The sequence below is a fragment of the Hylobates moloch genome, unplaced genomic scaffold (assembly GCF_009828535.3).
Source record: "Hylobates moloch isolate HMO894 unplaced genomic scaffold, HMol_V3 SCAFFOLD_14, whole genome shotgun sequence".
Taxonomy (NCBI): domain Eukaryota; kingdom Metazoa; phylum Chordata; class Mammalia; order Primates; family Hylobatidae; genus Hylobates; species Hylobates moloch.
The window spans coordinates 97,255,167-97,543,524 of record NW_026652289.1 but is presented as its reverse complement, the minus strand read 5'-3'; the positions used below and the strand labels follow the sequence as shown (position 1 = coordinate 97,543,524).

At 39.2% G+C, this 288,358-nt stretch overlaps 1 long non-coding RNA gene across 1 annotated transcript; it reads right to left on the bottom strand.

The window, feature by feature from the left end:
- Positions 1-202,760: 202,760 nt before the first annotated feature.
- LOC116481968 (uncharacterized) lies at positions 202,761-217,704 on the bottom strand. The gene is made up of 3 exons (XR_004251681.2): positions 217,611-217,704; positions 216,108-216,152; positions 202,761-203,219 (listed from the first exon to the last, which is right to left on the bottom strand). It is a non-coding gene; the product is annotated as an uncharacterized LOC116481968 (long non-coding RNA).
- Positions 217,705-288,358: the final 70,654 nt, after the last annotated feature.

Below are 288,358 nucleotides of genomic sequence, written 5' to 3'. Positions count from 1 at the left end.
AAATGTTGAAGCCTACACTGAAGGGAGAAGGAGAAATAAACTGCAATTTCTAACCTAGATGATTCCTGCTATTTCAGATGCCTTGGCTGATCCGGAACACTTGGCACAGCTCTGCCACAAGTGCAATTATTGGCAGCATCCGCTACAGAAAAAGTAAGTGAACCCTTTCTAAGCTTAAAGTAAAAATCAATGCTGATTTTTACATCTATTCTGATTGTGTGGCTTGTAAACAGTTAAAGGACTTGTGCTGTGGTGATTCATGGATTAAAAACTGCAGAGCACACGGGTGGGATGTACTGGAAAAACGAATTCTGTCCACCTGACTGCATTGACCGTGGAAACACATGGTTAGCTGGAAGCAGCTCTTGAAATTTGCCAGAGCCAAAAGGACTGAATCTAGGTTATAAAATTTGTGTCAGTGAAAAACAGATTCATTTTGGGTGGGTTGTTTAGTCATGGTACCAAAGCGAAGACAAACTCAACACACAAAGGAAAGAGAATTGACCACCTGGGATGAGGGCTAGCGTGCACCCTCTTCTGAAATTTCCTTAATGATCTCAGCTGTTTGTGCCCCACATGCTGTTTGTGAAGGGACCAATTCTCATTATCTTCTAAAATGATCTCTTCTCGCTATATGCAAACCCTCGTCGGCACACTGTGCATGCTATTTGGGGGGTTATTACAGATGAGTTAACAATGATCTCTGAGATGCACATGCTAAAGCTGCACTGACTGGGCCCTATGGAAGAAAGGGGTCAAATCCCTTATATGTTCTGAGGACCCAATAGACGTTTCAGAAACAGAGGGTTAATAAAAAATGAAGGGATAATCTGATTTGGAGAATATTTTCTTTGATTCAGAAAAGAATATGCCCTGTAGTACTTTCTTTGACTTTCCAATATGCTAATTTTAAAAAGAAAGTTGAACAAGCATCTTAGCTGTCTACCTTAACTATAACTAAGAAATCCATCTGGTCTATAAAAAGGATAAGGCCATAAGGAGGTGTTTCCTCAACTGCAGGCAAAGGAAGGAAAAGTCAGTGGCTGGCTTGGATTTGCTTTTGCCTCTTCTCTGTTGGTTTGGACTCCCAGTTTTTGCGCATTGGAAGATGTGTCTACTCACTGGCCCCCTAACCCAGTACTTCAGGTTTCTTCAGTCAATAGCAGGAAGGAAGGAAGGGGATCAGGGCAGACACTCACAGCCATTTATCTTCTTCTTCAAGTGCTGCATCCTTTGTAAATGAAAGAGGCCAATCAATAGGGCAATAAGGAAGGAGGACAAGTAGCTGGGAGGGACCCACTGCATGGTGAGGTCTATTCACAGCCAGGGCCCCTTGCCTTTTGCACTCCCTCCCGGAGGCATGACTCATTAGCATTCCAGAGAGGTTTGTTATTTAAAATTAGCCCTCTATTACACAGAACAAGATGATCACAGTGAATATTTTCATTGCTGGCCTCTGTAGAATAAATGTACACATCTGTTTAACATTTGGAGTTATTGAAATCAGATCTGTTGTACGTTTGCCATCTATTAAGAGGCAGTGCTATAAAGGGGAAAGTCCCAGACCAACAGTGAGACGGACTGGGGTTCAAATCCAAGCTTTACCTCCTATCAGCTCTGTCCACTTGCACAGCTACAGTGCTTCTCTGGACTTTAGTTTCCTCATCTGTGCAACTGGAATGATAACAGTACCTACCTTACAGAATATAATGACCTAAGATAATCTGTATTAAAGTAATTCATATAATGCATAAGCAAGTGCTCAAAAATATCAATTCTGTTAGTATTGCATGAAAACTGAAATACTAAAGGTTTGAGGAGAGGATATAGGCAACTCTTTGAGAACCCGTAAGGCCCTCTGAAGCTGTTCTGCCATACTGGTATGTTTGTAATTTCTTTGAGGCGGAGACTTTTCCTTAACTGTGAGTCTTCTCTAGTCATAAGGAGATGATATATACGACATGCCAATATGGGGAGATACTAAACATCACCACTTCAAATCTCATGTGTTGATCATATAACTCTTGATTGGGACAGAACCCTAGAGCACACACAGCTTCATCCACTCATTTTGTAGAAGCCCTGAAAAAGGTTAAGTGACTTGCTCAGGGTCACATGTTGAGTTAATGGGTTGAGCCATATTTCTCTTTCATTCCATCTAGGTAATTTCCCAGAACACTTTATAAAAGACTATATCAATATTAAGAAGGAATGAAATGATCTTTCCAGCAATAACAGTAATATTCAAATACCCTAGGGGAAAAATATATAAAGTTTAAAGCTCTTCATTTGAGGGATCTACCAAGATCTTATTAGAATTCTCCCTTAAAACTCAAGCTTGAGTTCTTCACTCAAGTCTATGCATTTTACCCTTTGGCCAGATTGTAGCTCTGGAATTCCCTGGGTTTTCTCATGGTGATCCTTATTGTCTTTACATCCAGTGAAAATACTGGGGACATTTAATTCACACATTATTCACTGAATAATAAAAAATTATTCAGCAGGCCGGGTGCAGTGGCTCATGCCTGTAATCCCAGCGTTTTGGAAGCCAAGGCAGGTGGATCACCTGAGGTCAGGAGATTGAGACCAGCCTGGCCAACATGATGAAATCCTGTCTCTACTAAAAATACAAAAAATTAGCCGGGTGCAGTGGCACACGCCTGTAATCCCAGCTACTCAGGAGGTTGAGGCAGGAGAATCTCTTAAACCCAGGTGGCGGAGGTTGCAGTGAGCCAAGATTGCACCACTGCACTCCAGCCTGGGCAACAAGGGCAAAACTCCATCTCAAAAAACAAAGTTTTTCAGTAATACTTTTAAGGCACAGTAAGGAAGACTTTATTCAAGACCATCGATATAGGTACAGGAACAACTGAAATAGAATTTTGCAGTGTGGAAGAGATATAAGCCACAACTCTGAATATAGCATGGGCAAGTGGGAATTTATGGCTAAGAAGCAGGGCAGAAGTCAGTGGACAGAAAATCACCAAGAGAAAATATCAGGGGCAAGGGGAATTCTGGCTAAACTAAACTATCACAATTCTTGCTGAAGACAGTCCAAGGTAATCACACATTACCCGGGGGATATTGGGGGTTAAGAAACCTGATCAGACATGGAGAGTGGGAGGTATTTGCTAAGTTGACTTAGCAGGGTTCTTACTGAAACTGGATTTTACAAGGAAATGCACAGATGGGCCCAGGAGAAGGTTCAGGAGCCTGACTAAAGTTTGGCCAAGCAAAGAATCTTTGTCACTGGCTAAAGATATAAAATATGGGGTTGATGAAAGCTAGATTTTCAAACACAATACACCTGATTTTTCTATATTCCTTGGATTAAAAAATGTAAGTAAGAGATTTTTCCCCTTACCTCACGGGCTCTAATTATTGCAGACTTTAACCTTGCACGTTAAGATCCTCTCCATAATTGCATTTGCATATAGCTTGCAGTCATAGCCCCGTGTGCACAAAGAGAAATATTGTTTTCCTTCCAATCTCGCTGCCAGCTGTGACACACATCCTTCCTAAGCTCCTTTCCTCCTCCATCAGCACCACGTCCCAGAGACCAGTAAGGAGGTCTGGACTACTGAAGAGATGCTGACTTGACTCCGCATACTGAATCTTGGCTGCAGGATCCTTTTGCAGATGAAGATGTCAAAAGGCAATCTGCAGTGAGAATGACAGTGTGATTAGCCAGAATGAGGCCGAAGTCAGAAGTAGCACGGACCACTGGGAAATTAAGGCACCAATTTTCACCGTCAAGATCAGCTGTGATAGGGCAGTATATCCTAGCAACAGCAGAAGTCTTAACCTTGCCATCACAGCAAAAACTAATTTTGTGGTGTTATCTGTTCCAATATCTTTTAATCCAAAAAGTCTTTAAACAGAAAGTAAATACTCACACATTTCTTTTCCTGGATCTGCCTTTTGCCTCTAATTGGGAAATCCTTAATTCGGTGAATTAAAAGGTTATTGAGTCTTAACACAAATTTCATTTGCTTTCCTTCTTGATGCAACCATAGGAAGCCTCACTGGAGAGACAGAGAAGGATTGTAATAGTTAACACTAACTGCATTCATGAAGAAAATTATGCTTAAAATTACCCTGGTGTATCTTAAACCAAACACAGAAATTTTATTATCCAGCCCAACAGTGTTAGAGCATGCCCTTGCTATTATGTTGATTCAGATTTACCATAAGGCAGTGCCATCTCTTAAAACATAACTTCATGTAAAATGCTCACTCAGTTAGAATGGAGCCTTTTCTGTCCCTTGATACCAGTTCTTTAAAGAGGCTTAGCTAAGATATATTTATATTTACAAAAATATGCATCATAGAACTTTAGCTGCCAGATCTGTTCTTGAGACAAGATAAATCAGCAATTTCAGCCACGATACTGAAATATCAAAGTCAGAACGTGTAGTTTCTTTTTTTTTGAAAAATAAGCAAAAATAAAATTGCTCTTTAATAAGCCTAATCCTCCAAGTAAAGGTAAAACTGTGCCAGAGGCCAGATTATTCTGCATGTTCCATCCTATAGTTCTGATTCGGAGGTCCTTACCTTAGTTCTGTAAGCTGTCCGAGACCCCCAGAAACTCTCCCTGAAGTATTCTGCTTTGCTTCCCTCTTCATGGTAGAATCCAACGCTACGTTGAGAACTAAGCCTTGTGCATAGGACCCAATGATGGAAAGGAAAAGTCCACAAAGAGCTAGAGCAGCCACAGCTGGAGAGTTAAGAGAAGAACCCAGGCCAAATGGAATCAAGAAAGCCAGGGGAGAAGACAGCTTTAAGAAGGAGCTGGTGAGAAACCGTGTTGAATATAGCACAGACACTACAAAGCATGAGAACTAAAGGGAGATTGAAGGATTCCGAGGTCGTCAATGACCTTGAGGAGATCTCTTCCTTTGGCTCTACAGAGGCAAAGTACAGGTATTAAGGAATGAGTAGGTTAATGGTGAATGAAAGGGAAAAAACTATGGTAGTTCATCCAAGTATTCAAAACTCCACCCACCAGGTGGAACGGGGCCCCCTTTGTGGTGTGATTGCAGGATGTTGGAAAGCTGAGCAAATACCTGCCCCATGGGCCTCGCAGGATCCCTGATTCAGGAGCAGGGTAAGTCTTTATGTTGATAGATGGGAAACCTTCCCTACCCCAGAAATTCCTTCTTGGGATAGATTGTTAGAGTTGGGTCTACAACCCAACTCTCATGTCAGTTTCCTAGCGGGGAGAAAAAGGCAGACAAGGAAACTCCAGAGTAGGCAGCAAAATAAAGGATCTATTTGCATGATTCTCTCAAATTCAGGCAAAGGATAGACTCAATTAAGGCATGATTGAATATAGGAGGAGGCTTCTCTTCTTGTGTGGCTACCTGGGGGAGACAATTTACTGGCAATGGGGTGACTTGGATTCTACACACTAGTGGCTCTTATTCTCTCTGGTCTTTGCAGCACACATTTGGCTTGGTGAGACTAACGGCAGGCCTCAGAGATCTCAGAGGTCTCTAGAAAGCCTTAGGATTTTACACGAGAATGCCAGGACAAGTTTGCTTATGTCTTCTGTTTGGCAATGCATTGCTGTTCTTTCACGGATGCGAAGCTGCCTCTTAAAAATCTGAAGTTTGCCCAGTGGCCTCTTGCTTTGAGACACCCATTATTTCAGTGTGTCACCTCACCAGCCACATGTAGGTCTTATTTCTGAAGAGCAGCTTATGCATATCTCAGGCTATCTATGCTGCTGCTGGGCTTCTCTTGCTAAAAATAAGCCACACCTCTCCACTCTGCTGCCTGCCAATATGGACTGGCAGCTTCCTTGGTCCCCCCTTCCCCATAGCTCCCTGTCAGTGCTCAGAGCTGAGTATCACCGTGCATTTTCTGCATTTTTCTCCTGCCCCACAGGCTCTGGCTTGTCAATAACTCACCTTACTTTCACCTCCTCTCCTCCTCTCCTCCTCTCCTGTAGACGCAGTATGGTGACTATTACAGGAATGGATTTTGAGACATACTTCCTGGACTGAATCCCAGCTCCAACACTTACTAGCTGTGTGACTGCAAACAAGTTACATAACCTCTCTGGACCTTTTCCAAAATATCAAATGAATGGTATAATACAATATGTAGCTGTGACGGTTGAGTTCATGTGTTGACTTGATTAGGCTAAGAGATGCTCAGAGAACTGATAAAATATTATTTCTGGGTATGTCTGTGAGCTGTTTCTGGAAGACATTAGCATTTGAATCAGTAGACCAAGTAAAGATCATCCAATCCATTGAGGGCTCAGACAAATAAAAAAGTTAGAGAAAGGGTGAATTCACACTCTTTCCTTGAGCCAGAACATTCATCTTCTCCTGCCTTTGGACATCTCTTTGAACTTGGGGACTTATACCAATGCCCCACTCCTGCACCCCAGCCTTTAGCCTGGGAATGGGAGTTACACCATTGGCCTTCCTGGTTTTCAGGCTTTTGGACTTGAACTGAATTACACCACTGGCTTTCCCGGCTCTCCAGCTTGCAGATGGCATATTGTAGGAATTCTCCACCTCTATAATCATATGTGCCAATTCCCAGAATAAATCTCCTCATATACATACACAGGATACACATATCCTATTGGTTCTGTTCCTCTGGAGAACCCAACTAATACAGTAACCTTTTGAATCTGCTTCTTCCACCTTAGCAAAATGAATTTATCAAGTTGGTGCAAAAGTAGAAGTAATAGCCAAAACCACAATTACCTTTGCAGCAACCTAACCTAATAGAATTCATCGATGTTGTGTGACAGCTCACTCCTTTTTATTATCAAAAAATATTCTGTTGTATGGATATACTATGATTTCTTTAGCCATTCACTTATTGAAGGATATCTTCGTTACTTTCAGTTTTTGGCAATTATGGATAAATCTTCTAAAAACATTCATGTGCAAGTTTTTGTATGGACATGAGTTTCTTTAGCTGGGTAAATACCTAGGAGTACATTGTTAGGTCATATGATGAATCTGTGTTTAACATTATAAGAAACTTCCCCGTCTTCCAAAGTGGCTATACTATTTTGGATTCCCACCATCAATTAACGAGAGTCCTTATTGTTCCAAATTCTCATCAGTACTTGGGATAGTCAGATTTCTTTTTTTTCTCTTTTTCTTCTTTCTTTCTTTCTTTCTTTCTTTCTTTCTTTATTTATTTATTTTGCTTTAGCCTTTCTGTTAGGTATATAGTAGTATCTCATTGTTGTTTTAATTTCTATTTCCCTGATGACAAAGTTAAGCGTCTTTTCTTTTTTTTTTTTTTTTTTGAGATGGAGTCTCGCTCTGTCACCCAGGCTGGAGTGCAGTGGCGCGATCTTGGCTCACTGCAAGCTCTGCCTCCTGAGTTCACGCCATTCTCCTGCCTCAGCTTCCCTAGTAGCTGGGACTACAGGTGCCTGCCACCGTGCCCGCCACCATGCCCGGCTAATTTTTTTTGTATTTTTAGTAGAGACGGGGTTTCACCGTGTTAGCCAGGATGGTCTCAATCTCCTGACCTTGTGATCCGCCCACCTCGGCCTCCCAAAGTGCTGGGATTACAGGCACGAGCCACTGCGTCCAGCCGAGCATCTTTTCGTATACTTATTTGCCATCTATACATCTTCTGTGGTGAGGTGTTTGTTCAGATCTTTTGCCCTGTTTTTTGGGGAGTGTTGTTTGTTATTTTATTGCTGAGTTTTAAGAGTTCTTTTTATTTCCTGAATAGAAGTCCTTTATGAGATATGTGGCTTGCAAATTTATCTCAGATCTGTGGCTTGTCTTTTTATTCTCTAGTGTCTTTCAAAGAGCAGAAGTTTTTGATTTTTATGAAGTCCTATTTATCAATTTGTTATTTTACAGATGATGGTCTTGTTGTCATATTTAAGAAATCTTTGCTTAACCCAAGTTCACAAAGACTTTCTCCTGTTTTCCTTTAGGAGATTTTTAGTTTTAGGTTTTACACGTTGGGCAATGGTTCATTTTAAGTTAATATTTTTACATGTGGCAAGGTATAGATTGAAGTGCTTTTTTTGCATATAGATATCCAATATTCCAACATCACTGTTGAAAAGTTTCCTTTCTCTACTTTTACCTTTGCACCAACCTAATAAATGAAAAAGGCTTTGTACCTTTGTCACACATCATTTGCTCATATGTACATGGGTCCATTACTAGATTCTCTCTTCTGGGAAGAAATATACTGATTACTGAAACTTATTGTGGAATGCATAAAAAATTAAGACGGATTGGTGGAAAAAAAAGAGATAAACAGGCCAGGCACGATGGCTCACACCTGTAATCCCAGCACTTTGGGAGGCCAAGGCGGGCAGATCTCAACGTCAGGAGTTCAAGACCGGCCTGATGAACATGGTGAAACCCCATCTCTACTGTGGTGAGCACCTGTAATCCCAGCTACTCAGGAGGCTGAGGTAGGAGAATTGCTTGAACCCAGGAGGCAAAGGTTGCAGTGAGCCAAGATCACGCCATTGCATTCCAGCCTGGGCAACAGAGCATGACTCCATCTCAAAAAAAAAAAAAGGGATAAATATGATGGATGTGGTCAACAAACTGTAGTAAAATATTAATGGCAAAATCTAGGTGGTGAGTATATGGGTGCTTACTGTAAACTTTTATCTTTGTGTGTTTGAAATTTTTCATAATCAAAGTGTTAAAAGAAAACTCCCCTAAGGATTTTGAAGCATTAGCATGCCATCAGTCTAATAAGAACAGGTTCCTACATAACTATTTCAGTTAAGCTTTTGGTATCTGAAATCTAGGTAAGAAACATCCTCTACCAAAAAAATCTTCTTAAGACTTAATTCTATCTGGCTGTGCTACCCGTAATGGCCAATTACTACTGTTTTTTAAAAATTAATCAGTTTTTGTAATGAGTTTCTTCATCAATCTATTATTGTTGGATTATCTGTTTTGTATTATTATTATTTATTATTATTGCAATATGCTAAAATACATTGTATGACATGGCTCTTTGCTGTTTGACAAGAGTGCTTTCACACACAATATATCATTTGATCCTAAACAACCCTACAGGTAAAAATTGTGATAGAATATTATCCACATTTTTCTAATGATGAAACTCAGTTCGGAGGGAATCCTTTTTTCCCAAACCCAAATGCCTAGCAAGTGGCAGTTAGCACTCCACACAGTGCAACATCATGTCACATTAAAATAAGCAAGCAGATTTCATTCCCACTTGCAACTTTAAATGTTTGTGGCCTTTACCAATCCTCTCAATGATTTCACAGTTAAGTTTGGTTGTATTTTAATTCATGCCTTGGAACGTTTCCAGCAAGGATGGTAAACGTCAGCCCCTGTCAAAAGAATTGCTGATTTGATGCAAAGTGATGTGTGAGCACCAGCAGGATGCTGTTAATTGATTTGTCAGTGCTCCTATGTGTGAACAGATGTGATGAAGTGTAAAGAAGTATGCGACGTGGATGTGGCAGAGCTGTCACATAGAGAGGACTATGACTATCAGAGAAGATGACTCTTCAACTACCTTCTATCTTCCTGTACAAACACCTGTCCCAAACCAATCTCCCTCGGCAACTTCAAGAAGTGGTAAACTGGTGTGCTTCATCTTGATGCACACCTGAGTAGGATGGGCATATATGGACCACACTGAAACGTGGAGGTGGATTTTCCTAGAGGGGGTGGATCACCTCTGACCTATAGTTAAGGACAAAGCTTATTTCTAGGAGTAGGATTTTTTTTTTAACTGAAAAAGCACATCTTCACCAAAATCCATATTTAATCTAAGAAAACTGCACCTAGAGAGCCCTTCCATCCGTTATATATTATTCTCACCAAATTGCAGCCACAAAGAAAAGCCTAGGTAGGAAGAGCCTAGCCAGGCAGCTGAGGCCAGAGGGTGACAAAAACATCCCTGCCAAGAAAAGAGAAAATATTTGCATAAATGTTTGCACAACTTGGTGTTGCCCATCACTCCTTGCACTCTTCCGGGTGTCTGTGGTTACCTGTAATCTATTTCCTCTTCTCTCCATTAGCAAGTCAAAATATCATCAGCGTGGCTCTGTGTACCAGTTGACTTTTACAGTTGAATAGTCTCTGTGTCTGAGGGTGAAAATGTCAGATTCTCTGCCCTTATTCTCTCCCACATACCATAGCCCTTTCTGCCTCGGGTTCTTGATTGTTGGGGTTCTTCTTCATTCTTCCAGGACATTGAAGTTCTATGGTTGTGGAGGTTTTCAGGAGTTGTATTGGAAGGAAAAGTTAGAATCCAATGTACATGGTATTTATCAGGGGTCGATACCTATGGAAGGGAGGGGAAAAAAACAAGATAAGACAGAGAAAGAAACAGGACTGTGATGAAGGTCAGAGGTCAAACAAAGACTTACCAACCCAGTGGGAAGCTGTGGAGTAAATATAGCCCATCAGTGTTGTCATATATTGAACAACTTGTCCTGGGTTGCCAGATTTTCCTTGTTTTAGCACTGAAGATCTCATATTCTGTACGTCCTGTCATCCTGGGCAAAGCAGGACAACTAGTTGCCCTAGCACCTGTCTCATATTGGGCTTTGTGTCTCATCGAGGTTCATATTTTGACACCAGGGCTGACTTGAAGGAGCTGCGGGTAGAAGCTGTCTGCTTACCCCATTACAGAAACTGAACAGCCAGTCCTTGCCAGAAGGGAGGTCTGAGTGCTGCATCCCTGGTTCCACCACAGGGAGGTAGGATGCTGTAGGACCCGAAGGACCTAGCTCTCTTCCTTTTTTTTCCTCTTGTCTCTGGTCCTCCTGCCACTGTGTTTGACAATAAGCATGGCCTTTGGAGATAGGCATGAATTTAAATCCTAGTTGGGCCAATCACTAGTTATGCAACCTTGGGCAAGGCCGACTTCTGAAGCCCCAGTTTCCCATATTGTGGGGTAATAGTAGAAATTCAGTGAGGTCATATACGTGTAGAATTGGTACAAAGTAGGTCTTGGATAAGGATAAGCCAATGTTATTTTTGAGGGGAAAATCTCCCACCCCAGAAAATGGCAGAGAAAAGTACCTCAAGCAGCCCCCACTCTGGGCAGCTTCCTCCCTCCCCTTCTGCCCTTTCATCCCCTTATTAAAGGTCCCTCTCACTTTCTCCACCCACTGAAGAGTTTCCACGACTGTGTAATCCCATGAAAACAGCAGCCATCCCCACATGACAACCAGGAATTCTAAAACATACGAAATACACAGTGGCAGCCAGGACAGAATGGCTTTTACTTAGGGCTGCTGCCTCTGGTAAAAATCTGAGGCAAAGAAGGAATGGAAGGCATCAACAGCCTGTGTTCTTTGAGGTCCCTGTAATTCCGAACTGTGGGCAAAGAAAGGGTAATGCTGACTGAGCTTGAAAAGGTGCAGTGGAAGGCAAACAAATAAATGATTTAAGGTTTTGGAAGAAAGACTTTTGAAGAAAGCTTGACCTTAACCTTTGGAGCTTAGAGCAAAGCTCCACTGAGTGAAGGTGGGTTGCAGTAGTAAATTGGTCTGGACAAAACACATTGAGAGTCATTATGAGAAGAGAAAACCCTCCTCACCTTGCTGGGGCAGTGACTGCTGATAAGACACGTCCTGAAAGGGCAGCCTGCTGAGAAGAATCGAGCTAAATTCAAGGACAATAGCAATCCTCATTAGGGCCAAAAGCCAGGGGCTGTGATATGGGGGTCAGCTTACCAGGCTATTTCAGGAGCTGCTTGCCTATGGCTAGTTGGCTCAGTTGGATGGAGCAGTGAGTTAATGAGGCCAAGGGCAGGAGGCTGACTTTCTGCAAAAGCCAGCTAGCTTTATATGTTTGCCAGCTAGCTTTATACGTTTCCACGGCCATGGATTCCACCACTAAGCCAGACCATGCAACTCACACCTAGGTGCTTAATTGCTGTCAGGGTCTCAAGTTTACACTCTGAAGATTTCACAGAATTCTTAGCCAATATGCAGATACGCTATTTTGTTAGAGGCTCAACCAATGCTCTAGCCTAGCAGTAAGATGTTCATTCAATTATACGTTTATTCATTCTGTCAGTCAACAAATACTTGAGTGCATACACTGCTGTTCTGTAAACATATTGTGCCAGGTGCTTTGTATGGCAGTAAATATGAAGAAAGAAAGACATAAAACTAAAGAAACAGAAAATTCAACACAGGAGAGAGGCAAAGAGAATACCCAGGTTGATATGAATGAAAGTTCTGAGATGACAACTGACAATTGTGTGGCAACACTAAGGGAAAAAAATGATTCCTGATTAGAAAGATAGGACAAGACCGGGCACAGTGGCTTACGCTTGTAATCCCAGCACTTGGGGAGGCCGAGGTGGGTGGATCACCTACGGTCAGGAGTTCAAGACCACCCTGGCCAACATGACAAAACCCGGTCTCTACTAAAAATACAAAAATTAGCTGGGCATGGTGGTGTGCATCTGTAATCCCAGCTACTCAGGAGGCTGAGATAGGAGAATCACTTGAACCCGGGAGGTGGAGGTTGCAGTGAGCCAAGATCGTGCCAGTGCACTACAGCCTAGATGACAGAGCAAGACTCCATCTCAAAAAAAAAAAAAAAAGAAAGAAAGATAGGACAAAAATCTATAGAAGATATCTCCAAGAGAAAAAGAAAAAGAAATGTTGAGGTGACCAAAGAGTTCGAAACTATAAAAAGATTTTTACTTCTATTGATAAGTTTAGAGTGAAAAAGTGAAATATACATGGAAAATCAAGAAAATGAACAAATAATACAACAATTCCAGAGAAAATAATAAATTGTACAGGAAAAAAATGAGATCACACTACGGGTAACAGAGTTGAAAGAAGTTCCATGTGAAGAGACGAAACTGAGGATGTGGCATGGGAGAGCAAGAGGCTGCTTTTTCATCATAAACCTAACAGTGCTATTTGATTTTTTTTAAAGCTGTATATTTATTGCTTAGAAATTTATTATTTTCTTAAGACAGGTCTCACTCTGTCACCCAGGCTGGAGTGCAGTGGCGTAATCACGGCTCACTGCACCCTCAACCTCCTAGGCTCAGGCAATCCTCCCACCTCAGCCACTACCTTTTTAACTGCTATAGATCTAAAAGCAATGGTCAGCAAGCATTTAAAAATGTTTGAACATATACATAGATATACCTAAAAGACCATTCACTGAAGCACATAGTCTGTAACAACAAAAATGTGAAACATTTAAATGTTCATCAATAGGATTGGCTAAACAAATATGAGTAAATTCATAAAATAAATGAACTATTGCACAGCCTTTGAAAATAGAGGGTAGGCTGATTAATATCGACATGGAGCAATCTCTCCACATATTGTTAAGAAGATCAAGTTGCAGAATAGTATGTACCAAAGCAAGCACGTGTGTGTGTGTATGTGTGCATGCATTTATATCTTTGTATGTGTTTGTAAGTACATAGGAACATGCATGAAAAGATACAACATAACTATTAACTGTGGCTATCTCTAGGGAGTGATTAGAGTGGGTCTGGAGGACTTTTATTATTAAAGTCCACAAAGATAGTATTTTTTTTTTTTTTTAACTAAAACACAAGGGAGAGGTAGACCCAATTGCACCTGAAGAGACAGAGGGCAGGCAGGCCCATTAGGAGGCATACTGGTCCTGGCCAGAGTGCTGAAATATGGCATCAGCAGGGAGGATAGAAAAGTGGAGAGATTCAGAGGTAGCGAAGTGTGGCATATGCTTTGTATTAATTTGCTAGTAATCATGAGGAATTTGTTTTGATAGTTTGTATTTTGTTGTAGAATGGAATGAAGAGATGGCCAAGATGTAGAACTTCCAAAGCTGCGAATACCCACGTGAAGCACTAGGTATTTCTTCTCAGAGAATTAGCCCAGCAGCTGACAGCAGCTGGGTATCAAGTGGGCTCTAGTTCCTAAACCGCTCTGTGGTCAGCAACTGCCCTAGTTTAGCCCTAATGGTCTATGGTCTTCACTACAGCCAAGCCTCCTGGGCCCCCTTTTTCTGCTTAGTCAGTGCCTTTGAGGCTTTTCCATACCCACGGTGAGAAGAAGCAAAGAAAGGCAATGCAAACTGGGATGCGGAGGGTGTGTGAGGAGGGTGTGTGGAGGGTGGGAGGTATTTAAATCCGACATTGGCTGTGCCTGCTTTTGTATTCTGAAAGTGACCAGGGATGCATGGGGCTGTAGAGAAAGGTGTGGGGGTAAGCTGACATAATCCATGCAATGTGGATGTAACTGTGCAGCTCCCGCCCATTGTGGAAACAAGTAGAGGAGGAAGAAGGAGTGAGACCCAGAGAATAAGCCCCACCGTCTAGCAGAGTGCTAACAAATCATTAGTTACGCAAAGGGAGGTCCAGAGCTGGTTTTGGAAGGAGAAGCAAAGGAAAGAAAAGTGTGAACAAGTACAAGTTCATGAAGGACTGAAGTCTGAATTGGTGGAAAGAACAGAGGGACAATAATCAGAATAAGAATATCTGATATTCAATTCTAAACTGCTTGTCCATCAGTGATATAAACCGTCTGGTTCTCCTCCAAACAGTAAAGACTGTTATACATAAACCAAAGGTCTTCCTTATGATTGTGGATTGTGGAGTGGGCATAGATAAATGCAATGGATGACTTCCATATCTGAGAGACAAAGATATGAAATAATGATGGCCCATTCAGAACAGCAAAACAATTCATAAATCTGGGGGTAAGATAATTTCATCTGAATCTTGAAAGAGGAAACAGCTCATTCTAACATCTGGGTTAGATGGTGACTGAAAGAGTTTGGATGTGTGTCTCTACCCAAATTTCATACTGAAATATAACCCCTGATTTTGGAGGTGAGGCCTGGTGGGAGGTGATTAGATCATGGGGGCGGATCTCTCATGAATCGTTTAGCACCATCCCCCTGGAACTCTTCTCATGATAGTGAATGAGTTCTCTCGAGATCTAGTTGTTTAAACATGTGTGACATCTGCCCTCTTGCTCTCTTGCTCCTGCTCTGGCCATGTGATGTGCTTCTTCCCCCTTTACCTTCCACCATGACTGTAAGTTTCCTGGGGCCTCCCCCGAAGCTGAGCAGATGCCAGCACGACTCTTCCTGTACAGTCTGCAAAATTATGAGCCTATTAAACATTCTTTATAAATTACCCAGTCTCAGATATTTCTTTATAGAAGTGTAAAAATGGCCTAATATAGTGACAAAATCCTTAAAGTGCCTTTAATATGCAGCCTATAAGGATCAGCCTCCCATGTATGGGGCGGCAGCGAAGAGTGGAAATGTACCTCAGTGGCCCAGAGAATTCCCAGCACACAAGGACACCTCAACTTGGAGGAGGGACAGAGAAATGCAATTATCTCATGTGCCCCAAAAGCAGGAGACGGAAACATTTGTTGAATAGTGAAAGTGACAACCACAGTAGGTTCACTGACTGAGGAAATTTCTTGAATTGTTTAGAAACCAGTGCAGAAATTATGGGGCTTGTGTGGGTTATGGGGCCGCTACTATAAAGTCCTCTTTAACCAGTGCTCTACACTTTCCAGTGTATTATTCGCTCCTCAAAAATGTCCTATGAGGGAGGATTTCCCAGCCCTCAGGATGCTGTACCCTGTTGCCAGGGAGCCAGGCCAGGTTTGCCTGTATGGGTATATTTGAGAAGTGATTATAAAAAATGTGTTTTTTTACTTCCTTTACATTTATATAATACTTTGGAGTTTACAAAGCTTGTTTATAAGAATGGTCACATTTTGTACTTGAAATGATCACCTTTTCGGCAGGGAAAATGTCTCTGAGAGGTCAAGCGTCCAAAGCGACAGAGTGAGTTAGCAGCATTCGCAAGCTGTCGTTGTGAGGCAGACCCTGAACCAGGCCCTAGTGGTGCAGCTACAAAGAACATCGGATCCTTTGCCACCTGCGCCTCCTTGCCTTGTGGCCATAGAAGGGTCTTTCATTTGCGGATGGAAAAAGCTGGCACAACCCGCATAGCTTAAAACAGTGCTAAAGCTGGTGAGTTCCTGGAGCAGCTGCTGCCTGAGCGTTCTCAGATGCTCACGCTAGGAGCTACTCAGGGGGATCTTGATGGTTGGAAGTCTGAGTCGAGGCACGGAAAGCAAAGATGGTCTTGTCCTTGCTTGTTTTGACTCAGCCATCCCAGTGGGGAGCTTTGGGAACAACAGATTCCAAAATACAAGACTAGTGGTTGCTCTGGGAAAATGCACGGCCCCACCCCCTACCCCAATGCATATGTTAATTAGCTTGATTTTGCCATTTCATGGTTTCTAAGTATTTCAGAACATCATGTTGTACGAGATAAACATACAATTTTTATTTGTAAGTTTAAAATAGTCAATTAATTTTGAAAAATCACCCCACTCCCATCCTCAATGAAACCTCTGATCTGAAAATATGAGTGCCAGGTTTGTTGAGTCACGTGTGACTCATCAAAACCTAGAAGCAAACAAGAGGACCTTTTCGCTCTTTTCTTTCTTCAAATCTAGAGTGATTCCAAAATAGAGAACTCCCGGTTTCCCCTTCTTTGGGTTTTACTCAGGGGCATTTCCAGACCAAAGTGTGCCAGGAGAACAAATCTTACCCTCGAAAGCAAGTTTGCAAGGGGAGAAGAATCTCTCTTCTGGCTTTGGCAAATCGCTGCACTCCCCCATCCCCTGAGAAAGTCAGAGAGAGGACCACCTGTTTTACAGATGAGACTCCAACTGAGGCCCAGGAGCTTAATGTGGAGCTGCGCCAATGTGGATGGTCACCTGCAGAGCTAGGGTTCACTTCAGCTCCTCAGTACCCCCCACCCCTTGCTCAATGTGTGCTGTGGCTGCAGATGGTCTTGCTGGCCATGCTGGATCTGCCACTAGTATCCATGTGACCTTGGGCAAAATTCTCATTTTTTCTGTGATTCAGTTCAGAGGTGGACTGAAACGGGGACGATAATAGTGACTCCCTCACAGGGCAATACATGATAATCTCTCAAAAATGGTAACTACTACTATTGTCATTATAATTTTATTGCACAGAGAGAGTTCCAGCCCCACCCCAGGTTTCCAAAATAAAATTATTTCAATTTCTAAAAAATATTTTATCCCAAAAGAAAGCCTAGAGAAACGCCAGAAGTTTACTTTCAGATATCCTCCTTAGCTGGTAGGAGACAGAGAATGTCGGGACACATCAGCTGTCGCAAGCAGAGACATGGGAAGAGCTTGGGCTTTTGTGCCCAAGCCTTAAATCTGAGCTCTGCTGCTCACCACCTATTTGAGCTTAGGCAAGTTGTTGAACCTCTCCAAGCTCCAGTTCTTCCTATAGGCCAGGAACACTAGGGAACCCCAAGAGCAGTTGTGAGGATGAAAGATCACACGTGCAAAAAGCCTTGCATGGTGCCTGCCTTATGGCGGGCTCTCAATGATTGTAGCTAGTAATTTCATTCTTAGTATTTCATTGCATCAATGGCTAATTCCTGTGACCCATGACAGAAGTGCACATGCACACATACACACAGACACTTACATATTCCCCTTTCAAGCCTGGGACAGCCATGCCTGTGAGTGGGGCCTTCTTCTCTTGGAAGAAATTGGTCCAGCTATTGATATCAAGAGCAATGAGGGATAGATGAGCAAACTGACATGGAAGGGTAAAATAGAAGAATAGCCACAATGCGAATGATTGCACTGCACATTACACTTTACAAAAAGCTCTAAGACTGCCAAGATGCTGTCCCCCAAATTGTCTCAGGTCAAGTTTGAAGAGGTGATCTAAACTGACATCCCAAACAAGACCTGTGTTTCTGAGCAAACAACCCTCATTGTAGACCACAAGCAATTTTTTGAATCTTCTCTCCTTGCTCCTTCGTTAATTTGCGTACCTAGATAGTTGGGCAGAGATTATAGTTTGTACCAGTGGACTTCCATTTCAAGCATTAGCCTAAACAAAACCCCAATCTCAAAGCTTCCTAAGTGAATAGACAGTAGCCACTTCACCATGATCTACTGGTGTTTTACTTTTTTTTAACCTTGTTATAGAGCTGGTCTCAGACACCAAATATGTGGACATTTTTTAAAAAAATATGCAGTAAAAATTGATTCTTAATCATTATACTATCTCTTGGACTATTGCCTTTCTCTTGAAGTGAATTCAGATTAAGACTAATTTGTATTGATTTTTAAAATCTAAATTGCATGTTCCTCTAACTACATTCAAAAAACAGAACCAAGTTTTATATTATTATTTAAGCCCTTTGGAAAACTTAAGCAAATAATATTTATAAGTGACCCCAGTCTGCACTGAGGAATATCATATTACTTTTAGTGCTTTACATTTGATGTGGCGCCCTAGGAATTAGATGGTCCACTTTACACATGTATTACTTGAAACCCTACCTTTCCTCATCCCCCGCACTACACCAGAAGAAAGGAGTGGAGAGAGGGAAAACAATTTGTGCTTGGGTAAGTTAAAGATGAGAAATTGTTCATAGGCAAGTTCTGGTTATTACGTTAGTGCCTAGAACAGCATTCAGCACAGAATAGACACAATAAATACTGATTAATAATATTGGTAATCTACACTAATGGAGGGAATTGTGACATGGTTAATCAGTGTTTATGAATATTTTGACATGAACACATTAGCTGTTTCTATCTGCACATTTTCAAGGAAGCTTCCCTAGCATTTTGAGAATTCTCTGACATAGCCCAGGTGCCTCAAGGTAAAGTGGCCCATCATCCCCAGCTCCAGAGACAGATACTGATTAATCTTGACTAGGAGTCAGCAAACTTTTTCTCACAAGACCAGGTGGTAAATATTTTAGGCTTTGCTTTGCAGACCAAGAAGCAACAAAGAAAGTATTATTTAAATATGTAAATGATCATGTAAAACATGACCATTTAACAAGGTCAAAACCATCATTAGCTCTTGGGTCATAATGAAGAGGTGGCTGGCTGGATTTGGCTTGTGGGCCACAGTTTGCAGACCCTTGGTGTAGGCCACCATGACAATCCCATGCTCTTTGCCAATGATAATCAGAAATTCAGCTTAAGTCAATAAAAACATGGCTTTTCCCTGAGAAGAGTTGTTGGTCTAAGGGTAGGTACATGACTTGAGTTGATCTAGTAAGACCAAAGACCAATATCCTATGACTGTAAGAGCAGTTCTCGCTCTTTTGCTTTCTCTCATCCTTTCTTCTTATCATGCCCTTCCTCTTCCCTCTCTCTCACTAGGAATGAACAGGTAAGCATATTATAACAATTGCTGCTGACAGCTGTCTTGTGATGGTCAGAAAAGTCAACCTGAAAACAAAGCATCTACATGGAGGAGCATAGAGCTGAGAGAATCACAGAGGAACAGAAGCAAAACCGTGATTGTACATTGCCTGAAGCCCGTTCCTTTTTGGTGCTTTTTCTTATATAAAATAATAAATGCACCTACTGTTTAAGCTAACTTGACTATTTCTGGAAGACAAAGCATTCTGATAGAAATTATAAATCAAGTGTTATTTTAAAATATTAGTATTTCAAAGTTTCTAGCTTACAGTCTTTGTTTGCTTATGTGTAAACTAATGGCTCTCCTGAACACTGAAGTTCCTGTTTATTTCTGAAAGTTTCTAGGAGTGCCTCACCTGTGCTAAAAGCATGTAGGTCCATGGTTTTTTGCTCTAGCCTGCAATCCTGTTGTCTGGAGATGTTGCCACTGCTAGGTAGAGTTACCTGTCGATAATTGCTGTGAAGATCTACTTACTCAGCCATCCCCAATACCCTCAATACCCCCATTGTCACACGGACAGAGCCAAGTTCTGCTCTCAGCAGGAGTGTGGGAAATTTTCTGTTTCCTGTTTTACAGTAGGCCAAACTACTGCATCAGAGAGACTCCAGCATTCAGGAGCTTGAAAGATAAAGAAACTTTTATTTCTCACACATAGTAGTCAAAAATAAGTGTCCAGCTCAGTGGGGGAAGATCTTGGAGTGGGGGACTCAGTTCTTCATAGTCTTTCGAGGATTGGCGGTAGCTCTCCCATCCTCAATACATAGCTTCTAGCTCACCCTACTGGTCTCCCTTCCAGGGAGAAAAAGAGAAGAGAATGGGGGAGCAAACATGAATAAGGACAAGGGTGAAAGCAGCACACATCCCTTCTGCTCACTTTCCATTAGAGAGAATTGCTCACAGTGCCCCACCCAGAAAGGAAGCCTGGGAAATGGAGTGTCTCTGGGAAGCCAGATGCCAAATTATGATTCAAATGCTATGGAAGAAGGGAAGAATGGAATTGGTGGATAACCAGCAATCTCTGCCACATTATTCTATGTATTGTCATCCAGCTCTCCACTGTTAACACTTGTGCACCACAAATCTCAAATTCCTTACTAAAAACAGCCCATTTTGTTTCCACCCTAGTATCAGGGCATATCTTCCCACATTGCTTTGGAAGCTTGTTTTTAACCATCATTCCATTTGATCTTTGAACTTCAATGAGACATACTGGGCAAACGTTATTGTGACTTGCCTAAGGTTACTCATGTTTTTGGCAGAACTGGGACCTGACAAAGAATCTCCTGGACCAAATGCTACATAGTCTTCTCTGAAAGGCCCTACTCTTGGACATGTCCACAAAGGGCCAGTTTAGCAAGAATCCTGATAAGTCAGTTTAATCAGAATCCCATACCCTTGATATCTGACCAAATCCCTTATTCCCTACCGTACCCCAGATGATGTCTGATTACCCTGGCCTGCCTTCAGTAAGAATCCTGTTAGGCCGCACTAGACAGAATCCCTCTGCATTAGTCCATTCTCACATTGCTATAAGGAACTACCTGAGACTGGGTAATTTATAAAGAAAAGAAGTTTAATTGACTATAGTCCCACAGACTATACAGGAGGAATGGCTGGGGAGGCCTCAGGAAACTTACAATCATAGCAGAAGGGTGAAGGGGAAGCAAGCACGTCTTCACATGATGGCAGGAGAGAGACAGCATGAAAAGGGAAGAGCTACACACTTTCAAACAGCCAGATCTCGTGAGAACTCGTTCACTAACATGAGAACTGCAAGGGGGAAGTCCACCCCCATGATTCAATCACCTCCCACCAGGCCCCTCCCCCAACACGTGGGGATTACAATTAGACATGAGATTTGGGTGGAGACACAGAGCCAAACCATATCACCACCCCCATACTTGATGTTTCTTCTTAGTAATCTTTCATCCATAGCCCCTCCCCCTTAGCTAGGAATTCTCAATTTTTCTTGTTGCATTTGGAGTTGAGCCCTATCTCACTCCCCTACTGCAAAACCCCATTGCATTAGTCCATATCCCTATTTGAATAGTCCTCAATAAAAGCTACTTTACCACTTTCCAACTGGATTCAGCTAACGGGAGAGTCCATAAGAAATCAGAGGGTAGGAGGCACAAGAGATGGAGTATCTCACTCTTGCTGCTTTCCTAATTCTCTGAAACTAGCTGCATCAGTCCATGACTCCCCCTTGCCAGGCAGCACTTTCTCCTTGGCCCCAGCTCTCTCAATGCCCCAGTCATACTCTTTTCTCCCCTTACCCCTTCAGTATTTGGAAGTCAGAAAGAGAGTATTTGTGGCAATAACAGTTTCCACTACTTCTAGTCTCAGGCTGCCTCAACATCCCTTGATGGTTTTCTTAACTTTGCCTTAACCTTGCCTCTTCCTTATATTCATATTTTCTCATTTTAACTATCTGGGACTAATTATTTCCTTCTAGGACCCTGACTGACACAGAACACAAGTCAGGCATCAGAATTCTAGCTAGAGCAAGTGTGGCTACGTATCATCCTTACCTCTGCAATAAGCATGCCACAGTCATAACATATCCATCACAATAACCCTATCTTCTCCCAATTCAGGGTGTGGGCATCATCAGGGAAACGTAGCCAGCCTGTGGTTATAGTTATTTCTTTATTCCTCTCTTTCCTTTGAAGATGCAGATTTTGTTCAATGCTTTGTGGCTTGTGGTTCACCTGCTGGTGATGCACTCAGAAGCAGTGGGGAGGTTAATCAATCCCTCTGAAAGCACATAGAACATTGGGATGCTGTCTTACGCAGATCAGAATGTCTTTCCAGAGCTGCCAATGTCTAAACAAATTCTTATCAGTGAACATGAGGGATTACTATCCATAAAGAAAAGATTAAATCCGGTCTAAGAGGCATTTGGAAGTATTAACAACAATGTAATAGCTAACATTCATTGAGCATGTATTTTGTGCCAAGCCCTGTTCTCAGGCCTTCACATGTGTTTCCTCATGTAATCTTCATGAGCAAGTAAGGAAATATATCTTGGGAAGACGATAACACCTTTTGTTCTGACTTTATAATCAGAAAGCATTGAAATAAAACAGAACTTGCAGGTCACTGAGTTTACCTTTCTTTCTGTAGATGAGGGAAGTGACTTGATGTGGCTTTTCAACATTTGTATGGCTAAATGGCAGTGGTGACAAGATGACACCCAAGATGCCTCTTTGTTTGCCTCCAAACATATTAAATCTGCAAGCCAACATGAAGCCATAAGTTATCAGTTCAGCAACCAATAAGCCAATTAATCTGACAGAAAGAAAGGGAGAGTAGTCTCAGTAAAAGATATTCTATGTGCTTGCCATTTGCGCATTAGCTGCATCAGTAGTTGTAGAGAAAACAGACATAGTAGGTAAGCCCTGAGTTTCGTGAAGCTCACAGGCACTTTTAAGGCTAAGTGATTCCCCATAACCAAAAGGAAAGACACCCTCCCTCCCCAGGACAAACTGAGATTCTGAAGATGAACTTGTTACCATCCCTATTCTGGCTTCATGGAGGGGTCAAAAACAACTCTCTAGATAAGGGCTCAGCAAACTTTTTCAGTAACAGGCCAGGTAATACTTCAGGCTTTGTGGGCTATGCAGTCTCTGTCATCTACTCAACTTTAATATTCCTTCAAGCTCTAATCTGCTATGTCTTTATTTAACTTTTTTTAGTCACAGTTTGGATGTCATTGTTTTCTGCACTGGGAAAAGGAAAAATTAGACACTCTTTTAGTATCTGACTTCTGTTTCTGGCATTATTGCAGCCTACATTCAAAGAATCTCCTGCTAATACAGCACAATTAAAAACACTGAATAAAATATTTTTAAAGCATTGGCTATGCTGATAGAGAATTTCTTGGCAGTCAGAAGGAAAATATAGAAAGTGCTAATCCACGGGAGGAAGTTATGGAACCAGCATTTGCCCTAGAGAAATATGTCAATTCTGGCTATCTATAAGCAGAGTTTTAACAGACCTCTACAGAAACAGGAGACACAGCCTAGCGCCCAAGTAAAGAAAGAAGTTGTATTGAAGACTCACCTAAAGCCAGGATATTCAAGGGAAAATACTTCCATTGGGAAAAATAGAAAAAAAATCACCAACAAAGGAAAATAGTTGAAATACATGCTTGTCTTAGCCTTGGCTCTAGATAATTGAAAATAAAAACAAAAAATTCCTTGTAAACTTCATTCGTGCACGCCAACTACCTAGACCAAAAGCAATGTAACATTTTAGTTTAAATTAGTCCTGGATTGGTAATGCCAGCAAAACTGGGAGATGTACAAGTTTTTTAAGGAGGAAAAACTTTAAAACCAGACCTCAAATAATTTCCACGAATAAAGACTATGATGTAGCCTGAATAATGGCCCCTCAAGATGTCCATGTTCTAACCCCCAGAACCTGTAATTGTTACCTTAAATAGCAAAAGAGACTGCAGCTGTGATTAAATAAGGAACTGTAATATGGAAAAATTATCCTAGATTATCTGTATGGGCCCTAAATAGAATCACAATTGTCCTAATAATAGGGAGACAGAGGGATATTTGACACAGACAGAAGGTAATGTGAAGACATTGTAGGAGGAAATTTGAAGATGTTACACTTCTAGCCTAAAACGGAAAAAGGAACCATGAAGTTAAGAAGAGAAAAAAAAAATCCAGCTCTGGACGCTGGAAAAGGCAAGGGAACTATTTTGAGACCTCCAGAGGGAGTGCAGCCTTGCTAACAGTTCAGTTTAAGTCCATTGAAACCCTTTTCGGACTTCTAACTTTCAAAACTATAAGAGAATACATTTATGTTGTTTTAAGCCACGAAGTATGTGATTGTTTGTTACAGAAGCAACAGGAAACTCCAAGGAAAACAAAGTCCAACGAATATGAGCTCATAATTTTTTCTAAAAAAATCACTAACTACACAAGGAAATAAACTGTCATGAGAAGGAATATGCAGAAACAACATATCATTAAATCAAACCTGTAAATAAGCAGATATTATGTTTAATGAAAGCAGAATATAAAATAAGATTGATTAACATATTTGAACAAATAAAAGAGAAAACTAATAGTACAACAAAGGAATGAAAACATAAAATATATCAGGCAGATTTTTTTTTTAAAAAAGATACAATTTCTAAATGTGAAAAGTATAGTAATTAAAATTAGAAATTTAATATGTGTTAGACACAGCTAAATAAAAAAATAATGAACTGGAAGATACATATAAATAAATTACCAGATAGAATATAATTCAGCAAAAGAGGGAGATGAAAAATATGAGAGAGAAAATAAAAAGCATGGAAGATAGAGATTGTCTAATATATATCTAATAAAAGACATAGAAAAAGAGAATGACAAGAATGAGAATGAGAGGGGCAAGAAAGTTTTCAATGAGATCATGACTGAGAATTTTTCAAATAGAGTGAAAAACATCAAATCCTCAAATTTAGGAATCTCAAGATATCCAAAGCAGAGTACATTTTTTTAAAATTCACACCTAGTCACAATGTATAACACTATAGGACACCAAAGATGAAAATCATCTTGGGGAAAAAGAAATAGGGTCAGATTACCTAAAAACGAAATGTTAACAATTGGTTTAGTAAAAATAAAAGTCCAAATTCAGTTTGTTCGGTCTATACTAGTCCACTCAGCAAAACTATTTAAAAGAGGAAAGGAGTAAAAATTTTAAAACATTTTTAGAGAAACAAAAACTGAGAGAATTTATACCAACAAAAGTGAGTAAAAGAAATTCTAAAGGCAAAATTAACATGATACGAAATTTTTAGATATTTAACAATTTATTTGCTCATTGTCTCATTAAAGACAATAATAGCAAATAAATAGTCAAGAAAGGAGGTTAAACTTTTTATTCTTCATGTTATTTGAGACAAAGGTAAAGACATAAATAAATTTAGACTTTTCAGAATAAATATTAAACTTTCTAGGGAATGACAAAACTAATATAAGTAGAATTAAGACTTTCAAATTAGTAGAGAAAAATGTAATGAGGAAGAAAATATTTCACTTAATCAGACAAACTTTAAGAGGAATTAAAGTCTACAAAGGGCAGGCCAAAGATAAAGTATAAAAGAATGTTATGTATCAAAATATATCAATAAACACAAATGCAAATAGTATAAATTGGCTACAGTCTCCAGTAAAAGACAAAGATTTTTAGAATTTTTTTAAAATACGAAATTCTGCATTGTTACTTTCACGAGACATGTCCAAAACCTATGGCACAGAAAAATTGAAAGGAATGGAAAAAGATAACAGTAAAATTCTCATCTAGCTGACATCTGAGTTATATGCATATCAGAAAAATTTATTGTAAAAAAAGCATTACTAGAGATAAAATGATCATTGACTATTGATTAAAGGCATAGTTTACAAGGAAGCTAAAACCGATGTAAATTTCTACCTAATAATACGAATCTAAAATATATATAAGTAAATGACAGAAGTAAAAGATGAAATTAATACACCTACCTCATAGCAAAATCCTTTAATACACCTCTGTAATTAAATGACAAATCAAGCAGTGAAAAAAAATCTCATAGGAATACAGATTTGAGCCACATGATTAACAAGCCTGTACCCAACTGTACCCAACTGCTTCACATTATACCACATTTCTAAGCATAAATAGAACATTTACGAAATTTGGTTATTTAGCAAGCCATAAAGCAAGCTTCAATAACTTCCAAAGTATCAGTATGGAAACATATTCTTCAATCACAATGAGATTTAAATTTTATAATCAAATGATAACTAATTAGGACCATACTCCTGCCTCCAAGAAGTTTATACTCTATAGGCAGAAACATAGCAAGAAGCAACTAATTAGAATAAAAGGCAGGATGAAATAACTGCATATAAAAATGTGAAACGCATTGTGAGGGTACATAAAGAAAGATGAGCGGATTCTGACTAGTGGAATCTGGGGCAACCTAGGGGATGTGGTAACATCCAGACTCTGTATTGAAATACAAGGATGATGAAGCTTGGGAGTAACAGCTTGTATGGCAAAGGCCTGGGATTAGAATGGAATGCCAGCAGTTTGGGGATGGTCCTCAAGTTAGCGTTTGCTTTTTTTTTTTTTTTTTTTGAGACAGAGTCTCTCTATATTGCCCAGGCTGGAGTGCAAGTGGCCTGAACTCAGCTCACTGCAACCTCTGCCTCCCGGGTTCAAGCAATTCTCCTACCTCAGCCCCACAAGTAACCAGGATTACAAGCACCTACTACCACGCTCAGCAAATTTTTTGTATTTTTAGTAGGGGTTTCCTCATGTTGAACGGGCTGGTCTCAAACTCCTGACCTCAGGTGGTCCATCAGCATCGGCATCCCAGAGGGCTGGGATTACAGGCGTGAGCCACCGGGCCCAGCCTCAAGTTAGCTTTTCTAAAGTAGAGATTATTAACTTTTCTTGTACTGTGGACCTCTTTGGCAATATGGTGATGTCTGGGGAGCACCTCTCAAATTTGTTTATAATGCATAAAATAAAATATGTAGATTTGCAAAGAAAGCCAAATATACTGAAATCATTATCAAAATATTCAAAAATATAATTTGTGTTGGATTATAATAATAATGTGTATGGGTCTAATAATAAACAATTTCAAAGCAATAATGAGCTATGAACAATCTACTTTGAGAGATCTGTAACAACGGTAATGTGATATGAAAATATCTGCAATTTCTACTGGTGACAAAGACACATTATTGCTAATACTATTGTGCCACATTTGTAATCAAAGAAAATGTTAAACTTCAGTTAAAAGTGAGTGAAACTTAAGATGTAATTTTTTCCCAGAATTTGATCTAGAAAAATGTTATAGGAAATAAATTATACTGATCATGAAGTACTTTCAGTGTTAGATTAAAGGAATTTCAACATTTTTTTTCCTGTGCGCAACAGGAATTATGAAAGTTTTGACTCAATATTTAAAGTTTTGTGTTATTTTGTTGTGCTTTATTCTCTCTTGCAATAACAAACTATTAAGTGAGACTGATACTTCCCCCCAACCTAATTATTTTGGAAAATGTCCCATAAAAATTCATACTACTTAAAGTGCAATAAAAATGACAAAGAGGATTTTAGCATGGAGTTGCAGATGTGGAAAATGGACCACGGACACATGCTGCCAATCGAGCAGTAAGCATCTGTGTATAATGGTCTTTGCACAGGTCCTAAAATTTAACGTGTCTCTGTGACCTTCTGCTGCATATTATGGAGGCTAAACTATGATCACTTTTCTAACCATCACATTCAAGTCTTCATCTACCACCTCATGTTTGCATAGCAAGTCTGTTTTAGTTGCCTGAAGTACACATGCCTCATTTTGGTAATCTACTTTAGTCTGTTTCTGTGCACTGGAAGACAGTCCAATTCAGTATTCCACACTTCAATATTAATTTGTCTTTTCAGCTATTTCAACAGAGGATGTGTGTCCTCTGTTACAACTTTCCTGAAATCCATCCGTCATTTTATTGACCTACTGGAAACAATGTCCAATGCATTCTGGCTCACAGATTGAGTTTGCTTTAGCCACCTACGAAACCAGGACACTGTTGAGTATCTTTTTTAAAAAAAGAACATTCGCAATGACAGATATTTTCTGCCTAAGAATGAATATACAGTCAGTCCTCCATATCTGTGGTTTTACGTCTGTGGATTCAACCAACTGCCGATTGAAAATATTTGGAAAAAAAAAAAAGGATGGTTGCATCTCTGTGAACATACACAGATTTTTTTCTTATCATTATTCTCTAAACAATACAGTATAACAACTCTTTACATAGCATTTACATTGTATTAGGTATTCTAAGCAATCTAGAGGTAATATAAAATGTACAAGAGGATGTGCCTTAGGTTATATGCAAATACTATGCCATTTTATTTAAGAGACTTGAGTATCCATGGATTTTAGCATTTGTGGGGGTTAGAGAGGGTCCTGGCACCAATTCCCCATGGAAAGCAAGGGACAACTGTACATCATAAAAATTAGCATATAGAACAATGGATTAGGAGATTTCAAAATTTCAGAGGGTAAGCAGATCACTCAAAATTACAATCGTAAGTGGATAGATATGCATTCACTGTTGACCTAAAAGCATTCTATGCTTTTTCTTTAAATGCTGACTTATAAAAGGCATTTCCCCCAACAGTTTTAGAAGAAATACTGAGCAACATATGTCGATCATTTTGAAATAGAGTATCTGTTTGCTACAAAGAAAGAATGAGCCATTTTGGAAGGAGAGGAAAAAATTATCTTCCAATATAAAATTTTCCTTCAGTAAACACATTTCTGAGACCAAGAGGGGAGGGTGAAAGGGTTTTTTGTTTTGTTTTGTTTGCTTGTTTTAAAATTTCCTTAAGGGTGTATGATCCTTACTGAAATTGTGCACAGAAAACTCCAGTGTAATTTTAATCCTTCTTATCTGCGATGCAGTTAATTGCATTATAAGAAAGGGTAGCTGTGAATTATTTGCTATTTACATCATCGCAAACAAATAGGAAACTGGCAAATAGTCATTTCACAAATGCGAAGTGGGCAGGAGGATTGGGGTTTTTCTTCAATTGCTAACAAGGACGAATGCAGTATCTTATCAGGTGAAGAGGGACTCCACTGACAGGACAAACAGAAAAGCCCCATCGGAATTCGGCTCTGCTCTTCACACTGTTTACAAATGCCTCTTTCTCTAGGCAAGAAGCAAATTGTTCAGTCTGGTTCCCAGGATTGCTTTGCCCACAATAGCTACCTAACATGTTCTATGTTACCATGAACTGTGATTTTATTTAAAATGATGTCTTCGCTAGACTCAAAGAGAGGAAATAATTCCTAAAGCAGATCTCTTTCAAGGACTTCTAAGAATAAAAGATTCTCTCCTCTTCTGTCAAATATTAATATGCATTTTGGAAAGTAGTTATTTTGAAAATCCATACTTCACAGACGGCTATATAGATTTTCAATTGCATTTCAATTTCAAATCAATTCTTGCATTTGCCAGAAATACTGGTCCTAAAAATGGACTCTACTGTTTTGCTAATTCAAAAATGTATGTATGTGTATATGTGTATGTATATGTATAGACATATATATAGATATGTGGTTGTGTGTATATAAAACTTACAATCAGAATATTTAACACATTTGATTTTAAAAGCTAAAAAAAATTAGATAATTGTGGAGAATGTTGAGTATAACTTAAAAGAAATATGAGCCAACCTTTTGACAATAATTATCTTTAGAAATTGTTAGATTTGTAAACTTCAATTATTGGCTATAATACACTTCTATGAAATTAAGATTTTTTTCATTCACAAATTAGCCAGCATTTTTTTTCTGCTATATAGATTGCTAATTCAGGTTCAAGTCCCAGCTCTTCTATTTTCTAGCTGCCTGACCTTGTAAATCACCATCACTCAGAAACAGTAAAATGAGGATAAAATTATTTCCTTCTAAGGTTTTGAGGATTAAATCAGATAATGAATGAGAACATGCTTTGTAAGCTATAAAGTGTTATTGAAAGATTAAGTATCACCAGTGCTTTTTAAAGTACAAACTGAGATATCATTACTCATATTTGATATATTGTAAAATGTCTCTCTCCACCCTTTTGTCTTCCTGAACCTCTCCCTTTCTGAATTGGCATGGAAACTTACTGTTTCTGCCAAATGAGTCTGGATGCGAACAGTCATTGATTTGAGGACATGTGTCAATGTTACCCACAAAAAAAAAAAAAATGCCACCACATACCATTACAAAATCCACTGGGCATTTTATTACCTCAATAGGGAATACAGAAACAATTAAGTAGAATGCATGGAGATGCCACTGTGTTCATCAAAAAAAGCAAAATAGACTGGGCGCGGTGGCTCAAGCCTGTAATCCCAGCACTTTGGGAGGCCGAGGAGGTTGGATCACAAGGTCAGGAGATCGAGACCATCCTGGCTAACACGGTGAAACCCCGTCTCTACTAAAAGTACAAAAAAATTAGCTGGGTGTGGTGGCAGGTGCCTGTATTCCCAGCTACTCGGGAGGCTGAGGCAGGAGAATGGTGTGAACCCGGGAGGCGGAGCTGGCAGTGAGCTGAGATCGCGCCACTGCACTCCAGCCTGGGCGACAAAGCAAGACGCTGTCTCAAAAAAAAAAAAAAAGGCAAAATAGTGGCAAATTTAGATGGTTCAACCTATTGTCTATTGAAATATGGACACAAAAAGACTTCAACTCCACAGGGCATATTTAAATGAAATAAAGGATTATTAGTTGTCTTGAACACACACAAGAAAAAACAAAAAGCAAATGATCAAAATGAACAATAAATGCTTGATGACTATTGCCTGACCATAGAAAAAGGGGAGTTGAATTATATTATCTCTGTGGCTTTTCAACTAAATATATATATATAATTTTTTCCTTACTGTGGTAGCTTGTCTCTAGTTAGTCACTATGTATCCCATCCCTCCCTGTCTGCCCATGCCATTCTTCCCTTGAGAGGTAGGGTCTACGCCAGAAGAACCAAGAAGTTCTCCACCTACTTGCTAATAAAATGGTATGGAGTTAACACTCTGGGAGGCTAGGTCACAAGAAGCCCTGCAGTTTCTCCCTGATCTTCCTGGAGTGATCACTCCGGAGGAAGTAAGCTGCCAGGTAAGCAGTCCAGTTCTTGAGACTGCCATGCTATAGAAGCCCAAGCCACATGGAAAGGCCCTGAAGGAAGGCACATCACACGGAGAGACAGAGAGAGAAAAAGAGAGAGACCAAGGAGCGCTGAGGTGCCAGTGCCACGTCATGCAAGTGATGAAGCCATTTTGGAAGTGGATCGTCCTGCTACTGTCCAGGTTAATGCCACTAGACCAGAAATGAATCACCCCATTGAGCCCTTCCTAAATTCCTCACCCAGAAAATCATAAGCAAAACAGAATGATTACTGCTTCCACCTACTGTAGGGGTAGTTTGTTACTCAGCAATAGGGAACCAGGCCATCTAAATTGGGAAGTGACTTCTATTAGCACAGAAACTTTAAGGCAGGAAAGACAGACATTTCTAAAAGCAGCTTGAACCTGAAAATAATGTTTAGCCATGTCACATCTACTTCCCGGGAGTTTTGTTAGATAATTGCATAGATGTTTGGGGGCCTTTTATTTCATTCAACAAACATGGGCTGTCTAGTAATTGGCAGAGCACTCCGGTAAGGAGTAGTGGAAGAGACGTGAATAAGTACAATAAGAGAGGTGGACACCTCAGAGGTTCTAGAAAAGCTTCACAAAACTTGTGGTATGCGCTGATGATCTTAAAGGATTTTTAAAAATATTTTGATTTTGCCAAAAACCACATTATTTTCTAAACCACTTAATCACTCATTCTTCTTATTCACTATTGTAGGCAGCTTAAATCAAAAGGAATTAGAAAAAGGTAGTATATTTTGTTTAAATAATTGTCTTTAAAACACTATCTTCCTGGGACAGGGAATAATTATTTGAAAGAACTATCATCTTTCAATTTCTTCTCCTGAGACGTTTCCAAAGTGCAAATAAAAGAACTGAGAAGAATCCTGAACAATATAAAGACGATATAGTATTAAATGTCCAGCTAATAGTGAATCATATGATTCAATTCAACAGAGAAGGCTCCACTAAGTCTGTAATAAAAAAGTAATGAGGTTTTATAACAAAACTGAAAAGCCCTCTCTGAAATGCAGATAGAAATCTTTTCAGTACAAAGATGAGAAGGATTTGCAATTGAACGCTGAAAATGCACACAAGTGTGAAAACCATGACTGATGAACTTTAAATAGGTAACAAATCTTTAGTTAAATACATTAATCAAAATACACAGTAGCATAATAACAGCATCTCATCACCCTTACCTCTTCGCAATTGCAGTGTTAAACAAGGAGAGCACAGAGAGGAAAAGAAAGCACTGTCAAGCTGGAAAGAACCTTGAAGGACAGAGTTCACCTTTCTTTTTTTACAATTAAGGAAGCAAGATCCTCAACCAGAGGCAGTTTGCTCAAGGACATGTAACAAGTTTGTGCCAGAAACAAAGCAAGAATCCTAATATTCTGACACCGGACTAACAATCAGGTTTCTTCCTCTATTGTTACTTAAATCCCCCAAATTAATTATTTTTAGAAGTGTTTCTAAAAATATGCATTCAAAGTATAATATGTGAATTTAGTTGAAATAAACAAATTTGTCAAAACATATCGGCTTGCTACTAACAGGAGAAGGAAAGTCCAGATCAAGCTTTGTCAGGACTAACAAAGGAACACCTTATGCTATAAGATACCAGGCACTTTGCAGTTTTGTTTTTTTTTTTTAAATAGAGTCTCACTCTGTCACCAGGCTGGAGTGCAGTGGCCCCATCTCAGCTCACTGCAACCTCCCCCTCCAGGGTTCAAACAATTCTCCTGCCTCATCCTCCCGAGTAGCTGGGACTAGAGGTGCATGCGACCATGCCCAGCTAATTTTTGGGTGTTTTTTTAGTAGAAAGGGGGTTTCACCATTCTGGCCAGGATAGTCTCAATCTCTTGACTTCATGATCTGCCTGCCTTGGCCTCCCAAAGTGCTTGAATTACAGGTGTGAGCCACCACACTCAGCCTGAACTCTTTTATCCTTCTTGTCTTCTTCAAGAAAACAGATAAAATCCTATCATACTCTTTCTTCACATCAGACCTTGTGCCAGGTGTTAAAAGAGATTACAAAAAATAAATAAAATATAATCCCTGCCCTCAAGGAGCACAAAGTCTAGTCTACAACTTTTCAATAAATATAAAATTATTCCAAAATAAAAAGATTAAAACAAAATGAGCAAAAAAGAGATTCTTTGATTTGATCAGTTATCTCATTTGACCTTCAAAAGCAAAACAGCAAATATTTCTTGCCAAAAATAAAAAAATTAAATCATTCAAACACCCTCGGTTTAAAGCTACAGACCCATTTTGCCATGAACTTACATAGCAGCAGCTTAACGCAGGTTGAATCAAATCTAAAATCTGTCTTAGTGGAACCAGCTCTTGAAAAATGTGTAATTATTTTTTCATAGTAAGACATCACACTCCCCGAAAGCTCTCTTTATTCTCCTATAAATGCAATCTGCCATCCCAGTATGTATGAGTTTTGGGTTACAAAGTCCTTTGGATTTAAAGGTCAATTAGTTTGGTTCCACTTTAATTAGAAGCCATCATAATAGTGCTGTGTGAGTAATTTATAGAAGCATAAATATTGACATCAATTTTTGTCAGATATTCTGATATCATAAACATCATGTAAATCTAAGCACCAGCAATCAATGTGCACATAATAGACTAATTTTATTAGAACTGTATGACTGCACTATTTGGTTTTTAGAGTCCCTCTCCTCTTGCTACATTAAATCATCGTTTTAAATCATGTCATAGTGTTCCTCACAGCAAGCAATCAAAAACAGAAAATTTTAAGTCTATTGGATCTTTGCCTAATTTAATGATTTTTCTCCAGAGTTGTGCTCTCTCAGAGGCCTGCAATGAAGTTTTGGCCCTGTGCCTAGAAACACCTCCATGTTGCATCAGAACCGGGTAAGTCACAAACCAAAGCAAGAGCAAGAAAAATCCTGTGTTGCTACTCGCGTATGGTGAAACTTCCATTAAAACAGTTTCTGCGCATTTAGGCTCCTGGGTGGAGATGCTCTCTGCTTGCTGCTCACTCTGAAAAAGGTGACTGGTGGTGGGCGGAGGTCACCGAATCTGTGACAAACCTCTAGGGCTCTTCTGGCAGGTGTTTCTCAAGCTGCAATCCACAGATATATTTGTAGGGGTCCTTGATTCCCTATGAATCTGTTTTGAATTTTTTATCCAAAATTAATTTTCTTATTTATTATCTATACTGTTTATACTTTGTTTCTCTATGCTAGAATATAAGCTCCACTGTGGCAATGATCTTGTCCATGACATATTTGGATATATCCAAAATGCCTAGAATAGTGACGCACAGAGTAGAAACTTGTTGAATGGACTAGTTAAGATAAGCAAATTTTGGGTCATCTCGTTGACCGCCATATAACAGACAGCAATCTCAGGGTTTCACACCAGCATTTGGGCTGATATAATCACACTACACTACTTGAGCAATACTTTAAGACAGTATTCCTCAAACTGGGATCCAGGGACCCCCGGGCTCTATGAAAATGTTCACAGAGGTTGGTACATTTGGAAGATGGAGAAACACTGGTCAAGCCCAATTTCCTCACTGCACATATAAGGAGACTAAAACCCGAAGAAGGGAAGTGGCTTTCTCAAGGCCATTCAGTTAGTGGTAGAGCCAGCATTAGCATCCATGTGTGTTATTTCTTAGTTCTGAGCCTTTCCCATTAAACTTCACTAATTTCTCTTTTGCTCTTCTTGATCATACACTCAGTTCTAAATATGGAATCCAAAGCCTGAATCAATCATTTGAATAAGAAAAGGAAGACACTTTATGTCAGAACTATTTTTTTTGCTTTGCATTATGCTATTAATTTATGATGTTTAAATATAGTCAAACCTTAAAATATTTTTTAGTTTTTATGTGCTTACCATCATGGTTGCTTCTTACTCTATTTTATCTTGTTGAGACTATGAATAATCTGAGGGCCTGAACTATGTTTTTACCATGTTATTTGCCAACATCCAGTTTCCAGTGGGTTTCACTTAGAATAAAACAAAAATGTAAAAGAAATACTTCCTTTATATCAAGAACATCAAACCAACCTCAACTTACACCTGTCCCAAAACTGGGAAGAACTCTCCGAAGCTGAGGATTACCCCTTCCCATCACGACCCTCAAATAGCTGTTTTTTCTGCCTTTTCTCAAATCTTTATTATTTTCCATATACATGCCCAGTCCTAGAATATACATCATACCACTTGCTTTAAGAGAAACATAGCCCAGTGTGGTAAAACAGGATCAAACAAAAAGCTTGTCTCAGAACGTTAGTGTCTTCTTCGGTCATCTTTTATTGTGTTTATTTATGTTACTTAATTAAATTCATAGACTTTTCATTTATTTAAAATTATAAAATAAAGTTTAAGAAAATCACTGGGATGTTTTATTTGGAGATTTTGTAAATTATCCATCCAGGAACAGTGTGCTCCACTAGGGGATCTGTAGACTGTTTTTTCACAGCATCATAGAGTTATAGAGTTAGAACTGAAAAAAAAATTAGGATCATCTGGCCCACTACACACAATAAAGAAACTGAGGCCCAGCAAAGGGAAATGATTTGCACAAGCTCACCCAGCTAGTCAGTGTGAAAATGGGATATGGAAAACGTTTCCAAACTCTCATTTCAACGTTTCTCATGTTGATGGCATACAAGTAACTTATATCCAGCAAATATTTCTGATGTAGAAAATTCCTCATATAGAACCTACTATACTTCAGGAGGAGTTGATAATTGAACCACATTAGGTCACAGGTGCATTTGAGGGCATTTATAGCTTTACCCTAAATTCTTTCTGATATGCCAATTAGTGCTCTTCCTGATAAGAAAAAGAGAACTATGACAAAGATCATACCTCCATGGAGTTTATAATATAGGCATATACACAGACAGCGGTAGAAGTGAAAAGAGAGTTAGCAGCAGAGAATGTCAGGAAATTAGAAGAGAAGCCTCATGATGTGGGGAGGGGTGTGGTAGCAGAGAGTCAAGGATGGTTTGGAGTCTAGTGCCACATCTCAATGTTATCAAAGACTAAGTTGATTTGGAGCATATGAGCTGTTTTTGTCTCCACCCTGGCAGTAGCTGAACAGTTAGGTTGTATGAGCAATAGGACTTCAGAATTAGATTAATCATTTGGGGTTTGATTGATTGCTTCATGATCAATCAATGTGGAAATAATGACTCCAGCAATATTATAGAGTTGGTCTCAAAGTTTAAGTTATAAACGGACTCTACAAAACTCATGTGGAGAGTGGACCTCCAAAGCAAAAGACAGTCTTTGCAAATTCTTGCTTCAAAAGGGGCAACGGACCACAAGTTAGTCTTTGCAGTCACACTCACAACTAGTGCAAATAGTATCAACTTCTAACAGATAAAGACAAAATAAAACACAGAACAACAAATACCAAAGAAAAGGCAGATTTGTACATTCAGAGGCTGAATATTCTTTACCTTATACATCCAACTACTAAGTCCTGTCAAGTTTACTTCCAAGTCCTTATTTTTCTATTCCTTAATATCTACTCTAACTCCATAATAATCCAAGTCATTCTTCACATTGCAGACATACAGAACTTCTCGATGCATAGATCTGAATTTCTAATTCTCTTGCTTAAGGATTATCTGGCCTTCGTTAACACTTTGCAGTAGGTCCTCATTGCCCATCCCATAGGCTTCAGGTTCTTGAACATACTATCCAAAACATGTCTTTCCCCTAAGTTCCTTTTCCTTCCCCTTAAATACACCTAAGCTGTAACCATCACTTCCTTAATATGTCATGCTCATTCATGTGTCCATAACTTTGTAAATGCTGTTCCCCATGCTTAGAATTCCCTTCCCTTATGTCTACCCAGAAAATGTCTAATCATTCTTTGAGACTCTTCTCAATTACCACCACACATGAAGCAATTTTCTAGGCAGAACTATTGCTCTGCTCTTGATGACCATTAATTATTTGTACATACCTGTATTAGTATGTATCTTTCCTCATTATAATAATGTGTTTGCATGCCTGACTGATTTCATTGAGTGTAGGAGTCTCTTTTCATCTTTGCACTCCACAGCATTCATCAATTTTCAGAATGAATAAAAGTCAAGCATTTGTTACAAAGGGTAAGACTTTATGCTTTTTCTACAAATTTGATTTAAAATAAAAAACACGTTAGCTGAGCTGGGAACCCTGGACATTAAGTGAAATTCAAAGGTGCTGGTGAGAATTCAAATCATTTTTATATGAGGATGATCACTAATACCCTTAAGCAGAGTAGAACATTTTATTTTAAAACAAGTGATTAATCTTGGTAACAGCAAGGCAAGCCAAAGGACAAAGTCCTTTGGCTAGCTCCTTGAAAGCAGGGACTCTATTTTCTAGTTCTTTCTTATCACAGGCAGCACCTTGTAAAGTACAGGACACATAGCAAAGCCTTAATACAGGTGCAGAGAATGAATAGTATTATAAAGATGTGGATGAAACTCTATATTCTAAACTTGCCTCTAATTTTTCCCTTGCCTCTGACCTTGAATTAAGCTAGTTAATATAAAATTAGTCAGCAATGTTAATTAATCTCAACATTAGCTATTATGATTGCCTTTGGAGAAGTTTCTCACTATCTTAGTATCTTAAACCTTATATGTTTAACTTTAACCTATTTTTCTCTATACAGATTTGGATCCCAGCCAGTTATTTGAGCGATCACTTTGAGGCCAAGGATGATCTTGACCAGCATGAGCACTTCTGTATGTGCGTTTGCAATGCTGTGCACACAGTAGGTTCTCAAAAAATATTTGCTGAAATGAAAGAGCAAAATAGATATCTACATTATTGAGGTGCAGAATTTAGCTGTAACACCTACGTACAAATATACACAAATACATGGCATTCTGAAAAACAGAGAAAAAATATTTATCTGAAATAAGAATCATTTAAGCCAAGCACCAAGAAGAAAGGTGAGCATTTTAGAGATTTGGACAAGTGGAATAGTAGAAGTATGAGTTGGGGAATCAGCCAGACCAGGGTTCAATTTTCAGTTCTGTAACTTACCTGCTCAGTGACCTTGGGTAAAGATTTATGCCTCAGTTTCCTCCTCCTGCAATGCTGGGCTAATGCCATCTTTTTAAAAGACTGCAGTTGAAACTAAATAAACTAATACATCTAAAAGCATCTGCCACTGTGCCTGGCACAAATCATTCACTCCACGATGGTTTGTTGAGGTTGGTCTTAACCATGATGGCTGCTTAAGCCTTCTTCACTGTTTCTGGAGTAGTGGTTGCTACTAATGATCTTCAGCTAGAGAACGCTGACCCTTTCGAGCTGTGTTACTCAAACTTCAACACGCAACAGAATACCCTGAAGGGCTTGTTAAGAAACAAAGTGCTAGGTAGGCTCCACAGCTATAGTGTTTGATTCCTTAGGTCTAGGGTGAGGCCAAGAATTAGCATTTCTAACAAGCTCCCAGATGATACTGATGATGCCAGTCCTTGGACACAGTTGAAGAACTGCTGCTTTTGAGTAACCATATCTGCTATAATGGGAATTATGGTAGGGAAAAAAAAGGCATTTGTCATTTCTTAGTTTAGATATTCGGAGGCATCCTCCCAAGGCTTTGAACATATAGAAAAGAAGTACTATCTCACCTGCCATGTCTACACAAGGAAAGACTGAAATCATTTCAGATTTACCCACAATTCTCAATGAAGAACCCCAGAGCAACTACCAGATGCTCCAAGGGGCAGTCACAGGACAGAGGGCAAAAGACAGAAATTCTCAGGGCCCCAAACCACCTGAGTTCTGTCACTTTCAAAAGCTTTCTTTTATCGACTCTATTTGAAAAAAAAAAAAAAAGAACCCCTTTGAAAATTGCATGCACTAAATGTCTACTTAATCCCAAAATTGTACTCATTTTGGGAATTGTACTCATTCCCAAAATGACCAATATATGTGCTGGGACAGAATCAAAGAGCTTAAAATTAGTGAGATTGACAGGAATGTTAAATTTTTTAAAAAGTGCTTCTGGAAAGCCAAATATGGAAATTCCTGGAGGGCGGCATGCGCATGGAAAGCATAGAAGCTCTGCACCCTTTCTCCCATACTTCGCTCTACACGTGTCTTCATTCATATCCTTTGCAATATCTTTTATAATAAACAGTCAAGAGAGCTGCACAGTAAGATTCTACTGCAGAAACTTCCCAGGAGACTTGAATTGAAGCATCAGCAAAACTGAAGGAGTAATGCCTGTCCGCACATCCAAGAATAGATCTGTCCTGAATCTATTCTGACAAGTCAGCCAGTGGGCAAGAAACCCAAGGTGTGATCCATGTACCTGGCAGAGCCTCCCATCAAAACATGAACTGGGACCCTTCTCACCTTATGAACAGCTAAAGGAGGTGGGAGGTGGATTTGTTGAATGGCCTTATACTGCACCCAAGCACTTGGGCCAGGACTCAACCCTCATTGGCAAGCAATGAGGCTTGAAGTTTGCTCCCATGATGTACCCTAGCCTGTCACCAAGACACTCATCCTGGCCACTTCGACCTCTGGCTCATTGTTGTACTGGTGTGAATGCAAACCCGGCTCTCTACCTGTCAAACATATATGTGGTCAGGACAGCAAATAAAGCATTCAGGAACCTGGCAAGAGGCCTTCCCAGATAATCCAGCAGACTTTCCAAAATTTCCCAAAGATACCAAGACTTAGCTTCTTTCAGATCCCATCTTCAAAGAGAATCAGAGATGTGACCTGGAGCCACCCAGACTCTCCAGCTTCCTCTGTAGTGAAGATGGACTTGGACCCAACCCACAAGGACACCATCCCAGATGCTGATCATGGACCTCCTGCCTCCCTACCACAGACGTTACCTGAGTCCCATCAAAGCCCACACTGCCCCAACCATCCAGACATGTTCCAGAACAGCCCCTCAGAATTGTCTTGATGGGATGGGACAAGGGATGGTGGAACTCCAGGTTCAGAATGGCTGCCTCGTCTCTCCCTCCTGAGAGGTCTGTACCTGCTGATCAGAGCCCTCATCCCTGAGCGGGCTTGGCCCAGGTCCCAGGAAGTATCCCCTAAGAGGACCTTCTGGTCTCTTCTTCCTCTGGTGAGAGTGCCCAAGAATGAAACCCTCTATCCTAGGGAATACATAGCCTCCACTCTCATATGATTTGATTGACTGATGAACTGATGCCACGAGAAAGGAAAAGATGCAGGGAACATCTTGTGTCTCGAGCATTATGTTTCCCAGCCATAGTGACTGTGCAAATGGTGGAACCCCAAAGAATAATGGATGGTAGACACACAGAAACTGCCTAATAAAATTATGTCAGTTCAAGTTTAATATACATGGAGCTTATAATGTCATATAAAAATGTTGTTACTTAATTTTATAAGAAAAATGAGTTAAATTTTGTAAGGGCATTAAAATGTAATTTTAATAAAGAGATATGAAAATTATCTGTACTTGGTGTGTAAATGACTGAATTTTGGGTAAGCCTGTAAAAACCACCTGTGGGTGTGAAAAGGGGTCTGCTATTTGCTTATAAGACATCTACTTCCAAATCTTTGCTGTTTTTAACCAAAGCCTTCTCATGCTACTAAAATTTTTCATTCTGAAGAAGCATTTCCATGGAAACCTTAAAGAGATTTTGCTAATTTTGGATTCAAATCATTATAAAACTGTTTGGTTGTTTTATGTCATTGTTAACCAAATGCTCCTACAGATAGCATATTGCACATGTGTTTTGATTTCCTCTTTCACCGGAGGTCAATTTTCTTTCATTTTATTCATAAACTTTTGTTTACTTTAAATAAACTCTTTTAGTTTAACTACCTTGTAGTTGCCAGGTGCTCCATGGTTCTGTACTTTGTTCAAAATACAAATTCTCAGGCAAAAGCCAGATCTATTTTATCAAAATCTGGCTGTTAAATATTTCCAAGTGATTCACATGCACATTAATGAGTTTTAACTGGGGTAATTCTATTCTCAAAAGGAGAAAAGATTACATGGGTGTATAGACTCATCAAAAAGTTGCAGTTAAAATTATACATTTCAATGTATATACATCTTATCTCACAAAAATATCTTAAAAGAATAATAAAATGGGGTGGTGGGGAATGGGTTGACGAACAATTGAAACAAAAACGGCAAATGATTAATAGTTGTTGAGATTGGGGGTCATGTCTATTACACTACTTTGTTTATTTTGTATAGGTTTAAAATGTTCTGTAGTAAAACACTTGTATAAAAATATAAAGTTTTTCTACGACATTAGCTCTTAAGAGTGTGGTTGCTTTTGAGGAGAAAGAAGAGAATAAGCGGTTGTCAAGGGCATGAAAAAGGCTGGTCCTATGCCATGGTTACACAAATGTATTTGCCTTGTAATAATTCATTGAGCTCTGCAATAATGCTTTGTGCATATATTTCTGTATGCATGTTATTCACCAATAAAAATTGAAATATTAAAAAAAGAAAAAAATGATGACCTAATGCTAGTGCCATCATAGAAATTCAAGTGAAAGGGTATATAGAAATACATAACAAAAAGACTAATAATAAAAAGCCAAGGCTTTTGTGGTACTTACTGTAAGTGTGGCACTGCTCTATTAACTCATTTAATTCTCACAACAACCCTATGAGGTAAGGAGTATGACTATTCCCATTTTACATATGAGAAAATTGAGGCACAGAAAGGTTAAGTGAGCTGCTCAAGGTCACACAGCTACAGTGTAGCAGAGCAAGGACTTAAACTCAAAAATCCTGCTCAACACCTTTGCTCTTCACTATGCTATCTGGAGTACTGCACAGAAAGACAAAATTTAAAAAGATGGGTGGGGGTAAAATTTGATTTAAGAGAGTAGTTCGAATTATCAACAAGAAATCCACCTCCCTTCTTCCTTAAATCCCTGAACTCATCTTGGTACTGAACTTTTCCTGTTCTAGAAGTTGAACAGGTAGAACTATTACTGCATTGCCATTTCCTAAATTAAGATAATCTAAACAGCCACACTGATTACGTGCACTCACTTCTGTTATGTTGCATGACTTCCCTAAATATTCCACAGCACAGAGAAAGAGTCTCATAATAAATTATGTCTCAGTCTTGTGCATTAGTGTTGGCCACTCTCCCACAATGTCAAAATTGTAAGCAATTGGCACAGAGTCAGTGACAATATGTAAATTACTTATAAAGTGAACTTGATCTTGTGTAATAAACGCTATTTGAATCTTAATTTGCTTACAATATTTTAATGTGGTAATTGAGGTCATGGAAGACGTGCTGTAAAAATGAAACCATCTATAACCGTCAATTTTAAGCAGGACTGCATTACCCAGGTTTATAAACTACTCCAAGGAATTAAAAGGCAAATGCAATGCTCTATATATTCTACGGACACGCACTGAAATATAAGTGTAAAAAGTATTGTAGGGCCATAAGAGGAATTTGGAAGAGAGTATCAAATGTTCTAAAATTCCTTGGTTCTAGAATCAGTGACCCCTGACCTAGCGAGCCTTTCTCTAATGAAACAAAAGAGCATTTCATTAGATTACATGGCCCTGGTTTAGTTCTTAACAATTTGGGGCACCTCCTCATCTCCATGCTTTCATAATTAATCATCAGGCCTCTTTTGTCTTCTCAAAAAAGCCTTCCATCAATTGCCTACCCAATCTTCTTTTTCCCCTTTTCATTCCGAATCTCAGAACAAAATCAGGTTCAGCTTCTGTGAAATTGGCCCTCCAGTGTGAAATCATTTTTTTAATGATAAAGTGCCAAAAGTGTTCTGCAAGTATAAGGTGTTAGTTGAGTGTTATAATTATTATGATCCAGCTACTGCCACAGTGACGGCCTTTGTTCTCCTCCACCTGTCCTTCATCTGCCCTGTTTTATGGTCTGTTATTTTTTACGGTTTAAAGACTCTCTTCTTTTCAAGGACCTGAACCTCTGGTGTTCTTGTTCTACCCAGTTCTGCCTTCTGTGAACTAGGCAAATCCTTCTCCAAACCCAGCATACCCTGTGGGGAAAGAGCCAGACTGGGCTCTGAATCAAGACACGTGTCATAATTCCCCCTCTCACAGGTGGCCAAATAAAACACTATTGATTGACTCCCACTTACATAGCTTGGCCAACCTCATGAGCAGGAAGACCTTCTGAAGGAAACCCAGCAACCAGAAAAGGGCTGAAAACAAAACTTTATGTTATGCCCTTTGCTCAGAAACCTAAAATGTTGTCCTTTATCATATCAAGTCATAAGTCATTTTTCAAGGCCTGTGGTCTCCTTAATGTAACATGTCCCACCACTACTCATTATTTCTAGCTTCTTCTCTCTTAAGGTTTGTGCTCCATGATTCTATCCTTCTCTGCATCCCTTCCTGGCCCCCACTTCTCAAATGAGTAATGCCCATCCTTCTTCCCGCCATCTTGGCCCTAGCCAGCTTTCCAAGCCAAGTTCAAATCCGACCTTTGCAACGGAGCTTTGGACCACCACACGGGTCTCAGGTATTTCTTCGCTTCTTGATTCAAATCCCTGCTCAAAAGTTATCTCTTCTACAATTGCTTTTTTCTTCATCTAGGGTTTCGAAACACTTTGCTTATAATTCTGTAAAAATACTTGCCACATTGCACTGCAAGTACTGTTTATGTATCTTATTGACCATATTGTGTATTCCTCATGGAAGAAGCTGTAATTTGTTCATTGTATAATTTAAAAACAATGAATAAACCCGATTCACAGCAGAGGCTCAATAGACAATTGTTGAATGAAATAGTAAATGACTCCCCAAAGCTGTGCATGCATATTTGTGTGTGTGTACATGTATGTGTATGATTTGTGCACATGAATCCTACTATGCAAGTATAAGAGTTTATCTGGAGAATATACCTAAAAGTGGAATTTCTGAGTTACATGTACAAATCGGCTTCAGTTTAAAACGCCAAACTGCTTTCCAAAATGGTTATACTATATTTGATTCCCACCAGCACTGTGTAATAATTCCTGTAGAACCATTTTCTCTTTAACTTTGGTGATTGTCAGGCAGGCTAATATTTTGCAAACTAAGTATAAAAGGGTATCTCATTATGAGTTTAGTTTTCATTTCCCTAATAACAGGATGTTACACTTCTCTTCATATATTTATTTATTTCTTTGTCCATTTTTCCATTACTTATTTTGTTTATGTATTTGCAAGTTTCTTTACATATTCTTCACACCAATCTCTTGTTGGTTATATGTATTGAAAATTTTTTCTCCATGTTTCTAACTTGGCTTTTCACTTTAAGTTTCACTTATTAACATGTTAATGTTAATTTTAATGTGGCCAAATCTATAAGTATTTTATTTTATATTAAACATCTTTTGTGTTTTATTTAAAAATCTTTTCCTACTCAAGATCTAAGAGGACATAAGACTTAGACTCAGAAAACCTAGGTGTGTGCTCATAATCTGCTGTTTGTTTTTTGTGTGATCCTGGTCAACTTACTTAATTTCCATAGCCATCTAGTTTTCATTTTATAAACAAGAATATTATGATACCTGTATATAGGCTTGTCTTAAAGATTAAGTGAGCATGAGCTTTGTATGTAAAGTGCTAGATGGATGTGAGTTGTGATGAAGACTAGATTAGTTTCGTGCCAGGTGGGATGGCATGGAATTTCCAAAGTGAAAAGAATACCAAAACTGCGCAGTGTGGTGGCTCACACCTGTTATCCCAGTACTTTAGGAGGCTGAGGCAGGCAGATTGCTTGAGCTCCGGAGGTCAAGACCAGCCCGGGAAAAATGGTGAAACCCTGTCTCTACCCAAAATACAAAAAATTAGCTGAGCATGGTGGTGTGCACCTGTGGTCTCAGCTATTCAAGAGGCTGAGGCAGGAGAATTGCTTGAACCTAGGAGGTGGAGGTTGCAGTGAGCCAAGATCACGAGACTCTGTCTAAAAAAAAAAAAAAAAAAAGTTCTTGACCCACTTCTGCCATGGTCTTTCTGAATATCCTCAGACAAGATTTTGAACCTTCATCAGCCTCAGTTGTCATCTGCAAATGTCTATCTTACTGTGATACGGTGAGTATGTGGTAATGTTTAACACACAGGCCTGGGACTAGAGTGAAGCAAAGGAATTTCTTACTTCAGGTGCACAATTTCAGGTGGTGCCAAAACACCTCAGTAATCAAGACAAACAATATTTTTTTTCTTCAACATCTATTTTAAGTTCAGGGGTACATGTGCAGGATGTGCAGGTTTGTCGCATAGGTAAATGTGTGCCATAGTGGTTTGCTGCACAGATCATTCCATCACCTAGGTACTACGCCCAGCATCCATTAGCCATTCTTCCCTAAGCTCTCCCTCCCCTCAGCCCCACAGCAACAGGTCCCAGTGTGTGTTGTTACTCCCCAGTGTGTCCATGGGTTCTCATCATTCAGCTCCCACTTATAAGTGAGAACATTTGGTGTTTGGTTTCCTGTTCCTGCATTAGTTTGCTGAGGATAATGGCTTCCAACTTCATCAGTGTCCCTGCAAAGGATGTGATCTTGTTCCTTTTTATGGCTGCATAGTAGTTAATGGTGTATATGCACCACATTTTCTTTATCCAGTCTATCATCATGAACATTTGGTTTGACTCCATGTCTTTGCTGCTGTGAATAGTGCTTCAGTGAACATATGCCTGCATGCATCTTTATAATGGAATGATTTATATTCCTTTGGGTAAATGCCCATTAATGGGATTGCTGGGTCAAATGCTATTTCTGTCTCTAGGTCTTTGAGGAATCACCACTGTCTTCCACAATGGTGGAACGAATTTACACTCCCACCAACGGTGTAAAAGTGTTCCTTTTTCTCCACAACTTCTCAAGCACCTGTTATTTTTGGACTTTTTCATAATAACAATTTTGGTCAGGAGACAACAGATGCTGGTGAGGCTGTGGAGAAATAGTAATGCTTTTACACTGTTGGTGGGAGTGTAAATTAGTTCAACCATTGTGGAAGACAGCATGGCGATTCCTCAAGGATCTAGAACCAGAAATACCATTTGACCCAGCCATCCCATTACTGGATACATACCCAAAGGATTATAAATTATTCTACTATAAAGACACATGCACAGGTATGCTTATTGCAGCACTATTTACAATAGCAAAGACTTGGAACCAACCCAAATGCCCATCAATGATAGACCAGATAAAGAAAATGTGGCACATATATACCATGGAATACTATGCAGCCATAAAAAAGAATGAGTTCGTGTCCTTTGCAGAGACATGGATAAAGCTGGAAGCCATCATTCTCAGCAAACTAACACAGGAACAGGAAACCAAATACCCCATGTTCTCACTCATAAGTGGGAGTTGAACAATGAGAACACATGGACACAGAGAGGGGAACATCACACACCAGGGCCTGTCAGAGGGTAGGGGCAGGGGAGGGAGAGCATTAGAACAAATCCCTAATACATGCAGGGCTTAAAACCTAGATGACGGGTTGATAGGTACAGCAAACCACCATGGCACACGTATACCTATGTAACAACCCTGCATATTCTGCACATGTATCCCAGAACTTAAAGTAATAATAATAATAATAATAATAGCCATTCTGACTGGTATCTCATTGTGGTTTTGATTTGCATTTCTCAAATGATCAGTAATGTTGAGTTTTGTTTCATATACTTGTTAGCTGCATGTATGTTTTCTTTTGAGAAGTGTCTGTTCATGTCCTTTGCCCACTTTTTAAGGGGGTTGTTTGTTTTCTTCTTGTAAATTTGTGTTTGTAGATTCTGGATATTAGACCTTTGTCAGATGAATAGATCGCAAAATTTTTCACCCATTCTCTAGGTTATCTGTTCACTCTGATGATAGTTTCTTTTGCTGTGCTGCAGCTCTTTAGTTTAATTGGATCGCACTTGTCAATTTTTGCTTTTGTTGCAGTTGCTTTTGGCATTTTCATCACAAAATCTTTGCCTATTTCTATGACCTGAATGGTATTGCCTAGGTTTTCTTCTAGGGTTTTTATAGTTTTGGGTTTGATATTTAAGTTTTTAACCCCTATTGAGTCAATTTTTGTATATGGTGTAAGGAAGGGGTCTAGTTTCAATTTTCTGCATATGGCTAGCCAGTTCTCCTAGCACCGTTTATTAAATAAGGAATCCTTTCCCTATTGCATGTTTTTGTCAAATTTGTTGAAGATCAGAGGGTTATGGGTGTGCAGTCTTATTTCTGAGTTCTCTATTCTTTTGCATTGGTCTACTTATCTGTTCTTGTACCAGTACCATGTTGTTTTGGTTACTGTAGCCTTGTGGTATAGTTTGAAGTAAGGTAGCATGATGCCTCCGCTTTGTTCTTTTTGCTTAGGATTGTCTTGGCAAGCTATTCAGGTTCTTTTTTTGGTTCCACATAAATTTTAAAATAGTTTTTTCTAATTCTGTAGAGAATGTCAATAGTCGTTTAATGGGAATAGCATTGAATCTATAAATTACTTTGGACAGTATGGCCATTTTCACAATATTGATTCTTCCTATCCATGAGCATGGAATGTTTTTCCATTTGTTTGTGTCACCTCTGATTGCTTTGAGCAGTGGTTTTTTGTTCTCCTTGAAGAAGTCCGTCACTTCCCTTGTTAGCTGTATTCCTAGGTATCTTATTCTTTTTGTAGCAATTGTGAATGGGAGCTCATTCATGATTTGTCTCTCCGCTTGTCTATTGTTGGTGTATAGGAATGCTAGTGATTTTTGCAAATTGATTGTGTATCCTGAGACTTTGCTGAAGTTGCTTATCAGCTTAAGAAGCTTTGAGGCCGAGACAATGAGGTTTTCTATATGTAGGATTATGCCATCTGCAAACAAAGATGGTTTGACTTCCATTCTTTCTGTTCGAATATCTTTTATTTCTTTCCCTTGCCTCTTTGCCCTGGCCAGATCTTCCAATACCATGTTGAATGGGAGTGGAGAGAGAGAGCATCCTTGCCTTGTGCCGGGTTTCAAGGGGAATGTTTCCAGTTTTTGCCTGTTCAGTAAGACATTGACTGTGGGTTTGTCTTATATGGCTCTTATTATTTTAAAATATGTTCCTTCGATACCTGATTTATTGAGAGCTTTTAACATGAAGGGATGTTGAATTTTATCAAATGCCTTTTCTGCATCTATTCAAATAACAATGTGGTTTTTGTCTTTAGTTCTACTTATGTGATGAATCACATTTATTGATTTGCATATGTTGAACCAACCTGGCATCTTGGAGATGAAGCCAACTTCAATGGTGGAAGATAAGCTTTTGGATGTGTTGCTGGATTTGGTTTGCCAGTATTTTATTGAGGATTTTTGCATCAATGTTCATCAGGAATATTGGCCTGAACATTTCTTTATTTGTTGTATCTCTGCTCGGTTTTGGTATAAGGATGATGCTGGCCTCACAGAATGAGTTAGGGAGGAGTCCCACCTTTTCAATTTTTCAGAATAGTTTCAGTAGAAATGGTAACAGCTCTTCTTTGTACCTCTGGTAGAATGCAGCTGTGAATCCAACTGGTTCTGGGCTTTTTTTGTTTTGTTTTGTTTTGTTTTTTGGCTGGTGGGCTATTTATTACTGCCTCAATTTCAGAACTCATTATTGATCTATTCAGGCATTAAATTTCTTCCTGGTTCATTCTTGGAAGGGTATATGTGTCCAGGAATTTACCCATTTCTTCTACATTTTCTAGTTTATATGCATAGAAGTATTTATAGTATTCTCTGATGGTTGTTTGTATTTCTGTGGGATCAGTGGTGATGTTTCTGATTGTGTTTGATTCTTCTCTCTTTTTTTCTTTATTAGTCTAGGTAGTGGTGTATCTATTTTATTAATTTTTCTCAAAAAAACAGCTCCTGGATTTGCTGATTTTTTGAATTTTTTTTGTGTCTCTATCTCTGTCAGTTCAGCTCTGATCTTGGTTATTTTCTGTCTTCTGCTACCTTTGCAGCTTGTTTGCTCTTGGTTTTATAGTTCTTTTTGTTTGATGTTAGACTGCTAAATTAAGATCTTTCTAGCTTGTCGATGTGGGTGTTTATTTCTATAAATTTCCCCTTAATATTGCTTTAGCTGCATCCAACAGATTCTAATATGTTGTCTCTTTGTTCTCATTGGTTTCAAAGAACTTCTTGATTTCTGCCTTCATTTCATTCTTTACCCAGGAGTCATTCAGGAGCAGGTTGTTCAATTTTCATGTAGTTGTATGATTTTGAGTGAATTTCTTAATATTGAGTTCTAATTTGATTGTACTGTGGTCTATGAGACTGTTTGTTATTATTTCATTTCTTTTTCATTTGCTATGGAGTGTTTTATTTCCCATATGTGATCAGTTTTAGAGTATAGGCTATGTGGCAATGAAAAGAATGCATACTCTGTTGTTTTGGGTGGAGAGTTCTGTATTCATCTATCAGGTCTGTTTGATCCAGAGCTGAGTTCAAGTCCTGAATATCTTTGTTAATTTTCTGTCTTGATCTGTCTAATATTGTCAGTGGGGTGTTGATCTTTCTCACTATTATTGTGTGGGAATCTAAGTCTCTTTGTAGGTCTCTAAGAACTTGCTTTATGAATCTGGGTGCTTCTGTATTGGGTGCATATATATTTAGGATAGTTAGCTCTTCTTGTTAAATTGAACACTTTATTTTTTTTATTAAAGTTTTAGGGTACATGTGCACAATGTGCAAGTTTGTTACATATGTATGCATGTGCCATGTTGGTGTGCTGCACCCATTAACTCGTCATTTAGCATTAGGTGTATCTCCTAATGCTATCCCCCCCCCACCCCACAACAGTCCCCGGAGTGTGATCTTCCCCTTCCTATGTCCATGTGTTCTCATTGAAATTGAACACTTTATCATTATGTAATGCCCTTCGTCTTTAATATTATTATTATTATTATTATTATTATTAAGACAGAGTTTCACTCTTGTTGCCCAGGCTGGAGTGCAGCGGGGTGATCTCGACTCACTGCAACCTCCACCTCCCGGGTTTAAGTGATTCTCCTGCCTCACCCTCCTGAGTAACTGGGATTACAGGCACCCACCACCATGCCTGGTTAATTTTTTGTATTTTTTTTTTAATAGAGACGGCGTTTCATCATGTTGTCCGGGCTGGTCTTGAGCTGCTGACCTCAGATGATCCACCTGCCTCGGCCTCCCAAAGTGCTGGGATTACAGGCAAGAGCCACCACACCTGGTCTCTTTATATTTTTTCATCTTTGTTAGTTTAAGTCTGTTTTGTCAGAAACTAGAATTGTGACCTCTGCCTTTTTGTTTTGTTTTGTTTTCCATTTGCTTGGTAAATTTTCTTCCATCCCTTTATTTTGAATCTATCTTAGGAAACACAATATTTTATATATTATTTTTTAAAAATCAAAATTAGTGCAAAAAGACAATGATGATCCAAATATCAAAAATAGCATTTTATTCTTAAGAGGGTATTTGTTTCTCCAGATTTGAGAAATTATTACTAACATAATTAATCATTTTAGAATCACCAGCGGTGAAACTAGGCATGGGGTGGGGGAGGAGTCATCACTGGCAGCTTTTTAAGAGCACTTGCCCATACTTGATCTTTATTCTCTTCAGCAACAATAGATAGTGAATGGTAGCTGCTCAGATGGCGGGTGACTGTGTCTTGAAAACTTTGGAAGCGTGTTTCCAGCTGACTGGCTATTTTCACTATTGGTAAATTACTCTGTCTTAATCACAGCTGACTGATCTCAGCTGGCCGGAGAAATGCTGCATTCTTTGGCCCTGTACATAGTCCCCCACAAAGCTGATGCTAACAGCAAAGGTGTCACTTTCCCAGAAACTGCTGAAGCCTCCCTCTGCCTGGGGATCAGAAAGGCCAGCAAAGGAGCTGTCTCACAAACAGACGGCTTCTAGCACGTGGTAAATAATAAACTGAAACTCTCACCTAGCCAGTGAGAGGACTAGTGGGGGGAGGAAAGGAACAGTTTGGGGAGTGGGGATGGTTTTAACACTTTATCAACACTCACCATCTTCCAGCTCTACATCCTTGGAATTCCCTGATAAGTAATAAGCTGGATACGATTTATGCTTTGGAAACACCTCATGATGAGATTTACCAAAGACCAGAAAAGACTCCCAGATCTTTAATGCACATTCAGTGGCATGATAGGGGAGGATAAATGTACTGTATATAATAGTCTAACATACCCCCTGTTTTTACTGGTGTGAATATTGACTTCCAAATGAATTTAATCAAAATCAATAATAAAATGTACAGTAATGAAGTAATGTAAAATGTAGTAATGTATAGGCCAAGAGGTTGAATATGGAATATATTAACAGAAAAGTATCTTTACAACAACTCATCCCTCTTTTATAATCTTTCCTCATCTAATATAAGACAATAAGAAGGAGAGGCAAGCTTCCAGAGCTAGACCACAAAATGGGTCCTTTACAGAATTTTAAAAATTATCTATTTAGCAAATTTAGTGACACAGGATTGGATTCTAGTTGAAAAGACAAATTAATCAGTTTACAAAAGGTCAACCAGAAGGTGGACCTACAGGTAGATGGTTCAAGCCTTGTCCTTTCAAGTTGGCTTATAAAGGGTAATAAAATATGTTTAATAGTAATAATACTTTAATAATTTTCTAAAAGCTTAATAATCCAAAAGGCTTTACATATTTTTGGAGCATGTACATGCACACTAAAGCTAAATGGCAAAAGGCACAATTGTTAAGATTTGTCTACCTATTAAATTTATAACCTGAGAGGCCAAAGGGAGAAATGTATTATCATGAACTAGCCAGAAAGGCCCAGGGTGATTTTTGAATAATCAATATTTTCCAATATATACAGAAAATAACTGACACTGGAATTCATTAGAAATCTGTTTTTTTTTAAAAAAAAAAAAGCTTAATGATTTGCTATTGAAGACTGACTATAATACATAGATATCAAAGAGTGTTTTGCCAAGAAATAATAGCATTCCCATCATATAAAAAATAAAACTGAAGTGTTTGCATATTAAGAGGTCTCATAAATCATTGGATGTAGTCTTTCACTTGTTTATCATTTCTATTTTTTTTCTTTACAACTCCAATTTACTTTTCCCTTCTCATATTTGGCTGTTACACCTCTCAATAACCTTTGCATTACTGTCTGCTACCCCACATTTCCTTCCTTCTCTACACTATTTCCCCCACTCTGTCCTCATCTGGCCATCTTTATACTCTAGAGAAGCTTTAAAAGAGGAAAGAATGAAGGCAGCCAAAAAAGAAAACAACCAACTTTTAATCATGGTTTGGGCAGCTGATTTAAGGCAAAATATACTGTTTTTAAAATACCTATTTTTGAAAGCGGGGAGAGGAAGAGAGACAGAGAAGATGAAGCAATGAAGGAAGGAAGGAAGGAAGGAAGGAGGGAGGGAGGGAGCGAGGGAGAAAAGGGAGGAAGGAAGGAAGGAAGGAAGGAAAAGAGAAGGAGGAAAAAGGAGAAGGAGGAGAAGAAGAAGAAGGGAAGGATAAGAAAGAGGAGAAGAAGCAAGAAGAAGGAGAAGAGGGAGGAAGAGAAAAGGAGAAGGAGAAGAAGGAGGAAAAGAAGAAGAAGAAAGAAGGGAGAAGAAGGAGAAGAAGGGAAAAAGAAGAGGAGGGAGGGGAAAAGGAGAAAAAGGAAGGAAGGAAGGAAGGAAGGAAAAGGTGGGAGGGTGGGAAGGAGGGAGGAAGGGAGGGAGGGGATATTAAAAGGGAGGAGGGAATAAATGAATTACCAATGTTTGCTAGCACAGTCCTGCAATGACGAATGTGAACTTCCACATGCCATTTCTGTGTAATGCCTGAGCATTACTGGGGACAAGCACTGACATACACAAACGTTATTAGAATCTGAGCAGCAATACTGCTGTAAGGGTAAGAATTCAGAAATCCGGCACAGAGCAACTCAGGTCTAGTGGCATTTCCCACTCATCCTCAGGGGACTCCACCACGGCTGAAGTAATAGAAGTCAAAACTTCAATCAGGCCCTTATTAGTTACTTTCCACACAGAATATGAGGTACCATTGTTGGTGGCAAACAAGAGCTATTGCAGCTTAGAATTGACAATGCTTTTTTAAAAGCTATCTTTGACTGCTCAATATAAGGTTAGGAGTAGGTCATGTACCAGGGTTTCTACCAAATTAATGCTATCAGGGGAATTACACTTAAATGGAATTCTTTCTATCTAAACAATTCCATCTAGTTTCATCACTGCTTTTTCTCTCCCCATCCCTTCCTATATAAAATAATTCAGAGGAGTAGACATCTGGAATAACATATAAAGAATCAAGTTATCAAACAAGCCAAGATTTACCACCAGACCCTGTGCCCTCGCTCTAAGTCATCCAGAAAACGAAAGTCTCAAACAGCCAGTAATTTTTTTTTGACAGGTTTCAAATAATCTTTGGCATTCTGCTTCTTGGTACACAATCTTCATTCAAATGACCAAAACAAAATTTTAAAGAGGCACTTCCATCTGGGAATCATTTTCCTCATCTATTTTTCATTTAAACATCATATTGGTATGTTTAAGAGAAGGCTTCCTAAATCAGCTATAAAATAAATGTAGGAATATAAATCTAAATATAATCAGTACACTTATTGTTCCTCACTGAAAATCAAGATACTCTTCCTTATGGCATTTTTTTCCCCCAATACTAACTATTCTCTTGTAGAATATTTCTGTAACAAAGAGTCATATTGTCATGACTGTGCCAGTCCAATAAAAGGAAACTTCATTATACCTATATCTACACACACGTAGTAAATTGGATATTTAAAGCTGTTTGTTTTAAATAGTTAAGGATGTCAGCAATAATTCTGTAAGCATTTATGCGCCTTCGTACGATGTGTGTGTGTGTGTGTGAGATAGAGCGTTGAGGCTGGGGAGAATTCAGAAAAGTAGACTCTAAAGTGACTCCAATAGGCAGAGTAAAAAGTGACACTAGGTTAATAGACATGATATTGAGTAGATAGAGGGCCTGAATTCTGAAATGTGAGATTTTTGGATTTTTCCCACAAAATGATATTGAGCCATTATGGATTCTTAAACCAAAAAGTGATGAGACAAAGCTATCTTTCAGGAAGCTGTATATATTGTGGATGCTTGGCAACTGGAGGAAGGGAAGGAAAGGTGAGGAAACAGAAATTGGATGGAAGAAAGAATAGAGGCCGTGGATACATTTAAGATGCTGTGGCAATAATCTGTAATAAGGCAAAAAGGGCCTAAACTACATGAAAGAGAGAAGGCATAAGAAGGCAAGGTCAGAGGGAAATGTCATTATTTTATTATAAGGATTTGCAGGTATAGATAAGCAGTCAATTATAAAAGATGAATCCTAAATTGTGATTCCAAAGCACCAGGAGAAGGAGGGTATCCCTAGTACCACTGACAGGAATATAGGGTCTGCAAAGAGCACTGATCTGGAAATTGGGAGGTAGAAAATGCAGGGGAATTAAGAGGTTAAATATTTGGTTCAGTAGCTGTTAAATCTGAGAGGATGAAATTACAGCCATCTAGATATATTTAATTAACATATGGAAATATCACGTATGGATTAGAAATATCACATATGGATGTTTTAGGCAATCAGTATGGAGACGATAACTGAGGTCTTGATAATGACTAAAGTGTCTCACACAGAAAACACAGAGAGGAAAAAGGCCAAAGGCTTGACGTTGGAGGAAATTTGATCATGAAATATGAGATGTGAATCAAAGAGAGAGAGAAAGAGAGAGAGAAAAAAACTCAGATGGGAGGAAGGGAAAGATCCTAGGTGTGTTAGAATAATCGCAAGAGCCTTACTAGGAAGCAGAAGACATAGGTTCTAGTTTTAGTTGTGTCACTTTCTAATCGCAATGTGATTGAGTTGCATGATTGTGCTATACTTCTGTAAAATAAAGGATATAGAGGAGTTCTGTTACTGCTTAGGATATAGAAAGCTGAAAGGAGTGTCACTCCCACCCTAACAGCAAAGAAACGCCAGATAGACTACAAAACCGTCACTTTTCTTGAAGCCCTGGAAGAGCTGATGCTGCAGAGTAACCAAGTAGCCTGAATTGCAAAGGCGAGTAGGCACCTCCAAGAAGAGATAGGCTATGCAGACAGGCTCAGCAGGGCAGAAAGATGCACTGGCCACTGTCCAAGGAAGTAAAAAGAAATCTGCTAAAATTCTCACAAATGCTAAAGACCAAGTGTGGGTTAGTATGACCACATAAAATTGTTGTGCCCCCAAACACAAAGGAATTAACTGTCACAGGCCATTTTCCATAGCCCTCCACTGAGTGCTAATAAGATTGAGTACAGGATGAGAAACCAAAGAAATCACCCTCAGTTATGCAGGTATGCAGGAAGGGATAAGCTGCCACTGCAGGAATACATAAGCTCTGTGCTTTTACCCAGAACCTTTTCTCATATGAGGCAAAGCCATAATCCACTGGGAGGGGACACAACCCCTGTCTTTTCAGGACACAGGGAAACATCCATCAGAAGGAAAAAACAAAAAACACCTCTACTCCAGGAGGAAGAGCAGGAAAGGGTCCTGATTCCAGAATGCCATACCGATATCATCAGAGGTCTCTTACTGCTGTCCCACATAAGAACCACTCTATCGTATAAAACCTGCTACATATACAAGACAGAGTTTGGCTGCTACAGGAAGGAAAGACATAGATGATGAGAAAGCTAAACCCATGAGGCACAGGCTCTGATTAAAATACTTGACCAGGAGAGTAGCAAACCTTCTGCCCTCTACCATCAACCTAGCAAACACTGAGCAGCAAGCAACAGTAGCTTACCGCTGGAGGAGAGGCAGGAGCGTGGAGATCTACGCTCTGTGCTATATAGGTATGCAGGGATGGCTAAAAGTGGAAGACGAAGCACTAGCACTGAAAAAAACCCTCTGGCTCTCCAGCTTCCAATCTATGTACCAGGCAACAGCAGCCCAATGCTAGTGGGACTGAAGACTATGGCACACTGAAGGTAGCCATAACAACAAAACCCGCTCAACTTCTCACTACATTGACTCAATATCCCCCCCAACATACACACACACACACACACACACACACACACACACACATTTTGGAAGAAGAAGAGGTGAGACCATTTCCAAGCATAAATATATTTTCCTGTGCCTCTACTGTTCTACAATGATGTATATCAATTAATAAAAATTGATGAGATACATAAAAAGGCAAGAAAACCAATTGATTGTCAAATGACAAAGAAATCAACAGAACCAAATTCAGAGATCACCCAAATATTAGATCATAAAAGAAGTTTAAAATTACTGGGATAAATATTTTAAAGAATCTAGTGGAAATATACATGAATATATGGGAGAATTTTAACAGAGTCACCATAAGAAAGAGAAATAAAGATGCTAGAAATAAAAAAAAGAAGAATTGTATTAACAGGCTTACAGTAGACTGAACATAACTGAGGAAAAACTCAATGAGCTTAAAGACAGGTGAGTAGGAATTAGCCCAACTGAAGCACAAAGAGAGAACTGAGTGAAAAAGACAGAACAGAGAGTCCAAGAGTTGTGAATAATATTAAACAGTCTAACATATCTATAATTGGAGTCTCAGAAGAGGAAGAGAAAGAGAACAGGGTAGAAGAAATACGTGAACAGAACTTTTGGCTGATAATTTTCCAAAAATTAAGACATTAAACTAAAGATCCAAGAAGACCAGAGAATCCAAAACAAGATAAAAACAACAAAAAATGCATATTCAGACAGTTGCAAATTAAAGATAAAGAGAAAATCTTGAAGATGGTCAAAGAGAAAAGAACATTATATACACAGATGCAATCATAATTACAGCAGACTCATTAGAAGTTATATAACCATAAAGCCAATGACATGACATCTTTAAAGTATTGAAAGAAAAAAAAAAAAACAACTGTCAACCCAGAATATCATCTTTCATGGAAATACCTTTGAAAAATGAGGGTTTCATAAACAAAAATACAGATTTTTTATGACAAATAAAATATGAGATAATTCATTGCCTGCAGACCTGCACTATAAGAAAAATGTAAGAGAACTTCTTCAGGAAGAAGGAATGATGCCAGGCAGAAACTTGAATCTATACAAAGAAATAAAAAGCTCTAGATGGTAAAAATGAAAATAAATATAAAAGATTTTTCTTATTTTAATCATTCTTAAAGTTAATTGATGTTCTAAAGCAAAAATAAAAACAATATATTGTGAGGTTTATAACATATGTAAGTTAAACGTATGACAACAATAACACAAAAGATGGGAGGGGGAGTTGAAAGTATACTAGTTTAAGACTCTTACACTATACAAGAATTAGTATAACATTATTTAAAAGTGTAACTTGATAAATTAAAGATATAAATTGTATACCTTAGGAGGCAATCACTACTTATAAGAAGAAAAACTAATAAATAAATAAATAATAAAGACAAAACAAAATAAAAAATAAGTAATCCAAAATCAGGCAGGAACAAAGAAATAACGAAGAGAAAGAAATTATATATTTAAATCCAAGTATATTAAAAATTACACCAAACTTAAATGCTCTGAACACCCAATTAAAACAAAGAGATTGCCAGATTGATTCAGAAAGTAGGAAGTCCACTTTAAATATAATGGCATATGTTAAAATAAAGGGGTTGGAAAAGATCCACAGTTCTCATCTTAAAATCTCTGGACCATTAGAAGTTTGTGTTGAGTGAAAAAAAAGTTTTCCAGCTATTTTCCATAGTTCACAAAGTTAGACTTTTACTAGCTTTTTACTGCCCTGAAGGTGATGCACCATCACTGGGACACGATATTGAACTCTTTCCAAACTATCCATGGTGTATTTATGTAGTTTCATGTACCTAATTTCACTTTACGCTGCCTCTTTATTTTAAAAAGTGCTTATTCATTTAATTTATTTAACAAGTCTTTAAGTGCCTACAATGAACCAGACACTGTTCTAAGAAACCACTGGAATTGTTGGAGCAGTTGTGGAGCAGAACACAAGCAAATGGTCAGACAATGACCAAGAATAACCTTATTGGCACTATCTTTAACTAGCTAACTAGCTAACCCACTGAAACCTATCTATTCAATTTAAGATTTTTCTATTAAATACCATATGCTAGAGTTAAAAACATGAATAAGATTCAGCTTTGTCCTCAAGGCACTCATACCTAGCTCGTATCTGTGTGACAAATGAAGTTATTAATGATCACCCAAGCAACTCCTTAGAATAAACACATTAATTTCTGTGAACGCCCTTTGTAAACTGCAAATAACAGCTCACATGTGCTTAATATACACTATGCAATTGTGCTACACGCTTTTTGTGAATTAGCCCCAGATGGGCAAATATACTCTCTATTATAAGCTATTATTGTGCTATTAAAATTTGGTGCCAAGGAAGCTCAGCTTGTAGATCTGCAGAAGACTCTTAGCGCTTCCTTCCACGGTTACTGATTGACTAGCAATCTTACAAATGCACATGCCTGTTCAAAGGGCTCCTTGTATCTGAGTGAGGCTGGATCGGAGTAATTCCATCCCCATGGATGATAAACAACTGTTGTGAGAAGAAAAACCAATCACTGTCTCCAACAACTGAGGTGCTAAAGACACTAAAGTACAAGCACAATCCCCAATTCACCCACAGACTGTCTGCAAAGTTCATTTGCAAAGCAAGGGTTAATTATCAGATAGTTAGATCACAGTACTAGGGGTATTATTAGGGGTTGAATTGTAACCCCTTGTGATGGTTAATTTTGTGTGTCAATTTGCCTGAGCTAAGGGATGCTCAGAGAGCTGGTAAAACAATTATTTCTGGATGTATCTGTAAGGGTGTTTCTGGAAGAGATTAGCATTTGCGTCAGTAGATTGAATAAAGAAGATCTACCCTAACCAATATGGGCAGCATATTCAATTCATTGAGAACCCAATGCATGTAAAAGTAAAATGTATGACAACAAAACAAAAAGAACAAAAAGGCAGAGGAATGGCACTGGGGCATCTATATTCTCCTGACCTTGGACATCAGAGCCCCTGGTTCTCTGGCCTTTGGCCTGCAGGACTAACACCGCCACCACCACCACCTCTACTCCAGTTCTCAGGCCTTTGGCTTCAGGCTGGGAGTTATACCAGCAGCTCTCCTGGTTCTCAGGCCTTCAGGCTCAGGCTGAATTATATTCTTGGATTTCCTGCCTCTCCAGCTTCCAGATGGCATATGATTGTACTTCTCAGGCCCTATAATTACATCAACTAATTCACATAATAAGTCTCCTCATATACACATATATGTGAGGATGTGTGTGTGTGTGTGTGTCTGTGTGTATATACCTTATTCACTCTGTTTCTCTAGAGAATCTTGACCTTAAATATTTATATATTAAAGTCCTAACACCCAGTAGTTCAGAATTGACCTTATTTGGAAACTGAGTTGTTGTAGATGTAACTAAGAAGAGGTCATACAGGAGTAGAATGGGCCCTAATCTAATATGAGAGGTAACCTCATAAACATAGGAAATTTGGACAGAGACATGCACACAGGGAGAAAGCCATGTGACCACGAAGGAATAGATAGAGGTGATGCTCTTGCAAGCCAAGAGACACCAAAGATTGCCAGTCAATACCCAGAAGCTGGGAGGGCAGCATGGAATAGATTGTTTCCTGACAGCCCTTAGGAGAAAACAACCCTATTGACACCTTGGTCTTGGACTTCTAGCCTTCAGAATTACGAGACAATAAATTTCTGTCGTTTAAGCCACTCAGTTCGTGGTATTTTGTCATGGCTGCCCTAGAAAACTAATACAGATGCTCCTTGGCTTACAGTAAGATTACATCCTGATAAACCCTTGAAATATTGTAAGTCAAAATGCATTTAATACACCTTACCTACTGAACATCATAGCTTAGCCTAGCCTACCTTAAATGTGCTCAGAACATTTACATTAGATTACACTTGGGCAAAATCACCTAAGACAAAACCTATTTAAAAATAAAGTATTGAATATCTCACATAATGTATGAAATACTGAACTGCAAGTGAAAAACAGAATGGTTGTATGGGTACACAATGCACAATTTCTACTAAATGTGTATCAAGTTGGTACCATTGTAAAATAAAAAAATCCTAAGTTCAACCATCATAAATTGGGGACCATCTGTACAAGCATTGAGGAAATCTTAGAGGTAGAATCATTAATTCATTCATTGAAAACAATTTTTCAAAACCTACTATATGAAGTGAATATAGTAATAAACAGAGCAGATAAAGTCCCTGCCTTCAAAGGGTTTGTATCTTGGTTTAGGAGACAGACAATAAAACAAATGAATAAATTATACCTCAAGTAGTGGTATGTGCTTGAAAAAAAATAAAGCAGGATAAGGGACTAGAGAGTGGCAAAGAGGTTGAGAAACGCTTCTCTGAAGAGGTGTCATTGAGCAGAAACCTAAGAAAGTGAGGATATGAGCCAGGTGAATTCTTGGTGAAACAGGGCTCCAGGCTGAGTGAGCAGAAAAGGTGTTGAGGCAGAAACTTGCTTAGCATGTTTCAAGAAACAGAAAGAAGACCAGAGTAGAGCAGAGTAAGCAAAGAGAGTGGAAATGAGGTCTGAGAGGCAGAGGCAAAATCATGCCCTTTGGCATGGATTTGTGAGGACTTTGAGTTTTGTTGCAAGTGTGATGCAAAGTGTTGGAGAGTAATGAGAAATTAAGTTTGAAAACCTGGCTTTCATGGGAAGGTTAAACTTTAGAGGAGGGAAAGTGTGAAAGTAGGAAGATCCTTTCTGAGCCTCTGCAGTTGTTTAGCAGAGGTGTTATCGTGGGCTAAGGTGGAGCACAAGTGGTCATATAAAGGATGCATTTGGACAGAATCTCTGACAGCATATGATAGCTATATAGATGTTAGTAAAGGAGCAAACCTCTGTCTGCATGAGAATAATTTCCAGCCTGAATTGGAAGATATGACTCTAAGTAGATTTCAAAGACCAGAAAGTAGCTGACTGTGTAGTATCCTCAGGCACAAAATGACTGTAAATATTTTTAAATTCTGCAAGACATTGCAAATGTTTTAAAATGGTAGAATCCCAAAAGAAAGTGCATTTTAACAGAGAACACATTTGCACCATTCTTCAAAATGTTTTTTTGTGTTTCCACCCGGGGTGCTCTCCCTAGTGAGAGCCATTGGTTGAATTGTTTTGAAAGTGCTTGCCTTTCATCATAGGCCAAAATAAATCAAAAACTGTGGTCACAGCTTCTGCAAGGATTGGTTCAATTGTGAAAAAGAATATGTTTGATCTGTAGAGGCTCTCCAGGGGAAAATGTTTTAAGTGAAAGGGCAGCATTTTATTTTCTAAAAACAAATGCTTCATATTCCTTCATCCATAAAGGCTAAATCTGCAAATGGCGGGGGGTGTTGTGGGGGAATCACAGCATTATTGAGATCACAGTGGGATGATTCTTGCCTGAATTATTCAAATTAAATATCTAACCTGAGCAAGTGGCCAAGATTATTGTTCTATTTTCATTTCACCTATTTTTATTTTCCTAGGAAACTACTAGCATTCTTCAGACACTATTAAGATACATTTATCAAGTGTTATATGTTTAAGTCAAAGTTTAGTTAATTTTCTTTATTATTATTATTATTATACTTTAAGTTTTAGGGGACATGTGCAAAATGTGCAGGTTTGTTACATATGTATCCATGTGCCATGTTGGTGTGCTGCACCCATTAACTCGTCATTTAGCATTAGGTATATCTCCTAATGCTCTCCCTCCCCCCTCCCCCCACACCACAACAGTCCCCGGAGTGTGATGGTCCCCTTCCTGGGTCCATGTGTTCTCATTGTTCAATTCCCACCTATGAGTGAGAACCTGTGGTGTTTGGTTTTTTGTCCTTGCAATAGTTTACTGAGAATGATGGTTTCCAGCTTCATCCATGTCCCTACAAAGGACATGACCTCATCATTTTTTGTGGCTGCATACTATACCATGGTGTATATGTGTGACATTTTCTTAATCCAGTCTATCGTTGTTGGACATTTGGGTTGGTTCCAAGTCTTTGCTATTGTGAATAGTGCCGCAATAAACATACATATGCATGTGTCTTTATAGCAGCATGATTTATAGTCCTTTGGGTGTATACACAGTAATGGGATGGCTGGGTCAAATGGTATTTCTAGTTCTAGATCCTTGAGGAATCACCACACTGACTTCCACAATGGTTGAACTAGTTTACAGTCCCACCAACAGTGTAAAAGTGTTCCTATTTCTCCACATCCTCTCCAGCACCTCTTGTTTCCTGACTTTTTATGATGGCCATTCTAACTGGTGTGAGATGGTATCTCATTGTGGTTTTGATTTGCATTTCTCTGATGGCCACTGATGATGAGCATTGTTGCATGTGTTTTTTGCCTGCATAAATGTCTTCTTTTGAGAAGTGTCTGTTCATGTCCTTTGCCCACTTTTTGATGGGGTTGTTTGTTTTTTTCTTGTAAATTTGTTTGAGTTCATTGTAGATTCTGGATATTAGCCCTTTGTCAGATGAGTAGGTTGCAAAAATTTTCTCCCATTTTGTAGGTTGCCTGTTCACTCTGATGGTAGTTTCTTTTGCTGTGCAGAAGCTCTTTAGTTTAATTAGATCCCATTTGTCAATTTTGGCTTTTGTTGCCATTGCTTTTGGTGTTTTAGACATGAAGTCCTTGCCCATGCCTATGTCCTGAATGGTAATGCCTAGGTTTTCTTCTAGGGTTTTTATGGTTTTAGGTCTAACATGTAAGTCTTTAATCCATCTTGAATTAATTTTTGTATAACGTGTAAGGAAGGGATCCAGTTTCAGCTTTCCGCATATGGCTAGCCAGTTTTCCCAGCACCATTTATTAAATAGGGAATCCTTATCCCATTGTTTGTTTTTGTCAGGTTTGTCAAAGATCAGATAGTTGTAGGTATGTGGCATTATTTCTGAGGGCTCGTTCTGTTCCATTGATCTATGTCTCCGTTTAGGTAACAACACCATGCTGTTTAGGTTACTGTAGCCTTGTAGTATAGTTTGAAGTCAGGTAGCGTGATGCCTCCAGCTTTGTTCTTTTGGCTTAGGATTGACTTGGTGATGCGGGCTCTTTTTTGGTTCCATATGAACTTTAAAGTAGTTTTTTCCAATTCTGTGAAGAAAGTCATTGGTAGCTTGATGGGGATGGCATTGAATCTATAAATTACCTTGGGCAGTATGGCCATTTTCATGATATTGATTCTTCCAACCCATGAGCATGGAATGTTCTTCCATTTGTTTGTATCCTCTTTGATTTCATTGAACAGTGGTTTGTAGTGCTCCTTGAAGAGGTCCTTCACATCCCTTGTAAGTTGGATTCCTAGGTATTTTATTCTCTTTGAAGCAATTGTGAATGGGAGTTCACTCATGATTTGGCTCTCTGTTTGTCTGTTATTGGTGTACAGGAACGCTTGTGATTTTTGTACACTGATTTTGTATCCTGAGACTTTGCTGAAGTTGCTTATCAGCTTAAGGAGATTTTAGGCTGAGACAATGGGGTTTTCCAGATATACAATCATGTCATCTGCAAACAGGGACAATTTGACTTCCTCTTTTCCTAATTGAATACCCTTTATTTCCTTCTCCTGCCTGATTGCTCTGGCCAGAACTTCCAACACTATGTTGAATAGGAGTGGTGAGAGAGGGCATCCCTGTCTTGTGCCAGTTTTCAAAGGGAATGCTTCCAGTTTTTGCCCATTCAGTATGATATTGGCTGTGGGTTTGTCATAGATAGCTCTTATGATTTCGAGATACGTCCCATCAATACCTAATTTATTGAGAGTTTTTAGCATGAAGGGTTGTTGAATTTTGTCAGAGGCCTTTTCTGCGTCTATTGAGATAATCATGTGGTTTTTGTCTTTGGTTCTGTTTATATGCTGGATTACATTTATTGATTTGCGTAGGTTGAACCAGCCTTGCATCCCAGGGATGAAGCCCACTTGATCATGGTGTATAAGCTTTTTGATGTGCTGCTGGATTCGGTTTGCCAGTATTTTATTGAGGATTTTTGCATCAATGTTCATCAAGGATATTGGTCTGAAATTCTCTTTTTTGGTTGTGTCTCTGCTAGGCTTTGGTATCAGGATGACACTGGCCTCATAAAATGAGTTAGGGAGGATTCCCTCTTTTTCTATTGATTGGAATAGTTTCAGAAGGAATGGTACCAGTTCCTCCTTGTACTTCTGGTAGAATTCGGCTGTGAATCCATCAGGTCCTGGACTCTTTTTGGTTGGTAAGCTATTGATTATTGCCACAATTTCAGAGCCTGTTATTGGTCTATTCAGAGATTCAACTTCTTCCTGGTTTAGTCTTGGGAGGGTGTATTTGTCAAGAAATTTATCCATTTCTTCTAGATTTTCTAGTTTGTTTGCGTAGAGGTGTTTGTAGTGTTCTCTGATGGTAGATTGTATTTCTGTGGGATCGGTGGTGATATCCCCTCTTTCGTTTTTTATTGTGTCTATTTGATTCTTCTCTCTTTTCTTCTTTATTAGTCTTGCTAGCCGTCTATCAATTTTGTTGACTTTTCAAAAAACCAGCTCCTGGATTCATTAATTTTTTGAAGGGTTTTTTGTGTCTCTATTTCCTTCAGTTCTGCTCTGATTTTAGTTATTTCTTGCCTTCTGCTAGCTTTCGAATGTGTTTGCTCTTGCTTTTCTAGTTCTTTTAATTGTGATGTTAGGGTGTCAATTTTGGATCTTTCCTGCTTTCTCTTGTGGGCATTTAGTGCTATAAATTTCCCTCTACACACTGCTTTGAATGTGTCCCAGAGATTCTGGTATGTTGTGTCTTTGTTCTCATTGGTTTCAAAGAACATCTTTATTTCTGCCTTCATTTCATTATGTACCCAGTAGTCATTCAGGAGCAGGTTGTTCAGTTTCCATGTAGTTGAGTGGTTTTGAGTGAGTTTCTTAATCCTGAGTTCTAGCTTGATTGCACTGTGGTCTGAGAGACAGTTTGTTATAATTTCTGTTCTTTCACATTTGCTGAGGAGAGCTTTACTTCCAACTATGTGGTCAATTTTGGAATAGGTGTGGTGTGGTGCTGAAAAAAATGTATATTCTGTTGATTTGGGGTGGAGAGTTCTGTAGATGTCTATTAGGTCCGCTTGGTGCAGAGCTGAGTTCAATTCCTGGGTATCCTTGTTAACTTTCTGTCTCGTCAATCTGTCTAATGTTGACAGTGGGGTGTTAAAATCTCCCATTATTATTGTGTGGGAGTCTAAGTCTCTTTGTAGGTCACTCAGGACTTGCTTTATGAATCTGGGTGCTCCTGTGTTGGATGCATATATATTTAGGATAGTTAGCTCTTCTTGTTGAATTGATCCCTTTACCATTATGTGATGGCCTTCTTTGTCTCTTTTGATCTTTGTTGGTTTAAAGTCTATTTTATCAGAGACTAGGATTGCAACCTCTGCCTTTTTTTGTTTTCCATTTGCTTGGTAGATCTTCCTCCATCCCTTTATTTTGAGTCTATGTGTGTCTCTGCATGTGAGATGGGTTTCCTGAATACAGCACACTGATGGGTCTTGACTCCTTATCCAATTTGCCAGTCTGTGTCTTTTAATTGGAGCATTTAGCCCATTTACATTTAAAGTTAATATTGTTCTGTGTGAATTTGATCCTGTCATTATAATGTTAGCTGGTTATTTTGCTCGTTAGTTGATGCAGTTTCTTCCTAGCCTTGACGGTCTTTACAATTTGGCATGTTTTTGCAGTGGCTGGTACTGGTTGTTCCATTCCATGTTTATTGCTTCCTTCAGGAGCTCTTTTAGGGGAGGCCTGGTGGTGACAAAATCTCTCAGCATTTGATTCTCTGTAAAGTATTTTATTTCTCCTTCACTTATGAAGCTTAGTTTGGCTGGATATGAAATTCTGGATTGAAAATTCTTTTCTTTAAGAATGTTGAATATTGGCCGCCACTCTCTTCTGGCTTGTAGAGTTTCTGCCGAGAGATCAGCTGTTAGTCTGATGGGCTTCCCTTTGTGGGTAACCCGACCTTTCTCTCTGGCTGCCCTTCACATTTTTTCCTTCATTTCAACTTTGGTGAATCTGACAATTATGTGTCTTGGGGTTGCTCTTCTGGAGGAGTATCTTTGTGGCATTCTCTGTATTTCCTGAATCTGAATGTTGGCCTGCCTTGCTAGATTGGGGAAGTTCTCCTGGATAATATCTTGCAGAGTGTTTTCCAACTTGGTTCCATTCTCCCCGTCACTATCAGGTACACCAATCAGACATAGGTTTGGTCTTTTCACATAGTCCCATATTTCTTGGAGGCTTTGTTCATTTCTTTTTATTCTTTTTTCTCTAAACTTCCCTTCTCGCTTCATTTCATTCATTTCATCTTCCATCACTGATACCCTTTCTTCCAGTTGATCGCATCAGCTACTGAGGCTTCTGTATTCTTCACGCAGTTCTCGAAACTTGGCTTTCAGCTCCATCAGCTCCTTTAAGCACTTCTCTGCATTGATTATTTTAGTTACATTCATCTAATTGTTTTTCAAAGTTTTTAACTTCATTGCCATTGGTTTGAATTTCCTCCTGTAGCTTGGAGTAGTTTGATCATCTGAAGCCTTCTTCTCTCAACTCGTCAAAGTCATTCTCTGTCCAGCTTTTTTCTGTTGCTGGTGAGCAACTGCATTCCTTTGAAGGAGGGGAAGCGCTCTGCTTTTTAGAGTTTCCAGTTTTTCTGCTCTGTTTTCTCCCCATCTTTGTAGTTTTTTCTACTTTTGGTCTTTGATGATGGTGATGTACAGATGGGTTTTTGGTGTGAGTGTCCTTTCTGTTCGTTAGTTTTCCTTCTAACAGACAGGACCCTCAGCTGCAGGTCTGTTGGGGTTTGCTAGAGGTCCACTCCAGACCTTGTTTGCCTGGGTGTCAGCAGCAGAGGCTGCAGAAGAGTGGATTTTCTTGAACCGCAAATTCAGCTGTCTGATTGTTCCTCTGGAAGTTTTGTCTCAGAGGAGTACCCGGCCGAGTGAGGTGTCAGTCTGTCCCTACTGGGGGGTGCCTCCCAGTTAGGCTGCTCAGGGGTCAGGGACCCACTTTAGGAGGCAGTCTGCCCATTCTCAGATCTCCAGCTAAGTGCTGGGAGAAACACTACTCTCTTCAAAGCTGTCCGACAGGGACATTTAAGTCTGCAGAGGTTACTGCTGACTTTTTGTTTGTCTGTGCCCTGTCCCCAGAGGTGGAGCCTACAGAGGCAGGCAGGCTTCCTTGAGCTGTGGTGGGCTCCACCCAGTTCAAGCTTCCTGGCTGCTTTGTTTACCTAAGCAAGCCTGGGCAATGGCAGGCACCCTTCCCCCAGCCTCGCTGCCACCTTGCAGTTTGATCTCAGACTGCTGTGCTAGCAATCAGTGAGACTCCATGGGCGCCAGGACCCTCCGAGCCAGGTGCGGGACACAATCTCCTGGTGTGCCGTTTTCCAAGCCCGTTGGAAAAGCGCAGTATTAGGGTGGGAGTGATCCGATTTTCCAGGTGCCGTCTGTCACCCCTTTCTTTGACTAGGAAAGGGAACTCCCTGACCCCTTGTGCTTCCCGTGTGAGATAATGCCTCGCCCTGCTTCCGCTCGGCTCTCGCACGGTGCGCTAAACCGACTGTCCTGTACCCACTGTTTGGTACTCCCTAGTGAGATGAACCCGGTACCTCAGATGGAAAATGCAGAAATCACCCGGCTTCTGCATCGCTCACGCTGGGAGCTGTAGACCGGAGCTGTTCCTATTTGGCCATCTTGGCTCCACCTCAAAGTTTAGTTAATTTTCATAATTCTGGATATTAAATGAGAACTGCTATAAAAATCAACTATTTTCTAAATGCCAATCCAGCATTTTCCCATGTGGAATGATGTTTGTTCATGATTATATTTATAGCTTTTGTTTACTTCATTAATCAATGCAGTTTCAATCAAATAATTCTAATCAATTTTGCTTCCTAATTTGATGAATTATACTAATAAACTCCAATTTTCAGTAAGATAATGTAGATTTACAGTTAATTCCCCTTCATTTGAAAGAGCTACTTCCACTATTTCCAAAATTATCAAATCTCATTTTTTTTTCAGAGGTTTTGACTAAACTAAATGTTCTATTAGACTATGCCCAAGAAGCTAAGGTTTTATTTCTCTGTAGGTGGTGCCAGATGTTTTTCATTGGTTACTATGAGAGCTATTAAATAAGTCATAGCCTCTTAAATCTCACTAATGTCAGATGGTGGAGGAAGTACATCATTTTGGGTTGTTTGCCTTGAAGAGTAGAAATATTCTGGTACTAGATCCTGTCATACCCTGGGGCATGTGTCTTGAGCTCTCTATTCCATGGGAACATTTTGATATTCCACCCTAACATCCTAATTTCATATTTGGAGTGATAGTTTTTCATTTAACTTTCAACAACCTTACCAAGATTTTGATTTCTTTTGTGGTGGACTTTTTTTAAATGAGTAGATGGGAGCAAGCCACATGTCCAGTAAATATTGCATCAGACATAAATATCCGTTTCATTAAATTGACTACCAAACTCTAAGGATGTCAACAGTCAGGACTCCCTTCTTTATGTCACCCCTCAGGCTGCTTGTGCTGCCCACAGTGTTGGCTTCCCAATAGACATCACCAACTAAATGCTTAATCAAGCAAATCTCCCAATTTAGTTCAATTTAACTTACCCATTATTGTTACATCGTACTATGTGCAACATACTGTGCTAAATACTATTGGCAATATTCTGATGAATAAGATACAGTTCTTTATTCATAGGCTCACAACTTGGGGGATCCTAGATTTGTATTTAACTTGCATGATCCTAGATTGTGTATTTGTCTTGAATAGTTACAACACTGTGGAGAAGTTTGTTTGCAAGAAGGGAGGGAGCCAGGACCTTCAGAGTCACCTCCCAATCACAGTATCCCTATTGAGGGCATTTTCTTAACCATGGAATTCTTCAATCTACTTGTGACATTATCCATACACACACACACACACACACACACACACACACACACACATACAAATGAATATATGGCACAGAACTCCTAAAGCTCTTATAATTTCTTGAGAAACAGGGGGTGCTGGACGCATCTTTTGCTCTAATGAGGTGACTCTTGGTGGGCTCCTGGTTGGGAGTTGATCACCAGAAGGATCAGACCATAACTGGAAGCCTGGAACTTTCAGCCTCACCCCCCATCCTCCAGAAAGTGGAGAAGAGATTGCATTTATAAGTGATCATACCCATATGATGAAGCCTCCATAAAAATTCTTGAACTATGGGGTTGTAAGAGCTTCTGGGTTGCTGAATATGGAGAGGTATTGGCAGCGTGGCATGCTTACAGAGGACATGGAAGCTCCATGCGCCTTCCCCCATACCTTGTCCTATACATAGCTTCCATCTGGCTGTTTCTTAGCTGTATCCTTTTATAATAAACCAATAATATAGTAAACAAACTGCTTTACTGAGTTCTGTAAGCTGGTCTAGTGAATGATAAAACCTGAGGGGAGGTTGTGAAAACAGGTATTTTGTAGTCACATACAGCAGAAGTTGTGGGTAACTTAGGAACTCACTACTTTCAACTGGCATCTGAAGTGGGGGCAGCCTTGTAGGACTAACTCCTTAAACAGTGGGGTCTGTACTAACACTGGGCAGTTAGTGTCAGAACTGAGTTAATTTTTAGGATACCCAACTGGTGTTGGAGAACTGGTTGGTTTTGGGGGAAAAAAAACCTACACAATTGGTGGCCAGAAGTTTTGTATGTGAACAAAAATTAAATGAGAATTATTCCCTATACACACTCCAGGGAGCACAAACTTACAGGAAAAGCCACATTGCTCAGTGACTTTCTAGTTCTCATCATCTTTAATGAAAAACAAAAAAACAGTTTGACAGTAAATGCTATGTATATAATTATAAGTTTGAGCAAGTCTTGAAAGCTACTTAGCTCAACTTTCTTTATTACAGATGAGAGAACTGATGCTCAGACAGGATAAGTGGCTTGTCTTACTTCTTCCACCTTAGTAGTGGCAGACCAAGAATCAGAACTTGGCTCATTTAGTCTTATTCCCAACTACTCAGCCTCTCTTCCTCTCTGGCTAATTGGATAAAGAGGCAGAACATGATCCATATTTAAACTCCAGGAAAAAAGTGACGGAAATCAGAAAGGAAATATTGGTAAAAGTTACCATCATAATATTAGAATTCAACTTCATCAAGATGAAAGATGTGAGGCTCATGCTGAGTTCACCTCACTGACTTCCTTCCTCTTCCACTGGAAGACTGCTGACTTGCTGCTCCCAATCACAGAGATCCAGATTAATATGAACGTATGAGAGAAGAAGAGCTGTGTGGGAACATTATCAATCTGGGGAAAATGCTCAAGAGCACCAGTACAGCTTAGTGGGGAGGAACATGTACTCTGTTTTTCAGCTGCATGGGGTCAAAACCCAGCTTTATCACTTACCACGTTGACTTGGATGAATTATTTAACCTCTCTATATTTTAGCTCGTCATCTATAAAATTAGGAGAGTATTTATCTCATTGTATTATTATTAAGTAATTGATATTTATATAGTGCTAGATTTGCCTAGCGCATACCTATCTACACATTTATTAAACACAGTGCAGTGATATAAATGTTCAATCTATCCAAGATATAAACCAGAATACGTAGAGACATGTCTTGTCGAAACATTATTTCATTTGTGTTTTTTGTAGGAGCCAAATTTTAAAGTTAGAAGTTTCCGGTGAAGATTTGTAGTGCAATTATTTGTATACTGTTCATTAAGATTTCAACTTTAGCTAAAAGTGGTATCACAACATTCAGATGGAAGGCATTGGACACAATTTTTTAATTAATAATCACTTTAGACTGGTATTTACCACATTGTGTTTTATGGAACATCAATCTTTTTAAAATATAAATATGAGTCAAATGTACTAAAAGTCTACCCTAGTCGATAACATTGGGAAGCACTGGGATAAACAGAATTTAATAGATTTCTTTGCTGCAGGACTGTTAAGAGCCTCTATTATGCTAATATGAATTTTGAATTCTATTTATTAAGGTAAGAAGTAAATTCTCATTAAATATAAATGAAGAAGAAAGCAGCTAAATACAACTATGCTTTACAATATTTTAGATTAATAGCCTTTTAAGAGGTCATTTCTGCAGGCACTGTTTCTGGTAGAGATTTCACAGTGCAAATCTGCATGATCATTTGATAGCTGGGCATCTCTGTTTCTACAGCTTGGTCTCCAGTCAATCAATGCCCAGTGAAAAGTCCACAAAAGAAACAAACAGTAGCTTTAATTTATTAAAAGCAGAGCCCATATGACATTTTGATAGACTGTTCAGCAAACTAATATGTCTGTTGTTTAAAGTCAATGAGAGAATTTTGGGTAGAACACACTTTCTGATGACCCAAGGTGTTGATTCTTGAAGAGTTCATTGCTATGAGCATTTCAGAAAGATCAGAGTCCAGTAATCATAATAGGATTTAAACCATCGTCTTAGTAAATCATCCATCCACTAAAGTACACCCTTCCTGCTTGAAAAGGCTCCAGTGAGTTATAACCAGAAGGATTACCAGGCTTGCACTGATGAAAAGACTACACTCTATGATATGTGAGATAATTATATCAAAGAGATGTAGTAAACAGTCTTCCTATAGGCCAGTAGAGTGGCTGCTTCATCTCTAATTATTATGCCACGAGCAACTGAATGTACTAACCTGCCTGCCTTCAGTCATTGACTGCGTTTAAACAATTGGAAAGTTACAATAAGGCTGAAATGTCATAAATTCTTGAGTGTTGTCTTCTACAGTTCATCTGCTATACTTTCTAGTTGACCTAGTCGGATGTTTTAATAGTTTATTTCCTGGTAAATTTTTATCAAACTAAAAACTAGAAGAACAAAGCCACAGTCAAGATGCCGGTGCCTAAATAATACACAGCATCTACAGAAGACCTGTTGTCCTTTAAAAGTATGATGCCTAAACCCCATCATGGAATCTACATGTTTATGCCCATTTGCTTTTGACAACTGATCGTCAGTGTTGGCATTTATTTGAAAAAGAGTTTGGAGTTTGAAGAGAGTGCAAGAAAGTTTTCAGTTCAACCTTACAGAAGTTAAAAGAAACACATTTGGGGTTACTAGGGAAAAAATTTCTAACAAGTCAGTGAAAAACGCTGAGAAATCCATGTTATGAACCCTGATGTGTTTTGGTCTGCTCTGGAATGAAGTTTTCATTGGCAGTTGGAAAAACGTCCACTTGCGCATGAAGTATTTTCGTCCTTAACCACACTGAGCCAAGTAGATGGAAGAATGTTTGCAAACATTCCTTTCCATGTTACTCTTTATCTAGGAGTACCCAACATTGGAAGCACAAGGTGTGTACGAATGTATGATTGGAGGAAGATCTTTACTGAGTAGGATCGTGGAAAACCCCACTGGCTCCAGGCTTTTTAGACTGAGGTACACGTTAGAAGAGTCTTCTCTCTCCCCAGCTACCACCTATACCAGTCTGCTTCTCCTACTGCAGCCATCATGACCTCTCACCCAGGCACAAACCCTTCAATCCTAGGAGAGTCTCTCCAACCCTGTCCTCTGGAATTACATTACTAGTACATTCTAGGATAGCAAATATAATCTAGTCAGTATAATAATGGTGTTTGTAAAGAGGTAAAGACGTAAATGTACTCTTTCAGGGATATATCGCTTCTATTTATGAAGGGGTGCTTCTCCTTGCGAGTTTCCAATATTATTTTAAGGCATATTAAATTTTATCACTAAATCAACTAGAAATAAAATGTGTAATTGGTAGCAGAATTTCAGACTGTGATAGAATTCCCAAAGGATTCCAATGTCCTTTCAAAAATTAAATACAATAATGAAAGATAAACTGTGTAAAATGCCAGCACTTTTCTTCCCCATAACCTCTGCTTGTGTACTAAGCCAAGAGGTCCCACTGCCAATCATATCTGGGACAGAAATAGTACAGAAAGTGCTTTTGATATCACTCATGCATTTATTAGATCCCGTTTTTCCGATTTCGAGTTTGATGTGAATTCACTGCACATATATATCTACATAAAATATACCTATCTTCACTCATTATGATGTAAGTAAAGTGTTGGTAATCCAGGAAACACTGGCTAGATTAAAACATAAAATTATTAATTTCATGAAATATGAAACAGTGCATTTAATAAATAGTACCTATGATGCATTTTGCAACTAGGTCTGAGGTAATATGTGTATCTTACATTTCTTTACTTTGAAAAATGACCAAAAACCTTATTGGATATGAATATTATATTTTTTTCCTAAAATACATTTCTAACATGCTCTCACTTCAGTGTTCCAATATGATGGGGGGAATTTCTTACTTCTTTTTTTTTTTCAAAGGACAATAATTTAAACCTCCCCTGCCCAGTTTCAGAGAAATATTTATGGCTGGATTTTAAATGTCTGAACAAAGACCTTTAAAAGGAAATTTCTACTGCAAAAAAAAAAAAAATCCATTGATACCAGAGCATAAATACCATTATTATGATAATGAGAAGAGTGTTCGATTTCCAAGAAAGACCAATATAGTAACTACTCTTCCCTCCCATGAAAATGTTGACAGAGGTAAATATGGGATAATTCCAAATCTAAACCTCAAGATAAAGAAATTAATTTCTCTATTCATGTAAACAAAATGATTGGGCAAAAAGCAACTGTTTCAGTGCAGGAAATGTTTTCCTCCAGAAATCGGGAAAGCACAAAGAAAATCTAGAATTTTGTTATACACATGAACATTTTCAAAAATATCATAAAGGACAATTCCCTTGGGACACTGGGTCCAGGATTTGACAATCTCCCTGACAGCTACCTGGTAGGAAAATGAGGTTGACCTCCATGATATCAACTTCCTACGATATTATTTCTACTCTACGTATCACAAATTTCCTTAAGAACAAGCTTGAAAAAGAAAAAGCAGCTCCAATTCTAACCTCTGTGGTTATGCCCATATATCTTGAAAGCTATTTATTAGTTTCACACATATACCATTCTTAAGGTCCACAGATTTGCTACCCACTGCAGAAAGCAGCATGTCTTTTATGTGCCCAACATGACTTTTGTAAGGCTTCACAGGGCTTTCATAGTTTCAGTCACACTTAAACCTAAGCACTCAGTTCAAATGTTTCTTGAAACAGATTATTTTCCTACACAGACTGGAAGCATGTTGTGTTCTTTGTAAATTTAGAGTTCCTCCTCACCCAGTCCCATATTTTCCAAAATTACCTCTCAGACAGTTTTCTCTCCAGTACACACACCCAACACATACAACACTCATATGTGTACCCTGAAAAGTTCCATTCCTCATTGAAACAGGGGCAAGGACAAGGGAAAGAGGTAACATGTGTTGTCCGTCTTCTAGGTGCTAAGCATAATGCCAGGTGAGTTATTTATTCTGTGTCATTTTATGCTCACAACAGTACTGTAGAGTGGGAGTAGGGATTCTTATCCCTACTTCCAAGTTATGAAGCAAAGGCTTGAGCACTTCATCCAAATTCCACAGCTATAGGTAATGAAGCCAGGATAGAAACCTAGGCCTGTTGAATATTCAATTTCTCCACAGGACCACTAACTTTAAAGAGTGGAAAACAGAAAGTCTCCCTCCTTGACCTCTTTTCTACTATGCCTTCTTCTTGCTGCTTCTTCAGAAGCACTGTCATATGCAACCACTTTCTTGAAGAGCCTTAATAACTTTTTATATAAACTTGCTTTTTGTAATGTCAACTTTTCAGCCATGTGATATCAATACCCTCAAATTTTGTATTTGATAGTGACTCCTGTGAATTCTTTGATCATGTCTTAGTCCAATTCTACAATTATTCAGACCTTTTCTGTTACTAATATACAGTCCAAGAAAGTTCACTCTCAGATCCAATTTAAAGCTCAAGTCTACATAGACTAGAACTGTGGCTCAAAGAAGACGGAGGAGAGAAATGGGTTGGCTATTAAGGCCCAATCTTCCTCCCTGAGGCTCCAACCCTGTGCTGGAGCAGGCAGAAGAGTGGGAGAGGCAGAAATCTTTGGTTCCCTCTGGTTCCCAGGGCCAGGACCAAGGGGGCACATGCCCTGCACTTGTCCAGTCCTGGGAGTGAGCCTTTCCTGGAATGTTGTACCCTGGGCCCTCCCTTGCTGCAGCCTCATCCCGGCCCTGATCAGGCTGTTTCCATTTGAGGCTGGGGGCCTCTGCTGTATGGTGGTCTCCACTAGGAGATGCACATGATTATCTACAGGCAATGTCTGGTTTTCCCTGGGCACTCTCTTTACTGAGGCTTTCTGGAGGAGCAGTAGCTTCCCCTGGGTCCCCATATTTCAAATACACCCCCTGGTTAGGTGTCCCCTTATTTTGCCTGGAATCCACATGGACTTCTGCCTCCAACTTCATCCTCCTACACGTGGAGCCTCAGAAACAACAAAGTTTTCTTATATCCTCATGAAGGGCCACACCTAAGAAAGATGGGGCAAGCATTGGCCCCCATCCTCTTCACAGCCACTGAAACACAGCCCCTTTAGAACCTGCTGGTGCAGACTCCTGGAACTGGCTTCCCACTTTCCCAACATTTGCACTGGCTCTAGATTAAAACCAGCAAACTTCAGGGGACATATATCAGACTCTCCCTAAAACCCTGTCCCCATAGTGTTCTGGCTTCTGGTTGCTGATTTCAGAGAACACTCTTTTCTATACTGAATTAGGTTCCTACATCCTATAGCAGGTGTATTTTCAGAAGCCAGGAAATCTGCTTTTTATAAGCCTATAGCAAAGGTCCCAGTTTTAACAGTACTAGCATCGCTTAAGCCACCACTGAGCATGCAAAACCTTCCTGACTCTACAGGCCTCCATCCCTGCAGTGAGAAATGCTAGATGCCCACATCCTGACCTTGAGCCACTTGCCTGACTGGGATTTTTTTTTCCACTATCTTTGGAAGCACTAAGCTATTTCTGAAGCCTGGTTTCTTTTCTGATTGCTTACCAGGCAATAATTCTCCAGGTTCTCCATTTGCCCTAGAAACAGAAAGAATCACTCCAGAAGGTCAAGAGGCACAAGTAGCACCAATGAGAAGCAGCACAAGAGGCTTTCCAGAGCCACAGGCAGCATTGCCCGCACTGGCTGGGCTCACAACTGTGCATTCTCATAACCCCCAATGTGTCCTGTGTGTGTTGTCTTGAGCCCTGGTGTGATGGGGCCCAGAATCAGAGGCCCTTGGGGTCTCCTGGTTCAACCTCCCAGCTGATCAAATTGACATCTGACCTGAGAGTCTGGGACCGCATTCGGTGGTAGGTGGAGGACTCAGGTCCCTGGGAAGTCTCCCTACAGAAGGCAAAGGTTTGCAAGCCATGCTCCTCAGAGTCCTGAAGGCTAGTTACAGGGCTGAGAGGAAGCAGGAAAATACATCCTTTTTGATAAGCTTTATGTAATGGATTTGGGTGACAATTTAGTATAGAGAAAAGGTTCCAAGCCTTTAAAAAGAAAAGAGGGTAGCGTTTAGTTTTGGGAAAAAAAGGGTTTCAGGTCCTAGCTATGTCCTTCATTAGTGGTTGACTCTAATAAAATTAATGCCTCTAGACTCAGTTCCTCTTTTATAAAATGGGGGAAACAATAGCCACCCAATTGTCTTCAAAATAGTAATTAACATGAAATATAGGAAAATGTTTTTATTACTTGGAACACAGGAAGGGCCTTTGCTTTACATTCTCTCCTTTAATCTTTATGACCACACTATAATGTAGGTGCCATTGACCTCCACTTTGCATATTGAAAAACAATATGAGTTTGGAGAGGTCAGTAAATTTCTTATAGTCACACAGTGATTGATCCAAGATTTGCTCTCAGTTCTGACTCTTGCTCCTCTTCGGAGCAGAGGACTGAGCTATGCTTCATATTTGTTTTATTTATCAAACCTCAAAATAAAATGGTCACTTCAACTGCAGAAGGCATTGTCAAATCAGAGACAGAACAAGGCTGCAGAAAAACCTTGGGCCAGAACTTCAACTTAAGTGCTAAGACTCTAAGCAGAGCCAACATTTTGAGGTTAATGCTGCCATTGTCATTCTCCACTGCTCCCCACACCACTGTTCTTGCTTCTGTTTACAGAAATGCAAATGAAAATAATGGCTGCTGTTCATTGAGCCCCACGCACTAGGCTCACTGCTTGATATATATTATCTCATTTAATCATCTCAACTCAGTTAATGCTTCCAACACTTTTTAAGTAGGCACTTTTATTATTTCCATTTTATAGATGAGGAAAATTATGCACAATGAATTGGCATAAAGTTCCCCAAGGTCACCTGGCTGGTCATATTGTACATGCCATTGCTGCTGAAACAAGTATATCTCTCTATTGCCACCACTAATTCAGCCACCGTCACCATGGTTCCTGACAACGCTGCCATCACTGCTGCTACAGGGTTGTCAAAGCCCTGCTTCATCTTCTGGCCTCCAAAAGGAAAAATTGTTCCTCTCAGTTTTATGATGTCATCCTTCAAGGAACATGGGACAAGCCCTAGAGGACGTTTGAGGAAAATACCCACTGGCCCTGAATTGTGCCTTGAAGTTATTCAAGTGTTTTGCTGTTCACTGGGTGGCCAGGCAGTGTGGCCAAGCTAAAAAGGCAGTTAATGCCATCCTGGGGAACCGACCAGTGCATGATTGGAAGTCACTGAGAACAGACAACATGAACACTAGGCTCAAATCACATCTCATTTACTTACAGCAAGAGGACAGTGTGTAGAAGATCCAGCCCCTTGCAATGCATCAGTTCCCTGTGGCCAGCAGAGCCACTCTGCAGCTGTCTCAGGCAGCGTGGCTGCATGCACCCCACTGTATGCTACAGTAGAAGGGTCCCAACCCCTCACCTGTGGAGTCTGAAATACAGCAATCTGGGTGCATGCCTGAAGCCCACTGAGTCTAAAACAGAAAGATATTTTCATACAGGGTGATCAGTTCAGCACAGGCTGTATGGACCTTTATCTCTTGGTAAGGAAGTTGTCCAGAACCATGGCCCATTCTTATGTAGCCAAACAAGAGTCAAAAGATTGTGTCCACAGGACTGCCTCTCGCAACACCAGGCATCTCCACCCTCTCCTCTCTGTCTACGTCAGGAACACCTCAGTGGCTAGGGTACTTGTTGCTCCTCTTATTTATTTATTTATTGAGAATCATCATCATCATGATGAAAATTTATTGAATACTTTCTGTGTCTTGGGTACTATATTGAGTATAAAAACATACATCATCTTATTAATCTGTATGACAACTCTGTGAAGTAGTCACAATAATAATTCTCAATTTACAGATGGGGAGACAGAGGCACAGAGAGGTAAACAACATACCTGTTTATACAGCGAGTAAGTGGGAGAGCCAGGTTTCAAAGCCAGGATATCAAACAGCAAGTGAAGATTTTTAACCACAAAATAAGCTACCCAAGGTCTGTCTGTTGGCCCCAAGAGTCCATTCCCTTCCTCTCAAGAACAGAATATGGAAAACATTGTGTAAACTCTTGAGAGCAGACAGGAAAAAATCATTTCACCACACTGCCACTTTTTAATGTGGTTTTCTTTGTGCTTTTCTTGCGTTCATTTCTTTCTCTTGTGCAAAATATTCAAAGCAAGCACATTCTTTTTGAGCTTAATATATATTCACAAAACCACATAAAGAATAACAATGCTTTATAATTCTGATGGTGATAGTAACATTAATAAACCAATTTCCATTTTTAAGCTTAGTGTATATTCACAAAATCACATAAAGAATAACAATGCTTTATAATTCTGACGGTGATAATAATATTAATAAACCAGTTTCCATTTGGTTCTTTGATCAACTAATCAACATATTCATTGAACTCTGCATCAAGCATCAGGATGTATACTTTGGAAACTATGGAGATGATTCAGGAGCAGGCCCTATTCTTAAAAGTAGTCAATTCTATGGGAAAGACAAGGCCCAGAGGACATTGGCTTTAAATATCATTGACCTACATAGCCAGTTTCCCCCCTGAAACATCAAAAATATCCCTTGTCACTGCCCATCTGAAACATATTTGTGCAATACCAAATGCAGACCATATCAGGTAGGATCGGCTATATAATTTTGACGGTACAGTGCAAAATGAAACTTTGGGGTATCTTCTTGAAAAATTAATACAAATTTCAAGATAGAACAACAGCTCCTTAAACCAAGCAAGGGGCCCTTCTAAGTGCAGGGCCCTGCTGCATTGCATGAGTCGCGTACACATGAGGCTGGCCCAGGGATCAGTTCATTGTTTTGTGTTCAGTACCAATGTTGGTTCTGTTACTATGACCACCCTCAAGCCAACGCCTCTTCCTGAGCCAGCTGCCTGCCCCAACAGTTCTTACAGGCGACACCTGCTCCTTCTATGTCCTACTGAGTCCCTGTCTCAACATTTCTAATTAACTATTTTCTGTATTCCATTCTTCTCTTCACAATTGATTGAATAGGCAGCACTGGCTGTCTCTTTCTTAGAGCTCAGAGTAATCTACTCCTCAGAGCTCCAGCCCTCAACCCTCCTCCCACCTGCAGGCCACTTGCCCCTTTTCCCCCTTGGCCAGGAGAAGTGGGGTTGAAGGTGAGGGGAAGCAGAAAGAGCTACAGATAATCTAATTCTTACTATTACTGCCATGGTTGCCACAACTGACTTTGTGGGAGTTTTTTTGTTTTGTTTTTTGGTTTTTTTTTTTTGTTTGTTTGTTTTACCAGCATACAAGTTATTTTGCATGAAACTTTCAAATCATTGGCCAAGAAACTATGGACACCACAAAGCAGCCTCAGTTAAAGGCTTTCTCAATTTTTTAGGAAGTGTATTACCAAGCTGAATTCAAGGAATATGGTAATATTCCTAATGACTATGGTTATGGTGGGCACCTCCATTTTCACACTTATCTGGCAGTTGTAAACAATACATCTTGTTCACCAGAAAGGATCCTCTAGTTATGTACAAGGCAGTTAGTGCTGGTGGTCAACTGAACAGTGCAACCGGTAGAGCCTACAAGTGTTCAGAGGAAGACTGCACTGTGAATTCAAGAAATCTAAAATTCTTAACGGAGAAGGTATAGATTAAAAGTCTTATTTCCACAAATTAGAATAGAATTATAAGTCTGTCCTCTAACTCAATAGCAGAGAACCTGTAAATCTCAAAGAATATTTTTCTACATGGAACCATATCTTTTTTTAATTGCCTTCCAAAACCCTGATTTTATTATGTGTTTCTATCATTATAAACTTTTTAAAGGTCATTTAGAATAATTTCCACTATGTCCAATGCTTATACTTTCATGTCTGTTTGTTTTTTTGACTCATCACTCTTTTATTTTTCCTAAATCTTTTAATTGGCTCCCTAGTTTCTTAACAGTTAATTAATTCATTGCAAAACAGCAGGTATATGCTTTGATCCCAAGATCGTTTGGCTACAAATATGATCGCCTAGCTGGAAATCTGCTGCCCAGTCTTTGAATCCCTTTGCCCCTTCCTCTGTATTTTGTTTGGCAATTAGTACTTTCCCCCTGGGTTTCAGGGCTATAATTAGTATTCTCATATGTTATCTCTCTTGCTGGTGTACGAGTTCCCCAAGGACAAGATTCTGATTTGGTTCATATGTGTGTCCTACAAGTAGAAGTTAATTTTAAAAGGCAGATGGTTTGGTTGACCATCTGGTTGATTGGTTGGCTGACTGGAAAAAGGGAAAAGAAAGGAAGATTTGGGTTACATGCCCAGCTCTCAATGGGTTCTTAAAAAAATTGCTGTTCTTTCCAAGACCTTCCTCACTTCTAATTTAATAGATATAGATTCCCAGAAAATAACACCAAGGAAATCCCACTGCCTTCGATATCCAAATGCCATAAATATGACTAATGAATTGATGTTGCTTATTCATAAAAGTAACCACACCAGCAACCAGCAACATCTACCTAAGTATGCTAAAGTTGCTTTAAAAAGAATAAAGTGATATGTATCTCAATGAAGCCAACATTTTCTTGTTCAAATGGAAAAGGATGAACTTGTACCTCTAATACTAATATTGAACTAATTCTAATCTTTAAACTAAGATACGAATGATTTTAGAAAGCGGTTTTCTTCTTTGCCTAGGGCCAGGTGTAATAAATACAGACCCCAACATATTTAAGATTCCATTCTTCTATCCATGCTTACACATTCCCCATCAGTGGTTCTTCCCAAAGTCCATGTAAAGAACTGAAGCAAAGTCTGTCTCCTCTGCCAGGGCTGTGCTTTTAAATCACTGATTTATGTTCTAAGGCCCCCCAAGACAGCATTTTACATAGTACCATGCTAGCCAGCAGCCAGAGTCCCGAAGGTGAGTGTATCATTTGAAAGGGTTTTAATGCAGTGGGGGAGGAAGCACTGCCTCCCGGTAATCACATGATCAGCACACCTAAATGGACAGACTCAGCCTGCATCTTTTAACCTGCAGCTGGCGATGCAGCTCTGTTTGCACAATGCTGTCCCTGTGGCAGAATTACACAGCTCGCCATGGCTGCAGCCAGATAATTATTATTGATTCGCTCTCAAACTGTCAATCTGGGGACAGCTCTGAGGCAGGCAGTGATGGACAGAAGGAGGATTGGACAGCCACCATCCAATGAGGAAACTTCATCTTGAAAATGAACTTAGATGAGATGGTGCCGGTGGATAAGGGTAATTGATGATTGTTTCACAGTGGAGGAAGGGGAAGAAGAAAAGATCTAAGAGAAAAAAAAAGAAGCCTTCTTGGCATTCATCTTAGTGTCCTTAATGGAAATGTACTAAAGGCTATCCACAAACTCCATGAAGTTTTTGTGTGGTTTTGTCCAATAAACCTACAATTTTTAATACGCCATGACAATCAGAATAGAAACCATTTTCCAAATAAAAATATTCTGTACAATTCAGGTGTTTCCTTGATTACCTTAGTATTTAGACATTTTTGATGATGTAGGCATATTGATTATTTTAAAATGTGCTGAAATATGTATTTGGATAGTTGTTTTAACTTTTCAAAATACTTCCTCCACCTATTTGACCCTTTGACAAATATTTATTAAGCTCTTAATATTTACAAGGGAATCTCATTGTCTCAACCACGATAGGTAAACCATCAAATACCAGTTGACAATTTGATAGATGAGTACGTTGAAGCCCAGAGCAGCTAAGCGACTTGGCTAAACTCACAAAGCTCTTTAGAGGCTGAACTAGACATAAACCCCACACATCCTGCCTCTTAGACCCTTGTTCTTCCCCTAATAGTCATTCTCATTCATCAAATGGCTACCCTGAACCAAGCACTAGACAAGACACTTTGCTTAGATTATCTCATTTTAAATTCACAACAGCAAGGTGGTTCACATGAACCCTTTCTTATAGATGAGAAAATGAAACTCAGTGATTTGGGGATTTGTCTAAAGTCCCTCAGCCAGGATTTGAATCCCACACTGCCTGGTGTGGTGGGTAAAGCAAGGGAATTGTGTCGAAGTATCAGGGCTACTTCAGCAGCTACTAAAGAAAAAGAGTAACACTGAATTTGAACAATAACATATTAAGCCACAGTCCTGTGTAGAGAGTGCCTCTCCTGCCAGCAGAGAATAATATGGCTTCCGTGGCATCCTGCCCCAACCCTTCAAGACCCGGAAGCCACTAAAAAATTCTCACTAAAAGGCAGTGGTGCTGGACCTTTTATTTGTTCCTGTAGAAGTGCAGTGGGTCAGCAGGCCCGGCCTGTGGAAACCAGTGGCCACGCTGACTCGGACAGGATTAAACACCAGCCTCCATGGTTATGTTCCACGTGATTCTCCCTTTGTCTGTCCTCATTTGAGACATGACTGATGCCTGTTGATTGTCAGTGACATTGCTTTATACACTCATTTCCAGGCCTGGGGTTGTGTCATGCCAGGGCACCTTCAATTATCTTAAGGAATCATCTCAAAATGCGTTTTAAAAGGAAAGAATTATGAGTTCATTTACATTTTTAAGAAGAAAAATATATTCCAGAGAATCATTTTAAAAGGAGAACATAGTCTAAAAATCAGGCCAAAACAAAAACACACAGAACTAGAAAATCATCGACGAAAATAAGTCACACATTATTTGGAAAGGGGAAGGTTGATATTATCCATATTCCAAGAAGTTTGAATCAAACGTCTTAATTTTTGGCTAAAGGGAAAGCAAACTGCATTCTGTTCCCTGCAGTTTAACCTGTCACGTATTAGGTTTCTGGTCACTTCTAGCATTCACATATTCAAGCTTTGGCTTTTTTTTTTTGACGGAGTCTCGCTGTTGTCGCCCAGTCTGGAGTGCAATAGCGCGATCTCAGCTCACTGCAACCTCCGCCTCCCAGGTTTCAGCAATTTTCCTGCCTCAGCCTCCCAAGTAGCTGGGATTACAGGCACCCGCAACCACGTCCAGCTAGTTTTTTTATTTTTAGTAGAGACAGGGTTTCACCATGTTGGCCAGGCTGGTCTCAAACTCCTGACGTCAGGTGATCCACCCACCTCGGCCTCCCAAAGTGTTGAGATTACAGGTGTAAGCCTCTGTGCCCAACTGGCTTTTCTTAAATTAGATAAATTTATTTATTTATTTATTTATTTATTTATTTATTTATTTATTTATTTATTTTTATTTAAGACAGAGTCTCATTCTGTCACCTAGGCTGGAGTGCAATGGTGCCATCTCAGCTCACTGCCACCTCCACCTCCCAGGGTCAAGCGATTCTCCTGCCTCGGCCTCCCGAGTAGCTGCGATTACAGCCACGTGCCACCAAGACAAAAGCTAATTTTTGTATTTTTTTAAGTAGATATGAGGTTTCACCATATTGACACGGCTGGTCTTGAACTCCTAACCTCAAGTGATCTGTCCACCTTGGTCTCCTACACTGCTGGAATTACAGACATGAGTCATCAAGCCTGGCCAGGAGTGAAAATTCTAATAGCTATGATATGGTAGATCCAGAAAGTTCCCCATCTGGCATATCCCTAATCTTGTGTTCAACATTTTTAACATCTTTTATCTCATTTGATCCACATAAAACTCTGAAAGATAGGGTAGACACTTATTACTGCTATTTTACAGGTAAGCAAACTGAGGACCAAAGATCTTCCATGGCCTATCCAATGCCGATTAGCTTGTGGGTAACAAAAGTAGGCCTAGAATACAGATTTCCTGACTGCTAGTTCCAGGATATGCCACTACATCTCACTGAGCCTGTGGTCGTGTTTTCTTTTGAACATACCAGATTGACTTCACATGCATATAAGTTAAACACAGGACACTAGTAATAGTATGGAAACCATAAACTTCTGTAATTATTATGGCAGTCTCCTGGTATATGCCATTAAAGTATCTACCCAAATTAGTTTATTAGGACAATATTGTAAAGCATAATTTTCTAAAAAATGTTATCTTTTAAAATATATATATATTTAAAACATATATATTTTAAAAATATATAAATCTTTGGCCCTAAATCTATGATCTAGGGTCTGAGTCCCAGGAAGAGATAGCTAGAAGAAAGAAGGGAGCAAAAATAATCCAAACGAGGTATTTGCTTATACTTCAATTATTGGAAGCATAGGCCATTTTCTAGCTTGTCTTGCAGCATACAGTATCAGCAGAAGATTACTAGACACTCTCTCTATGGGATGCCTCTCCAAGCTCTCTGGCCTCCTGAGAAGGCCCAACAGCATGGACATCTGGTGGGATTATCCTTGTTTGGACTGAAGAAGATTTTGTCTCCATCAAGTGATGGTGGTATTGATGCACCAGGACAGTGTGGATTTGTGGCACCCTCACAATGGGCAGGTGTTATCCAAAGGCCTGGGAAAAAGACGTTACCACTCCAGTGTAAGAATGGAAAATGTAGGCTGGGCACGGTGGCTCATGCCTGTAATCCCAGCACTGTGGGAGGCTAAGGCAGGCAGATCACGAGGTCAGGAGATCAAGACCATCCTGGCTAACACGGTGAAACCCCATCTCAACTAAAAATACAAAAAAAAAAAAAATTAGCCGGGCGTGGTGGCGGGTGCCTGTAGTCCCAGCTACTCCAGAGGCTGAGGCAGAAGAATGGTGTGAACCCGGGAGGTGGAGCTTGCAGTGAGCCGAGATTGTGCCACTGCACTCCAGCCTGGGCAACAGAGCAAGGCTCTGTCTCAAAAAAAAAAAAAAAGGAGAATGTAGATTCTAATAGGAACCAAGAAGATGATGTTTGTGATTCCAAGTAAAATACTTCCTGAGGATGCCTAGAAATAATTAGAGGAAGAGGAGAAGGGGCACTTTGAATGCATCCTGAGTCAAGGTTTAGCCAGAGTGATAATGTGTATATTGTGTTGTGTATTATAGCTCTAGGCTGATGTGGTCTAAAGATACGGGCGAGTCACATTAATAGTTTTAGATTTTTATTGAAAACATCTGTTCTACTTTGTTTTAAGGAAAGGCACATTGATTTGAGGGTCTGACAGAGTTGGCTTTCAATGCTACCCTCACCCTATTTACTAGTTCTGGATACTTGGGCAAGGAATAAAACCTGCCTCGATCTATTTTAAGTAAAATTGAGATGACGCTGAAGTCATGAGGTTGTTGGGAACTGTCCAGTATTAAAGGGAACTGACTCTTTACAAAAGAAGTAAGTCTCATCTGAGAAGGCAAAGGCAGAGTATTTCACAGTTTTGAAAGCCCATGTCTGTCTCAGGGGTTAGCACGGCCCATGCGGGCAGACTAGGCATCCTGCCTGGTGCCCCTGCATTGTCACTCACCCAGCTGTTTCCTGGGGCCAGATTCCTTCAGTGGGCACTGTGATCCAGGCCACTGTGACAGCTTAAGTCACATCCTCTTCCCCTGTCCCTGTCTGGTTTGATGATCTACATCCCTGCATATGCCTTTCCAGAAACGTGTTCAGAAGTAAGCCCTACATCCTTCCTTTCAGAGGGAGGAGGCCAGGGGTCGGGTCTCTGTGAGGGGTGCTCTGAACACTGCTGGGGAAGATACAGGTGTCCTCCCTTTTCCTCACTCCCCCAACAGACAAAGACATGAATCAAAGGCAGCAGTGGCAGAGGAGAAGTTCTGCTTCTGAGGAGGAATGAGCCAAGCTGTGGGGAATGCTTAAGTAGAATTGGCAGCAGGAATCTTTGATGCCCTCAGCAACAAACACTTGAGTGGCAGAACTGTAGTGTTGATTTTTCTTTTAATATTCTCTCACATTCATGATAACATAGTTATCTGCTGGAAAAGTCATTCTTTACCCTTTTATGGCACTGAGGCCAAAAATCGCAAAACTCTTGCTTCACTGCTAATTTTGAAATAAGTCCTCATTCCCTATAATTACCAAAAAAAAAAAAAAAAAAAGCGAGTGTGTCCATATATGACATCACTTGTTGTGGTCATGGTGTTTCCCTCCATGTTTTGTTAAGAGCTGCTTAAATGTGCTAGAGCCAACCCAACAAGCTGACTGATAGACGCTGCATCAGAGGTGACTGAAAAGAAAGGAGAGAGGGGAAGAGAGAACAAAGGAATTTAGAACATGAGGGAGGCCCTTGAGTTTATCAGTTACTGGGGGTTGGATGACTCGCTGTTTGAAAAGCCAGAGAAACTTAGACAAGTGTTGCTCAGTCTGGCACAGGGGAAAGTGCTGGAAAACCAAGAATTAGTTGTTAGACAAATTAAGCATAAATTGACATCTACTTTTGACTCGGCTCTGCATGTGTGGGGTAAGGAGAGCAGGTAGAAGGAGGAAGCATCATAGAATGAAGATGGAATTAAAGGGGTCTAGAATTATCTTCCAGACTCTGTGCAATGAAACATAAAAATTGCTAAGTAGTAAACACTTTCATTCTTTCACTGGAGAGCTTCATAAAAACCTAAACAAAGATTAATAAGAAGACCATATTGAGGCCGGGTGCAATGGCTCAAGCCTGTAATCCCAGAACTTTGGGAGGCCAAGGCAGGTGAATCATTTGAGGTCAGGAGTTCAAGACCAGCTTGGCCAACATGGTGAAACCTTGTCTCTACTAAAAATACAAAAATTAGCTGGGCACAGTGGTGCGTGCCTGTGGTCATTGCTACTCAGGAGGCTGAGGCAGGAGACCCAGGAGGTGGAGGTTGCAGCAGTGAGCAGAGTTGGTGCCACTGCACTCCAGCCTGGACCACTGAGTGAGACCCCAACTAAAAAAAAAAAAAGACCATATTGAAATCATTTAATGTAACCCCAAAATACTAGCACACCTGCTATTAGTTTACCATAACAAAATGTCACAGACTGAGTGGATTAAACAACAGAAATTTATTTTCTTATAGTTCTGGAGGCCAGAAGTCCATGCTCAAGGTCCCAGCACATTCGTTTTCTGGTGAGGCCTCCTTTCCTGACTTGTGGACAATCACTTTCTCCATAAATGCTTACATGACCTTTCCTTGGTGTGTGCACCCATGGGGACGTAGGGGAAGAGAAAGAGTACAAGCTTTCTGGTCTCTCTTTTTATAAAGACATTAATGCTATTAGGTCAGGGCCCCACCCTATGACTTCATTTCACATTAATTGCTTCTTTAGAGGGCCCCTCTAAAGAAGTAATTTAACATATGAATTTGGAGGAGGGGGCACAAACATTCCGTTTATAACACATCTCATGTCCAGTCTCAATTTGTTGACATCCAAAAACAGCAAAAAGGGATTTAAATCTTTAGTGCCATCTCTCAAAGAGCCACACATACTTGCTGCAGATAGAGCCAAATGCTCAAATTCTTTGCCCGTCTCCCTGGAGTTTCATTCAATGTGACAGTTGCTCTGTAGAACCTGTCCTTTAGTCCATCCACCCCAGACTCCGGCCGACGTGCTTGGCTCTTGCTGCCTCACACTGCCTTCTCACTTTTGCATTGATCCCATTCTTTCATGAATTGTTGTAGGCCAATGGTTCTCAAACTGGCCGGTATCAGAATCACCTGGGAAACTTGATGAAAATACAGTTGCCCTTGGTATAAGTGGGGAATTGGTTCTAGGACCAACCCCAAACCCACACATACTCAAGTCCCACAGTCTGCTCAGCAGAGCCCAACGTAGACACACCACACAAAAGTCAGCCCTCTGTATACATGGGTTTCACATTCTTCAAATACTATATTTTCTATCTGTATTTGGTAGGAAAAAATTTAGGGTATAAGTAGGCCCGCACAGTTAAAACCTGTGTTGTTCAAGGGTAAACTGTACTAGGCCCCAGACCCTATACTATTTCAACAAGCCCCGACCTCTGTTCTTTACTCGCTCCTCAGGTGATTCTGACACTCATTCAGTGTGTACTAGTCTGTGTGGGTTTCCGTAACAAAATGCCATAGACTGGGCGGCTTAAACAAAAGAAATTAATTTTTCTCACAGTTTAGAGGCTGGGAAGTCTGAGATCAAGGTGCCAGGAGGGTTCAGTTTCTGGCAAGGGTTATTTTTCTGCTTGCAAAGGCCTCCTTCTTGCTGTATCTTCACAAGGCAGAGAGAGAGAGAGATCTTTTCTCTTCTTATAAATCCACCAACCCTATCAGAATAGGACCTTGCCCTTATGATTTCATTAAATAGAAATTATTTTCTAAAAGCCCTATCTCCAAATACAGCCACGTTGGAGGTTAGGACTTCAACATACAAATTTTTGGTGGAGTTGGGGGTGGGGGCCACAATTCCACCTAAATTTGAGAACCAATATTTTAGGCCAATGGTTCTGAACTAGATTAGATGAGTGATTTTCAAACATGAACTTGCATCCAAATCACCTTGAAAGCTGGTACAAACACATATTATTGGCACGGAAACCCAGAGTTTCTGATTTGTTAGCTCCAGGGTGAAGCCCAAGACTTTACATTTATAAGTCCCTTGGTGGTGATGATGATGATGATCCTGGGATCTCTCTTTGTGAACAAATAGACTAGAAGAAAAAAAATGCTGATATGTATTTGATCAACACCTCAAATTTTTACCTAAGAGTAGTTCTTGGGCCAAAGCAACAGTAAGATAAAAATACTTTGAGGAGGTTCAACTTTCTCATAAAGGAGGCATTTCAAGCAATAAATCTTAAACTTGGGAGCAGTTTATAGAGGGAAGCTTTGGGATCTCTTTTTCTGAAAACCATCAAGAAAATCAGATGCTTTGGTTTAACTGGCAGCAACACTACTTAGAAGCCAGGAGGAAAACAGGCTGCTCTGAGAGGTCCATCAAGTGCAGAGTGAGTCTGTAGGTCAGGACTTGTGTCTACATTACCTGCACCATGGAGCCCAAAAGCAGAATAGGGTTCCTTCCTTTCCTTCCTGGAAAGTGGAACATCTCAGGTGCCCCATGATTTTTATCTGAATGCACTGGTTTTATATTTTTCTCCTAGGCAAGAGATGCACCTGTCAGAGGAGACCTGCAGGGAGAGTGAAAAAGGATAAAACCTGATAGAGAGGCATTGCGGTAGAGACCAAGGACTCTCCACTCTGGCTGAGCATCAGAACCACCTGCAGAGCTTAGTCAAAATATTGAGGCTTCAGCCCACCCACAATGATGAGATTCAGCAAGTCTGTGGGGAGCCAGATCAGCTCTTGTTGTTATTTTGAAGCTTTACAAGTGTTTGTGGTTGCACAACCAGAGTTGAGACCCACTGTAGACGTTTCCAGTGCATTATTTCACATAATCCACACAACAACCTGGTGAGGCAGATGGCTTATTCCCAGTTATAACAAGGAGAAAACAAACCCAGAAGTCTACAATTTATTACTAAATGTTAATATATAGCAAGTGGTATAACTGAGATTGTTACCCAAATCTCCTTATCTCCTTAGTCCACTGATGCCAAAGGGTAGTGTGTGTGTGTGTGTGTGTGTGTGTGTGTGTGTGTGTGTGTGAGAGAGAGAGAGAGAGAGAGTGGTCTGTGTTTGGTGTGCATTAGTATTGAAGGGGGATGACACTGTTAAGTTTCCTCTTTTGGAATCTAACTCAGAGGGTAATGTTTTCCTCCCTTCCTAAAATAAATGACACAGAGAGAAACAAGGTACATGTATTAGTCCATTTTCACACTGCTGATAAAGACATACCCTAGACTGGGCAATTTACAAAAGAAAGAGTCTTAATGGACTGACAGTTCCATGTGGCTGGGAAGGCCTCACAATCATGGCAGAAGGTGAAAGGCACATCTCACATGGTGGCAGACAATAGAAGAGTGAGAGCCAAGGGAAAGCAGTTTCCCCTTATAAAACCATCGGATCTTGTGAGACTTATTCACTACCATGAGAACGGTATGGGGAAATCCACCCCCCGTGATTCAATCATCTCCCACTGGCTCCCTCCCACAACACGAGGGAATTATGGAAGCTACAATTCAAGATGAGATTTGTGTCAGGACACAGCCAAATCATATCAGTACATTTCTCCCTTTCAAACCAACTCCCTCTTGAATGAGGATGGGAACAGGGTTCATTTTATTTATCATAAGACAAGCATATGGTTATGCTTTTAAATATTTTGGAATAGCACATTTTCTTCTTTTTTATTGAAACTTAGGTGGAAGCCATTGAAGGAACCTAAGAAGAAAAGGAAAACTAAAACTTGACGTAAATCAGAAGTTCACAACTCGGATTATGAAAGGAGTTAATAACATAAGTAAAGATCAATAAATTCTTTCATTATACTTCTCGACTATATTATTTCTAGCTTACTTAATCACCAAAGTGAATAACTCTTTTAAACAAATACAGAAATTTATCTTTAATATCTCACTAATAGCCAATTTTAAAAACAACATAATACCACTACACACCTATTAGAATGGCCAAAACCCAGAACACTGACAACACCAAATGCTGACAAGGATGTAGAGCTACAAGAACTCTCCTTCACTGCTGATGGGAATGCAAAATGGCACAGCCACCTTGGAGGACAGTTTGGTGGTTTCTTATAAAACTAAACATACTCTTACCATATGATCTAGCAATCACACTTTTTAGTATTTACCCAAAGGAGTTGAAAACTTATGTTTATTCAACACGCACACAGATGTTTATAGCACCTTTATTTATCATTGCCAAAAACTAGAAGCAACTAAGAAGTCCCTCAGTAGGTGAATGGGGAAATACTGTGGTACATACAGACAATGGAATATTATACAGGGCTAAAAACAGCAAAGAGCTGTCAAGCCATGAAAAGACATGGTGGAAAATTACATGCACATCGCTAAGTGAAGGAAGCCAGTCTGAAAAGCCTACAAATTGTATGATTTCAATAACAGAACATTATTTAAAAGGCAAAACTATGGAGACAGTAAAAAGATGAGTGGTTGCCAGAGGTTGAGGGATAAAAGAAGAAACAAATATGTATTTATTATAATAAATAATAATAAATAGCTATGATATTGAACACAGAGAATGTTTAAGGCAGTGAAAGCAGCCTGTATGAAACTATGATGGTGGATACGTGACATTATACATTTGTCCAGACTCATAGAATATAAAACACCAATAGTGAACTCTAATGTAAACTATGAATTCTGGGTGGTGATAATGTGTCAATGTAGGTTCATCAGTTGTAACAAATGGACCATTCTGGTAAGGGATGTTGATAGTGGGGGAGGCTGGGCATATGTTGGGGCAAGGGGCATATGGGAAATTTTTGTAACTTTCAATTTTGCTGTGAACCTAATACAGCTCTTTAAAAATTCTTTTTAAAAAACTTATTAATGGGTGAGATCACTAATTTATATCAGATAGTACAAACTCCTTTTAATTATCTGCAAGGAAATGGCTGCCTTGAATGTCCCCAAGGACCCATGAGGACCAAAGGGATGTGCAAGCACCTGGGAAACTATAAATTGCCACATAAAATGCATCAGTGTCATCACTACTAATTTTAAATTGAAATATAAAATGTATGGAGCATCTGCAGAGCACCATATGGCCCACTGTTCCTCACATTCTCCCCTCTCTCTTCCCTTCCTGCCTGCCCTTCCTCCTTCTCCTGGTTTCCTTCACCACACACTCCAACATTCTGTACTCTTCTTCCTAGGTGGCCCAACCTCAGAAGACATGGTGCCATCTTTTGCATTTAAAAACTCAGGACTAACAACGAAGACATAAACATTGATGATGTACAGCTAACTGAGAAAAGCCTAATTCCAAGTGTGGCTCCGCCCTTAGTAAACAGATAAACATCACATACACATGCAAAAGCAGTAGAAAAACAATGACAAGAAATGCAATAATGTAGCATCACATGGACATGAGATTCTTCTTTTCTTTCTCTTTTTCTTTTTTTTGGGACAGAGTCTCGCTCTGTCGCCCAGGCTGGAGTTCAGTGGCACGATCTCAGCTCACTGCAAGCTCCACCTCCCGGGTTCACACCATGGTCCTGCCTCAGCCTCCCAAGTAGCTGGGACTACATGTGCCCGCCACCGCACCTGGCTAATTTTTTGTATTTTTCAGTAGAGGCAGGGTTTCACCATGTTAGTCAGGATGGTCTCTATCTCCTGACCTCATGATCCGCCCGCCTCGGCCTCCCAAAGTGATGGGATTACAGGCGTGAGCCACCACACCCAGCTGAGATTCTCCTTTTCTTTTATTGCCATTACAATGTTCTTAAAGCAACTTTAAATACTAAATCTAAGTTTTCATGTACTGTGTCCCCAAGGCCCTCAGCACATCCTTAAAACATCTTTCCCATCACTGAAAAAACAAACAAAACAAAACTTTAAGATCAAATTCATGTGGTCAGAGTCCGGATCCTTTGTCAGACAAATGAATACCTGAGAGTCTCCCTTTCCAGACAAGTCAGAAAACATAACTGGGCTGTTTTTCCTCATGTGTTTCCTCTTGTTTGCTCCTGCTCTCTGGGTGCCTACATCTATCCACACTCCATCAGAAGAGCTATCAGCTGAGCAGCTGGTCTCCTAGAATCCTGTGACTGACAGTGGCATCCTCATATGTGGACCATGGAACTGGTCAGTCCCCATGGCTAACACATCCCACTGGCAGGGGCAGCCAGGACTGTTCCTATCAAACATCCTCATCCATTGCCCCACCCCCAGAAACCTGCTTTGGGGTCCCCAGATGCATCTTCCCTTCCCCATCAATGAAGCAATCATGCAATCATATTTTCAGCAATGGCCCCACAGTGCACTATAGCTGAGATGCTCCCATTTTCAAAAAAAAAGATACATATATATTTTAACATATGTGTACATACATTTTACATAGATGTGTAAATATATGTAAAAATACTATACATGCATGTATCTCAATCATCAGAGGTACATGGGGATGTGCAGAGGACTTTGCTAAGGCACCAAATAGACATTTTTCTGGAGCATCAGTTTGACTCAAAAGTAACCAACTTAAGACATACCTTTCTATGAAAACAAGTATATCATGAAATAGAATAAAAATTTTACGAACACCTTTAAGATAAAAGTGGAAACTTGAAAGACATTCCCTGGGAAGCTTTGGTCAGGTCCCTGAGGTTCAAATGCACTCTCCTGTGTCTGATGTCAGTGGGAAATGTGGCACGCTGGGCACCTAGAGGCACAAGGAGCGCTGATTACACTTGGCAGGGACTTTATAAAAGCCCTCTGGTGCATTCTAATTTACTTCCTGGAGAGTAAATGTCCCAGCTCACTGATGCCAATGCGGAACCTTGAGAATCACCTTCATTTGGTAACTGCAGGTACAGCAAGCAACAGTGGGACTTGCCTTTCCTGTCCTGCCTATGCCCAGCCCCTGTTGGGCTGCTTCCTCCAAGGAATTGGGCCAACTGCCACCAGTACCAAAGGAGAAATCTGGTGCTGCTCTGTTTTAGTAAATCTAGCACATTCAGTCGCCCTTATTTTAATAGCAGGCTTGCCTTGCTATATTGATAAACCAAAAAGCTGAGGCCAAGCATGACCACAAAAGGGTTTTCTGACTTATTAATTTTACCATGTGAGTCCTGAGTTTCTCCAGACGGGAAAATCTTCCTCCAGTTCTTGCTTCTTTTCATTCAAGTGAGACTTTAGCTGCCTGTAAAAACTCACCCTAGTATGTCTAAAAGGCACCAGAGGCGCCTCAGGTGTGTGCAATAATTAATCAGAACCTCTACCAACATCTCTTTCTGCTCTGATTCACCATCTGTGTCCCTGGTTAAGAAGTTCACTAAGTGGATCCCATTGCTGTCACTGCAACCTGTACCCAGATGCTTCACGTTGCAGACACCGTCTTCTGTGCTTTCAGAGGCAGCAACCCTTGAGGTTCCAGGTGTATTTTGTGTGGAAGTGGAAAGGTTGACTTTTTCACCCACTCTGAGTCCTGTGTTAGCATTCAGTACCAAAGCAATATTCCTGATGTCTCTGTGCCTCACCCTGTTGCCTGTGGAAGCAGCTGCTCAATTTCTGCATGCAGTTTTCCTTATTACCAGTCTAGAGACCTAAGACCAGACTGTAGATCAATATTAAAGAGATATACCATGCAGTCTTACCCTCTTACCCCTTTTCACTTTCTTTCATCTCCCTCACTGTATAAAACCCCCTTCCTCCTTTGCATATCAGTTAACTCTAATTGAATACCCAGATTCCTCCTTCCACCAGATCACCCTATATTCATGGACATGCCTGAATCCTCAAGGCAGGTGCCTGTTAAGGTCAAGACAGAACCCCAGCCATATAGATGAGAAGTCTTGCAAAGGTATGAAAATTAACCTCCATATACTGATACATTCTTTGGGTTTTTTTATTAGGTGATACTGGATCTGACCCAGAAAGTGTAAGAGAATTCATCATGTTAAGTCCAGGCAAATCTGGGCTTTCCTACCCTCTTCACACAATCATTTGGTTTTTAGAGGTTAAAAGACTATTTTATTATTGTCCTGCAGATCATCTTCCAAGCCCTCAATCCCATGGTGATGTTTAATTTTATATGTCAACTTGATTGGGCTGTGGGATGCCTATCTGGTTAAACATTATTTCTGGCTGTGTCTATGAGGACATTTCCAGAAGAGATTAGCATTTGAATTTGTGTATTGAATAAAACTGATTGCTCTCTTCTATGTGGTGGGTATCACCCAATCTGTTGAGGGCCTAATTCGAACAAAACTGCAGAGGAAGGTTGAATTTGCTCTCTGCCTGACTGCTTGAGCTGAACATCAGCCTTCTCCTTCCCTGAGCGCTGCTGGTTCTCAGGCCTACAGGCACACATAGGAATCTATCCCATGAGGTGTTAGGCCCTCAGGCCCTCAAGTTACACCCCAGCTTTCCTGGGTCTCCAGCTTGCAGACAGCGCACTGTGGGACTCTCAGCCCCCATAATCACATGAGCCAGTTCCTTACAGTAAATTTCCTTATACGTGTGGGGGGTGTGTGTGTGTGTGTGTGTGTGTGTGTGTGTGTGTGTGTGTATTCTGTTGGTTCTGTTTCTCTGGAAAACCCTGACTAATGCAAAGCCCAACCCGGTAGCCCTAATGGCCATTATGTGACGGATCATCGTATGAGCATAATGAACCTCCTATTCTACAGGAACCAAGGTAAAAAGCACTCACATTTGTTAAAATCCCTTCTAGATCTTCAGTTGAAATGTGATACAAAAGAACAAAATGCTATTACATTAACCTAATTAGGAAGTTACTTGCTAAGAGCAAGTTTTAGAGTATTTATGTTTGTTTAAAAGCCAAAAAGATTATCAGCTGTACTTCTACAGACTTTGAGGCTCCTGTGTTTGTTTGATTTACCAATTTCTAAATTTAGGTGAAGGATTCTGCTATGCGCTTGAACTGCTGGTCAGTTCTGCATGAGCAGGCAGGGGAAAATATCAGAAAGGATACTAGAATTGTGGTCAAGAAATATTAATACACAAAAGACATTTTTGTATAATAGAAAATATATGAAATGACAAGCATAACATTTGAAAAAATTAATGGCTTCGCTTAGTTATTTGGAACTGCATAAGGTTCCATTTATAGAAGCCTTTGCAATGAACTCATGGTAATTCCTTATTCAGAATGGAAAAACAGGGGACTTAAGGTAGTTTAAATGTTTTTATATTTCTTTCTCATTTCAGCTTTGCACAAGACTCTACAATCTTAAATTTTTATAGCTGGAAGAACCACAGTCTAGAGATAAATACACCTACTCTGAAGAAGTGAGTAAGTAGAAGATTGGAGATTAGAATTCAGATATTGTAATTCAAAGGGACAGGGCCAGCCCTTAGAAGTACAGTGCCTCTCAGACAGCGTCTCCTCTTGTCAAAGAAAATCTTCTAATTAGCTGCTACTAAACAGTTCAGTCACCCACCTCACTGATCAGGAGCCTGCTTAGTGAAGACTAACAGCCGTACGGAACACTAGAAGCAAGAAGAAGAAAAAGCTTGAAGAAACACAGACGGGTGATACCAGCTTGTCCCACTGTGAGTTTCTCACATCCTAGCACTACAGTCCTGCTGCCTTGGTTCTTAGCCCAATCACAGAAGTGAGATATTGAGCAAGTTAGGTAACCGTTCTGAGCCTCCGTGTTCTTATCTGTAAAATAGGGATAGTAATTTTTTTCCCCTCATGAGATTGTAGACAGGATTCATGAAGTAACATGTAAAGTGATTAGAACATTACCTGTTATTTATAAAGTACTTGTAAATAGTGTTTTTGTTTATATTTTTTATTTTTTATTGTTTATTACTCTAAATACAACTCTGCAAGTATGATTGTCAGGTTGTTTATCCATGGCAGATCAGAAGCCAAAAATCAGTCAAGTAGGAGACTATTCTACTAGAAAAGCATTAACAGCACGACAAGGCCATGGCCACCAAGTTGAACGTGACAAAAAGACAAAGACAACGAGAATAGGATATAGAAACTCAAAACATATCATTCTGGGTCTTTTTTCATTTCTGGGAAAACAACAGAAAACATTTCAATAGTTCTTAATGATATTTTATTAATAAATAGTAAAATATAGTATCATTCAAACTAGTAAATACAGTATCATTCAAACTAATAAACTTAATGCATAAGATTTAAATCATGTTCAGAATATCCCCATGAGAAATTTCTTGTAGCACGAGTGCCTGGGAATTTTTGCTTTTCTTAAAGATGTGGTATAACTTTTCCTTTCTGACAAAAATGATAGACCTGACCTTTTTTTCTGTCACTTTGACTACCAGTAAGCTTAGAACCAAATTTCAGCCTTCCTACAAAAGCCACAAAGGTCCTTAGGGGCCTTTTCATTCTAGTTTTTTGGGGGGATCATGACTTTCTACTCCAGATTCACAATATTTTTGTTCTGAATTTTAGATTTCTCATTTTTATTTTGATTATTGTATAGCACAATCTGGCTCAAATTCTTTGTGAAAGAGGTTCCATTCTAAATAAATGTAAATGCTCAAAAACTTATTTTTGAAGTCTGATACATGCACAAAATGGTCTTGGAAAATTTCACTCCAAATATTTTATTAAATTAAATTCGGGAACTACGGGGATAAGCTATTTAGAAGAATGTCCCTTCTAGGAAATTGCTTATTCTGTAACTCTCCTGAACAAGACAGCATTACTAAATGTCCTTCTCTTCTAAATGAAGCCGCAGGTTTATCCCAACTCCAATTGCCTCCAAAGTACTAGGGCTGCCACCTTTCTCCAATGGGGAAAAATGAGCAACATTGAGTCTAAGTACCAATCAAGGGATAGAAAGCCTGGTTCTTAGACTTCATGTCTCAGAGCTCAGAGGCATAAGCCCTGGTAAGAATGCTCTCAGCCGGCTGGCTAATAGAAAATAGGAAACTTGAATGGTATTGCCTAGGTTTTCTTGTAGGAATTTAATGGTTTTAGGTCTAACATATAAGTCTTTAATCCATCTTGAATTAATTTTTGTATAAGGTGTAAGGAAGGGATCCAGTTTCAGCTTTCTACATATGGCTAGCCAGTTTTCCCAGCACCATTTATTAAATAGGGAATCCTTTCCCCATTTCTTGTTTTTGTCAGGTTTGTCAAAGATCAAATAGTTGTAGATATGCGGCATCATTTCTGAGGGCTCTGTTCTGTTCCATTGATCTATATCTCTGTTGTGGTACCAGTACCATGCTGTTTTGGTTACTGTAGCCTTGTAGTATAGTTTGAAGTCAGGTAGCGTGATGCCTCCAGCTTTGTTCTTTTGGCTTAGGATTGACTTGGCAATGCGGGCTCTTTTTTGGTTCCATATGAACTTTAAAGTAGTTTTTTCCAATTCTGTGAAGAAAGTCATTGGTAGCTTGATGGGGATGGCATTGAATCTATAAATTACTTTGGGCAGTATGGCCATTTTCACGATATTGATTCTTCCAACCCATGAGCATGGAATGTTCTTCCATTTCTTTGTATCCTCTTTGATTTCATTGAGCAGTGGTTTGTAGTTCTCCTTGAAGAGGTCCTTCACATCCCTTGTAAGTTGGATTCCTAGGTATTTTATTCTCTTTGAAGCAATTGTGAATGGGAGTTCACTCATGATTTGGCTCTCTGTTTGTCTGTGATTGGTGTACAAGAATGCTTGTGATTTTTGTACATTGATTTTGTATCCTGAGACTTTGCTGAAGTTGCTAATCAGCTTAAGGAGATTTTGGGCTGAGACAAGGGGATTTTCTAGATATACAATCATGTCATCTGCAAACAGGGACAGTTTGACTTCCTCTTTTCCTAATTGAATACCAGGACATAGGCGTGGGCAAGGACTTCATGTCTAAAACACCAAAAGCAATGGCAACAAAAGCCAAAATTGACAAATGGGATCTAATTAAACTAAAGAGCTTCTGCACAGCAAAAGAAACTACCATCAGAGTGAACAGGCAACCTACAGAATGGGAGAAAATTGTTGCAACCTACTCATCTGACAAACGGCTAATATCCAGAATCTACAATGAACTCAAACAAATTTACAAGAAAAAAACAAACAACCCCATCAAAAAGTGGGCGAAGGACATGAACAGACACTTCTCAAAAGAAGACATTTATGCAGCCAGAAAACACATGAAGAAATGCTCATCATCACTGGCCATCAGAGAAATGCAAATCAAAACCACAGTGAGATACCATCTCACACCAGTTAGAATGGCCATCATTAAAAAATCAGGAAACAACAGGTGCTGGAGAGGATGTGGAGAAATAGGAACACTTTTACACTGTTGGTGGGACTGTAAACTAGTTCAACCATTGTGGAAGTCAGTGTGGCGATTCCTCAGGGATCTCGAACTAGAAATACCATTTGACCCAGCCATCCCATTACTGGGTATATACCCAAAGGACTATAAATCATGCTGCTATAAAGACACATGCACACGTATGTTTATTGCGGCACTATTCACAATAGCAAAGACTTGGAACCAACCCAAATGTCCAACAACGATAGACTGGATTAAGAAAATGTGGCACATATACACCATGGAATACTATGCAGCCATAAAAAATGATGAGTTCGTGTCCTTTGTAGGGACATGGATGAAACTGGAAAACATCATTCTCAGTAAACTATCGCAAGGACAAAAAACCAAACACCGCATGTTCTCACTCATAGGTGGGAATTGAACAATGAGAACTCATGGACACAGGAAGGGGAACATCACATTCCGGGTACTGTTGTGGGGTGGGGGGTGGGGGGGGCGGAGACAGCATTAGGAGATATACCTAATGCTAAATGACGAGCTAATGGGTGCAGGAAATCAACATGGCACATGGATACAAATGTAACAAACCTGCACATTGTGCACATGTACCCTAAAACCTAAAGTATAATAAAAAAAAAAAAAAAAAAAAAAGAAAATAGGAAACTTTAGAATCCCAGCCCTAATTTCATTCAGGTCCCAGATAAATATCACCCCAGGAGAGAGCCGCCGTTGACCACCTACATAAAGCAGTCTCTCCACTCACAACCCAGCCTATTCTGCTTACACTGATCTATTTCTCCATGGCACAAATATTTAGTTATTTATTCTACTAGCTCTTGATTATCTGGGTCTTCCAATTAGTGTAAGTTCCATGAAGTCAGTGACTATCTGTTTCGTTTTGTTGCTTTATCTCAAGTTCCTAAAATAGTATCTGACAGGCAGTGAACACACAGCCAATATTTGTTGGCTGAATGGACAAGAGGATGAATACGCGAAAGCGACTGATCAAGAAAGGATATTTTTTCTTTCTGCCACTTTGGAATGAAATGAGATATTTTGAAACTTATAACTTTAAGCCCTTTTAGGTCTTCGAATAAAAATCAATTATTAAAAATTAAGTGCATTATATCAATCAAACTATGAGACAAAACCTGTCCTGTCCAAAATCTCGTGGGTTGCCACATAGTACTCCCTTTCACCCTCTGGAGTCACACAGTCAGTCTAATCTCTCTTGTACTAAATCACTCAAAAATTCACATCCCCTGCGCAGGCTTCTTTCCTGGTCATCATTCTATATTTGACTGAGGGTCAAATCCATATAGAAATCCTACATATACCAACCTGTCTAAAATTAAACTTTGCTTTTCCCCCAGGCCAATTCTCTGAACATTCTATTACCCAGGATAGTAGCCCATTGGCTCCTTTTCTCTATGGTCATGGGTTTCGTTTTTAGGGTTATGAAGCATGGAGCAGGCCCCAAGACAGTGAGATACCAGCCAGGCCACATTTAAGGATGGGATGAGAAATGAAAGAATAGAGAGGACATGGAAGTCAGAGTGTCATTATGTGGCAGGCTAAGCTAGCCCCACAATGCAGCCAAGCTCCCACATGCTTAAGATATGCGTCCATTGAAGGAGATTACAGGCAGGAAGGCAAAACCGAGACCACTCGCTTCTCAGTTTGCCTGGAGCAGCACAGCATTGAAGGAACGAAGTCCCAGTTAGTAAGAGCAATGATCATTAGGGCAATTTGGGATACTGTATGTTGGCACCTGTTTTGTGAAAATACTGTTGCTTCTCATGTGGCCAGCTTCGTCTTAATCTTGAGTTGTGGCTCAGAATATAGGTAAATTCGTGACTTGGGAGTCTGGTGTATGATTATTTCGTCACCTGGATATTTGGCAAAGTACCTAACAATTTGTTTTTTCTGATCCTCTCCCTCCTTCCACCCTCCTCCTTCAAGTCGGTCCCAGTGTCTGTTGTTACCTACTTTCTGTCCATGTGTTCTCATTATTTATGTCCCACTTATAAATGAGAACATGTAGTATTTGGTTTTTGGTTCCTGAGTTAGTTTGCTTAGAATAATGCCTCTAGCTCCATCCATGTTCCTGCAAAGAATATGATCTCATTCTTTTTTATGACTGCATAGTATTCCATGGTGTATAGGTACCAAATTTTGTTTATCCAGTCTACTGTTGATGGACATTTAAGTTGATTCCATGTCTTTGTTATTGTGAATAGTGCTACAATGAACATATGCATGCATGTATCTTTGCAACAGAATGATTTATATTACCTTGAGTATATACCCAGTAGTGAGATTGCTGGGTTGAATGGTAGTTGTTTTTAGTTCTTTGAGGAATCACCATACTGCTTTCCACAACAGTTGGTTGCAGAGAAAAGGGAATGCTTATACACTGTTGGTGAGAGCGTAATGCTTTCTACTAATATATACTACAGCCTACCTAAAGAGAATCTTCATGCTTGCCAAGATTTCTCCACCCAACCCTAAGAACACAGTGACAAAACCTGAGCCAAAGCGTAGCAGAAATTATTAGCAGGACACTCTGGCCTGGCTCAGTTCCCCTTCTCCCTATCAGGCAGCTATTAAATCCCAATGCCTGCCATTTTTGACTCAGCTTTCTCTGTCATAGGGTTGAGTTATAAAGCCATTTTGTCCTGATATCTATTTATTTCCCTTTTCAATTCCCAGTATTCATTGTTCTAACATTTTCATGATGTTTAGATAGCTTGCAAAACAGGAAAGGTTTAAAGTACTTCATAGAAAACCTGCCTTAAATGCTGAGTTCCTTCTACATAATCCTAGAGATTAATAAGTAACGCCTACGCCAGATTTTAGAGTTTGCAAAACACTTTCTTATTGCTATCATTTAACAGTGGCAACAACCCCAAGAGATAGGTATTCACATCCTCACTGGTGAGGAATGGAAAGCTCAGAGAAGGCAAACAGCTTGCCCAGTCACACGTGGGACCTGGGACACTTTCTACCCTGTGAGGCCCCACAGATGTGCATCCCACCTCTGCAACCCATCTAATTGTATAATGGGAACCACAAGCCAAAATAGTCATCTTTCCTCCACAGTATCTCCCTCATGCCCCCCTTTTCCAGAGCCGAGAATAGATCATAGTTCTTCCCACTCACTTAGCCATGCTGCACTCATGTGCAAGCACTGTGAATTTTTTCTATAAATCCAAGTAAGCATTATTCATTTGTTCATTTTAGTTCTGTTTACTCAGTGCCTACTATGTGCAAGGCATCAATGTGTGGCTATGAGGTGGTAGAAATTATTTATCAAATAATTACAGATGAGAGCATTATTTATTTTTTTAAAAAAATTCACTTAAATCATGCAGGATGCAATGATCTATATTGTGTTCAAAGCAAAGTAAATCACAGAGCAGCTGGCTCCAATTCTTTTTTAAAGTAGGCAGGGTATAAATAATAAATAGAATAAAAGCGTCACTGTGAAAATTTTATCAGAGGCAATAAGTGTAAAGGAGTTAAGAGGCTGGGCATCAGTCCAGGCCCCACCAGCAGCGGTGTGTGACCTTGGGTGAGTCACCTCACCTCAATGGGCCTCCATTTTCTCCTCTGTAAAATATGTGAATTAAATGGAGTGATTTTTAAAGTGCCGTTTCTGATGAGCAGTCTCCTCATTCTGAAGCTGAACATCATGCAGTGCATCTATCTGACCTTTATCCCAACATGTGACCCAGTAGCTGAGAGAAACACGAGGACATGGTAGCACTTGGGATCCCAAATGATACAGTGCCATCAAGAGTAAACGGGCGATCAACTTGAAAGCCAATAAGCTGGTGTGCAAAATATAATGGATTTGGAGTAGTATCTTACAAATAATAAATACTCAGGTGAAATTAAAAATCAATAGGTAGTAGCATACCAACACTGGTTCCTTAGTTGTGACAAATGCATGCTGATAATGTAAGATGTTAACAACAGGGGATCATGGTGCAGGGAATATGAGGACTCTCTGTACTATCTTTGCAGCTTTTCTGTACATGTAAAATTATTCTAAAATTTAAAATTTACTTAAAAAACAAATCAATAGGTTATCCTCATCTACCTAGGTGAGAACCATCTGCAAGCTGAAGTTCGTCATCTCCCTTTACCTGCACAAAACAGGCTCAGGGTAGATTTAGGATTATCATTCTGCTGTCAAGGAATTATCTTCATTTTTATAAATATATTCTAATCCTTTTGATTTTGTGTGAATATCCTTATAGTATTAATCAGGAAGTTTAAGTAGGCTGGTTGAATTACTTTATATGAATATCAGGAGAGCGAGAAATATGAGCTCTTCTCGGCTGTTGGAAACCCTGTTCACAGAATTGGAAATAAATTGTCCAAGCCAAGTTGACCAGTGCTGACATTTCCACACTCACCTAGTCTCTTTAACCTCCTGTTTAAAAAGTGAAAGTTAAGAAGTCCAACCTGAAACCACAAGGCAATAACAATTATAGTAAGTTTACAAACTCATCTTTAAGGGCTCACTGTTGAAGACAAAGGACCTAAAGAAAGCTTGCATCTAACTTCACCTGGTATTTGGCTACCATTTAGAAATAAAGCAAACACACACACACACACACACACACACACACGCACACCAGATTCAAGAAGAAAAAGTCAATAGTATTAATAAATCCACGGTGTGAAAGGCTGCATGGATAAAAGGAAAATGTCTTACCAGTTTTCTTCAGTAACATTAGCAAATTCTTATAAAACCTATATAGCATTAAAGTCTGCAAATCTGGCCTAAGTTTATCTTCAAGGCATAGACTTCTGAAATGCGCTCTCTTTGGTCTACACATTGCCTTTTGACATAGTCTATTAGCTGGAAGCTCCAGCATCCTTTATTATGATTCCAGCAGCCTTAGCTCTCTGCTCACAAATAATTGATGTTCCCGTTGCACCAAGCATCGTTTGCAACTGATAAGCAGCAGAGTAATTGGCACCTTCACAGGATATTAGGCGGGCGGCGGGGGGGAAGGACCACCCTTTGCAGACAGGAAGCAGACAGCAGAAGGTAACCAAATAATCATGTGCCTGCTAAGAAGGCTAAATTCTTCTTGACAAATTATATACCTTGCATTTCCTATAGTAAATATCCAGTTTTGTATTTATCAACACACATTGTAAGATAAAAATGTCAGGTTAGGGTGCTTTCTGCATTTATTAAAGATAAGGTGTTGATGTCACAATTTATTCTCAGTAGCAAGCAAGATTTGATATAACTTCTAGTAATACCTAGCATTAGCAGCTTATGTTTTCCATACTCATTTCAACATAATTAATGATGCTGTCATAATGAATATATGGACATGAATTATTACAAAATTAGAATAGAATTCCTATACAATTCTGTATAATTCAGTGTCACCACAAATACCATATGAGTAAAGAATCTAGATTAACCTGTGCTTAATATTTTTAAATATAACTATCAATTTTAAGAAAACACATTAAAAAGCTTGAGCTTTCCCAAATTTGGAGGAAAGTATGTTATATTTTCAGGATAAAAGGATGTCAATGTGATTTTGACAGTGACACCGAGCATATGTTTTTAAAAATTACCTGTTTCAGAATAAATTAGTTACCTCAGGATTATAATTGAACAATAGGTGTACATGTGAGAGCAAGTCAGGAGCTGGGACACAGATCAGCTAATTTGTGCTAAGACACTATGTTCAGTATCACACCATCTCCACCCCAGCAAAACTCCTGGCCTCTGGTGAAGATTAGAGACTGTGAAATTCATGCTATAGACTCAGGCTACAGGTAAAGTGAGAAGGGAAATGCAAAGACGAAAGTCCTAGTTCGATATTCTACAACATCTGACCAAACTGCCCACTCCCTCCACCACTATCACCACCACAAACCTGTGTTTTCCCCCTTCCTACTTTCACTGAAATCCCACTCAGATTCTGCCATTGTAGGACTTGATCTGGGGCCATCTCAACCTTAGAAGAAACCTCCATTTGACCCAGATCAAATCCAGATCTCTCTCAGCCAAGTCACCCTTGTTCTCTCCCGATACAAATTCCGTCCATCCTTTCCTACGGACTTCCTGAACCTGGCCACCTCTGCCGTAGACCCTGTGCTCTCACCCTCTGCTAGATTTGATATTTCTGCATATATCTGATGAATTTGCTTAGACTCTCAACCCAACCAACAGCTCCAATCCCAGCTCACCCTCAGTCTCTTCCAGATCAATTATGTCAGCAGATAGACCAACCTGGGTGTCTCTCTGAGCCAGGATGCTGGGCCCTTGAGGAAACCATCTATTCATTTCAGAAATTTCATTCTCTTGAATTGATTAGCCTGACTACATTGGCTTATGGCCTGACTTTCATTTATTCCTTAACTATGTATTGGACCTTACTATAAGCCAAGGAATCAGATATGCAATTTGCTCCTTAACTCCTTCCCTAACCAGCTGTTCTCATCCTCCAGGGGCACCTGCCAATCCACCTAGGCCAGTGGTTCTCAACTTTTGGTCTCAGGGACTTTTGCACTTTGAAAAATTGAGAACCCAAAGAGCTTTTGTTTATGTGGATTACACTTCGAATATTTTCTGTATTGGGGAAGAAATTGAGAAAACATGGAAATATTTATTGACTTACTTAAAATAGCATGACGAACCCATCACATATTAACACAAATGACATGTCTATAACAATATTTTCCAAAACAAAAATAATTAACAAGAAGTATGACATTGTTTGCAATTTTACTCATCTCCCTAATGTATAAAACAGTTGGATTTTCATATTTGCTTCTGTATGCATTGTGTTCTAATGTGTTATTTTGTTTGAATTATATGAAGAAAACATGGCCTCACACAGATACGTATGCAGTTGAAAAGAGGAGTATTTGAAAAGGCTTTTCAGGTAATTGTGAATATTCTTCTCTGATACTACACTCACACTCAACAAGTGGTAGTGCAGTAAGATCTGAAAACTTATTGATAAACTTTTCATACTCAATACCTTAAAAGCTATTGATTTATCTTGCATTGTGAGGGGATCTTTTACCCCTTTTGTAACATATGTGATTGAGCATTTAGAAAATATTGGTTCTCAGAGCTATGCAGATTAAATGTTGACACATTTTATTCTATAATATCAAAAGATCACATTTGCCTCAAAAACATGCTAAGTGAAAGAAGGCAGACACAGACAGCTATGCATTGTGTGATTCCATATACTATGATATTCTGGAAAGAGCAAACATATGAGAACAAGAGTCTGATCAGTGGTTTGCAGGGGCTGGGAGGAGAAGGAGATTATTGATTCTAAAGAAACACCTGCAAGTTCATCCATGTTGTCAAAAATGACAGGATTTCCCCTTTTTTAAGGTTAAATAGTGTTCCATTGCATGTATACCATATTTTCTTTATCCATTTATTCATTGATGGACTCTTACGTTGTTTCAGTATCTTGGCTATTGAGAACAATGCTGCAATGAGCACAGGAGTGCAGATACCTCTACAGCATCTTGGTTTCATTTCTTTTGGACATATACTTATAAGTGGGATTACTGGATTGTATGATAATTCTGCTTTTCATTTTTTGAGGAGCTCTCATACTGGTTTCCATAGTGACTGTATCAATATACCTTTCTCCAAAAGTACACAAGGGTTCTCTTTTCTCCATATCCTCACCAACACTTGTTATCTTTCATCTTTTTGATGACAGCCGTTCTAACTTTGTAACTAAAAATAAATTTATTTAAAAATTTTTCTGGAAATGTTATGGATTGATGGAAATATTCTATGTCTTATTTGTGTAGGAGAATACATGACTATATATATATATATGCCCAATCTCATTGGACTGCATACCTTAAGAAGTAAATTTTACAATATGTATAATAAGCTGGACTTTCAAATAAATCACGTTTCTTAAAATCACCATCTATCTCATCAGAAATGTCTGTAAGTATTGGGAGGCTCTCAGGTTCATGGTGTTGGATACAAATTTCCCAAAATTCTAATCTTTTCTTGAAAACTTGAATTTCATTTCATGGATAACAAATACTTTCAGCTTCTCATACCTACACTTAAAGTATTCAATTCCTTTTTTATTTAAGTTCCAAAAGATTGGTTTCAAAATGTCACCACATCTGACACTGTAATGCTATTCAAAAATGTTCCGTTGCACATTACACAATAAGATACATTAACACCACAGAAGCCAAAGGAAAGACAACATTCGTCATACCTTTTCTTGATGTGACAGGCTCATTTCATTTATTTTGGGGAAAATGTATGTCAAGTACTGAAGCCTGAATAGTTATAGTTTGTCTGCTCAGTCATTCTTTCAAGTAAAAATGATGTTCCATAAAAAAGGTGGCTAGATGTTCCCAACTCAAATAATCAAACAAGTGCCTTTCCTTGAGACAGCTATAGTACTTTGGAATGCAGCAAAAGTGCTTTATGCATGCTTCCAATTTTATCAAACAGAATATTAAAAAGATATGTACTCAAAGGTTAAGATTTAATAAAATTAACCATTTTCACAGCTTTGGCAAAGACTTCTTTTTTTTTTTTGAGATGGAGTCTCACTCTGTTGCCTAAGCTGGAGTGCAGTGGTGCCATCTCAGCTCACTGCAAGCTCCGGCTCCCAGGTTCACGCCATTCTCCCGCCTCAGCCTCTTGAGTAGCTGGGACTACAGGTGCCCACCACCACACCTGGCTAATTTTTTTTGTATTTTTAGTAGAGATGGGGTTTCACCATGTTGGCCAGGATGGTCTGGATCTCCTGACCTCGTGATCTGCCTGCCTCGGCCTCCCAAAGTACTGGGATTACAGGCGTGAGCCACCACGCCCAGCCTCATGCTCATATTTTGAGTCCAACTGGACCAAACAAAAGCCAACCAACCAAGAGGATTGTCTACTTGACTGACACAAGGTTCTGAAGAATTATTTTGCTTCTGTAATACACTGAGTTTAAATCGTTTTCCCCTAAACATGTAGTTCTTTGAAAATGACCAAGAAATTGCTGCTTTTAAACAAGTTTCATGATCAAATACTCGATTTTGGATCTGACATTCATGAGACATCTGTAACAAGTGAGGTTACTTAAGGGATTTATAATAATTTGCTTCAAGATTTAAAAAGAAAAATGTAAAAATACAGAATGACATGACAACTTTACATGCATGGACCACGTGCATCTAAAATTTACCTCTAAAGAACTAGTTAACCAAAAATCTTGCCATAAAAGCTGAAGCCCACATGCACAAAACAAAATGATTGCAAGAAAGCTCTAGATTTCAAGCCTAATTACATATTTCTTGAAATAATATGTGGTGCTGGCATGAATTTGCCATATTGATAAAAGAGACATCATATTGCTTTATTTTTTAAATCAAATCTCAGATATAGCTCTAAGCCCCAAATCTCTATGGTGGAAAGGAAAAAAAATCAACCTCTATTATTACTGGAGCACTTTCTTCAATCTCGCTAAGGAATTAGAAAAGAATATGGGGTGTTTCTGGCATCAGAAAACAGCAGCAGAGCTTCAACCCTGGCCCATCATCATCATCTCTGATTGTCATTGCCCAAAACCAGCAAAGACATTTTTTAAGCGAATCTGGCTCCTTAAAATTTGCAAATATGCAGTAGGGAATACCATGACTGCCAAGACACTTTGGTGGCTCTCCTTTCATTGTTGCTAAGACACAAAAATGTTTGCACCATTTTTGCACCATTGTCCTATATGTCAACATTGTTTTTCCAAGATGAATCATGAGATGCAAAAAAGGTTACTCAATACTTTTGATTATTTCAGCACCCACCTGTGTTTGTTGCCACATAGTCACATAAATGATCATCTTTGATGATTCATTGATGCTGATACTGAATGGATACAAGCAAACCTAGATTCATCCATTTGAAAGGGAAGAGTAATTTAACATTCAAATCAAATTAATTCAGATTGAACACACATAGCTCAATTAGTCTCTCAGCTATTATATGCACTTTTCAAGCCAATGCAATGGAGTAATTAATTTACCTAAAGATGCCTCATTAGAAAATGTTTTCGTTTTAAAGACCTTATCATCTTTACTTTAATATATTCAATTCCTTTTCTTTAAACTATTAAATACTGGTCTTAAAATGGTGTCACAAGTGGCACCATAGTTTTATTTTAAATGTTCTGTTGCCCATAACACAATAGGGTTAGTTATTAATATCACTAAAGCCAAGGGAAGGACAGCTGTCATCATACTTTTGTTTCCCATTTACAGTTTCACTCATATTCCTCCCTTCCAGAGTCACAGAACTCTGTATAGTCAGTTTCATGTTTTTCATTTTCTTTATATACAGACGGTTTGGCTGCGGGTTGAAAAAGCTATTCTTGTAATCTCCCTTTATTTTTGGCCTGTAATATATTTTTAAATATTAGCTAAAACACAATTTGTTTTATTATAGAATAAAATATTAAATTCTAAAATAAGTTTCAGACAAAATTTAAAGTTTAAAAGTGTATTTTATGTATATTGCAAATATTTTTACATATATTTAAAATATTATAAATGAAGACAATAAAGTGTACTTCTTATTGTGTTTCCACTTAGGTAGAAGGAAAACTTCAATTAATGATTTAGTGGATGACAATAAAATTACACATAATATATAAGACATAATCTGCTATTAAGGGTACAGTACAAGTATTGAAAATATACTGAGTTAATCTCTAAAAATGCTCATATATTTACCCTAAATCTACTACCTTAGAAAATTCTGGAAAACACAAAAATGCCCAAGACATATTCTGCTAGCCATCAGAGTAATGATGTCACCACATAGCTAAACACCTAGAAGAGAATGAGAGTGAAGATAGCAGATTACATCCTAGTAGCGTCAGGAAGATAGTTTTCAGTTGGCAGACCCCCCAAAAGGGTCTTAGGAATGCTCAGGGATCCACAGACCTCGCTAAAAAACAATAGCTAGCTAGGCAACAATGGCACCCACCCAGAGAATGACAAGAGTCATGCCACCATCATCCTTTTCTTTTGATGACACTTGAAGGAGCCTGAGCTTGAACTCAGGCTTGAGTTATTTAGGAACTGTTTGAGTTATTTAGGAAACAGGAGACATACTCAAGTTTGTAGCAAGACCTCAAAACCTGGGGGTATTGGTAGCCAGCCAGCCAAGATAAACAGGTGACAACATTGTCATCCCATAGCTCAAGCTAGAAATCTCAGCTTCACCCTTGGATCCTCTCTCCTTCACTCTCTATAGCAAATGCTACTGGCCTCTGCCTTGCTCTGAGCCCTTATTTTCTCTTGCTTGACTATTCCTGAAAGCCTTGTAAGTAAGCTTCCGGCCTCTCCCGCCACCGCTGCCACAGAGTTTTCCCACGCACTGTCTACTAGATAGGGGCAAAGGGAGCCCTTTATAATCAGGCCCCAGAGATTCCCCACCATTTTCTGTTTCAGCCACTCTAAAAAAGTTCCCAAACAGAATGCTCCTTCACATCACGTAGCTTCTGCACATGCCCTGAAATTCTGCTTCAGGCCCAATTCAAATGTCGACTCCTTCATGAAGCGTTCCTCAGTGCTAAGACAGAGTCTGTGCTCCCAATGCATAACAAACAGCTTGGTGACCACACTTATTACACCAGAATGTCTTTACTTAGTCACATAAATGTCTCCCAATCTTTCTGGAGAGAAGACAGAGTATGTCTTAGCCAGATCTAGAGCCGCCACTCTAACTGAGCTCATGTCTGGTGCACTGGCGCATATTAGGTGCCTAATCCACATTTGCTAGAGAAATTGGATGCCCTAAAAAGCACTGAGTGCTCCAGTCACCCATTGATTTAGTTGTTAAGATGAATTTTCCCATTCAACAATCTTTCTAAGGGCTCATGCGATACTTTGCTGCAAAACTGATGCACAATAAAAGATTGTTGAAACACAAAAGATGCAGCATGTCAGGAGACAAGCTGCCCTGGTGGCAAGAACAAAGCCAGTATTTCTTTCAATTGTGTGGGAGCCAGGTACCCTATATAGGTAGTTCTCAAATAACTATGTTTTGATGGTAATATATAGTCAGGCACTTGTCATGGGATAGCTCAACTGATAATCTCAACAAGCCTATGAAGGATGCCTTATTCGGTCACATTTCATAGACGAGGAAGCTGCAGTGCAGAGAGTAACTTGGGCAGGAAAAAGCTTCCTTCCAACATCAAAGCCCAAGCACTTCCACTCTGCTGCTTACGAAGACGGCTGGTGCTAAAATCCTTCCCAAGTGAGACTTCTCTTACTACTACAGGATTTTTTCCTTTTAGTAATTTTTCACCATGGATTAATGAGGGGTTTTGGTTTTTGTTTGTTTGTTTGTTTTTGTTTTTGATGAACACTAAGAACAGTGTGGAAAGAATCTCCAGCCAAAAGTCAGTTCTACCCTAAAAGGGAAAACCCAGAATTCAGGCCTCAAATCTCAAGCTTTTCTCGTTGCTTCTGGTTAGTTCATGAATTAAACAGATTAGCACACAATAATGGTAATGTGCAGGACCTACTTCCCATACTCCGCATCATTTTTCACACTTAAATGTCGATATAACATTCACGGGATGGGAGTGTGTCCACTTTAATTATTTTCATGAGTTACAAAAGTTGTAGCATTGTACTTTATTAGACAAGAATGAGGAGTGTCAATGGAGAAAAAGTCTATAACATTATAAAACACACTCTTCCCAAGACAAGCACTTGTGTTTGTCCTGACATAGTTGTATTTTTTCCAATTACATCTTGAATGAACTCGATACGAGGTATGATGGGGGGAAGCTACTTTCTGGCAACTATGGTTCATGTCCTGCTTAGAGATGGTGAACATTTTCATTGTCCATTTTATCCAGTCTTTCAAAGTGCGGTATAGAAATCTGAAGACTCAGAAAAACACTTTTCATTTAAAGTCTGCTTTCCCAGGATGGAATTCTTCTGTGACTAATTGTTGATGTCTATGAGTAACAAACGCTACGAATAGTGTCACAGAATCCAACAAATGTCCTGAATACTAAACCACAAGTCATATGACAAGTTCTTATGCGAATTCTGAAAGATATTTTCTTTAAATTAAGCAATGAAACCAAATATGGTATGTCTATTAAAGTAATCCACTGTGGAGGGGGGACATTTTTTCTAATAATTGCAATTTGGTTCATTATGATGAGGTTTTTGTTTCACAGGAAACGAGGATTTTTAAAAGATCTTCCCTGAAAATTCAGTCAAAACAATATCAGTCTTGATGTTACCTCACATAAACTATTTTTAAAGAGATTTCTATCTCAATGGAAATGTCAGCAAAATAGGGAAAGTGTTCTCAGTCATTTGGAATATAAAGGTGGAAGATATATGTAAAAATTTCAAGCGTTAAACTAATACCATAACCAACTAATTTTGACTTAATAAATGTTTTTCATGCAACAAAATTATCCAATTCATGTATTTAAACCTTTCACATCTCATCTGAAACTTTTTTTAAAGATAGACTAGCCACGTTGTTTTCAGAATATATTGTTGATTTTGTGCTTAAAACAAATATGAGTGATCCTAAACTCTTTCTATTCCATTTTATGCAAATCATTCCTATAACAGCTAGACACCACACATTTTAAAATCTTTTATGTACTGCTTTGTTTTCTCTTTATAGTATTTTTCAGCTTTTAGGTAACAATCTATGGATTGTTTATTCCTTCTCAGAGTATGCTATTTTTAAAAACTTAGGGTGAATTTGAAATAAATTTTTAACTTATTATAAATATATCTGTACATGTATGCACGTACACGTTATATATGTATATACATACACACATATATATTTGCAATTGCCTTCTTTGTCTACCATCTTTAAATGTCTATTTCTTTGTTGGACTGAAAAGAAGTGCATTGTTCTCAGCTGAAGTGGAGAAGCAGACAGATGAAAAATGAGCAATCTAGACCTGAGCAGAGGAAATCTGCATTTTAAAAATGCTTTGAAAGAAGTCTGCATTCCCCTAGGACACAAGACTCTCACTATTCACTCTATTCAGTAATATAGTACATCAGTACATGATTTTCCTAGATTAATTACATAGGCCTATTCAATAATAATGACTCATTATTATACCAACTACATCCTTACACCAGCAAGCCTAGAACTTACCAGCTTCATCAAATGCTACTTAAAGGAAATAGCTCACCTGCTGATAGACACACACACACACACACACACACACACACACACACACACACACACAGCAATGCTTGGGTCTTTACAAGGATTTTATGGTTGAATGCCCCAGGGGAGAGCACCCACCTCTCAGGATAAAGGCAAGGGAACTCTGGTAATTGGTTTAATTATATTCTGTGTACCAGTAAGGTTGATGTTTTCACAAAATTGTCCACCAGTGGGGACCAGGATGATCTCTTTCTCACACTCGCTTACCTCTGAGTCTTCATTCATGATGTTCCACCATCTCCCTCTCAGTTGCTCATTTAAGCCCTACCCAATCTTAGAGCCCAGCAGCAGCCTGATTGCCTCCATGAGGCCTCCCCTAGCCCTCCAGCACACACTCAATTCTCCCTCTCAACACTCTCATCAGTTATGACCAGGACATTCCTTCAATTGTTCTTGACCCTTTACTCTCTTGTATTTAATAGTCTAATTCAGCAAACAGTCGTGGAGAACTACCACATCACTGATACAATGCTTGACATCATGGAGGACACAGAGGAAGAGAGATAGTATTTTGAATGTTTCCTATGCACCAGGTACTTTATAGAGACCTCACTAATCATTTTAAAGGGGTGCTATTACCCCCACGACAGCAGTGAAGAAACAGTATGAAAGGAGTTCAATAACCTGCCAAAATTTGCACATCAGTAAGGAATACAACCAGAATTTAAGTCCATGTCAATCTGATTTTATACTCCTTATTCCAGAAGTTACAGAAACATGGCCCGGGGACTCTGTGAGTAACTTTAGATAGGCATATATGTTACAGTTCTCCACAGGGCCCATCCCGCCCTATTGTCCTGTACTCACACACTAGGACACTCCTTCATATTACCTGCGTGACTCCCAATGATGGTTGAGTTTCCTCCCCTGCTACTTCCTCCAGTTGTCTATTTTGACTCCTGGTTACACTTTAGCAGGGAAGAAATTATAACATAAAATGAAAAGCATAGATTCTCAAGGGAATGGGGAAGTTATCCTGGAATATAGAATGGCATGAGTCTTGAAGGTTAGGATTTGGGAAGAAGGAGCATGGGAGAAGAGTGTTCTAAGGAGAGGGAATGGGAGAAGGAAAAAAATTTACATAGGTAAGATGAGAAAGCACCGTCAGACTTGGTGAGCAGGAATTTGGTTTGACTGGGGAATGGGGTCTGTTAAAGGCAACAGCAACAGAGAGAAAGATGAAAAGAGTAGTGGGGGCCGGCACCTGAAAGACTTTGAATGCCACGCTCCACAGTCTAGACTTCATTTGTAAAGATTAAGATCTCATGCAGATTTTTCCTTTTTTTCTGAGATGGAGTCTGGCTCTATCACCCAGGCTGGAGTGCAGTGGCGAGATCTTGGCTCACTGCAACCTCCGCCTCCAGAGTTCAAGCGACTCTCCCGCCTCTGCCTCCCAATTAGCTGGGATTACAAAGGGCCACCAGCACGCCCAGCTAATTTTTGTATTTTTAGTAGAGATGGGGTTTCACCATGTTGGCCAGGATGGCCTCAAACTCCTGACTTCAGGTGATCTGCCTGCCTCTGCCTCCCAAAGTGCTGGGATTACAGGTGTGAGCCACCAAGCCTGGCCTCATGCAGAGTTTTGGCGAGGCACGTATTTGCAACCACATTCCAGGAAGAACAATCCAGCAGGAATGAGCAGTAGCTACATGTAAGGGGGAACAACTGGGTGAGAAAGCAGGGGAACAAAGGACAAGGCCACTTGTGCTTATCTAGGAGTGAGATGCTAAGCCTGCACCAGGGAGTAGCAGGAAGAATGGCAATAGCAGGTAGAGGCAGGAGGGGAACTAATACGAGAGAATTCTGGCCTGCCTTGCTCTTGCTGAATGGGAAGCACTCCACACTTTTGCTCACATGCCATCTTATCTAAGATGCTTCCCTGCCCACCTGATATAAACTAGACCTCCCATCCCATCTCCAGCCTCCCCATTCCCCTGATGCTGCCTTATCTTTCTCCATAGCCTTTATCACTATTTGGCATACTATACACTTACTTGTTTATTTGTTTACTGCCTGGCTGCTCTGACAGCAAGTTAAGCTTCAGACACACAGGGATTCTTGCCTGTTTTATTCCCTGCAGTATCTCCAAAAGTGCCTGTCACATAGAGGGTACTTAATAAATACTTGTTAAATGAATGAATAAATGAAGTCTTCCTGAGGGTGTGGTGTTTTCTTTCACCATCCGGAGAACAAGCCCGAGAATCCTGTTTTATAGTCCTGCACACCCCACAGGGCCACACTTACGTAGGCCCTGTCACCTAAAATGCTACAGCCAGACCCTTACCTAACCTAGCCTTCCAAATGGATGCCACACTCTTTCCTCACCTGCACCCTTTGCAAGGACAAGGAGCTGCTCTTGACAAGGTTCCAGTCATGTGGCACAGCAGCTGATGGAGGACTCACTGAGATCACTATTTCAGGGTGCATGTCATGAATCTACATAGAACTGTAAGCTCATGTCACTCTGTGCTTTTCCTGGATAGCACGCATCACAATGTAATTGATTAGTTGCTGGTATAATTATTTAGTCATGGGACCTGTGGTTCTCAAACCTACCAGGTCCAAATCTCCTTTTTATAGCAAATATTTTCCAGTACCTTTTTTTACTAACCTGAAATGAAATGAATAGATAATATAACCTGCCTACACACATATTTTTTTAAAAATCAATATAGTGCCCTAACTGTAATATAAAAAAGAAATAAAAGGAAAGTAAGTTATAATAAAACAGTACATATTTCAATATCTGAATTCCCTGGGATAACTATGCTAGGAAACCTAACGAGGAAGTAGGCAGATGTTTTACCTGTAGGTAGAGTTACCAGGAATGTGATGTTACCAATACAGACTGATACAGGCATTTCGACTTACACACCCAGACACCATGAATAACCATCGAGATAAGATTTTCCAAAATGGTGAACACTTTTTCTTAAAGTGCAATGGTTATTTACCTATTAAAAAAGGAACCCCAAAAAGTGCTGATGATTAATTGTTATTAAACATAAATCTGAGGCAGACCCATCATTTTCACCCACTCAAAGAAGTTTCAGAAACTGAAGACAGTTGGAAAAGGAGCCTACCTAACGCAGGCAAACACATGCCCCCCACCCCCTTTTTTTTTTTTTTTTTGAGACAGAGTCTTGCCCTGTTGCCCAGGCTGGAGTGCAGTGGCACAATCTTGGCTCACTGCAAGCTCCACCTCCCGGGTTCATGCCATTCTCCTGCCTCAGCCTCCTGAGTAGCTGGGACTGCAGGTGCCCACCACCACGCCCGGCTAATTTTTTGTATTTTTAGTAGAGACGGGGTTTCACTGTGTTAGCCAGGATGGTCTCAATCTCCTGACCTTGTGATCCACCTACCTTAGCCTCCCAAAGTGCTGGGATTACAGGCGTGAGCCACCGTGCCAAGCCTCATGCCCCACTTTTTAGATGTAGACAGAAATATCTGTCTGCCTTCAGCCATCCCGATCTACAAAACTAGAGCAGCTTTCAAGATTTTGTTGTGAATATGTATCACAGTTTAAGTTCTTTCTCATTAGAATGTGGTTCATGTTAAAAATTTAGAACATTTAAGCCAATCAAAACCAATGTTTCCTTCTTAAAATAACATTTTATAGCTCCCTTTTACCATCCTGAAAACAAAGTTCATAGATTACTTAACCTACCATACGTTTATTTTCAAAAAGTCAATATAATGCTAATAATAATATAAGGGAACAATAAAAAGAAAATAATATGTGAAAAAATTATACATATGCATATTATTACATAAATGCTTGGGCACAAGCACACAAAAAGATACAACCAACTAGCCTGAACTTCATGTTACATATAGAATTGCTGTGAATATCATAGCTACAAATGCAAACTCATCTAAATGCATTGAACTGGTGACTCAAACACCATGAGTGACATTCTCATTGGCAACATGATTTTTCTCAAATGGTGAACGATTCTTGATAAAGCTGGGGAAATAAAACGAATCTTTCCTTGATTTACAATTGTATTTTTTAGAGAAAAAATAAGTATAAAGTTAAAAATAAAATTACCATATGATCCAGCAAATCTACTGCTGGGTATATATCCAGAAAAGTTGAAAGAGACTCTCAAAGAGATATTTGCACAGCATTGCTCACAGCAGCATCATTCACAACAGCCAAGAGGTAGAAGCAATTCAAGTTCCATTACGGATGGATGGATACACCAAATGTAGTAGATGCACACAATAGAATATTATTGAGCCTTAAAGACGAAAGAAATTCTGACATATGCTATGACAAGGATAAACCTTGAGGACATTATGCTAAGTGAAATGAGGCAGTCACATAAAGATGAATACTATATGATTTCACTTAAATAAGATATTTAAAATAGTCAAATTCATAGAAACCAAAAGTAGAATGGTAGTCATCAGGGGGTGGAAAAAAGAAAAAGGAAATGTTGTTTAATGCATACAGAGTTTCAGATTTGCAAGATGAAGTTCTAAAGATCTGCTGTACATCAAATGTGAACATACTTAACACTACTGAACTGCGCACTCTTTATATGGTTAAGATTTGTTAGGATATGTTAAGTGGTTAAGACACTAAATTTTACATTAGGTGATTTTTTCACAGCAAAAAAAAAATCAGCACAAAATAAAATCATACAAAAACCACTTCGTGTTTATATATTAACCGGTTTGATTGTAGATTAATTGCAAAGAGCTTTTGTCACCTACACACCTCTTCCCCAAGATGTTTGAGAGATCATGCAGGATAAAGAACAATTCTTCATTGCATGGGCCTGTCCTGCATATTGTAGAACATCTAGTCTCTCTCATCTCTGCCATCCCAATGCCAACAGCATCCTCCAATAGTGTGACAACCCAAAACGTCCCCACAAATTTCCAAATGCTCCCTATGGGATGGAACCATGCCCAGTGAGAACCATGATGCTAGATGGTAAGTTGCATGAGGACAGGGATCTGTGTCCCTTGTAACTGTATCCTCAGCACCTAACAAAGGTTTAGTACACACTACTAAATTTTGTTCAATGAATAGCCATTGAGTAAATAAAGGAATGTACTCTTGAGCCTGGAGACTGTCTAGTTCATCTTTAGACTTCCCTTCCCAACCCCACCCCAACCTCTGGCATGCCTAAGGCTCAAAAACATTTTTTATTCACTTACCAAATATATTATGCTGAATATGCAAATAATTGGATAAAACACACAGCTCCTATCCTGTAGAAGTTACAGGCTGTTTGGAGAGACAGATAATAAACACATAAACAGTGTAACACAGCTAGGCCTTTAGTTTGGTCCCAACTTAATAATAATAGTTGTAAGGGTGTAGTAATAGTAGAGGTAGTGGTCATAGTAATACTGCTAATACTACTACTTCTCCCAATAGCTGTTACTTCCACCATTAGATATTATTTGTAGAGTATTAGTGGGACACCAAGCATATAACTTTCAATACCTCTTCTAATTCTGATCCAGCCCTTACAGGTTCCGCACTGTCAGAATCCTGCTGGCTACCACAGCATCATTTCTTAACGTCTCCTCTTTCCCCACCCTCCACTGTACACTCCAGTCAAGACTGTATTTCTTTCAGCTCCTCAGATATGCCATACTCTCTGTTCTGAACCATACACAGGCAGTCCTTCTTCCTGGAAGACCCTTCATTCCCACTCTGCCGGGGTAAGTCCTACTCATCAACTACCCGTCACTTCCTTTGGGCAGACGTCCTTGATCCTTTCCCGGTGCTTCTTCCTTGCGCTCCCATAGTACCCTGACCTTCCTCCACAGCAGCCCTTACAGCACTGCATTGCCTGTTTACTTATCTGTTTCCCCCGTTAAGAGTGTAAAATCTATGAGGTTAGAGACCATGTTTATCTTTTGACTATTATATCTCTTAGGAAACATTTGGATTTCCTGGAATCCCCTTCACCATCCCTGGTTTCTCTTCTCTGCCTTCTATATGCTTCTGTTTCTAACAGACTGTGTCTGCAACCCTCTTTGGAGGGCTAGAGTTTATGTTCACCCTTCACCCATGGGACAGCACTTAGCCAATGACTGATTGGTACTGGAGTATGAAAGCCCAGATCCCTTTTCCATAGGTGGGAACAAACACTGCAGCATAACTTATTTTCCAGCGATCCCCTTCAGGATCAGCTTGAAGCCACCCTCTGTGGGTCTTTGCCTGAAATGGAACCCTTGCTTGTCTTCTTCTCCCTTGCTGTTTCCACTGCTCTGTTACAGGTTTCTCCTGGAGGCATTCCTTTATAAATCACTCCCACACAAATCCTTGTCTCAGGGTCTACTTCTGGCAATCTCAACCTAAGACATCCCCTGAAAAACTAGTATAGTATCTGACACAGAGTAGAACCCTGTAACTGTTTGTAAACTAATCAATCACTTATGGTAGAATCCAACAAAGTAGCAAGTATATTTATTCCCATCTTATGTATGAGGAAACTGAGGTTAAGGGTAAGTAGAGTAAGCTCTAACCCACACAGCTGGGACTTGGGGACTAGGAACCAATTCCAGGCCCATATATGGCTCCAAACTAAACTTTTCAACAGCACTATGTTCCACCCAGCACTAGTTCGATGTTTTTGAAAATGGCAGAAGGCGCCATAACCCTTGGGTATATTCTGGTTCTAAATTCCCTTCCAGTGGTAGCTTCTCCTAGAACCAACTTTCACTCAAAGACAGAACCTTCACAGCCCTAGGAAGATATACTGCTTCAATCTGATTTACCAGATGACATTTCTGGAGTTCAATCTTGTTATCAACTATCAGGAAATCTTCAAAGTGTCAAAGCCAAATAAAGATCTATTCCCTAACACAGGCAAGAGGAGGAAAATTTGCAGAAGTGTCCCAGGCTATCAGACATTGCCAAGGAGAAGGAGATAAAAAGTAATAGCCTAATTTTCGTTAAGTGATTGCTCTCATAAAGTAAAAGAGAACTTGTCCTTACCAGGACATTAACCCTGCGTTGCTCAGACAATTAAGGGAAGTCATAAATTAATCCATAATCATGATCCGAAAAGAAAATTTATCTTAGCACAGAGGGTAAGAAAAGAAGAAAATTGTCTTGGAGAGGATGCTTCATCTGTTCTATTTTGCAAGACAAGCCATAACCCTCACGCTTTTATGCTTACAACTCTCTTTCTTTTATCCACACCATCCCATCTCATCTTCATCCCTCTTTTTCCCTCTCTGCTTCCCTCTCATCTTTACCTTAACAGCCCCTACCTCAAAACCTCGATCTCAAGATTTAAAAATGAAAACAGAGCAGAGAATATCCTTTCACAGAAGCTGAAAGAGTATTTTTTTTTGGTTTTTAGATTGCTTTAATCTGAAATTTTATTCAAAAAGCGTATCTTTTCACTAAAGACTATAGAGATCCTTCAGAACTGGATGTAAATGAAACTTAGGGAATGAAAACATTAAGATGGTTAAGGGATTGTGACTTGTTATCTTTGATTTTACTGTTGTTTCCCTGATTATTATTAACGATCATATTTAAGCAATAGATATGTGTTTGGAGAGAGAACAAAAGGAGGGAAGGAGGCAGAGGTGAGAAGGTACTGACCACCTACACTGTTCTATACACTGTAAATATATCTTATTGAGTCTTAATCAGAAATTTCTCAGATAGGTATTGTTATCCCCATTTTACAGATGTTGAAAGTAAGCATGAAATCTTATTTCTCTTGCAAAGCCAGGATTTAGTTCCACCTCTATTTGTCTCCAAAGACCAGGCTTTGGGCTTTGAGATGAGGAATGACCAAGGAGAAGAGATGGATGATGGACGTAAGAGGCTTAAAAAACACTTACATAAAGCTCCTGTTGTTTTATAGTCCTCTAGTAAATAATGTTGAAAGTGAGATCACTTTTGATTCTCCTTTGTTAGATGATTTTTTTTAACTGAGTTTGGAAGGGAAGAAGATGAGGATAATGGGACAAGGAGTCAGGGCCTTGGAGCACGAAGAGATGCCTAATATTTTTGGATATGATTCTTCTTTATCATTCTTCCCATCAATCACACAGTCTGCATGCATTGCCTTGAGGGAAGGATGACATAGTGTAAGGAAGATTGTTTTTGGTATTTGAGATTCAAAAGCCTAGGCCTAAGGGAACAATAAGAATTCATGTGAGTATAGATAAGAAATTTAGAAGAATATGAGATAGGAAGTAAACTTTTGTTCCTAGACAGAATCCTATAGAATAGAAGGAGGAGAGAGGACAGGGTAAGTTAGAGAAGTTTGAGAAACTGCCAAGACAGGAGTGGAGCCCACACCCAGAGCCTGCTGTGTGCGTAGGCAGCACTGTCTTCCAACTTACTGCCCAGAGCCTCTAATATCTCCACTCCCAGATCCTCTACTGGGCAAGAGCAGGAAGAATCCTTGAGAGTGAATGATGCAGAAGACCAGAAGTGAGAAAGGTCAAGATGAGAAATAGGCTTAGCATCAGAGGAGGCTCGGTGGCCTGCATTCCTTCTTTCCATCAGTTTATCTGCTCTCTTTTGGGTCACTACAAAACAGACATATACAGAGCACCAGCAAAATTTTCCAAAGCCAGACACAATTTTTCAAAAAAAATAAATGAAATTCATATTGAATTTGTTGCTTCTGGTGTTTTTAAACCAACCTAAACCAACCACTTACAAAGTAGGATGACTTTACAAAGAAGGCAAGGTGACTTTATAAAGTGTTTCTAGCTTCCTGGCTTCCCATAAAATTGCAGAAAATACAAAGCATCTCTGCAGAGCTTTAGAGAAATTCACAGTGGAAGATTTGATATTAAATTTCTTCGCTGAGTCAACCTACTTGGATTTCTCTTTCATAAGATCCTAATGTTTGAGTTTATTTGGGTTGTATGTTATTCTTAAATAGTAGCCATTACTTGTTTATAAGCATATCAAAGGCATTAATATGTCTCCCCACTTTTTGACAAATAACAAACTAATAGAAAAACTGAAAGAAGAAGAGGGCATGGCATGCCCTTTACTTGTGCTTGTGTGGCCTAATAAAATAAGACACCCATAATATTTTAGCAGAGATATTTTAATGATCTTAGCATATTGCCTGACATGTAGTGACTGATTACTACTTCTGGCGTTTAGGTAGACTGGTTACCAACAGCATCTGGAGTATATAAAAATATCATGAAATACCCAAATGGCATCTTGATGAAAGCATTATTCATATGCCTCAAAAATTGATAGTTCACCCTAAAAATCTACTTCTACAACAACATATGCATAAAGTTATTTATTACAGCATTATGGTAACTTCAAAATATTGGAATTAACCTGTATACCTCTCACTAGATTTTGGTTGAATAAACCATGTTGCATCTACACAATAGCATATTATATAACCATCAAAAGGATGAGAATAATCTCTATAAATTGATATGGATATATTATTTGTTAAAAAAGCAAAGCACAGAAGAGTGCACGTATAGTATACTATAACTTTATATAAAAAGACAAACTATGGAAATATCTATATCTATCAATTACCTATCTATCTACTCTTATAGACACACAGGGAGAAATAAATCATAAAATATAAAATTGTACCTACAGAAATAAGTAAAAATATAGTAAAGGAACAGGAATGGGAAGGAGAGCTCTCTGATACGGGTTTGGTTTTTGTGAGACACTCTATAAGGAAATTAGCCTTGGCTATTGAAAAACGTCAAGAAAAATTTAAAAGGTTGAGAAGTTATTCCTAGATTAAAATAGATATGACAACTAAATGTGTAATATAGTCTCTTATAGGCTCTTGTATTATATATACGCACATATATATATTTCTATATCTATATAGATTTTATTTATACATCTATACAGCTTTCTTTCTAACAAGCTTACATAACACAATGTTAACAATTCGTAAACATAACAGTTGTAACATTTGCAAAACTCAATTAATTTGCAATTTTCTTTTTATTAATTAGATTTGGCATGTTATAATCCATTTGTCTTTCTTCTTTGATGAATTATCTATTCATATTTTTCATCCGTTTTTATTTTGAGTTGTTGGTCTTTATCTTACTGATTTACAGGAGATCTTCACGTAATAAGAGAACGAGTTTCTTGTGTTGTAAGTTGCAGGTATTTTCCCGAGTTTTTCTTTTATCATTTTATGGCATTTAGTTTCTCAGATAGATTTTTAAAGAATTTACTGTAGCCAATAGTTAGCAAACTTTCTTGTTGTTATAGTGTTTGGATTATGTTTACAAAGCCCATCCGAACTCCAACATGGTGCTCATGTTTTCCTCTACTACGTTTATGGTTTACTTGTGTGTGTGTGTGTGTGTGTGTGTGTGTGTGTGTGTGTGTATGTGTGTGTGTAATTAAATATTTAAACCATGTGAAATGTAGATAAGTTTAAGTGAAGTGGGGATAAAACTTAATTTAATTTTTCTTCAGATGGCTATCCTATTGTTTAAACACCATGTATTGAATAATTTATTTTTCCCCATTACTAAATTCCTGTATGTATTTAGGCCAATTTCCTATATATTATCTCCTTTAATTTTTAAAGGAATCTTGTAAGCTAGGTATTATTACTATATACCTAGATGAACCTACTTGGGGAGGGGAAAGCTTTTATTCCAGATCTCAGAAAACATGACAGCGATAGAACGTGAATACGAAGACTTGAAGAAAATTTAGGACCAAGGCAAATGCATTTGTGTTAGATAAAAGCTTCATAAATTAATAAATTTCACTGTATTTATTATAGCTCTAGCCAAAGGAAATAAATGCAATAAATGCCTTGTTAAAAAAAATACCATGTTATTGGCTAAATTATTAGTGAGCAGTGACCCTAATTAACAAGGTAATAACTTGCCTACTTGCTGATGGGGCAGTTTTTCAAAACTCATCTGTGCCAGGTAAGCCTTCCCTACAGGATAAGAAAAGGTATTATACTTAGACAAATGTAAAAAACAAACAAAAAAATAGGATTCTGACAATTGATCAGGACTCAAAAAGACATGTGTCTTATTCCCTAGGCCTCCTTCCAGCCCTGCCCTCTCCCATTCCCTATTTGAGGAGATAGTAGAACACCTGCCCTCATGAGAGAGAATGATCTGTGTTGTATCTCAAGAATAGGTCTTGGGATCCCCTGATGCTTTTCCTCTTCAACTTCTTCTTTGCTACAAGCTGTAGTTCTCAGGTACCCAGTAGACTGGATTCAAAGATGCTGATTATCCAAATTTGTTTGCTCCCTAAGAATTCAGTGTTTGTGACAGTGTGACCCACAGCATATTGAAGTCTCATATCCTCAAGCAGTGAGCAGAAAGAGGCTTTAGCTTTGCACGATTACTGAAAGCCGAACAGCCTGCCCGGTGTTCTCCTGATTTTCATTTTTCGTGGTTTATGTTAGGGAAAAGAGGTCAGGGAAGGTCAATTCCATCCACACTGCTGATCCCACACTGAACACTGATCTGAACAGGCGAGACCAGAAGAGTTAGCCCTGATGCAAACGTGAATAAAAAGGCAACTGCCACGGTCTTTGAGATTAGTAATAAAAACCAAATACATTGGGACCCATTGACTTATGTTTTTAATACAGCAGTGGTGTGGGGAAGGTAATATTTAAATTCACATCTGAATCCACAGAAAACCAAAACAGCCCTGCTTCCAAGAATCTTTTTTTCTGACAATCAATTATTAATATTAATTCAAAAAGAATCTCCTCTGCTTCCCTAAAAGTTTAATTAAGAAGTGTAAGAAGTGTGTTCTAACAAGTCTGATATAGGCTCAGATTCAAATCAGTCCATCAATCCATGAATCAATACTTATCAGACTCCAACAAAATAAAATATCTACTCAGATGAGGTTCCCTTCACAGAATAATTCGACGTTCTCATCTTCTCCTGATTCAGCAATTTAGGAAAACGTGAAGTGTGACTATAAAGTAATGATACTGATTCCACTTGTCACACATGAAAATCAACCTTGTCATTTATATAATTCTAGTCACTTATATAATTTGGAACCTTGTCACTTATATAAATTGGAACACTTTGGGGAAAAAAAGAAAATTCTTGTTATGGGTTATATATTAGGATAAATTGATATTGTGGCTGATTTAATTCACTGTTCCTATAAATTAATAGATTGGGTTTGATTTTAGTTTTAGAGTTTTATGGGTTCAAACACCTGAAATATACCAAGGATCACCCAGGGGCAAGGCTGTGTAGTGTGGCGTGTGCATACGCATGTGTGTATGTGTGTACATGCATGTGTATGTGTGCACATGCATGTGCATGTTGAAAGTGGGACTGCAGGATAATATGAAAAGCAGAAAACATAACTTTAAGAGTTTGAAATCTAACTGAGTGGACAATAACTAACAGCCCCATCACTAACAGCTGTGTGACCTCCAGCAAGTTACTGAGCTTCTCTCTGCCTGTTTCCTCGTCTGTAAAATGGAGATAGTAATAGTAACTACTTCCTATGCCTCGGGTGAGGATTAAGTGAGCTCATATATGTAAAGTGCTAAACACAGTCAGCACTGGACTTGGTGATGATAATAATGATTATGGTACTGCAATAACAGTGCAGAGAGATATTATTGCATTTATTGCACCAACATTGTCATCAGCGTTCAAGATTTAATTTTGGAACTGGGAGAAATCTTAACTTTCGAAGTTGCTTGGTTCAAATACACTGTTTCACAGGGAATAAATTGTGGCAACATAAAGGTGATATGACTGCCAATGTTAGTGATAGGTGGAGGCCTAGAAAGAACCCAGTCTCCTGACTCCTTTGCCTTGTTTGTGTAATTATGAGGAAGGAGAGATATTTTGTGTGTTAGAGAGGGTTACTCAAAAACTCAGTGAATGAATACTGTCAAAGCAGTTTGAGGCACGAAAAGGGTAGACATTAAGTAAAGTCAGACACCAGTCAACAGCATTTATTGATTTATTTCTGTGTGAAGAGCATTGTATTATGTGCTGAATGGGAATGCTGTATTCTTATTCTTCAAGGCATAGAAGTTGACCTGGTATAGGTTGACCCGAATTTTTCTGTAAAAGCTTTCTCTAGATGGCTGCTTAAGCAGCTGTTAATCGAAACAGAAAACTCCATTCCTTGCACTTTTCACTCTTCAACTTCACCAGTGCTCCCAGTGTGCCTTGGGATGCAGTAGACTCCTTTACCAGCACTCACCAAGTAGCTTGCCCCAGACCTTGGAAAGACTCTTGATCCTGAAGTATAGGCTAAGAAATTAGGTTCGACAGTATTTTATTTTTTAAAAACCTGTGTGCTGTGCAATAAAGATAAAGCTATCATTATTCTTACATAAAATCTTTTCAAGTTTATTAACCCCGAAGCTTGAATATTTAGTTAAATCCAATGTTCTTAGATTATGTTCTATTTCTCCATGCAAATTATAGAGAAATCACCAATAAACGTCCTGGTTCATAATACAAGAGCTGCAACGATTTTTGCCCTTGCCTCTGTCTCTGCAATAGAGAGGGAGAGAGAGGAAAGAATGGATTTGGCATTCTAGCTGAGCTCCAGGCACCCATGCATCCATGCGGCATATGCACTTCAAAGGGTACTGGGCAGCCACCCAGAGAGGCCTGAAAGTGCACCCTCACCAGGTACTGTGGTTTAGTTGGTCTTCACCCCCTGCACCCCGCCCCCGGCACCTCCACTTAATATTCACTTTTATTGCAATCACATTCTTCACAATTGATCAGCAGTTTCTTTTGGAAATCCAGGAGAAAAAAAAAAAAAACAGTCATTTCCAGCAGGTGAATTCTTCATGTCTTGATTTTTTATTTACTCTATATTTTTGATAAAGGTGTATTGGAGGTATATTTGTTCTCTGTGCATGTGTGTTTGTGTGTGCCCATGTGGAGTGAGGGGTGGTAGTCACTAAAGGAGATGCCAGGAATCTTGAACTGTAAAAGAGATTATTATAATTACAAGAGAATTTCAAGGTGGGATTTTTCTGTCAACTGACTAAACTCTATGAATGATCAGGCACATCAAAATATAAAGACAAGCGAACAACCTTCTCTCGGTTCTATATTTTTCAGGCTCAAATAAAGTTGAAACTTACAGAACTTGAATATTTAATCGCATCCAGTGTTCTTAGACTTTTTATTTAGAGCTGGATGTTTTTGCTTAAAAGGCCCTAGGATTGTGCTTATAATATGGCTGGGAGAGAAAAGACCTCAGTGCCAGACTTCTCCGTGGGGCTGGAACTAGAAATAGATAGGTGATAGATAGATAGATGATAGATAGATAGATAGATGGATAGATAGATAGATAGATAGATAGATAGATAGATAGATAGATAGACAGACAGACAGACAGACAGACAGACAAGGGATAGAGAGATGGTAGGTAGATAAATAAAGAGATTGGTAGATGGCAAATAGTAGATAGACAGACACATATATACATAGAGGGACAGACCAAACAGGAAAGAGTGAAATAAGTGGATTACTATAATGGGAGAAATAGTTCCACTTTTAAAGAAAAGTAGAAAATAAAGCTCTCATTATTACCAAATGCATTCACCCTAACAACGTGTTTTGTGGTTTCGTTGTTGCTGCAGTTTTTTCTCTCTCAAAAGAAATACTATTTCTTATTTATTTACGAGTTATAAACAGGTGAGTGACATATACTTATAGGAAGCAGCCAGTAAATATCCACAAGTAAAGAAGTTCTGTATTATTTTCCTTTTAAATTTTACATTTTTTATTGTTTATTATTCAATTTTTTCTGTTAGATTCATCCCTGTTGCCTGAAAACAATTAGTTTTTATGCCTAAAGATGAGGAAATCCTTCCCTTAACTCCAACGGATCAAAGAAGTCTTCTTGGAAGAGGAGCATTTTCTCACCGCTCAGAGGAAAGAAAGAAAGGGACTTTGTTTGAACTAATCTGGAAAAAATGATGACGCTTCACTCAGTTATTTTAAAATCTTGCCACGAGGATATTTTTGAAACCTCATCATAAGAATATCATTTGTCCTATGACACTGTTGCTGTTTATCTGATTATCTAAGTTAATGATAATAAGATATACACAAATTAATGTTACTCCTTGGACTCAAAATTTGAGCCTGAAATGAAGTGAGTGACTTCATTTCTCCATTTTACAGAAGTTAGAAGTTCATTTTAAAAATCTGCCACACTATACATTAATGAAATGGGGTGTGTCTGGGATTCTCTGACTCTACTTTATTCAATTAATTGTCTCTAACACACTTATCTTAGAAATCTTAAGATGGTGAGAAATAGCCTACATTCCTCATTCTTAGCATTTACAAAGCTTCACACATATGTTCTCTCCCTCCACCGCTGCCTCCCATGATTCAGTCACTTCATATTGTAATACTTTGTTGATTATTGATTTTTGGTTAAGGTTGTAGCCCAGTACAACTGTGTGAGCATTCGCTGCCTTCAATTTGATGGCACGCTGCTGCCTGCCCACTCCATATTGACAGGCATCCTCTTACTTTCAGATTGTTGTTCGTTGGCTGATGAACACGCAGGAGGGAGATCATGACCTTTTCTCTTATCTGGACAGCTCTTAGCTTCACAAACATTTTTTTGCTGCAGGGTGCTATTAACAACAGGATGATAGAACAAAGAAATGAAGAGATGAGAAGCACATCAATGTATAAAATTTTCTTTATTAGGACACTCTCGAGGCCCAAGAAGGGGAGTGTCTAATTATCAAAGTGTTGACTTTCTCCTCCTTAGAAAAACAAATTTTACACACACATGCACACACACATACACACATGCTCTAACAAGGTCATGATTTGAAAATTAAGGGTTACTCATTCCCTTCATTCGTGGGAGTTTGCAACTCTGCTTTCACTGGAGATCAGTTTATACGAATAGAAAAGAAAACCAAAGTAATTGAATTTATTATACAGCAGTCAAGAGTTAAGACAAGACACATTATAATTAGTTGCAGCATGTTGATGATTAAAATTTAATGAGCTCATTTTTCCTATATTTGAAGGAGTGTAAGATCAGCTCTGTGGGATTACTTAGGGCAAAGGTGTTAGAAGCATAGGCAAATTATTACTAGTCTGGGTTTGCATGCCTTTCTTGCCTCATAAGCCTTGTATTTGAATGTAAGGGCCCTCAAAGTATAGAGAATAGAGACATTTTCAGATGAAACCGTGTCTTTAATTCTAACAGATCTATTACTTATTTTCTGTGCAGCTCTGAAGGAAAACTTTGAACCTATAGGTGTGGAGACTATCCTAAGAGAATATCCTGCCTTTCCTTTGGGGTGTGTTAAATTCAGCCCAAAATTTCTCAGATCACTGGATTTATGCTGGGGCTCTTTAGCTTAGGCCAATATTCTCGATAATAAAAAGCTAAAATTTAAAAAGAAAAGATAAAACAGCCACAAGGAAAGCCATAGAGCAAGCACCTATGTGACTAAATGATGCTGATACTAGGAATGAACGCTGAGATGTTTGCAGCCTGTCTCTGTGACAACATTAGTTATTCCAAACCGGTCATCTCTATACACTTTGTTTCCCTCTCTGAATGACTAATCCCTTCCTTGTTTTAGGTCCCAAATCCTAATACAAATACCTGATAATGTGTAAATCCACAATATTATATTTTTTAAAATCTCATGTTAAGTTATGGAAGTACAAATTACTATCTGAAAACACTAACTTCTTTAATTTTAATTGTGGATGGTTTTTTCCCTTACATTTTGTTTAAGGGAAAATCCCCTCTGGCTTGAAAACACACACCCTATGTCAAAAATACTTGAAAATAGAGGTATAAAAAGGAAACACTATACAATCAAAGGTCTAATGGCCCCGGCAGGACATAACCAATAAATATAAAGTAGTTTAAAAGGGTGCAAGGGAGATGATTTGAAATTCCAATGAGCATTGTTTTGCATTTTTGTATAGTATTTTATCTAAGCATCCCAACCCATCCAAACTGCATAAGCATTAAAGCAATACATCCTATATCTCTGTAGAGGTGGTAATATCTTTTTCTCCAGAATGAGTGGATCATTTTTGGAGGTCGCATGGAGAATGAGAAAAAAATGCCTAGGGCAATGTTGGCCCTGAAGTCGTGCCACTAGGAAAATCCTTCCCTGGTCTCTTGATACAGCATCCTCAACCCTACCCAGAGACTACAATCATGTACAGAAATATTGGCATATAAAGCAAAAAGGGTAAGCTTAATTGCCATCCCAATTCACTTATTTATTAACTTTTAAGTGAAGGGAAAAAGAGCTAGTCCCTTCCAGTCTAGCAGTTGGTTAATGGGAATTTTCTATTAGCCATCATCCACGTATTTCTACTGCAGTTATGACTGTTGCTCAAAATTATGTCCTTAAAGCATAACCCTGATGTGCTTCTGAATCATTAAAGCAGGACCATATTACATTCATCAGTGTGTCCATGTTTCATGAATTTTACAGTACTGAAAATTCTTCCTGAGCTGCCTACAAGTGTGGGATTCATGGATACTCTCACCAACAAGAGACTTTGGCCAAAACCCTCTATTTCTCCGATGATGCTGAATAAAGACATGGTATCTCATACTGAGATGAGTGACGATAAGACTAAACCATAACCTGGGTGAGGCAGAAAAACAGGACTTTTCTCATGAATTATCCAGTTTTCTAGGGCCCTACAGACCTACCTAAAGATTGAAAAAAACTTGAAAACTGGAATTTGTCAATAAAATACATCCCTTGGAAAGGTTCCAGAGCTACTCCAAATAAAACCTACATTGGTCATGGGACCAATCTAATTAGAATCTTTCATCAGACAGGTATGTTTAGAATTTTATTTTTATGCCTATATTCTATTTTGTTTTTTATGACTATGTAGCAGTGTCCCCCAAAATTCCTCTCTACTCAGAACCTCAAAATGTGACCTTATTTGGAAAAAGCATCTTTGAAGATGTAATTAAGATGGGGATACTGGATTAGAGTGGGCCCTAAATCCAATAACTGGTGACCTTACAAGACAATAGGAACAGAGTGATACACAAAGAGGAGACGGCTGTGGGAAGATGGAGGCAGGGATTAAAGGGATGTGCCCACAAGCCGAGGACGCCAAGGATTGCTGGCAACTATCAGAAGCTAGGAGAGAGGTCTGGGTTGGTTTCTTGCTCAGAGACTTCAAAAGAAACTAACCTTGCTGACACTTTGATTTCAGACTTCTGGCCTCTGGTACTGTGAAAGAATACATTTCTGTGGCTTTAAGCCACCTGGTCTGTGGCAATTTGTTACAGCAACCATGTAAAACTAATACAGACTATATCCTCATCATCACCATTATTATCATAACTAATATTTATTTAGACTCTATTTCCAAATGAGGACACATTCTGAGGTTCCGAGTAGAGAGCAATTTGGAGGTATACTATTCAACCTGTTACATGATCATAAAAGCAAAATAAAAATATAGTCATAAAAATAAAAACCCAAAGAAATATATATCATTCCACTATAGAGACACTTGCATATGTATGTTTATTGCAGCACTATTTACAGTAGCAAAGTCATGGAACTAACCCAAATGCCCATCAATGATACACTGGATAAAGAAAATATAGTACATATACACCATGGAATACTATGCAGCCATAAAAAGGAATGAGATTATGTCCTTTGCAGGGACATGGATGAAGCTAGAAGCCATCATCCTCAGCAAACTAACACAGGAAGAGAAAATCAAACACTGCATGTTCTCATTCAAGTGAGAGTTGAACAATAAGAACACATGGACACAGGGAGGGGAACACCACACACCGGGGCCTGTTGGGGGTGGCGGGGAAGGGGAAGGAGAGCGTTAGACAAATAGCTAATGCACATAGGGCTGAAAACCTAGATAATGGGTTGATAGGTGCAGCAAACCACCATGGCACACGTATACCTATGTATACATGTGGCAGAACGTGTATGTAACAAACCTACACTTTCTGCACTTGTAGGCCAAACTTAAAGTAAAATAAAAATATATTAAAAATAGAATAAAATCCCAAATGTATCTGTCTGATGAGAGATTCTCATTAGATGGGTCACAGACAATGTAGGTTTTACTTGGAGTAGCTATAGAAATTTTCCAAGGGCTATATTTTATTGAGAAGGTCTGGTTCTCAAGTTTTTTAATCTTTGGATAGGTCTGTAGAGCTCCAGAAAACTGAATAACTCAGGCTGTGCAATGTGCTTTTTGTATAGTATCTTATTGAATCCATCTGACAACCCATGGAGAAAAATGTGGTTATTATTGTTTCCATTTACATATGAGGAAACTGACTCTTTAAGACATTCAAGGCCCCACAGAAAGAGAAGAGCTGAGACACAAATCCAGTTATCACTAACACCAATTATTCTCCTAGAAAATCACACTTACATAAAATAAGATGCTCTCAAAGATTCTCTTTTTTAAAAATCTAAAAACATTTAGCCTGGGCTCAATATAAATGTGACCCAATTTCTTATACCTTTTATACCTATGCCCGTAATACAACACACTCATAATTAATGTTTAAAATGATGAGCCAAATGTATTGAAAGTCTTCAGTTACCATCATAGCCCCTCTAATGTATTTCATGAACCACAGAAGTGGACATTTTGGCAAACTGTCCAAAAAGAAATAATACAAAAAGGGATTTTTTTTTTTTTTTTTAAAATTTACCAGAAGACCATATTTTTCTGCTTGGCTAATTGGATTGTTATTATATTTGTAAACCTAGATCTTTTCTCCAGAGAAGATGGGCAAACCATTCTGCATACTGAAGAAGGAAAGTCCATCCCACTCTCTTCCCTTCTCTGGCACCATGACACAACACACACTACTATTTTTGTGCATAGGACTGGCAGCATAGCCCCAAAGGGCTGTAACACTTTCATTTCCAAGATTTTTGTTTTGCTAACCTTGAAATGACCCACTATGTATTTTTCAGGCCGCCGCTCACCCTCATTTTAGCTGAAAGCAGCTTTTAGAAAAATAAAAGATAGAAACGTGTTCGACATTTAACAAATATTTTTTGAGTACCTATTACATAGAAACCTGCTTATAGTTTTGGACTTATTGACATATACATAAATATATGACAAATGTAGAAATAAAAGTCATGTGAATCAAAACATGATAGATGTCCAGAGGAAGGTGTCGAGTGGGGGTGACCAAGAGAAGCTTCATGGACGAAGGGCAATGAAGGGCTTAGTTCAGGAGGCTGTCTGTGATCTGGCTGTGTGAGAGACGGGGGAGCTTGGAGTGAGGGGATACAGGCCAAGAATAGGAAAAGAAGTTTCTTGATACAGTTCCTCCCTGCAGTGAAAGGAACAGTGAGTCCTATAATGCACTGGGCAATGAGCTCCTGGAATGCAAGAAATTTGCCTTGGTGAAACTTTGTGTCATCAGACCCTGGCACAAAGTAGCTGCTGAAAAATCTATACATTTGAATGGTCAATATATGAACCAATGAGTAAATAAATGGGCGTTATGTTGCAAAGAGGAAAGTAAATGAAAGATCCATCTCTCTTTCAAAAGCTAAAGGTAGAAGCAGTGGCCTTTGGAACTCAAAGAGAACCAGCCCCTAGCATTGTTTAAGATGCTGTGAAGCGCTAGTGGAGAGCTCTATGCCCTGTTCCTCACCAGTTTATCCTCAGTACCTTGCTATCCAAATGGGAGCTTCCCCCAGAACAATCTGGAGGTCAGAGGCCAGAGGGGAGTGCAGAAAGGAAGGAACTATCTGGTTAGCAAGGCCACAGAGAACACAGAGTGAGGAGAAGAGTGAGGGCTGCCTTGTCTGGAAAACTGCCTGGCTGTGGAAATCGGACCTGTGCAAAAAGAAAGCCTGACAGAACTTCTACATCAGTTTTCAAGAACAAATCTATTTTTAGATAACCATTTATTTTAGCAACAGACCTCCAGGTGCAGAGAAGTACTTAGAATTTGTCGCAACAAAACAAATACGGGGTTCTAAGGTTTATATTGTTTTATAATATTTTCTCTTTTACATATGGAACTCTCAATATGGACACAAAACCCCTAAATCCATTGTCCCATGCATTAATTGGGGGTAAGGCAGAATGATTAATAAGAATAAATAAGAGCCTTATCTACTGGAGAAAACACCAGTGACTTGTTCTACATGCGGTGAAGTCAGTGATTCAGTTCATTCATTCACTTGGGATAGCCTCAGCTCACATCAGGCTATGTAATTGCCCACATTACAGCTCTCAAAATACAGGTACTTCCAGGGAGTTTTTGGGCTGTCAGCTCCTGAACCACCTGGCAATCAGGTGAGAAATCTCATGCAAATCTGATGCCATTTCAAACTCAGTAAAAGCACAATAATAGATCATGACATAGTAAAGACAGCAGTGCTTTAGCTAGGATCGGGAACCTTGCATTCCACAAATAACTTGGGCCAGGGTAAGCAAAGGGCCTAGAGAGGCTTTGAGCACCCACTCCCACCCCCAGACCACAAGGAGGGATTTCTGCCTGAAGATCTTTCATTCAAAAAAGTGTTCTTCCAACCCAAAGTTAAGATATTGGGAAAGGCAGCTGTGAGGTGAACAGAGCATAGACCAGCAGCCGGTGGACTCAGGGAATAATTCCAGCTTCACCGTTTCTCAATAGAATGATGATGAAGGAAATCAGCATCTGCTGGGAGCTAGGCAACTTGCTAGGGGCTTTCCCATGCTTTATGCTCTCTAAGCATCAATTTTCCCATGCATAAAATGCAGATAGCAATGTTTCCTCTGCTTATTTCTCAGGGAGCTCTGTGAATTCTAAAGCAGCTTTGTACAATCTAAAAAGATTATATATGTGGTCTTTGAGGGATGCCTTTGTATGTCTGGTCTGACACAAGCTGTGATGAAAGCGGATATGTCCTCCCAGCAAATATTACCTCATAACCAAGTAAGTAGAGCCACGGAATCATTTCCACCATCGTCTTTCCTAATGGGGAACACAATGACTTAAAGCATCAGCTGATGTAAAGACAGATTGAACTCACCATTATATACATGTATATATACTAAAAAGGTGAAGGCAGGATTGGAGAAGAGCTTGTGGCTGTTTTCTTTCTTCTTTACTGCCTTCGTTTGTCCTTTCGTTCTTTCTTTTTTTGTTCTCTGTAATCACCAGTATCGTAACCTAAGGGTGACTTAAATTTGTCCTTTCTCCTAGTCTCAATTCCAGTCCCACAGTAAACCTGAACTCTCATGGTGATGATGGTGGTGCTACCCTTTGGGGAATACTTACATGTCAAACCCATTGCCAAGTACTTTCCATACATCCTCCCATTTCCCCTCTCAGCAACTCTCTGATGTAGTCACTATTATCCCCGTTTTACAGAGGAGGAAAGTGAGAAAAAAAAAAGATTAAGAAACTTGCCTAAGATCACAGAGCTACTATGTGCCAGAATGCAGGCCTATGTGACCAAAAACAACTGTGGCCTCCCTCACCACACCATATGACCTCCAGAATTTCCTTCTACCACTGAGTAGCTAAACTTATGTTTCTGTTCATAAAACTACAACCAAAGTGCCAGGTGACCCACCAAGAACAGCTGTGACCATATTCAGCTGCATTTCCTGATGAATATGAGTCCTAGTTCTTCCTTCACAGACACCAGGGCTGGTAACTGCATGTTGACTTCTAACGCTGCACTTGTGTCCATTTTGACACAAACAGCATGTGTAGAAGGAGCACAAGGGAGGAGCAGGTAGCCACTCCGTGTGCACTTCTAGCAGCACCCCAGCCCCAGCCATGCGCTCTAATGAGGCCATATTTCTTCCCTGTGTCTTTCACATCGGACAGGGATTGCACATAAACTGTTCCTTCCTTGCCTAGAATCCCCTCTGTGGAGAATCTGAGGAAATGGCTCAAGCCCATGAGAAAATGTGGAAACACACAAGCAACAGAGATGAGCATTCACTGGAAGCAACAGAACCTGTGTGGAAATGTGTATGGCTCACTTCATCACATGCATGCCGGGCCAGTTCACGTGTTCTGAGCACCATTCAGCTAGTGTTTGAAATGAGTTCTACATCTCACATCCCCTACATTTCTGCCGTCCTGAGCCCATGCCTGGAAAATGTGCTCAATGGTTTGCATGGACCTCACATTGACCACAGTTTGTCACTTCCCCTTCTGCCAGCCCAGTATGATCCCTGGCTTCCATACACACTGTTCGTTATAGTGACAGTACACCAGAAGAAGAATAAGGAGCCCAATTTTTTCCCAGCCTCCCTCTTCTCATTAGCCTTTTGCCGTTATCCAAAAGCAATTAACCTTCCTGAATCTGAGTTTCCATGTTTGAGAAATGGGTATAATGTTAACCGCCATGATTATTTCTATGAGCTATTGTGAAGATTAAGTGGGCTCTGACATAAGGTATTATTAGTTTAAGTAAACTTTTTGTTGTCCCAAATTTATCACCTTATTTCCCAGATATTGTCAATTCCTAATATCATTCTGAGAACATGATACTTAAAGCAATACATACTTTCCCAAATATCCATGATCCATGCTTCCCCATCTCCCCCATTTTGAGAGAGTCTCACTCTGTCACCCAGGCTGGAGTGCAGTGGTGCGATCTCAGCTCACTCAAACCTCCACCTCCCTCTCCTGCCTCAGCCTCCCAAGTAGCTGGGATCATAGACACCTACCACCATGCCTGGATAATTTTTGTAGTTTTTGTAGAGACAGGGTTTCCCCATGTTGGCCAGGCTGGTCTCGAACTCCTGACCTCAAGTGATCTGCCCACCTCAGCCTCCCAAAGTGCTGGGATCATAGGCGTGAGCCACCACGCCCAGCCTCATGCTCATATTTTGAGTCCAACTGGACTAAACAAAAGCCAACCAACCAAGAGGATTGTCTACTTGACTGACACAAGGTTCTGAAAAGAATTATTTTGTTTCTGTAATACACTGAGTTTAAATCGTTTTCCCCTAAACATGTAATTCTCCAGAAATGGCCAAGAAATTGCTGCTTTTAAACAAGTTTCACGATCAAATACAAGATTTTGGATCTGACATTCATGAGACATCTGTAACAAGTGAGGTTACTTAAGGGATTTATAACAATTTGCTTTAAGATTTAAAAAGAAAAATGTAAAGATACAGAACGACATGACAACTTTACATGCATGGACCACATGCATCTAAAATTTACCTCTAAAGAACTAGTTAACCAAAAATCTTGCCATAAAAGCTGAAGCCCACATGCACAAAACAAAATGATTGCAAGAAAGCTCTAGATTTCAAGCCTAATTACATATTTCTTGAAATAATATGTGGTGCTGGCATGAATTTGCCATATTGATAAAAGAGACGTCATATTGCTTTATTTTTTAAATCGAATCTCGAATATAGCTCTAAGCCCCTAATCTCTATGGTGGAAAGGAAAAAATATCGGCCTGTATTATTATTGGAGCACTTCCTTCAATTTCTCTAAGGAATTAGAAAAGAATATGGGGTGCTTGTGGCATCAGAAAACAGAAGCAGAGCTTCAACCCTGGCCCATCGTCATCACCTCTGAAATGTCATTGCCCAAAACCATGTAAAGGCAGTAGGATCTCCTTCCTCTGTACAAAGTGAGGACACCCAGATTGCTCACCACAAAAGCCATAGTGCTTAGAGTCTAATCATCACCACTATCCACCCACCTTCTAACATCAAGGTAGTACTCATTGGAAAGCCTGCCCCACTTGGATGTTTCATGCCAGTAGGGCACGACCATTTGCTACTCGCCCCCCAACACATACCCCTAACATGGTCAAACTATTTCTTTCCCTTCACCTTTTGGAGTGCTTCCTCTTCTAGGACAATTCAACTTGACTTTCTGCAATGTAAGATTTGGTTACTGGACAGGAAATTATATCCTTCCTTGAATCTTCTCCAACAACGAGAATGAAATGGAGAATAATACTACTGCTGACTTCCTGTCATGCATGCAAATCCCCCTAGCCTGGAATCTGGTACAGAAAAGAATGCTCAAAAAGTCCATTCCATCAACCATCATAGTTCCAGACACTATATATTTTTGGCACTGGGAATAAGACTCATAGTCTGATAGTGGAAGCAATTAAGAGAATAATTATAATTAAAAGCCAATCAGATTCGGGCACCAACCAGTCAACAGACGCTGGACACAACATTGAGTCCCAGAGGTCCCCTCTCGGATGGGCAAGTCTTAACTGCTGAGTTGCTGAAATTTGGGAAGACTTGGAGATGGCTGGGGGAGGGAAATGGGAGGCATTCTTTGGGCCCGGGCTGTAGCTGTTTACTAACCAGAATATAAACACCTTGATATTTTAACAACTGTGGGGCCACACCAGTGTATACCAGCTATCAGTGCTGATCACATAACAAAAATATTGCAATGTCAGATGATGCCTGGGGAGCTCAGAGGAACTGGTTGGCACGGAAGCTTTTAATCTGGGATTTTGCCAGCTGGACAAATTCAAAGAGGGTTTTCAGGGTAAGTGAACTACTTGGTCAAATGCACAGAGGCTAAAGAGAGCAGAGTTTTAACCGAGAAAGAAAAAGTCATCAGTAGTACCATCATTATTATTGATAGACACAAGTTGCCACCCTTGAGTGGGTAAGTGGCTTTGTGGCTTTTCCAAAAGCCCAGAGTGCTCGTCTTGGTGGGGCACTGGGCTCTGCTCTTACGTTGGCACCTGCATCCCAGTATCTATGGTCTGCATCCTCAGCTCCTATCACAGGCCTTACCCCTGTGTAACTTTCCTGTTACCCCTACTCAGGCAGGAACATAGGTCCATCTCCTTCAACTGCTCACATCACAGCAGCTTTCACACACAAAAACGAGTCTTTCCCTGGCAGCTTTATAAACAAGCGCCTGCAGATGAGCTGGTCTCAAGGAAAAGTGATTCCAGGGGCTGCCAACCCAGGGAAGTGCCCACAGGTGATCCCGTGAACGCAGAAACACTTATCCATCAGTGATTGGGCGGCCAGCCAGTGGGGATGATCGAGACAATGAGAACACCACCATTTGGATCAATGTGGCCAGAAAGCGATGGTCAGAATGAGGGGAACATTGCTCAATTTGGATAACTGGCTCACCTTTCAAGAGTAACTAACATCAAATAGGAATTCAGGTTGGTTATGAAGATGCCACAGAGTCCATTGAATTGACATTTTGCTGGCTGCAGCCAATACACATCGCCCCCAAAACAGATGCACTCTGTTCTTTTTAATCAATTTAGATCTTTCAAGACTTCTGTGAAGTGTTGTGTTGGCTTGATGGACACATTTTAAAGCAAAAATGTTCAATGTTAAGGTTAAGACATGCTTTATAACTGGGCATAAACACTGAAAATGTCTGATCAAATCCCTTCCTTTTATGGAGCAACCACTCTGAAGCTCAGAGAGGTGGAGTGATTTGTCCAAAGTCACACAGCATTTAAGCAAGAGAGCCAGGGTGAAAATTGGAGTCTTTGGTCTCTAAGTTCGGTGTCTTTTTTTTTATTCTCCTGTGGCTTCCTTCAGTGTCAGACTAGAAGTCTAAAGAGACATTCATCCTTTTTGCAGAGTAGAGACAACCTTGCCCCCACCAAGATATGCAGAGTGGACGCTCCCACCTAAATGAGGCAGGGCCAGTCAAATCCCAGAGCACCGGGGGCACAGAATCTGTGCCCTAAGCCTTAATGGGGACACCAATCTGGACTGCTACACGTTTAACTTTAATTTCACCATCACACTCCATAGAATTTTTGTCATAAGTACACACAGAAAGAGTACCCACTGCTGCCTCGATGGGAATTTCTGAAACAAGTGGAGACATTTCCGAGGTCCTTCTCAGACAGGGGGCGGATAGAGGCCACGTCGCCCCCTGTGCCAGGGCTTTGTGTGCGGGTTTGGGCGCCGGACAAACGCAGGGGACGATCGATCAGTGGCTTCCTCCTGCAGTGCCACGTGCCAGCGCCTAGGGGGCGCTCTCGACGTGCTCAGCAGCCCCGGAGCCTCGCCGCTCCCAGCAAAACCGAAATGACGCAGCGGAGCTTTTTTCTTTTTAATTTACTTCAACATTTTAGGGGAAAGGAGAGACACAATTCTAAAGGGGTCTTTTTAAAAATTCGCCCCGCTTACTGAGGCAGATAAATATTTTAAAATATATTATTGGGTTGCTTCTTCCCTGCCTCCCCGTAAAATCAAACTTCTTTTTTTAATCTGCCCTAAAACTTAAAGAGTATATTTCACCCCTTTCTATGGCATATGGCAAGCTTTAATGATACCAGACTAACACTGTTTCCTGATTAAAATGGCTGGTTGAAAAGACCCGCTTTTATTCCTGCTACAACTTGCCCTGTATCATAATGACCAGCTTTAAATCCATCAAAGTGCAGCACAGAGTGCGATCGCAAAGGTTCAGACATGGAAATCCAGTAAATTTTATCTGCTATTCAGCCAAGAGACGCTCCCGAGTAGAGCGCAGCCCTGCCGAGTTTAGATGATCAATTCTTCCTCAATTCCAATCATCCATCCAGGCCACGGACACGCATCTACCTCCGTCTCACATTCATTCCCACTCTGCTTTCCTGAGGCTTGAGCAGGATATGCAGCGGCTTCCAGCCGCTTAAGGTGAAGAAGAAGTTAGACATTATCATGTCTAAGAAGAAAAGAATCACAAAATTTTTAAAAGGCATAAAGAAAGCCAAATAATTAATATTAAAAGATATTACTGAGAGACTTGCAAATATCTCAGCTACCAGATTTTTAAAGTAATTCTCTAGGTGCAAGGCAGGACCGATAAGAGATCGTTATTGCTAACACAAAAATGTTTCTGTGCATGTATTAATATGTGTGTACCTATATATAGATCTATATCCTCCCACATCCAAAGAGGTCATTTTTTTTAACGTGTATGTGTGCATACGTGAAAAATTCTGTGGAAGATTATCTTGCACACAAAGCAAATGGCCCTGCCCCCATTGTGCAAGAAGCAGATCCCCTGAGATTAGGGAAGAAGGAATTGCTTATGGTCAGCAGAGGCCGGGAGAACAATGGAGACCCCAGCCAAAGGCACAGCAGCAGCCTGCTAGGATGGGTGGGGGACTGACCGCATGGCCACTGCAAACTAGATGGCATTGTCATTGTCACCAGAAGTGACTAAAAAGGGCTCAAATTAGCAATTGTTATGATTAGCAGGTGGTTTAAGAGATATGAGGCCCACGAAGTGACTCGGGCTGTGGGGGAGGGTGGGGTGGACACTAGAATGCATTTCAGTTTTTCCTAAAGTGCAAAATAGAGAGGCTTAGAAGTGTTTCTTACTTAAATAAAAGAAGAACTGCAAATGCTTTTAAGGAAAAAATAACAGAGATCCCTAAAATGCAAAGTAGCCTCCAAGCCAAGAAAATGAAAATGTCCAGTTCTTTAAAATAATTTTAAGTTATGATCTTACACAATCATTATAGATGAATTTTGATAAAAGTAGAAATTTAAATGCTATTGAATTACAATAGACAAGAAAAGTTAACAACTCTAGATATTTTTAAAGGCAGCCTTACCCAGCGTGCCTTATTATAGTGCCTAAGAGATGTTTTAGACGAATGTAATAAAACACCTTTTTAACTGCAGAGTTATTCACTTCTCAGTTCCTCAAAGAGTTCCTCACAAAACTGGTTACTTCTTATATAGATACAAAATAGGTTTTTCATGTCTTGCCTCTCTATCTCATGAATCTCAGTACACAAACACTTCATGGCCTGCTTTTTTATTCTTTCTCTTTAAAAATCTGTGATAACAAATATTCAGTGGCGAGCAATTTCCCCAGCAAGATGTCCCTAGGAAACTGTAGAACAGAATTGTCAGGAATGGATAGTCTGGCTGCCTTTCTTCCTGTCACTGCCCCCAGAGGTAGGCCCTACAGTGGATTCATGTTCAGGTAAATTTTTTACCAAATGGGCAGGATTTCTCTTTTGCAGTCGCCAGTAGCTATAAGGCATGTGTAATAGAAACTGAAGACTGGATCAAACCATGAACTCATTTTCTCTAGGCCATGCTTCTGTAGGTCTGCAGCTCAAAGATGGCACCTACTTAGTGGAGTTGGCCAAGGATCCCCACTGTATCAAAACTGATTCTGATCCATGCCTGGGGAGGAAGTGGAGGACTGATTTGTGCAAGGATGCTTTGGTGCATAAGTCCAAAAAAACTTCATGGAACCAAAACAAAAACAAAAACCTATTCAAGCAAAGGGATCTAGGGTGTAGAATCAACTCAGACTGAAGTCTGTCAAGATTAATAGACCTTATTGCACTGAAAATGCTAAGTGGGTTCCCAAGACAGGTAAAGTGGAGAATGAGGCAATTACTTGGCAGTCCTGGTAATTTGTACCCCAAATTAGGATCCAAAAAAAAAGCATACCTTTTAGAGTGTTACTAAATTACTTTTTTGGGGGTTTTTTTTTGTAAAACATAAATATATAAGTAAAATTATCATGGCTCTCTTTTTGTTCAAAGAAAACTTGAGCAATGTAATCCTATCTTTAGACTCAAATGATTCAGACATATGCCTTGCCAAGTGAAATTCCAGTAATTCAACATCTGTGATTTGGGACTCTTTCTTAGGTGTCTGAAGTAAGATTTCCTTTGTGTGTGTGTGTGTGTGTGTGTGTGTGTGTATGTGTGTACCATAATTTTACACAAATGTTCCTAAGACTAAAATAACTCATTATAAGTAAATGTACAAATATATGGGCTAGAAGTTATTTTCTCAAACCACAATGGAATATCTGCCTCATTTATTCATAACTCCACCTCACCTATGCAACCTAAGTATCTGTCACATTTCTGACTAATTTCAGCAGATTTTGGAGGCAATCTACATCACTTACATACAACACATGTAGCAGCTTGCCTTTTCCATACAGCTATTCTGGTGGGCCCAAATTTACTAAAGAATGGTTTGATTTCCTCCTGATTCATCTCAATCATGGCTTAAGAAAATTAAGTAGTCAAAGGACTCCAAGCTCTGGTTCCTACTCTAAGTCATCTTATCTCTAATGAAATGAGGCCTGCCCTAGCAAAATAGACCATCTAGCTTTTTGTGCCACCACACCAAAAGGGGTTTTGCCCCCTGGATTATTGGAGAAATTATGGGCACTTGGACTTGCCCTTGATGATGTGCTTGGTGTGACCTCTGATATTTGTCCCCATCCTCTGTTGTATTGATTCCCATAGAAACGGTCAAACTTGAACAAGCCTTTTAAAACATGAAATAATAGGCTGCTTGTATCCTGCAGGAAACTAGACCATTTAGCCACAATTGGAACTATTTTCCAGCAAAGTTGATGCATTTGTACCTCACCTGACTGAACAGAAATTAACCCCCATTCACGCCACTGACCCCACAAAACCCACTCACCCTGCTGCACTTGAACATATTTATTTTTATATGTTATTCACATATTGTTGCTATGCACTTATGCATTTAAGCTGTTGCATGCAGACCACCAAGAGACAGTCAGTTATTTGTCCTTTTCATTAGTACTGTATCGGTGAGATGAATGTAACACAGGTTTCAGATAAGTGTAGTCTCTCTCATTACTGAAATCAAGAGGAATATTGTCTTTGATTGGATTACTCAAGCTGTCAAGGTAAATCAGAAACATTATAGTAGGGAAAGCTCAAATGCCTGGTGATTTTTGTTGCTGACTTAAATGCACAGAAGTTGGAAACAGACGCAAGCATGAGTGCTTCTTTCCCAAGCTGTGTCTACAAATGTTTGCAGGATATAGTTACAGATGTGAAATCACTTATGTCCAAGGCATCTCTCAGTCCATTTTGCTTTTAGCATCAAAGATCTGTAAATAAAAGTATTTTTTTGTAAATAAAGGGCAAACTATTTCTATATTTAAAATATATATTCTTATAATCATAGTTTTTAAATAAAACTAACATGTGGTTCAAGAATTAAACAAAGAAATACATTGAAAAGAATAATATTGCTGTTTTGTTGCCAGTCACCTAAGCCTAACACGCAGAAGTGTAACCATAACTATCCTGGCTTTGCTTTGTTGCAACATTTGATTACTGCTGCCGGAACCACTCAGTACCATGGACAGAGAAGGCACAAAATAAATAGCTAAGCAAGGACTATGATACTTCAACTGGACACATCAAAGGAGAAAGAAGTAGTTCATGGCTAAAAAACACAATGAAAAAAATCTTTAACTTCCCAGGTTAATGAATTGTTCATTTCACTAAGGACTTCTGCTTACATTAAAATTATAAGTCTGTGGAAGCTTTGCTGTATTGTGTTCTGCTATGGTTTGAATGTGTCCCCCCAAAATTCATGCATTAGAAACTTAACCCCCAATGTAACACTGTTGAGAAGTGGGTCCTTTAAGAAGTGATTAGGTCATGAGGGCTGAGTCCTCATTGTCACTGGAGTGGGTGAGTTATAAAAGTGGCCATCTCTTGCTGTCTGTCTTGAGTACTTGGATCCACCTTCCACTCTTCTACCTTCTACCCTTCCACAGTGGAATGACCCTTGCCTCATACTGGTGCCATGCTCTTGAACCTCCCAGGCCCCAAAGCCATGAGCCAAATAAACTTCTGTTCTTTATAAATCACCCAGTCTCAGGTATTCTGTTATAGCAACAGAAAATTAACTTTAAAATATGTTCCTAATTTTAAAATGTAAAATACTGTACATTTTAAATATATGTTATGTTAATCATGCCAAAATGTTCATTTTAACATGTAGCCTTGAGAATAGCTCTAGAAGCAATAAAAGAATTTGTGAACTTGCTAAGGAGTCTTTCCTGCTATTAATCTTCATTGCTACTTGGTCTTCATACATGTATAATACATATATAATACAGCCATATATACGCTAATAATATACTTCTTTTTTTTTGACACGTGGTCTCATTCTGTTGCCCAGACTGGAGTGTGGTGGTGTGATCTCAGCTCACTGCAACCTCCACCTCCTGGGTTCAAGCAATTTCTCCCACCTCAGCCTCCCGAGTAGCAGGGACTACAGGTGTGCGCCACCATGCCCAGCTAATTTTTGTATTTTTAGTAGAGACAGGGTTTCACCATGTTGGCCAGGCTGGTCTTGAACTCCTGACCTCAAGTAATTCTCCTGCCTTGGCCTCCCAAAGTGCTGGGATTACAGACATGAGCCACCACATCCAGTCTGGTAAGAATATTCTTAAGGATAAATTTGTGTACTCAAGGAAAACCGTATACCTAATTACTGATATTTACACATGAAAACATCAACCCAGCTTTTATTCTTTCTGTGAAATGAACAGCAAAATAATTTTAACCAATTTGTGGAAATTTGAAAATAACAATTTATTTTAGATATAAAACTTAAAAAAATCAAATTCAGAATTTAATTGAGCAAAATACTAAGGGAATTTATTAAATACTATAGTGTCAAGCATGACTTAAATATTGCCAGAACTTTCAAGGAACTCAGAAACTAATGAAAAATAGATAATGGGAAGGAAAAGGGAAAGAAACAAGCATATATTGAGTGCATGATATTTGCCACTCAGTTATGAACTTTATATGTATTGTATTATTTTCATAGATATTGTTATGGCTATTTTAAAATACAAAGAAAGTGAAGTTCAGCAAGGCTAACTACTTTTTCCAGATAGCTCAGCTAAGAAGTTGTAGAAACAGAATTCAGGCCCAGATCTTCCTGATTCCAAAGCACATGATCTTGTTTCACTACTCAAGGCTGCCCCAGAAGAAGACTTGAACAATTCTGAATGGCAAATGCAGGAAGACCTCATAAATCAGGTAGCATTTCAGCCCAAATTATCTTGCCAGTCATTTACAGATAGCACCGGGCAAGGCTTATTTCTTGAGATACTTTATATTTACAACAGGTCGATGAGCCCACGTTTGTAATTGCTGTCTCGATTTTTCTTGCTGAGAGAAGGAATCTTGCTAATTTGAAAGGGTTATCCAAAACAAAACACAATGTTAAAGTCTTTTACACTTACATTTTTGGCAACAACCCCAATAGTATATTCCTACCCATCATATTAGAAAAGGCTATCAAAATGAGTTTGCATTTCCGGCTGCACAAAGAAGTTATGATAGAAATTGGCCTAGGGCTACTGAGTCACCTAATGACAGCAGCTTTAATTTAAAATATGTTGTGGGTAATAGAGCAAGTGGATAATCCACTTGTGGATAATTGAGGGTATATTTGTGCCCACATTTTAAGATCTAGGTATTTCATAGAGGTCCTCTAATATAACATGTCATAAAATAACCTGTTCCCAATGCACTGGTATCCATTAAAATCAATAGGGTTTTGCAAGCCATGCATATGATAGATAGTATGAAATGTAATTAGTATTGGAAAATTGCTGTAAAATCTCAAGCTCTTTGTACTTAAATGACCAAGATGTTTTCCACTGGGGCTCCTTTTTTAGAGCAACCTAGTGAATAGAGTCTGAAGGATTAAATAATAGGTGTCGTGCTGGTTTTTAAGCAAATGAAGCTGTTGTTTCTGTACGTAGGAACACAAAAATTTATCTCTACAGCAAAACACTACTGTTGATGGCACTTTCTGGAAATGAGGTGAAAAGCAGAATTTAACAGCCCTTCGGCTGAAACTTTTGTAACCTATATTAGACCGGGTGGGAATAAATTATCTAAGGCTGATATCCCTTAGGCTAAGGGTTTATAATGGAAAACTCCCTCCCACCAAAAGCTCTAAATATGAAGTAATATCAACAGCCACCATGATTTCAATTCTCTGTTCTAAGTAGAGATATTCACAATGAGGCATACTAACACACATATGCAAGATCCAAAAGATGCTTAGAGAGAGAGAGAGAGAATAAAATGCACTTTTTCTTTGGTTCTTTTTAACCTTATCTGTGCATTCCTGGGTCACACGAGCATTGTGCTGACTCTAGATGAAAACACCCCTTTGATGGAGGATAACATGCTGAAAGGGAAAATTCTGAATTATGTTCTCTAAATTATCCAAGGCTTGGAGAGCAAGTATTGATTTTAAAAATGACTAAGCCAGACCTCATACAGTAGAGCCCCCTCCTTCCCTCTTTTCCTCCCTCCCTCACTTCCAGCCCACACCCCGAAGCACAACAAGAGGTCTCATGCACTGTACAGCCGCCACAAGGTCCTGGGCTGGCATTGTTTCAAAAAATCAGAAAGTCATCCATCAACCAAAGAGTCATTGGAATAAGTACATAGTAGCTAAAGATACATTCTATCTCCTAACAGGCTCAAATTCAATGAACTACAAGGAGAATTAGAATGATATTGGACCGATTAACTAATGCACTCTGGGAACCATGAAGTGTTAAGCTGTTTATTTTGCTGCCTCATATGAAAGAATGAGAAGTTCATCTGCATAGTTAGGCCTTCTGTTTGCTCCAGCTCTAAATAACTGAGGAGAACCTCCAATCCAGACCTCTTTTACGGAGGCAGAGTGAGAACCAGAATTTGTTCTGCAGTTGCTTCTCTTAGTCTGCAAACAATCTAGGTACAGCAGGAGCTATACTGTTCTTATGGGTGATTGTTTGTGTGTGCGTCTGCGAGCACACGTTCAGCTGCTTGTGTGTGGCTCCCTAAAAACTATTACTCAATATTAATTTTATGGGGGAACTAAAGACTAAAGTTATTAGTGTCCATGCATTGGGAATATTACTTAGTTTTATTTAGTCAGTAGTAGTGAGCAACATAACGAGCACGTCACAAATTCAGTCAGACAACACTAGGCTTTTACTTTATATCCTTAGGAGAGTATATTTTACCTGTGTGAAAAACTAACAGGGTGCCGCAAAGTAAAAATTTAGCTCATTTTTACATGGCTACATTTACAGCACAACTTGAGACATATACAATTTCAACTTCCTTCACTTCATACATTGCATATATATATATATTTTTATATTTAATTCTAGTGTTTATAATACAGTTTTTACATATGTATACATGTTCCATTTGGTGTTGTCACCCTTAATCGTCTTTACATTAGGTATTCTACTTATCCTCCCCCCTGGTGTGTGATGTTCCCCTTCCTGTGTCCAAGTGTTCTCATTGTTCAATTCCCACCTATGAGTGAGAACATGCAGTGTTTGGTTTTTTGTCCTTGCAACAGTTTGCTGAGAATGATGGTTTCCAACTTCATCCATGTCGCTACAAAGGACATGAACTCATCATTTTTTATGGCTCCATAGTATTCCACGGTGTATATGTGCCACATTTTCTTAAACCAGTCTATCACTGATGGACATTTCGGTTGGTTCCAAGTCTTTGCTATTGTGAATAGTGCTGCAATAAACATACGTGTGCATGTGTCTTTATAGCAGCATGACTCATAATCCTTTGGGTATATACCATTGCTGGGTCAAATGGTATTTCTAGTTCTAGATCCCTGAGGAATCGCCACAGTGTCTTCCACAATGGCTGAACTGGTTTACAGTCCTACCAACAGTGTAAAAGTATTCCTATTTTTCCACATCCTCTCCAGCACCTGTTGTTTCCTGACTTTTTAATGATCACCATTCTAACTGGTGTGAGATGGTATCTCATTGTGGTTTTGATTTGCATTTCTATGATGGCCAGTGATGATGAGCATTTTTTCATGTGTCTGTGGGCTGCATAAATGTCTCCTTTTGAGAACTGTCTGTTCATATCCTTCGCCCAGTTTTTGATGGGGTTGTTTGTTTTTTCTTGTAAATTTGTTTGAGTTCTTTGTAGATTCTGGATATTAGCCCTTTGTCAGATGAGTAGCTTGCAAAAATTTTCTCCCATTTTGTAGGTCACCTGTTCACTCTGATGGTAGTTTCTTTTGCTGTGCAGAAGTTCTTTAGTTTAATTAGATCCCATTTCTCAGTTTTGGCTTTTGTTGCCATTGCTTTTGGTGTTTTAGACATGAAGTCCTTGCCCATGCCTATGTCCTGAATGGTATTGCCTAGGTTTTCTTCTAGGGTTTTTATGGTTTTAGGTCTAACATTTAAGACTTTAATCCATCTTGAATTAATTTTTGTATAAGGTGTAAGGAAGGGATCCAGTTTCAGCTTTCTACATATGGCTAGCCAGTTTTCCCAGCTCCATTTATTAAATAGGGAATCCTTTCCCCATTGCTTGTTTTTGTCAGGGTTTGTCAAAGATCAGATGGTTGTAGATGTGTGGTATTATTTCTGAGGGCTCTGTTCTGTTCCATTGGTCTATATCTCTGTTCTGGTACCATTACCATGCTGTTTTGGTTACTGTAGCCTTGCAGTATAGTTTGAAGTCAGGTAGGGTGATGCCTCCAGCTTTGTTCTTTTGGCTTAGGATTGACTTGGCAATGTGGGCTCTTTTTTGGTCCCATATGAAATTTAAAGTAGTTTTTACCAATTGTGTGAAGAAAGTCATTGGTTGATTGATGGGGATGGCATTGAATCTATAAATTACCTTGGGCGGTATGGCCATTTTCACAATATTGATTCTTCCTATCCATGAGCATGGAATGTTCCGTTTGTTTGTGTCCTCTTTTATTTCGTTGAGCAGCGGTTTGTAGTTCTCCTTGAAGTGGTCCTTCATATCCCTTGTAAGTTGGATTCCTAGGTATTTTATTCTCTTTGAAGCAATTGTGAATGGGGGTTCACTCATGATTTGGCTCTCTGTTTGTCTGTTATTGGTATATAAGAATGCTTGTGATTTTTGCAGGATTTTGTATCCTGAGACTTTGCTGAAGTTGCTTATCAGCTTAAGGACATTTTGGGCTGAGACAATGGGGTTTTCTACATATACAATCATGCCATCTGCAAACAGGGACAATTTGACTTCCTCTTTTCCTAATTGAATACCCTTTCTTTCTTTCTCCTGCCTAATTGCCCTGGCCAGAACTTCCAACACTATATTGAATAGGAGTGGTGAGAGAGGGCATCCCTGTCTTGTGCCAGTTTTCAAAGGGAATGCTTCCAGTTTTTGCCCATTCAGTATGATATTGGCTGTGGGTTTGTCATGAATAGCTCTTATTATTTTGAGATACGGCCCATCAATACCTAATTTATTGAGAGTTCTTAGCATGAAGGGCTGTTGAATTTTGTCAAAGGCCTTTTCTGCACCTATTGAGATAATCATGTGTTTTTTGTCATTGGTTCTGTTTATATGCTGGATTATGTTTATTGATTTGTGTATGTTGAACCAGCCTTGCATCCCAGGGATGAAGCCCACTTGATCATGGTGGATAAGCTTTTTGATGTGCTGCTGGATTCGGTTTGCCAGTATTTTATTGAGGACTTTTGCATTGATGTTAATCAGGGATATTGGTCTAAAATTATCTTTTTTTGTTGTGTCTCTGCCAGGCTTTGGTATCAGGATGATGCTGGCCTCATAAAATGAGTTAGGGAGGATTCCCTCTTTTGCTGTTGATTGGAATATTTTTAGAACGAATGGGACCAGTTCCTCCTTGTACCACTGGTAGGATTGGGCTGTGAATTCGTCTGGTCCTGGACTTTTTTTGGTTGGTAAGCTATTAATTATTGCCTCACTTTCAGAACCTGTTATTGATCGATTCAGAGATTCAACTTCTTCTTGGTTTAGTCTTGGGAGGGTGTATGTGTCGAGGAATTTATCCATTTCTTCTAGATTTTCTAGTTTACTTGTGTAGAGGTGTTTATAGTATTCTCTGATGGTAGTTTGTATTTCTGTGGGATCGGCGGTGATATCCCCTTTATCATTTTTTATTGCGTCTATTTGATTCTTCTCTCTTTTCTTCTTTATTAGTCTTGCTAGCGGTCTATCAATTTTGTTGATCTTTCAAAAAAACAGCTCTTGGATTAATTGATTTTTTGAAGGGTTTTTTGTGTCTCTATCTCCTTCAGTTCTGCTCTGATCTTAGTTATTTCTTGCCTCCTGCTAGCTTTTGAATGTGTTTGCTCTTGCTTCTCTAGTTCTTTTAATTGTGATGTTAGGGTGTCAATTTTAGATCTTTCCTGTTTTCTCTTGTGGGCATTTAGTGCTATAAATTTCCCTCTACACACTGCTTTGAATGTGTCCCAGAGATTCTGGTAGGTTGTGTCTTTGTTCTCGTTGGTTTCAAAGAACATCTTGATTTCTGCCTTCATTTCGTTATGTACCCAGTAGTCATTCAGGAGCAGGTTGTTCAGTTTGCATGTAGTTGAGTGGTTTTGAGTGAGTTTCTTAATCCTGAGTTCTAGTTTGATTGCACTGTGGTCTGAGAGACAGTTTGTTATAAATTTCCATTCTTTTACATTTGCTGAGGAGTGCTTTACTTCCCACTATGTGGTCAATTTTGGAATAGGTGTGGTGTGGTGCTGAAAAGAATGTATATTCTGTTGATTTGGGGTGGAGAGTTCTGTAGATGTCTATTAGGTCCGCTTGGTGCAGAGCTGAGTTCAATTCCTGGATATCCTTGTGAACTTTCTGTCTCGTTGATCTGTCTAATGGTGACACTGGGGTGTTAAAGTCTCCCATTATTATTGTGTGGGAGTCTAAGTCCCTTTGTAGGTCTCTAAGGACTTGGTTTATGAATCTGGGTGCTCCTGTATTGGATGCATATATATTTAGGATAGTTAGCTCTTCTTGTTGAATTGATCCCTTTACCATTATGTGATGGCCTTCTTTGTCTCTTTTGATCTTTGTTGGTTTAAAGTCTGTTTTATCAGAGACTAGGATTGCAATCCCTGCTTTTTTTCGTTTTCCATTTACTTGGTAGATCTTCCTCCATCCCTTTATTTTGAGCCTATGTGTGTCTCTGCACATGAGATGGGTCTCCTGAATACAGCACACTGATGGGTCTTGAATCTTTATCCAATTTGCCAGTCTGTGTCTTTTAATTGGAGCATTTAGCTCATTTACATTTAAGGTTAATATTCTTATGTGTGAATTTGATACTGTCATTATGATGTTAGTTGGTTATTTTGCTCATTAGTTGATGCAATTTCTTCCTAGCAGCGATGGTCTTTACAATTTGGCATGTTTTGCAGTGGCTGGTACCAGTTGTTCCTTTCCATGTTTAGTGCTTCCTTCAGGAGCTCTTGTAGGGCAGGCCTGGTGGTGACAAAAATCTCTCAGCATTTGCTTGTCTGTAAAGGATTTTATTTCTCCTTCACTTATGAAGCTTAGTTTGGCTGGATATGAAATTCTGGGTTGAAAATTCTTTCCTTTAAGAATGTTGAATATTGGCCCCCACTCTCTTCTGGCTTGTAGAGTTTCTGCTGAGAGATCCGCTGTTAGTCTGATGGGCTTCCCTTTGTGGGTAACCCGACCTTTCTCTCTGGTTGTCCTTAACATTTTTTCCTTCATTTCAACTTTGGTGAATCTGACAATTATGTGTCTTGGAGTTGTTCTTCTCGAGGTATATCTTTGTGGCATTCTCTGTATTTCCTGAGTTTGAAAGTTGGCCTGGCTTGCTAGGTTGGGGAAGTTCTCCTGGATAATATCCTGCAGAGTGTTTTCCAATTTGGTTCCATTCTCCTCGTCACTTTCAGGTACACCAATCAGATGTAGATTTGGTCTTTTCACATAGTCCCATATTTCTTGGAGGCTTTGTTCATTTCTTTTTATTCTTTTTTCTCTAAACTTCTCTTCTTGCTTCATTTCATTCATTTGATCATCAATCACTGATACCCTTTCTTCGAGTTGATCGAATTGGCTACTGAAGCTTGTGCCTTCGTCACGTAGTTCTTGTGCCATGGTTTTCAGCTCCATCAGGTCATTTAAGGACTTCTCTACATTGGTTATTCTAGTTAGCCATTCGACTAATCTTTTTTCAAGGTTTTTAGCTTCTTTGCGATGGGTTCGAACATCCTCCTTTAGCTCAGACAAGTTTGATCGTCTGAAGCCTTCTTCTCTCAACTCATCAAAGTCATTCTCTGTCAGGCTTTGTTCCATTGCTGATGAGGAACTGCATTCCTTTGGAGGAGGAGAGGCGCTCTGATTTTTAGAATTTTCAGTTTTTCTGCTCTGTTTTTTCCCCATCTTTGTGGTTTTATCTATCTTTGGTCTTTGATGATGGTGATGTACAGATGGGGTTTTGGTGTGGATGTCCTTTCTGTTTGTTAGTTTTCCTTCTAACAGTCAGGACCCTCAGCTGCAGGTCTGTTGGATTTTGCTGGAGGTCCACTCCAGACCCTGTTTGCCTGGGTATTAGCAGCAGAGGCTGCAGAAGAGTGAATATTGCTGAACAGCAAATGTTGCTGCCTGATTGTTCCTCTGGAAGCTTAGTCTCAGAGGGGTACCCACCCGTGTGAGGTGTCACTCTGCTCCTACTGGAGGGTGCCTCCCAGTTAGGCTACTCAGGGGTCAGGGACCCACTTGAGGAGTCAGTCTGTCCCTTCTCAGATCTCAAATTCCACGCTGGGAGAACCACTACTCTCTTCAAAGTTGTCCGACAGGGACATTTAAGTCTGCAGAGGTTTCTGCTGCCTTTTGTTCAGCCATGCCCTGCCCCCAGAGGTGGAGTCTACAGAGACAGGCAGGCCTCCTTGAGCTGCAGTGGGCTCCACCCAGTTCAAGCTTCCTGGCCGCTTTGTTTACCTACTCAAGCCCTGGCAATGGTGGGCGCCCCTCCCCCAGCCTTGCTCCTGCCTTGCAGTTCCATCTCCAACCTCTGTGCTAGCAATGAGCGAGGCTCCGTGGGTGTGGGACCCTCTGAGCCAGGTGCAGGATATAATCTCCTGGTGTGCTGTTTGCTAAGACCATTGGAAAAGCACAGTATTAGGGTGGGAGTGACCCGATTTTCCAGATGCCATCTGACACAGTTTTGCTTGGCTAGGAAAGGGAATTCCCTGACCCCTTGCACTTCCTGGGTGAGGCGATGCCTCGCCCTGTTTTGGCTCATGCTTGGTGCGCTGCACCCACTGTCCTGCACCCACTGTCCGACAAGCCCTAGTGAGATGAACCTGGTACCTCAGTTGGAAATGCAGAAATCACCCATCTTCTGCATCGCTCACACTGGGAGCTGTAGACTGGAGCTGTTCCTATTTGGCCACCTTGGAACCACCAGCATGCAGTTGTTTTAATTAGCAAGTAAGTTTTCAGGCCTAGCACGTTTTAAGAGATACCAATTTGAGCAATACGCCATTTAGAATAGGGCTTCTGGATCTTAGCAGTATTGGCATTTGGAGCTGGATAATTCTTGGCCGTGGTGCTATCTTGTCCATTGTGGGGTGTTTAGCCTTAGAAGCTGTATTAGTCTGTTCCTATGCTGCTGATAAAGACACACCTGAGACTGGGTAGCATGTTAGGCAGAACAACCATGATGGCTCTGAGAAAGGCCCAGGAGCTGTTAGGCTTTTTTCACAAAACATGCTCTAATTCCATGATAATCTTAGAAATCTCAAATTAGAATTTCTGAAGTTATTTACAGTTTTGTTGTTGAAATTTAAAGACAAGTTCCATGGACTCTTTCAGTTCATCTTTTCTATGGTGATTTTTGTTTAAAAATGGTTCAGTTCCTTGGCTTGCTTTTGCTAAAATATTACACTGAAATTTCTCTCATAGGAACACTCCTACTTATTTTTTTCCCTGGCATTTTGAAGGATACGCAATTGAGTGATGGCACTGATTTCATTACCAATTCCTTCTGAAAAGGGCAATTTTACTAGGTCAACGGTGAAATGTCAAGTCAAGGATAAAAAGAAACCTAGTCTACCTCTAAAACATTCTGCAACTTAGAAGTTATTATGTTGGAAACAGGTCTACATAGAACCAAATTCAAGTCTCGAGTTGGCCGTTATCCAATACATTTGGGAAGTAGGTTTAGCCAAATAGATAATTCACTACTGCCTGTGTCTTGCCAAAGTGGCAGGGGGTAGTTTGAAAGATCTAGGCCAGATGATATTTTAGGATGTAATAAATTCATGGTACTTAGAAGGAAAAGTCAACTTGTATATTTTATACATAATTTTATTTATATTCAATATTCATGTTCTATTCCAGTACTTCCTAAGGTATGAACACAGCGAAAGGGTTCTAGTGAAAAGAAGTTTAAAAAGAAGTAGGTTAAACATAATAAAATAAGCTGAGTAGCTGCAGATTTTCTGAGTGTCTAATAAATGTGCCAATGTGCATCGTGATCTTCACGAACACTTTCACTCTGGGAATATTTTAAGGAACTCAGTTTTCTTTATGGTACTTTTTGGGAAATAATAGTGGCTGGTAATAATGATGCCTGGCATTACTTTATAAGATAAAATCTAGTACTCCTTTTCTCTGGTCCACCTTAGGCCTTGGGATTCAATTCTATCATTTCTGGGAGTGATGGAAATGTGATCCTCAGATTTATGGCTTGTAGACGGTGACTGACTCAGACACAGCTGTGGTGAACACGTACTTAAGAGCAGGAGGTGCAGTCATGTTCTGAGGCCTCAGGATTATCATCAGATTACCTGGGTTTCTGTATCTGCCCTACTAGATGCTAATTCTGTGCTCTTAAATAGTTCACTAGATCTCTTTGTGCCTCAGTTTCCTCATTAGCAAAGTAGGCACAAATATCCCTGATTGACACTGTTCAGATTAGTGCAAATCTCAGGTGGGAGCATGGGTGTAAGATAGCCTTAATAACATGTAGTGTTATAAAAAAGGTGGGGCCAGTCACGGTGGCTCATGCCTGTAATCCCAGCACTTTGGGAGGCCAAGGTGGGTGAATCACCTGAGGTCAGGAGTTTGAGACCAGTCTGGCCAACATGGTGAAACCCCATCTCTACTAAAAATACAAAAATTAGCCAGGCGTGGTGGTGGGCACCTATAATCCTAGCTACTCAGCAGGCTGAGGCACGAGAATTGCTTGAACCCAGGAGGTGGAGGTTGCAGTGAGCCGAGATCATGCCACTGCACTGCAGCCTGAGTGACAGAGTGAGAATTTGTCTCAAAAAAACAAACAAAAAAACTGGTTAAAGTGTATTCTGTACTTGAAAACTGCTAAGAGAGTAGATTTTAAATGTTCTCAGTACAAAAAAACAGACAAATATGTGAGGTAATAGATAAGTTAATTAGCTTGATTTATTCATTCCACAACAAACATATATATGAAAACATCATGTTGTATATCACAAGTATATACAATTTTTATTTTTCAAATAAAATGAATAAAAATATAAAATAATTTTTAAAAATTTAAAAAGCTAGTTAGCTTTTATTATTGTTGTAGCTACAAAGAAGGCAGCATTGTAATCTCTAACACAGCATACTTTTGGTTACAAGGAATGAAAATCCTACTTAAAGAAACTTAAGCAAAAAAAAAGATTTTTTTAAAAAGGACAATGGAAGTATGTCTCTTAAAAGTTATGATACTGGACTGCCAGTAGGAAACAGGTGGCACACTCAATTAGGAGAATTCAAGGAGAGGCTATTTACAAAGGACTAACAACAAAGGTGTTGGCAGGATAAGCAGAGCTACAGGGACAGGGCAGGGCTGTAACCCAGCAGCAGCAGAACTGTAACCAGAGGGGATGAGAGGAGGCAATAGAGGCTGTAGGAGGGAAAGTCATGCATATCTGGGTTTCTTTCTTTTTTTTAACTTTTATTTTATTTTCAGGGCTACAGGTGCAGGTTTGTTAGGTAAACTTGTGTCATGGGGATTTGCTTATAAGTGAGAACATGCAGTATTTGATATTCTGTTCCTGCCTTAGTTTGCTAAGGGCCTCCAGCTCCATCCAAGCTCCTGCAAAGGACAGGATCTCATTCTTATTTATGGCTGCATAGTATTCCATGGTGTATATGTACTACATTTTCTTTATCCAGTCTATCATTGATGGGCCTTTAGGTTGATTTCTGTATCTTTGATATTGTGAATAGTTGTGCAATGAACACACACATGCATGTGTCTTTTTTTTTTTTTTTCTTTTTTGAAACACCCTTGCTCTGTCGCCCAGGCTGGAATGCCGTGGCATGATTTGAGCTCACTGCAACCTCCGCCTCCCGAGTTCAAGTGATTCTCTTGCCTCAGCCTCCTGAGTGGCTGGGACTACAGGCGTGCACCACCATGCCCAGCTAATTTTTTTATTTTTAGTAGAGACAGGGTTTCACCATGTTGGCCAGGCTAGTCTCGAACCCTGACCTCAGGTAATCTGCCCACCTCAGCCTCCCAATGTGCTGGAATTACAGGAGTGAGCCACCACACCCAGCCACATGTGTCTTTATGGTAGAATGATTTATATTCCTTTAGGTATATATCCAGGAATGGGATTTCTGAATTGAATGGTATTTCTGTTTTTAGCTCTGTAATTGTCATACTGTCTTCCACAATAGTTGAACTAATTTACACTCCCACCAACTGTGTATAAGCATTTCTTTCTCTCTGCAGCCTCACCAGCATCATATTTTCACTTTTTAATAATAGCAGTTCTGACTGGTGTGAGATGGCATCTCATCGTGGTTTTGATTTACATTTATCTAATGATCAGTGATATTGAGCATTCTTTTCATATGCTTGCTGTGTATATATATATGTCTTCTTTTGAAAAGTGTCTGTTCATGTCCTTTGCCCACTTTTTAATGGGATTGTTTGTTTTTTTCTTGTAAATTTGTTTAAGTTGCTTATAGATTCTGGATATTAGGCCTTTGTCACATGCATAGCTTGCAAAAATTTTCTTCCATTCAATAGGTTGTCTGTTTACTCTGTTGATAGTTTGATAGTTTTCTTTGCTGTGCAGAAGCGCTTTAGTTTAATTAGATCCCATCTCTCAAGTTTTGCTTTTGTTACGATTGCTTTTGGCATCTTTGTCATGAAATCTTTGCTCGTGTCTATGTCCTGAATGGTATTGCCTAGATTTTCTTCTGGGGTTTTTATAGTTTTGGGTTTAACATTTAAGTCTTTAATTCGTCTTGAGTTAATTTTTGTATATGGTGTAAGGAAGGAGTCCAGTTTCAATCTTCTGCATATAGCTAGCCAGTTATCCCAGAACCATTTGCTGAATGGGGAGTCCTTTTCCCCATTAAATCAGAATTACTTTCTTTTAGGAATACAAAACATCTGAGCTGACTCCTCACAGAAGGAACAGAAAAAAAATGCCCTGTTATCCTCCTTCTCTTGCATCTCCCCTCAGGCTTCCCCAGCCAGAAGCCAGAGGGCACAGTGCTGTTGATGCCATACGGGAAAGTCTTCTGAGGCAAAGATGAAGGTGGAAAAGGGTGAAGAGTAAACCTGGAGAGCGAACAGAAGATGCCCAGCACAGAAAAGATGGCAGTCAGGCTTTAGGAAGGAATGAAAACTCAAGGCTCAGGAGCCATCAGGAGAAGATATGTACATAGCCTCAAAGTAACTCTTCCCAAATATGTATTAATTACTGTGGTGGCTTGAACATACGTCTGCAACATTTTTGATATGCCTCACTCCAAGATCTAAAGCTTAATTCCCCCTCCCTTGAGAGTAGGCTGGACTTAATGACTTACTCTTAATGAATAGAGTATGGAAAAGAAAATTTCATAGCTTAGCATTAGTGAGACCTCGCAGATACTACTTAACCAGGTGATCCAGATCATCACGGTCAGTGAAGAGTCATATTTTCATAAATCACCTGTACCCCCTGAGGATGCAATGATAAAGGCACTTTATTTCTGTGTAATTCTTCTCCTAAATCTACAAGCCCAGTCAAGTCAGGAGAAAAACATCACACAAACCTGAATGCTGAAGCATTCTACAAAATCCCTGACCAGTACTCTTTAAAAGTATCAGGATTATGAAAGAAGAAGAAAAAAATTGTCACAGATTGAAGAAGACTAAGGAGAAATGATGATGGAATGCAATATGGTATCCTAAATTGATTGGATCTTAACATGGAAAAAGAACATTATTGGATAAGTTGGCAAAATCTGAATATCTATGCTTTAATTAATATCTAAATTTCTTAGTTTTGAACAAATGTACTATAGTTATGTTAAGATGTTAACATTAGGGGAAGCTGGGTGAAGGGTATATGTGAATTCTATGTACTGACTTTGCAACTTTTGTGTAAGTCCAAAAATACTTCAAAATTTTAAAACGTTAAAGAAGCATCAGGTTATTATATTTCTTATTGATGTTCCTTCCAAAAAGTCTGGCTTGTTTTTCTCTATCTCTCTCTCTGTCTATTTCTTTCAAAATGACTCCCAAAATTTCTAGGCAGATACTTACTTGGAACCAACTAACTACTGTCACTAGGTGGTGGAGTCTACTGCACTGACAAAGTATCACCTCCTCAAATAAGTAGATGAGGAAGAAGGACACCTCCTAGAGAAAGTGGTCTTGAATAGGCAATTCAATAGGTGCCCATTACACAAACTGAGACACATGCAGGAGATCATTTCTTCACTTTCCTTCAGCTCAGTCCAGTGACCACACTCCTGAAAAGCCAAATAATCAACATAGCAAGGGATTTAGAATTGTTACAGTCTCTCAATGATGTTTTATAGGGACAATACCAATTGAGTATAGACATACACATGGACCTAGAAACTTAAACGATTCCAGTTGTTTTCTTACATCTTAGTGGTGGAGTTATTATTTGCAATAAATATTCTCTTTCATAGATTCTGTTAATAAGAGATTATTGTTATAATCTAGGGCCAAGAACAGCAGTTAAATTACCCTATCTATAGGAAAATATTGAATTTCATTGCTATAATAGGCACCTCCTTAAACTGTGATAAAGTAGTAGAGTTGTTGTAGTTACACCTGGCAGAGTAAAGGCATTACAACTACAAGGAGTGGAAAGTCCTGCTCAAATGCTCAAATTGAAATAAACAATGAAGGGATTTATAACTCCATATAGCAAGAACAGCAGATGAAGGCTGGGCTCCAGGGCTATTTCCCTGCAATTTTACCAGCTCTGGCTTCTTTCCTGTGGAAGCTTGTCTCATGGTCTCAAGAGGGCTACCTGCAGCAACCTGCTTCATTATGTCTATGCAGGAAAAGACATGAATCTCTCTTCCACTCCTGGAATATAAACGTCTTCTAATACTCTCATTCGACTACGCAGATTGTGTGCCCACCTTCAGACCAATAAGAGTTACCAAGTGGAATGCCATGAATGAATTGAGTTTATCTTGGATTCTAAACCAATCACTAGGACAAAGAATGGGAACACCAGGTTTGATCTACAATAGTCAGGATCCACTCACGGAGCTGGAACAAGATGGACACCTGAACACAACTGAAGTTCTATTAGAAAGGTAAAAGTGGAGAACCAACAAAGTCTGATGCTATAGAAATTGGTTAGAGGTGTAGGCATTTGAGTCAAACTATTTGTGTTCAAAGCCTTGTTCTACTCTCAGAGTGCTGAATTAGTCACTTGACTTCTCCATGCCCCAGTTTTCTCGTCTGTGTGATGGGGAAATATAATCTTTGTATTGTAGCATTTTTATGAGGATTTAATAAATTAATTGTATTAAAGGTACTTAGAGAAGTGTCTAATACACAATAGATATTTAAGAAATCCTCACAAATATTATTTTTAAAGATACCTACACTTGTAAGCAGAAAAATAATTTTAATCTTAGATCTTACATTTAACAGAGTTTAATTTTTTCTCTATCTTCTATGACTGAGAAAATTACTTAATGCCTCTGCTCCTTCATTTCAGTATTTCTAAAATGAAGATAATAATACATGTCCTCCAGAGGGTCGTTCAAGTGAAATAGCATAAGCAAAATAACTAAAAATAGGAAATTGACTTAACAAATATAATATACCCCATGAGTATGAATATCAAGCCATAAATTTTGGCTTAGAGAAAATATAACTTCTCTATTTTCTATAACTAAACTTAACTTCTACCACGAGCTCCATGCTGTTAGTGGTGGGGGTTATTCTTAGTCTATTCAGGGTAAGCAGGTCAAATCAGGGCATCCAGTCTCTTATGCCCCTATGGATGTATCTGAGCACTGGTAGGATGGGAGGGAACAATCACCTGCTTGACCATCGGTTGCCCTCTGCCCACAGTGGCATTCACTGAGATACCATTGATTCTATCTAGGGTCCAGATCTGGGTCACACAGATGCTACTGTGTTCACTTTAATCCCATCCACAATGCCTATTCAGGTCCACTAACTTTATAAATTACATCTGTGCCTCATGGAAAAACATGCTGCTCCCCCAGCCACACTGGAGGGCACAGAACCTCTTGAGGCTGTCCTGGTACCTTCTTCCCAGACACTTCTATTCGTCCATCACCATACCATGCTGGCCACACAGGGAGGTCTGCAAATCTCACTGCCTCCTCAGACATGCCCAAGAAGGAAGGCACTGTGCAAAACCTACTCTTTGATCCCTTATCCCTTACCTTACCCCTTACCCTTTACCCCTTACCCCTTGGATCCCCTTGGAGGAGGGAAAGAGGAGCCTTCCCTCCTCCAGCCAAGTCATGGGGAGAATGGAAGAATACAAGCCCTTCCCAAGGATCTGTCAGCATTCAAACTCCACTCTGTCTCCTCTCCATTCCCCCCTCAAAAAAATACCTTTATTTTTTTTCTAGGCTGGAACAAATGGGCACTGACTGATCATTTAGCCTCCTAAATAGATTATTTATGAAAGGACTGCAACATTTCAAACTCAAAGTGAATAATTTGGTTTTTGTTCAACTGTATCTCCCCTTCCCTGAAGCAGTAAGTTCAGGAATGCTTCGGCTATTGCTTGGTGGGAGTGGGAGGGGAGAGATACAGAATAATTATTGAGAATAAAAAACATGCTTAATATAGCATATCAAGTATTATTCTACTGTATCTCTATTACCAAGACTATTTGACATTGACTGATTTATATCTTGACTGCTTCCAGAATAAGAATTTGAGATAACTTAACATAAAAACATGGATACAATGACAAAACAATCTGAGATCAAACGAGAAACCAAGGACCAAGTTTCATCATCTAATATTTCAGAAGAATACATTTAATATCACCATTATCATCATCATTATTTTTGAGTACCTACCATGTGACAGACCCTGTGCCAAGTACTTTGTACTTTAAATGTATTCCTGATCAAGGATTAATTACATTCTTACAATAACCCTAGCATAATAGGTAGTATCCCCATTTTACCTAAAAACACACTGAATTTCAGAAAAGTTTTGTAGCTTAACGATTCTTCCATCAGAAAAATGATGATGTGGTTAATATTTGATACATTCCCCTTCTGCTGATGGCAGATAGCCTCAGATGTGAGCTACCTGGCTCAGGTCACAGCCCTTCTCAGGACAGTGCCTCCCACAAGGGACCAATGTGTTGTGGGCCATCTTGACAAATCCAGACCACTATGAAGGTTCATATTAGCTGCAGAAATCTCCTCACAGCTTAGCCAAGGTTGGCCACAATGAAACTTCTCTCTGCCCATTCCTTTTTTTTTTTCATTAGGTTTTTCATTTTTACTTTGAAAATGGTAATACAAAAGCTTTGGCTTTTATAAAGCATGTCATGTCTATGTTGAAAATATTCAGTTCCCTTTCTTTTAAATTCTGACTGGTCTGAAAACGATGCCTCAACTTCACTGGCACCATAATAGTATTTGAAAATATTCTGTTGAATGACATAAAATAAGGCAAGTGATTAATATCTCTAATGCCAAGGGAAAGAAAGAAGCTTTTGTCATACTTTCCTTTGTTATTTATAGTTTCAACCAGATTTCTCCCTTTCCCTGAGTCAGTGAATTCTGATACTGATGTCAGCTTCATCTTTTTCAGCATCTTTACATATGGGAAGGTTAGAAAGTGAATTTTCTAGTGTCCCCTTTTTAAGCCAATGGAAGAGCCTAAAATTAAAAAACTACACATAAAACAAAATTTAATTTTAAGATAAAATATTAAATTCCTTTTTTTTTTTTTTTTTTTTTTTTTTTTTGAGACAGAGTCCCGCTCCGTCACCCAGGCTGGAGTACAGTGGTGCCATCCCAGCCCACTGCAACCCTCACCTCCCAGGCTCAAGCAATTCTCCTGTCTCAGCCTCCCAAGCAGTTGGGACCACAGGTGTGCCACCATGCCCGGCTAAATTTTTTGTACTTTTTTTGAGTTGGAGTCTTGCTCCGTCACCCAGGCTGAAGTGCAGTGTTGGCCTCTCAGCCCCCTGCAACCTCCGCCTCTCAGGCCCCAGCAATTCTCCCGCTTCAGCCTCCCGAGCAGCTGGGACCACGGGCGCACGCCACAATGCCCGGCTAATTTCTGCAATTTTTTAGTAGAGACATGGGTTGGCCAGGTTGGTCCTGAACTCCTGACCTTGTGATCCACCCACCTCGGTCTCCCAAAGTGCTAGGACTACAGGTGTGAGCCACCGTGCCCGTCCGAATATTTTGCATTTTTAGTAGAGACGGGGCCTCACCACACTGGCCAGGCTGGTCTGGAACTCCTGAGCTCAGACAATCCGCCCACCTTGGCCTCCCAAAGTACTAGAACCACAGGCATAAACCACCACGCCCGGACGACAAAATATTAAATTCTAGGCTGTGCACGGTGGCTCACACCTGCAATCCCAGCACTTTGGGTGGCCGAGGCACCTGCCCACTCTCATTCTCTCCTATTTACTCTATGATATTGATCTCAAAGCCACTCCTTTATAAACATCTTCCCTGCTAAATTCTGTCTCAGTGTTTCCTGAGGGACTCAACCTGCAGGAAACAGAATGAGGCTTAAGACACAAATTGGTTTTACTTCAAAGCTTATCTTCTTAATCATTGTGCTGTGCACAGTGAATATGGTATAGTAAGCACGCATTTAATGGATGGAGGTGGAGTCATAATAACAGAGCAGTGAATTGGTGGTGCTAACAGCTAATGTACTGAGTTGTATCTCTGTTTCAGAGGTTCATTCCCTTCTGACTCCAGCATCTATCTGTTATCCCTGTGCCAAACTGCTTCTTGATAACTCCTCAAGAAGAATAAAATTTTCGTCTACCATAATAATGATAACAACGACAACTTACTTTTCCCAAGTAACAGGTCAATATTTAAAGACATTGGTTTTGGATGGAGGCTTGACTGACTGATGAAGAAAAGCCAAGCAATTCACCCAAGTATCAGATTCAAAGAGTTCATCTACTAAGATTCTTTCCATCTACCTGACATGAGAGGGCCCAGGAGCATTGGATCCCAGGTCCACGCAATTGCCAAGGGTCAGAGATACCATACCCAAGGAGGGTGGATCTCACATCAGTGCTGTGGCACCAGGTCAGGTAATCAGAGCACCTGATCTCTCCTAAGCCAGCGTAGCTGTCTTCCACAGAAAAGGCATGCAGCTTAAGTTTGTCTCAAGTCCCATGTTAGGAGATACAGCAGGATTCCAGTGAATGAGTTGTGAACTACTATGTGAACTTGCGCTGTGAAAGCAGCCAAAGCACAGAATTCTTGCCTATTAAGTGTATTTATCTCATGTTCAATTGTGTAATTACTTTTTTTAAAAAAATCCATTTTCCCCATTTTATTGTCATGAAGATACAAAGAGGACATTTGGGATAAAGAAATAATTATCTAGGTGAGGACATAACAACTGCTCCTCCTGTAAAGTTGAACTTTTATATTCACTAAGTGGTTCAAAGAAAGGATCAGTAAGTAGAGGCTGCTAAGTCCTTGCCTCTTCACTTAGAGCAAAATTGTGCTGGTCTTACGAGGAGGTAGCTAAATAGATGACATTATTGGAGGGACAGTGAGAAAGCCCCAAGGATCCAAAAAGATTTATCAAGTACTTGTCTGAAATTCTACCATTAGCAAAGCTCTCCTTTGGGTTGGGTTTTGAATATTTCCTGAAGCTCAGCCAATTAAAATTGTCATTAATAGAAGGGGTGGGCTTAACACTTTAATCCACTTGCATTTAGTAGAACTAGGACATTTGAAGGAACAAGGACACGGCAAGAGAAAAGAACATTGAATGGGCATGCAGAAAGTGATACAGAATAGCTAACAGGGATAATATACAATTCATACAGTCTGTCTGTCATAGGTGAGACAATGCAGTTTGTAAACCAGCTCTTCCTAAAGTTTGTTCCCAACGATAGTTGCCCAGGATCTAATACGCTGTCCTCAGTTATAGCATTCCAAAGTCAAATAAATTTGGGAAACCCTAGATTAAACAAATTCAATCAATTTCTATCCTTTAGGGCTCATTAGTGCTCATATGCATTCTGAATCATGAGCCGAGGAAAAGGAGGAATATATAGAGAACACAGATCCTTATCTGTGTAGTACCTTCTGAGACTAATTGCTGTAGAAAATCTCTAGAGAGATGCAATGGCTCATCCACGGCAGATGTGAAACTAGCACCCAGCTTTTCTGACTCTTAGTCTAATTATTTTTCTACTCTACTGTGCTCTAATCCCATTATTATTTTGCTTTGGGCAAGTCCAGGACATTAAAAAAAAAGAGCTCAGAAATTCAGAGACTGTAAAAAGTACTCTGCACAAAGCAAAACAACAAAAACTACACCTGCATGAGCTCAAATGCACTCGCTGAACTGTAGTGATCCTGCTCACTCTCTCTTTTTCTTTGATGATGAAGTGAATGTGGCAGCCCGAGGAGCAGGATAGTTTCCTCTCTCCACTTTCCCACCTCATCCCTTCACATCGGTCTACTGGAAGACAAGAGCAACCCCTGGAGGAAAAACAAGAAATGGGTGAATCCAGATGGCAGCATTCAAGGTTCTCCTCCCGAAAGCACACCCATGACCCCCTAAACTCACTCAAAGGAACCCAGAGTAAGACCTAGGTTCTGGTGCTCCTCAGAGGAGAACATCACCAATCAAGTGAACTGATATCCCAAGAGGATAAAAATGAGCTAAAATTGAAACATTACAAAAATCCAAGAAGCGTGAGAAAGATGAAAGAGTGATAACCTAAGGATGGATTAACTTGTACTAGGAGAAGCAAAACTAATGGGACAGAGTAAGAAGTTAAAATATACATATAAATAATCTCAGAGAGATTAAGAAGACTATAAAAAATATGAAGCAAGAAAAAAACATAATCAATTTTAATTTTGATATAAACACTTATTGCTAAGATAGCTTAATGTATGGGTCTATAGAATAATTCAAACAAGCAAAGTAAAATTCAACCAATCCACTACATGATAAAAAAAAATGGGTATGTAGGGAGAAATTAAAAATAAAAACAAAACAAACCAAAATAAAGCATTGTAAACAGAAAACATAAAACCATTTGTCCGAAGACATAATGATTATTATAAATGTAAATGACTCTGACTCAGCAATCAAAAGACTCCTAGGTTGAATTTTAAAGAGATATATCATCTATAAATAGCATTTTAAAACATAAATGACAAAGAAAGTTGAAAATAGAGTAAAAAATACACTAAACAAATATAAACCAAAAGAAAGCCAAAATGCTAATTTTTTATATCAGCCAAAATAAATAGTATGAAAAAACATCATAATGAAAAAAGAATAAATTAATCATGGTAAAGGAATAATATAACAAGAATACATAGCAATCATAATAAATATGTACTTGTCTCACTCAATCTCAGCTACTGTAACAAAATAAAATAGACTGGGTGGCTTATAAACAACATAAACTTATTTCTCACATTTCTGGAGGATGAGAAGTTCAAAATCAAGCTGATGGCAGTTTCAGTGTCTGGTGAGAGCCCACTTCCTGGTTCATACATGGCAGTCTTTTTGTTAAGTCCACACAAGGTGCGAAGGGCAAGGGACCTCTCTCAGGCCTCTTTGATAAGGTCAGTAATCCCATTTGTGAGGGCTTTACCCTCATGACCTCATCACTTCACAAAGGCCCCACCTTCTAATATCATCACCTTGGAGGTTAGGATTTCAACATAGGAATTTTTGCAGGGACGAGGAGGGACAAACATATTCAGTCTATAGCAGGGCTCAATAATATAGCCTCCACTAGATAAAGCAATTGATAAAATTACAGGGATAAATCTATAAATAGCCCCTGTCAGGAACTGATAGATCAAAGATTAAGTTTGATCTAAATATATGAACTTTACAGCCATAAGCATAAAAATAAACTGTCATTAAGAGGATATGTGACCAGGAGCAGTGGCTCACGCTTGTAATCCCAGCATTTTAGGAGGCCGAGGTGAGTGGATCACCTGAGGTCAGGAGTTCAAAACCAGCCTTGCCAACATGGTGAAACTCCGTCTCTACTAAAAATACAAAAAAGTAGCCGGGCATGGAGATGGGTGCCTGTAATCCCAGCTACTCAGGAGGCTGAGGCAGGAGAATCACTTTAACCCAGGAGGCAGAGGTTGCACTCCAGACTAGGCAACAAGAGTGAAACTCCATAAAAAAAAAAAAAAAAAAAAAAAGATATGTAAAAATTCACAGAAATTGGTCATACAGTAAGTCACAAAGAATATTTCAATGAATTCTGAAGATGGGCATCATGTACAATGTGTTCTTTGTCTACAGTGCCATAAAACAAAACATTTATAACAAAATCATAGCAAAAATATTACATGTCTAAAAGCCCAAATATATATTTTTAAGTAATCCATAGGATAAAGAGGGTATTACAGGAGAAATTATGAGGTATATAAAAGCATTAAATGAATGCAAAATGAAAATAAAAGTCAAAACGTATTGCTTGCAGTTAAAGCAATAGTATGAGAGAGATTTAGTCTTGACTATATTTATATAAAAAACTAGAAGAAATGAAAATAAATGAGAAGATTTAACGTAAAAATCTAGAAAATGTCGCAACAAAATAAACTCAGAAAAACAAGAAAAAATGAAATATTAAAGATAAGGCTAAAATTAACTAAACCAAGAAAAAAAAACCAACATACTAAAGGTAATTAGCAAATCCCCCAAAGTAGTTATCTTAGAAATACTAACAAGACAAAATTCTGGCAAGACTGACATAGTAAAGAAAAGAAGGGGAGAGGGAAGACAGAGCAAAATTCAGAAATGAAAAAGGAAACAGAATAATATTTTTAGCAAATGCAGGCTAGAAAATTTGAAAACCTGGATGAAATGGATAAAATTCTATAAAATTATAAAATGCCAACATTAGGACAGGAAGACATAAAACATATGGAATTGCCAATAAAGAGCCTGAAGTCAGCCATCATAATCTTCCCTGTACCAACTCTCCCCTACTTAAAAGATCTGACAAATTATTTTACAGGCATGTGGTAGCAAAGCAAATACCTTATCTTATACAAGTTTTTACAGAAAATAGAAAAACAAAGTTACCTAAGTCATTTATGAAACTAATAATGCCTTTATGTTATGATCAGGAAAGAACTACTTTAAAAAGAAAAAATTACAGAACAGTTTTTCTTATGAAAACAGATGCCAAAACTTAAATAAAACTTAGTTAACTAAAGCCAACAGTGTGTTTTCTGTAATATGTCATGGTGAAATATAATGTATTACTTCTGAGTTTAATATTTTAAAAATCTATCAGTTTATGTTAATGAATCAGAAAAGAAAAATCATACGAACATCTTACAAGAGTAAATATTTGACACTGTTCAACTATTCATGATTTAAAATAAAAACCAAACCAAGGAGAGAAGAGACCATTTTTAATTTTAAAGGCTATTTAAAACCTCACAACAACAACAACAATAAGCCATACAAAACTGAGAAATATTACATGCCTGCCTTTTAAGTCCAGAGAGACCACACCAATGTCAGCTATTATAGTTACAGCTCAATCGAATACTACTGTTTCCTGGTCAACTTAATAATAGGAGAAGGAAATAAGTGATACAAAACTTGGGAGGAAATAAGCAAAAATTTTATTTGTAGATGTTATGATTATTTACACAGAAAACCCAAGAGAATATACAAACTATTACAACTAATCAGAAAATTTACCCAAGTTGCTGGATACAAGATTAATATATAAAAATAAAAAAGCTTCCTTCTAAGCAGTAACTAACTAGAAAATGCAAAAGAAAATAGCTATCAAACCAATCATTACAGTAATGAATCTAGGAATTAACTTAACCAAGAATTCACAAACCTTAATGATAAAATAACTAAATAAAGTGAGATATACCATATTAATAGATGGGCCACTTCTTATAAAGATGTCAATTTAATCTAAATTCATTTAAAAATGTAATATAATTCTACTCAAAATGCCAAAAAGATATAGGGGGAATGGACAGAAATGGAACAATGTCTGAAATTTACATTAGTTCTTAGCTCAACTAGCTGAGAAATTTTTGAAAAAGGAGAGCAAAGGGTAGAACATCATTCTATCAGATATTTGAGTAACTACACAATATTAGTATTAGATTAGTATGTTGCAAGAAGACAAAAATTTATCTTAAAAAAATGGAGAGCCCAGAAATAGAGCCATATCTTTATGAAAACTTGTTATGTGATGGAAATGGCATCAAAGATCAGTGAGAGAACAGGTGAATGATTTAGTAAATAGAATTGAAATATTTGCCTAACCTTAGAGACAAACGTGAAGTTGGCTAACTGCTTTAGAGTACACACAAAAATAAACTCTGTATGAGTAAAGATCTGAATGATAAATGCAAAATAGTAAATTTAGAAGAAAATATAGGAGAATACCCAGCAAAACAAAAAACACAGGCATCAAGGGAAGAATTGCTGGACCGACTACACCAACATTGTGGATTTTTGTCCACATTATAGACATATTTTAACAGATGGCTGTTAAAAGAATCTTACAGTGTCTATCACCAGTGCAGAATTAATATCTGGAGTAAGTAGAAAATGAGAACAAATAAGATTCCTCCTCAAAAAAAGGGAACTCTAGAAAAATGGGTAAAGCACATGTTCGTTATATGAAAAGATGGACTGCTTTACTAATAGTCACAGAAATACAAATTAAGACAAAAATGCCACTTTATACCCATTAGACTGAAAAAAATTAGAAGGTAAGAAATGGAAAGCCTCATATACTTCTGCTGGAAGTATTATTAATAACTAATGCAGACACAATTGGGAGAGACATTCATTTATTCAGTAAAAGATTTTATTGAGTGACTATTAGGAAAACAGGCTTCCTCTCAGCATTAAAAAGGTAGCACTGAACAAGACAGACAAGAATTCTACATTCTAGATCTGTAGCCTCAAATATAGTAGCAAGCAGCCACCTGTGACTCTGCAGCACTGGAAATGTGACTAGTCTGAATTAAGACATTCTGTAAGTATAAAATACACATGGAAGAGCTGTACAGAAAATTAAAGTGAAAATACCTCCTTATAATGTTTTTCATTATTATTTCTTGAAATAATATTATAGGTATACTGGGTTCAACAAAGCATATAATTTCTGTTTCTTTTTACTTTCTTAACGTGGCTACTAGAAACTAAAAAAGTGTATCTGTGGCTTACATCATATTTCTCTTGGACAGTGCTGCCCTTGAAGGTGTTCATCTCAGGTCTGTGCCACCTTAGTCTTCAGCACTAAGGAAATTGAGATGGAAAGGGGTAATAGATATACAAGGCAACACACTGGAGTTACAAAAAACAATATGGATAGGTTTCTGAAACTTAAATGGAAAAACAAATAGGAAATAACATGAAACATACAGCCCAAAACGATTACATAAATTTTTAAAACTTACACACAAAACAGTACTATATATACTACATATATGTAACAAAACTATGTATACTGCTATATGGGAAAAAACACATGGAGGATGGTTTAGGATGGCTAACATTAAAAACTTAAGAGTTGTCTGTGGAATGGTGTTAGAATTAGGATTTTGGATAATTGATAAAGGAAAAATAAATCATAAAATAAAAAATAACAGAGCCTTGCGTAGCCCAATGCTGATAGCCTGCCATGAGCTGTATGCAATAAATCAACTTATTATAGGCACTTGAGTTGTAAAAAGAATATTACAAATTATAAAGACTGGTTAAATATATTTGTGGACTGTTAGGTTATTGGAAATCAGTTAAATTCCCAAACATATAATATATAAAACTAGCCTCCATGTACTCAGTTTACTTGACATCTATTGGATAATTCCTAAACTCCGGATGCTTCCAGTCTGCCCGAATCCAAAAAAAAAAACCCTATGCCTCATGAAATGTAGAGGGCAATGTGAAACAGAATTTAGTTGCCAAGTGCATGGTACAAGTAAAAATGTAGTATCTAAAGAAGACAACAGAAATATGGGCAAGAGCAAGATTTGAGGTGGTAGAATTTGAACTTGACTCAAAGGATAAGTGGTGCTTGGACTGATCAAGAGAAAGAGGCATTTTCAAGAGACGGTTTACCTGCAAGGATGAGGGGAGGTCTTGTTGCACCTCCATGGAATAGAAAAGTGCTATCCTCCGCTTTAGCAAGCAAGATCAACGTAAATGACTGGTCCAAAATATTACTGTTAGTCCAGCTGAAAATTCAAATGTTCTAATACCTTTTCTAACCAATGGATTCTGCACCATCCACATAACAAGAACTGTCTCAGTTCACAAATGTGCTGAAAAAAAGTGAATAGAATGAGATAATGCAATTTCCAAAAGTACTGTACTTAATCCCAGGGCAGAGTGTGTGCACTGGAAGAGTCTGGTTTGCTAACAGATAAGGATATTCAGTGATTTGCATTTTGAGGTATGGTCCAGATCTTTACAAAAGCAAGTGAAGCAAACCAAGGGGAATATATAGTACTTAGCGACGCATTCAAGGTCATCCATAACCTGTCCCTGATTTACCTTTTAAAGACCTCTCCCCATTCTGTTTCATGACCAGACTTCAACCAAACCAATTTTTTTTTTTTTTTATCATCTCCGTGCATTTTTATACTCGGCACGTTTTGTACCCTAGGCCTTCGGTAGCACTCTTCCTGCATTTGAAATATCTTCAGCCCCATCTCCACCTGATAAAATTCAGTCTACATCAGAACCATGTGTAAATTCTATTCCTTCCATAAAAACAATATGTGAGGCCTAGGTAGAAGGAATGCTCCCTTTGCTGAGCTCTCAAAACACTGAATTATTCTATCATACTGTGATTACATTGGCCTATAGGAATCCTACTGTTAGAATGAATTAAATTTATGCCTAGTGTTCCATTATTGGAACGCTAAGCATGTGGGAGTTATTTATATCCTACTGCTCAAGGTCATCACCAAGGACTGATTGTAAAAACTCAAAAAAAAATTGCAACCTCAGGCATAAATGGGTTAAGACCAACACTGTCTGACTAGAAAAAATACAATTGTTCTTACTAGTAGTAAGCAAATTAACTCATACACTGAGTCCCCTTGGCCAAAATGAATCTGATACAAATGACCCCTTGCATTGTTCCATAGATTTACAAACCCACGTTCTCCCAAGTATTTTCATGTTTGTATATTTTCCTCCAGTATTTGTCGATATACAGGCATGTTCTACTTTACATGCATCTCATCAGAGAACACACACAATTTTGTCCTGCTTTTTTCACTGTATGCACATATCATATACACCTTTGATATATTTTCATATAACTATTTCAGTATAGTTTCATTGTTATTTTAATGTCTCTAATTCTTCATTGTGTTGACATGTCATCATCACATTAACAAGATCCCTATTTGTGGTCACTTAGTTAAGAAAAAAATGCATTTTTTTTCTTTTCCTCCTCTCCCTGACCCCAGGCCCTATGACAAAATATCCACATTAACTCTATATAGACTGAAATAAGCAAGTCTTAAATGGTCATGCTAGTCCTCCACTAGCACTCATTGGTCTGTGTCATCATTACTAGAACAAGGAATCAGAGTAATATATTCTTTACCATTTGATAAATTGCCCCATTTATCACTTACCAAGATGGTCAAATACATAAATGACAAAGTCCCTTCACAGAAACTCAGTAACTCGTCTAGAAACCTGGACATGACTAGCCCTATACGTTTTCACGCATCTGTTTTTTCAGCAAGGATACCCTTGGAAGACAAACTCCCTATCCTTGGCTCTCTGCAAGGCCTCCCACAGACAAATGCAGTTTATTTGGACAAAATTCTACTTCTTAATTCTCCAAATGGAGAAGATAGACCATTAGCCCCTTTACACTGGCTAAATTACCAATTACCAGCAGGTAAACAGCCTATTATTGCAACACTGCTCTGAGCTTATTATGAGTGTCATTTGCAAAGGTGGAGCCCTTCCTAGAGAAATCTCTGTTTTATTAGCATAAGGAGGTCTAAAGAGCACTGGCCAGGGCCAGGAGGCCCTCCATGGTCCCCCAGGATCACTGTTGATTTATGAGCTCCCTCACATTCACCTAAGACATCACAATTCATTCCCGTGTAAAATATTCTATTATTCCCCCACCCAAGAGTAAGGTCAGAAAATATCAAATGGAATACAATTTCTTAAGCAAGATAGGGAGAATAACTAGTTTTATAAAAAATTCCAAGACCAAAACCAATTAAACTGGAAAACTAATCTGGAGAGAAAAAGTAACACAATGAACAAAAAGCAAGTGGGAAAAGCAAGCACACATTTCCACAGCATCATTTCCTAAGTCCCTGGAGGCCACGCCACCCGCATGGACAGAGCCATCCAGCAGCTCAGTGAGGGGGAAAGAGCATGATCTCTGGGAGCAGAAGACCAAGGTGCTAAATGCTGGCCCTCCATTTTGAAGCCATGTGACTTCACGGAAGCTCCTTAACCACTTAGTGTCTCGTCTAAAATCTCTGCGTGGCTTCACGTGGTTGTTGTGAGGATTGAATTAAAACATCTACCTCCTGGCACAGAGTAGGCGTTTATAGTTCTGGTTTGATGATCCACCCCACATCCACCCCATCAACACATTTGCCCTTTATGTTGCTTACTCTCCTCAATTAAGCACTGGGAAAACCCTGCTAACTTGCAGTCTTCTGGTCTGGGAGCCTTCGTCCTTAACATGTCTAAGTACATACCTACTTCTATCCATTTTATGTAAACTCTGAAGTCTAGCTTTCTGTCTGAGTTTTTGCAGAGACATAAAATCAGTCCTTTGCACTACCTACGTCTTTATGTTTTGGTATAAACAAAGACTTTGAATCAACCTAAGGAATACTGTGTGGATTTAACTTTTTTTCTTTATTCTTTTTTTGTCGTCTTTTCTTTTTTGTATGTAAGTGGTGAAATTACCTGCACTATATTATATATATTTTTAAAAACTTTTATTTATTGTCACACTTAAATAGAAGTTCTGTTTTGTGGGAAGCAAATAACTTTCTCTTTTTTGAAAAAGAATTATTGTTCAAGAGCTTGAAAAGTGTTTCCAATTAGGATTTCCTTTCCTTTCAAGTTGCTATTTCAGAATGTAAGCGCCTTTGGTTTAAGCTGTTGCCAGGAAGGCCACTCTTATTTGCACAGTGTTAGAGGGAAATTGGAGCAAGTGAAAGTCTGGGTGTTCCCTATGCCATTCCACCTTCCTGTGCAGGAGAAGAGCAGAGGGAAACAACTAATATTTTGAAGAAGAGGCAAAACTTCTGCTTCTTGATATAAAATCTCTAATATTCCTCCTCTCTACTTCAGAATAACTTCCGTCTGGATCCTATCCTTTCACCCACCACTCTTTCAGAGAAAGAGCTGTTCTCTTCTCTAGATCAGAATGAATGCTGCTCCCTGTTCCCTCAACTCATTTCTTCCCAGCCCTTGTATGACTATTAATCTAAAATATTTAAAGGTATTTGTGCACAAGATAGAAGATCCCTTCCACCTGCGACATTCTGTGCCTGTGGTCTTGCATCTTCAATAATCCTCTCTCCAGCCAGTATCTTAAATTTCTTCTACTTCACCTACACCTTCCTCTCTGATGTCGCCAAATCTGTGCCCTTAAACTGACCAAACTACTATATTGGCAAGGGGCACCCAGGGCCCGAGGCTCCCCAGCAGATGCCACTCTTAAACAGGGATTTCTTTGCTTTGAATCCCTGCTGTTCATTCCCCTTTGCAACGCTCACTCCCTCAGGCTTAAAGCTAAAATTTACCTCTGCACTTTGACCTTCGGCTTTGGTCTCCTGTTTTTTGTCATTCCCAGCTGCCCTATAGGAGCACCTTGACCACCCTTGCTTCAGCCCCTGCCACTGGAGATCATCTTAGAACCAGCAGTTCTGGCCTCAGTTTCTGGCTCATTAATTATTCAGTTAGTCAATAATTATTTATTGAGCACCTACCCTGCTCTAGGCACGGCTCTGGGTGCTAGGAATGCAGAGATGAATTTAAAAAGTCAAGCCCCTACCCTTAAATTCCATGTCAGTCTCATCGGTAGGAGGAAGAGGTGGGCAGTGACCATCTACTAAGTCCCTCCTCAGATGGAGTTGGGCTGAGGAATCAAATGCTCTCTATTGAAATGGACTTGTATCTTCCTGGCCTGAAAACCATTATACATGCTCTCTACCTCCTTCTTCATCATCCAGTCCCTCCTAATCCCCTCTAAACTGGTTTCTATCCCCATTGAATTCATACTTCTTAGGGCCGGGCCAAAGACCTATCACCACGCTCAACATCTTTTGTAGTTCATCTACCCAGTCACATATGACTCCTGTATTTCAGTTAATGCAGACCCCAATGCACAGGGATCTTTTATTTTTCCCCTATGATTATTGGCCACTGAAACTTATCATTCTTTGTAATTTTTCTCACATCTGTGCCCTTTTTCCCAACTCCCATTGCTACCAGGCTTGCATCCACTTGTGACTGGACTGTTGCAATATCATCCTAACCAACATCCGTAACTCCATGGTAATTTCTTTCCAAATTATCCTCCACACATCGTAAAACACACCTTCCATCTCATGTCATGCCTTAGTCTAGATCCTTCAGTGGTTCTCTATTGCCTACAGTAAATCTCTAATGTGTGGCTTATTAAACATATAAAGAAACATCTTCAGAAGCAATAAACTAAATTAACTTTTTAAATAATTTCTGAGGGTCAGGTACACTTGGTGGGTCAGGAAGTCCAAAAGAAATATGGAAATTATTACATAGAAGTTAAGATTATAGGCTCAAGTCTAGGCACCACTACTATGTGAATCCAATAAGGTTAATTTACCTGAATGTGCCTCAGTTTTCTCATAGGTACGTTGAAGATAATGATACCTTCTTCACAATACAATTATAATATATTATAATTGTATTTTTACATTTATATTGCAAAGACAGTGTTTTAAAGTGCTTTGCATAGAGCCTGGTACAAAAACCAATACTGAAAAACATGGTAAGTAAAAATATCGGCAGGTATTCTGATAATCTTAGGACTAGGTGGGTAGTGGTGACAGGTATAGGATAGAGGTGGCAACACCATCCAGTTCTCTTAAGAATCTGGCAAGGGACCAGAGCCTCCAAGCCTGATCACTCAGCTGAGAAGTTGCCCTAGCTCTAATTAGAGCCCCCAAGCCTGATCGCTCAGCTGAGAAGTTGCTCTAGCTCTAATTGGCTTGTTCCTCTGTACTGATGGTCACCAGCCCCTCCCCCGGCAAGGCAGGACCCCATCCTCCAGTCCCCCAACTCACTCTTTCTCTTCTCCTTCCTAAGCAAACAAAGTTCCCTCTCCTTCCAACCATGTCTTCTTTCGTTTTCCCATTTTCTTCCCCCTTCTTCTGAAAAATCCATATTTACCACATTCTTCCTCTAACTATTCCTAAAAAACTAAATGAGACTGCAAGTTAGCCTGTGATAGATCACACCAGCCTTCTGCATAAAGATAAGTTCCATTTACATTAAACATAGTGTAACCCATGTAGGTAATCAGAAAGGTTCTGGGCAGTTAGAAGCAACTCCTCATTAGGATAAAAGGAAGAGAAACACAAGGTGCAATAATGAGAAGGGCCAGGCCAAGCCAGTCTAATAAATATTGATTTAGCAGCCAAATGTGCCAGTCATGCTAGATTGTGCCCTTTCTATCTAGCTTTGTCCTCACATTGTCTCAGGCATTGCTATGGCTATGTAGTTTATGTCTCTGCCTCTATAACATTGTACTTTTCTTGAGAGTCCTGGCCATGTCTTGCTCATGTAAATATCTCCACCTCAGTGTACAGTGCCAGGCATATTGCAAGGAGATGAGTGAAAGAAGGGAGGAAAAATAAAGGGATGGGGAGAGAGGAAAAGAAGAAAGGAGAGAGCAAGAAGGGAGATGGAGCGAAAGAAACCAATTTGCAGAGTAGCAAAATCAGATAAGGGTTCTAATCCTTAGCTGTGTAAACACGGACAAATGACTTAACCCCTCTGGCCTTCGGTTGACTCATCTGTAAAATGGGGATAAATTAATAATACCTATCTCAAAGAACTACCATGAGATTTTAAGAAAATTAATATAGCTAAAGTAACAGATGCAAAGCCTGGGATATAATAGGTGATTGATAAATAATAGCAATTACTATTACAAATAAAAATTTAAAAAAAAAAAAAAGGAATGAAGTCACTGCCTATATAATAATGGAGGTGAGAAGGTCTTGGCCTAGCCCTCTCAAATCTGTTCCCTGGTTTGGCTAGCCCTTTCTGGATCTTTGTGGTTGGAGAGCCACTTTGCCTACATAGCTTTCACTTAAATGGGGCTCTAAATCAAACTGTCCTCTGCCACCATTCTTCCTGGGCTTCTGATTATAATCATGCTGCCTGCTATTAGTACAGGAATGTTTAAAACTCCTATAAAACAAGAGCTAATTGCTGATCTGCTTAATTAAAGTGAGCCTTTTGTTGTCACATTTACAAAGATAAATGAAATAATCAGCTCTGAACTAATGAGAGATAATTAGATTATGCAGCCCCAATAAATAAAGACCAAAATGCTCCTGATTGTCCCTGTATGTCACAGAGACGGACCATAGTGAGCTTTAAAGAAGTGCATGTTAGTGATGTTTTATTTTAACAACAGTGAGTAATTATAGAATCTACTTCACCAACTCAACTTTATTATTCGAATTTGCAACAATCAACAGAGAACTGATTAGTGCCTTCCTGACTGGAACCCTACAGATTCTTGGCAATTAGTCCTAAGCCATTTCTTAACATAAAAATGTACGTAACTTAGAAATAAATATAATTGAATTTAATTCAACATATCTGATCTAATTTATTAATGAGGGGTATTTATTAAGGTAGCATTGTTAACTATTGTTGCTTTATAAAATGTAGTAGAGACCCCAAACCTTGCTTTTTTATCTCATAGTAATTTATTAATTACTTTACTAAAAATGTTGCATTAGGTATAAAAATAAAATTAATCCAATATTAACATAGCTGACAGTAAGCAAATTTATTTATTCCTGCGCACCAAGAAACCAAAATGGCCATAAGTCAGTTCCTGTAGCCTAGCCTTAAGAGGCCAGCTCTTTTCCTCCAAAACACACACACATGCAGAGAAAGAACAAGAAAGAGATCTTAAGTCCCTAGTCCCTATAGCCAAAAGAGATCAAAGCTTTTCTGTACATGAATTGATTGATATGTAGGTAAAGATAAAATTTTTATTTTGCTCAGATAAAGACAGATTACCCAAGACTGATAACATATCAAAAGAAAACTCCCTTCCCCAAATGACAGAGATTACTATGTCTGGAAAATATCTGCTAAAATTGTAGTTTCCAAATTTTTCATCACGTGGGCCAGTACTGTATATATAGAAAGAGAGAGAGAGAGCCGTGCATAACTTAACGACAGGAATACATTCTGAGAAACACATCGTTATGTGACTTTGTCATTGTGTGAACATCATAGAGTGTATTTCCACAAACCTAGATGGTATAATCTACTACACATCTAGACTATATGGTATAGCCTATTGATTGTAGGCTATTAACCTGTACAGCACATTACTGTACTGAATACTGTAGGCAAGTATAAGACAATGGTAAGTATTTGTATATCTAAACATATCTAAACATAGAAAAAGCATAGTGAAAATATGGTAGTATAATCTTATGGGACCATTGTCATATATGTGGTCCATCATTATGTGGCACATGACTGTATTTATGTAATACTCTATATTACTTCTTAAATACATAAAGAGTGAGTTTCTTTTTATTTTACCAGTTAAGAATTTAAAAAGAATAATATATCCTCAATATCACTTTACCATCAAAAAATAGAAAAGTATGATTCTGGACTAAAGGGCGGGACTTTAAATCGAATACAAACATCTTTAACAAGAATACTCACTATTTTCCTTTTTTTTTTTTTTCCTCATTTACTCTCCACCAACAGAAAATCCATCTTGGGCAGGCAACTTCCAAAGATCAGAGTTCGGCAACCACAGAGCTAGCTATTCTATTCCCGATATCATAACAGCTCCCTAAAGCCCAGGAGCTGCTGATTTTTAAAGTCAATATTGTAAGTCATTTTGCAGAATTAAAGGTTGATTTGGAAACAGAATAAAGAAACCAAAGCCTTCAAGGCCCACGGATCCACAGCAGCCCCTTCTGGTCTGGCACATAGCTGACCAGGGCTGTGACCTTGGATGAGTGGGGCCAGCATCTGGCAAGAAGCCACCTGAGCAGCATGGGCTTGCAGACACTCCTGGCAATGAATCCAGGCTGATTTTCTAAGAAACTCAGAAATTTCAGGTCCAGTCTGCTTTTCAAAGCATTTCTAATTTATACTCCACATAAATGCTGTGTTTTTTAGAAATAATCTGTTACAAAAGGGGGAAGCTTGCCTGGTGCAGGGGAAAGAGCCAGAATGCCTGGCTCCATCTTCAGTTCTACTCCCGTCATGGTCAATCATTCTCTGAGTCTTGGTTCCTCCTAACATGGAGAAAACGCCTACCTCACAGGAGGATGAACAAACGGAGAGTTAGAGAACAGCACAATGTGGATCTTTACTTCCAATTCTAGCCTTAAGTTCCTGAATCTACAATCTAAATAATGTGTTTGGTGCTATGCTGAACCTTAAGTCTTAAATGCAATGTCAGTCTATGCAAAATTCTACCCAGTAATTTGCTCACAGGTCCTAAATAAGTTGGCCCTGTCCTCATTCTTGAAATAATATATTCTTGCTGTCCCTGGAAACCAAGGCATGGATACAGGGGGGAGGGAGAGAAAGGCAGTCATAGATCAAGTGTCTCAAATGTCAATAAATGGCAACGGAGAGTTATGGAGCACATAAGGGAAGGAGGAGGCTCAGAATATGGGGCTTGGGATGCCCTTTGACCCCACTCAGAGAGGCCCAGTAATAAATCCAGAGGTGAGGGACATCTTTAGATATTGGAGCCATCCAGGGAAACCATAGAGAATTTTCCAGCATCATAAACAGTTTGGAAAGAAAAAGATCTAATATGGGAAGACAAGGGCAGAATGGTGAACAATGGAAAAAGCCTTAGATAAGTTTTTTGCTGTTTTGTTGCTGCTCTTGCTTTATCTGAAAAATTTTATGCAATTAGCTTGGAAAATCTTCCACTGGGCCTCTTCTCTAGGTCAGGATCTGAGATAATAAGACAGGCATCCCTTGCAGGACCATATTTAGTGATTGTCACCTCAAGAATACTGATACTCAGCCACCCTGGCCACAGTTGTGATCTAGGAGGATTCATTCAAAACTAAAGGTCTGTGTGAGAGACTATGTGGAATCCATCCCTGGATTCTACATCAAGTGAATTATTAATCAGAACAAGTAATGGTAGTGCCGTAATAACCCTGAAGTCTCAATTTCTTTACATAATAAAAGATTATCTATCTTTTATGCCTAGTCCAGTGCAGGTTGGTTGAGAGGGTTAGAAAGGGGGCATCTGCTTCATGCAGTTAGTCAGAGACCCAGGCTTCTTCAGTCTAGACTGTAGGATTCTGGGCTGGATGTTTTATATTCAGGAAGAGAGAGAATGAGGGTTGGGTGGGGGAGGAATCTAGTGGAGTTTCAGAGGCCAGGCCTAGCACATCCTCCCATATTCCACAGGCAGAACGTATCATGTGACCTCACTCAAAGCAGGGGATGTGACACATAGTCTTCCTGTATGAACCTGTGGCATTGTCTCTGCCACACCACAAAAGTCCGTTGAGAAAGATTAGAAGAAAATGGAAAACAACCCCTGCACTTAAGTGTAGTAGGTATAGCGCTTGTTAGTTAGTCGGTTAATTATCTCTGTTCTACTCAATTAGAAAATGTTCATAGAGAACCTACTAGACTCACGGCACTGTGAGAAGCACTGAGGAGAACTTAAGGTAAAAATGACCCAGTTCCTATAGTCAGAGACGACCATCTACTGAGTGGCATAGAACATGGACAAACTCATGACCTCTCTAGCCTCAACGTTCTCATCTGTAAAATGTGACAGCATTGTGTCACTCCATAAGGTGTTGGTGAAGAAGAAATGAGATAATACAAGTGAAGTGCATGGCATGTCATAGTCTCCTCCTCCTCCTCCTCTTCCTCTTCCTCCTTCTCCTTTTCCTCCTTCTTCTTTGTCTGCATCTTTTTCCCTTTATTCCCCTCCTTCTCATTCTCCTCCTTTTCCACATCCTCCTCCTCCTTGTCATCATTAGTACTATTACTATAAGGTGTTGTATGTGGACAAAGCACCATAATGATTCAAAGAAAAGGGAAATTTCACCCAACTGGAGAACCAGGAAAACTTTAGAACACATTGATATTTTCGGAGGGTCCTAAAGAATAGGTACAATTTTCATAGATGTGGAGAGAAAGGAAAGGCTTTCCAGGTGAGGGGCAGTGAGAGTAAGGACATCCACTGAGAAGCACAAGGCAAGGCCCTCACCTGAACACAGAGATGATGGAACTAATGATGGGGCAATGCGGTGGGGGAAAGAAGGAGGGGTTTGACAGGGGAAAGAGAAGTCAAAACAATCAAAACAAACCAGACGGTTGGGTAGAAGATGCTTCCTTACCTGGTCAAAGATGTCCCAGGAGCTGCTCAAGCTCATTTTCAAGCCTACCAATCCAGGGCTAAAACAGGGAGATTTAAAGATCAGGAATCCCTCTGAGGGGAGAGTATATAAGACATATAGAGAGGAGCTGGGACAGGCACTGTGGGGGATGGTGAAGAGCAGAATGAAGACCCTGGTGTGTATCTGAGGTGTAGGAAACGTAGGGAAAGTTAGAGAAAATTAAAAATTGATTGGGGACCTCCCAGGAGTGTTGGTACTGAGAAAACAAGAGCTTGTATTTCGAGTCAGGCCTATATGGATGAACATGTGTATGAACCTGGACACATCACATCACCTCTCAGAGCCTCAGCTGTCTTATCTGTACAATGGAGGTAATAACAAAATCTCAGAGGGTCACTATGGGGATTAAATTAAGCTATATAATTTGTGTTGAACACTGAGCCCAGTGTGAGTCACCACAAGAACTCAATTGATGTTAGTTATTATTACTGTTATTATCACTAATTCTGCTAAGCTCCAGATCCTGTTCATTTATCAATAGGCATGTGATAAATATGTGATAAGTGAATACTCAAAATATACTGAAACATAGATGATTAAGGTGATGGTTCTGGAAATAAAATGTAAGAGCCAAAGCCTTTTAAAATGTAGAAAATGGAATACATTTCACCAAATCTATATCTTAATTAAGAAAAATAGAACTCTCAGTTTGTAAGTCAAAATGTAAGCTCTTGAACTGCAGAGAGAAGGTACCAGAATTTGAGATGTAAGCTACAATCTCTAGAATTGAGTTCATTTGTTGATTATGTGAAAGGTACACATTGAAAAGAAATGGCACTAGGGCCATCATTCAAATGCAAATTGAGTCAGAGATAAACTGTCTCAGCGTAAATAGCAAAACTAAAATGCAGAGGACTAGAACCTGCCAAGGCCCATCCACTAGAAGCACCACAGTGAAGATGGAGGGGATTGTGGACATGCACCAAAATGGGAAGACGTTACCATTTGTGGTCCCTAGAACCCTTTCTGGATTAAGCAATTCTTGCCATAGAGCTCCTTGAAGTTAAATAACTACAAGGAAGAACATCAACTATGGGACTGAAATGACCAAAATGGAGGTGAAAACTATCTCATTGGTTCATGAGAATTATACAAGTAATGCATAAAAAGTGTTTAGCAAAGTTCCTGGTACAAAGTATGCAACTGCTAAATGTTGGCTGTTAGTGTGTTATGAAACCACTTTTATGTATGAGGAAACTGAGGTTCGCAAAAATAAAGTGACTTTCCCAAGCTCATGAAGGTATCATACCATGCAAACGTCCACACTACTAATCTTTATCCTATGGCTTTGGTCCAACAATCTGTATTGAGAATAGCACAAAAGAATCTCTCAGTAAATATTATGAGAATGGGAGAACGTGGTCTTCCTCTTTGTCCTTTAAAAGAAGGTAGTATCATCTTCCATAGATCCCTTGTTTGTTCATATTGACTCCAATGCAACTTCTGGAGACAGCTTCCAGAAGTAGATTCTTTCTCTATGGAATTACCAATTCCCTAGTCTCCCACGTGGTCCAAATTAACACTACTTAGTGCTAGGGAGATCATATTCCCTTTTGATATTGAAACCTATAATTTTTGATCAATTAGAGGCTGGTTACAAAAACGATCAATTGATATTTAACTCACTGAGCCAGTAACCATTACAATTTCACTTTGGAGTCTCCCATAGAAAATGATTTGCTATATTTTGAAATTCACAACAGGCCTTCAGAAAACCAAAATAACTGATAGGCTTTTTTCTCTCTTGCTTTATCAGGGAATGTGGTATTTGCTTCCATTTTTAGCATTTGAAGTTTGAAATTATTGGACACAAACACAAGAAAGTATAGCAATTACTATATCAAGTTCAGTTACAAAGAAACATGTTCCAGAAAACACTGTGGTTTTATTCTGAAACGCTGGTATCGTCTGGAACGTGGGTGATGTAGACACCTTAACAGTAATACAATGAAAATCTGCCTGTAAAATAAAAGCATCACTACCATTAAGGAAACTTTCACTATGCACATGGTGCTAAGGCTCATTAACCTATACAAAATTACCTTATGATGTAGATATTTTGTCCCCATTTTAAAAAAGAGTTCCCAGAGGCCCAGGGAGGTTAAAATGCTCAAGGTCATGTCTGTGTGAAGGAGTAATTGAAGGACTCATGCCCACATCCGTCTGCTTTTAAAGGCTCTGTCTTTCACACCCAGCCACTAATCTTTGTAGACTGGGCTGTCTGCAAGCTGGTTCCTCCAAAATCAGTTCTCCTGCTGGGAGCAGCCACTGGCATAGAAAGCCCATCACAGGCTTTAGAACCAGACCGATACTGGCTCAAACATCAACTCTGCCTCCTTACCTGCTGTGTGACCTCAGATGAGGGGCATTAAACCTCAGGTTTCTCTTTTCACAAAAAAAGATTTAAAAAATTACAGACCAGCCTCAGAGATATTGCAGGTTTGGTTTCAGACCATAGCAATAAAGTAAGTGCCACAATAAAGTGAGTCACATGAGTTTTTCGGTTTCTCAGTGCACACAAAAGTTATGTTTATAAGATACTATAGTCTGTTAAGTGTGCAATAGCATTATGTCTACATAAGAAATCTACATGCCTTAATTAAAAATATTTTATTGCTAAAATATGCTAATGATAAGACTTCTTCAGCGAGTTGTAATCTTTTTTGCTGGTAGAATATCTTGCCTCAATGTTGATGGCTGCTGACTGCTCAGGGTGGTGGTTGCTGAAGGCTGCGATGGCTGTGGAAATTTCTTAACATAATAAAACATGAAATATTTATCTGTACCATGCCATGCTATTTGATAGCATGTTACCTATAGTACAGCATCTTTCAAAATCAGAGTAAATCCTGCCAACCCCTGCTGTTGCTTTATCAATTAAGTGTATATAATATTCTTTTTTAAAATTTTATTATTATTATACTTTAAGATTTAGGGTACATGCGCACAATATGCAGGTTTGTTACATATGTATACATGTGCCATGTTGGTGTGCTGCACCCACTAACTTGTCATTTAGCATTAGGTATATCTCCTAATGCTGTCCCTTCCCCCTCCCCCCACCCCACAACAGGCCCCAGTGTGTGATGGTCCCCTTCCTGTGTCCATGTGTTCTTATTGTTCAATTCCTACCTATGAGTGAGAACATGCGGTGTTTGGTTTTTTGTCCTTGCGATAGTTTACTGAGAATGATGGTTTCCAGTTTCATCCATGTGCCTACAAAGGACATGAACTCATCATTTTTTATGGCTCCATAGTATTCCATGGTGTATATGTATGTGCCACATTTTCTTAATCCAATCTATCATTGTTGGACATTTGGGTTGGTTCCAAGTCTTTGCTATTGTGAATAGTGCCACAATAAACATATGTGTGCATGTGTCTTTACAGCAGCATGATTTATAATCCTTTGGGTATATACCCAGTAATGGGATGGCTGGGTCAAATGGTATTTCTAGTTCTAGATCCCTGAGGAATCGCCACAGTGTCTTCCACAATGGTTGAACTAGTTTACAGTCCCACCAACAGTGTAAAAGCATTCCTATTTCTCCACATCCTCTCCAGCACCTGTTGTTTCCTGACTTTTTAATGATCACCATTCTAACTGGTGTGAGATAGTATCTCATTGTGGTTTTGATTTGCATTTCTCTGATGGCCAGTGATGATGAACATTTTTTCATGTGTTTTTTGGCTGCATAAATGTCTTCTTTTGAGAAGTGTCTGTTCATATCCTTCGCCCACTTTTTGATGGGGTTGTTTGTTTTTTTCTTGTAAATTTGTTTGAGTTCATTGTAGATTCTGGATATTAGCCCTTTGCCAGATGAGTAGGTTGCAAAAGTTTTCTCCCATTCTGTAGGTTGCCTGTTCACTCTGATGGTAGTTTCTTTTCCTGTGCAACTTTGTTGTCACTTCAACAAGGTTCCCAGCATCTTCACCAGGAGTAGATTCCATCTCAAGAAACCACTTTCTTTGCTCATCCATGAAAACCAACTCCTTATTCATTCAAGTTTTATCGTGATATTGCAGCAATTCAGCTACATCTTTAGGCTCTACTTTTCATTCTATTAATAGTTCTCTCACTATTTCTACCACATCTGCTATTACTTCCTCCATTTAAGTCTTGAATCCATCAAAGTGGTCTATGAGGGCTGGAATCAACTTAATCAAAAATCCTATTAATATTGATATATTGACCTCCTCCTTTGAATCACAAATGTTCTCAATAGTATCTAGAATGGTGAATTCTTTCCAGGTTTTCAATTTACTTTGCCCAGATTCATCAGAGGAATCACTATCTATAGCCTTATAAAATGTGTTTCTTAAGTAATAAGGCAAACATTGAAATTACTCTGATCCATGAGCCACAGAATGGATGCTGTGTTAGCAGACATGAAAACATTAATTTCCTTGTGCATCTCCATCAAAATTCATGGGTGACCAAGTGCATTGTTAGTGAGCAGTGATATTTTGAAAGGAATCTTTTTGAGCAGTAGGTCTCAAAAGTGGGCTGAAAATATTCAGTAAACCATGCTGTAAACAGATGTAAACAGTGCTGTCACCCAGGCTTTGTTGTTTTATTTATAGACGACAAGCAGAGTAGATTTGGCATAAAGGCCCTAGAATTTTTGTAATGAGAAATTAGCATTGGCTTCAACTTAAAGTCACCAGCTGCAGTAGCCTCTAATGAGAGACTCTGCCAGTCCTTTGGAACTTTGAAGCCTGTCATTGACTTCTCTAGCTCTGAAAGTCCTAGATGGCATCCTCTTTAAGTAGAAGGCTGTTTTGCCCACATTAAAAATTCATTATTTAGTGTAGTCACCTTCATCTGTGATCTTAGCTAGAGCTTCTAGATAACTTGTTAAAGCTTCTCCATCAGCACTTGCTGCTTCACTTTGTACGTTTTTGTTAGGGAAATGACTTATTTCCTTAAACTTCATGAACCAACCTCTGCTAGCTTTAAACTTTTCATCTGCAACTTTTTCATCTCTCTCAGCCTTCATAGAACTGAAGAGAGTTAAGCACTTACTGTGGATTAGGCTTTGGCTTTAGGGAGTATTGGAGCTGGTTTGATCTTAATCTAGATCACTAAAACTTTCCCCATATTGGCAATAAGGCTGTTCTGCTTTCATATCATTCATGTACTCACTGGAGTAGCACTTTTCATTTCCTTCAAGAACTTTTCCTTTGCATTCACAACTTGGCTAACTATTTAAAACTAGAGGTCTAACTTTAAGCCTATCTCTGCTTTGACATATCTTGCTCCCTAAGCTTAATCATTTCTAGCTTTGACGAACACTTAGAGGCCATTGTAGGGTTATAATTGGCCTAATTTCTTTTTTTATGAAAAAAAGTTATTATTCATTTGATGTTGGGCTAGGAAAGATCTTTACAAGCAAAAAGGTTTTAAAAAAAGATTAACAGATTTGAATGACATAACAATTTTATATCAAATGTTAGCAAGAGCTCAGGGAAGCACATGCTCTCACGACTGCTGGTGGGAACAAATGGGCATAATTTTTCTGAAGAGCAGTCTGGCTGAATACATTGAAAGTCTTTAAAATGTTCATGCTCCAACTCAATAAGTCAACATCTAGGAATTGTTCCTAAAGAACTAATAAGAGAGCTATAAAAAAAAGTATTTACAATATTGAAACACTGGAAAGAACATAAGTGTTCAATAATAGATATATGTTCAACAACAGGGGACAAGTAAATATGAAATATTTATATGACAAAATACATCTGGAACTCGCCAAATTTCAATGTTGTTGAAGTGGTATCATTGTCTGCGGTAAATGTCCGAGGTTTGTTGTCTCACGCCAGGGAAATCAAGGACACAGACACACAAGAAGTGAGTTTAAGAGTGGAGGTTTAACAGGTGAAAGAAAGAGGAAACAGAATATCTCTCCTGCAGAGAGAGAGGGGCACACAAGTGAATTTTCTGGTTTTGTGGTGAAATGCCTGGGGTTTTACAGATGAGCTTAAGGAGGTGGTGTCTGATTTATATAGGGCCAAGAGATTGGTCAGACCAGGTATGACATTTGCACAGCGTGTGAAGAAGCTGGCCATCCCACTCTCATCTTTATTATGCAGATGAGTTCTCTACCTGGCTAGCGCCATGTTGTCTGTTCCTTATCGTACACGTGGTTGACAAAGAAAAGGGAAGATGGAGCTGCCATGTTGAAAATGCTTGGCCCCAAGTACCCTTTTTCTATTGGCACAGCTGCACGCATTCACCCATGACAGCTTCCAGCTTGCTTATCTATGTCCGTAACTTTATTTTACAGGCTGCTCTTTGTTAGAAAAGAAATTATTTGGGGGCTGCTTTTCATTAAAGGGAAAACCTTACCAAGGACTTCGTTAGCCTATCTGCATAAGTAATTTCTTTTCAACTCCTATATCATTGTTGTGTCTCAGGGAATAGAGAAGCCTGGGAATAGGGCGAAAGGGGAACACTCACAATATTTATTGGTTAAGCTCACTCATCGTCTTACATGATTTGTGGTGCCGCAAAACAACTGCAATAGTAATATCAAAGATCACTGATCACAGATCACTGTAACAGAAAATAATAATAATGAAAAAGTCTGAAATATTGCAAAAATTACCAAAATGTGACATGGAGATATAAAGTGAGTACATGCTATTGTGAAAATTGTGTCAATAGGCTTTCTTGACATAGGGTTGCCACAAACCTTCAAAATGTAAAAAATGCAATATCTGCAAAGTGCAAGAAAGCAAAACACAATAAAACAAGATGTGCCTGCATTAAAAAGATATGTCAGAATATTTAAATAATGTTGTGATAATGTTTTGTTGGTTGTACTCAAAACATAATCAGTTTCTTGGGAGAAAGTATGGTATGGTGGTAACACAACAGATTATATAAAAACATATCATCTGGGTTTGAGTTTTGACTCTACTACTTAATAGTTCCGTGACCTTGGACAAGTCATTTGATCTCCTAGTTTCTCCATCTGAAAATTGGGATATTTATGATACCTACTTCATAGGATTAATGTCATAAATATTAAATGCATTAAAAGAATGTGCAGTGCCTGTTACATAGTAAGTGCTGCATGTGCTACTATAATCACTTCGGTTTTTCAGAAATATTTGCTTTTGCCTAATACCAGAGCTTCCCGACATGGCCTCAAATGCCTGCCTGAACTTCCTCTTAGGAAGCTCTCCTGCTGGGAAACTACTTGGGTACCCGCCCTCTGTTGTGAGTAGGCCACACTTCTCTGTCCTAGTTTTTGTGTTTCCAGTCTTCTCAATCACTGCCCTACCCCTAAGCATAACACATAGTCTTCAGCACACCAAGAAAACAGAATCAGACTGGTTGTGACTAACATAACCAAGATCTCCATGAGGCCAAATCTTTTATTAAGTTTGTCCATTCACTACTCAAATACATTTCCTTGGAGTAAAAAGTGCATAACAAAAACAGGGGAAAACATATCTTCAGACTTCCTCATCTTCCTAAGTGCATTGCTCCGCACACCTGGGAGAACTACAGCTGGGTTCTTTGCTTCTCCAGGCTGGTAAGATTTCACATTCTTGTAGCTTTCTATTTTCAGTTAAGTCATGCCTCCCCACCTAGTTTCCATTGTATGTCTATTATGAGACACAACTTGTGAACCCCCTCAGCAGTGCTTCTCAGAATGTTAAACACACAGTAGACGGTCAATAAATACTTGTTCATTGTATTGCTAAGCATATTTTCCATAAGAAATATAGCAATTCAGTGCTGTGGTGCATATGCATTAAGGCTTAAATAGTGTTGCCTGGCCCTGTTACCACTGTGCACTATTTTCTCCCTATAATTCTGCTGAAGTCCCGAATGATTTCTACGTTGACTAATCCAATTATCATTTGACCTATCACTGCTATTTAACACAGTTGATTACCCTCTTCTTGGTTTCTAGAATACTACACTCTTGGTTTACCTTTGGCACACCGGTGGCTCCTTCTCAGTTCTCCCCCAATTTTCAATGTTGAAGTGACCTTGGTCTTTTCTATCCTCTATCCACCCTTACTTTCTTGAGGATAACATTTTGATGCTCTCTACTGCCAACAACTTTCAGACTGCCTCCGAATTTCTGACTTAATGATCAACTGCCTACTTGACCTAACAGATATTTTTTAATTAAAATGTCTTAAGATAAACTCCTGAAAGTCTCTCCTAAGCATCATCCCTGACTTTTTTTTTCTCACACCCAGGTCCAGTTCATTGGGAAATTCTGTTGGCTTCAACCAGCATCTGGCTACTTCTAGCATCTCATGCTGGGGCCACCATTATCTCTCCTGAATTACTGTAACAACCCCCCTAACTGCTTCTATCCTTGTCCCCAACAGTCTCTTCCCAACATAGCAGCCAGAAAGAGATTATGTCACTTATCTGCTCAAAATCCTTTAAGGGCTCCTCATTTCACTCAGAGTAAAATTGTCCATAAAATGGCATACAAGACCCTGAACGATCTGGGCCCAGTTACCTCTGGCTTCATTTCCCACCACTTCCCCTTTCATTTACTCTGCTACAACCAACCTGTGTTCCTTAGTGTTTCTCAAACACACCAAGCATGCTTCCACCTCAGGGCCTCTGCACTGGCTATTCCCTCTGCCTGGCATGCTCCTTACTCTTTCTCTTCCCTCAAGTCTTCACTCACCTCTCATGTTCTCAGTAAAGCCCACACTGACCACCTCAGCATTCCTGTCATCTACCATCTTCTAATGTACTCTATAATATTTTATTTGTTATGTTTAATATTTATTGCTTGTCTCTTTGCAATCTAAGCTCCATACAAGCAGAGTTATTTGTTGGTTTTGTTCCCTGTTGGGTCCTTCATGCCCAGAACATTGCTTGGCATGTAGAAAGTTCTCAATATTTGCTGAGCAAATTAAATTAATGTGGGAAATGCATTCTCATGCTTTGACTTATGAACAGATTTTAGAATGTAGCCCATAACTATTGTAGACAGTAGCTAGCCAATTTACTCATTTTTCTGCAAAAGCAAGCATTTCACTTATGATATAGAGACCCTGAATATGTCCCTAGGGAACATTTTACAAGATTGGTACGTGATTAACATCATCAGGTACACAGAATAAGGGGTGGAAATCATAGCGCTTTTAAAAAAAACTTTTGCTCAAGTACACATCACATACAAAATTGCTTTCTGTGGTTCTTATTCCATCTCATTAATACTTTGGATCTTTCTCTTTAATTACCTGGAAAAGCAGCGCAGCACAGTAGTTAAGAAAAATAATAATGGAACCACCCAGTCTGTATTTGAATCTCAACTACACTACTTACTACAAACCTCTCTGAACCTTTTTTTGATGACATTCAAGTATAAAGTCTATTACAGAAAACTTTTGGCAGTGGTCTTCCAACCCAGTTTGCTCATTACTTGGAACAGTCTGCTTCTTTGCTAAACAGCACCATGTATTAGAAAGTTCTGTATACAGTAATGAGCTAAAAATCTAGCTTCCTGTCACTTTCAAGGAGTGGTTCTAAAACTGGTCCTTTCAGCATTGGAGAACATAAACATCTTCTTCTATATAAGCTCCTAAACAAAAATTCAAAAATTTTTTAAATTTCTATTTTTGACTGCTGATTTTGAGCATAATAATTGTTATGCCTTCCTTGCCTCACAAATGCCATGTAATTCAGAAGAAATATATTGTATATTAGTGTGTCCCAGATGTACTCATGTTGCTCAAAGTGGGTCCTTTCCAACCTTACCTGTGCCCCTCACTGTATGCACTGAAGCATGAACCAATTCAGTCCTCTTATTTAGTGGGCCGTCAATACATTTTCTCTATTTCACCTTCACTCTCTGCTTACAAGTAAACTATTTAGACAGCCAGCTCATCTTTCGTTCACATACTCCCTTTCCATGTTGTGTCTTTCTTAATCACATGGTAATGTTGCCTATAATAATTAGGGCTTTTCCAATCTTAAAATCTCATTATTCTAATAAACGCACAAATAAACTTTATCCTAGGCCTGCATAACTGCTCATTCAGAAATTACTTTTTATGTCTCCATTTATACTTTCAAAATAAATTATATATTTCCCCACTTCTGAGGCTTTTGCTCTTTTATCCTTCGCATCTGATTTACTACAAAAATGTCTTTGGCAGCATTCACAAATATTTGTCGTTGAGGTACAATCAACAGAATTCCAGGGAGGCCCCCAACAGACTTCACCACCCGTTAGTTCACTGGTTCTGGGTGTCAGAGGTAGTTCAGCTACTTGGTGGGAAAATTGCAAGGAAAATCGGAAGACTGCCTGGCTTCAAATCCCAGCTTCAGCATGTAAGAAGACCTCAGGCAAACCATTTAACTTCTCTGACTTCAATTTCTTCAGTTAAAATGGGGGTAACAATAGCACCTACCTCAAAGATCTATTGGAAACACTAAATGAATTATTACATATGTAACACTTAGAACAGTGCTGTGCACATACTATGGGCTCAGTAAATGTTAGCTAACATTATATAGCAGCCACTGCCCTGCCTGTTTCGGGGAGACAGAAGGGAAATTTAAGACCTGATCTTCATTCACATGAAGTGTGACTACTATTGAGGAAAAGAGAAAAAAGAAAAATGCGAATTATGTACAAGGGATATGTCCATAAGAGCAAACTACTTTTGGTATCATTTTCATTTATAGTCTGTCTTCTAAATATTTCTACTAGGTACCTAGAAGACACCATAAACTTGGCCAGTCTTAAACTGCCTCTTCGTAGTGAATGATGTCAATCTCATATATTTATTCAACAAGCATTTATTGACTGCTTATTATGGGCCAATCACTTTCAAGGTATATAGGAAACTCGAAGTTATCTTCAATCTTCTCCTCATCTTCTATACACCATACTTATCCTAATCATTGATTTGAATACCTCCCCTTCTTTCCATCCCCATTGCCATAGCATCATTTCTTACCAGGCCTAACCCATCTACTGCCTGCCACTATCTTCTCCGCACTCCAACCTCTGCTCTTCATGCTATCTGAATACTTCCCTCCAAAATTAATCTACATTTTAAGAATTTCTAATTACTCCTAACAGATACATTCATTAGCTTGGCTTATCAGTTACTGAACTCTCTGACTCCAAACCTTTGCTTCAGTGTCATCTCTTGCCAGTCACCTTAATGCAAACCATGCACAACTACACTAAACCTCCCCCTGTTCCCTAAGCAGACCAGACCTTGGAGTGATTCCATGCCTTTGTTCATATCATCCCTGTTTCCACACATGACAAATACCTACTCATCCTGTAGGACTCCATCCAAATAACTTCTTTGCAATGAAGGCTTTTCCAGCCATCCTGCGTAGCTAGTAGCATTCTCCCTATCTTCTCACCATACTTTGGTCTCACTTGTTTACATAATTAATGAAATATTGTTTATTTCATACTTAGTTTTAGGTTTATCACAAAGTAGATGCAAAATTAAAGTTAACAATTATGATTATAATAGGTGAATGCAAAAGTATTTCTGGTTTTTGCATTGTTGGAATTTGCCGTTTGATATTGGAATACAGTCTTAAATGTGGTTATGTTATACATCATTTTAATGAGCATTTCTTGCTCTTTTTGCTAATGACTTATTACTTACTGTTTATTTTGTGTTTATTTTAGACTATGGAAATGATGCTAGACAAAAAGCAAATTCAAGCAATTTTCTTATTCAGGTTCAAAATGGGACATAAAGCAGTGGAGACAATTCACAACATCAACAATGTATTTGGCCCAGGAACTACTGATGAATATATAGTGCAGTGGTGGTTCAAGAAGTGTTTATTTGTTTGTTTGTTTTGAGATGGAGTCTCACTCTGTTGGCTAGAGCTGGAGTGCAGAGGCGCGATCTTGGCTCACTGCAACCTCAACCTCTGGGGTTCAAGTGATTCTCGTGTCTCAGCCTCCCAAGTAGCTGGGACTACAGGCACGCACCACCACACCTGGCTAATTTTTGTATTTGTAGTAGAGACAGGGTTTTGCCATATTGGCCAGGCTGGTATCAAGCTCCTGACCTCAAGTGATCCGCCCGCCTTGGCCTCCCAAATACTTGGATTACAGGTGTGAGCCACTGTGCCCAGCCAGTTCAAGAAGTTTTGCAAAGGAGACGAGAGTCTTGAAGATGAGGAGTGGAGTGGCCGGCCATCGGAAGTTGACAACGACCAATTAAGAGCAGTCATCGAAGCTGATCCTCTTACAACTACACAAGAAGTTGCCAAAGAACTCAACATAAGTCATTCTACAGTTGTTACGCATTTGAAGCAAATTGGAAAGGTGAAAAAGAAGGATAAATGGGTGCCTCATGAGCTGACCGAAAATAAAAATATAAAATCATCATTTTGAAGTGTCGTCTTCTCTTAGTCTATAGAATCATGAACCATTTCTTGATCAGATTGTAATGTGTGATGAAAAGTGAACTTTCTGCAACAATCAGCAATGACCAGCTCAGTGGTTAGACCGAGAAGAAGCTCGAAAGCACTTCCCAAAACCAAACTTGCACCAAAAAAAGGTCATGGTCACTGTTTGCTGGTCTGCTGATAGCCTGATCCATGACAGCTTTCTGAATCCCAGCAAAACCATTACATCTGAGAAGTATGCTCAGCAAATCGATGAGATGCACCTGAAACTGCAACACCTAAAGTCAGCATTGGTCAACAGAAAGGACCCAATTCTTCTACAGGACAATGCCCAACCACAGATTGCACAACCAACACTTCAGAAGTTGAACTAATTGGGCTACAAATTTTGCTTCATCTACCATATTCACCTGACCTCCTGCCAACCGACTACCACTTCTTCACACATATCAACAACTTTTTGCAGGGAAAACGCTTCCACAACCAGCAGGATATGGAAGCTTCCACAACCAGCAGGATGCAGAAAATGCTTTCCAAGTGTTCATCAAATCCTGAAGTATGAATTTTTATGCTGCAGAAATAAATAAACTTATTTCTTCTTGGCAAAAATGTGTTGATTGTAATGTTCCTATTTTGATTAATAAAGATGTGTTTGAACCTAGTTATGATGATTTAAAATTCACAGTTCAAAACTGCAATTACTTTAGCACTTTTTTCCTGTTGTGTAGAAATTAAGTGGAGAGCCCCACCTCAGATCTACCATAGGGCCTGAACATAGAGCTGGTATAATAAATATTTGTTGAATGAATTAATGAGTGAAACAACCTTAGGCATTACACTATAAAAAGTATAAAATGGGAATATTAAATTTTTTAATGCATTGTATAGGGATAGGGAGGGAATATTTATATCAAAGATTTGGGGAATATAGTTACTGAAGTTAAACATCAAAGTTAGGCCTGAGCTTCCAGAAGTAAACTGAAGGGTAAAGGATAAACAGTCTCATTGTCTGATAAAAGAAAGTATACAACTTAAGAGAGACAAACATTTTCCCAACAAGCTTTTCCTGAAGGAGTTTTCTGTGTGAATTACATAAGTAACATTGAATAAATAATACAGCTACTTTTTTTGCAGTGTAAAGAAAACAAATAAATGTTTTTTCTTTTGGATATCTTAAACCAATTCTCAATAAAATGAAATCCAAGAGCAGTGCCCATTCTGGGCAGAAGCTGTGTAAGAAGGGAGCCTCCCATGGGGTTGGAAGGATGGAAGAGAAAGGGATGCCACAAAGGAAGGACGATCAATATCCTGAGTGAGAGCTGGCAGTGGATGCTGAAAGCATGGCTTCGGGGACTCAAGGGCTGCCCCATCAAGGTCCTCCCCAAGCTAGAATCATGCTAACAGCTGGATAATGCAAAGTAGGGACCAAGGGGCAATTTCAACAAAGGGTCTTGAAACAATAATGGGAAGCATATGTAATTCAAAACAGATTCTTTGCAGTGACATTATTTGATGTTGCAAAAATGGGCATAGAAATTGGTTGAGTGTATTTTTGCAAGTGTTCAGTGATAACAGTATCCAGTTCTGTCAAGAGAGTGTCTGGGAAAAATGCATAGATATTATCCAGCCAGGAATCACTAGGTGAGGGTTACCTGGCCTGTTTCAGTTCTGAACACTCCCTGCCTTGCCTCCCACTCCAGCAATACAATTGCTTTTCTCTTCTCTATGCTTTATAGGTACACTTCCCTCTTTTTAAAATGACCCTCCTAGTCAACTCTTCACCACCATCTCCAGGTATCATCTTCTGCCTCCCTCACCCCAAGCTCCAAGTGCCCCTCTAGCAGCCTCCTATCGCCTCCGATCACAGTAGCCATGTGCACATTCCACATTGTTTCCAACTCTTCTGTGAGCTCTTCCAGGGAAAGTACCAAGATTTATTTGACTTTGTTTCCCCAACACAGTGCTTGATGCACAATAGTCAACCATTAAATGTCAAAAGCAGGAATAAGGGGAGTTTGGAAATTTGTTTTTAAAGAGTATTTGAGCATAGAAATGCCACTGAAGATAACAGGATCATAGAAGGAGTGGTTACTGGGGAAAATAACATGTTGGTATTTGACTCACAAAATAGGTGTATAAGTCCATTCTCACATTGCTATAAAGATACTACCCGAGACTGGGTAGTTTATCAAGAAAATAGGTATAATTGACTCACAGTTCCACATGGCTGGGGAGACCTCAGGAAACTTACAATCATGGTGGAAGGGGAAGCAGGCACATCTTACATGGTGGCAGGCAAGAGTGAGAGAGAGAGTGTGTGAGCACAGGAAAAACTACCACTTATAAAACCATCAGATCTCATGAGAATTTACTCACTACAGCATGAGGGAAACTGCCCCCATAATTCAATCACTTCCCACAAGGTCTCTCCCTCAACACCTGGGGATTGCAACTCAAGATGAGATTTGGGTGGGGACACAAAGCCAAACCATATCAGTAGGTATGATTGAAATAGTTAGTTGGCGATGTTTGGGAGGGAAATGTGGCATCCACAATACAGATTTGAAAATTGTCTACTACAAAGTAGTAGCCAAAACAGAGAGAAAATGAACTTTCCTTTAAATTGTACCCTGATGACTAAGATCTTTTCATATTTTTTCCTCATTTGGAGACCATTACCACAGAACTGGGGTTTGGTTCAAGATGCTCAGCTTCATTTGAGTAGAGTTCAAAACCCTCCATATATTATATCATGCACCAACTCAGTCCCTTCTATTCCAGGGAAACTCACCAACCACCACCTGAGCATATCTTGCTGATTGTCCCCTCAGTGGTATTGCTCAAATCATTTCCCTGGAATAGAATCCTTGAGGATCTTTCCCTTCAGTGCCCATCTGCCTCATCCTCGTCAATCTCTGTCAAAGTCCAAGCTCAAAAGTGCAAAAGTCTCCTCTAAACTTAAGACCCTTGTGACCTTCGTTGCATGAATGTCTGTCTTGTCTACCAAATCAGAAGGCAGAACCCTTGAAGACAGAAGCGCTATTCTTTGCTCCTTTTTTATCCCCCATTGACTGTAAGCATTATAGTTCTGCAGACTCAGCCAATTAATGTTTAGGATATTAATGGACAGGAGACAGCTTTTTATTAAACTCCTAAGGGAGCTTCCAAATCATTGTTTCTTTGCCAAATGTCAACAGTATTTTTTCTACAGCCAGCACTATCTCCTTCTCCCTATCCTGCAAGCTTCAGCATGGTGATTGTACCTTCTCCCTTATGATTCTAACTATGGTCTCAGAGTACAATGCATCTTTCTTCATGGCTTCAGCATCCAGATAGATGACCTGGATTACAGCTACTTGATCACCCCAAACTGAACAATCTTCAATTCTGTGTCACTTAAGCTGCCAATGGGCAAGTCCAAATATCATCACTTAGCCCTAGTAACTAACCTGTACATTGTGAAAACCTGAAATGCTACACAGTCTCCCTCACTAACAGTGAATCTGCTTATCTCGGATCAATCAGGTGAACTAAGCCTCCACCCCTGACTGCAGCTCTTAGAGAGTCTTTCCCTTCTGTATACAATCAGAGTAATAGTATGGAGTTTACAATGGTGTTGAGAAGATGAAAAGAAACAACCTATGAAAGATTCTGCACACAGTATGTGCTCACGAAAGCAAGTCTCTCTCTCTTTTTCTCTCTCTCTCTGCCCACCCTCTTCTCTCTAAGAATGAAGAGCTCATGCCTCCTGAAGTAGCCATTCTAATTCTGAGCCTCTGACTATTCTAGAAACTCCATTTTCTTTCTGAACCAAAATCTGTCTCCCAGGGTCCCACTCAGGAGTCTCTGCACAGCTCCCTGTAGCTGTAAGAATAAGGGTGACCCTTCTTCCTCCAGGTCAGCCTGCCAGCAGTCTTTGGACAATTCACACAGCCCCTTGAGTCTTTTTCTTCTCCCAGAGGATCACCCTCCCCACCTTGCCTCCGCCTGCCCCTCTGAGCCCATGATGTCGTGGCAATGTTAGTCTCCTTCTACCTAGCATATTCCAGTAACTTCTGCCAGAACACCAGTCCCATTCAAAAGTCCCAGGAAAACATGAACAACTAAGATCAACAATTTTCCCTGATCCAAAATGGCTGAAAAATAAGTCCTTTCCACTGCTTTACTGACAAATCAAACCCTACGAGGGAGAGGAAGGACTGCAAGAAATGGTAATGCCAAGTGAATGAGGATTTTTTTAAAGAGTCTTGAATCCTAAGGGCTTGTCTTGTTCTTTTAACTAGAAAGTTTGAGTCTTGATCCATTAATCCAGAGCTAATAAATGTCTGGTGGCAATTTGCCAGTTTGAACTCACAAGTGCGAGCTTATTCATTATGCGGAAGTAGCGATCTCTGTGGGGAAATGCTTGCAAACAGGATTAGCGAAGCAAGGGGAGGGCAAAGCCTTTGGTGAAAAATGTGCCCATTGCTAATCAATGGCCAACAGCTTCTTGCTGCAACGAGTTGCCAAAAGCAATCGTAGCTCAGTGATTTTTTTTTGTATGTTCATTTGCCAAAGCAAGAAGTGAACTTTGTGTACTGGCTGAGTCAGGATTTCCAAAACTTTTCCATGGGAGTGTTCCTGACACCAATAGCCAGTACGCTTGAGTCTCTGGAGGCTCAGAAACAAAATTTAAAAGCCCAAAATGTAGTCAAAGCCTCCTGTTTATTCTTTAATATTCATGTAAATTTAGCATCTTATTCCACAATATTAAATTTGCTTTCATATAAAAAGCGTAGGTTTCCCCCTATTTCCATGCAATTCCTTGAGCCCCAGCCCACAGACCACTCCCCTCCAGAGCTTCATGTGCTCCACTTTGAGAGAAAGGGACTGGCTTCACTCTTAAGTGGGGTCTCAACGATCACATCAGTGGTGGTTTCTTACTCAGATCTATAGGCTTATTGATTCCAGAAGGAATTACATGGGCAGGTACTGCACTGTAAAGTCTTAGTATCAAAGACAGACAGTTTGGATCTTGGATTACATTTCATGTATCCTGGGACCTGAGGCTGTTTAATTTCTCCAAGGCTCAGTTTCCTCATCTGCATGGAGCTATCTACTTCAAAGGCTGTGATGAGGACTAGGTCAGGTCAGGTGTGTAAAGTGATCAGCACGATAGGTGCAACATAAATATTTCTTATCATCATACTGGTGGTACTGCCAGACACCTAGAAGGTTCCTGCCTTTGTGTGGTAAAGAGAATCCTGGAAATGAAGTCTGAAGTCCTGTGTCTTCATTCTTGATTCTGCATTAGTTACCAATATAATCTGAAATGAATGCTTTTAGGCTAAAATCTACCTTCTTCTTCTTCTAAAATACACAGTTTTCCAATGGTTAACTATTTAAGGGCTTTAGTGCATAGGAGAAACAAGGAAACAATATGAATAAACCTACAATCTGAGCTTTTTCTCCCGCTACAGCAACATAGAACAATAATAATAAATGACAATACTGAGCCTACCACATGCCAGGCATTAGCTACATGCTTTGCCTGCAATCCTTTGTCTAACTCTCATAAACTATATAGTAAGAGAATAAGAAACTTTCCCAGATTGATAAAGCTGAGAGTTGAACCAAGTCTGAGTAACTCAGGACCTGAGCACTTAACCATTATGCCCTGCTAACCCACCCTCCAAGTGAGCCAAAGACCTGCTTATCTATTAATTCAGAAGGAAAGGAAACTATTTGGGAATTCTCTCTAGAGGCCCTTTAAGATTCCTGGCTGTTCCTAGCTACAGTTGACCAAGCACAGGCTGAGGCTGTGATTGCAGAGTTAGTAACTAGTGATGTCAGAGAAGGGGTAGCACTGAAGTTCTAGGCCCACCCTTCCTTCTGAGGGGCCAACAGGTCTAAGATGCTATGGAGTTAGAGTTACAATGACTAGGATTTGAATTCCAGCTTGACTGACAATCAGCTCTATGATCCTCTGCAAGTTACTTAATCTCTCTGAGAGGACACATAAAGTTTTATCATAAATAAAATAAAATTATAACCTCTACATTGCAAAGATTGCTGGGAAGAATAACAGATCGTATAAAGTGTCTTAACAGAGAATGTGGCTAATAATTAGAGCTATTATAATTCATTATCATTTTTATAAGGGCAAAAATATTTCAAAAAGAAAACCAAAATACATTTTCAGAAGTCACATTATATAAAATGTAAAATCTCACATACCCTGTTATGTCTCTCTAGAACATTAAGCAAATATGAGCAGTTGTCAAATAATTCACAAGTGGTCTCTCTCTAAAAGATTTTACCTCTTTCTAAACAAAAGCTTCCTTGAAGTGGCTAAATTCTGACAGGGAGCAGAAATCTATGTGATAAATCTCCCGGGAGCATTAAAATGATTCTTGAATAATTTTCAAGGCTAATTCTATTTGCACTTTCCACTGTTCTAAAACCAAATCAAAATTCATTGGCAAACAAAGAGCATCCTGCCAGGATCTCATGATTTCTCATGTGAAATTTCATCATGCATAGCAAGCAGCAAAGGAAGGTGGGTTTAAGAGACATGTGTTCAAATTCCTGATGATTTGTCCGTTCCTGCCGAGAAAGATGGACCAAGGAGAGTCAATCATCGGGCCTCACGGATTTGAGCCGATAAGCTCCTAATTGACCGGCATGTATTTAATCGGGAAGAATCGCTATAGAATTCCTGAAGACAAAAGGAAGGGGGTATGAACCCCACATGGAGTACAGGACAATGTGCTGGTTCCTGCTCCCTCAGGGGGCAGTATTCATGGCTGAGTCCTGAAAATCAGGAAGAAGGACTAATTCAAGGACAACCCCGTGGGGTTCCTAGTCTGTGTTCTCCTCCTCCCATGCAGCCTGACAGTGTTGCACCATAGTTTCCCGGCAGAGCCAGAAGAGTGGTGAAGAAGCTGGGAGGGAGGTGGAGGGGGCACTCAGGTGGCTATACTGATCCTGACAGCAGCTACCATGCCCAGTGGTCCTATCTGATTGAAGCTTTGGGTATCCCATGCTGGAGAAGGCCTCTACTGTTACTAGTCAATTAGCCAATTTAACCAAAACAAGGGCTAGACTGGCACTTCTCAAGGACCTGTATCCACATACCAATACGCACTGCTCCTAGAAAGCGGACGTAGAAGGTGCTATAGGTATATAGAAATTAAGAGCTCAGACTCCAGAACCAGGCTGCTTCTCTGCTGGGCCACCTAAGACAAGTTACTTAACCACTCTGCCTTCGTTTCTCCATCATGAAAGGTGGAAAAATCATAGTATCCATCTCATGGGGTTGTTATGACAATTAAGTGAGTGACTACATGTAAGGTAGACCAATGCCTCACACATAGTAAGAGCTCAATACACATTATTATTCTAAGCCACGCACCTGTTTGTCATATAGTTACACAGCTTGCTTAGAGCTCACTAATTGCTTTCAGGTTCTCATTCAAATTTCATGACAACCCAGAGAGGCGTGGCAGGAACCATCATCCCCACTTTACAGATGGAAAACCTACGGCTCAAAGAACTTACATGATTTATCCAAGGCCAAGGTTATGAACCTCAAAATTATAAGAGGGGGGCACCTGAAACCAGGGGTTTGGGTTTCAAGTTTACCTATAACACAGCTCACGTAGAATTTTGGCTAAAATGTTTAATTAAATTGAAACAAATACTTCCATTTTAACCCTGCATCCACCTATGTTTCCAGCTGGAGGTCATTCACCTGACGTGTGGGCTCACAGGGCAGCACTGGGTTTTTAGCACTCAGCTGATCAGGGCACCTTGTCAGGTAGCAGGCCATTCCCAGGAGCCAGATCCTGTTCCTTTTCCATTTCGTGTCTTGAGTTTGAGGCACTCCACAGTCATGTGGAATAGGACCAAAGCCAGCAGGCAAAAACAGCTTTGGGGAAACTAGAGTTAGCATCCTGAAAACATACGACCATTCTGGCCAGAATCGCCACACAGAGACTCACATAAAACTTTCCTGAATTTCCACGTGTCATGACAAGCACCTCTGTAATAAGCTCTCTCTGGTGAATAAAAGTTTATCTGCACCACAGATTACATTTCACATGCCCAAAAAGCAGACTAATCACAAATTTTAAAGCAGCCAATAATAGGATTATCTCAGAGCTGAAGAACCACTTACGCACTCTCAGCCAGTTGGGGAATGTTGCCCCACAGGTTTGGAATGCTCAGATTTGCAAAGAGAACAGGTGAAAAGAGAACCGGTGACAGCTGGCCGGTGATTATTCACAGAAACTCCTGACTCAGACAAGAGTAAGTCACATGAAAGGGAAGGATAGAAAAGGAGACGCCAAAAAAGCATTTGGCCCTTGAATTCTCTGATGAGGAGCAGATGGATGTAATCAATTACTTAAATAATTCACAAGGGAGAAAGGCTGCTTTCACCTGAATTATCTAGATAATTTTTAAAGATATAGTTTGGGTGAGGATTTCCTTTTCATCCACACAAACTGCTGATATTTCCCCAGCTCATCAAATAATTTACTTCCACGTGAGCAGGCCAGGCTTACAGAGCTACGATTGCCATAGATGTGACTGCTCCGGTGATGTCTTTTCTCTGACATTTGTACTTCAGGGAAGAATTGGTTTCAAGCCAAGTCTTTTTTCCTCCTTTGTGTGCTGGTAAGCTTTTCCTCTGGAAATAAACTGGGCTGGCTGTCCCTTTGATCCCATTGTGTGATTCTATCTCATTCATCAAGCTGTGGCACCTGACCTGTTACAAGGGTATAGAAAATAGTACAATTTGAGCATTTCAAAGTGCAGGTTTTCTATTTTAAAAAGGGATATCTGACAGCCACCTTTAGATCCACTTGCTTATCAGGGTTGCGTTTTAACAAATTTTCATGAAAGCATACCATTTGTTCTCCAAAATTGGAAAAAAATGAACAATGGTGAGTTCATATCCCGTTGAATATGGCTTGAAACATCCAAATCTCCAGCAAAGACGGATAGGAAGAAAGTATCATCATATCAGTGGCATCAGAAAATGGCCCAGGCCCGAGCTTCTACGGCCTGCAATAAAGATGACCACTGCAGCTGGGATGAGAGCTCAGGGTTGTTTTCCAGCAGCGGGGGAACATAGCTTCTTCCCTGACCCATCCGTTGTGTGGGTGGATTAGAAGCAACACAAACAGAAACCTCTTGATTCCATCTTCATCAAGGAGCTTTTACTGATTACAGGAAATGGCTGTTAACTGGGTGAATGCATAACATATCTGGAGACAGAGGGCCTAAGATTATTCAGAAGCCCTCCCGTCAGACTCTCTCCGTGGCATGAGTGCCTTCTCTCCACATGACACTCTAATCACCTACCCTTTTATTTAATTAGAAAGAGACAGCCTCGTAATTTGGGGCAACATAAATTATCAAACATCAAATATGGTAATATATTGTAATAAATATGTTTAAATGATAACACCAAAGCACAATCACCAAAGCCAGATGTTTCTCCCCTCTTGCTTTGGAATGAGATAAAATTCCACTCTTAGCTAAATATTTGTCCATTTCTAATCAAACATAATTTTAACCGTATTGATGCTGCTCATTTAAGAACACTCTAATACTTTTCCTTCATCATTTTTGTTTAATGTTTTTGAACCCACCCTAGTAGAGTCTAACCCTGAGAACAGTCATTTTAGATGACATTGCTGTTGCTGTTCAAACTTGCACAAAGCACTTGGTGAGCAGTCCAGGCCTTTGCTATCCTGAAAATCCACGCTGCAACTCACTGTTGACTGTCACACTTTTGCTTCCATTTGCTTGTGCTTCTCATTATAAGTCAACATGTTTTCATTCGGTTTGTAGAGTGCCTCTTTTTAGCCTCTAGCTGCTGGATGACACCATCTGTGATCGCCAAGGAAATTAAATTAAATTAAGCTAAAATTCAATCAACAGAAGATTGTTGCCTCTATGACTTTACTAGGAACCTTGAGAGCATAAGCATCTAAATTCCTTTCTCTTAATACAGAAGCAGACCAGCTCTGCTATACCAACACTGGCCCATGGTTTAAAACTCCCTTAGAGCCAGGGGCCAGTCACTTACCCTTTCTGTCCCACCTCAGATGGCCTGCAGCCAACGAGAGACAAATTTCTTTGCTTCTGTAGCCTTTGCTTGGCTTAGGGAAATCTTTGTTTCTTACCAAAAAGAAGAAGAAAATCTTTAGACTTATGCAAAAAGAAAAGATGATTAACTGGCACAATATTATATATACTACACCCAAATAAATTCTAGATGGATTAAAGGCTTTTATTTTACAAATAAAGATAAGCCATAAAAATTGATCTTTTTTCTAAAATAAAGTAATACATTGATTTTAGGAATGTATAAGCATTAAAAACACCAAGAGAAGTATTGATGAGTTGAACATAATAAATTTGAAAAAGTCAAATCAAAATAATATCATCAACAAGATGCAAATGCAAATAACAAACTACAGGGAAATGTTTGTAACATGTATGACAGGCAACATACCTTAAACGGACATATACACACAAACACTCATATACAAGTGTATATAATATATAAACTTTTATATGAAAATAAGTAAAAACATCTCATTTATGGTCATAGGGCATAATAGCAATAAACAAATTAAAGAAATACAAAAGACCAAAAATCCTTTCACATTCACCTATTTAAAACAAAAAACAACACAGGTACACACATACACCTTCCAAAAATAATGTTAAACTATTTTTTAATGTAGCAAACTAACAAAGATTCAAAAACATGATTGTTAATCTGATGATAATGAAGTAAAGTACAAACTCGCATACATTGCTGGCAAACTGTAACATGCTACCATCTTCCCAGAAGTTACTTTGGCCACATGTAGGGAACTTTAATGTATTTGAGGAGAAATTTATCCCAAATAAATAACCACAGATATTCATAGCAATTTTTGAGAAAGAATGCTCAATTGCAGCTTCATTTATAACATCAAAATATTATAAATAATGTAAATGTCAATCTAGCTACAAAAATCATATGACAACCATAAAATGAAATATCATGTACTTTCTAAAATATGTAATTATATGAGGAAATGTTTACCACACAATGCCATTAAAACAGGGTGAAAAATTATGTATGTATATACATATTTATATGTATATGTGTATGTATTTATACAGATTTTGTTTAATAGTATATAAAATATTTCAACATTATACATCGTTTATAATAATATCTGCATAAATACATATTCAATCACAGAAAGAGATTAAGAAAAGAAAAAAATGACAAAATGTGAACAGTAATTATTACTGAGTGTTGGGAAGATTTGTGATTTTAATAGTCCTTATGTTTCTGTGTTTTTCAAAAATGTCTAAAGTAAGACAGAATTCCTTATAATTTAATAAGTAATAAATGTTATTTAAAAATAATAACTTGCTTTTACTGTCCTCCCAAATGGCAGAGGTCTTACTCTCTCTTGCTGTGTACTGAGGTATATTTCATTACCATTTCCCATAACCACGTTATAATTATCTTCTTAACCAGTTCATAACAGGAAGTGCAAAGACTCGCAGTAAGGCAAAATACCAGTAAAAATTTCCCAAGGGAAAGAACTAAGTGGTGGAGCCAGGAAATGTGGTTTGCATTATCATATGTGGCTTCAAGTTTTGCCTCCCCATCCTCAGTTCTCCTCTGGGCCTGCCCCCAACCCCTGCCAGCACTTCAACTAAGCAAATGTGCTCAAATTTGGAAAGGAGGCATTGTCATCCCACAACCTGCTCATACTTAATAACTTGAACTTTCACTGCCCCAAACCCAAGGCGCTCATGGGTGTACCCCAAACATAACATTCGGACAGGCATGTGTTCAGAAAGACCAAGAAGAGTTAATTATTTTAAATTCTAGTACCGCACCCCCAAAACCAAAAAAAAAAAAAAAACCAGAGGTATCATATAAGGGACCTTTTGTTCAGCATTTAAGATATGCAGATATGCTGTCACTCTGCTAAGTGATTCACACATATTATCTTGTTTATATTCTTAAACCAACCCTGCAAAGTAAGCATAAATATCCCCACTTTAAACATAAGACAGTTGAGGCCAAAGGAAGATAAGTAATCTGATTTCCTTGGATAATTTTTCCATAGTCAAAAATCTAAATTTAACTCAATGCCAGTGCCTACGCTCTAAAACCGCTGCACCATATTTTCTCCAAATAAGATGGGAAATCACGCTTTTAAAACCAACCTGGATCCTGGATCCAGGCCCTGCAGTTGGATTTTGATATTTAGAAAGGAGATTCATTTATTTTTCATCTTTTCCCCCTCTCTGTTTCAGTAGATTGTTACTTGTTAGGATTTACAGCTTCATTCTCCAAACCTCCCATCAACTCTTAACCAAAACTTAGTATCAGAAACCTACATATTAGATGCCTAAAAGAAACAGAAAACCATATAATTTAGGTGGATCAATTGTTGTTATTCATATTTCACAGATGCATTCACTAAGTCTCAAAACATTTCAGGGAACCTCCTTAAATTACATAGCTAACAAGTAACAGAGAAGAGCCTGGAACCCAGGTGTCCTGCCCTTGTTCCTGAGAGCCATCAGTATAGGAAACATTTAGTTTTCACTCCAAACAAGAAAGTTCTTGTTCCATAGCTGGTGATCCTTAAACCATTCATATATAACTTGCCTTCTGTATGAATAAAACTAGCTATTTTAGAAAGCTAATATTCTTTCTGCATTTTTTTCCATGACTTTCTCTCCACGATAATAGCTCTGTACCAGGCACTGTTGTGAGTTATTTATGCAACTTGATTTGTTTAATCCTCTTAAAAACTCTAGGAGGCAAAGAACTATTATTATACACATTTCACAGATGAGGAAACTGAAGCCCAGGGATTAAATAACCTGCAAAGGTGGCAGAATTGGGATTTGAACCCAAGCAGCCTGAGGCCAGAGTCCATGTGCCATCCCCTACACTGTTCTGTCTCTCCATACAAAAGAAGTGCATGGAAACTGCACCCTGCATCCACCAGAGCTATTATTTTAGTACTATTTACACCACCACTGCTTAAAGACGTGGAAAATTTGGAGCGAGTCCAGGGATACATAATGAAAATTATTAATGTTAGAAAAATGAAACATATGAGGAAAGGTTACAAGAAGCGAAATTTTTTAGCCTTAAAAAGAGAAGTCTGAAGGGGAAGTTAATAACTCTTCAAAAAAATAAAGGATTGTTATGGAGGGGATGGTAATCAGAGTTTATTCCCACTCCACAGAGGACAAAGTAAGAGAAAACTAGCTTAAATTGCAGCAGGAAGACATTAAACCAGCTATAAAGAAGAACTTCCATTAGGTAGCATTCTATCCATTGTGAATTTCAATTTAACCAGCCCTCCTTATTTTTCCAGTTCAAGCGTTGTTCCTAATGAGGTCAAGAATTCCCTTTTGAATCATGAATGATTAAATTACACTCAGGACAATATTAGTTTCAAATGTGTTTTATTTCTCAATTATTTGATAATCAGACACTCATACGAGGCTAATATGAAAATTTTCAAATGAGAATATATGATTCCTCAGACTATGTGATTCCCAGACCTATCTGCTTAGGAAGAGTTTACATGACCAACAACTCCAGGTAGATGTGGCATCACTTTCTTGAGCCCTCTGTGAATAGAAGCAGACACGAATTTGTCTGTGCACTTTTGATGGAGTCCAACCCAGAAGCAAGGAGGTGAACTGTGTTGACCTCTTGTGGTTCTTTCCTGCCTGATGATTCTATAACCCCCTACATTTGGTCATTCATCCCAATAAAATTTCATTGCTAAAATCCATGGTTTCTTCACAACTGGGAAGAATAAAGTACAGCAATGGTACAGGTAACAATTGTTGATGGATAAGACAAATCAGGCCCCAAGCTAACTTGCAAAGACCTTAACTGCGTCTTTAGTTCAGAGTTCCTCACTGTGGCCCTTTGACCACTTTGTACTAGAATTATCTCTAGTATTGTACTGGTTAGAAATCAATCAGACTCTTTAAAGAGGGGCCCAAAAAAACTGCATTTTAAGCACTCTTCCAACCCATTTTTTTTCAAATGTACACTAAGCTTTAAGAACCAATGAGATTTGTGTCCAAGGATTTTATTCCACTACTAAGGAAAGGGATATCTAGAAAAATCAATATTTGTCCATCTGGTTACTAGAAAAATCCAGGAACAGAATCAGATGTCCAGAATTCCCATGCCAATAAATCCCTTATCATCTACTTGGAAGCATTACAAATGGATTTTTAGAAAATGTCCTGTGGAATACATACTTGACATCAAAGCAGTAATCAAAGTAATTTGTTTCTGTGCATAATTACTATGAAGAAAAATATCAATGACCTATGTGTTAGTCAGCTTACTTGGCACCACAAATAACTGAATCTCACCTACAAGAGACTCAAACTATAAAGAAATAGATTAGTTCACTCTAGGGGGAGTCTAGAGGTGAGGCAGGCTTCTGGGTCAGTTGGTCCAATGGCTCAACCCTGCCATTTGAAACCCTGTTTTATCATCTCTCCACTTTGCCATCCAGATCATTAGGCTAATCTGTCACTTCTCTCTCTGAAGGCCAGAATGTCATTCCAGGAAGGCCCCAGAAAGATTTTTTTTTTCTTTCATTGGCTCAAATAAGTGGAAGTTTATCCATTCCTCAACCAATTACTGGCAATAAGACTAAAAATATTACAAGACTATAGTACAATAAGACTAAAAAATAGTGGGGTGTTAATAACCAGCTGGTGTGGAACAGAGGTGGGGAGTCAACCACAATGTGCTTTACAGCCCAACAGGGAAATGGCTAGAGAAGCTCCCATAACCTCCCCAGCCAGAGTCAATCCCCAGAGAAAAGCCACTCAGGGGCCTGGCCTCCACCGGGCACTTTCCCCACCCTTAGTGGACACAGGGCTATTTTCCATTTTCAGGGTGTATTAGCCAATGCTATCTTGGGGCAAGGCCTTCCTGACTCATACACTTAACCCACATTCATGACCATTAACCCAATGCTTTCAGGAGTGAGAGGCATGTCTCCTTCTCTGTGTATAAGAGAGTGCCACACACACTCAAAATATACTTATATGTGCAAAGACAAATATCATTTCTTTGTTTTCGTGTTTGAACTAATCTCCCTCCCAAGCCCATAACATTTGGGCAGAAGAGTTAAGAGTGGTTGATTTTGGTCCAATCTAGTAAACTCAGAAGGGCCATTGTAAACAATTGCTATAGGTGATTCAGTCATCTTATTTGGTTTAAAGACTCAGTATTTCAGATTTCCTCCTACTTCAAAATGGTGTTTGGGTATAGAGGAAGCCTTAATCATAGAGAAGAGACAGGAGGTTTGGGTCCACACAGCATCATCCCATTGCCAATCATGAGTGTTCCTCACTGCAAGGGGCCCCTTCAGAACATGCTGACTTCTCCACTCTGCCTCTGACCCACTCATTCTCCCTACATTTCCCTAGATCCAGGAGCAGTGGGCTTTCTCTCCACTCTTCCAGTTGGGATAGAACATCCCCATGTCCTACCCTCCTCCATTCATAGGTTGCATTTAAATTACATACTCCTGCCCCAACCATAATGGTGATGTAGTATATGGATGAAGGCATCTGATAAAAGAGCATTAAAAGGAGCTATTTCAAAAGTATTATACCTAGTACACATGATAATGTGCAAAATACTCAGGGTATCCTTCGAAGCCAATGGATAAACTTATTCCACTAACTCATGAGGATATAGGGAGGAAAGAGTAGGACCAAATGTAGCTAACTATAAAAACATGAACAAAACCCATCATCCCTGTGAAATTTCAAAGCTGAAAAGATTTGTCTGTACCCTTAGAGACTAAGGTTTAAGTGCAAAAGGATAAAGTATCCATGAAATAAAAACAGAGACAAGTTTCCAGTAATCCTGACTGTGTCTAGACAGCCAACATCTAAAAGCCATATTGGCCAGAATCGCTTTTGCCATCAATCTGCATGGTGATGGGGCACAGAAGTATCAGTGACACCACTGCCATTAACACATAAGCTACAGAAAAGACATAAGTCAGTCCAGAGCCCCAGCAAAAGAGATCTTTCTAACTGTAGAGAAGACTTCAGTGTCATCATAGTTTATCTACTTAGCTAATACCTTTTTCAGAAAAAATTACAAATTAAAACCAAACATAAAGCGTTTGATGAAATGTCATTCAGTGGTGTTGAATATTAATTCATATTTGAGTCAATTGTTGACCTTCAAAAAAAGAATATTGTTCTCTTTTTTTCCCTAGTATAATTACATGCTTATATTTGAACCTAAACCCACATCCTGTGCTTCTCCTACAAAGTATAGGCATGTACCATGCTGCAAGGAAAACCATGTATTTTAAAAAGTCATTGTATTTGTTAAGGAAAGAACCCATGACCTTCTCATAACTCAGACTGAAAAAAATTCAAAATTCAGTTTGTCTTTTAAACATTGTAAATATTTTTATATCAGGCCAGCCTCCATGCTAGAAGTAAATGCTAATTAGCCAGTCAATGCCAATAAAAAATGCATTAAAATTGGGGGAAAAGATAAGGTTAGAGCAGGTAGAAAGAGAAATGACTAGCTAGACTATGTTGACACTGCCAGTGCATGCCAATAGAAAAATATGTGTAATGTTTTCCTTATTAGCAATAAAGAAGATCCAAGATTTTCTCTATTTTTTCTGTTTCTGATTTAAAACAGATGACTTCATAACTCAGAGACTGTTTTGGAAGTCCAACTTGAAGAAAGACATCCTCAGTTAAGGAGGCTATCTTAGTAACAAGAGGTTCATACAGAGAAATTCAGTCTGCCAAGAGGAGGTGACATCTAAGCCAGAATTTGAAGAATAAATGAGAATTCATACAGGCAGAAAAGACAGAAGGCAATGGTGAGGAAAGCATTCCAAGAAGAGTGAATGGCATGTGCAAGGCAGAGACGTGGGCCACTTCTTGGCCTATTCAAACCATCTCATCACACCACTGGTGTAAAGAAGAGGATGTGGGAGCCTTAAAAATAGGAGTGGGCTCCCAAGTGTCAGGTACTGCAGAGAAGCTGACATAAGACAAACACAGACTATTCCCACAGTGATCTTAGTGAGAATGGTGTCAGTGGCTGAGGCCAGGTTGCAGCGGGGTTTAGTAAACAGGATGTTAAAAGAATGAGCTATGATAGGGAAAAGAGAGATTGTCTAAATACTTGAAAGCATTGTAGAATACAAGGAAGGTTTTGTTCTGGTTTTGCTAGAATGGAGGAACTTGATCACATGTTAGGCTAAGGGAAGGAAGAGAGGAAGCTGAAAACACAGTAGAAAAAGTAGATCGTTGATACAGCAAGGCTCCAGGTGACACAGGAAGAACAGAGCAGGGAGGGTAATGCTTCCTATGGGTCCAGAGAATGATACAGATGTAAATAAGTTTGTAGACAAGGAGACAAGAAATTGAGAAGTTCCTTTGTCAGATGAGTAGGTTGCAAAAATTTTCTCCCATTCTGTAGGTTGCCTGTTCACTCTGATGGTAGTTTCTTTTGCTGTGCAGAAGCTCTTTAGTTTAATGAGATCCCATTTGTCAATTTTGGCTTTTGTTGCCATTGCTTTTGGTGTTTTAGACATGAAGTCCTTGCCCACGCCTATGGCCTGAATGGTATTGCCTAGGTTTTCTTGTAGGATTTTAATGGTTTTAGGTCTAACATTTAAGTCTTTAATCCATCTTGAATTAATTTTTGTATAAGGTGTAAGGAAGGGATCCAGTTGCAGCTTTCTACATATGGCTAGCCAGTTTTCCCAGCACCATTTATTAAATAGGGAATCCTTTCCCCATTTCTTGTTTTTGTCAGGTTTGTCAAAGATCAGATGGTTGTAGAGATGCAGCATCATTTCTGAGGGCTCTGTTCTGTTCCATTGGTCTATATCTCTGTTGTGGTACCAGTACCATGCTGTTTTGGTTACTGTAGCCTTGTAGTATAGTTTGAAGTCAGGTAGCGTGATGCCTCCAGCTTTGTTCTTTTGGCTTAGGATTGACTTGGCAATGCGGGCTCTTTTTTGGTTCCATATGAACTTTAAAGTAGTTTTTTCCAATTCTGTGAAGAAAGTCATTGGTAGCTTGATGGGGATGGCATTGAATCTATAAATTACTTTGGGCAGTATGGCCATTTTCACGATATTGATTCTTCCAACCCATGAGCATGGAATGTTCTTCCATTTGTTTGTATCCTCTTTGATTTCATTGAGCAGTGGTTTGAAATAAAGAGTATTCAATTAGGAAAAGAGCAAGTCAAACTGTCCCTGTTTGCAGATGACATGATTGTATATCTAGAAAATCCCATTGTCTCAGCCCAAAATCTCCTTAAGCTGATTAGCAACTTCAGCAAAGTCTCAGGATACAAAATCAATGTACAAAAATCACAAGCATTCTTGTACACCAATCACAGACAAAAAGAGAGCCAAATCATGAGTGAACTCCCATTCACAATTGCTTCAAAGAGAATAAAATACCTAGGAATCCAACTTACAAGGGATGTGAAGGACCTCTTCAAGGAGAACTACAAACCACTGCTCAATGAAATCAAAGAGGATACAAACAAATGGAAGAACATCATTAAAAAATCAGGAAACAACAGGTGCTGGAGAGGATGTGGAGAAATAGGAACACTTTTACACTGTTGGTGGGACTGTAAACTAGTTCAACCATTGTGGAAGTCAGTGTGGCGATTCCTCAGGGATCTAGAACTAGAAATACCATTTGACCCAGCCATCCCATTACTGGGTATATACCCAAAGGACTATAAATCATGCTGCTATAAAGACACATGCACACGTATGTTTATTGCGGCACTATTCACAATAGCAAAGACTTGGAACCAACCCAAATGTCCAACAACAATAGACTGGATTAAGAAAATGTGGCACATATACACCATGGAACACTATGCAGCCATAAAAAATGATGAGTTCGTGTCCTTTGTAGGGACATGGATGAAACTGGAAAACATCATTCTCAGCAAACTATCGCAAGGACAAAAAACCAAACACCGCATGTTCTCACTCATAGGTGGGAATTGAACAATGAGAACTCATGGACACAGGAAGGGGAACATCACATTCCGGGTACTGTTGTGGGGTGGGGGGTGGGGGGGCGGGGACAGCATTAGGAGATATACCTAATGCTAAATGACGAGCTAATGGGTGCAGGAAATCAACATGGCACATGGATACATATGTAACAAACCTGCACATTGTGCACATGTACCCTAAAACCTAAAGTATAATAAAAAAATAAAAATAAAAAATAAAAAAAAAGAAAATTTCAAAGCTGGACACAATCTAAGTATTGTTCCTACTTTATATAGAAATCAAATTTAACTCATTCCCTGCAAAAAATAAATGTTTTAAATAAATTTAAAAAAAAAAGAAATTGAGAAGTTCCTGATTAATAATCTCTAATTTCTCATAAGTAGAAACTAAGGATATTTATTTATAAGTAAACACCATTATGTTCTGTACATGCTTTAAGGTAGCTAAATGGGATGGTCCATCCACCAAGAGAAATTAGGATGGGCATCAAAGAGAAGACAAAGCTGTTAAAGGAAATAGAAGCACTCACCAGAAAGGAAGGAAGATAAGTGGTAAGGGATCTTGAGGCCCAAAGGATATTAGAAGTTATGAACTTGTACTGACACAAATATGCAGTTTGTGACTTTCTCCAACAGTATTCAACAGACTGACTGTGCCACTAGAAGTGTGTAGGAGATGCATGCCAAAAACATAAGCAGTGGGGAGATATGATGGTATTGGTGAGAGAGAAGTTATGATGAACAGTAGCAATTTTAGGCTGGTGCAGAAAGAAGTCAGAAAACTGAGTAATCGAGAAGCATGAGAGGCAGGCACTGTTGGGGTGACAGAGAAGGCAGTACACATGGGAGGCGCCATCCTAGAAAAGGGCTGTGGGGCTTGAGATTTCAGGTATGGAACAGTCCCATGATGGCAACATGTTGCTGTACATGAGAATTGTTGATGTGGATTAGAGATGAAGGCCATTGGCACTGAGATCAAGGAATTGGAAATAGGGTGCTAAATATATTGTCTACATGATATAATAATTCACTCAGGTGATGATAGAAGTTGGAGAGGAGAAAAGTCCCCATGTCACTCACATGGTACAGATCAGAGAAGAAGGAGTTAAGGGAAACAGGGCATGGAGAGGAATATAAAAAGCTTGATGTGATCTTCAAAGCAGGGAGAATGTTTTGGGAATGAAGAGAAATGGTATCAAAGAAGCTGTAGAAAGTGAGAAAAGACACAGAGTGGGAGAAGTATAGACTCATTTAGAGGGATACAGATAAGCAACGTCTTCAGATGAGACATAGATCATGTCTTCTGACCTATGAAAGACAGGTGATGGTTAGGGCCAGAATGGGGAAGGAGTGCTGCAAGAAGAGGCTGAGGTGCCAGAAACACCGTGTAAAAAATAGATAGGAGGATCTCCATTTGGAAAATGGGTGGACACCCAGGAGAAATATAAAGGCAAAAAACTGAATGAAGATTGACAGAATCAGCACATCTATGGTGTCCAAGACCTCGGACTCAATTGAATTAACTGGACTCAATTTTCCATTTCCTTGGTAATGCTGTTAGGGTCTTGAAAAGGCCAAGGACCAGAGGAGTATGAGGCCCGGTCCTGCAGCTGCTCCCTACTTTAGCCCTGTGTGGAAACTGCCCCAGGGCTCCTGGTAATATCTAGCCCAGTGGCCTGAGCATCTCAACTGCCACGTCCAATTTTATTAAGGTTAGCTGTTGCTAGTAGGAATCATGCAAGTTCTTTTTCTTATTTAACTCTGGCATGTTGGTAAATTTTCTGCTGAGTTGTAGTATCTTCCCCAGCTTTAGTGTAGACTCTTTAAAACTGTGATTGCTTTTACTGACCAATTTCGTTAGGTTACAACCTGGCTAGTAGTTCTTCTGTTTTGTTACCCAGGAAGGAAATAAATTTTAGATGCCGATTTTCCCTCTTCCACTGTCTGCTCATGGTCAAGTGACCCAGATAAATTGGGCCACTAATATTCACAGCTCAAGTGTGATGGCATCTAGGTTTTTGGTTTACAATTAAACAGAGTTATTAGAACTGTTAGTAAAAATATTTATCATCTTAATTTCCTTGCCTGTACTGATGTAAGTTTTAACTATTCTTTCCACTTGTGAACTAAATGTTTTCTATGGGTTTCCCTCCATTGCTTTATGGTTAACCATCTCAATTACAATAAGACCAGATATTTATAGACTTCCTTGTTCTCTTCACTAATTTGATCTTTAATTCTTTAAACCTATCTCTCACAACTGTCACAGTAACCCAGAGAATATGTAAACTCACACACTCTGTAAAATGCCTAGATGAAAATTTCCACCATAATTTTATTTATTCACATCTATTTTTCCTAGCACATAGTCTACCATTTATACATTTTGAAAAAATAAATCAAAAGAAAGCTTTGTCTTTCACATTTCCCACATATACAGCTTTAATGGGTTCTTCTGTTATTTGAAACTACAATCATTGCTGCCAAAAGAGGCAAGTCTATATACATAAACCTTGTACTTACTATGGTAGATGAAGAGTTAAATCAAGGCCAGCTAGCGATCTAGTCCTGGGTAGGAAGAGAGGAGAGAAGCAGGACATCATGAGGTCTTTCTACACTCCTAAGCTCTGCTCACTTCATGTTCACTTACAGTGCTAACACCTAGAAAGCCCCAGGGAAACCAGGAGGAATTTGTCACCCTACCACAAGGGACCCTCTCCACTGTTCTCAATCTCTGCCTCCTCTTGATTTTGTCTGGACAAGAAGCTACTAGGTGTGTTTACCCTCACCCTAATTTCCCAGGTTCCCAAATCTGAAATTTTAAGGAAAGAAATATATCTTAAACATATATAACACATCTCAGTTTCTTAGGAATTACTACTATGTTCTTCACAAGATAGAATCAGCTTCATTTAAAGAATGATTTCTCAACCCTGACTACTCGATATTTAGAATTGGATCATTTTTGTTGTGGGGAGGTGTCTTGTACATTGTAGAATGTTTAGCACCATCACTGGCCTCAACCCAGTATCCTCTACAGGGGGAATCCTGTAGCATCCCCCCTCCCCCATTGTGATAACCACAAATGTCTCCAAATATTGCCAAATGTCCTCTGGGAGGCAAAATCACCCCAGCTGAAAAATCGCTGATTTAAAAGACTATCCTCCCCACTGTACCTTCACCCCAAGAAGGACAGCTACGAAAGAAGGAAGGAAGGAAGGAAGGAAAGAAAAAAGAAAGAAAGAGAAAGAAAGAAAAAAAGGAAGAAAGAAAGAGAAAGATGAAAGAAAGAAAGAAAGAAAGAAAGAAAGAAAGAAAGAAAGAAAGAAAGAAAGAGAAAGAAAGAGAAAGAAAGGAAGGAGAGGAAGAAAGGAAGGAAGGAAGGAAGGAAAAGAGAAAGAAACAAAGAAAGAAAGAAAGAAAGAAAGAAAGAAAGAAAGAAAGAAAGAAAGAAAAAAAGAGAAAGAAAGAAGGGAGGGAGGGACGGAGGGAAGGAAGGAAGGAAAGAAGGAAGGAAGGAGGGAAAGAAGGAAGAATGGAAGGGAAGAAAGAAAGCAAGGAAATGGGGAGAACAAAAAGAAAGTGAGTAAGAAAGGAAGGGAAAAAGAGAGGGAAAAAAAGAAAATATGGTAAAGATACTTATTATATTGTAAAAAAAATGAAAAAACAAAAGGGGAGATGGTTAGAAAGAAAATTAGATCTTGATTCCAAGAATAAAATGCATTAATCCACTTTTCTCTAGACCTAATCCTAATTTCAAAGATGAGAAATTTATGGCAAAATCTTTAATCCTGCTTCCTCTAAAAATAGACTTAAGTTGATTAATTTATGTAAATAGAGATTTTGACAGAGAAAATATGAATCAGACTCTGACAGGTGCATAGATCAGAAGTCAGCCAATCCCACTGAAAAATATTTATTCTGAGCAGCTGACAGACACACTGCTGGGAGAAGACTGGAGGCACAGAGGGCTTTGCTCATCTGAATCAACTGTTTACTACAAAGAAAAGAAATTTATTTTCTCACAGCTCTGGGGGCTGGGAAGTCCAAGATCAAGGCACTGGTATCTGGTGAGGGTTTTCTTGCTGCATCCTCACAGGGCAGAAGAGCAGAAGAGAGCAAAGCCACTCCTGTAGGCTGTTTTTATAGCAGCATTAATCCCTTCATGAGGGCAGAGTCCTCATGACCTAGACATGTCCCATTCTGCCCCAGCCCCCAACACTGTTACATTCAGGATTATGTTTCCAACACATAAATTTAAGGGAACACATTCAGAACATTGCACCTGGTAAAATGTTGAAGTGGTATACTCTACCAGGCCCCTCTGTGCATATCATTAAATGTTTTTTAAAACCTGTGCTCAAACTTTCTAAGGGCAAATAGTCTAAGTGATGATATAATAGATACAACAGACCTGTCATTTGTGGCTCCCAGTGATTCTGTTAACCTCATTTTGGTAGTTTTATGCATGATTCATTAAGCTTTTCCCAAGAAGAATCTGAAAACCTCCATTTCAAAAATCCCTTGCACATGACTAGCTTCAACCAAGCAAATGCACCCTGCGAGTCTTTGGATTTAAAAAATTAAAATTGATAAGGCCACAGCCTTTTCTGGCAAGCATTGGTCATAAAAGTGTTGAGTTAATCTGCAGCAGCTGTAGCAGAGGTTCTGGTGTTCAGGTGGTAGTTTTATGAATGTAGAATGACAGGTGGCAGCAGCTGTGGACTTTCCACTGGAACAGCCTCAGGGAATAACTGAGCATTCTTCCTCGCTGCTCACTTCTGCTGTCTGGCATTCATGTTTGGTTCTCTCACCTGTCCCTAGAAATCTGTAAGTTCCTAATACCCTATAATAAATCTCTTTCTGCTTAATCAAACTTGAATGGGCTCTGTGGACTGCAATTGAACCCTGGCTGATAGGAAGGGGTGAAAAAAAGCCTCTTGCACATCAGCAAAGGAAGCTGCTCTAGCAGGGTTGAACTGGACAAGGGATACAGAGAAAAAGAAAATGTAATGGTGATGGCAAATGAAGTCCCAAGCAGGTGGTTTATGAGTGAAAATAGAGAAAAACATTTCCAATGAAACGGATACGAGGGGAACTGGCAGGATCTCATTTTTCCCTCGTCTCTTCCCAAAGCATTTATTTTGCCATTTTCATGTTCACTGGTTATTTGTGTCTGTCCCTCCCCCAGACTCTGAGCTCCTGAAGAGTAGAAACTAAGTTTTTCTTTTGTCACCCATGTCAGTATCTGAATATAGGACTTTGGACTTAGTAGATGTTTAGCAGGTGCTCTAGCAATACTTACTGCGTGTGGTGTGATATGGTTGTTTGTTGCATGACGTTCCCAGCTCCTCCTTAAGAGGGATGGAAGTTTCCGTTTACAGAAAATGGAGTAAACAGAAAAAAGTTTCCCTTGATTCTTTTTACTTCAGAATATGGCCTCAGAAAGTCTGTGTATGGGGTAAGGCTGAATGGATCCCGCCAGCCAGGAGTCTTATAGACAGCTAGCAGTGGCCCTGGTGGTTCTCTAATTTGTATTTATATCTGTACACGCCTCCTCCATCAAAATATGCCATATGCAACTAAAAGATATCGAATCAAATATTAATGCCCGAGGTGCCCACGCATTTTTGTAATGTCTTCAACCTTCTTTACAAAGGATTTTAATGCACTCTTGTAATTTTACTTCAGCACAATGCAGTCAGCAAATATCAATTTCTCTCTGGGACCATGAAGACTTGTTAACTGCAGTTCTGCTATTCATGCCCTAGTGAGGGAAAGAGCTGCTGTGTCAGACTCTTGGAAATTATCTCAACTCTGTAGACCTTAGCATGAGGAAACTACAGAGCATGAGAAGTAAGATCATTTACCAGGCTCCTCCTGGATTGTTTTTAAGAGGGGATTTCAAATCATTCTGTCTTAAGTTCTTATCCCTTTTTCTCTGCCTGTTAGATCCTTACCCATTCTGTGAAGCTAAACTTAAATGCCACCTCCAAGAAGGCTTTCTCCACCCTACCAGAATGCTTCCAGAGTACTTTATTTCCCATTCATGTATCAAAAACTGCCTTTTCTGGTAATTATTTGTTCAAATCTTATATAGTCTACCAGATAAGCAACTTGAGAGTTAGGACCAGGTATTTTCCGTATTTACACCTCAGGCCACTGCAAGCCATGAAATATTTGTTGACTAGATACATGGGGAAAATCATCACTTTTATTATCAGGATTAGGATAGCAGGGTCCTGAAAGCTCAGGGAAAATTTAGTTGAAATAGGTGTTTGTGGTCTAGCTTAGGCATGAACTACCTTTTAAAAGCCTATTTTCCTGGGAAACAAATCTAATTTACAAGACACCTTGTGTATGAATTGGGTGAAGATAAAAGCACACTGAGTCAGAATTAGCTCAATATAGAGTCAATCCCTAAAATAAAAGTAAGGCCTTTTCTGCCTTTTTCAATGACAAAATAATCATATTCCTTGTGCTTCATAAGCACTTCTTACATCCAGGCAGAGAGACAACCTAGGAGGTTGGGTGGAGCTGTTTCTCTCTTCCTCTCACAGGAGTCCACTCTTAATTGCCTTTTAATTTTTACTTACAGAATCGTAATTAACTCTCAGCAAAATAAGTCACCAGTATTTGGCAAGTAGTTTTATGGCACTGTCAAATTTGTTTCATGGCACTGTCAAATTTTGACTGTGTGTACCCTGAAGTGTTTGTTAAGCATGAACAGTTAATAAATACGTAGGTACTCACTAAATGGTGCCCTGATAGGCATTGCTCACTTTTGCCCAATGCAGACAACTGGCATGGCATTCCTTCAGGGTTATTAGCAAAGATTTCTATGGCAACTTAAGGTTGGGGCTTTTAGTTCCACATCTACAAAACTTAATATTTTCTCCTGGATTCTATCCCTACTGCAACAGAGTGCAGTGGCACGATCACAGCTCACTATAACCTCTACCTACCTAGGTTCAATGATCCTCCCTCCTCAGCCTCCAGAGTAGCTGGAACCACAGAAGCACACCACGACGTGTGGCTAATTTTCGTGTTTTTTTGTAGTGATGGGGTTTTGCCATGCTTCTCAGGCTGGTCTCAAACTCCTGGGCTCAAGCAGTTCGCTCACCTCAGCCTCCCAAAGTGCTGAAATTACAAGCATGAGCCACTGTGCCTGGCCCTATCCCTACAATTCTAGCAGATTATCTCCAGGAGAAAAGTGTTGCCTTAGATCAGCTTTTCCCAACTGTTTCAGTGATGTTAACAGTTAATATATAGAAAATGAGCCAAATGAGTTTGAAAAATACAGTACTGAATTTAGCAAAATTAAGCAGATTAACTTACTTGGGGACATCACAGAGCCTTTAACACAATAGTGTTCAGTGTGAATCTCACAATGATTTCTCAAGAAACCTGTGTTCTGAACATATATTTTAGAAAATGCTGCCTTATAATATGGCTTGCCCTGGTCTTTCCCCCAACTGCCAAAGACTAGTGTAGAAAACAAGGGTGAGTGATGCCAATGCCATTTTAATACTTTTTCTATAAATTATATCATAAAATGTGATGACTTTCTCATTACAAAAATTTGCAGAACACTCATCAATACTTTAAAAAGAACCAAACGCCTCGGCACCACAAATATTTTCTGACCACCATCAACTTTTGTTCATCATGCTTAACCTAACTTTCTCCCTAAATCTTTTCTTAAGAGTTTATTATTATTATTGTAACTGTCCTTTATGGAGTTTTTAATATGTTCTAGGGACTGGGCTAAATGCAGTTCTTAATCCTCAAACCCTACGAGCTGGAAACTTTTACTAAGAAAACTGAGACTCAGACAACTCACCCAAGTAAATGACAAGGCCAAGATTCCAGGCCAGGTCTCCAGGACTCTAGGGTCCATGCCATAGTCACTGGGAGGCACAGCCTCATCACTATGACTCTGTAGATATATATGTGCTGTTCTCATGGGCTCCCATGCCCAGCTGCCCTTGTGTCCACGTAAACACATGCCAACCAAAGCCCTCCAGGAGGCTGGATGTCAGTTCCTTCTTTGAATATCTCCTTATAGCTAATCAAAGGGATAGGTGTTAGTTAACTAATTAATTTCCCACTTCGCTCTGAGTTGCTGTATTCTCATGGACTCCCTCTAGCACCCTGGAGTAAAAGAGAGGTGCCTTTCTTGCTCTTGCCAATAAAGGCAGAATAGAGTTTAGTCACCAAAGATTTAACTTCGCATCTACTGCATTCTCTCTTGTAGACAGAAAAAACATCACAGAGAAAAAGCAGTGCATTCCTGATGTCAGATTCCCCACAACATTTTCCCCATTTGGATTTCTCTCCCTCTCCACCCCTATAGATAATCCTTGGTAACTAGGACAGGGTTCATGTTTAATAGTTGACCAAGTGCTGTGGCCTGAGCATTTTACCACCTGCTTTCACTAGCATCCTGATTGTCTTCTTCCCTGAACTTTTAAAATAACATTTGAACAAAAAGGACAATGTTTCTTGCTTCTTGCCAGACACCTGGGCATTTCCTCCCACTGCTTTGTTTGCATGTTATTCTTTAATCAACAGGTCATGCTACAATTGCATTATCCAATTTTACATGTGAAGAAATGAGGCACATGGGGACCCACAAGGATCGTAATAGTGATAACTTTTCAGGCTGTTCAAGCAGGAAAAGGAGGAAAGAAATATCCACAGTGATGTTAGGTCTGCCTTTTCTGTGTTCTCATGTTAGATCCTCTTCCTCAACTCCTAGGAAGATTGTTGCAACTCCCTGCACCCAATTACAAAATTACAGTCAAGACTTAAACACAAACTCTTTGATGAAATATTCTCCAGAAACAAAGTAAATTTAACTTGCTGTTGAATAAGAGCTTTACTCCATGAGTTAATAGTACTAACTTGTAAAAGTGAGTTTGTTTACATGTCGTTGGGATTAAACCACTACCTTGACCTCTGTTTATTCATGTCCTCTGATTCCAGTATTACTTAGACATTGTGGCCCTTTATGTGCCAGAGAGTAATAACATTGGGCTTCAACTCACAGGTCCTCACATCTCTATCTGGCCAATTCTCTTGGGGTCAAATATCTTGAGAGCTGAGTGTATGTGAGGCAGTGTGGAGACAAATACCTCTGAGAGATAAGACAAAGACCCTGCATGTGGAGGTTATTTGCTCTTTCCGAGAGGCGTTATTGTCAACTGAAAACAGAATGCAATCCAGGGACAAAGCACACCTGGTTACTTGCAACCCAGCTCTATCACCTACGAGCTTCATGACCTAGGGCAAATTATTTAACCTTTCTGAGTCTCCGATTCCTCATCTCTGTAATTATAGTTCCTGTATATACCTTATTAAATAAAAGTTTTAAGAATAAAATTTAATAACATACATGAAAATTTCTATCACATTGCCTGCCACATAAGAGGTAGTTATAAATATTAACTTCCTTCATGTCCCTCATCTTCTTCAGGGTAAAGTAACTAGGTAATAACAATACTTTGTCTCAAAAGAACTTGTGAGAAAATATTGTGAGAACACCTACAACATAGTAAATACTCAACAGTGATAATAATAAGACCAGCAACTACCATACCATCATTACCTACTGTGTTAGTCCATTCTCACACTGCTGAAAAGAACTACCTGAGGCTGGGTAATTTACAAAGGAAAGAGATTTAATTGACTCACTGTTCTGCATGGCTGGGGAGGCCTCAGGAAACTTACAACCATGGTGGAAGGCAAGGGGGAAGCAAAGCACCTTCTTCACAAGGCTGCAGGAGAGAGGGAAGGAAAGTGCCACACTTTTTAACCATCAGATCAGATAGTGAGAACTCCCTCAATACTATGAGTACAGCATGGGGGAAACGACCCCCATGTCCCCTATGATCCAATCACCTCCCATCAAGTGCCTCCCTTACCATGTGGGGATTACAATTCGAGATGAGATTTGGGTGGGAACACAGAGCCAAACCATATCACCTATTATCATTTTTTAAATTGAAATGTTTTCAAGGCACAACATCCTGATGGCCTGAGTGGATCGTGCCTCATGTGTGTCCTCATATGCCTTTATTCCTGGTGGAGGGGATGGGCAGCAGGTGAGGGACACGTTTATCTTAACATCACTTAAGTCTCAGGAGACTTTCCTTCCTAGGGTCTCTTCTACTCCAACCTAGTTTTCAATCAGGTAAACTAGAAAACCAGGATAAGGGATTTTAAAATCTGATATCTGAACACAAAAGCCTGGAGTGTTTTCTTTGCTTTCCTTCTAGAGTTCATTAAAAATGAGAATGTTTGATCTAGACATGGAGTCTGTGGCTCATGTCACCCACCCACATTTCCTTAGGATAGTTTGGCCTTCTGGGGCTTGCACAACCAAAGGCCCTGTGGTCACATGGCTTCTCTTCGGTCCCAAGTCCCTGTGCTTGATTTGATTCATCTACTACAGACAAATAAGCTCATCTAGTCTCTGTCTCACTTCATATTTACATGTAGTAATAGACAAAAATTCATGTACATTGTTAATTTTTAAATTAACATAATCTTCCTGTGGTATTTCATTTGAAGTTAACACAAAAATGCTTTCGTGTCGCCCAGTAGTACTGTTTTTTATATACATTTAGGCTAAACTGTCACAAAAGAGTAAAATATTATCTTAAAGGTAACTTCACTTGAAAAATGTACCACCTTATTCACGAATTCTATCATCATTAGACCATTATTGTGTCCATACTAATGTCATCCTGTGTCTTTCTATACCCTCTTTCTGAGACAGAATACATGCAGGACTCCTCTTTTGGAGCTGACATGAAAACATAGCACTATTTTATCCAAGATTTTAAATGCCTGGAAATATTGATCCAGCCTGCTAGCCTACTCAGAAGGATGCTGCACTTGCTGCCTTGTGCTTAGAGACAATCTAATAAAAGCTTGCTGAATAATAAACAATAGGAGCCCACCAATTCTAAAAATTTAGATTGACAGGAATAATCCCCTCCCTGGAAAAGACAGACCAGCGGGCGCTTCCCATAAACCCATTACTGCCCACTCACCCATAAGCCAATAGAAGATGTTGGGTTATTGGAACTCCTAGCTTTAAGAGAAATTGCTTTCCTAAATTTGACTTCCCACACTAAATATAAAATATGGACCATCTGTAATGAAGGGATTGCAGCCCAAACAGCCATCATCTCCTGAGGCAGAGGTTAGAAGGTTGATGCACATTGGTTCCAAAGGGATGGGGATGGGGATGACCTTTTACATTGAAAATGGTCACTTGGAGCTGTAATGTGAGAGAGGGAGGTCAGGTATTAGCCAGTAAAGTGTCTCCAAAGCTTCTGCCTTGTTAGATTCTTACACGAGGTGGGCTGGGAGAAGCCACAAAAGCAATATGCGAAAACAGCATCAATTCTCATAAACATGAGAATGTAATACAGAGGGAATGGGAAACTGGATATATCTCAGACAAGGAATACGTTTCAAAGCCTTTCAAAATAAACAAGTAACTGTAGGTAAAAGACAAAGGATTTGGAAAGGAAACAATTTTATATTTACTTGTGACACACTTTTGACCATTTGATTGGCGTGTCAGTGCTGCCACTTGTCTCCAACCTGCAGGCAAAGCATAATTTCTTCGAGGCTGATTCTTTTACAGAAAAACACTTTATAAAAACGATTTCTGGAGTTCAGCAAAATTCCCATTGTCCATGTCTGAGATTTGCTTAATTCTAACAAAAAAACTATGACAGCAATGGAAGAGTGGCTCCAAAATACTGAATGCTTTGTAAGCAGTAGCTTTTAGAACAAAAGGGAGGAGGCTGCAAAGGTTTCCTTTGAGAACAGAGTGCCTCATTCAAGACAGGGTGACATTATACAGGAATCTGAACTGAATAGGCAGGAGGGGGACACCACAGGCTGATGGGAAGTTCCATGGTGGAGTGCATTAATGCAGGGTAAGATCAGGAGGATGGTTTCAATAAACACACAGGAACTTACACATCCATCAGCCTCCTGGAGGCTAGCAGCAGAGTTCTGGAGTTCTCATTTCAAAATATAAGTGAGGAAAAATGGAGGCTGCCTGACTTTAGGTTTTGTTATAATTGACATTTTGGGAAGACAAGATTGACCTGATTAATCATGAATAAAAATTGAATGTGATATTTCTCTCTTTTATCGCAAAAAGAAGTCTTTCCCACTCAGCTCTCTTAGGCCGTCTCTCCTAGGCCACTCACAGTTTTTAGCAAAACGATTCTCAATACACGGCATACATGGAAATTAAACTTCAAAGAAAGAAGAAACAATTAATAGCTGTTCCAGTTAGTAGAACCTTCATCAGCTTGGTATGAGAAAGAAAAATGACAGAGTAATATTGCCACTAGCAATTCCTAAGTCATGTGATTTTTTTTTTTTTTTTTGGAACAGATCAATGTTGGTTGCCAAGCAACACACACACAAAAAGAAAAAAGAAAAAGAAAAGAAAAAGAGAAGGGAACATTGTTATGTTTTGATAAATTTCCTTTTTTAAAAAATTCACGGATTTCATACTGATATTATCATTATAATTATTTTCAAGCTTTGTGTTACCTTAAAGGAGGATCAGCTTCATTAATTGAGAATAACTTTGGTGAACAATGGACAATATGCAAAATATACTTGGTAAATAAATAGTGAACTTTAGAAACAAGAGCTGAAAATTCATAGTTGCCACCTTGGAGTGCTTTATTAATGATACATGTATGTTTATTAATGAGTTCATTGCCTTTGTGTCACACTTATGTCACCATCAAATATTAATGTCTTCTATATTATAATAATATCTATTGATATAACTGAAATTTACTTTCCAGTAGATGTCACCATGAATAATACTTCTGAAATACTAAAATCAATAAGAAGAATATTAGGGGGCATTATAGTATGTCAATGAAAAGAATTCCTCTTAAACACTGCATGTAACATAAACCAACTAAATATACCAAGTTGCAATTTTAAATACATAAATATAAAAATTACAGATATAGATCTTATAATATGCAATATTACATTGCCTGAAATAATAGAATAAAGCTACCAAATGAATGAAAAGAGGCTCTGTGGATTCTCTAATTTAAAGTCAAGCTCCTTCTCATTGTTGGAATTAATAAGCATCAGTTTCTTTCAGCATGACAGAAGATCATGTAGACAAGAGGTAGACTAAGTGGTTCAAATAAATCCTAAATTCATTTACCCTTGGATAAGATGGCCGCTGTTCCTCCCTCCACTCACTCCTCCCACAATTGCAAGCTCTTGTTCAGAAGCCATTTTTTTTTTCACTCCATGTTGCGCAGGATTGGACAGTGTCTGTGCGAACAAGGGACCTTCCCAGTGAATACCAAGGCAGAAATGTTCGCCCGGCTCCTGGGGCTCTGACCAGAGGCAACTGTCAAGGCAGCTGGGAGTCTGGCTGTACTATCTGGAGATCAATAGAGCACTTCAGCCTAGCGCTTTACAGAGCTACTAATAACGACAGAGGGACAGCAAGCTTCCATAACTAAGGGAGAAAAACCATGAGTATTCAAAAGACACACAACCCACCTAGATGCTGGTTAAGTGTGAAATTATCTACTTCATTAGTTTTTAATTTCTCTCATAGGCAAGGCTGTCTGGGATAGGCAAAACAAAAGCATGTTCCCCTGATTACCTCTTGCTTTATGTAGCTTTGGACTGCCCTCAGAGGTCCTCACCCTACTACATTCTGCTGAAACTTGCTTGAATGTCATTGCTCACACTTGGACTAATCCAAGGGCAATTCCCTCTGGGCCTGTCTAGCTCATCTGACAAAGTCAAGGTGTATCAATAGCATAATGGTTGAACATGTACTCCTCCTGAATCATGCAATAATTCTAGAATTGCTGCTGTCTTAATCCAGAGTATCTATCAATAGTAAGAATTTCAGACCCCATTGTTAGTCAACAGGAATGCAGACTGGACATCCTTCCACTCCGACATCACAGGCCGTTGCCTGTTTTACTATGTGCAGGGGAGGGTTAACTGTAACAGCTAACAGTGCCAGGGGCTGTTCTAAGCACTTGACATGTATTAGTTTTCTAATTTTCATAATGACTCTACAAGATAGGCCCTGTCTTTGTGTGCATTTTACAGTAGAAGTGATTGCTCAGGGTTCCACAGCTTGTAAATCTGGGCCAGAAATGTGAACCCTGAGCATCTGGCTCCCAAGCCCAGAATCTTACTCATTACCCAACAGCTGCCTCTCACAGACTGTCACACCATAAGGGGCTCCTTCTTGATATTTGTAGCTAGTTTCTAGCAGGATACCAACTGGGAAGCTGCCCTGATTTGGACCCTCCTGTAGTAACTTTTTTTTTTAATTTTGTCAATCACCTAGTTCAGAGATTACTGATTACCTGAATGTCTCTTGCTCTGAACATTGCAAGAACCACAAAAAGAATTTGTTAAGCAGGTTGGAAACAATAGCTAGGAGCACTGCACTGTCTCTTCAAAGATCCTCTCTCAGACCCAAGCCTCGGGCTCACCACCTTCTTGGCAAGCTCTACCTTGTTGGTTATCTTATCATAATCCTCAAGAAATCCTACTAAGAAGTCTCAGGTGTCCATGGTGTCCCTGGTCACACTGGCCAGCCTGGCCTCATGTGCCATTAGCAATCTAAAGGGAGCTAGGAATTATGCCCATGTTTTCTGTAAGAAATGTATGAATGTGGCTGTTAAAGGATTATCTTCAGGGAAAGAGAAACAGATATATTTATCTAATAGAACTGGTTCTTAAATTTCAATGAGCATTGGAACCACCTGAGGCACTTATTAGAATCACAGACCCACCTCACTTCCATCCCCTCCTAGAAAATTCTGACTTGATAGGGCCCAGGGATTCACATTGTTAAAAGATAGTCCGCTGACATTACTTCCAGGACAGCTTCTCTGTCGTTTATCCTGATTTCCATTTCAGCACTTGCCCCTGACTAATGAGTCTGTGTCCCTGGGCTCAGAACAGACTAAAATACACACACGCACGTATACATACACACACACACACACACACACACACACACACACAAAATAAAACAAAACAACAACAAAATTTTGAAACTCTTACTTGTTCTTAACACATTATCTACTTCAAACCCCCAAGGCCACAGAGGGTAAGTGATTCTCTCAAGTAGATCTTAAACCATATCTTTCATGTTTTACTTCTTTCCTCTAACACATACTACCTCTCTTCTCTAAGGTATTCTGAATAAGGAATAATAAAACATGTATTTTTGCATATATAAAGATAACATTTATTGAAAAGTTAGAAAATTCTATAAAAGGCTGGCCACATTTTTACAGGATCAAAAGAATCACAGATTTTTAAAATATATATATAATCCAGAGGTAATAAAAGTATCTATTTGGTGTCTTAACATTAGCCATCCTGATTCCTATGCTAATTTTTTACCTTGTGTAGGAGGTCACTAAAAAAAAAAAAATCTGTATGTGCCTCAGTTTATCTTTCATCAATGCAATACACGGGGCATTGTAATCTAAAGATTATAATCAGCATTCAAAAAACTCAAAATAGAAACATATTTTCACCTTCAACAAATAATTATGTATGAAAATCAAAAGTTTTCAGGAAAGGTAATTGAAGTGATTCTTTTTTCTCAATACAAAAATATTAACCACAACTCCTTGAAGAAGCTTCCCTAAAGTATGTCAAGTATGATGTGTCTTATGGAAACGTTTCTTTAAAGCAACCATTCCCAAGGTTGTATTTTATATTATGGCAAAGTGGGAAGCAAATGTATTCCTCTTGGCGATTTTAGCAAAAAAAAAAAAAAAAAAAGTCACAGATTATCATTATGTAACATCAAATAGTTGGATAAAACTAGAGAAATTCAGTCATGTATCCAAATAGTTGGTATAAACTATACTAACATGTAATAGTTAAAAGGAATTTGCTAATTCGTTTCATTTAGATTGAAGCAGCAATAACTAACATGCTTATCATGAACAAAGCACAGTGCTAGAAAATTTGGTATTGGGCATACGCAACAATTAAAGGCCAACCAAGTGTCAAACATTTCTAGGTTTGGTGCATAGATGGGGAAGGAAGAAAATGGGAGTAGAAAAATTTGTACCTAGAAACTATTATGGTACCAGAACTAGAAAGACATAATTAATGCTTAAGAATTACAATGGGCCGGGCGCGGTGGCTCACGCTTGTAATCCCAGCACTTTGGGAGGCCGAGGCGGGCGGATCCCAAGGTCAGGAGATCGAGACCACGGTGAAACCCCGTCTCTACTAAAAAAAAAAAATACAAAAAATTAGCCGGGCGTGTTGGCGGGCGCCTGTAATCCCAGCTACTCGGAGAGGCTGAGGCAGGAGAATGGCGTGAACCCGGGAGGCGGAGCTTGCAGTGAGCCGAGATCGCGCCACTGCACTCCAGCCTGGGTGAGAGAGCGAGACTCCGTCTCAAAAAAAAAAAAAAAAAAAAAAAGAATTACAATGATGAGAACTATATCAAATGACTGAAGGAGAGACCAATGCATTACTAAATAAAGAATTTTCTAGGTTTGTTTTTATTTTTATTTTGTTGTTGTTGTTGTTGTTGTTGTTTTGTGAGATGGAGTTTAGCTCTTGTCACCCATGCTAGAGGGGAATGGCATGATCTCGGCTCACTGCAACTTTCGCCTCCTGGGTTCAAGCAATTCTCCTGCCTCATCCTCTTGAGTAGCTGAGATTACAGACGCCCATCACCACACCCAGCTAATTTTTGTATTTTTAGTACAGACGGGGTTTCACCATGTTGGCCAGGCTAGTCTCAAATTCCTGACCTCAGGTGATCCACCCGCCTCAGCCTCCCAAGGTGCTGAGATTACATGTGTGAGCCACCACGCCTGGCCCAATTTTCTAGTTAACATTGCTTTGCAGTCGAAATGCAGACCGGCCCATCCAGAAGATTAGAATCTCTCAATAGATCTCAAAGCCTTCTTTAGCTCATTGCTTACCAATCTCCTGCATAGCCTCCTTGTCCTAATTCTTCCATCACCTTCCCCCTTCATCCTCCTCCTCATTCATCCATTTATCATTCAGTCCCTGTAAGAGATCTTAATGTTTGGAAGAAACCAGCTTTGTAAAGGAAGAGTAGAAATCCCCTGTGTAGGGCAATGCTGTCAGTTAAAAACAAAATAGATTTCGTTGTTTAAAAGACAATCAACGTTTTAAAGTTGTTTCAATAACGTTATAAATTATGACAATTATAATCACTGGGATTTTTATTTTGCTGTGTCTCTTGACCTCAAAAAAAAAGTTTTAAGGAAAATAAGATTTATTTGGTCAAAACATTTGACATTTACTTCATTACTCAGTGCACTAAATTCTCTCTAAATAAATTCCATACTGATCTGACTTTCCCCATGAAAATCTGCACAGTGAACTCCTAGTTTATTATGCCTACTTGAAAAGGGTAATTTAATAAGGCATCAGTACAAATACTTAATTGTGAATGGCTATCGACAATGCCTTTAAACAGTTGCATATTTGCCAGATTTAGCTAATGGAAGTAGAATTGCCACTTAATGTCTCAGCTTGCACTGGTGGAAAATAAATTGTATCTGACATTCCTTTGGCTTTTAAAGGACATACTTAGATAATATTTACAGTCAAATTGATCTATTGTTGCATTTATGTTTTCTTGGGTTTAAAAAAGGGATCAAATGGGTTCTAAAAGATAATATTTCTTTGTATCTGCTTAGTTTGGGATGCTTTTGCACAGACATGCCTCATTTAGTGGGTGTCTAACCAAGGTCTAAATATCTGAATGGGAAGTAGACATTTCAACCAGGCATACAGTTGTTTTAGCTCCATCTCAAAGACTCGGGTGTGTGGAAGATGAGCTGGTCAGTGAGCAGGGCTGTTCACTTTTCATGGAGGTCATATAGACAGAACTTGCTTTTTTAAGCCACCTGCTACATGCTGTGACCAGGAAGTAGAAAGAGGTCATAGAAGAGAACCAATATTTCAACATCTAATACTTGCCAGGCACTCTTCCAAGTATACTATGTTACGTCATTCACTCCTGAAAACAAAACAATGAGTTACAGTATTGTTATCTTTGAATTTTTTTAGGCTTCTGTTTCTGTGAAATTCAAAAGCAGGCAAGTCGTATCATTATTGATGGTGTTAAAAATCAGGAGCATGTTTACCTTAGAAGGTGGTAACTGGAAGCTAGCACAGGGGACTGCTTGGGTACACCAGTCAGAGTGCTGGCTACGTTGATGTGTTTGTGGATCCATGTGTTGCATTGGTCTGCTCAGGCTGCCATAACAAAATATCACAGACTGGGTGGCTTAAACAACAATATTTACTTTCTCATAGTTCTAGAGGCTTCAGATTCCAAGATCCATGAGTAAGTATGGTTAGCTTCTAGTGAGAGCTCTCTTTTATGGCTTGCAGTTGGCTGCCTTCTATGTTCTCATGAGAGATAAAGAGAGAAATACAGACAGAGAGAGAGAGAGAGAGAGATTCTCTTCTTGTAAGGCCACCAGTCCTATTGGATTAGGACCCCACTCTTACGATCTCATGTAAATTTAACTATCTCCTAAAAGCCCTGTTTCCAAACATGGTCACATTGGGAGTTAGAGCTTCAACATACACACTTTGCGGGAAGACAATTTGGTCCATAGCATCTGTCTAACTCAAACTACTATCAAGATAGAAAACATGACCATCATCCTAGAAAGTTGCCTTTTCTCACCCACAGAGATGGTCACTGTCCTAATTTTTTGCACCATAGGTTGGTTTTAACTGTTCTAGAACTCTACATGAATGGAATCATGTAGCAGGTACTCTTTTACATAAGGCTTCTTTTACTCAATATGTTTTCAAGACTCATCTGTGTTGCACATACCAGTAGTTTGTTCCTTTTTTATTCCTGAGGAGTATCCCCTTGTACACATATACCACATTTTGTTGATCTCTTCTCTTATTAATGGACATATGGGTCATTTCCAGCTTGGGGTTATTGCGAATATGGTTTCCATAAACATTCTTGTGTGAGTCTTTTAGTAGACATGTTTTTATTTCTCCTGGATAAATACATAGAAGTGGAATTGCTGGGCCTTAAAGCAGATATAGGGTATTATTATCTTGATTTCAGCATGATATATGATGGATTTTCATATATCCTTGTGATAAAGAAAAAGAAGTTTGAGATTATGAGAGCAGAGTTAGGAGAAATTATATCTGAACAAATGGATTTTCTCAAAGTATTAATCAGAATCAAAATCAGCCAGAAAAGAGATCTTTAATGATGTGCTCTGGGACCTAGGCCTACCCCCTTGTAATCAATATTTTTATAGTAACTTAGATAAAGACTCACATTAGACATGCTCAACAAATCTTTAACAGACTTAAAGGACTTGCTGATTCTATCAGTGCCATAACCATAGTGTTCCCTGATCATGCCATGGACCCTCACCCACTATCTTTTGCGCAGTCCTTCTCCTCCCTGACAAAGGCCCTTCCTGAAAGCTGAGGTAACTATAAGTGCAATGTGGGCCATCACTCTGGCATGGCAAATTTTCAAAAATACCTAATGCATATTTAGAATTGGAAGAAATACATCAAGTTGCTAATAGTCTCTCTGGTTTCTACATCAAGCCACATTTAATTCTATGATGAGGCATCAAAACGCAAGGAAAAAAAATCAGAAAAGGCATTTTAAGAATTTCTTTGGAGAGAATATCCACAATAGAGAGATGAGTCTGAAATTTTCTTAATAAATTTACTTCACCAGCCCTAACTCATAGAGTCCAATATTAGTCCTTACAAACCATTCACTATTGTGTTCCCAGGCCAAGGGCTAAGTGAGAAGAGTTAAGCTGGTCTTGCTTTGGACCCTCATAGACTCAAATGTTGGTTTTGGTCTAACATTGAGGATTTGAATTGAAATTGTTCTTATTTCAGCCTTGTATTCGGGATTACATTTCTCTAGATGCCCAACCAGTCTTCACCAAGGCTTAAAAGAAGGAAAGGAAGCTAGCAGATCTTTCTCTACACTATCACAGACAGGAATATCCTTCACTCCTCTCACCCCCATATAACTAGAATAATAATGAGGAAAACATGAGATATAAAGGCCAAAGGCTATTCTTTTCAGGTCATTGCAAGAATATGTAAAATGTGTACCTAGGAGTAGATGTGTTACATGGTTTCACATTCTATATCCTCAATTAAACAGCAAAAATTTACATTTAAAAAAGAACTGATCAACCTAGAGTTAAAAGGCCATCTCAACAAAAGGCTTTGATATGGCATTTCAAATTTAACTATATTCTAGAGAATGCCTCTGAATTGGTTAGCTAACTATTCCAATTTACTCATTATGTAGTAATGAACCAGTGCCTTAGATTCACCACCATATCTGCCCACAATTTTCAGAATACTCAGGGGAGCCATACAGCTCATCTAATTCTGATGAGGCATCTCACCTAAAACATGCCCCTGGACACCAAGGGATATCAAAGGGGACTCAACAAAGTTAATTACTATTCCTAACAAACCAGCTCATAGTACCCACCTAACCTGGTGGAAGAGCTAAAACTTTAGGATCTCATATGCAGTTTTATTGATTTGTGTACCAAAATTGACAGAATAGCACATGGCCTATATTAATTAACTTATTCACTCATTCTACAAATACTTTTTGTTAAAGAGATGAAGTCTCATGTGTTTCCCAGGCTGAATACAGTGGCTATTCACAGGTGCAACCGCAAACTCCTGGGCTCTAGCAATCCTCCTGCCTCAGTCTCCCAAGTGACTAGAACTACAGGCACGATACAAATACTTTTTGAGTACTGACAATATGCCAATACATGTTGTGCTAGACCCTGACTGTACATTTTCTAGTCAATTAGGACAAATCTTTGAGTAGCTAATTGGATACCCTTTATGGTTAATCCAATTTTATTTTAGGAACAAGTTGGAGGATTCTTTTGTTTGCAAGATAATGCACTTGAATACTTCAGAAAAGGGGAGGCTAAATGTATATGGGTCTGAAACTGACAAGTTGTTGAGAACTGAGGTGGCTCTGCAGACCAGCAATTCTTGCCATTTTTCATTGGCAATATGATCCTGATTCTTCATAAATATGATGCATTCCCCTGTCTTTGTTGGTCAGGTTCCTTTCCTTACTCCTAGTTCTTGGTCCCTCACAATTTTGGTGTCTGACCATTTTGCCACAATCATGATGTCAACTTTGTTATGGTTAGGAGCTACATTTCTCAGAACATCCTTCCCTGTATGGGTCTAAGTTAGAGTTGATGAAAAGATGAACTTGCATGGCCAGGTTGCATACCTACATTGTGGCTTTATAAATTAAAACAACAATAATAGTAATAATGACCAAGCCACTTCAAGAATCCAGATTGTAGTGAAAAAATAAGCTTTTACTCTAAGATCAAAAACAAAACAAGGATGCTCACTCTTGCCACTTTTATTCAACATAGTACTGAAAGCTCAAGCCAGAGCAATTAGACAAGAGAAAAAAATTGACATCCAAATAGAAAAAGAAGAAATTAAATTGTCTTTGTTTGCAGAAGACATGATCTTATATATAGAAAACTCTAAAGACTCCACCAGAAAAGTGTTAGAACTAATGCATTTGGTAAGGTTATAGAATACAAAATCAACATACAAAAATCAGTTGTATTTTAATTCATTAAGCAGGAACTATCCAAAAAAGAAATCAAGAAAACCATTTTATTTACAATAGCTACCAAAAAATACTTAGAAATAAATTTAGCCAAGGAGGTGAAAGATCTCTACACTGAAAACTATAAAACATTGATCAATGAAATTAAAGAAGACACAATAAATGGAGAGACATCCCATGTTCACAGATTGGAAGAATTAATACTGTTAAAATGTACATACTACACAAAGCTATCTTTAGCAATGCAAGCCCTATCAAAGTTCCAAAGTTTCTATAACATATTGCACAGAAATAGAAAAAACAAAAATTTATATGGAAGCACAAAAGACCCAGATACACAAAGTAATCTTGAGGAAAAAAAAAAAGCTGGAGGCATCATACTACCTGATTTAAAAACCTACTACAAAGCTATAGCAATCAAAACAGCATGGTACTAGCATGAAGACAGACACATAGATGAACAGAAAACAATACAGAGCTCAGAAATAAATCTACATATTTATGATCAATTGATTTCCAACAAAGGTACCAAAAACACACAATGAGGAATGGACAGTCTTCAATAAATGCCACTAGAAAAACTGGATTTCCACATGCAAAAAAATAAAATTAGACCCTCATCTCACATCATATACAAAAATCAACTCAAAAAGAATTAAATACTTAAACATAATACCAGAAACCAGAAGAAAACACAGAGGAAAGACTCCATGACATTTATCTGGGAAATAATTTTTTGGATGTGAACCCGAACTCACAGGCAACAAAAGCAAAAATACACTAATGGGATTACATCAAACTAAATAGCTTCTGCATTGCAAACAGTCAACAGTGAGCAGACAACCTACAGAATGGAGAACGTATTTTTGCAAGCCATACATCTAATAAGGGGTTAATATACAAAATGTATAAGGAACTCAAACAAATCAATAGTAAGAAAACCATTCAATTAAAAGTGGGCAAAGGACCTCAATAGACATTTCTGAAAAGAAGACATACAAATGGCCAATGGGACCAGTCATGCATTGTTTAATAATGGGGATACATTCTAAGAAATGTATTGTTAGGTGATTTAGTCATTGTGTAAATATTATAGAGTGTTTACACAAATCTAGATGGTATAGCCTATCACACACCTAGGCAATACGGTATACACTATTGCTCCTAGTTTATAAACCTGTACAGCATGTTACTATACTGAATACTTCAGGGAATGTAACACAGTGGTAAGTATTTGTGTATCTAAACATATCTAAATATAGAAAAAGTGCATTAAGAAAACAGTACAAAATATGTTTTAATGATATATCTGTATAGAACACTTACCATGAATAAGTTGCCCTGCGTGGGTCAGTGAGTGAGTGGTAAATGAACGTGAAGATCTAGGACATTACTGTATACTACTATAGACTTTATAAACACTGTGCACTTAGGCTACACTAAATTTATTTATTTTATGTTATTTTTTGACACAGAGTCTCACTTTGTCACCCAGGCTGAAATGCAGTAGTGCGATTTCAGTTCATTGCAACCTTCACCTCCAGGGTTCAAATGATTCTTGTGCTCAGGCTCCCAAGTAGCTGGGTTTACAGGTGTGTCACCAGGTTCAGCTATTTTTTCTTTCTTTCTTTTTTTTTTTTTTTATTTTTTTTTAGTAGAGACAGAGTTTCACTATGTTGGCCAGGCTGGTCTTGATCTCCTGGCCTCAAGTAATTTGGCTACCTCGGCCTCCCAAAGTAATGCCTGCTGGGATTACAGGCATGAGCCACTGCGCCCAGTCAAATTTATTTTTTAAACATTTTTCTTTCTTCAAAAGTAAGTTAACTTTAGCTTACTATAGCTTTTTTATAAAATCTAATTTTTTAACTTTGACTCTTTTGTAATAACAGTTTAAAACATGAACACATTGTACCGGTGTAAAAATATTTTATTTCTTTATATCTTCATTCTATAAGCATTTTTAATTTTCTTACTTTTTAAACTTGTTTGCTAAAACCTAAGACAAAAACACCCACATTAGCCTAGACCTAAATAGGGTTAGACTCATCAATATTACCATCTTCCACCTCCAAATCTTGTCCCACTGGAAGGTCTTCAGGGACAATAACATGTATGGAGCTGTCACTAATGATAACAATGCCTTCTTATGGACTACCTCTTGAAGGACCTGCCTAGGACTGTTTTAATAGCTAACTTTTTTTTCTATAAGTAGAAGGAATACACTCTAAAATAATAAAAGTATAGTAAATACATAAACATGGTTTTTATTATCATTATCAATATCAACTAATTGATCAACAATTATCAAATAATAGCTTTAATAATAGATAATAGTTTTTGTTATCATTATCAAATATTATGTGCTATCTATAATTATATGTGCTATGCTTTTATATGACTGACAGTGCAGTGGGTTGTTTACAACAGCATCACCCCAAACACACGAGCAATATGTTGCACTATTATGTCACTAGGAATTTTTTAGTTCCATTATAATCTTATGGAACCACTATTGTATATACAGTCCTTTGTTGACAGAAATATCATTATGTGATGCATGACTTTATATGGAAAAATAGTTCAACATATGTAATCATTAGAGAAATGTAAATCAAAACTACAATCAGATATAACCTCACACTCGTCCAGATGGCCATTATCAAAAAGTCAAGAGGCCAGGTACAGTGACTCACACCTGTAATCCTAGCACTTTGGGAGGCCAAGGTGGGATGATTACTTGAGCCCAGGAATCTGAGACTGACTGGGCAACATAGCGAAACCTCATTTCTAAAAAAAACTTAAAATAATTAACCAAGTGTGGTGGCATGTGCCTGTAGTCCCAGCTACTTGAGATGCTGAGGCAGGAAGATCACTTGAGCCCAGGTGTTCAAAGCTGCAGTGAGCTGTGATCATGCCACTGCACTCCAGCCCAGGTGAAAGTGAGACCCTGTCTCAAAAAAATTTTTTTGTAAGTCAAAAGATATCAAATGTTGGTGAGAATGTGGAGAAAAGGGAATCCTTGCACACTATTGGTGGGAATATAAATTAGTATATCTATTATGGAAAACAGTGTAGCACTTCTGCAAAAAATTAAAAATAGAACTACCATATGATCAAGCAACTCCATATTTGGGTAGATAGCCAAAGGAATTGAAATCTGTATGTCAAAGAGATAGTTGCACTTCCATGTTTATTGAAGCACTATTCACAATAGCCAAGATATGAAATCAACCTAAGTGTCCATTATCACATGAATGGATAAAGAAAATGTGGCATGTATGCACAGTGGAAAGCTAGCCTCAAAAAAGAAGGAAATCCTGTTATTTGGGGCAATATGGATGAACCTAGAGGACATTATGTTACATGAAATAAGCCAGGCACAGAAGGACAAATACCACAAGATCTCACTCTTATGTAGAGTGTAAAAAAGTTGAACTCATTGAAACAGAGAGTAAAATGATGATTTCCAGAGACTGGAGGGCAGACAGATTGAGAAGATGTTGGTCAAACAAACAGAAAAATTTCAGTTAGACAGAAGGAATAAGTTCAAGAGATCTACTGGACATCATAATGGCTACAGTTAATAACAATATAGTGTATATTTGAAAATTACCAAGAGAGTAGATTTTAAGTATTCTTACCACAATAAATAAGTATGTGAAGTAATGCATGTATTAAATAGCCTGATTTGACCATTCCACACTATCTACATATATAAAAACAACATGTTTACACCATAAATACGTACAATTTTTACTTGTCAAATAAATATAAAAAGTATTTTTAAAAAACCAGCAATCTAGACTATGCAACAGAGAAACAAGGCACAAGGAGAGAAGAGTGACTAAACACAGACCCAGACAGCAAAGGAAAATGCCAACCAAGAGTAAGTTAGGCGTGTTTTGAGATGGGAAATTCAAAGTCACTTGAAAAAGAGAGACAACCCAAACTTTTCATGTTTTCTCTTCCTCAAGTCTGCCCTAATGCCAAGGCTTATGAAAAAAGAATTAAGACAACTTGAGTTCCCAAAATCAAGAGAAGGGAATAAAGGGCATTCCTGGCCACTGGGAACAAACTGGATGGCCTTTCTTCAGAAATGGAGGAAAACTACCTAAAACAATATTGTTTTTTACTGTGAAAAAATGATTAGCGGTGAATTTATACAAAAGAGTTTGTATTTTTAGAACTCTTGTTTTTGCAATGATTCTGTATCTATTTTTCAACTTAAAATTAAAATTTTGTAGAAAATGATGCAGATGAATGGATCATGTACTTTGGCCCTGCTTCTTCTCATCTGGACCTTAAGGGCATCAGTGTCTTTTAGCTCAAGAATTCAGATGCCACAGTTCAGCTAGTGGCAGGTAACCATAGCAGAATGTTTAATTCACTCCTATGGAGTGAGATTCCACCTTTGAAAACAACAAATTTTACAGATATGAAGTACTATAGCCAAAGCATACAACAGCCTAGCAGACTTGACTTTGGCTAAATTTATTATTTTTCAAAATTATGTGCAATTAATAACCGAAGGTGAAAATTAGATTGTTTATATATCTCAAAAAAAAAGCTTCTTAAAATATTTTTTATCTTCATATTATATTATGCTTCTCGATTTGCAGACAGGCTAAATTTTATCCTTAGTATGCTAAAGGGCATTTTTAAAATTCAATAATATTCCAGAAGAATCAAAAGTGCCAAGTGTTTACATAATTGAGTTGAACAACTGTTATTAAATCAGTGGCAAAGGTTATCTTTTCCAATAGTAAGTAGTTTGGATAAGTGGTAAAACTATTTCAAATTCCCATGGAGTCTCCACCAATAGTTAAACTTCCATTCCTGTAACTACGAAATGCCCGAGGGGATGATAACAATTTTCTCTTTCTCCTCCTGTTTTTTAAAAAACTAATAATAAAAAAAATCACAACAAGAAGTAATGAAAATCTACAGAATGAGGTCCCATGTACACACTCTAAGAAGGCAGGGTTTATGAGGATTTTCTTATTCCAATTGGGGATTGTTTAAAGCGGTGGATTCTATTGTAACCCATATTGGAGAGAGACAGGTTTAGAGTAACGAAATTTCATCCTAATTCAGAAAATCAGAACATGAAACAAGCAGGTCAGCAAAACCTGATGTAGGCTAAGGAAGAATAAAAGAAACAAATGAAGATAAATTCATGTTTTAGGCCAAGTTTGTGCTGTCAAAATAAATAGGTGAGAACAATTCTGGGGTACCAATACTGTGAATAATGAACACAATCGTGATAATTTAAATCAATATTTTTTGCCTCTCAGGTTCAAGTGATTCTCATGCCTCAGCATCCTAAGTAGCTGGAATTACAGGTGCCCACCACTATGCCCAGGTAATTTTTGTATTTTTAGTAAAGATGAGGTTTCACCACGTTGGCCAGGCTGATCTCAAACTCCTGACCTCAAATGATCCACCCCCCTTGGCCTCCCAAAGTTCTGGGATTACATAAATCAATCATTTTTTAAGGTGAATTTCTTTTAATCAGACAACTGGACTAACTCTTCTATCACAAATTCACAGAGTGACCTAGCCAGGAGGGTCATTTGGGATCATCTACTTCATTCTTTTCATTTTGCAAAGATGAAACTATGACCCGAGAAAGAGAAGTAGTATCCCCAAGTTTTCCCAGCTACTGATGAGCAGACTGGGCCTAGAACTAGTCTTCTAGGCTAATGCAGTCTATACTATACTCCAGATCCTCTTTCCAAAAGAAAAACAGCTACCAAGAGTTACTGAAGATTTACTATGTGCCAACAACTACTCCAAGGGCTTTCCGAGGATTTACTCTTTTAATACTCTCAATAATGAGTTAGTTCTGTTATTATTCCCATTTTACAAATGGAGAAACTGAGATTTAGATTAAGTAATTTATCCAAAGATACACAGCTACACTGGCAGAGCTAAAATAAATATTTTTTGCATATTCTAAATATGAATTGTGAACCCTAAATATGAGTTGTATATACCTGGACAATTCTGACAAGATTGGTAGACATTTAGGCTATTTCCAGTTTGAAATTCTTATCAGTAATGCTGCTATGAACATTCTTGTGCAAGCCTTTGTGTAGACCTATGTTTTCATTTCTTTTGGGTATACACCTAGGAACAGCACTGAGTCATGTAATAGTTTTATATTTAACTTTTTAAGAAACTGTCTAACTTACCACAAATGCAAACTGTAACCACAATGGATGCACAATTTTACATTACCACCAACAATGTGTGAGGGTTCTTATTTCTCATCTTCACCAACATTTGTTATTTTCTTCTTACTTTTACAGCCATTCTATTGAGTGTGAATATTTCCCTAACGATTAATAATGCTAAGCATCTTTTCATGTGCCTCGTAGACATTCATACATGTTCTTTGAGGAAATGTCTGTTCATATCTTTTGTCCATTTTTGTTTGGGCTGTTTGTCTTATTTTTGAGCACTATGATTTTTTAATAAATTCTGAATACAAATCCTTTATGTGTTTTGCATATATGTGCTTTGCAAATATTTTCTCCTGATTTATTTCTTGTCTTTTCATATTGTTAATAGCATTTTTTAAAGAAGAAAATTTTTAATTTAATGAGGTCAAGTTTATCAATTTTTTTATGAACAGTGCTTTTGGTGTCATATCTAAGAAATTTTTGCCTATCTGAAGGACACAAAGATATTTTTTCTATGTTTTCTTCCAAAGATTTTACTGTTTTAGCTCTTACTTTAAGTTTGTGATGCATTTTGAGTTCATTTTTGTGTATGGCATGTATGAGGTGAGGGTCTAAGTTCACTTTCACACATATGGATATCGCATTGCCCCATAACCATTTGTTGAGGAGACTTTTTCCCAGTGAATTGCATTGACACCTTTGCAAAACAAATAAACAAAAAAGTCTAAATCCTAAATACAGGATTTATTTCTGGATTCACAATATGTTCCATTGGTCTACATGTATCCTTATCCAGTATCATACTGTCTTAATAACTGCAGCATTAGGGTGTTTTGAAATTGGGAAGTGAAAATCCTACCAGTTATCCTTTTTTTCAAATTTGTTTTAGCTATTCTAGGTGGTTTACATTTCCACATAAATCTTAGAATCTGCTCATGAATAGGCACAGAGTTAAAACAGATTGCTTTTAAAGCACTCAAGTCACCAAAAGTCTTGGTATAGCCTTCTTCCATGACAATAAGGCCTTACCTGATCTGTAGTTACTTCACTAAAAAGACAATAAAAAGTAATCTTAAAACAAGGAACTTCAAGTTTAAGGTGATTTTTGCTCCTGTCTAATCCAACAATCAGGAAAGGTTTCTCAACCAAAAATTAACATACACACTCTCACATATACAAAAATGTAAATCACTGATACAGCACCCACTGCAGTAGAATATGTGCAAAGTGTATGTGTTGAAGCACAAGTATCAACACAGAGTAAGGACTCTAAGTAAAAGGTATTGTTGCTACCTTTTTAGTAGATGTATCTACTCCCCTCATACCTGCCCTCCTCAATTTTTAATTTTGTACCTACTCTTAGAGCTGCACTATCCAGTAGGGTAGCCACTAGCCACAAGTGGGTATTTGAATTCATATTAACTAGTTAAATACAATTAAAAAGTCAGATCATAAGTCACACTGGCCACATTTTAGGTGCTCAACAGTTCCATATAGATGGCAGCCACGCTGTCAGACAGTGTAGACACTATTTATTTTGGAAAGTTCTATTTGATGGTGCTGGTTTACAGAATTATTTCTGATATTTTCACTAACTTTTATGAACATAAATAAAAGCTATGTGAATGGTAGTAGAAGTTAGAGGTTTCATGGATTAAAATATGCTCATGTATATCACATCTTCTCAGTTATTGATATTTTTCTTTTTCTTAATTTAGCTCAAGTGTTTGTTCAAGGGCTTGTATCAAAAAGGTTGCATGGTGGTCTGTGCAAATTGTAACCAAGAATTTCATATCCTGCCAAACTAAGCTTCATAAGCAAAGGATAAATAAAATCTTTTCCAGACAAGTAAGTGCTAAGGGAATTTGTTACCACTAGACCAGTGTTACAAGAGATCTTCAAGGGAATTCTATACATGGAAACTAAAGAGTGATTCCTGCTACCACATAAACACTTTTTCTTTGAGATGGAGTCTTGCTCTGTCATCCAGGCTGGAGTCCGCAGACCCTATAAAGCAACTACACAATTGAGAATAAAAAACAAACAGCTAACAACATCACAATAGGATCAAAACTCATATATCAACATTAAACTTGAGTGTAAAGAGTCTAAACACCCCATTTAAAAGGCACAGAGTGGCAAGTTCGATAAAAAAAAAAAAAGACTCAATGGTCTGTTGTCTTCAAGAGATCCATTTCACATGTAATGACAGCCATAGGCTCAAAGTAAAAAGATAGAGAAAGATCTATCCCACAAATGGAAAACCAAAAAGAGCAGGGGTTGCTATTCTTATATCAGATACTACAGACTTTAAACCAACCACAGTAAAAAAGAATAAAGAAAGGCATATATAATGATAAAGAGTTCAATTCAACAAGAAGACTTAACTACCCTAATTATATGTGCACTCAACATTGGAGCACCCAGATTCATAAAACAAGTACTTCTGGACCTTCAGAAAGACTGAAACAGCCACACAGTAATAGTGGGTGACTTCAACACCTCACTGACAGCGCTAGACAAATCATTAAGGCAGAAAACTAACAAAGAACATTCTGGACATAAATTGGACACTTGACCAATTGGACCTAATAGACATCTATAGATTACTCCACTCAGCAATCACAGATTATACATTCTTCTCAACTGTATACAGAACATACTCCAAGATTGACTAAATGCTCAGCAATAAGGAAAGGCTTAACAAATTCAAAAAAATTAAAATAATATCAAGTATACTCTTGGACTACAGGAGAATAAAAATAGAAATCAATACCAAGAGGTTCTCTCAAAACCACACAATTATACAGAAATTGAACAACTTGCTCCTGAGTGACTTCTTGGTAAACAATAAAATTAAGGCAGAAATCAAAAATTTATTTGAAATAAATGATAACAGAGATATAACTCACCAAAATCTCTAAGATGCAGCAAAAGCAATGTTAGAAGGAATGCTTATAGTACTAAATGTCTACATCAAAAAGTTGAGGTCAGATGTGGTGGCTCACATTTGTAATCCCAGCACTTTGGGAGGCTGAGGCAGGCAGATCACTTGAGATCAGGAGTTCAAGACCAGCCAGGCCAACATGGTGAAATCCCCTCTCTACTAAAAATACAAAAAAGTTAGCCAGATGTGGTGGCACACACCTGTAATTTTAGCTACTCAGGAGGCTGAGATGGGAGGATTGCTTGAACCTGGGAGGTGGAGGTTGCAGTGAGCTGAGATTGCAGCACTGTACTCCAGCCTAGGTGACAGAGCAAGCCTCCATAAGAGGAGGAGGAGGAGGAGGAGGAGCAGGAGGAGGAGTAGGAGAAGATGAAGAAGAAGAAGAAAGAAGAAGAAGGATGATGATGATGAGGAGGAGGAGGAGGAGGAGGAGGAGAAGGAGAAGGAGAGAAAGAGGAAGAGGAGGAGGAAGAAGAAGAAAAGAAGAAGAGGAGGAAGCAGAAGAAGAAGCAGAAGAAGAAGAAGAAGAAGAAGAAGAAGAAGAAGAAGAAGAAGAAGAAAAAGAAGAAGAAGAAGAAGAAGAAGAAGAAAAGAAGAAGAACAACAACAACTAAGAAGTTAGAAAGATTTCAAATTAACAATCTAACATCACACCTAGACAAAGTAGAAAATCAAGAACAAACTTGCCCAAAAGCTAGCAGAAGAAAAGAAATAACTAAAATCAGAGCAGGATGGAACAAACTGAAACCAAAGAAATCTATATAAAGGATCAATAAAACCAAAAGCTGGTTCTCTGACAGGACAAACAAGATTGATAGACCAATAACTATTTTAACAAAGAAAAAAGGCCTGAATAAGCACAATCAGACATGACCAAGGTGACATCACAACCAATCCCACAGAAATACAAAACACCCTCAGAGACTATTATGAAAGCTTCTGTGCACACAAACTATAAAATCCAGAATAAATGAATACATTCCTGAAAACACACAACCTCCTAAGATGGAATCAGGAAGAAACTGAAACCCTGAACAGACCAATAACACGTTCTGAAATTAAATCAGTAATATAAACCTACCAACCAAAAAAAAAAAAAAAAAAAAGTCTCAGACCCGATGGAATCACAGCAAAATTCTACCAGGCATACAAATAACTGGTACCAACTCTACTGAAACTATTCCAAAAAATTGAGGAGGAGGACTCCTCTGTAACTCATTCTACAAAACCAACATCACCGTGGTAACAAAACTTGGCCAAGACACAACAAAATAAGAAAACACCAGGCCAATATACCCAACGAACCTAGACACAAAAAAAACCTCAACAAAATACTTGTAAATCAGCAGCACATCAAAAACTAATTCACCATGATCAAGTAGGTTTTGTTCCTGGGATGCAAGTGTGGCTCAACAATTGCAAATTAATAAATGTGACTCACCACAAATACAGAATTAAAAACAAAAACTATATGACCATCTCAATAGACACGGAAAAAGCGTTCAATAAACTTCAACATCCTTTAATGATAAAAACTCTCAACAAACTAAGCATCAAAATAAGTACCTCAAAGTAAGAGCCATGTGTGACAAACCCACAGCCAACTCATACTGAATGGACAAAAGATGGAATCCTTCCCCTGAGAAATGGAACAAGACAAGCATGCCCACTCTCACTGCTCCTACTCAACATATGGTTGCAAGTCCTGGCCACAGCAAGCAGACAGAAGAAGGAAATAAAAGGCATACAAATAGGAAAAGAAGAAGTTAAATTGGGCCGGGCGCGGTGGCTCACGCCTGTAATCCCAGCACTTTGGGAGGCCGAGGTGGGCGGATCACGAGGTCAGGAGATAGAGACCATCCTGGCTAACACGGTGAAACCCCGTCTCTACGAAAAATACAAAAAATTAGCCGGGCGTGGTGGCGGGCGCCTGTAGTCCCAGCTACGTGGGAGGCTGAGGCAGGAGAATGGTGTGAACCCCGGGGGGCGGAGCCTGCAGTGAGCTGAGATCGCGCCACTGCATTCCAGCCTGGTGAAAGAGCGAGACTCCGTCTCAAAAAAAAAAAACAACAACAACAACAACAACAAAAGAAGTTAAATTGTGTCTCTTCACCGATTATAAGATTCTATACCTAGGAAAGCTAAAGACTGCTAAAAGGCTCCCAGAGCTGATAAACAGCTTTAGTAAAGTTTCAGGATGCAAAACCAATGTACAAAAATCAGTAGTATTTCCATATACAAACAACATTCAAGCTGAGAGCCAAATCAAGAACACAGTTCCATTTACAATAGCCATACAAAAAAAAAAAAATACCTAGGACTATTATCAAACCAGGTAGGTAAAAGATCTCTACAAGGATAACTACAAAATACTGCTGAAAGAAACCATAGAGAACACAATCAAACAGAAAAATATCTCATGCTCATGGATTGGAAGAATCAACCTTGTTAAAATGGTCATACTGCCCAAAGCAATATACAGATTCAATGCTCTTCCTATCAAACTACAAATACTATTTACTACATAACTAGAAAAAAACTGTTCTAAAATTCATATGAAACAGAAATGAGCCCAAATAGCCAAAGTAATCCTAAGCCAAAATAACGAAGATAGAGGCATCATATTACCTGACTTCAAATTATACTATAAGGCTACAGTAACCAGAACAGCATGGTACTGCTACGAAACAGACACATAGACTAATGGAACAGAATAGAGAAGCCAGAAAGAAAGCTACACACCTTCAGCCATCTGATCTTCAACAAAATTGACAAAAATAAGCAATGGAGAAAGGACTCAATAAATGGTGCTGGAATAACTGGCTACCCATATACAGAAGAATAAAACTGGATCCCTACCTTTCTCCATATAAAAAAAATTAACTCAAGATGAATTAAAAACTTAAATGTAAGACCTCAAACTATAAGAATCCTAGAAGAAAACCCAGGAAATACCCTTCTCAGTGTCAGTCTTGGTGAGGATTTATTTTATGGCTAGGTCCTCAAAACCAATTGCAATAAAAACAAAAATTGACAAGTGGGGCCTAATTAAACTAAAGAGATTCTGCACAGCAAAAGAAACTATCAACAGATTAAACAGACAACCTACAGAATGGGAGAAAATATTTACAAACGATGCATCTAACAAAATCTAATATCTAGACTCCATAAGGAACTCAAACGAATTAACAAGCAAAAACCAAATAACCCCATTAAAAAGTGGGCAAAGGACATGAACAGACACTTCTCAAAAGAAGACAAACATGCAGCCAACAAGCATATGAAAAAGTGCACATCATTAGTAATTACCAGAGAAATGTAAATCAAAACCACAGTGAGATACTATCTCATACCACTGAGAATGGCTATTATTTCAAAGTGAAGGAAAAAAAAGATGCTGTCAAGGCTGTAGAGAAAAGGGAACACTTATACACTGTTGGTGGGAATGTAAATTAGTTCAGCCACTGTGGAAAGCAGTTTGGAGATTTCTTAAAAAAAAAAAAAAAAAAAAAAAAAAACTAAAAATAAAACTACCATTTGACCTAGCAATCCCATTAGCAGGTATGTACCAGAAGGAAAATAAATTATTTACTGGAAAGACACATGCATCCGTATGTTCATTGCAGCACTATGCACAATAGCAAAGACATGGAATCAACCTAGGTGCCCATCAATGGTGGATTGGATAAGGAAAATGTGGTACATATATACCACGGAATACTATACAGCCATAAAAAAGAATAAAATTATTACTTTTGGCCAGGTGCAGTGGCTCATGCCTGTAATCCCAGCACATTGGGAGGCTGAGGTGGGTGGATCTCTTGAGGCCAGGAGTTCGAGACCAGCCTGGCCAACATGGTGAATCCCCATCTCTACTTAAAATACAAACATTAGCCAGGTGTGGTGGCTCATGCCTGTAATCCCAGCTACTCAAGAGGCTGAGGCAGGAGAATCGCTTGAACCCAGGAGGCAGAGGTTGCAGTGAGCCAAGATCACACCACTGCACTCCAGCCTGGGCAACAGAGTGAGACTCTGTCAAAAAAAAATTAGATACATATGACCTTTGCAGCAACATGGATGCAGCTAGAGGCCATTATCCTAAGCAAATTCATGCAGCAAAAGAAAACCAAATACCTCATGTTCTCACAAGTGAGAGCTAAACACTGGGTACACGTGAACATAAGGATGGGAACAATAGACACTGAGGGTTACTGGGACCGGGTGGAAAGGGTGGGCACAAGGGCTGAAAAACTACCTTTTGGGTACTATGCTCACCACCTGGGTGATGGAAACATTCACACCCCACACCTCAGCATCATGTGATATACCCATGTAACAAGCTTGCACGTGTACCCCTTAATCTAAAATAAAAGTTAAATTATTTTTAAAAAGAAAAGAAAATACCATTGTTAAATTTCACTGATAATACAAAATAGAGATTTTCTGAAGTTTCTCTCTTTTTATTTCTTATTGTTCTGTTTATTGAGGACATAATCACCCTGCTCCCAGTTATTTTTTGGTTCAGAACATGCGCTTTGGAGTTAGTTAGCAATTGGCTCAAATTTCCATCCTGCTACTTACTTGAATAAGCTCTTTAATCTCAGAGGGCTTCTGTTTACTTACATGTGATGTGTGTATAATTCTCAGATTTTAGGGTTGTTATAAGAATGATTATATTATGTCAAGTGCTTGGCACACAGTTTGTGCTCAGTAAGTGCTAGCTAGCTATTGTATTACTAGATTATGTTTATAATAATTTACTCAATTTGTCCACTCTTAAGACATAAGAATATACACTTGTCTAGACTTATGAGTTGAAAAAGGAGTATGGCAGGGACATTGCTGGATTCTATTTGCATGTCTTAGGCCCAGATGAGGGGAGGAGGGAAAATTTTTAAATCCTGAAATTTTACTGTGTTAAGATCAGCAGGCTAATTTTCAGTGAAAAGAAGAAAGAAAGCTATACTTCATCACTAGCTCAAAAAGTCTTCTTTGCTTGTGGAGGCAGCTTGAAGGTCACTGAGTCCCTAACTCCCCACCCTCATTATCTGCCCTCATTAGAGCCCTCAAGAAGTACCACTGCTTCCTCCCCACCCCAGCAGGGCCAACTACAACTGGATGTACATATGACAGTCCACGGTATCTCCATTGTGTGTGAACCTGGGACATCATACCTTTCCCCCATGATGTTCTTGAGATCAAGACCCCAAACCACTGCCTAAGCCCACCTTCCCTTGCAGCCTCTGCCACCCTGAGATGCATGTTCCAGTGGTAAGCTAGAGAAGGTCTCTTCCAATTGTTTCCCCAGACAACTGCAGATTAATCATCCTTCCCAACAATCCAGTAATGCTGACATAAAGAAACTCCTTCAAGTTTCTGGTCTTTCCTTTCCTTTCCTTTCAATTCTGCTATTAACACCCTGCTCCCCTCTTTCCTGACCATTTTTAGAATTCTTAGGCCCTGACTGTGGGAATTTGGGATGAGAAGAGTTAAATAACAGACTCGTATTTCCATCTTAAACAGATTGCTTTTTAATTTTAGAAGAGTGATATCTGGAAAAAAAAGAGATAAATAATGACATTGATATTAATCTTGTTTATGGGAACTTCAGCCCAAAAAGTTAATTGTGGCTATGTCATTATGTAGCGTTGCCTTTGCTTCAGTCAAAAATAATAAAAATAATAATAATGTCCAAATTCTGCTTGGGGGAAGTTGTTTCCCTAAAACAAGTTATCCACTTACAGAATCATGGTTGGTTAAAAGCCAATACAGGGTAAGCTAACTACAATTTTGGTCCTTTTTTCAGCATGTATGTGGATGTCTAAAAGCAAGCAGTTGCGATGAACTGGTCAGCACCAGTGGGAACAGAATCGGCTTTCTTCACAGCCAAACTAGGCTGTCCGGCAATATGTTCTAGTAAACGTTTGGTTTGAACTTATCTGCTCTGTCATAAAGCAAGAGGTTTCCAGCTAATATGTTTACTGATCTGGTGAATTATGCTCATATAAACAAGAGAAACACCATGGAGAGATACTGCTGTGGCTACCTCCTTACACACACAACCTGCCTGCGACTACTGAGCATGCCCTGCCCAGACCTCCTCTGTCTTTTATCAGAGAATGAAAGAGGTAGGCATGAGAAGGAAAGAGAAGAGGGAGATTTTACAAAGTGAGCCTGAAAAAGAAAAAGTCCCGGCAGAGAGGGGGCAGAGACAGAGGACCAGGGTGGGGGCTAAATGTGAAGGCAGCAGCTGCAGAGATCAGACATGCCCTAGAAGAACGCTTTTTATTCCTCATCCATCCTTCCAGAGCTTCCTCTACAGGGCAAACTCATTTATTTCCATGGAAGCCCAAAGAGTTTTGGTTCCTTTTAAAGCAAGTAAAAGTAGGCTAGTTGCTGCTTCTAAGTGGCTGAATTCTGACCATTCTGTCAGTGAGACAGGCGACCCCAGCTCCATCAAACATGTACCTGCCTTCTGAAAGTATTTCAGTAGAGGCCACAAAGTCAACACTGAGTGCAGGATGACCCAGGGCAAGAACGACGCAGGGGCACATGTAGCTCCATATTGATCTGGGCTCAGCCTCAGCCTAAATTGAGTTTTCTCTTGTGACATCACAAAACAAGGCAGCAAAACCCAATGAAAAAATACTTTGCCAAAGCTCAGGTGTGGTCCTTCAGGCATCTGCTCAGGTCCTAGAGATACATACAGAAAGAAGCATGAGATTGAGAATCAGAGCTCCACAGGCCAAGGCCACTCTCCGTTTCCTTTGAGATACACATGGTATCCAGAGAGCTTCTCAAGTCATAAATAAGTCACAAAGCTCATGATTCATGCCCCATTGCTGTGTTTCAAAATTCCAATTGAAGATGTTTAGACTTTTAGAGCCATAATACTCTAGTACAGTGTAACATAACTGAGTGAAAACCCTGGATTTCGGTGGGACTAGTTGAAACAGAACCTGGTTAAACCGAGCAAATGTATTCAAATCCAAACATTAAGAAGCATGACACTCAAGAGAAAATATTTTCCATGAACAGCAGAGTTTCATCATAAGTGGACTTAACTCAAATTATCCTACATAAGCTAGAGGGAGAAACAATTATATAAATGGTGCCATGCTGCTCAAACACATGTCCTATTTGGGAATTACATGGGAGATTAAAACACAGTGTTTCCTCAGTTGGTGAGTCCCAGTCATCCTCTCCTGGCAGGACCAGCTTGTCCCTTTTTTTTTTTTTTTTTTTGAGACAGAGTCTGGCTCTGTCACCCAGGCTGGAGTGCAGGGGTGTGATCTCTGCTTACTGCAACCTCTGTCTCCCAGGTTCAAGCAATTCTCATGACTCAGCCTCCCAAGAAGCTGGGATTACAGGCGTGCACCACCACACCTGGCTAATTTTTAAATTTTTTTAAGTAGAGAGGGGGTTTTGTCATGTTGGCCAGGCGGGTCTCAAACTTCTGGCTTCAAATGATCCACCTGCCTCGGCCTCCCAAAGTGCTGGGATTACAGGCATGAACCATGTGCCCATCCAATGTTGCTACTTCTGTGGATGATTTCAGAGCCATTCAGTGATTATTTCAATCAATCACAATTGCTACCCCATATGCAGACCACACCTAAACTCATGCAATAGGGTTTGGATGAACAGAGATGGTTCAGCACAGTTTATTGCAAGGCCTCTCAAACTTTTATGAGACTGTCAAGCACTCGGAGATCTCGTTAAATGCAGATTCTGCCTCAGTAGGTCTGGGGCAGGGCCCCAAATCCTGCATTTCTAACAAACTCCCAGGTGGAATTGATGCTACTGGACCACAGACCACACTTTGAGTACAATAACTTACTATGTGAACTTAGATATATAACATTCAACAGACGGCAAATATATTTACTGAGCATCTGCTATGTGCCAAACACTGGAATTCACTGATGACAGAAACATGAGACACGGATCCTTATTCTCCATGTATTCAGTCTGGTTTGATATGAGTAACAAACCAAGTACTGCATGAAATAGAAGTCTTCCCCAAAAAAAGGCATACTTTAAAATAACCCTTAACCCTAATATGAGTATAGTGCTTTATCACTTGCACAGTAATTTTTTTTAAATCTTGTCCCATTTAATTCCTCTCAGGATCTCACCTTCCTCTCAGTTGCAAATGTTACAATTTAGTTTTTATACTGGCATCACTACATACATACTCCCAGTAATGAGAATGAGTTCCTTACCACCCCATTTCGTGGGTCATTGAATACTAAAACTGAATTAAATAAAACCTACTCAGTGATGTATCTACTGCATGTGCACAAGTGTGTGATCTAGCAAAGAAAGCAAATTTTGACTTTTCATAACCTATGCAGAGTAGTAGAAAATCCAGGAGGACATCTTTCTTTTTCTAGTACAGAGTCTTCTGCTGACTAGCTGTGTAACCACATGCAAGTTAGTTAACCTCCAAGGACCTCAATTTCCTCATCTTTAAGGAAGGAGCTGGACCAGGTGACCTCTACGTCCTTTCCAGCTCTATACTCCTATGATTCTATGACCCACCCACCTTGAATTTGCTATAATCTGTGTTTTAGATCCCAAAGACAGATCTTTTCAACAGCGTCAGCACAACCACACCTCCCCCTGAGCCTCAGCTACACTGGTTCACACAGCAAAGCTTTGAAATTCCCAAATACTGTAAGCTTACGCTTGCCAGTGCCACGCGGAGCCGCTACTTCACAATTCAAGTAGTCAGCTATTGACTTGTGGCAATCTATATCTGCATTAAAATGGGGAGTTTTGGATTAATGTGGAGCTGAAAGCCCGACTGAGACTCTTTGCTGCCAGCCTGTCTCTGTAATTGCAGCATGGATTTCACCAACCACAAAGGGCAAAATGAATGTGATCATCCCCAGTAGTCGATAGTCCATCGATTTTTTCTTTTGACTCTATGATTTGCACAAATATTGAAGCTCATTTTTTAAGCAAGGAGCCTTATTAATCTACATTCTTCAAAACTAGTGGCCCTTCAATGAGGTGAATTCTGAAGGTTACTTAATATGCAAGACATGAGTAGATTAGTCATGTTAATTTTTTAAATTGTTTTCCGCATACACATGCGCAAACACACCCATGTCCTCACTCTTATTTAAAATTGACATTCCATGTAGATGTTAGAACTTTGTGCTTGTTATCATGCCATTATGTGTCTGGTTGCTTAGGAATGATTAGGAAGGAAATGTTGGCAAAGCTCATTCTGGTCTGTGGTCGCTGTTTTCTTGGTCAGGTTTTGTTTTTCACTCACCCCTAAGGTTATAAACAGAATGTGTACAACAACACCTGTGGTTCCTAAGATGGACCACTGATCCAGGGCCATTTCTTCCCTGAACGGAGGCTATTAATCTGCAGGAACAAATACAAGTTAAGGCAGAGAAACAAAGGCAGCTCCTGCAGAGTTCAATTGTGGTTGCCCCAAACTATACTAGTTCTTTTAATTTCTTGTAATGTATTTTCCATTTTATGTTGTTTCTGGTTGTTATTCCTCTGAACATTCCTTTAGTCTATTACAGCCTTAATTTTGCTGGAAATTCGGACTCTGAGTGGTTTGAAACCACATGTCTCTGATTTGGTTTTGTGTGATTTGCTGTAAAATGTAGTAGGCTTCTCTTTTCCAATAGCTCTACCTTTTGAAAATAATCAATAATGATAAAATTGGTCATCAAATCCCATTAGCTTTTTTCCTCAGGAAAATTTCCCAAAGCTGGACCCTACTCTAAACTCCAACTTCAAATGTGCTGTTTTGGTTGCAAGGAATTAAATTTCACTTGGTTTGCTTCAGGCAAAGAGGATCTGGGAGATAAGGAGACATGTAGGTACATAAAGATGATGAGAATCTTGACCATGTAGATGTGGCCACACAGCAAGGCTCAAAATGATCAGAACTTGCTTGGGGAAGTTGAAGTTTATTCAGGATCCAATGCAACTCTAGTGACCAAGGTATCTTGCCATCAGGCGTTTATTGATCACAGCCTACATTCTCCCATAGAGTGAGTCTGCTTAGCTCTGTATCCTTGGCTTTCCTTCTAACTTCTGACTGTTTAACCCTTTCTCTATTTGTCATGTTCAAATAAACCAAGTCACCAGATCCAATTGTTCAACCATCCCCACTGGCCATCACTTTTGTGCCAAACCATCCCACTGTCCACTAGTAAGTCTATAGATGAGCTGTTCTTAGATTAAGCACTCATTCTTGATTCAATAAATAACAGCCCACATTTATGTGGAAGAAGGACCTTTAAAACTTATGTTTCAAGGGTAGTAGGAACTCTTTAAAAGGGAAATATAGGCAAGGCAGCATATTGAGGTTTGGGCTATCCATCTTGCCTGTGGCCTCAGCTGAGTTCAAGCCCACCTACTTAAAGCTTTACAATACCTTCCTTACTGGGACCTCAACATCTAAAGCCCATCCTATTTAACCCATTCTCAATAGCGATAACGACCTTGGGAAAGTCTCTAACATCACTGGGCTTTAGTTTTCTCATCTATCTCATCTATGAAATGGGTGTAATCATTGAGAAGATTTGAAGAGAGACTGCATGTATACTACTTGGTCATTTTATCACTGTTTTATGAATATTCTATCCTTGTTCTAAAGATTATATTTGTTTATAAGGATACCTTTCCCATAAGAATGTGGGCTCCTTGAGATCAGGGACTAAGTCTTATTTACCTCTTCAATGCCTCATCCCTGGACCATGATGAATGAAGGCATTGTTTACACTTCAGAGAAGTCCATATCAAGCCTAAGATGAAAAGATAAAACTCGTGTTTCCTTCATTCATCAACTTTTCTTAATTTTACTTATGACAATATGAAGTCTCACCTCTCCATGTAAGTCAGTCCAGAACTAAGAAGATTGGTTATGCATTCCTCTTTGCTAGGGAAGTAGAATGGGCCCCTTTATAAAGAGAATACCCAGCTACAGGAAGTGTCACATGGCCTCTGACATCACCAAATGCCAAACCCAAAGGGGCACTAGAGGTAATGTCCTCCAACCCTTTATTTTTAAAATGAAGAGCCTAGGGCCCAGAGAGTTAACATGACTCATGATTTTACAGTGTTATGATGCTTGAACACGAATCATGTGTGTGGATTCCCAGGGATGTACTTTACCAATGACTGGGCGTTCCTCTGCCTCCATAATGGTGTGACCCAACACAGAGTGACCACCTAGCCAGCAAGTTTTAAATTGACCTGAGGAACAATCCCTAGGCAGACATAATCCCACCTGTACTCTACTTACAGCCAGGGAAGTAAAGATACCACGTTTTTTCCCTTCCAGAAAAATGGGTCTGGAGTCAGGGCAGGCTTCCTCCTTCTACCACTGACCTAGGAGCAAGAAAACCTACTTGAGTTATGGCTCTATTGTCTTATTTGGTCCCTGTTTCTACACCTGGAAAATTAGACAGTTAAGTTTTGGCCACTGGTTTTCAAACTGGATTTTCCAGAGCCCTTGAGTTTCATGGAAGTGCCTTGGGTCCCACTTGAGGTGAGAGAAAGGAGGCCCAGTCAGGGTCCCAGCCTTTCCCGTTTATTTTTAACATTTTGTTCATTTTTCAAATTTGGGCATTTAAAATTTTCCAACTCATTTTTTGATCAAATATCATAACATCCCCACTGCTTTGGAAATGTTTTAATTATATAACTCTTCTTTATGGCTCAAATCTAATTTATCAGCAGAAATGTAGCAAAAGGAATGGTTCCAGTGCTTCCAACCACTAGATTGCATAATGATGCTGTGCCCAGGAAAGATTTTAAACCTGCAACACAAAGTCGTAAGAATTCTTCAAGATGCACAAAACTGATCCCTAAACCTGAATAAATCCTGAATATGGATAATAATGCTTTAAAGTCTATGTATAATATTGTAATATTATCTACATGATGCACAAAAACATATCAATATGTAAAACCCCAATGAATTGAAATTTTAATACTTTGTTCACACGGTCATTTTAACCAATTTGTCACTTTGTTCAATGTGTTTTCAAGTAATCTATTTTTTTTTTTACCAAATTGTCTGCTTCGGGAGAGCCATGGAGCCTTTGGCTTCCTGCCCTAGAGAAAAGCTCATGTGGAGAGTTGAGCCAGGACTCAAGGCTTCCTTCTCCCTTCCAATTCTCACTCCATCACTAAGAAGCCATCAAGATAGCCAGGTTTAGCCTGTCTGTTACCTTAGTTCATACATGCATTCAGGGACTTGAATGGGTCAGATGTCTAGGTACAGAGTTGAAGAAGGCAAGGTCTTTGCTCTACAAACACGGAAGCACATAAATAATTAAAATATCCTGTGATAAGTGCTAGCAGAGATATATTCTACCAGGGCTTATAGGTGAAGGAAATAGTATGACATAAAAAGAGTCTAAAAAGCCCAAAGGAGCTATTGTCTAAGACTTGCAGGCTGCATAAGAATTCACAGAGTGATGGGCAGTGCCCCAGCAGGATCAGGTGAGGAGGGACATTATGTCTGCCGAAGAAAGAAAGAAGGGAGAGCTAGAAGGAATGTCAGGCAGACAGACAACCTGTTCAGAGGCATGAAAGGGCATGGTATTTCCAGGGAACCTCAAATAATTCAGAATGACAGGAGCATGGCTCCCATGGAGAGAGGAGGAATGAGAAGGATCCAGTAATAAGGTGAAAATGTGGTCAGCAGTCAGGTAAATGCAAAAGGTTCCTGACAGAGCCATGAAAGAGACTTTGTAAGAAGGCTAAATGGAGAGAGGGAAAGAGGTGGTCTGGAGAATTCTATTCCACAGAAGATGCAGGGCACACTAGAGAAATCCTTTAAAGATGGATGATTCTATATATCAAAATAAAAGATGTCACTGTAAAGTGTACAAGAATAAAAACCTAAACACAGTAGGTCACTCTGGAATCAGAGTTACGAATGACAGAAAGAAGAGCTGGGAATGAAGGAAAGGGCAGGAAATGTCAAGTCTGCGAATAGAGATCGTGAACTCCCTCCAGAAGACAGGGCCCAGGGTAGGTAACAAAATAACTCCAACTCTAAAATAAACTGACTATGCTCAGGGTGCTTTGCCAGCTGCTATCTTAGACCTAATCAAGTGCTCCTCGACCTGCCCCAGGGAACATGATGATCCCAGAAAGAACAAGACAGTCAAACGCTGACAGTGGCTGGCTAAGGAAGGGGACTAAATCAGAAGCAAAGGCTAGAGTCCTTCTTTAGTGTTCCAGGAAAGAAAAAATAATCACAGATACTAAAGAGGGTCTCCACTTTTTAATGTTTCCCATTTAAGCCTTTCTTAGCCAGCAAAATGTCAAGAAGCTTTCCTTGCAAGGGAGGAGAATGCCAAAGGAAAGCAAAAACATAACCCAAAAGGGACAATCTTCTGCATATCTTGTGAGGCTAAGGGGTCACCTACTGGCATAAATTCCAAAGCCGGAAAGGTCCTATTTCCTGGCTTCTCTGTGCAGCTGCCTCTCCCACAATATGTACACACACACGCACACACACGCTCACACACACACGCTCACACATACCATTACTGATGCCTGAAATTCCCATAATTGACATTTCATTCCTTTTGCCTGAACTTAATGGGATCTATTTCAACAGTTAAAATGTAAACATCCCGAAGGAGGGAGGGGCACATAATAAATGTGATCTATCATTATATACATTATAAATGTATATCTAATTGTTTCTTAGGAAAAACAGAGATGCATAGAAAGGAGGCTACTGGACAGATATGATCTCCCTATACTAATGGGATAAACACTTCTGTTCCAAGAAGGAAGAACTTCTCCAAGGGTGGCTGGTGGCTGAAGATGCAATGCAATGCCTTTGTGGTTTGCCTTGGGATGCCCTTGTTCCTGTCTCTATGACAAGAATGACTGAGTGTCCTGATTGAAGTCAAATCTCCATGTAGTGAGCCCCAGCATATACAAGACATTGGGCCAGGAAATGCTGATGACATGAAGAAAGCAGCACCTATGCTCTTCAAGAGCTTGGTATCTTGTTGTGAAGAGAAGACATTAATGTCTCGAGGAAAATCCACCAGGCCAGGCAGTTAATGATAAGTGAGGGATGGAGACTTAAGCTGCAAGGTCAAGGAAGGGAGTATTCACTTCCGTTGAGGATATGCCCCACTTCTCAAAGCTGCGCCAGCCTCAGCTTTAGGATTCGTAGCCTTCATTCAAGACCAGGGACGGAGTTTACCTAGAAAACAACCAGCAATATAGTTTCAAAAAAATCTAAATGACTATTTCCCCAGTCAGTTAGCCTCACGAGAAAAAGTATGTGATAGATATACTCTGGAGAATTATGCCAAGGATTGGAGATAGATGATAGCTAGACCAACAGACACGTAGATAAATGCGGGGACAGGGTGGTGATAGACAGAAAGAGAGAGGGGCTATGGAAGGAAACACTGGCAAATACTTCCTTATCTTCTCTAACTGATAAAATAAGGCAGAACACATTTTCAAGTGTTCTTTCATTTCTGATTCTGACAATTATGAAATCACTAGCACAATTTGGGAGCTTTTCAGTGAAAGCCTATTGAAGCATTTGTATCACTTATGGAGTTTTACAATGGTTCACTTTGATTTGTACTTGCTCTTTAATTTTGAGGACTGGGTTAATGATCTGTCTTGATGCTGTGAATACACATTTACTCTAGAACAGAGGTCTATATAGTTCAGAGGAGGTTCCCCCACATCACTAATAGTTGTGTTGAAATCTTGCCACAGATGAGGCTGTGGGGACATGGTGTTGATTAGAGAAAGCTCTGGGCCAGGGATCAGAAGATCTTGTTAACAGTGTCTAATCCTTGCTCACCTCTACCTCAACCATCTCAAAGTTTTCTCTAAGCTCTGTTCTATGGCTCAATGGCTAATTTCTGATAATAATATAAATAGCAACTGTTTACTGAGCACTTACAACATGCTGAGTAGATGAGTTAAGCACTTAACACACATTATCTCATTTAAGTCTCATAATGACCTCATAAGTTCAGATTAGGAACCCAATGCTCAGGAAGTGATGCCCAAGATCCCAAAGTCAGTAAGGGGCAAAACCAGAATTCAGACTGTATCCCTTGTACATGACACTGCCTGCATATACAGCAGATCAAATAACAGGGGCTGAATTGAGGCAAAGTGAGAAGCTACAGACAGAAAAGGCCTGCAGCTCTGCCCTAGTCCACAGTCTCAAATTCAGTTTTTTTTTTTAAGTTGAAAAACATTTTATTAAATTATTATTTTTTAAGAGGCAGGGTCTCATTATGTTGCCCAGGCTGGTATCAAACTCCTGGGCTCAAGTGATCCTCCCCACTTAGCCTCCCAAAGAGTTAGGATTACAGGCGTGAGCCACTGCACCCAGGTTTGAACCTCTTTTATAAGGTCACTAATCCCATTCATGAGAGCTCTGACCTCATTCACAGTCTCAAATTTGACCTGCCCTAATGCTAACGAATACATGCAAATTAGAACCTCCTACAGACTTCTGCATAAGAATCATCAAAAGAAAATAAATGCTACTTTTTTAAAAGAAAGAAAATAGATATACAGTACAGAAACTCAAGTTATCACCCTTGCAAGAGTCTTCTGTGATGTTAATAAAATAGTGATGCAGAGAAGCTTAAGTAAATAGACGAGTGAATTAACAAATGAAACTGGTGATGTGATGGGGAAGAAGGAAAGAAACGTCACAAGTAGCAATAATATTACCAAAAATTAAATGGTTGGGTTGGACAGCACAACAATTCGTTCTCATTAATGGCCTCAACACTGTCTAGCCTTTGTGGCTCATGGTCACCTGGTTCCCACCCACCTTTCTGGTTTTCTCCATCTCTGAAGCACTGGATAACCTTTTTTTTCACTCTAGTCCAATAAATTCACTGTCCTTATCCTTTGTATTCTTTGCATTTTTGTTTTGTTCCTATATTTCCCCTAAAGAGCCTGTCTTTCCTCTTTTCACCCAGAGTCAAAAACCCTACCTCCCTCCAAAGTCTGGCTGAAATCCTGTTCCTTCCCTGTTACACCAAGAATAGGGCAGTGGGGCTTCCAAGAGGCCTGCCAGTGGTTAGAGCAGTCAATGGAGATGTTGACAGGCATGAATTGCTCTCACATTCACATGAGTGGTTTCTGTTAATTTTTGATGTTGGAGCAAATGGGGGCTACCCATGCAGACTCAGTATGTCTCACCAACTCATCTGGATTTAAAAGGCTTTCACATGTCCCTAATGAAATGTTGGTGTCTTGGTATCAGGCTGAGCATGAGCCAAGAGAGAGTGAACACACCATCAATGATAAAAACAGATTTTCCCTGCTGCCAAGATGAGATCACTTAACCTTCTGTATCTTATACATTTTCCTCCAAAGATACCTTACATTTTCTCCAAGCTGTTTCTGCCTCTGCTTGTGTTGGCTCCTCTGAGTGCAATGGCTTTGCCTTCTCTCCCAACTACTTTCTCTTCCTCTGTCTGGCTAAAGCCCTCTCATTCTTCAAGACACACTACTCAGGGATCACCCCTCCAGGAAGCCATCCATGACTCTCTCAGGGTTAAGTGAAACTTCTGCATGCTCCCACAACAGATTATGTGCATCTCTATAATTGCCCTCACTATATGAATTTTTATTTATTTTTTTAGATATCTGCCTTCCCCAATAACAGTTAGATGCAGCCGTGCAAAGCTGCATCGCTTTCAATGTTATGTCTTTGCAGCCAGGAGAGGCCTTGGCACATAGTAGGATTTAATGATTTTGCTGAATAATTGAATGAGTGAAGGAAGGAAGGAATGGGCAAACAAATTATAGAGCTACCTGTCAGGCCAGAAGATGTGGCCACTTTCTTCTAGGATGGAGCTCTCGAGACTAATGCTCCGAAGACAAGCCCTTATCGTGTATAAACAAGAAGTCTGGCATAAAGCCTCTTTAACAATCCGAGGAGGATGGAGCTGCAGAGGCGGCTGCCAGGAGACCGGCACCCAGGAGCTGTCCAGGGTACTGAGCTAACTAGGCTGTTTCCATGCCTAACCCAAAAGGGCTCTCTGCTCTGGCCATGTCTTGTCTGCCACCTCAGCCTGACTCACACCTTGGAATCTGGCAAATAATCCCCACCTCTGCGCCAGCTTTCTCTTCTCACTTGAGTCCTTCTTGCCACTGGCCATTCTCCAGATCAGTTACTGCCCTGACTCAACTGCTTCCGTTTACTGGCTCTAGGCTGGCTCCCTGCCTCAGGCTTTCCCTGATCTGATGACTAGCACCTGCTGAATCCTCTGCTATTCCATAATCCAAAAGCCACTTCCCTAGCAAGTTTCTAATCACGCCTCTGAACTGCCTGTGCTGAACAGGAGGGCCACAGCCTCAGGCTGAACAAGATAAAGCTTGGGAGGGAGGAACTATCATGCAGCTCAGAAATAGCAATCTCCTTGCAAAGGGAAGCCTCATGCTGCCCAAGGCAGAACGTGACATAGGTGGCTTCCGTAATACACCATCTGCTATTTTCCATACCATCAACAGTAACATAGGGGGCAGATAATGGAAGGGAGCTCAGCACTCCTGGACCAGGAAGGCAAAGGTAAAAGGAATCCAGATGTTGTCATCCAGGTAGCACTTCTTGTTTCACATTCACTGTGTGAGTCCAGGATGTATCTTGTGTATAGGATAAGGTTTAAATTGCATCTGCTCTCACAGCTGTATATAGATAATTAATTAAAATTAAAAATGGATAAAATTAGAAGTTTGATAGAACTATTTTATTTCTTATCTCTTATTTGAACTGCCTACCACTTGCGCCAAAACACATTCAGTGGATTAAGGATCTTGAAAATTTTAATTCACAATAATTTAAATGTTCCAGGCTTTGTCTTAAGGACCATCTTAAACATTACTCACATGTTTCTCACTAGTCATAGTTTATTGCCTGATGTAATGTAGCTTTCCATATATAATTTTTAAATAGTGCACCATCCTCCATCCTAGTGAAGTTTTCCAAGTACCTTCCTTATTTACCATACTGCTTCTGCTGGGAATTCTCACTGACACAGAGTTCCCAAGCCTGTCTTCCCCACTCCCTCCCCCCATCATAACCTGGTGCCAAATGGTTTGGTTATAGAACAGTAAAGACAACACCTCTCCTCTCTCCCCCACTGAAGATGAAGCTCCACAAATGCTGGACCAATGAATCCCCAGGAACTGAAACACCTTTCAAAAGCATATTGCAAGACTACTCGTATTTCTTAGCCTCCTTGCTCTCACCCAGCCCTTAGATCTAGATCCAGCCATAACAAAAGTCCCCCACAGACAACCCTTCCCAGTTCAACAGTCCTCACTAACCATTGTAAGCACCCTTTGAACCAGGGCATCAGGCTTTCTCAGAAAAGTCCTTCTGCCATCCTAGAAGCCCTTTTTGTTAGGCTATCCTTCCCTTTTTCTATCTCATTGAGTGTATATATGTGTGATTGTATGTGCACATATGTATAAGTCAGCTAGGAACAACTACTGGTTTGCAGGTCAGAGAAGATAAGAGAATCCTACATCCTTAGCCTAAGGTCTTAAGGGCCAGGTAATTGTGTACTCAGGGGGCAGCAAAATTTGCAGGTTTCTCTCCCTCTCCACTTTGGAAGTGTAACAACAACTGAGTTCAAAGGACAACCAACCTTGGAGGACTTAAGGGGTGCCGTTAGGAAGCTGATGACCTCAGCAGCTGTCAGAGCTGAAAATTGGCTGACTTGTGCCTCTTGGCCAGCCCCCTCACATCTGTGAAAGAAACCAGTCACGCTTGAATCACTCCTCTTTTGTTTTCTTGGATTTTAATCTTTCCTCCAAGCGTAGAGGTGTTGATCAGGGTGTCAGAGAAAAGGAAGGAAAACGTGATCTGTATCCCCTTGCTCACATCTCCACATCTCACTCTCATATTCCGCTATCAAACAAGCCGGCCAAGGCTTGCAGCTGGAATCAGGTACTTTCTATGTCTGGAGTCTATCACCCTCAAAACCTCAGTTCACCTGTATAAATGTGTTGCTACTAAAAGCTAAGAATACTTCTAATGCAAAATTTAGAACAGGGGCAGCTCATTTTAAAGAGAACTGCTTTGCTTCACTGGATAATTCTGAGCATCCTCTCTTTCATTACTACTCCTTCTGCAACCCTAGGCCCCTGGTTCTCCCATGTAAACCACCCAGTGCTTCTTTCACCTGAATGGCCCACCCCTCTGCTGAGCATTTCCTTACTACATCCACTGTTCCTGCAGTGTCTAAACTCTCCTTTTCCCACGTTGTAAGCAGCCTCAGAAAACTTACTTCTGCCATAAGCCTTTTCAGGTGAATCTGAAAAGAGGCTGTGTTCCCACAAGCCTGGTAGAGAAAGAGGTCAGGACTCAAAAGCAGTGCCAGGACTTGGCTCTGACATTAACTATGTGTGCCTCCTCCACAAGCACCTTAATGCCGCCACCCACAAAATTACAGAAAGTCCTAAAGGCCTTTCCAACCCTGAAGCCCCAGGCCCCGTAACACCACTCTAAATATGCGTTTCACCTTCACTCTAAAAACAGCCAAATCACTGTTGGCTTTCTACATATTTAAAAAACCTCCACCTATAGTGCTTACACCAAGCATACGTACCCTTTGCTTTATTTGTTCTTTTATTTGTATGGACTTTTAAAACTCTATAGTTATATATTTTAATAAATAATATAAGTCATAAGAATATGGCTAAATCAGGTTTTTGCATTTACATCTATATGATATTCAGACGAATTCTGAATGTTTAGCCAAATAGTCTGTGTTTATAATGTGGAGCATGTTGATCTACAGAAATATGTGCATATTTTACCATCAATAAGCAAAACGTGACTCCTTTGGAGGTTTTGCCATCAAGGAGACACATTCTGATTGAGCTTTGAACATCTGCCCACCCCAGTATTTCCTGCTGCTTAAATAATTTTGAATGGCAAATATTCTTGATGATGATGAATTATCCCTTTACCTGCAGAGAGGGCTCGGTTTTGAAAATCCATCAAGATCCTACCAAAATACAGAGCTTAATGTTTTTGTCATCTTTGTTTTCCAGGCCATGAAACTGAAATTTTCCAAGCTTTAATCTGTGATGTTGGCACATCCTAAAAATTGTCAATTTTTTCCATAAATGCAAAGCGTGTTTTTGCAGGTGAAAATTAAACAAGATAATAGGTAGCTAAGGCAGGAAAGCAAACTGAATGACAAGCACAAAATGTTTAAAGGTGATATCTCTTTTAGATACCTAAAATTATATTTCTAGTTTTTCTTTATGTTATCCTTTCTTACTGAAAGAGATAATAAGCAAATGATGTTAATCAGAGCTATGTGCTAAATTAGCTACCATGTTTGCTTTTAGAATTTGGAATTCACAACTCAGTTATAAAATCACTGTTGGCTTTTTCCACTACTCTGCCTTCTATCCCTGTAGGATAGGAAAAACCCAGGCAAGCATCCTGAAATTGCCAGAGGGTAGGTAGCAGAATGTGCTTCTGACCACTAAAATACTCTCATTGTTCACCCACTAGCCACACCACTGAGCGTGTGACCTCTTTCCAACACTGACAAGTGAACATGAACAGCCCTGCTGACTTTGATTGGTGGTTCACTGGGTCTCTGACCTTGAATGACATTGCTGGCAGATTTTGACTGACAGGCTGCAGCACTGCCGACCACCTCTAGTACACACGCCCACTCTTCAGAAATTAGCCCTTATCTTTTCAAAAACACTCTTATGTTTTCAAAACATGGGCTAACATGCACCAAAATGTGACTGCGGTCATCAAACACAGCCTGGAAAAAAAAAAAAAAAAAACAAAAAACGCATGATCTTTAACTTACAACCCTCAGATCCCACTGTAATTGACATATTCAGTGATACGGCTGGTCAGGCTTTGGCTGCATCTTTGTGAGGCCAAACATCAAAATTAAATGAGGGAAATTTAGACAGTCACACAGATATGTTGTCTATAGGGCACCAAATATTCAGATACTTGGAGCTTCTGAATGGTTCTTGACATGCAGACAAAACACTAGGATGACTGGTAAAAGGTTTCATTTTTCTCTAGATGCTTAGGAATACTGATAGGAAGCCTCAGTCCCTGCTCAAGACCCTGATTCTACACATGCCTGGGTAAGACAGAGGCTCATGGTGCCTTCCCACTGTTCTGGTGAAAAAACTATGCTGACTTTAACCTAGCACTCTGTGTAGCCTGCAAATTTTCCCTTAATAAATAAGAATTTACTTTCAAATTAAAATGCCATACATTTTAATTTGTTTAAGAAACTGCTGCCTTCCTTTTAAAATAAAATCAAAATGCTCCAAAGTTAGCAACAAATGTAAAGCTTCCATACTCCTGTTATGGGAGGATGGTACATTATACACCTGTGCTCAACTTTGGTTCCTCCAGAAACTCCACCAAAAGGAGAGTGAAAGAATTACAAACTTTCAAGTGTAAAGAAAATGGGAAGAAGACAATGGCAAGTAGGAGACAGCAAAAATTTTTGGAAGCTGGAGAAATTAACAGAGATAATTTGACGGCTAAATACCAGGAGAGAAAAATAAGAACTAAGCCAGTTCCACCAAGAGCATCTTGGAAAGGCCCGGGAATCAGAAACTCCCAGTGTCATGGAAGAAAGAGGGGAAAGAACTGAAAACAGGACAAGTGGATGAATGACAGTATAAGAGGTATTCAGATTCCCTGGCTCCCTCCCAAGCACACAAGCAACCAGCCCTCTTTTATTCCCCCAAGAGGCTTATTCTATGGAAAAACAGACCAAAGAAAGTCTAAACTTTTAACACAGAAGTGAGCAAGAGTGCTGTAGTGAAAGCAGAGGAGAACAAGAAAAATTCTACACCCTGAACAGCAAACCCCAGCCTCCTTCTGCCAATCAGCTCAGATACTGCTGGCAGCCAGGCATGGAGCTCCCTGTCGCAGGTCAGGTTCCCTGGGAGATAAGCGTAAAGTGAAGATTTGTGTGCAGAATGTGTGTTCGAAGTGCTGTCTAGATCAACACCTGTGGAGGAGGGAAGGGAGCATGGCTGGGCAGAAAAGAAGGTGCTGCAGTGACAACAAAGGACTCAATGAATCTCACAGGGAGCTCTGGAGCTAGGATGGTCCTTCAGAGTTGCCCATATTGAAGCAAGATGCCAGACCTTTGTATTCCCACACCAATCAGTCACTAAATGTGAGCTGCTGTCTTCAGCTAGAGGCAAACACCCCAGCAATGGGAGAAATGATTGATTTAGTCCTCAAGGAGTGAGGAGGAGATATGGAGGTGCAATTTGGGGATGAGCAGGATACTACTGCTGTCCTTGTCAAATTCCACTTGTCAATAATCAGAATAAAAAATATAATCTAACAGGGAAGACAGGCTGATAACTAAATAACTTTAATAAAGTAAGTGACATGCTCACCAAAGTTATGGGACCAAGGCTTAGTTCTATGAGTGGGGAAAAGAAAGTGTGGAGCTCCTGGAGTCTTTTTCCGTGTTGAAGATATATGAACTGGATGTGGAAGGATGCATTAAAGTGTATCCACCGGACTAGACAGGGAAACCTGCACCAGAGGGAAGGAAGAGTAAGCGAAGGAATGGATGCACAAAAAAATCAATTAAGTTCAGTGGGGGTAAGTAGTGAAGCAGAAAGGGGTGAGGAGATAAGTCTCTAAGGAAGCCTTGAGTGGAATGAATTTCTCTGTGCAATAGAGAACTACTGAAAGTTTTTAAGAAGAGAAAGAAACTGACAAATGCCATGTGTCCAGATTTTACTGTCAGTGATTATAGCAATAATTGGAACTGGGAATGACTCCAAGTGAAACATGAGTAGGAAGAAACTTTATGAAGTTCATGGGGGGCAGTATAAAAGGGGTTTGCATGCTGGAGATTCAGATAGGCCTGTGTTTTAATCCTCACACTGCTACTTACCAGCTAGAAACCTTGCACAGATCACTTAACCACACCAAACCTGCTTTTCATCTGCAAAATATGGGATACTAATACCTGCTTTAAGGGATTTGAGGAGCAAATAAATGAGATAATATATATAAAGTGCTTTGTACAGCACCTAGCACGGAGCAAGTGTTTATTAAATGAAATCTGATGGATAGCAGCAACAATAGTTAGGTTCTGTGAGCTGGGATTACTGTATAGGCAGGAGAAATGAAAAGGAAGGCAAGGAGGACAGGCATGCTGTGAGAGAGACTTTTAAGAAGAATCGAGAGAAGTTGGTTTTTATCTATGAAAAGGAAAAGAAATAGGGGCAGATTCAATGACATCTTCACAGTTTTACATGGAACAATGGCAACACCACTGCTAGAATTATGCACATTTAAGGATTGGAAGTTTGGTACAATTTTGAGACATTTGATTTTAATACAGTCCAGATATTTAGTCAAACATTATTCTGGGTGTGTGTGGGGTGGGGGTAGGTGTGTGTGTTTTAGGTGATCAGCATTTGAATTGCTGGACTGAGTAAAGCAGATTCCTCTCCCCACTGTGGGTGAGCCTCATCCAATCAGTTGAATGCCTGAATAGAACAAAAAGGGTGACCCTTCCACAAGTAGAATGAAACTCCTCCTGCCTGACTTCCTCGAGCTGGGACCTCAAAACATCTTGCCTTGGGACTCAAGTTGAAACTAGCTCTTTCAGAGTCTTGAGCCTTCCAGCCTTCAGTCTGGGACCAACCCATTGGCTACCCAAGTTCCAAGGGTGGAGAGAATTTCAGGGAGGGGCAGGTAAGCAATATGCTAAGTGTCCGTATAGCTAAATGAACATGAGGGTCAATAAAAAAACTTAGAATTGGGGGACCGTGATATAAAAAGTTGTAATAGATTAAGGAAACTGGATTGCTCCATAGGTGCTTTTATAAAATCTCTCACTCTAATACTGCAAATGTCATCAAATATTTTTAGACAATATCTTAGGGGAAGTTTAAAAGCAGAACAAATCACATAAAATTATCCTTCAAAACACAAGTATAGGCAAATACTTGGAGAATATCATGGCTGGGGCCAATCCACTGCATAGTCCATTTCTCAGAACCAGGGATTTAGTCCTGGCAGGAATGGTCTTGGTTGTCTTTTTGTTTCCTGTGACTGCTGTAATGAATCACCATAAATTTAATGCACTAGAATTTATTCTCTCACAGTTCTGGACGCCATAAGCACTGGGCTGAAACCAAGGTGTCAGCAGGCCTGCGCTTCCTCCAGAGGCTCTTGGGGAGAATCTGTTTTCCTGCCTTTTCCAGCATCCAGAGCTACCTACCTTGGCTCATAGCCCCTTCCTCTGTCTTCAAAGCCAGTGGCCTAGCATCTTCTTTCTCTGATTCTTCTTCCCTCTGCTTCCTTTACATGGCTTTCTTGGTGTGTGTGTGTGTGTGTGTGTGTGTGTGTGTGTGTGTGTGTAATCTCCTTCTTATGAGAATGCATGTGACTGCTTCTAGAGCCCTCCTGGATAATCTCCCCATCTCAAGATCCTTAGGTTATCACACCTGCAAAGTTGTTTTCTGCTATATAAGTTAACATTCACAGGCTCCAGGGATCAGGATGGGTATATCTTGTGGGAGACCGTTACCCAGCCTACCACAGTTAGTAACCTAAAGACTGTGTTGAAATATCCACCCTAACAACCCAGCAGCCCAGGTCCTAAACTCAAGCATCCAAACTCAAGGATTTGAAAGAGAAACACTCTAAAATGCAAGCCGAAACATAACCAGAAAAAAAAAGTGTAGGCACTTTAAAGAAAGAACAGGAGATAAGATCTCTTTAAGAAAGATAACCCACAGTTGTGGAAGGCCTGTCACTTAGCAAGAGCTGTGAGCCAATCAGATGCTCTGTCAGAAGGCAAAGCAGGAGAAAGCCCTGCCTAATTGGATTGGCTGTCTTAACAGGCTAGAAGTCAAGTCAGAATGAAAACGATACTCAATTCAGATTCAGCCAGCTGAAATTGGTTGTAAAAAGGATGCAATAAAATAGGTCAATTTTCTGAGACTGGTAAGAGGGTCCATACCCAAATGGACTGAATGCTTGTCTTTATGTGGTTTGTCACCTTATGACTATAGTCTTAAACCATGCAGTATGGGTGAATCTATCTTATTTTTTTTCGGTACATGTGACAACATCAAGTTTTTACATATGTATACATGTGCCGTTGGGTGTGTACTCTTAATCGTCATTAAATTAGATATATTTCTAACGTATCCTTCCCTCCCTCCCCCCCCCCCAAAATCCCGGGTGTGATGGTCCATTCTGTGTCCATGTCTCCTTGTTCAATTCCCACCTATGAGTGAGAACATGCAGTTTTGGTTTCTGTCCTTGCGATATTTGCTGGAAATGATGTTTCCAATCCATGTCCCTACAAAGGACATGAATCATTTTTTTATAGTTGCATATATTCATGGTGAATCCAGTCTATCATTGATGGACATATGGGTTAGTTCCAAGTCTTTGCTATTGTGAATAGTGCCACAATAAACATACATGTGCATGTGTCTTTATAGCAGCATGATTTATAATCCTTTGGGTATATACCCAGTAATGGGATGGCTGGGTCAAATGGTATTTCTAGTTCTAGATCCCTGAGGAATCGCCACACTGACTTCCACAATGGTTGAACTAGTTTACAGTCCCACCAACAGTGTAAAAGTGTTTCTATTTCTCCACATCCTCTCCAGCACCTGTTGTTTCCTGACTTTTTAGTGATAGCCATTCTAACTGGTGTGAGATGGTATCTCATTGTGGTTTTGATTTGCATTTCTATGATGGCCAGTGATGATGAGCATTTTTTCACGTGTCTTTTGGCTGCATAAATGTCTTCTTTTGAGAAGTGTCTGTTCATGTCCTTCGCCCACTTATTGATGGAGTTGTTTTTTTCTTGTAAATTTGTTTGAGTTTATTGAAGATTCTGGATATTAGCCCTTTGTCAGATGAGTAGGTTGCAAAAATTTTCTCCCATTCTGTAGGTTGCCTGTTCACTCTGATGGTAGTTTCTTTTGCTGTGCAGAAGCTCTTTAGTTTAATGAGATCCCATTTGTCAATTTTGGCTTTTGTTGCCATTGCTTTTGGTGTTTTAGACATGAAGTCCTTGCCCACGCCTATGTCCTGAATGGTATTGCCTAGGTTTCCTTGTAGGATTTTAATGGTTTTAGGTCTAACATTTAAGTCTTTGATCCATCTTGAATTAATTTTTGTATAAGTTGTAAGGAAGGGACCCAGTTTCAGCTTTCTACATATGGCTAGCCAGTTTTCCCAGCACCACTTATTAAATAGGGAATCTATTCTTATTTTTAAAGGGTTAAAATCCAGTGACTGAATTAATTTTGAGTGTCCTTCCTACTACTGCCAGTTAGCAGAATTTATTATGAGTTTGACCAATTGTGCCAGTTCTCTCCCTGCTGGATGACACACCTCATCAGCTCATCCTCTTTAATATGTTGATACTGAATTGGAGACTTCTGAAAGTGGCTTCCTCCTGAGGGTCCTTCTATTGGTCCTGACCTGCCATTGCTAGTTCACTCTTTCCGAAAATATTTACAGAGTACCTGCCATGAAAGGCACTTTACATAAGTTCCAGCTTCTAAGACTCTCACAATGGAATGGACAAAATCAAGAAGATACAGTCTCATACTGCCCAGATTCTGAATTCTCATCACATTCTGGAGCTGTATCAAGCCTACTGTCCATGTGTGCTATAATGAGTTGAATAGTATTTCCCCAAAATTCATATCCATCTAGAACTTTACAATGTGACCTTATTTGGAAATAGGATTGTTGCAGGTGTAATTATTTAAAGATCTCAAGATGAAATCATCTTAAATTTAGGGTGATCCCTATATCCAATGACCTATTGAAAATACTATCCCCCTTGCTAATAGATTAATATTAATACATCTCATAATAACTTAAGAGCATATCCGTTTATCCATGCCTTATAGTAAACATATTGCCAGGACATTTTTCTAGTTTTTCATTAGGTTTTTGGAAGTTGACAGTTTGTTTGTTTTGGTGATATTGACCTTATTCCTAGAAGCCTTTACTTTGTTGTCTTTCATTTTCTTCCCTAGCTGACATGTTAGTGGCATTCCCACATGGGTATCTGCTTAGAAGGCCAGCATTCTTCTTAGTTTTTTTGCCAATAGGTCTTTAGGTCTATTAAAGCTAAAGACTTTGTTTATAGAAAACTACCATTTGGACTGAATTGACCAAACAGCTGATACGGCATTTCCTTACTCTCACACCTGATTGTATGTTTGAGTAAAGAGACCAAGCTGAACAACTGTTTCGATATCAGTTGAACTCAATGTCTTAAGTTCCATATAAAACATAGCCTTGGCTGGACGCGGTGGCTTACGCCTGTAATCCCAGCACTTTGGGAGGCCGAGGCGGGTGAATCACGAGGTCAGGAGATCGAGACCATCCTGGCTAATACAGTGAAACCCTGTCTCTACTAAAAATACAAAAAATTAGCCGGGTGTGGTGGCGGGTGCCTGTAGTCCCAGCTACTCAGGAGGCTGAGGTAGGAAAATGGTGTGAACCCGGGAGGTAGAGCTTACAGTGAGCTGAGATTGTGCCACTGCACTCCAGCCTGGGCGACAGAGCGAGACTCTGTCTCAAAAAAAAAAAAAAAAATAGCCTTATGTTTACCTATGTCACCAACTTGGACATCCCACACATGTACCCTGGAACTTAAAATAAAAGTTGACCAAAAAAAAAAAAGCCTTACCAACTAGCCAAATAGGAAAGGTAAAAAATAAAATAAAATAGAACCTGTTATGTATTATAGGCTAATACACCCACTAACTTAGGGTGGTTAGCTGATTTGTCCTCAATCCGTCAGATCACAAGAGGATCTAGATATGTAACAGAAAGGCAGATAGAGCAGGCAAAAAAATGCCCACACTGGGAAACAAACAAGGGCTGAGAAAAGAGATCCCTTAGCTGCACCTAGAGAGAGAAGTGAGATATGGTTTTCAGCATTACTAGACCCAAAATTCTACAGTCCAAGGAAAGGGATGAGGAACTCTATTCTGCAAAACTGCACACAAAAATTGACCCAGATATGAGAATACCACCAACATGTCATTTAGGGAAGATTACTAAAGAGAAAGAGCAAAGGCTTGTAGGAATAAGGTCAATTTTATCTAAACAGGAAAGTGCTCACAAGAGTATGGTAAGAGCAGCTGCAGTTCAGACAGGAAATCAACAACATGCACAGCTGAGGAAGGAGGAGTCAAGACAAATTAATTCCAACAGAGTGTAAAATTCTCTGGACTCCAAGAAGACAAATAGAATCAGGGAAGAGGATGGGGGCACAGACTAGATGTCAAGGATCGTGCTAGGAACATTAGTTATATTGTTAATTTATTAGTCCATTTTATAGTTGAGGCTCAGGGAGCTTAAATGACTTGCCCACATAAACATAGCTGATAAGCAAATTGAAACCCAAGTCTGTCACGTTCAGAGCCTCTGCTCTTTCTACTGCATCAATCTTTCTCAAAGTGTAAACTGAGGCCACCTGCATCCAAGTCACCTGAGACGCTTGTTAAAAACTCAGGCCCAGTACTTCTAAATCAGATTCTCCTTAGGTGGTTCCGTGTACTCACAGGGCCTCCTCTCTGAGACAGGCCTGTCCTCTGGGAAAAGTAGACAGGCTCCTGCCTCTGATGGCCCTAGTCCCAGGAATCACCCAGCGTACTCACAGAGTCAGATCTTAGAAGTAAAGACCAAGTCCAGCCACCAGAACTGAAGGGACCACAATGTAGAAACGAGTTGAGAGTCCAGAAGCCTCGCCCATTAGCAGGCTCAGGTTTCACCCTAGACCTCCACATCCAATGCAAGAAGTAACCAACCAACTGGCAGAGGCCAAGTGGTCAGAACTGTGGCAGCAACCGGGAGGCCAAATATTGAGGGTCAGTTTGTTCTCTCTTCCTCTGTGTGAAATTCTCTATGTTTTTTAACTATCCCCTCCTCCAATTTTCAGCTTCCTTGTCTATGGTCACAACAATAGCTGACATGTACTGAAAACCTCTAGCATGCAAGGCCCTATTGTAGGACTTCTACATGTATTTATTTATGTGATTCTACAACCACTTGAGGAAAAAGGTACACTTTATATACCCATTTTACAGATAAGAAAACTAAAGCACAAAACATTAAACAACTTGCCCAGGGTCACCCAGCTGGCAAGTATGTCACCCACCCATACTTATCTGGAAAGTATGTCTTCAGAGCCATACACTCAGTCATGACACTGTACTTCCTCTCTGACTATAGCTATGGTGCCACCTTTCACAAGCCTAACACTTGTTAGGAAGCTATAGGTGCCATTTTGGGACTCAAATTAGGACTCAAAAACTGCCCTGAGTACATACGTCTGACCAGCTATGATAAGGGAGACAAAAAGATCTCAGTGAATTTGATCTAGTCACATCAGATTCTGCTGTGACGGGGGGTATAAACATGTTCCCAAACCATCAGTCAAACAGGCAGAGATGCCAAACTTGAGTAGATGCATGCAATCTTGTTTTATTTACCATGAGTTCAGAAAGCATCGCAACTTCTCCTAGAAGCCTGTTTTGGGAAAGAAAAAAAAAAACTTGCCTTGGAAACAGAGAGATAAAATCAATAGGAAGGTGGAATCTTTGAAGAGCTCCTGGGTACAAAAAACAGACAGCAGCAGCAGGACATTCTGGAGGGTTGTCTTCAGTGGCTGAAGTGCCTACAACTGACCAACAAGGTAAATCAAATCTGCTGCCAATACATTCTTTTGCTGTCCAGATAAAACGGCAGACTAAGCTGGTGAACTTTCACCCTTCACCCGTGCTCTTCAAGCCAAAGTACAGATTAAAAAAAATCAATAACCCCAATCGATGGGAAAATATTTTTAGTCTCTAACTGAACGATATGTTTTGACAAGGCCAAAGAGGAGCACAAAAGAATGGCGAAAGATAAAAGACAGAAAATTAGGAATTTGCTTTATTGGGTGAGGTGGAATCACCAATCACTTTCTTTTTTCCTCGCTGACATTCGTCTAAATTATCTCACAGCAAGGAAATAAAGTGTAAGGAGATGAATTTATAAAATGGCATGATTCACTGCCAAGCACCTTAAAACCTATTATTGCTACCATTTTCTGTTGCCATTTCCAAGAAAGCAATCTAGAGAAATGTCCATGTTCAGAACACAGTCAGAGAAAAGAGCATTTCCCCAAAGTGAATAGAGTGAACAATGGAACAACGGAGCCTCCCACCCCCACCCCAATCTGCAGATCACATCCAATACTAAACACATCAGAAAGTGTTTAAAATCCCCAATTTGACTTCATTTTTCTCAAAATAACCGTTGTTTTTCATAACTCAATACCCTTGAGTTCCCTTCATAACAGAGCAAATTAAACTCATAATATCACCTTGTCTTCTGGCCCTTTAAGCAGTAATTTATTTTTGTACATAGGTGCAAGCCTGCTGTATTTCCAAAAATTATTTCACATTATTCCTACATTAAATAAAAGTGATAAAGAAACATGCGACCCCGAATAAAATTAACAAAAATTACCTGTCAATTTGTTCGCTTTTTTTTGTAGAAGAAAATCATGAACATAGAGAATAGTCTTACCAATTGATTAATATTTTCAATTCTTTATAGTAACAACAATTGGTAAACAGATTTATGGGATTCAAAAATCTATATAAATCCAATAGACTGATAGTTGGCATCATAGCGACCTGTTTTACTTATTAATTCATATCCTTCTCTTTTTTTCTCCCTTAATATCAATGCCTCATCTGTTATTTGATAAGCCTTTGGAGTGAATTTAATCACTATCATTTTACTACAACTCTTTATTTTTTCCTCTAGCAGAAGCTTAAATATACATTTCTTCTACAAATACATACCTAGGCTGATGGTTACATCTGTGTGATGGCAGCCAATTCTACCCACAAAAATCAGTCAGTTCCATAACAGAGATGGACAAACCAATGGTTTGACATCATATATGTGGCAGTCAAAGCATCCATTCAATGGCTACTTGATTGGCCATTTTTTTAATACTGTAAGTAAGTTGCTTCACTGTTAAGATCAACATAGGTTTTCTAATGGCAATCATTCTGGCAGGGTGAAAAAAATGGGATATATACCTAATGCTAAATGACGAGTTAATGGGTGCAGCAAACCAACACGGCACATGGATACATATGTAACAAACCTGCACATTGTGCACATGTACCCTAAAACCTAAAGTATAATAATAAAAAAAAAATGGGATAGTCTAGTCCCCTGAGACTTCCATAAGAACCAGCTTTATACACTTGTGTTCTATTTACCCAAGTGTAGAAACCTTCACAGACTATTGGTACCCTCACTTCACAGACTCTCCAGCATACTTGGACCTACTCACATTTTTGTTAACAGGAAAAATGTACTTCACTGTCTGTTAGTAAAAATCATATAACACTTGCTTCTCTTTCCTGAGCATTTACTATATGACAAGCTCTCTATGCTTAGCATTCTTACACATCTGAGCTCATTTACTCTCAGAACTAACCTACAACATAGGTAGTATCAGCTCCAAATTACAGAAGAGAAAGAAGTCTTGGTGAGATAAAGTAATTGCCCAAGGTCACAACAGTAAAGTGGTAGAGACAAGGGTCCAATCCCATTTCTTTCTGATTCTGATGTCTACACCTCTACTTCATTTGGCTTATGGTACCACCACCGAGATGGAATAGAGCTGATAAGATTCACCACCTGTAGTAATTGGAATGACCAGAAAATTACATTTGATTGACTCTTTAGTTCACAAACCATCGTGCCATATTCAAATGAGCATGAAAGTCACTTTTAATTTGTTAAGTCGTTAGTTATGATACATTTATTAAGCATCTCTAATTCTGGAATATTTATGTGAATACAGTTCATTAATAAATTCCCAGTAGGCCCCCTTGTTAAGAAATACTTGCACTTGCTTAGTGAAAGATCAATGCGTGATAAACACATTATAAGTGCATCCTGTATGTACTTCATGAGCAAGTGGAAGGCCAAAACCAAAAGTGTTACATATGTTACCCATGAAGACTCATTTCCTCAGAATTTTCCAAAATAATTTTTCAATATCAAATTGCCATATTTCACACATTTCCCCAAAATGGCTGTCAACAAAATGTCATGCTTCAGGTTGCCCATTTATTCACATCTCTCTTCAAGTTGCCTAAAGGACTTTGGATATACGCTCCCTCTTTTTAACATTCCCTGGAAGTCCTTACCATGGTAGTTGATTGTTAAAGCACTAGTAATTGAAATGAGTAGGTAATTATGATGTTCAAAGCTTTCAACATGCTCAGGGAAGTGTGATGACTACTTGAATTAGCTAACAAAAACATGTGAAGTCATTGCCAAAAGATCTGTCACAAAAATCCATTATTTGCAGCTGGGAAGTTACCAAGTGTTTGAAAAACCAGAATGACTCTACAATTCCAACTACATAGTATTTGACTCCATTATTTGCAAGTAAAACTGGGTGTATATGTGAATCCCAGAATGTTTTCACAGTGGACAGACATGGTAGACTCAGTGATTCCCTGACCATCACAATGTTCAAAACATTCTGTTTCTAACAGGGGCTGAGTTTTTCTTAGCAAAAAAATGGATTTAGCTAGCCAAACCTAGATTTACCTCTCCAGTTGAATCCTAAGTTCTTGAAAGGTAGAGACTGTTACAGGAAGTTCATGCTCCAAATCTAGCCTTTAGTCCATTTTCCTTAAACCTTCCAATGCTTCTCCTAAGACTGGAATAAAATCTAGATATCTTTCCATGGCCTGACAGCCTTGGTAGCTGTGTGGTCACTGCCTGGAATACACAACCCACAGACTTCTGTGTGGCCAGCAACTATTTTATTCATCATTCAGGTCTCAGCTCATGTATCATCCCTTCAGAGAGACATCTCTGCTCCACCACTCCCCACTTATTCTTTATTATTTTGTTTTCTATCCTCTGCAGCACCTATCATTATCAGAAGTTGTCCTACTAGACTACAGGTTCCAGGTCCACCATCATATCTCCACTGCCTGATGAAGAGGAGCCTGACAAATGGGAGGTGTTCAATATTTGTTGAACACATGAATCTCCAGGGCAATGATGGACAACTTGGATTGAATCAGATTTTTTATTAAGCCAACTTGCTTTGGGGAAAGTACCAGTTTTATTCCTCATGCCGTAGCAAGCTGATTCTTCAGAAATTCGACTACCAAATTTTTTGTTCTAGGCCTTTTTAAACCACGGGTATATGGACATGGTCTTAGGATAGATTCTCCCCTGACCTGGGTGAAGCTGCTTCGTACCTCCTCTGTGCCTTTGCATATGTCCCATCTGCCTGGAATGCTTTCCCCCTCTCCACCTGATAACTTCTACTCATCTTTCAAACTTGTCTAAAGCATCCACTTCTTGTGGAATGCACCTGTGAATGGGGTCCTCTATTTGCTTCCATAACTTATCTCCTACAAGTCATCTCTCATAGCTTATTCTTTAGCAACACTGATATTTTCACCAAACTCTGTCACATGTTCATGTTCTATATATGCATTTCTCTCTACTAGAAATTGACTGCTCTAATGTATCTTTCTTTTTTGGTTTTATTTTTTATTTTAAGTTGTGGGATACATTTTCAGGATGTGCAGGTTTGTTACATAGGAAAACGTGTGCCACGGTGGTTTGCTGCACCTATCAACCCATCACCTAGATATTAAGCTCAGCATGCATTAGCTATTTATCTTGATGCTCTCCCTCCTCCAGCCTCCCCCAACAGGCCCTAGCGTGTGTTGTTCCTCTCCTTGTGTCCATGTGTTCTCATTGTTCAGCTCCCACTTATAAGAGAGAACATGCGGTGTTTGGTTTTCTGTTCCTGCATTAGTTTGCTGAGGATAATGACTTCCAGTTCCATCCATGTCCCTGCAAAGGACATGATCTCCTTCCTTTTTATGGCTGCATAGTATTCTGTGGTGTGTATGTACCACACTTTCTTTATCCATTCTATCACTGATGGGCATTTGAGTTGATTCCATGTCTTTGCTATTGTGAATAGTGTTGCAATGAACATACACGTGCATGTATCTTTATGACAGAATGATATATATTCCTTTGGGTATATACCAAGTAATGGGATTGCTGGCTCAAATGGTATTTCTGGTTCTAGTTCTTTGAGGAATTACCACACTGTCTTCTATAATGGTTGAACTAATTTACATTCCCACCAACAGTGTAGAAGTGTTCCTTTTTCTCCGGAACCTCCCCAGCATCTGTTGTTTCTTGACTTTTTAATAATTGCCATTCTGACTGGTGTGAGACGGTGTCTCACTGTGGTTTCAATTTCTGTTTCTCTAATGATCAGTGATGTTGAGCTTTGTTTCATATGTTTATTGGCCATGTGTATGTTTTTAAAAGTTTCTGTCCATGGCCTTTGCCCACTTTTTAATGGGGTTGTTTTCTTTTTCTTGTAAGTTTGTTTAAGTTCTTTGTTGATTCTGGATATTAGACCTTTGTCAGATGCATAGATTGCAAAAATTTTCTCTCATTCTGTAGGTTTCTTTTCACTCTGATGATAATTACTTTTGCTGTGCAGAAGCTCTTTAGTTTCATTAGATCTCTTTTTTTTTTTTATTAGATCTCAATTTTGGCTTTTGTTGCAATTGCTTTTGGCATTTTCATCATGAAACCTTTGCCTGTGCCTATGTCCTGAATGATATTGCCTAGATTTTCTTCTAGAGTTTTTTTTTTTTTTTTTTAATAGTTTAGGGTTTAACATTTAAGTCTTTAATCCATCTTGAGTTAATTTTTGTATATGATGTAAGCAAGGGGTCCAGTTTCAATTTTCTCCATATGGCTAGCCAGTTCTCCTGGCACCATTTATTAAACAGGGAATACTTTCCCCCATTGCATGTTTGTACAGGGTTTGTTGAAGATCAGATGGTTGTAGGCATGTGGTCTTATTTCTGAGTTCTCTATTCTGTTCCATTGGTCTATGTGTCTGTTCTTGTACGGGTACCATGATGTTTTTGTTACTGTAGCCTTGTAGTATAGTTTGAAGTTGGGTAGCATGATGCCTCCAGCTTTGTTCTTTTTGCTTAGGATTGTCTTGGCTAGTCAGGCTCTTTTTTGCTTCCGTATGAATTTTAAAATGTTTTCTAACTCTGTGAAGAATGTTGCTAGTAGTTTAATGAAAATAGTATTGAATCTATAAATTAGGGTGGGCAATATGGCCATTTTCATGATGTTTGACTCTTCCTATCCATGACCATGGAATGTTTTTCTACCTGTCTGTGTCATCTCTGATTTCCTGGAGCAGTGGTTTGTAGTTCTCCTTGAAGAGGTCCTTCACATCCCTTGTTAGCTGTATTCCTAGGTATGTTATTCTCTTTGTAGCAATTGTGAATGGGAGTTCATTCATTATTTGGCTCTCTACTTGTCTATTGTTGGTGTATAGCAACACTTGTGATTTTTGCACAATTGCTTTTGTATCCTGAGATTTTGCTGAAGTTGTTTATCAGCTTAAAAAGTTTTTGGGCTGAGACATAGGGTTTTCTAGATATAGGATCATGTCATCTGCAAATAGAGACAGTTTGTCTTCCTCTCTTCCTATTTGACTTATTTCTTTCTCTTGCCTGATTGCCCTGGCCAGAACTTTCAATACTATGTTGAATGTGAGTGGTGAGAAAGGGCATCCTTGTCTTGTGCCAGTTTTCAACGGGAATGCTTCCAGCTTTTGCCCATTCAGTATGATATCGGCTGTGGGTTTGTCATAAATAGCTCTTATTATTTTGAGGTATGTTCTATCAATACCTAATTTATTGAGAGTTTTTAACATGAAGGGATGTCGAATTGTATTGAAGGCCTTTTCTGCATCTATTGAGGTAATTATGTGTTTTTTGTCTTTAGTTCTGTTTATGTGATGAATTATGTTTATTGATTTGCATATGTTAAACCAGCTTTGCATCCTGGGGATGAAGCCAACTTGATTGTGGTGGATAAGCTTTTTGATGTGCTGATGTGCTGCTGGATTCAGTTTGCCAGTATTTTATTGAGGACTTTTGAATTGATGTTATTCAGGGACATTGGCTTGAAGTTTTCTTTTTTTGTTGCATCTTTGCCAGATTTTGGTATAAGGATGATGCTGGCCGCATAGAATGAGTTAGGCAGGAGTCCCTCCTTTTAAATTGTTTGGAATATTTTCAGAAGAAATGATACCAGCTCCTCTTCGAACCTCTGGTAGAATTCAGCTGTAAATCCGTCTGGTCCTGGGCTTTTGTTGGTAGGTAGGCTATTTATTACTGCCTCAATTCCAGAACTTGTAATTGGTCTATTCAAGGATTCAACTTCTTCTGGGTTCAGCCTTAGGAGGGTGTATGTGTCTGGGAATTTATCCATTTCTTGTAGATTTTCTACTTTATTTGCATAGAGGTGTTTATAGTAGTTTCTGATGGCTGTTTATATGTCTATGAGGTCTGTGATAATCTCTCCTTTATCAATTTTTATTGTGTCTATTTGATTCTTCTCTCTTTTCTTATTTATTAGTATACCTAGCAGTCTATCTGTTTTGCTATTTTTTTCAAAAAACAGCTCCTGGATTCATTGATTTTTTTTCAAGGGTTGATGGTTATTTCTTGACTTCTGCTGGCTTTGAGGTTTGTTTGCTCTTGGTTCTCTAACACTTTTAGTTGTGATGTTAAGGTGTCATTTGGAGATCTTTGTAACTTTTTAATGTGGGTATTCAGTGCTACAAATTTCCCTCTTAACACTGCTTTAGCTGCATCCCAAAGATTCTGATGTTGTCTTTTTGTTCTCATTAGCTTCAGAGAACCTCTTGATTTTTGCCTTAATTTCGTTATTTACCCAGAAGTCAATTCAGGAGCAGGTTTTTCTTTTTTTTTTTTATTATTATACTTTAGGTTTTAGGGTACATGTGCACAATGTGCAGGTTTGTTACATATGTATCCATGTGCCATGTTGATTTCCTGCACCCATTAACTCGTCATTTAGCATTAGGTATATCTCCTAATGCTGTCCCTCCCCCCTCCCCCCACCCCACAACAGTCCCCGGCGTGTGATGGTCCCCTTCCTGTGTCCACGAGTTCTCATTGTTCAATTCCCACCTATGAGTGAGAACATGCGGTGTTTGGTTTTTTGTCCTTGCAATAGTTTACTGAGAATGATGGTTTCCAGTTTCATCCATGTCCCTACAAAGGACATGAACTCATCATTTTTTATGGCTGCATAGTATTCCATGGTGTATATGTGCCACATTTTCTTAATCCAGTCTATCGTTGTTGGACATTTGGGTTGGTTCCAAGTCTTTGCTATTGTGAATAGTGCCACAATAAACATACGTGTGCATGTGTCTTTATAGCAGCATGATTTATAGTCCTTTGGGTATATACCCAGTAATGGGATGGCTGGGTCAAATGGTATTTCTAGTTCTAGATCCCTGAGGAATCGCCACACTGACTTCCACAATGGTTGAACTAGTTTACAGTCCCACCAACAGTGTAAAAGTGTTCCTATTTCTCCACATCCTCTCCAGCACCTGTTGTTTCCTGATTTTTTAATGATGGCCATTCTAACTGGTGTGAGATGGTATCTCACTGTGGTTTTGATTTGCATTTCTCTGATGGCCAGTGATGATGAGCATTGTTGCATGTGTTTTTTGGCTGCATAAATGTCTTTTTTGAGAAGTGTCTGTTCATGTCCTTTGCCCACTTTTTGATGGGGTTGTTTGTTTTTTTCTTGTAAATTTGTTTGAGTTCATTGTAGATTCTGGATATTAGCCCTTTGTCAGATGAGTAGGTTGCAAAAATTTTCTCCCATTCTGTAGGTTGCCTATTCACTCTGATGGTAGTTTCTTTTGCTGTGCAGAAGCTCTTTAGTTTAATTAGATCCCAGTTGTCAATTTTGGCTTTTGTTGCCATTGCTTTTGGTGTTTTAGACATGAAGTCCTTGCCCACTCCTATGTCCTGAATGGTATTGCCTAGGTTTTCTTGTAGGGTTCTAATGGTTGTAGGTCTAACATTTAAGTCTTTAATCCATCTTGAATTAATTTTTGTATAAGTTGTAAGGAAGGGATCCAGTTTCAGCTTTCTACATATGGCTAGCCAGTTTTCCCAGCACCATTTATTAAATCTGGAATCCTTTCCCCATTTCTTGTTTTTGTCAGGTTTGTCAAAGATCAGATAGTTGTAGATATGTGGCATTATTTCTGAGGGCTCTGTTCTGTTCCATTGATCTATGTCTCTGTTGCGGTACCAGTACCATGCTGTTTTGGTTACTGTACCCTTGTAATATAGTTTGAAGTCAGGTAGCGTGATGCCTCCAGCTTTGATCTTTTGGCTTAGAATTGACTTGGCGATGTGGGCTCTTTTTTGCTTCCATATGAACTTTAAAGTAGTTTTTTCCAATTCTGTGAAGAAAGTCATTGGTAGCTTGATGGGGATGGCATTGAATCTATAAATTACCTTGGGCGGTATGGCCATTTTCATGATATTGATTCTTCCAACCCATGAGCATGGAATGTTCTTCCATTTGTTTGTATCCTCTTTGATTTCATTGAGCAGTGGTTTGTAGTTCTCCTTGAAGAAGTCCTTCACATCCCTTGTAAGTTGGATTCCTAGGTATTTTATTCTCTTTGAAGCAATTGTGAATGGGAGTTCACTCATGATTTGGCTCTGTTTGTCTGTGATTGGTGTACAAGAATGCTTGTGATATTTGTACATTGATTTTTTATCCTGAGACTTTGCTGAAGTTGCTAATCAGCTTAAGGATATTTTGGGCTGAGACAGTGGGGTTTTCTAGATATACAATCATGTCATCTGCAAACAGGGACAATTTGACTTCCTCTTTTCCTAATTGAATACACTTTATTTCCTTCTCCTGCCTGAATGCCCTGGCCAGAACTTCCAGCACTATGTTGAATAGGAGTGGTGAGAGAGGGCATCCCTGTCTTGTGCCAGTTTTCAAAGGGAATGCTTCCAGCTTTTGCCCATTCAGTATGATATTGGCTGTGGGTTTGTCATAGATAGCTCTTATTATTTTGAGATACGTCCCATCAATACCTAATTTATTGAGAGTTTTTAGCATGAAGAGTTGTTGAATTTTGTCAAAGGCCTTTTCTGCATCTATTGAGATAATCATGTGGTTTTTGTCTTTGGTTCTGTTTATATGCTGGATTACATTTATTGATCTGCATATGCTGAACCAGCCTTGCATCCCAGGGATGAAGCCCACTTGATCATGGTGTATAAGCTTTTTGATGTGCTGCTGGATTCGGTTTGCCAGTATTTTATTGAGGATTTTTGCATCAACGTTCATCAAGGATATTGGTCTGAAATTCTCTTTTTTGGTTATGTCTCTGCCAGGCTTTGGTATCCGGACGATGCTGGCCTCATAAAATGTGTTAGGGAGGATTCCCTCTTTTTCTATCCATTGGAATAGTTTCAGAGGGAATGGTACCAGTTCCTCCTTGTACCTCTGGTAGAATTCGGCTGTGAATCCATCAGGTCCTGGACTCTTTTTGGTTGGTAGGCTATTGATTATTGCCACAATTTCAGTGCCTGTTATTGGTCTATTCAGAGATTCAACTTCTTCCTGCTTTAGTCTTGGGAGGGTGTATTTGTCGAGGAATTTATCCATTTCTTCTAGATTTTCTAGTTTAGTTGCATAGAGGTGTTTGTAGTATTCTCTGATGGTAGATTGTATTTCTGTGGGATCGGTGGTGATATCCCCTTTTTCATTTTTTATTGCATCTATTTGATTCTTCTCTCTTTTCTTCTTTATTAGTCTTGCTAGCCGTCTATCAATTTTGTTGATCTTTTCAAAAAACCAGCTCCTGGATTCATTAATTTTTGGAAGGGTTTTTTGTGTCTCTATTTCCTTCAGTTCTGCTCTGATTTTAGTTATTTCTAGCCTTCTGCTAGCTTTTGAATGTGTTTGCTCTTGCTTTTCTAGTTCTTTTAATTGTGACGTTAGGGTGTCAATTTTGGATCTTTCTTGCTTTCTCTTGTGGGCATTTAGTGCTATAAATTTCCCTCTACACACTGCTTTGAATGTGTCCCAGAGATTCTGGTATGTTGTGTCTTTGTTCTCGTTGGTTTCAAAGAACATCTTTATTTCTGCCTTCATTTCATTATGTACCCAATAGTCATTCAGGAGCAGGTTGTTCAGTTTCCATGTAGTTGAGCGGTTTTGAGTGAGTTTCTTAATCCTGAGTTCTAGTTTGATTGCACTGTGGTCTGAGAGACAGTTTGTTATAATTTCTGTTCTTTTACATTTGCTGAGGAGAGCTTTACTCCCAACTATGTGGTCGATTTTGGAATAGGTGTGGTGTGGTGCTGAAAAAAATGTATATTCTGTTGATCTGGGGTGGAGAGTTCTGTAGATGTCTATTAGGTCCACTTTGTGCAGAGCTGAGTTCAATTCCTGGATATCCTTGTTAACTTTCTGTCTCGTCAATCTGTCTAATGTTGACAGTGGGGTGTCAAAATCTCCCATTATTATTATGTGGAAGTTTAAGTCCCTTTGTAGGTCACTCAGGACTTGCTTTATGAATCTGGGTGCTCCTGTGTTGGGTGCATATATATTTAGGATAGTTAGCTCTTCTTGTTGAATTGATCCCTTTACCATTATGTAATGGCCTTCTTTGTCTCTTTTGATCTTTGTTGGTTTAAAGTCTATTTTATCAGAGACTAGGATTGCAACCCCTGCCTTTTTTTGTTTTCCATTTGCTTGGTAGATCTTCCTCCATCCCTTTATTTTGAGTCTATGTGTGTCTCTGCACGTGAGATGGGTTTCCTGAATACAGCACACTGATGGGTCTTGACTCCTTACCCAGTTTGCCAGTCTGTGTCTTTTAATTGGAGCATTTAGCCCATTTACATTTAAAGTTAATATTGTTATGTGTGAATTTGATCCTGTCATTATGATGTTAGTTGGTTATTTTGCTCATTAGTTGATGCAGTTTCTTCCTAGCTTCGATGGTCTTTACAATTTGGCATGTTTTTGCAGTGGCTGGTACCGGTTGTTCCTTTCCATGTTTAGTGCTTCCTTCAGGAGCTCTTTTAGGGGAGGCCTGGTGGTGACAAAATCACTCATCATTTGCTTGTCTGTAAAGTATTTTATTTCTCCTTCACTTATGAAGTTTAGTTTGGCTGGATAGGAAATTCTGGGTTGAAAATTCTTTTCTTTAAGAATGTTGAATATCGGCCCCCACTCTCTTCTGGCTTGTAGAGTTTCTGCCAAGAGATCAGCTGTTAGTCTGATGGGCTTCCCTTTGTGGATAACCCGACCTTTCTCTCTGGCTGCCCTTAACATTTTTTCCTTCATTTCAACTTTGGTGAATCTGACAATTATGTGTCTTGGAGTTGCTCTTCTCCAGGAGTATCTTTGTGGTGTTCTCTGTATTTCCTGAATTTGAATGTTGGCCTGCCTTGCTAGATTGGGGAAGTTCTCCTGGATAATATCTTGCAGAGTGTTTTCCAACTTGGTTCCATTCTCCCCATCATTTTCAGGTACACCAATCAGACGTAGGTTTGGTCTTTTGACATAGTCCCAAATTTCTTGGAGGCTTTGTTTGTTTCTTTTTATTCTTTTTTCTCTAAACTTCCCTTCTCGCTTCATTTCATTCATTTCATCTTCCATCACTGATACCCTTTCTTCCAGTTGATCGCATCAGCTGCTGAGACTTCTGCAATCTTTGCGTAGTTCTTGATACTTGGCTTTCAGCTCCATCAGCTCCTTTAAGCCCTTCTCAGTTATATGTTTAGCCATTTTACATAGTGCCATATTTCTCAGAAGTTTTGATCCTTTCTTTTCCTTCTTTTTTTCTCTAATCTTGTCTGCCTATCTTATTTCAGCAAGATAGTCTTCAAGCTCTGAGATTCTTTCCTCTGCTTGGTCTGTGCAGTTTCCCTGATCCATTCTGTAGGATGTGCTCTCTCCCCACACTGACCTTCATGCTTCTTTGTACCTTTCATTATAACACTGGTGATCTATTTGGTATTTTGTTTATATGTATCCAAATCAATCTCATTACTAGATTACAAGCTCTTGGAGAGTAGGGCCTATGTCCCATTCACTTATGTATCCTTTTCAGTATCCAGCAATATGCCTGGTGTGTAGTGGGTGCTCAGTATATGGTAGGTAATGTGACCATTTATGGACATGAACCCATAATAATATCTCACTTGCTGGGAGGCAGATCAAGCCTGTGAAGAAGTGAGGGAAACAACCCTCCCTCACCATTCAAAAAAAAATCCTATAAATTTTCTCAGCTATTTTTTCTTTTTTCACTCAAAGAAGCAGGTGCTTCCTGCCATGCTCTTCAATGCTGCCTTTTATGAGGCATAATGGGAGCATTTTGAGTGACTGGGATTCTATTTTACTTTACTGCAGAAGCCCAGGTAACTAAAGGGCAACTTTAAGACCACCAACTAATCAGGACAGGATTAGTTGACAGCAACCTGCACAGGAAGAATGGATGAGCCAAGCATGTCTGGCCAGTAAACTAAAATTTGTTTTATTTGTTCAGAAAGGTCTTTTGTGAAGACATGGCTGGCCATATTTTTAGCATTTAAAGAAATGCTGTAAATCAACAGAAAATATGGTAAATAAATTTTGGCACATCCCCACATAGAATACTCTGCTGTCATTAAAAAGATGATGTATTCACACCTCAAGAAACTAGAAAAAGAACAAAAAAACCCAAAGTTAGCAGAAGGAAGGAAATAATAAAGATTAGAACAGATATGAATGAAAACAAGAATAGAAAAAAATCAATAAAACAAAGAGTTGATTTTTTGAAGAGACCACAAAACTGACAAATCTTTAGCTAAGCCAACTAGAAAAAAATGAGAAAAGTCTCAAATAACAAAAATCAGAAATGAAAGAGGAGACTACATAACTGATGCTATGACACTGCTATGAACAATTATATGCCAACAAACCGAATAACCTACAGGAAATGGATAAATTTCTAAAACACACAACCTACCAAGACTGAATTGTGAACTAAAAAAACATCTGAACAGACCTATAACTAGTAAGAATATTGAATTAAAAACCTCCCAACAAAGAAAAACTCAGAACCAGCTGGCTTCACTGAAAACTTCTACCACATAGTTTTAAAAGAATTAATACCAATACTTCACAAACTCTTCCAATAAAGTCAAGGAAGAGGGAATGCTTTTAAGCTCATTATATGAAGTCAACATTATCCTGATAGCAAAATGAGATAAAGACACTACAAGTAATGAAAACTACAGACCGATATCCCTGGTGAATATTGACGCAAAAATCTTTGACAAAATACTAGCACATTGAATTCAATAGCATTTTAAAAGAATTATACACTATAACCAAGTGGAATTTGTTCCTGGAATGCAAGGATGGTTCAACATATGAAAATCAGTCAATGCAATATGCCACATTTACAGAATGGAGGACAAAAATGACATATCATCCCAATTGATTCAGAGAAAGTATTTGAAAAAAATTCAATACAATTTCATGAAAAAAAAAAACCCTCACCAAACTAGGAATAGAAGGAAATTATCTCAACATAATGAAGGTTGTATATGAAAAAAATCACACAGCTAACATGTACTCAGTCATGCAGAACTGAAAGCTTTCCCTCTAAGGTCAGAACAAAACAAGGCTACCATCTCTCACCACTTCTACTCAACATAGTACTGAAAGTTCTAGCCAGACTAGTTAGGCAATAAAATAAATAAAAGGCATCCAAATGGGAAAAGAAAAAGTAAAACTATCTCTATTCACAGAAGACATAACACTATATATATAAGACCCTATATGTAAGATTCCACCAAAAAACTGTTACAATAAATGAATTCAGCAAAGCTGTGGGATACA